The sequence below is a fragment of the Hemicordylus capensis genome, chromosome 2 (genome assembly GCF_027244095.1).
Source record: "Hemicordylus capensis ecotype Gifberg chromosome 2, rHemCap1.1.pri, whole genome shotgun sequence".
Classification (NCBI taxonomy): domain Eukaryota; kingdom Metazoa; phylum Chordata; class Lepidosauria; order Squamata; family Cordylidae; genus Hemicordylus; species Hemicordylus capensis.
In genome coordinates this window covers 75977733-76266090 of record NC_069658.1, presented here as the reverse complement: position 1 = coordinate 76266090, position 288358 = coordinate 75977733, and the positions used below count along the sequence as shown (strand labels likewise).

The window sequence follows — 288358 nt, the reverse complement described above, 5'->3', positions numbered from 1 at the left end:
AGAGCACTCGCTCTGTTAAACCCGTTTAGCAAGAGGTGTTTTTAGGTGGGCCAGCCACCATGGAACCACCAGGCTCGCCCATGAGCCCAGTGGTTCTGACGATCGCTAGAAACAGCTCTGGGCTCCCTTAGCCCAGTTTCTGGTGATCACGGGAATTCAAGCATGGGCTCCGAAGCCACCGCTCGTCTGGGCTGTCAGTTGTCTGGGCGGAATTGTCCCACGATCACTAGAAACCGGGATAAGGCAGCCCAGTTTCTACTGATCATCAGCATCACCCCTGCTAATTGAGCAAAGAGGCACCTTTTAAAAGTGGTAATTCTCTTATATATAGCAGGGGGAGAGTGACTGGCCCTATCCAACCCCAGCATAACATTCCTCCAGTCCTTAGGATAATCCAGTCCCAGGACATATAGAGCTTTTGAAGTCAAACTTAAGCCTTGAAATGATTTGATAATATTTCCTTATAGATAAGGAGAGGATATTGGAGATGAGTGGATGTTTGTTGGTTTACTTATTTGTCAGATTTATATACCGCCCTATATAAAACCTTAGGGCAGTTTACAATCTAATGAAACCAAAACCTAAATCATATAAACAGATTAAAATTATCATAAATAAACTTTAAAACATCATAAACTAAAGGCCTGATAAAACTTTTCTAAGGTCATTTTAAAACAACCAGAGATGGGGAGACTCTAATTTTATTTGGGGTGTGTTCCAGAGCCTCGTGCCAACCCTGGAGAAGGCCTGGGTTTGGATGACCACTAAACAAGCTGGTGGCAACTGCAACTGGACCTTCTCCGATGACCTTAATAGGCAGTGGAGTTCATGAAGAAGAAGGCGCTCTCTTAAATACCCTGGGCCCAAGCCATTCAGGGCTTTATAGGTAATAGCCAGCACTTTGTATTTTGCCTGGAAACTAATTGGCAGCCAGTGTAGCTCTTTTAAAATAGGACAGATGTGGTCTCTACAGGTGGCCCTGGAGACCAACTTGGCTGCCGCATTCTGCACCAGTTGCAGTCTCAAAGGTACAAAGGTAGCCCAACGTAGAGCACATTGCAGTAGCCAAGCCTAGATATTACCAGTGTATGCACCACTGTTTTAAGGTTGTTTGTCTCAAGAAATTGATGTAGCGAGGATATCAGCCGAAGCTAGCCACTGCCTCAACCCGAGATATCAGAGAGAGATATTTGGGTCCAGAAGTACTCCCAAGCTATGCCTCTGATCTTTTGGAGGGAGTGTAACCCCATCCAGAACAAGCAAATCTAAACCACTTCCTAACTTAAGTTCTGGCCTCCCACAAAAAGTACCTCTATCTTGTTTGGATTCAACTTCAGTTTGTTCTCCCTCACCCAGCCCAATACTGATTCCAAGCAAGCATTTAGAGAGCTTAAGCCATCTCCTGAAAAAGTTGATATGGAGAAATAGATTTGGGTGTCATCAGCATATTGCTAACACCCTGCACCAAATTCCCTGATGATCTCTCCCAGCAGTTTCATGTAGATGTTAAAAACTATTGGAGAAAGAATGGAGCCCTGTGGATCTCCATACAATAGCTCTCACTTTGAAGAGCAACAATCTCCAAGCGACACCATCTGGAATCTGTCTGAGGGGTAGGAGCATAACCACTACAAAGCAGTGTCTCCCACCCCCAACCCCCTGAGGTGGTCCAGAAGTATATCATGGTTGATGGTAACAAAAGCCACTGAGAGATCAAGAGGACCAACAGGGTCACTCTCCTTCATCAATTCCTAATTGCAGATCACCCATCAAGCTAACCAAGGCAGTCTCCACCTCATAGCCTGCCCAAAAGCTGGTTTGAAATGGGTCCAGATAATCTGCTTTTTCCAAGTCTGACTGCAGTTGAGAAGCCACCACCCTCTCAATCACTATGCCCAACCATGAAAGATTGGAGACAGGCCTCCTCTTCTGTTTTCCTTGATAGTGGCTTACATCCTGAGCAAGGAAAAGCAGGCACTCCTAAGATCAGCTCCATCCCACACATCGCTAACTCCCACACTGGTCCCCAAACACAAGTGGCAGTGTGCAATGCAAGGCCACAAATAGTTTTTGGAGGTCTCCCACATCCTGGAAGTGTTCTATATGCTGGTCTTGGACCATAATAAAGGTGATTGATTGATTGATTGATTGATTGAAAGTGCTCTGTTTGACTGCCAACATATTGCTTGACTACCAGTCTAACAGAGCACTACCAGTGCACAGGCAAGCTCTGAAAGGTATTTGTGTTTTTCTGGAAGAGTGCAAGATCACCCACACTTGTAGAGTAGTCCTGCACAGGCAGTGAAGTGTTAGAAGTGCCCATGTTCCCTTGCTCTGGATGTCAGACAGTACATTTGAGGTATTATCCTCTTGTATCTTATCATCTTTAAGTTGTAATAAACCTCTCTCATGTCTTATCTTCAAACAGAGCACCTATGTTTGTTTGAAATGATGAACTCTGTCTACGATCTGAAATTTTGGGTGGTGATCTTTTCTCTCTACACCTATGTGGTCACCTATGGTGTGTTAAGGGGAGTACATTCTGATGATGGAATTTTTAAAATCCCACTTCTACATCCCAGGGTCATTCTGTGATTTACAAGTCTCTATATTCATGATAAAGGTTGCCCGTGTAATGATATCTGCCTGGTTAAAAATAAAACCACATGGATATTGTTACATTTGAACTTGGCCTGGGAGGCAAGCTGGGACCTGTTAAGCCTATCACATGTTTGCTGTTACTTAAACTGATTGTGTAAATTGGTTCATGTAATTTAATTTGGAAGGAGGAAAACTCATGGTGCTAATATCTCGGCATGTAGGAGTCCTTTCATTTTAGTTGGTTGCTGGAATAAGATGTTGCAGATTCTCAGATGTGTGGTAGGCTGTGAATAATGAAATGCTGTGCTGATGACTTTGGGGAAGATAAAGGCAGGTGTGCTGGCAAATACCTCTGTCTTTGAATCTGGAAATACTTTTGTGTGTTGGCAATAAAGAATGTGATAGATCTGTGCAATATTGGATCAGTAAAATTGGACATGATCTGATTTTACTGAAATCAGGGATTCAGAGAGAGTCTAAACCTGAACTTGGCCAACCCAGTTTGGACCAGTCTTCTCTAGCCCACTTCATAACAAACTGGAACTTCCAAAGCTCCAAATGGTGACAAGAGTCTGCTTTTAAAAAGAAAGAAAGAAAGGCAATCATGGCTGGTGTGGGGGCATATTCTGCCTTCTATCTGCCTGCCTGTGCATCTCATTTTAAAAAACATTTTTAAGGTGTTTTTTTAGCCCATTTTTCACACACAAGCAGCTGATTTCCAGGTTTCCCCTGCAATTCACAAAATAACACCAAAGAAGTGTTACATTACTTCCCCTTAGATGCTCTCTGATGTTATATCACTTCCCCTGCAACTTTCTAGTGTGAGATGACTTTTCTTCTGGATTCACAGCGAGTATCCGCAGTCACTTTTTAAAAGTATTTTAAGGTTTGTCTGATCCCCACGCCAATCCCGACTCCGATCTTGATCCTGACATACAGAAGGGTCCAAAGGACCCTGAACCAAGATTTACGGCATCAGATTAGAAAGGGTCAGACCTGATCCCAACCTTTTTGTTCATGCACAGCCTTGAATGTGACCACTTTTATTCCTTGGGTATTTTGCTCAGTAACATTAGAGGGGCCGTATTTGAAACACTGACCTCCAAAAGTATCTAGTATTTCCTTATTACAGGCTTGCCCAACTTGAGATCCACAAAGCTGAATGCTGCCCAGCAATCATATATGGTGACATGGTGCACAAGTTGGATAAACCTCCTATATTTGTTGCCTGCCTTGGACAGCAAAAATGTTGTGCAACTAGGAATCATGAATTAGCTGGTGCACTGCATTTGGCTCAGTGGGTCACTAAGGTGTGCAGGCCTGCCTTGGAACAACCATACTGTCCAATATTCCACAGATAATAACAAGGACATATGAGTTTATGGTAACTTATTCTCACAAATGAGAACACCACCAGCTTCAGCTGAGGGAAGGAAAGAGAGGAAAGGAATGTTCCATCTGCCCTGTGTCATCCTGCCCTGGAAGGCGGTGAGCAGAGCTTGTGGTAAGTACTAGCAGCTGACCTCCTGTTTTCCTGAGGTTCTTTCTCTCTTTGGGATCAACATGGCATCATTTCCTGGGCTGGCAGTATAAAAGAGCTCACTGCCCTGGGCACCGAACTCACCACCAAAGGAGCAACACCGACCAAAAGTTCAAGGGCCCTACACTGTTTTCTGGGAGCAATTTTAGCTGTTTTAATTATGTGCCCAAGTGAGGATGTGAACCTGGGGGGAGCTGGGGGTGCTTCAATTAGAGTGGAGTATAGGGGGTGCTTCAATTAGAGTTACTGGTAGGGAAAGGTATGGCATGGGGCCTCATTTACATCAGAAGACAGAAAGCACGGTTCAACATCTTATTCATGTCCCTACTTCTGGCTGTTCCCATAATAGGAGGGTTAGAGGAACATAGGAATCTGCCATATACTGAGTCAGACCATTGGTCTATATAGCTCAGTATTGTCTACACAGACTAGCAGCGGCTTCTCCAAGTTGCTGGCAGGAGTCTCTCTCAGCCCTGTCTTGGAGAAGCTTGAGACTCAAGCTTTTCAGCTGCAGGCCTCTGTTTTCAGGTGGCTGGAGGTGTATTATTCAGAAACAGGAGCAGTAGCTGGTTGTCCTACAGGGTTGATAGATTTTATTCTGTGTCTCTTTGTTTTCATAACGAAGTCTGCAGTGCCCTACAAACAGTTATCCCCCACTCTGATACCACATGGAGTTAACAAAAAACCTGGACATCATGTTGAGATAAAACAGAAACTAACTTTAATTTTCCCTTTCCCAACCTCCCCTTTCTTCCTACATGGTGCCACCTAGTGGCTATGAACAATATACAACTATTACCACAGAGTGTGGGAGGGAAGAGGCAGTTGGACAGGGGGTCTTGAAGGAATGCGGATTGTTGTGGGGAAAGTTTTGCATGGTATGCTTTTGTTCCCATGTTTTAGGCACCACAAGCGATTTGGTCACCCCTGTCCAAAATTATGTGATTCCAGTATTCTGTGATTTGCTTTGGAGTGCAGGGCCACTCTCTAGGAACCTGATGTGATCCAGTCACAGGAGTGTATATGTTGCTTACTTCCACTTAATGTTCAGTTTGTAGCTTTGTAAATCAAATGTTACAAAGACACCATAAATCTCCCATGTTATCTCCTCCAAAGGAAGTCACTACTTGGGTGACCACTACCTGGGTAGTACTGTCCCTGTAACCTTTCACCACTCAGAGAAGTAGGTAGCATGCATACCAATAGCAGGTAGGAGGGAAACTATCATGAGTCATGTTACCTTTTTGAGCTTTCTGCTGTCTTGTGTATGGCTAAGACTATGCTCCAAGCTGGTATGCCCTCAATTACCCTCCTCTGGATTAAGTAGCTCTTTGATCTTTCAACCTGAACTCAGTCTTTCCTGCACAGAAAATGGTACAAAAATGTTTTTTGCGCATGGGCGGAATTTATCATATATTTATCTGTATTTTCCGCAACTATGTGTACCATAAATGGATAGGGTCAAAGTTCCAACTATTGATTACATTGGCCACAGATGGGAACTTGTGCTTCTCCTCAGAAACAAATGCTTATGCAGCATGGAGAACAGGAAGTGGGAGATACAGTTACTTCCTTTCCTCATTATATTATGTTATGCCTGGCTCCACAGCTCTTCACTTTCTGGACATTTCAAATGGTCTTTGGAGGAAATGTTGGCTAATTCATTTACTAGTGCATGTGTTTTCCTGCTGTCTTATGATTTGTGGTTAATTTTTTTTCTTGTTATGTATCCTGTGTATTTTAATATTGTTTTTATTGTTGTTATAGCCAGTGTAGGAGTTTTTCCAATAGAAAAGTGGAGTAAAATTGATTTCAGTCAGTCAATGTTTAATGTCCAAAGTCATCCTTAATGAAGAAATGGGAACATTTTAGACCCATTCTGACTCCATTTAAATACATGTCCAAACTCCTTTAAAGTTGATAACAAGTCATCTTGAAACCAGATTAACTTCAATTTTGCCTTTTCGCTTTTTCACATTCATCAAACCACCAGTCTTTAAACACTCGATAGTGCCAAGTTTTATATGACCATACTACAGTCTAAAATCCTTTGACAATTACAAAATAGCCCCTACTAACTGAGCAAAGGGGCACCTTTTAAAGAGTTGATTGTCTCATATTTAGCAGCAGGACAGCAAATGTCTCTATTCAACCCCAGCACAGCATCCTTTCAGTGGTTGTTGCTGCTATCTTATATTTTCTTTTAGATGGTGAGCTCTTTTGGGAAAGGGAGACATCCTATTTATTATTTATTTATCCATTTTTCTATGTAAACTACACTGAGAAATTTTGTTGGAATATCTATACTAGTAGTAGAGGAAGTAAGAAATAAATAACTAACTAACTAACTAAATAAATAAATAAATAACAGCAGTGTCAAAGAAGATTAGCAGATACAAAGCCACTATTACACAACACAGACAGAATCTCCAATTCCAGTCGAATCAGAGACATTGCTACCAAAGCATAGAAGGAGAAACTGCAAGAAACATAGAAACACCAAATAAAGAAGAAACAGTGCAGTTCTGGGGGAAATTATGGGACAATCCAATCAATTATAATAAAAAAGCAGGCTGAGTAAAAGAGATCAAAAATGTAACCAACAAATGCAAGATCTAATAATAACACCAGAATTAATAAGTGAAAGAGCAAAGAAAATTAAAAATTGGTCTGCTCCAGGCGATGATGAACTGCATGGCTTTTGGCTAAAACACCTAACAAGCCTTCATAAACAACTATCAAAACAGTTCAATCACATTTTGCAAGGAGGTGATATTGAACAATGGCTAACAACTGGGAAAACTCATCTCATCATGAAAGACCCAGCAAAAGGTCCAGTTCCAAGTAATTATAGACCGATAACCTGCCTGCCAACCATGTTCAAATTATTAACAGGAATAATAGCAGATGAAGTAATGCAACACTTATTAACTAACAAACAGCTTCCAGTTGAACAGAAAGGAAATTGCCCGAACACCAGAGGCACAAAAGACCAGCTGCTGATTGACAAAATGATTTTAGAAAATGGCAAGAGAAGAAAAACAAATCTAAGTGTTGCATGGATTGACTACAAGAAGGCCTTCGACTCATTGCCTCACACATGGATACTAAAATGTTTAGAAACAACTGGTGTCAACAAAAACATTCAGATATTTATTAAAAAAGCAATGAGCATGTGGAGTACAGAGTTAGCAATCAGTGGCGAGACACTTGGACAGGTTATCATTAGAAGAGGTATTTTCCAAGGGAATTCACTATCCCCTCTGTTGTTTGTAATCACCATGACTCCACTTTCACAAATACTAAACAAAACAGGCCTCGGATACCAAACATCTAAAACATCAAGTCAAATCAACCATCTGCTGTACATAGACGACCTGAAGTTGTATGGAAAGTCCCAGTCAGAAATCAAATAACTGCTAAACACTGTCAGTATATTCAGTAGCGATATAGCAATGGAGTTTGGACTAGACAAGTGTGCTGCATTAATAATGAACAGAGGGAAAATAACAAAAACAGAAGGAATAGAACTGCCCAATGGAAGCAACATCAAGAACCTAGAAGAGAAAGAACATTACAAATACTTGGGCATTCTCCAGGCAGATAACATAGCACGCACTGAAGTTAAAAGAAAAATTGGAAGTGAAAACATCAGGAGGGTTAGAAAAATCCTCAAGTCCAAACTCAATGGTGGGAACACCATACAAGCCATAAACACCTGGGCTATACCTATTATCAGATACAGTGCAGGAATAATAGACTGGAGCCAGACAGAACTAGAGAGACTAGATCGTAAGACCAGGAAAATCATGACCATCAATCATGCTTCGCACCCCTGCAGTGATGTCGATAGGCTATACCTCCCTCGCAGCTCAGGTGGAAGAGGAATGCTGCAAGCCCATCAAACAGTAGAGGAGGAGAAAAGAGGCCTTGAAGAATATATAAAGGACAGTGAAGAAGTTGCACTTCAAATGGGCAATAACGGGAAACTATTCAACACCAATGAAACAAAGCAGGCCTACAAGAAAGAACAAGTCAAGAAACGAGCAGAACAATGGAAAAATAAGCCACTGCATGGTCAATATTTGCACAATATAACTGGAGAAATCAAACATCACCAAGACCTGGCAATGGCTTAAGAATGGCAACTTGAAGAAAGAAACAGAGGGTTTAATACTGGCTGCACAAGAACAAGCACTAAGAACAAATGCAATAAGAGCAAAAGTAGAAAAATCCACAACAAAGAGCAAGTGCTGCCTTTGTAAAGAAGCAGATGAAACAGTGGACCACCTAATCAGATGTTGTAAAGAGATCACACAGACTGACTACAAACAAAGGCATGACAAGGTAGCAGGGATGATACATGGGAACATCTGCAAAAAATACAAGCTACCTGTAGCCAAAGATTGGTGGGACCATAAAATTGAAAAAGTTGTAGAAAATGAAGATGTAAAAATATTATGAGACTTCCGACTACAAACAGACATACATCTGCCACACAATACACCAGATATAACTGTAGTCAAGAAGAAAGAAAAACAAGTTAAAATAATCGACATAGCAATACCAGAAGAAAAGAAGAAAAAGAAATAGAAAAAAATCACCAGATACAAAGATCTACAAATTGAAATTGAAAGGCTGTGGCAGAAGAAGACCAAAAAAATCCCAGTTGTAATTGGTGCCCTAGGTGCAATTCCAAAACAACTTGAAGAGCACCTCAACACCATAGGGGCCACAGAAATCACCGTCAGCCAATTGCAAAAAGCAACTTTACTGGGAACAGCCTATATTCCACGACTATATCTATAATAATAACAGCAACAACATTGACAATAAAATTCAGCCGTCCCAGGTCCTTGGGAAGGACTCGATGTCTGGATAAAACAAACCAGTCAATAACACCTGTCTGACTGTGTAAACAACAACAATAATAATAAATAAATAATGGTGGGAAGGAGAAATGGTGGTTATGGGGGGGAGACACAAAAGAAAACTGTAATCGCCTTCCATTTTGAATGCTTACTGTTAAAATACATGCCACTATTTTTTCAATGTGATCAACAGAATTGCTTACATTTAATTAAAGTTATGCTGGAATGTTTTCAATTAACCTCCCTTAAAGAAATTACATGAATCTGTAATGGCTTTTTCCTTAGCTTTCAAATGGAATTGTCTTTGGCTAACAAAGAGTGTCCAAATGGGATAAAAGAAAACAATGGTTCTTCAAGAAATGGGAAAATGTTGTCCCTGTGAATTTCAAGGTACTTCTTTACAAGTGATTAAGCTAGTGCATCTGAACAAAGGAGGTTTTAAATTATGTTCCAATAAACATAATCAGCTTCAATGTCAACTACAAGTGAAATCTGATTCATTGATGTTGGTTGCAGAATTATATTATGAAGATGAGCGGTTGCTGCAGTTCCACAGAGTGCTGGCTTTCTTTCTTTTTTTTAAATTCAAACTTTTGTCAGCAGGTTGGAGAGAGAGAATCAGTGGGTGTCTGAAACCAAAGGTTTGCCGCAGCTGTTTGCAGAAGCTTGTTAAAATCACCATGAAACTTGAGCCAATATGCAGGCCAGAGTATGAAACAAAATCACCCAGAAAGAGCAGCTGTGAGTATGGCTTAATGTCGATGCTTGTGCTGTTAAGACTTGTTTTGCCAATCCCAAACAAAGCTCCATCCCCTCCATAACATCTACAGATGTCTGAGCAGCATTATAGACATTTGAACCAATCATCAGATTATTAAGATCGCATTTATTAGTTCTGTTGGTATTTGTTTTCCGCCATGCCCACTCAACATACAGTTGCTAGGAGTGCCCTGGTTAGTGGGGAACATCACTGATGGGTGAGACAGCCCTTGACATTTTGTCTTGAGAGCAAAGATTAGTTTACAGTTCAGATGACTCATGTGCTGTATCCACTACCTTCCCTCTCTGTTGGCCACCAGGGAATCTTTCAAATATAAATAACAGGGGCATAAATAGAAAGGAATAGCCACTGCCAAGTTCTTAGATGTTTTATGCTAGTGTTGCTGCTACGCATTTACTCTCTGTCAACAAGATAGCTCACGTCCCATTCTTTTGTTTCAGTGGTTTAGAAATCAGCCAATATCTCTCTAAGAGAAAGATAAAAATAGTTGGAGAATCTGAAAATTAATACTACTACAGTTAATAATACAACAGTCATATTCCAGTATAATATATACATCCTGGTGACAGTATTAAGGTGTGATCTAGCCAAAGTTAACCATTCACATGCCATTGATATCATTGAGAGAGTTATAGTGCGATTTTATACATGTCTACTCAGAAGTAAGTCCTTTGAATTCAATGGTACTTTCTCCCAGGTAGGTCTGTAGAATATTGCAGTATTAACATAGGAAGCTGCTTTCTATGGAGTCAGACCATTGGTCCATCTAGCTCAGTACTGTCTACACAGACTGGTAGCGGCTTCTCAAAGGTTGCATATGATGAATAATTATCTTCCGCTTTTCAAAAAATGTCCCCAAAGTGGTTTACAAAGGAATGTTTCTCAGCCCTATCTTGGAGATGCCAGGAAGAGAACTTGGAACCTTCTGCATTCAAGCATGTAAATCTCTTTCCAGAGCGACTCCATCCCCTAAAGTGAGTACCCTAAAGTGCTCACCCATGTAGTCTCCCATTCACATGCAAACAGGATGGATCCTGCTTAGCAAAGGGGACAATTCATGGTTGCTACCAAAGACAGACTATGGGAAACACCTACATTGGGCAGTGGCAATATAGGAAGATGTTGAAAGGCATCATCTCATACTGCACAGGAGGAGGCAATGGTAAACCCCTCCTGTATTCTAGGGCTCTGTGTTGAAATCGACTTGATGGCACACTTTACTTTTTACCAAAGACAACCACAGGGCTCTGTGGTCGCCAGGAGTCGACACCGACTTGATGTCACACTTTACCTTTACCACAAGACCAGCTCTCCTAAAGAGATACATGTTTCCCATCAAACCAGTAGAGTACTTTATTTGAGCTGGATTGTGCCTCATAGGAATTACTTTCAAAGCAATTTTAGCATTCAGTGTGGTGTATTCTTTTCGTCTGGCTTATTATCAAAATGTATTATGGCCAATATGCCTGTGATGCAAGTACAAAAATAGAAGAATATTGCAAGACAACATACTAATAAATTAGAGCTCACGAGGAGTCAAACAATACTACAGTACATGAATGTAAAACAGAACAATTCCATTTACTCATTGACATATAGCACAGGCTGCTGTGCATTGAACAATGCCTGTGCTGCTGTAGAACAGCCCTGTTCCACTGTAGTTTAAATTTGTACAAGTGCAGTTGCTAAATGTGACGTCCATTAGAAATAACGGATGCTGTTGTTAGAGTTGCAGCAGAACGGGACTGTTCCACAGTAGCATGGATGGGGTTTAACAACACATAGTAGTGCAGGCGGTGCTCAACTGCCCACATTTCACTGTGCTGTATGTCAGTGATTATGTACACAGGAAATGGCATAATAGTTGCCAACTTACTAGTATTGAACACCATTCTCCTCACTGGAGTGCAGTTGTTTCCTAGTTCTAACAGCAAAAGACAAAACATTTGCTACTGTTAAGGTGACTTCTTGGGATTTATCTGCCAGCAGGTAATGAACATACAATTCAACTGATCTTTCAGGTGGTAGTGAGACTATTAGAGAGGTGGTCAGTTGTTTGCAGATTTCTCAATAAAAACAGCAGTGTAGTAATATGTGGCCCACCAATTCAGTCTCTGCATTATTGCATGGGCAGAGTCTTCCAGATAATTGACTACCTTCATATATACCCCAATACTTGGAGCAGGAGGACGGACTATGGCTAGAGTAAAAGCTCTTCTGTAACTTACGGGCTTGATCATGTACATTAATGGCAGCTATAGTGCATTTGATTGAATGATTGGATGACATGACCTTGGTCTCTTTTCTTTTTAATTCTTATTCTATGTTTCTGGACACAACTACTGTGTACAAGAAAAAGACCCTGTTTGTTTTCCAGGAGACCCCAAACCTTTCAGTATACAGCACAAAAGGCCTCAAGAGCATGAACAACGTTTCTTTTCCAATAGCAAAAACAAGGGAAACTGCATCCTTCCCTGCATATGGAAGGATTGATAGAGTTTTTGTAATACATTTTATCTCATTCATAGCACAATATATTGCTATTTTTCCAATACCACCTCTGAGAAGGTGAGAGTTCATTACTTTCCTAAGGACACCCAGTGAACTGCTGGCAGGGCTGGGAGCTGAACCTAGTTCTCCCTGGTCCAACATTCTTGTGACCTGCACTGATAAAACATGTTCTAGTAGAACTAATCTGTCTACTTTCCTTTTATTATCCTGACAACTGGACTTAATCTGGTCCAGGTCGGTTAGGCAGTTCACAAGTTAGCCCACTTGCGCCTCAAACGTTCATGTGTCCACCATCTTGAATTGGGGTGGATGACATCATCACAAACTATGCTGTTGAGGTGTCCCTGTGCGTCACTCACTACAACTTTACCACATTTGGTTCAAATTGTTTAGTTGGTCCACAAGTTAGCCCACTTGAACCTCTAATGTTCATATGTCCGCCAACTTGAATCGAATAGGCAGTTCACACAAGTTAGCCCACTTGCACTTCAAAAGTTTCTGTCCACCATCTTGAATTGGGATGGATGACATCATCACAGACTACTCCATTGAGCTGTCCCTATTTGTCCCTACAACTGTACCCAATTTGGTTCCTATTGGTCCAGGCATTGCAAAGTTGGTGGGGGACACAGAGAGAGAGACAGACTAGAGATGTGTGAACAGGTTTGACACCGAACCTGTTTGGTTCGATGGTCCAGAATCAAGCCAAACTATCCCCTATTTGGTCCGACCTCAGAATGAACACACCCTGGCTGTTTGGTGGGGGTGGTGGGTTCGTGAACATTTTCGGTTTAAATAATCTATATATTTAATTCTCTTACGGCCGACTATGTAGGGAACTGCATCTGGATGCATCTGGATGCCTGGAACCATTGCCTTGGGAGGGAGCAGCAGCGAGGGAGGCAGGCGGGAATCGGCAGACTCGGGGGAATGGAGGAAGAAAGGAGGAAAGGCAGAGTCGGGGGAAAGGAGGAAATGGAGGTGGTGGTGGCGGCCCAGCCCAGAGAGGCAGCTGGGCTGCCAGGAAGAGGAGGAGGAGGTGGCTGGTGACGGTAGAGTCACGATGCCAAGAGCAGCCCAGCTAGGCGGGAGACAGAGCCGCACCCGGCAGGGAAGGAAAGTGCTGACGGCAGCCAGGGACAAAAGAGAGCAGCCCGGCAACAGCTGCGGTGGGGAGGTGGCAGTGGTGGGGGAGGTGGCGGCGGAAATGGAAGCAGCGGCCCGGCCCGGGGAGGCGGGCGGTGGAGCCACGCCCAGTTGGGAAGGAAAGCACAGCCAGGGATGAAAAGCTGAGAAGACTGGGGCAGAAGGCGGGAGGGAGGGCTGGAGAGACTGGGGCAGAAGGCAGGAGGGAGGGCTGGAGAGACTGGGGCAGAAGGCGGGAGGGAGGGCTGGAGAGACTGGGGCAGAAGGCGGGAGGGAGGGGGGAACGACCAGCCCCAAAGTGCACACAGATGCTCTTTGCGGGTTCAGCTAGTAATAATATATATTTTTAACCTTACTCCCTTCGGGGGAATTGCTGGAGTTGGTGGGGGTCCGCAGAGGTTCCCTCTCCGCACACTGGCTTTCTTTATGGCTGGTTTTTGGCCTTCCCTGCTTGGGGTGGTGGCCATTTTGGATGCTGTGCACCTGCGCGATCAGCCTCTGCGTGGCCAACACTATCTACCCAGCACTATTTCTCAAGCAGTCATCAGTAAAATGAAGCCCATTTCCCCCCACTTTGGAATACCTGAGCAGGTCATTTCTGATAATGCACCTCAATTTTCATCAGATCTTTTCCAACTGTTTGTAACAGATTATGGATTCCAACATATCACCTCCAGCTCTCTGTTTCCTCAGAGCAATGGTGAAGCTGAGATGGCAGTCCAGTCATTAAAACACCTATTGTCATGGCTCCTGACCCCAACTTGCCTTGCTGGCCTATCGATCAATGCCCTTGGCTAATGGCTTCAGCTCTGCCAAGCTACTCATGGACCGTAAACTTTATTCCATAGTCCCCACTTTTGCATCTCAGCTAACTCCCAGGTGGCCTGATTTTTACAGCCTCTGAGAACATGAATGCTACAAAGCTTCACCAAAGAGAGTCTATGACAGATGCCACAAAGCTAAATCCCTATTAGCACTGAACCCAGGAGATTTAGTGTGGGTGAAGGACTCCCGTTAATAAGTGACAGTACAGGGAAACGCAAAGACTCCTTGACCCTATGTGGTTGCAGTCCCAAATGGTATTATTAGTCACAACTGAGCACACCTTGTCTTGGCAGTTGAGTCAACAGTGTCTCCAGAAGACAACACTGAAGCACAGGCTTGAAAAAATACTACCCAGGGCATACCCCTAATTGATGCTTCAGCCCCTTCCCCCGTGAGGAGGTATCCAGACAGGAAGAGACAACCTCCAGGTTCTCTAAGAGATTTTGTAACATCTAGAAGCCCACAGCATATTCAGGCTTAGTGGCTAACTTTCTTTAGGGCAGAATAATCCTTGATAGGAAACCAAGGTTTCAGGTAGTCTACTCTGGCCTCACAGGACTTTACTGTATTTTGTATTTTTATTTAAATGAAAAAAATGTAGTTTTGGGATATTATTCCACAATTGAAAGGGGTGTGTGGTAATAGTTGTATATAGTTCAGGGCCACTAGGTGGCACTATGCGGGGAGAAAGGGAAGGTTTGGAAAGGGAAGATTAAAGTTTTTCTGTTTCAGCTAAACAAGGTGTCCAGGCTCTATGTTAATGCCACACACTCCACTTCCAGTCTGGCGGGCTGGGCTTCCCCTTCCCTTACCCACCGAGCTTCTGCTGCTGCCTCACTTGCTTTTCTTCATCCCAATCCTCTACTTCCATGCTGGCTTTTGAAAAGACAAGCCCAGGAAGACACTGGAAATGTTTTCATCTGGAAAATAGAGGGCTGGCCTGCCTCATTATAAGGCAGGTGCTTCAGCTCTAATCTCTCCCTCTCCCTGTCTCACCAAAACTGCTTGTCCAGTTCAGTTTGTTTATTTTGCTCCTCGCAAACGGGTGGACATTTTCTGTGAAGGAAGTGCCTCGCTTCCAAGACATGCAGTGACCCAAGTCATTCTTTTATCCACTGCAGTTTGGAGACATCCAATAGGACTCACTGTTTCACATTAGGACGCTCTCTCTCTTTCCAACATATTATTGTTAAGGAGGCATATAAGAAAGTGCGGTGGGTCTTCAAACCTTCTTTTTCAAACTGTCCCCTCTAAATGTTTTTACCTCTTGCACATCCACTATCCATTTTTGTCTTGGAAACATTTGCTGACTTGGACAGTTGATTTGTTCTTTTATGCATAACCCTGTCAGCAGATAAAGAAAACATTTCTTTTCAAGAGCTCTCATAGGTAGTTAGCTTAGATATTCTCTGTTTTATTTACGAAGTGCTTAGCAACCGGGCTTCCTGCATTTACTATTATACTCAGCCCACTTTCTGGAAAAACAGCAGAGTTGTTCTATCCTGATTTGATTCTCATAATTATGGGTCACTCAATATTGTAGAGGCTTTTAATTTTGATTTGACCCTATTTTCTGGGGTAGTGAGGGTAGGCATATCCCTTCCATCTTAAAAGCCAAGCTTTATCAGCCATAAAGCCAAAGGAAAGCACATTTTAAAAAAGGTTCTACACTTAGAAAGGAAGATAGACGATAGGAAGATAGGAATATTTTAGATAGGAAGATAGAATATTTTAAAATCAGCATTAGATCATAAATATTCTGCTTATCTATGCATTTGCAGCTGAGTGGAGATCTGGTATTTAATGTACAATCACAAAAAGCTCTCTCTCTCTTTTAAAAAAAAGATCAACTTTCTAGTCCTCTTGTTATGGAAAACAGCTGACATGATATGCAGTGGTACGGATCCACTGCACAGGATGTTGGGGCTGCTGCAAACTTGTAAGTGGGTGGGGGGCCTCAGTTGCCCTCTAGGTCTGGGCTACAAAATTGACTAGGTGTGCCACTGTCTGTAAGATCCAGGATTTTTCCTCAGGGTTTGAGATCTTGACTAGGGTATGTTCATATGGGACATACCTCTTATGGGAGAAGAGCTAGTCCTGTGGTAGCAAGCATGAATTGTCCCCTTTGCTAAGCAGGGTCTGCCCCAATTTGCATTTGAATGGGGGGACTACATGTAAGCCCTATAAAATATTCCCCTTAGTGGGTGGGGCCGCTCTGGGAAAAGCACTGCATGCGTGCATGCGGAAGGTTCTAAGTTCCCTCCCTGGCATCTCCAGATAGAGTTGAGAGAGACTCCTGCCTGTCACCTTGGAGAAGCCTCTGCCAGCCAGTCTGTGTAGACAGTACCGAGCTAGATGGACTAATGGTCTGACTAGGTATATAGCAGCTTCCTATGTTCATCTTTCTTCTCCAAGAGGGTCTCCTTCGAGTCAGAGCCCAGGTGGGTCCTAACCAGTGTTCCCTGTAACAGGGATTCCCAGATGTTGTTGACTGTAACTCACATAATCCCCAACCAAAGGCCATTGCAGCTGGGGATTATGAGAGTTGTAGTCAATAACATCTGGGAACCCCTGTTACAGGGAACATTGGTTACAACACCACTGTACCCATCTCTAGGCAGCATTTTCATATACATTACTATTATTTGGTGAGCATCTCACTAGCATAGCCACAAGAATTATCTACAACTAGCTGACCTGGCACAGAGCATCTGTGCCCCTAGTTCTCCCTGTCTTACCTCCCCCATCTTCATTTCATTCTCCCCCCTGCCCGCAGCCCGTTCTCCCTTGGCGGCAAGGCTGCTTTTCCTCAGTGGCCAGCCATTGCTTCTCCTTGGCCAGCCATCTGCCGGCCTGGTGGTGGCCGCTTCTCCTTCACAGCCACCTGCTGATGGCTGCTTCTCCTGCTCAGCTGCCTTCCGTCCTGGCGGCGGCCGCTTCTCCTCTGTGCCTGCTTCTCCTCCCATCCCCGTTGCTAATCCGCAGCTCTCTCGTGAGACCTGCCACGCATGGGATTAGCGACGGGTACGTTTAAGAGAATTAAATATATAGATCAATCAATTATCTTTATTCAGTCCATTGACCAGCAAATTAAATATATAGATAATACTGGAGGGAAAAGAGGAAGGCAGCACTAGACAGTGAAATATTTCCAAAGGACAGAGCTGTGGGGGAGAAGGTGCCAAGGGAGAGAAGACAAGACAGACCCATCTGGAAAGTTAAACTGTGCTGGTTCTCGTGCACTCCTGGCTAGGGAAGTGCAGAACTGGATCGATTGCGAACTGAACTGCTGCAAACCAGGCTGGTTCGTGTGGTTTGATTGTGAACCACTTCAAATCACTTCAAGCTGGTTCAGCGAACCAACCAGCCCAGCCAATCAGTTTGATCAAACCAATTTGCATACCAGCAGTTCGGTCCCAATTTGGTTCAAATTCAGAGCTAATCTTGCCAAATGGTCTGTGCAGACCCCTGCTCCTGACCAAACTGGACATGATGTGACACATCAGTTCTGCTGCCTTTTTTTGCCTCAGTGGGGTGGTCATGGCAGAACACAGGACTAAAGTCAAATACTAGGAAAGTTTTTCCATCTATGTAGCCACCAGTGTACCTTTCCACATATGTAGCCACCGATGTTGGCTACAGTGGGAGTTGTATTATATTGTAATGGGACACCAATCCAAGTGAGACGCACTACTTCTGAGCCCCTCTAAACCCCACCCATGCTCTTTGTGAAGGTGGAGCTACTCTGTGGCTATTAAGCAGTGTTTTATTGCACTTTGGATGCTATTCCCATTGGGAATGATGGGAATAGCATTGGAAGTGTGATGACACACTCATTAGTAGTCATGTGGTAGCCCCGCCTTCACAAAGAGCATGGGCTTTTTGGGGAGCCAGGCCGGCTCAAGCTTGAACAGGTTGAACCGGGCCAGTTCGACTTGAACCCAGTTCAGGTTTGAACCAGTTTGCACAACCCTATTTGCAAGCTTATGAAGTCTTACATTGCTGTGACTCTAGTTTTTTCCTAGGTCTATGAGTTCTCTATGCATTTCAATGGGAGAGGTTTTGGGGATTTTCTGGGAAAACGCTGAATTTTTCCAGGGTTTGGGGTTATTTCTGTGGTCTGTAACCTACCTGTGAAAATGGCACATTTCTATTTTTCATGGTTTGGTCTAGGAGTATCATGTCAGTCAGTCAGTGACTCAGTGAGGCCTTTCATTTTGCAAGCATATTAACATCTTAGCTCTCTCTAACTAGTCTTTTGCTATCTCTATGAGGTATCATTCACCATGTTTTCCAATAGGAGAGTTTTTCCAGATTTTCTGTAAAGTACTGAATTTCCCCAGGGTTTGGGATTGTTTTGGTAGTCTGGGCAAGGTCTGGAACCTACATGCAAAAATTACACACTTCTGTCTTTTGTTGTTTGGTCTGGGGGTTTCATGTTAGTCAATCATTCAGTCAGTGAGGCCCATGCAGCTTTATACTATAACTAGGAATCATACCTAATTGCAACCTAATATTATAATACAGGCATTCTTGTTTGTTTGTTTGTTTGAAATATTTCTATACTGCCCAAAACCTGCGTCTCTGGGCAGTTTACAATTAAATTCATTTAACACATTAAATCAATTAACAATAAAAATCATTTTAAAGATTAAAAACATTTAAAAGCCAGTATTAAAATTATTTAGAACTATCAATCTAATTAAAAGCCTGGGTGAATAAATGTGTCTTCAGTGCCTTTTTAAAAGTTGCCAGAGATGGGAAGGCTCTTGTTTCAACAGGGAGCGCATTCCATAGTCCAGGGGCTGCAACAGAGAAGGCCCGTTCCCAAGTAGCCGCCAGATGAGTTGGCGGCAGCCGCAGGTGAACCTCTCCAGATGATCTTAGCAGGTGGTGGGGCTCATGGTGAAGAAGATGTTCTTTTAAATACCCAGGGCCTAAGCTGTTTAGGGGTTTATAGGTAATGACCAGCACCTTGTATTTTGCCCAGAAACATATCGGTAGCCAGTGCAATTCCTTCAAGACAGGAGTAATATGGTCTCTCCTATGACACAGATATGAATCTGGCTGCCGTGTTCTAAACCAACTGCAGTTTCCGGACTACATACAAAGGCAGCCCCACATACAGCGCATTGCAGTAATCCAGCCTAGAGGTTACCAGCATATGTACTACTGTTTTGAGGTCATTCATCTCAAGAAACAGACGCAGCTGCCATATCAGCTGAAGCTGATAAAAAGCACCTCTGTTCACCACCTCAACCTGGGACATGACGGAGAGGTTCGGATCCAGAAGTACTCCCAGACTATGGACCTGTTCCTTCTGGGGAAGCGTGACCCAATCCAGAACCAGCAGATCAAAATCGTCTCCCGAGTTCCGACCCTGCACAATAATACCTCCGTCTTATCTGGATTCAGCCTCAGCTTCTTATCCCTCATCCATTCCCTTAGTGCTCCAAGCAGGCATTCATGCCTTCTCCTGATGATGTTGACATGGAGAAATAGATTTGGGTGTCATCAGTATGTTGATAACACCCTGCACCAAATCCCCTGATGAGCTCTCCCAGCAGTTTCATGTAGATGTTAAACAACATCGGAGACAATACGGAGCCCTGAGGGACACCATAGGAAAGTTCAGATTTTGAAGAACAACAGTCTCCAAGATACACCATCTGTAATCTGTCCATGAGGTAGGAGCGGAACCACTGCAAATCAGTGCCTCCCACCCCCAATCCCCTCAGACATTCCAGAAGGATACTATGGCCAATAGTATCAAAAGGCTCCGAGAGATCCAAAAGGACCAACAGAGTCACACTCCCTCTGTCAATTCCTCCCTCTGTCAATTCCCAATTCCCAACTAGTAACTAAAAACATTGGCTGATATCCAGGCTAACAAAGTGCTTAGGCAATAAACAAAACTGAGGGTAGTGCAGGAAAATTGTGCAGCTGCGCGAAGTCACATAGTCACTCTTGCACCAAAGTTCCCTGCAAAACATATAAGGCTTTGTGCTAGCAGCACAATACCAGTCTGGAATGCAAGCACCACACTTTGCACAACATATTTTCACAAGCATTTCATTCATCTGGACCAGCCATTAGCTTTTTCTGGACTTTCTCCCTAAAACATTTTGCAACATCCAAATGGAATGATCACAGCAGGAGAGATTGCCTGCTGCCCATCATAATGGAGATCTTTAAAATGAGTTCCTATTAACAAAGTTTTAAAAAAATCAACAAAAGCCACAGGAAACCTTTTGACTTATTTATGATCTTGTAATATTTCATTTTCTTTCCTTTTGTTTCTCCAATTATTCTGCACATGGCACCATCTTGTCAGAATAGCTTTGTGTTCATTTGTAGATGAACACCAGAAGTGGGAAACAGATGTTCAGCTTTTTCCAAATGGAACCTTTCAGTAAAAAGCTCTGAGGGCAAAAGTGTCCCAGAAAGAAGGCTTCGGAGCAGTTGTGCCAAAGAAGTGCTAATGCCTGATTTTACTACTCAGAGTCAAGTAGTATGTTGAAAAATCCTGGAGAGGAAATAAAATATGATTCCAAATCAGGCATTGGATTGAAATTATTTATAGCAGTTCCAAATCCAGAGCATTCCCCCCACCCCCTTGATAGCACGTAGAAGAAGAATCAATACTAAGGAGGCAATGAAAGAATACTCAGTGTTGCCACTACTGTTCATTCTGTATATCAAACCTCTTACTGGAGCATAAATCAAGTAATCAGAGCCATTAAAATAAGTTCTCATATTTGTAACATCTCTATATGCTGACACGGATGTTTTATTTATTTACTTATTACATTTATATCCCGTTTCTCTTCCGAGGAACTCAGAGTGGTGTACATGGTTATTTTTATCCTCACAACATCCCTGTGAGGTAGGTTAGGCTGAGAGATACATGACTGGCCCAGAGTCACCCAGTGAGTTTCATGGTTGTATGGGGATTTGAACTCGGGTCTTCCTCGTCCTAGTCCAACACTCTAACCACTACGCTATGCTGGTAAAGCACTATACTTTTAGTGCTTACAGAGTCAGACAAATCTATGCCATGTATTGCTTCCCTATTACATAAGTATAGTTCTCTCTCTAGATACATTAATTTTAAGAAGATGAGCAGGGATTAATATATTAGACTGTGTGAAGACTACTTGGGCTACAGCAAAGAGGACTGAGCAACTGTTAGTCATGGCACAAGCCCTATTCAGACGTCATTTAACAGAAGCAGAACTCGCATACAGCCTCTGAAAGCATGCTGGAGGTCCCACCCTGCGCATTGCTCATGATTACAGGCACTGTTTGAAGAGAAAGATGTTGTAAGCTATGATAGTGGACACTTTAGTGAGCATCAGGCTCAGGGGCCTGAGTCTGCCCATTCCGAATGTGCCCACTGTAGAATCCAGAGGAAAGAGTTGCAGTATGCAAAGACAGGGCAGTGCAGTTGAATCAGGAATATTAACAGTTTAATGAGACAGATATTATTTACAGAGAGGCAAGTGAAGTCTACCTTCAGTGCTCTTGCTGCTGGCTGTTTGTTAGCCCCGCCTCTACTCCAGGACTGGAATAAAATAACTAAAGCACCATTCAAAAGCTGGCCTGGATGGATTAACCAAAAACACCACACCCACCATCATGTGTACAGTGTTTGCCTCTTTAAAGAATGCCTGTAATCATAGGTGATGAACTGGAGGAATTGAGTGGCATTTTCGGCGGCACTTCCAATATGCTTTCAGAAGCTGTACGCGAGTTAAATATTGTCTAGATATAGGTTTAAGTCCCATTGAAATGAATAAGGCTTAAGTGATTGATTGATTGATTGATTGATTGATTGAGTGCCGTCAAGTCAGTGTCAACTCTTAGTGACCACATAGGTAGATTCTCTCCAGGATGATCTGTCTTCAACTTGGCCTTTAAGGTCTCTCAGTGGTGCATTTATTGCTGTTGTAATCAAGTCCATCCACCATGCTGCTGGTCGTCCTCTTCTCTTTCCTTCAACTTTTCTCAGCATTTTGGATTTCTCAAGGGAGCTGAGTCTCTGCATGTGTCCAAAGTATGATAGTTTGAGTCTGGTAATTTGTGCCTCGAGTGAAAAATCTGGATTGATTTGTTCTATGATCCATTTATTTGTTTTCCTGCCTATCCATGGTATCCTCAAAAGTCTTCTCCAGCACCAAAGTTCAAAAGAGTCAATACTTTTCCTATCTTGCTTCTTCAAAGTCCAGCTTTCGCATCCATAGAGTGTCATGGGAAAAACCATTGTCTGAATGATCCTAATATCTGTAGGTGTAGAAACATCATGGCATCTAAATATCCTTTCCAAGGCCTTCATTGCAACCCTACCAAGTGCTAGTCTGCAGCGCATTTCTTGACTGCTGGATCCTTTACTTTTGATGGTTGATCCTAAAAGGCAGAAGCTATCCACTATTTCAATGTCTTCATTATCAGTTCTGAGACTGGTTGCTTGCTGTACCTGTTGTCATTAGTTTAGTCTTCTTGACATTTAGTCATAGTCCCATTTTTTCACTGTGCTACCTGACTTTCATTAATCTGTTTCATTAATTCTGTGCTACTTGACTTGCAGATCATCTGCATTCTCAGCTACCAGAGCAGAATCATCAGTGTAGCAAAGGTTATTGATGTTTCTTCCTCCAACTTTAAATCCACGCTCATCTTCTTCCAATCCAGCTTCTCTCAGTATATGTTCAGCATATAAGTTGAATAAAGATGGAGAAAGTATACAGCCTTCTCTTACTCCTTTGCCCGTCTGGAACCAGTCTGTTTCACCATGTTCCGTCTGGACTGTGGCTTCCTGTCCTGTGTATAGGTTTCTCATGAGAACAATGAGATGTTTTGGGAAGCCCATTTTCCTCAGGATATTCCACAACTTGTCATGGTTGACACAATCAAAGGCTTTTCTGTAGTCAATAAAGCACATATTGACTTCTTTTTGGTATTCTTTGACTTCCTCAATTATCCAGCGTGCATCAGCAATGATGTCTCTTGTTCCTTGGCCTTTTCTGAAACCAGCTTGAACATCCAGCATTTCCCTTTCCACATAGGGCTTAATTAGTCACTACTAATTTATCTAATGATTTAAATAGTGCTTAGTCATAACCGGTCTAAGTGCTACTCATTACCTGGAAATCTTCTGAGGTAAAGTAAACTGGTAAACATGAAAATCTAGGGACTTTAGCTGAAATAAGTCACAAAAAACTTTGTTGGAGGATGAATGTTTAGAATAGTCAACCACATTAAAAGTTACTTGCTCAAAGTGTTGGTGAACAAAATGAATATGATTCCTAAAATCTTGGTTTTGCTAATTGCTCTATTGCTCATTGTAGACAGATCTATAAAATGTGTTTTGGTTTTATATAGAGGAAGTCTCTGTGCTGACAAGGAGGTGCTGTTCACATTTCCAGTGCCTAGTTATTTTGGATTTTATCTTTGTGATTTAGTGCTACAACGTTGCAAGTCCTTTGCAGAAAAATAGATGTATTTTCCTGTTGTAGGAGTTTGAGATTCTGGGGATCGTTTTCAATATGATCCTGCCAAGCCAACGCATTATACTGCTGTTCTAGGGTATAATCTGGAAAACCAGGAGATATTGGCTTTCTTAACTTAAAGTAATATTATGAAGTATGAATATAAGCTTCTGTTGAAGGCTGGGTAAACCCTACAGGGTTTGAACAACTAGAACAAGGAGATAAATGTCCGTTTAAAAGCTAATATATTTTGGTGTCATATTTGTAAGGATGTGACGAAAATAATAATCATATTTGAACAACAGTAACATTTTCAGTTTGGCAAACATGTAAGATCAGATTTGGCCTGGGGCTCTCGCAATAAACCTCTGATTGCTATAATGAGCAAATCCACCAAAAATTAGAAATTAGTGATACGTCTGTATGGAAGGGAAAAGGTTTAGTGTCCTTGTGGGAGCTTTTTGAAAACAATATTGTATTGTTTTATGAGAAAGTATGGGTCAAGATAAAATCTTATCTTCCCCTTGTGTTTCAGTCTTTTCAAATCAGACACTCTATTTCAGTATATCTAACTACTGTTTGAAGTTCTTCTGCATCATATGTCTATGATATTTGATCAGACCAAGGGATAGCATTTATTTGAAATTAAATCTCTGAGATGACAGACCAATGGCTTGTACCCAAAAAAAAATAGGGAAAGGTTTTTGGGTAGCAATACCAACAAAAATCTGGCAGTAGCTTGATATTCCTAAAAGAGCAATTAATCTGATTTTTTTTCAAAATAGATAATCAATGGAACCTCACCCCATATAAGTGGAAATGCATTTATAACTTGATACACGATCATTGTGTTGTTGTGGAAGACCTTAGAGAGGAGAGCTGGTCTGGTGGTAGCAAGCATGAATTGTCCCCTTTGCTAAGCAGGGTCCACTCTGGTTTGCATCTGAATGGGAGGCTACATGTGAGCACTGTAAGATGTTCCCCATAGGGGATGGGCTGCTTTGGGAAGAACATCTGCATGCTTGCATGCAGAATGTTCCAGGTTCCCTCCCTGGCAATTCCAGATAGGATTGAGAGAGACTCTTGCCTGCAACCCTGGAGAAGCCGCTGCCAGTCTGTGTAGACAATACTGAGTTAGATGGACCAATGGTCTGACTCAGTAGAAGTCAGCTTTCGATCTTTCTATGAGCTTTCACAGCTTTTATTCATCTATTTTGGAAATGTGATCAAATTAAAAGGCTTCAGGGTGCATTCTTGCTATATATGGAACAAATAATAGTATACAGACTTCTGCAGGTCCTTTATATTTGCTTCTAAATTATTTGCTTCAGTTTGCTGATGATAATGAAGCCTCATCACTATGAACCCCATCGCCCATTGAGATCATCAAGAGAGGTTTGTCTGTAGTTCCCACCAGCTTGTCTACCATAGGGTTGGGTCTTCTCTGTTGCCTCCCTGGGACTCTGGAATGCTCTCCCTGCTGAAATAAGAGGCTATCTTTGACAACTTTTAAAAAGTCTTTAAAAACACATGTATTCACCCAAGCTTTTAAACTAGAGCTATGGTTTTAAATTGTTTTAAGGTTTTAATTTCTGTTTTAATTTGTTTTATGTTGCTGTAAACCACCCAGAGACAGAAGTTTAGGATGGTGTACAAATATGATTGATTGATTGATTGATTGATTAAATGTAGATAAGATTGTCAATTAATTAGCAGCCACACAAAAAAGGTGCTATGACTTAAACTTAGAAAATTCTGTTGCTCCATATAACATTCCTGGGATCCTCTGCAGTGTACCTGCTCTCCTCATTTCTTCACTCTAGCAACCACTAACAGAAGTGCACCTAGGTAACGTTGGAGCCTGGACCTACAGGTCTTTGGAGCCTGCTCCTTGCAAGTTAAGCATCACACACACACACACACACCATGACACATGCAGTATTTTTAACACTGGGATCTTGAGGACACAAACAGAAACTGAATTCTCAAGAATGTAAGAATATAAACCAGGTATATTTATGTCACCTTAGTGACATAAGTGGCGCAGCAGGGAAATGCTTGACTAACAAGCAGGAGGTTGCCAGTTTGAATCCCTGCTGGTACCATATCGGGCAGCAGCGATATAGGAAGATGCTGAAAGGCTTCATCTCAGACTGTGTGGGAGGAGGCAATGGTAAACCCCTCCTGTATTCTAACAAAGAAAACCACAGGGTTCTGTGGTCGCCAGGAATCAAAACCGACTTGATGGCACACTTTACCTTTATATTTATGCAACTACACATTCACAGAAACATTTCAACATGCAACTTAACATTTCCCCATCCCACATATTTCTTTCCCCACTCCCCTGTCTGTCTCTACAGCAGAGGTCATACCTGGCCACTCAGCTCACGTCACAGTCATGCTGGCAGTGCAGTGACCACACCATCCGGGACAGACTAAAGAGGATTCCTGGGGTGTGAGGCCTGCCTAGAAGTCCAGGGGTTAGAGCATCTCTGGCCACTAGGATTAGATGGGTGTCTGATACACCAATACAGATTTACCACTGGAACTACATCCATCCTAAAATGCACTAATAAGCCATAGCTGCCACCATCCACTTAGAATGATTTCCCCACCACCACCAAACACAGATGCTTTGGTCAAGAGATCAGGGTACCAAACTGCATCTCCTCCCATCTCTAACCACTTAACTCCTCCTAAGGATTACCATACTTTTTTTCTTAGTGACTAGGCCAAAAAGACAAAGTATTACTATGAAGTGAGATATGCTTAGTTAGAATCTCCCCAGATCAGGTGTACTGTTATTTGGTTACTGTAAGAAGCTGGGTTTATTAAACACACAAAGAACATAAGATTGCAGTGAAGGAAATAAAAAACGAATGTTATTTCCAGCTTAATACTTGCCACTAATTAACGTAATAAGGGGCATAATAAACTTGGAGAAGCCGCTGTCAGTCAGTGTAGACAGTGGACTTGGTATAAGGCAGCTTCTTATGTTGCTATGGAACTACAGAAAAAAATATCTCCCGCATTCCCTGGAGTTGGAATGTGCAAGAGAGCTGCTCTGCAGGCTCTTATTGGAGGGGCAGAGTCATGTGGAGATAAGTGGTCATTCAGGTACCTTGGGAACAAAATGTTTATGGCTTTAAAGGTCATAACCAGCACTTTGAATCACACCTGGAAGCAAATTGACAACCTATACAGCCACACTAGAACAGATGTTGTATACTCCCAGAATCCTCTTCCAGTTACGACTCTTCCAGCCACATTTTGCACCAGTTGTAGGCTAGCTTCTGAAGAGTCTTCAAATGCAGCCACAAATAGGGCTTATTACTATAAATAAGATGTAACAAAGGCATGAACAAGTCCAGGTCTGAGGCAGAAATGGACACAGCCGGTGCACTATCTGAAACTGGAGAAAGGCTCCCCCACTCTGGGTCACAGCCATCATCTGACTATCCAGGCTCAAGAATGCATTCAGAACAACTCCCAAGCTATGAGCCTGATCCTTCAAGGGGAGTGCATCCTCATTCCCATCAGACTGGTATTCCACCACTGAATCAACAGTTCTCATCACCAGAAGAGCTTCAGTCTTGCCCAGTTTCAGCTTGTTAGCCCACATCCAGTTTTTCACTGCCACCAACACATTTACTTCCTCTCCCTCTGGAGAAGAAGATGTGTATATCTGTATCCTATTAAAACCACTGCCTGGATGCACCCATATATAGGATCTAAAGGGACATTTGCTCATGAGCTCTCTGCATGGCTTGTTCCAAAAGGGGGGGGGGGCACTGATAGAGAAGCTCAAACAAGTATTTTAGAGCAAGTGCCTGGAAAGCATAATATGATTCCCAAAGTGAACATCCACTGAGTTTAACTACTAGCTGCCTATTATGTTTTCCCCTTCCCTTTCAGTATCATAAGCCCCTTTCAACGGCACATAGTGGATTTACTCTGGATTTCATTCACTGTAAACAAATAAAGAGAATTATTTTTTAGACTGGCTCACAATCCAAGCACTCAGAAATGATCAGTGCTTTGTGTTTTGAGATCAGGTGCTTCAGAAGCACATAACAACATGTACTTGGTTGCTTTACAGTTCCACACTGTGTTTGTCACAATAGCATCCATCCTTCAGCCAAGTCTTTTCTTTTATTTAATTTCATTACTGCAGTGAGTGGAAAACAACATTTTCCTGTCATTTTAGCAACAATAGAGGAAATGGTTGTGGAGATGTGTCGGCAGTGAATAGACAGGATGCTGGGTTTTTCCAAGTTGCCACAATCTTGCCTGGGATTGTTGAAGCATCTAATTTTTTCCCCAACATCTGCTATTGAGACAGCTTTCATTCAAGTGGCAAAACACAGACACACACTTACACTAATTTTCTGAATTAGATCTTTCTCTTATAACATGTCAGGTAGCCCAAACATTTCCTAATGTTTTAATTGTTCCCCCACCAGTGCATGGCTGCTAATTGGCAAGAACTTTGTTTTTCAGTCCTTTGCTGTTGTTGCTAGAGTAGCTTTTGTCTTGGCATCCTAACTGATTGCTCTAGGGATGCTGCTGATTGTTAGATCATCCATGCTGGTTCTCTGCATGGAACAAGGTTTCAGCGAGACAGGACTTCAGGGGTTTGTGTTCCCAAGCAGGTGCTTAGAAGGCAAAGCCAGATATGGAGAACAGTTAACAGAAAGATAGACAGCATAAAAAATAAAGTATGTGAGTCATTTAAAACAGTAACATACAAGACAAGTCCTAAAAAAAGAAAGGCATGGTTATAAGAACAGCAACTTCATAGCAAGTTACACTAATATCCTAATCCTGGCATATTTGTCACAATATTACACATTTTGTCATGATGCATAGTGAAGGTCTTGTGTGCACAGAGGTTTTCTATCCATTTCAAAAGAATGTGTGTGTAGATCTTTCTTCTACATAGGTAGCCACCTTATACTAAGTGAGACCATTGGTCCATCTAGTTAAGTATTGTCTGCTCTGACTGGCAGCAGCTTTCCAAGGTTTCAGACAGGAGTCTTCCCCACTTCTACTTAGATATGCCATGGATCAAACTTGGGACTTTCAGCATACAAAGCAGATGCTCTACCCCTTCGCAACCACCCCATCCCCATTGAAATGAAACCCTCAGCGGGGGTCGGGGGGGAGGCTTTTGGCACATGGGAATTCCTGTGTCCCTAGGAAATCACTGCCTTGGTACAATCACTCCATAATGCATCCATTCATTTTAAAGAAACTAACTTTTAAAAAATGGACATCATCAAACTACTCACGTATGCCACAACCAGAGCTGTGCACAAAGAGCCCTCTATACAATGTGGTAATTACACAAATCAGCTATTCAGCACTGAGGGACAGCACAGGGACTCAATCCAGCATCTTCTCTGATGAAAGAACTTTGTGCTTCTTTACAATGGCTTAACCAATGGATCAGGAAGCAGAATAGCTTACCCAGAATCTATTTTTAACAGCCAGTTTCTTAACCATCTAGGGCTAAATGGGGAGGCAGGGAGCACCTTCGTTGAATGTGGGGCAGCTATTCCAGTGGTGGTGGGGAATAGAAGAAGTAACGTTGGCAGGTCAGCAGGTTGTTCCAGGGGAAGGGTAGTCAGAAACCTAATAGCTGTCTCCCCTTCCGGCTGTCCTGCCAGCTCTTTGACCTCAGGGAGCAATGCCAACATCCCACATAACCTTCCCTTGCTCCTCTGCAATGCCAGGTCAGTCCAAAATAAATTAGAACTCATCCATGATTTGATTGTAGATGAAGGGGCCGACCTGGTGTGTATTGCTGAGACTTGGTTAGGGGAGGCTAGTGGCCCAGTCTGGTTCTAGCTTCTTCCTCCAGGATATTCTGTAGAGGAGTGGGTGAGGGTCGTGGGCGGGGAGGTGGAGTGGCTGTGGTCTATAAGGATGACATTTCCCTTACCAGGGTCCCTGTTAGGGTATCGGACCATATTGAATGTGTGTACTTAAGTCTTGGGAGCAGGGATACATTGGGACTTCTGTTGGTGTACCGATCGCCCCGCTGTCAAGGTCTGGCCCAAGGCCAGCGAAGTACACGGCTCGGCTGCTTGCTGTGGGTGAATGACAATTGTTGAAACTCAGCAATGAGTGGGAGTCAGAGGCTCCAATTTATGGAGCCAGTCAAAAGCTCCCAGGTGTCAGGATTTACGGCTTGTCAGCCTTCGATAACAGGCGCTTGCTCCTCCGCACCGCCTCCAGTTGTGACCTGCGTTTGAAACACCTGCGTTGCTGTGGCGTCGGTGGAGCTCCAATGCCTAAATCATCCCCCGATTGGTCGCTGACATTTTCTGCTGGTTCATGCTGTTGAGTCTGTTCTGAACCGTCAGCTAATTCCACTGCAGTCGGGCTCTGCCCTTCAGACATTCCAGACTCGGCTGAAATGCCGACAGCTTCCCTTTCTTCCTCGCTGTCAGAGCTAGGGGACATGACACCCGCTGCCCAACGGAATCCTTTACTGAGCTCACAGACTTGGTTGCGGAAGTTGTGTTGGAGTCTCACAGACTTTTGGTGCTGGGGGACTTCAATGTTCATTTCGGGACCAATTTGTCTGGGGCAGCTCAGGAGTTCGTAGCGGCCATGACAACGATGGGCCTATCCCAAGTGGTCTCTGGATCGACGCATATTGCAGGTCACACGCTTGATTTGGTCTTTTACTCTGATCAGGGTGGTGTTCTGTGGATGGGGACTCCTACAATCTCCCCGTTGTCATGGACGGACCACCATCTGGTTAAGGTTGGACTTACAACCACTTCCCACCTCTGCAGGGACGAGGGGCCTATTAGAATGGTCCACCTGAAGAGTTTACTGGATCCGGTAGGATTCCAAGAAGCCTTGGAGGGATTCAATGTTGGCTCTGCTGGTGATCCTGTTGATGCCCTGGTTGAGAATTGGAACAACTTGCTCACCAGGGCAGTAGACACGATTGCTCCTAAATGTCCCCTCTGACCTGCTTCAAAATTGGCCCCTTGGTACACGGAAGATCTACAGGGGCTGAAGAAGCAAGGTAGGCAACTGGAGCGCAAGTGGAGAAAGACTCGGCTCAAATCCGACAGATTACGACATGGAGCACATTTAAAAATCTATGCTCAGGCAATACTTGCGGCAAAGAAGCAGTTCTTTTCTGCCCGTTTTGCTTCTGCGAGTTCACGTCCGGCGGAGTTTTTCAGGGTTGTGAGGGGACTAGTATCTGCCCCCTCTCCCTTGAACCAGAATTTGGAAGCATCAGTTACCCACTGTGATGTGTTTAATGAATTTTTTGCAGACAAAATCTCTCGGATTCGGGCTGACTTAGATGGAGACTCCACAATTAATTTGATGTCTGAACTGAAGGTGTCCAACAACTCTTCTTATACGATTCGACTGGATCAATTTCAATTTGTGACTCCTGAGGATGTGGACAAGCTGCTTGGAGCGGTGAGTCCTACCACTTGTTCTCTTGACCCTTGTCCAACGTGGCTTGTTCGATCTAGCAGGGAGGCTGTTGTAGGTGGCCTGGTAGAAATCATAAATGCTTCTCTGAGGGAGGGCAGGATGCCTCCTTGTCTTAAGGAGGCAATTATTAGACCTCTTCTAAAGAAGCCTGCGTTAGATCCCTCAGAGCTGAGCAATTATAGGCCAGTTTCCAATCTCCCATGGCTGGGCAAGGTAAATGAGAGGGTGGTAGCTCCAGGCGGTCTTGGAGGAAACTGATTATCTAGACCCATTTCAAGCTAGTTTTTGGGCAGGCTATGTCTTGGTCGGCCTGATGGATGATCTCCAATTGGCAATGGACAGAGGAAGTGTGACTCTGTTGGTCCTCTTGGATCTCTCGGCGGCTTTCGATACTATCGACCATAGTATCGTTCTGGAACGTCTGAGGGTGTTGGGGGTGGGAGGCACTGTTTTACAGTGGTTCCGCTCCTACCTCTCGGACAGATTCCAGATGGTGTCGATTGGAGATTGTTGCTCTTCAAAATCTGAGCTTAAGTATGGTGTCCCTCAAGGCTCCATACTCTCTCCAATGCTTTTTCACATCTACATGAAACCACTGGGAGAGATCATCAGGGGATTTGGAGCTGGGTGTTACCAGTATGCTGATGACACCCAGATCTACTTCTCCATGTCAACTTCTTCAGGAGTTGGCATATGCCCCCTAAATGCCTGCCTGGAAGCGGTTATTTATTTATTTATTTATTTATTTATTTATTTATTTTTACATTTATATACCGCCTTTTGTTAAAAGACAACCCCAAGGCGGTTTACAAAAGTTAAAACATACAATAAAAGGCAATAAAAACATCAAGCTAAAAAATATAAAAACAGGCATAAAAACAATACAACAGGTAATGGGCTGGACGAGGGAGAATAAACTGAAGCTGAATCCAGATAAGACGGAGGTACTTATTGTGCAGGGTCAGAACTCCAGAGATGATTTAGATCTATCTGTTCTAGATGGGGTCACACTTCCCCAAAAGGAACAGGTTTGCAGTCAGGGAGTACTTCTGGATCAACGTCTCTCCTTGGTTTCTCAGGTTGAGGCAGTGGCCAGGGGTGCTTTCTATCAGCTTTGGCTGATACGCCAGCTGTTTCCGTTTCTTGAGATCAATGACCTCAAAACAGTGGTACATTTGTTGGTAACCTCTAGACTTGACTTCTGTAATGCGCTCTATGTGGGGCTGCCTTTGTACGTAGTCCGGAAACTTCAGTTGGTTCAGAATGCGGCAGCCAGGTTGGTCTCTGGGTCATTTCGGAGAGACCACGTTACTCCTCTGTTGATGGAGCTACACTGGCTGCCAATAGGTTTCCGGGCAAAATACAAAGTGCTAGTTATAACTTATAAAGCCCTAAACGGCTTAGGCCCTGGGTATTTAAGAGAGCGTCTTCTTCGCTATGAGCCCCACCGCCCATTGAGGTCACTTGAGGAGGTCCATCTCCAGTTGCCGCCAACTTGTTTGGTGGCTAAACAGAGACAGGCCTTCTCGGCTGCTGCCCCGAGATTGTGGAATGCGCTCCTTGCTGGGATACGAGCCTCTCCATCTCTGGCAATTTTCAAAAAACTTCTGAGAACACATCTCTTCAACCAGGCTTTTTCAGCTTTTTAAAACCTGTTTTTAAATTGTTCTGATTATTGCTATTTTACAGTGTTTTTAATTGTTAATCATTGTGTTAAGCTTTGATAATTTTTGTTTTAATTATTAACTGATTTTAAATGTTTTTAATGTAAACCACCCTGAGCCTTTTGGAAGGGCGGTATAAAAGATTTATTTATTTATTTATGAATGAATGAATGAATGAATGAATGATCCCTCTAAATGTTTTTAAATCCTTCCACTATAATCTGTGTGGCCTATCGGTTTAAGTAAATGATAACCTATACTGGCTTCTCTTGAAGAACGGAACAAATAATGTCAGAAGGCTGAATATTTCCTCTCCTCTTCAGACAGAACCTGTGCTTTCCACGGCACCCAGATTCCTCAGTTGCGAGAAGCTGGTATTTTTTTAAGCCCCAATTCCAGTGAACACATTTGTAATAGAGTAGACACCCTTGCAAACTCAAAGTGACAGATCTGACGACCAATGAGCTATATGAAGATCAACAGTTTGCCCATCACCTGAAAACAGTCTAAGTGCATGTTAGATCAGGAAGATGTATTCACTAGCATGGATTTTATTCCTGTATCTGCAAAGACATAATATTCACAGCCACCCTGACATAGAAAGAATCTATGGTGCTAATGTAAACTTTAAAAATTATAGTCGTGTGAACATTTCATGTGCTCTCTTTCTGTCTTGTGAATTTTTCTCTCTGTTTGCCATGCCGTGCTAATAGCTCAACTCCCACGTAAGGCCAAGGTACTGAAGGAAAATACTTTGTTAGGGAATCGAGGACTGCCCCATCCCCTGCAGAGGTTTGTCACATGCTGGAATGAAGGCGATTAGCAAGTATTGAAGGATTTCAAGGACACAGGCTCACAATAGTTCCATTTCAACAAACAGTGCAGGCAGGCATCTGAAGCCAAATGATTCATGCTGTTCACAAGCCTGCTGGGAGATATTAGAGCTCGCACAACCCATCTGTGTCGAGAATGAGAGGACACAATAGGACAGGGTGGCCTATGTTTTGAATGGTGCAGGATCAGTGGCTAGCGAGCCAGATTATAAAGGAGAAGGCTGGCATGAGGGGAGGGGGAGAGAATCTCTCCTGCTTTTCTCAAAGAGCTGCAGTAGACATGCTCTTTGAACATGGAAACGTTTTAGCTAATGACTTAAAGCAGATGATTTCCACATCTGTTCAGACCTGAAGCTGATGTCCCCATTGTTCCAAATGGCTTTGGCTCCACCCAAGTGTGGAAAGGTTGGTAAACAAGACATAAGACTTCTCTCTCTGTGTGTACATACTTGAACTGCAGCATTACAGTTAAAAGAGAAGCAATGAGATAATAAGATCGTTCACATTACCAGTCCTATGGGGATAGGACCGGGCTATCACAGGTAGGTCTGGTTGTGTGAAGCACTGGGATCACTCCCAATCCCGCCACTCCTCCCCTGGGCAGCGCTGGGTTGGAACCCAGGTTGATACTGAGGTAGGAGGGCAAGTGTGAGCTTCCTATCTCACTTTCTGTTTATGGGTCTTGTGCTGCGAGCAGCTGCTCCCAGGTTGCTGGCAACCATCTCAGACTTGGCAGGGGTGGGGGGCGGTGGTCCAGCAGCACAGAGATTTCCCAATGTACCATGCTGCTCGCATGGTGCATTGTGGGAAACCTGGTTGCCTAGTTGCTGATCTCGTAGCAAAAATATGTAACTTCTCCCTACAATCAGGCTCTGTACCAGAGGACTGGAAAGTAGTCAATGTAACTCAGATTTTCAAAAAGGGATCCAGGGGGGATCTGGAAAATTACAGGCCGGTCAGCTTAACTTCAGTGCTGGGTAAATTGGTGGAAAGCATACTTAAGGACAAAATTATTAAACTGTTTGAAAAGGCCTTGCTAAAGGAGAACCAGCATGGCTTCTGCAAGAGCAAGTCTTGCCTCACTAAAGAACTTTTTGGAGTTCTTTGAGAGTGCCAATAGGCATGTGGATAAAGGTGATCCAGCTGACATAGTATACTTGGACTTCCAAAAAGCTTTTGATAAACTTTCCCACCAAAGGCTCTTAAGTAAACTTAACAGCCGTGGAATAAGGTGACAAGTTCATGTGTGGATTGAGGGACAGAAAACCGAGAATAGGAATAATGGACAAATGTAAAGTAGGAAGTGGGGTCCCTTAGGGATCAGTACTGGGACCAGTGCTCTAACTTGCTCATAAATTATCAAGAAGTTGGGGTGAGAAGCAAAATGGCCAGATTTGCAGATGACACTAAACAATTTCGAGTAGTGAAATCCAAAACAAATTGTGAGGAGCTGCAAAAGATAAATAAGCAAGTGTAAAATGATGCATATTGAGGCAAAAAAACCCACAAAAAAAACCAACCCTCCCTAACTTCACATATACGTTGTTGGGATCTGAGATGTCAGTGGTTGACCAGGAGAAAGATCTTGAGGTCATGGTGGACAGTTCATTGAAAGTGTTGACTCAGTGCATGGCAGCTGTGAAAAAGGCTAATTCCATGCTAGGAGTCATTCAGAAGAGGATTGAAAATAAAAATGCTAATATTATAATGCCCTTATACAAATCTATGGTGTGGCCGTATCTGTACTGCATACAGCTTTGGCCACTATCTTTAAGAAGGATATTGTAGAGCTAGAAAAGGTGCAGAAGAGGGCAACCAAGATGAGCAGGGGCCTGTAGCACCATCTGTATGAGGCTAGGCTACAGCATCTGGGGCTCTTTACCTCGGAAAAGAGGCAACTAAGAGGAGACATGATTGAGGTGTATACATTTATGCATGGAGTGAAGTGGCTGAACAGAGAGAAAAGTTTCTGGCTCCCAAACAACACTAGAACCAGGAGTCATCCCATAAAACTGAAGATTGGGAGATTTAGGACCAACAAGAGGAAGTACTTTTCTACACAGCACATAATATATGGAATTCTTTGCCATGGGATGTGGTGATGGCCACCAGCTTGGATGGCTTTAAAAGGGGCTTAGACAAATTCATGGAGGACAGGTCTATCAATGGCTACTAGTCTAGTGGCTGTGAGTCTAGTGGCTGTGGGCCACCTCCAGCCTCAGAGGCATGATGCCTCTGAATACCAGTTGCAGGGGAGCAATGGCAGGAGAGAGGGCATGCACATACTTCTTGCCTGTGGGCTCCCCAGAGGCATGTGGTGGGTCACTGTGTGAAACAGGATGCTGGACTAGATAGGCCATAGGGAGGCGGCAATGAGTGTGGGGGAAACAGCTGGGCAGAGAGCTAGTTTTTTAAAATATAAGAAAGAAATGCTACATCCCCCAGCACCTTAAAGATTAACAATGTGTAAGTTTTCATGGGCTAGAGCCCACTTCTAGAAATGGACTGCATTTGACAAAGTAAGCCCCAGTCCACCAGTCCGCGAGGGGAAGGGAGGGGGCAACCAAGTGAACAAGTGGCGTGGAGGGGGCAAGCAAGTGAATGAGCGGTGAGGAGGGGGTGAATGAGTGAGTGAGTGGGGAGGGGGCATATAAGCAAGCAAGCAGTGAGGAGGGGGCGAGTGAGCAAGCGAGTGAGCAGTGGGGAGGGGCGAGTTAGAGAGCAAGGAGTGAGCGAGCAGTGGGGAGGGCAGAGTGAGTGAGAGAGCAGCAGTGAGCAAGTGAGTGGTGTGGAGGGGGCGGGTGAATGAGCGAGCAGTGGGGAGGCTGAGAGTGGGTGGCTGACACTGAGCAGTAAAGCAGGGATTGTGGCGGTGGACAATGAGATCAACAATGTCCTAATGCACAGATGCTCTGTGCAAGTTCAGCTAGTGTAGTTATATTTTACTTGTATATAAAGTTACCCTTTACTGTTAAGAATACTAGAACTGTACTGTGTTTTCTCAGTAAAACATTTTCCCAGTTTAATAGTAGCATCCTAATATATTTAGGAGTGTTAGAACTGATATGCTCTTTTAATTTTACTGTGGCTGACACAAATGATTTAGGGTAGCGAAGTCCAAAACAGATTGCGAATGCGAAGAGCTTCAAAATGATCTTTCCAAACTGGGGGAGTGGGCAACAAAATGGCAAATGCTGTTCAATATAAGCAAGTATAAAGTGATGCATACTGAGCAGAAAACCTCAGCTTCACATATACACTGATGGGGTCTGAGTTGTCAGTGACTGACCAGGAGAGAGATCTTGGGGTCATAGTGGACAGTTCATTGAAAGCGTTGACTCAGTTTGCAACAGCTGTGAAAAATTCAAATTCCATGCTAGGGATCATTAGGAAGGGGATTAAAAATAAAAATGTGACTGTAATAATGCCTTATACAAACCTATGGTGTGGCCACATTTGGAGTACTGCGTACATTTCTGGTCACCATACCACAAAAAGGACATTATAGAACTGGAAAAAGTTCAGAAGAGGGCAACCAAGATGACCAAGGCCTGGAGTACTTTCCTTATGAGGCAAGGCTACAGCATCTGGGGATTTTTAGTGGAGGGGAAAGGTGACTATTGGGAGACATGATATATAAAAGTATGCATGGAGTAGAGAAAGTGGACAGAGAGAAATTTTCTCCCTCTCTTCCAACACTAGAACCAGGGGTCATCTCATGAAATTGATGGCCAGGAAATTTAGGATAGACAAAAGGAAGTACTTTTTCACACAGCACATAGTTTAATCTATGGAATTCTTTGTGATGGGATGTGGTGATGGCAACTAGCTTGGATAGCTTTAAAAGGGTCTTGGTCAAATTCATGGAGGGCAGGTCTATCAATGCCTATAGGCCTTGAGAAGGAATGAGGCCTGAACCTCCTCTTTTTTAGACATAGGATTTCTGTATGGCAATCGCTTTGCTTACTCTCTATGTTAAAAAGCTGTGCAGGGGTCAGAAGTTCACAGCTCCTGTTCTACACTTTGGTTTTGGAGGGAGAAGAATTGTACTGGTTTAAATTTGGAGGGAAGAGAAGTTTGATTTGGTTGGACATGTTTTAAAATAAAGGATGGAACTTGAGTTGTTTTGATTGGATTGTTTGAAAGATTTGGAGGGAGGGGAAAGAATATGGAGAGACTGCCTTGAGCAAAGTTTTAGGGCAAGTTGGAGAGCTGAAGAGTTCAAGTGAAGGAGTTCAAGGCATCGCAAGTTGCTGACAGAGTCAGAACTGTTGTTGGAAAGAGAGCTGAGAAATCACTGGAAGAATAGGGACTCTGGAGGACTGACACTCCCAAGGCAGCTGAAGGAACAGTCTATGGTTGAACCCCCCTGAACTGGGAAGGGAGAGCAGGACCTCAGTCTGGGCAAGGGACAAGCCAGGTTTGCTGCAGAAACTGACCAAAGGTGATTGCAAGAAGACTCTGGGTAACAACTCTGAGCTATGGCCAAGTATTCATGCAAGATAGATTGGCTGCGACAGCTGATGAACACCTTTTCTTCTATCTTCTTTATATTTAAAAGCCTTAGGATGTATGTAACAAATCCCGTGGTATGTGGCACATCTAGTGAGAGTTCTAACAACAATCAGTGAGAGAGATGGGGGGGCACAGAGGTGGCAGCTAAGGAGCAGATGGAGGGGCAGCTGCTGCCAAGGAGGAGCAGGAGAGCTGAAGAAAGAGCAGTGGCATCGCTTACTTCCTCCGTCCCTCCCTCAACTCCAACCACCAACCTCTGATGCCTCACCAAATCTCCTTGCAAGGGAGATGGCAAAGCCGGGCTTTCCATCCAGCCTGCACAGATGGCCCTTGGTATTCTCTCCAGCCTGGCTTGGTCATCCTCCTTCACACACACAATGGGGCACTCAGTTTATTTTTTAGGAATTTCTGAAGTGTTTAAATGCTTTGGTGTTTTCATTACTCACCATCAGTTCTTCTGTTCATTTTGACCCCACTGCTTTGCAGGTGGGGGGTGGGGAATTAGTGGCATCCCATGTTCCAGCTACCTCCCAACCCGAAAGCCACTGAGGTACTCAGTTTATATTTTAGGCATTTTTGAGGTGTTTAGACTCTTTGGTGTGTAATGAATCCTTATAGGGATTCATTATGAGGGAAGGTTATTAGACACCAAAGAATCTAAACACGTGAAAAAAAATCCTAAAATACAAACTGAATAGTACCCCATTGCCTTGTGGGTGAGAGGGGTGTGTAGTTGGCACATGGCAGTTGACAGCTGACACTGTCCAAAGACAGTCAAAATGTCTTTGAAGAAATGAAGGTGTGTAATGAATCTTCACAGGGATTCATTGAGGAAAAGTTATTATAGTGACCACACATTTTGCTCCATAACTTCACTTCTACAAGGACTAGAGCTTAGCTCTTCTTTAAAAAAAAAGAAAAGAAAGAAAGCTGAGAATCTGGGAAAATTGATAGGAAGAATCTGAATCTTCATTCGATTTGAATTGAATCTGACATGATTCAATTTGGACCCAAATCTAGCCAATGGACCACAGGAGTGATTTGTTCTGTCTCCAAATCACATGAATCAGTTAGATTCAGGTACAAATCAATTTGTACCCAAATCAATTTGCTCATCCCTAATTTAAAGTTGTGATAAGGCAGATAACATTTTCTATCATTCACAATAATTAATTAAATTAATTCCAGCAAGAGGCCAGCTATTGTCCAAACAACTAGAAACAACCTAATTTGACTGGGGGCAGGGGAGAAGGAGCGGGGGAGAGAAAGAGGTGGGGGGAGAAACTTCAATATGTATTCCAGAATATGGAAGAAGCTTTTCTGATGCCTTACCTATACAGCAGAGACTTCTAGGTTTCATAAGCAGCTGCCCTGTTTTCTTTTCCTTTTCCTTCCCCCTACTGCTTGATCTATCAAACATCTTGTGGTGTTTCAAAAATCTTGATAAATGTATTGTGATTTAGGGCTTACTTTTGTGAATCACTTAATCCAGTTTTGGTGGACTGAGGCTTACTTTGTCAAATGCAGTCCATTTCTAGAAGTGGGCTCTGGCCCATGAAAACTTACACATTGTTAATCTTTAAGGCGCTACAGGACTCCTGGTTAACTATCTGGAATTCATTACCATAGATGTAACTTGATTATTACAGGAAAGCATACGGCATATCTTGCTCTAACCAACTGGAAAAATTAAGCAACATTGAATAACAGTGTAAGAATAGTCATATCTTGCCAGACCAAGAGTCTGCTTACCTAAACTCCCTCTTCTACACAATTATTAGAGATAAACAAACTTTTGCCAGCTGCTTTGGGTATCATTACTCTAAAAGAGGCATTTGAATGGAAACATACTTACTTACTGGGAAATATACTTACTTACTTACTCCCAGGGAATAAGAGCAAAACCAACAATAATTAGACACCCTGGGAAAAAGTTATATTCCATATTTATTTTCAGCTCAAAATACATTGAGGCAGTTGTTGGAAATAAAGGATGCAGTCCTATGTATACTTACTTAGCAGTAAGTTCCCCTTGGACACAATGGCCACATTTGCACATAATGCAAAACTGGAGTTAAACAGGGCAGAGGTTGGAAGTCCATTATGTCTGAATGCATGCAACTATGGTTTCACTACAAAAGTGATCTGTGGTTTGCCTTGCCAAACTCCAATATGAACTTGGGTTTGTACTGTAGTAATGTAAATGGCACCATAACTGCAGTTTCGTTGGCTTCCTGGAGCTACAATCAGAGAGAGAGAGTAGCACAGACTCACCCAGGATCATCCCCACTCCAGGCCAGCAGTGCCGTTTTCTGGCCTCCTCTCCCAGCACTTGCCCCACTCCTCCTGTCTCTGATCCAACAAAGCAGTTGCCCGGCAACAGGGACACCACCACATCCCATTCCAGCACTTCGAATGGCAAAGTCACACAGGGGCATGCCCTCCTCCCACTCTCCCTTGCTCCCTCGTCCTGGCAATCAAGAAGAAGAGGACGGGATGTAAAGCCAGCACTAAATGATTTGCTTCCTGAAAATGAAGCAACAATGATGTATGTTCACAAGCACACACCTCCGAGATGGCAACACAGGGCAACCCCATTAGAGCACTGGGACAGAAACATATGGCAGGGAGGGAATACCTGGAGTCAGGTTTAAAAGGCAGCCCCAACCAGGGATTCTTGAATAACCAAGGTCTTTTCTCTTTTTTTAACAATGATTTTGGGGGAGTGGAGCACAGCCCCTTCCCCTTGGGGGTACCTGTGCAATCTTTAGGCTTACTCATGAGAAGGGCTGGGCAGTAGGATCAGCACTGCCCCAGGGAAAGGAATGATTCTTCATGTGTGATGGGGACAAATGTTGATTCGGATTGGACCACTCACTCATGAGAGTGTAAGGCCATGGGGATACCCCTTCACAACTCATGAGAAGAACTGTCGGTGAGGACAGGGGTGTCAGGCAGAATATCTAATAAGGTGTGATGACAGTCCCCCTTCTCCCATGGTCCACTCTCTCATGAGAGTGTCAGGCCATGGGTGCCAGACAGCCGATGCCACCCAACCAGGTTGCACTATATAAGAAAGCTTTAGGGATGGGTACCCCACAAACCAGGGCTGTCCCTAAGGGGGTGAGGAGCTAGGGCAAATCAGCAGGTGTGGGGGCCCCATAACATTTCAAATAAATAAATAATATACATTTTATGTAAAACCAAGACAGAAACAAACACAGTTTAACACAGCAGTCGTGCACTTAGGTAATTTTGAGGCCTGGACCTAAAGGTCTTTGGAGGCCACCTGCCCCCCTTTGCTGGAATTCCCCTTCACTTCTGCTGCTGCAAGTTAAACATTATCCTACAAACACACTCTGTGACACATGCAACATTTTTAATACATGAGTTCTTGAGGGTACAAACACAACTGAACTCGCAAGAATGTAATAGCATAAAACAAGTATATTTATGCAAATGTGCATTAACAGAAACATTTCAACACGTGTTAATATATTCCCAAGACCACAACCCCAACATAAAGTAATAACTCAGTACTGCACATGCACGCGCACACAGACCCAGAAAACAGAGCATAAAGAAGTATTATATCTCTCTTGGAGTCCCAGCACACTTTCTCTCATGGGGATGAAAAACCACTGCAAAAACAACAGCAACAAGCAGGGGGGAGACTAAATTTGCAGCAAGTGAGCCTGGAAGCCTCTGGCTTGACTCACAGACTCTTTGCATCCCCCACCCCCACCCTTTCCTTTTCCTTTTCCATAACAAATAAATCCTGGATGTCTGTTAATGGCTAGGTATTAGGAACATAGAAACTGCCATATACTGAGTCAGACCATTGGTCCATCTAGCTCAGTATTGTCTACACGGACTGGCAGCAGCTTCTCCAAGGTTTTGTGACAAAACATTGTGGGGTGAGGTGGGGAATCTCCAGGAATAGCTCAGCCAGATCTGGCCACCTTCTGAGGCTGATCCTGAGGGAGAAACCAAACCCAAACTCAACTCTACGCTGGAGCCAAGTGCCAAGTCTTCAAGAGCTCACTAGATGGGGAGGAGAATAAATCACTGCAGAAACAGCAGCAGCAAGCAGGGGAGAGACTAAATTTGCTGATGATCTGGGAAGCCTCTGAGTTTGGCTCCTTGCATAGATCAGGCTTCCTCCAAGGAAAGATCCTAGAGCAGTTTCCAGGAGCACACGTGGGAGCCAAGGCACTGCTGCTGGGAGCACCTCCGCCTGCCATCTGCCTCCTCCTCCACCACCACCTCCCTCATTATCTTGCCTGTTCTGAGCTGGAAGCTGGGAGGACAGGTTCGGAGTTAGACGTGAGGAGGGGAGGCGGTAATGAGACATTCGGAGGAGGGGTATGGAGAGAGGGGTGTGTGCTGCAGCTCGGCTGAGACCCTGGGGGTCACTCGGTGGCGAGGGGCCTCCTCCACATCCTCCACCTTCTCCCTCTTGCTTGTTCAGAGCTGGGAGGGGGCTGCTGGCCCACCCTCCACCACCTCCATCCTCCTCTGGCTCCAACCTCCATCTGTAGATGGTAGATCTTGACAGGTCACGTGGGAGGGGACTTTGGACTCTCACGAGACTTTGGATGAGATCAGCAGCAGGAGGAGGAGGAGACTCGGCCAGGGGAAGGAGGAGGTGGCGGCAGCCTGGTTGATGGCCATGTGGAGGAGGAAAGTAGGAGTTGGGACCTGACTCACTAAGCCAGTGTGTGCTGCCGCCATGGGCCCCCTCCAGGCGCAGGGCCCGGTGCAATTGTCCTGGTCGCCCCACCCTAAGGATGGGCCTGCCACCAACACCTCTCCCTGTCTTGTCAACTGCCACAAACAAGCTGTCAAAGCATGCCATCTGCCAGCCAGTTCAGACATTTGATCATTTCCACCTTTGTTCATGCCTGGAATGGTGACCCCTCTCTCCTGGGGTCACTGGAAATTGGGGTTCATCTCTCCCCCAATTCCCCACAACAGCAGATCTGCATATGGTGCAATGCCGGTCCGAATCCAGGAATTTTGAATAAGAGTAAAGAACTGTCCCCACACCCAGTGTTTCCCCAGAAACACACATGGCAAGGTTCTGACACATGGAGTTTCATAATTCTTTTGGGTGCATGAAAAGCTTCCCAGGGGAGGAGGGGGTTGCAGTGCAAAAGTTCTATTTTTAACCAGAGAGAGCAGTGGCCCCACGCAAACAGGGGCCCCTCTCTGTTGGATTTGCTCAACTCATGGGTGTACAGTTCTATGGAGTGTCTAATCCCAAGGTCCTCCCCAGTAGACTAGCCCTCTCATGAGAGTGCTAGTCCACTGGCAGCAAGCCACCACGGGGGCAGGAGTGTGGTTTGGTCCGCATGGACTGCTTTGCCGGAGTGAATCCTCGCAAGAGCACCCTTGATCACAGCGGGCCAGACCCCAGGATCCTTTGCCCTCCCTCATATACATATCCCCTCCTAGGAAGTCATCATGTTCCATTCTCTTTCCTGAGTAATAGGAAAATAGTGCCCCCCCCCGGATGAGTCTTCCCTCTAACAGGGATTCCCAGATGTTGTTGACTACAACTCCCAGAATCCCCAGCTACAATGGCTTTTGCCTGGGGATTCTGGAAGTTGTTGTCCACAACATCTGGGAATCCCTGTTAGGGGGAACACTGCCCAGAACCCCCATCAGCAAGTTGTGCTTGTGCAAGACAGTTTTGTTTCAGGGCTCTTAGGAGGACAGTTCAATCTCTGTCCGAAGAAGCTCTGGCATGGCATGGCATTTAAAGGGATGTAAATGCCCTTTCCCTGCTGAGGGTGGGTGGGCATAAGAGAGTCAGTGTGGTGTAGTGGTTAGAGTACTGGACTAGGACCGGAGAGACCCGAGTTCAAATCCCCATTCAGCCATGAGACTTACTGGGTGACTCTGGGCCAGTCACTTCTCTCTCAGCCTAACTGACTTCACAGGGTTGTTGTGAGGAGAAACTTAAGTATGTAGTACACCGCTCTGGGCTCCTTGGAGGAAGAGCGGGATATAAATGTAATAATAATAATAATAATAATCGCTCAGCTCATACCCTTTAAGATGGTGGACAATGGAAACTGTTCTAGTGACAAGCTAATGCCTGTCACACAGTCTGGTGATGCAAGCTCCATTGAGCTTGGGATGTGGCCTCAGCAGACCAGGAAGAGGGAGGGGCCAGAGTGCGATTGGATGAAAGTCTGTGTTGCGATTCTAGTTACAAAAATGAACCACGGGTCCAGCAACCTCCAGTTGTGCATTACATGGCGAATGCAGCCAGAAATACCATTTCTGAGTAAACATGCATAGGATTAGGCTGTAAGTCATCACTGCCCCTATGTCACTGATTGTTTCTTCCGTTGATTCAGTAGCTGATGCTACCTTTGTGTCAAAGTATCCTGACCCATGTAATTTAAATTTGGTATTCCTATATGGTATTATTGTGCCCCATTTTAAAATAAAACTAGCTGATCCGGTGCAGAGCATCTGCGCCCCTAGTTCACCGCCGTTGCTTTCTCCCCCCTCACCCGCCCCCGCTTTTTTGCCTGCCCACCATCTTCTTCTTCTACCCCGCCCTCCCACCCGTAGCCGCCTTCTTTTACTTGTTTCCTGCCCACCACTCCATCTTCTTCTTTTGTGCTGCCTGCCCTGGCACCACCGCTGTTTTCTGGCTGCTGATCAGGGCCACTCTCTTAATGTCCGCCTACCACTCGGTCGTGACCACTCACTGGCTACCTGGCCGCAGCCTCCCACCTGCCCGCCTGCCTGGTTGCGCCCGCCCGCTCGCCTGGTCACGGCTGCCTGCCTGGTCGTGGCCACTGCAATAGTGGATACCATGTGCATGCTGATGGCATGCAGGTCATTTTGGGACTGACGCCACCCCAGCAGGGAGCTGGAAGGGGCAGCGGAGAGCCAGTATGCACCTGCAGTCCTTTTTAAAGTCCCCTGTTTAATTTCCAGGGAAGTGTTTGAACTGTCCTTCGAACCACGGTTTGGGCACATCCCTAGAGTCCACAGTCCATCCCCAGGGCCCATATATCTCTTAATGTTGTTGCCTTTCTCCCATCTGAGAGCACTCATACACAAATGATGACAAAAGACTCATGGTGTTGTTGTCTCCTCCTGGCCTCCCCTTTGGAAAAGGTGCCATCCCAGAGCCCCAGCAATGATTCAGGCATCCCTTGGAATAAGACCTTTTTGCTGGATGGAGGTGGGGATGGTTGTGCCATCGAGTCGGTGCCGACTCCTGGTGACCACAGAGCCATGTGGTTTCCTTGGTAGAATACAGGAGGGGTTTATCATTGCCTTCTCCTATGCATTGCCTTCTCCTTCTTTCAACACCTTTCAGCACCTTCCTAAATTGCTGCTTTCCGATATAGGAGTTTCCCATATTCTGGGTAACACACCAGCGGGGATTCGAACCAACAGCCTCCTGCTCTTTACACAGGTGGCTTCTCCGCTGCACTGGCTGGAATTGGGGAAGCCACGGCCAAATGACTTGGTCATGAATTCTCCCCCTCCCACCCTCAACTTCGAGAAGAGCTACTCCTATTGACCCATTGCCATCATATCCTGCCACTATCCATTTGCTAAGGAGGAGAATGCAAGTAGCCACTTTCCCATCTACTGATGTGATGCTCACCACCAAGGTCCCTTCTCCCCACATCACAATAACTTGGTGGGAGAACAGGCAAGGGATGCAGGAACATAGGAACATACGAAGCTGCCATATATGGAGTCAGACCATTGGTCTATCTAGCTCAGTATTGTCTTCACAGACTGGCAGCGGCTTTTCCAAGGTTGCAGGCAGGAATCTCTCTCAGTCCTATCTTGGAGATGCCAGGGAAGGAACTTAGAACCTAGATGCTTTTCCCAGAGTGACTCTATCCCCTAAGGGGAATATCTTACAGTGCTCACACTTCTAGTCTCCCATTCATATGCAACCAGGGCAGACCCTGCTTAGCTAAGGGGACAAGTCATGCTTGCTACCACAAGACCAGCTCTCCTTTCCAGGAGGAAATGGACTATGGTGGTGCAGTGTATAGCTTTGTCCAAGAGCCAACACCCTCACCCTACCCCCACAGCTTGGCACCACTCCTGAAACTTGGTGCAGCTAATATTCTATCAGCTTCCTTTGGCATATGCAAAATGGTGCCATCTTGGAATATGAAACCATGTCCTGCCAACAGGTGCCTTTGAAAGAGGTGGCTGTCTTATATTTAGCAGATGGAGAGTAACTGTCCCTATTCAACCCAGCATAACACTCCTTCAGTGGCTTTCACTGATGTCTCCCTTGTGGTTTCTTGTAGAGTATGTATATTTTTAGAACAGGGAACTATTATATTATTTGTTTTGCTATGTAAATTGGCTTAAGACCTTTTTCACTGAAAAGCAGAATGAGAACAATAACCATACTGGGAAGTCCCCAAATGTTATGAAAATGTGCTTTGCTGAAATATATCTCCAATGAATTAGGGCTCAGCCACATGACAATTATCTGCATTCCTGGCTGTACACTGTAGTGTTCCTAGAAAAGCCAGGACAAGAGCCCCATAGTTTGCCATGCTGGTTCTAGTGTGAATGGAGGACAAACTGTTCAAGACCAGTCTTCAACATCTGGACTTTAGAATAGCTCAGTTCCCTGAAATAAGCAACATGCAAATCAGCTCTTAGTTTGAAGGAGTGGATAACTTTAATAGGATTGCATTAGAGTGGTTTTGGGATTAAAGCTCTTGAGACTTACTGTAAGGCTGGAATTGCAACTCATGGCTGTGTTGATGCTGGTGTAATGCAATCTGTTCCAAATCAGAAAAGAACCATTCAGAATGGATGCTGAGCACACTTCAGAGCTCTTCTCACAATCACTGAGAAGAGCTCCGGGGCAGTCTGCAGGGAGAAAGGGTGACACCTACCCTCCCTGCAGACGATCGTCCATGTTTTCCTGGGTGGGCGGATTGCCCACCTAGACTGGTGGTTGCTGCCTGCAGCTCTGGGGGTTGGGTTGCAGGAAAGTGCCACCGCACATCACCCGCCCCCCGCCCCCCCGGAGCTCCAATAATGCGCAGTGTGAGTGCATGGTGCATTATTGGAATCCCCCCTCTCCCCCCCCAAGTGTGTCAACCATGGCTGCAAGCAGTCACGGCTGACACACAATCAGATAAATGAGGTTAAGGGAGCATTCACTCCCTTTACCTCATTTAGAAGGAAGGCTACATAGGCGGGTTTGCCACCGTGTAGCTGCTGGGATTGGGCCTCTTCAGTTCCCCACAACTGCATCTGCATTGGCACCTGCCTGCAACCCAAAACTTCATCACACTTCCATGGTGCCATCAACCCCATACAGGGCAGGTTGTGTGCACCAGGGATGCACACAACTTGTGCGTGTGGAATTGATCACTGGGTTGCCATTAATACAGATCATAACTCTGGAAGCATTTTACTTTTGGCCCAAACCTGCATTAATACATTTGTGGCAGAGAAATCCCACAAATCCATGGAGGTCCACCATAGAGGGCTGATGCCTATGTATCCACATTCAGTATGGAGTAGAGTACAATGCTGGAGCTAGTCTTAACCAAAAGCCCTTCTTTCACTTTTACTAGTTTTAGTTGCATAAACTAACCTAAAGTGTATTTTAAAAAGCAAATTAAAAGCATTTCTAAGCTAGATACAGGCTTCATTCACTTATTTTATGGGTGCTATGAGAGATCAATTGATTCAATTACTCCTTGAATACCTGTTTGAAAAGAGCTTATTGTTGTCAGTCTATATGTGTGACCAGTGTGATGTACTTTTTTCTGCCATTACCTTATAATAGCCCTCTTAGATGAGCAGCCATCTGAAATGAAGCCTGCTGCTTCCACATTGATTTGGTTGTGAACAAGACAATCTCTCTTCTTAAGCTAATTGACAATTTATACTTTGGTTCTTCCTGTTAAGAGCTACAGCAAAACTGCAGCCAGTGGTTTGGGAGTTTAATTATCATAGCCAAATCACCCTACTATAAATTTGCATTCCTGAGCAATTCTTACTGCAGATGTTCCTATAACCATAATGTAAGTGACTTTCAGTTTCATTTTGTACCAGATTGCTATTATTATCCTCTAGGCAGTGAAAAGTAATACAAAATAACTCACATATTACTCTTTGTCTATAATGCATTAGCTGAGTCATTTTAAAGTACCACCTTTTCAGAAATATTTTAAAAACATTTTAAACCATTTTTTTCTTACTAGACTGTGGAGAAAATAGACAGAAATAACTTTCTCTTCCTCATAATATTAAAACTTGAGGTCATGCAACATAAATGATTGGCAGAAGATTCTGGATGGACAAAAGAAAGTACTGCATATGCACAACACAATATTAATTTATGGCAGAGGTTCTCAAACTTGGGTCCCCAGATCTCCTTAGATTACAGCTCCCATCATCCCCAGCCACAATTTCTGGAGAACATTGTGGCTGGGAATGATGGGAGTTGTATTCCAATGCCTTTAAAAAAAAAACCCCAAAAACTTATCATTTTGATTCCATAAACCAAGTTTGAGAACCCCTGATTGTGGAATTTGCTGCCATAAAAATGTGGTGATGGCCACTAATTTAGATGACTTTAAAATGGAGATTAGACCAATTTATGCAACACAGGGATATTAGTCCTGATGGCTAAATTGAATGTCCAGGTCCAGGGGCAATATGCCACTCAATATTAATTGCTGGGAAACAGCAGCAGGATAAGGTTGCTGCCTTCATGTTTTGCTTGTGGACTTCCCAGAGGCATCTGGTTGGTCCCTGTGGGAAACAGAATGGTGGACTAGATAGGCCTGATCCAGCAGGCTCAATGGACACAATGGCTTGATCAGACACAATGGCCTGATCTAGCAGGCTCTTAAGTTGCATGGAATGGGTAATCTAGTTATTTGGTCAAGCTGAAATGGCTGCTACTATGCTGGGGAATAATTATTTGGTAGCCTTTGCTCAGCTCCGCTCCCCTCAACAGCAATGTTAAAAGCACAATACTAGCAATAGAAAGAAGAGCTAATGTGGCAATAATGGCAGCCACTCCCATTTTGACAACTATAGCACACCCACCAATCACAATGTAACTTACTCACAATATGCCCACATCAGCTCAGCTGTGCCTGAAAGATACAAGTCAAAGTGCACTAAAAGCCCTCCAAGGTCTCAGAACTCTAAAATTCTATAATTCTATGTCAGTTACAGGGATGCAACAAGGATGCAGATCTGTCTAGCATCTGTCTAGTACCTGTATCTGTCTTCCTTACTGATCTTCAGATCTCTAGTGAAGACGTTTCTTTTTTGCCAGGCTTTTGCCCTGTAGTTTACTTATTTGTTTATTGTTAGTTACTTTATTTTTTTAATTTAGAATATAAATTTTAAAGTTGCTTTGTTTGCATGTTTTTGTGCACTGCCCAGAGTCTTTGGAGTGGGCGGTATATTAAATGTTTCTAATAAATAAATAAAATAAATAAAATGTCCCATTCATACCATTTCCCATACACAAATCACCAGTCTGCTGCCATGAACAGTCCATGGCACCTTTCCAAAGCCTAGGGTTTAGATAGCAGGTACAACCTGGGGGCTATAGGCTCCTCAGGAGAAAAGTTCCAATACCGCTTTGGTAGAAATGGTTTCCCATGGGCAGTGCTTGTATCACAACATGTTTTGCATTATTTTATGTGGGATGGAAACAAGGGAGTTGAGCCGCATGGGCATGAAAGAACCGAAAGCATAACAGCAAAGCCACAGGCAGCAGGAGCTGCAGTGCTCAGTAGAAAAGAGCAATTCAGTGCAATGGGAAACTGGAGAGGTAATTCTAATCTCAGGGAGCTATTGATATGGACTCTTTTTGACACACAGTAATTTTGGATAGAAAAATTAGGGTCAGAAGGACCAGAACTCTTTTTTCAGAGAGCCACACAAGCAAGTGTTTCTGGTTTCTACAAGACGTCTTGCATTGAACATGGAGACCCTACCTATGTGGCTCAGTACTATGTAGCCGAGACTAGAAGGGGCCTTATTCAGAGCAATTGCTTGGTGGAAAAACACAAACTCAACATACAGGAGAGCCCAGGTTCAATCCCAAGAAAGGACTGGGAAAACATACATGCACATAATGGAGTGTGACAGCCAAATAGTAGGGGTGTGCACAGACGGAGGGTCCGTGGTTTGGTCCAACTTCAGACCAAACTGCTGGTCAGCAAACTAGGTCAGTACAGTTAAGCCCAACCGCGAACCGGTTTGGTGGTTCAAGGGTGGTGAGTTTGGTGGCAGGCATAGCAGTGGGAGGCACCTTTAAAAGTAAATAAGCAGGTGCTTACCAATGCTACCGGTGCTCCAGGCAGCTTCCTGTTGTGGCAGAGCTCTCCCCCTCACAACAGCCCTTGACCATGGCAAGATGTCAACCCTCAGATGATGGAGAACTAACTACCCAATTAATCCTGCCCAATGTGAGTCCCATCATGGTCTTCTGAGGTACTGGGTTAACATAATCCATGATCCTCAAATTTTGGCCATCAAAAACATTTCAGGAGATGAATGCTCATAGTGATCTTTTGGCAAAGTCTGTACCCCTAGAGATGGAAAATAGATTATTTTCCTGCCACAGCCTCGCAGAGGGCATTTGTGCATGTGCAGCGGCCACCAAAATGGCGGCCGCACTCTTATTGAGGCCCGAAAGGGCAAAAAAGGCTTCACTTACTCGGCTGCGGCGGTGATGAGGAAGGCCAGCAAGGGGAGAGGGAACCCGTGCGGACCCCCCTGCAACTACAGCAAGGACCCCGAAGGGGCTACAGGTACTTGCTTCACATTTAAACTTTTTTTTAAAGAGTTCGCAGACTGGTCCGGGACCGGAATGCACCGGTGGTGGTGGTGGTGGTGGTGGTGGTGGGGTTTGATGGGGGCCGGACCGGACTGGCCCAGTTCCGTTCACCGAACGGGGCCAGACGATTCCATGCACACCCCTAGTCAGGACAATAAAAGCATGATAACATATTGCAATGCTATCACCTATTTTCCATCCCTGGGGTTTAGACCTTGTCAAAAATCACAATGAACATTCGTCCCCTCAGGTGGTACTGACCACACCAACTGGCTCATGTACGAAGAGAGTTTTCTGTTTGTATTTGGGGGCTGGCTAAGCTGTGCTGTATATGATGTGGCTGTTGTTCAGAGGATGCTCTTGTGGTTTACTATAAGTGGGATGGATGCTGGGTTCCCCCTCAACTTCTGTTCTACTGCTTAATTAATTGTTTTATGTTTTATTTTGATGTTTTGTTATTTGAATTGGTTTTTATGATTGCACATTTTAAAATAGATTTCCATGGCCATAAGCAAAGCCGCCTTGGATGAGCGACAAGGATCAGCGTGAATATAAATGTTTTGAAATAAAAATAAGTCATCACTGGGAGGATGGTTGCCTAGTCTGCCAACCATCAGAAGAACAGAGAAAGAGCTGAAAACAATCAACACTTTTATTGAATTACACCAGTCATGGGAGGAATTAAAAAAGAAGGAAAGAAATATGGCCATTCTTTTTGTTCTTGTAGGAGGCCTGTGTCTTTCAAAGCTCCATGACAAACATAGGTAGTTGCATTATACCAGTGGTTCCCAACCAGGGTTCCTCCAGATGTTGCTGAACTCCAACTTCCAGCATCAGCAGCCACAATTTATTGTGGCTGGGGGTGCTGGGAGTTGGAGTTCAGCAACATCTGGAGGAATCCAGGTTGGGAACCACTGCTTATACTGAGACAGACATTGGTCCATCTAGCTCAGTATTGTCTACACCAGGGATTTTCAACGTTGGGTCCCCAGATGTTTTTGGCCTTCAACTCCCATAATCCCCAACCAAAGTTCACTGGGGCTGGGGATTATGAGAGTTGAAGTCCAATAACATCTGGGGACCCAACATTGAGAATCTCTGGTCTACACTGCTGCTGCCCTTCCTCCTCCTCTCCACTGCCACTCCCTTCATGCTTGCTCTTTTGCTTCAGCAGCCCTGCCCCTGGGGGAGGGGAGGAAAAGATGGGAGAGGGGCACTGACACAGGGTTCTGATCCAGTGGGGTGGGGCCAGGAAGAGAAAGCAAAATGGGATGGCACTTTTTTCCTTGACTCAGTGGCAAAATGCATTGCGCTCCCATTATACAAGAGGGTTAACAGATGTCGTTGATTGCATCTCTGTTCTAGAGATGGCTGTTCCTGTTGCACCACGCTTTGTCACATGTTTTTGAAAAGGCACAGAAGCCCTGAGAGACAATGGTGACAACATCATGTAACCTCAGCTGGCTTCCCTCTGATCACTGCAGCGGGCCTCCCTTGTGGCCTCCATGGTACTGAGCAGGGCACGTCTTGTCCTCTGTGAATGTTCAGGTATTCCCTGGTTGCCTGTGGCGAGACAAATGAAGACAGAGAGTCATAGTAGGTAGCAGCTGCTGCAGATAAGAGTGGGTGAGAATGGATAATTGGAAAAGGGTGCCATCATCTCTGTGCTTTTCAGAAATTTCCCTGATCTCCAATTGGGTAGTTTTAATGTATATACCGCCCTTTCCAAAGTGACTCAGGGCAGTTTCCATTAAAATAAAAAATGCATAACAAAACAATTAAAACCAAAGAACCTTTAAACCAGATTAAAATTAAAACTTGATATAATTAAAAGCCAAGCTAAAAATATGAGTCTTTAAGGCTCACCTGAAGATCTCCAAGGAAGATAATCCTCTTATAACCACAGGGAGCATGTTCCACAACCCAGGGGTGACAACTGAGAAGGCCTGATCTCAGGTCACCACCAGATAAAGTGGTGGCACCCAAAGACAGACCACGCCTTATGATCTTAATGAGTGGTGGGGATCTTGTAGAGAAAGGTGCTTTCTTAGGCAACCCAGACCTAGCCCTAGAACTTATCAGTGACCTAAGTTCACCTGGTAATCTCCTGATGCATGTTCATGGATTTACCTGTTGCATCCAGCCACATGGACAACCTGATGTTCTGCTGCCATGACCCCTGTTTCTGATTCTGCAAGGAGGAAAGAATCAAGAGTGTTTGACTAGTAATAGCATTAGGAGGCATGGAGAGTTTGATGTTCAGCAGCCTTCCCTAGGACACAGTGGGAGCTCATCTGAGTTTGGGACTTTGTGGCAAAAGGGTTCTCCTTTTCTGTGCAATGTATACGTAGCCATGTCCTTTGCTTGGAGAGTCACTGGCTTACATGATGTGCAGTAGTATGTAGGCCTGGGGATGCTTCAGGCTTGAAAGCAATCCCTGATGCGGTTCAGAAGCAGCGGTTTCACAAGCAGCATTATGGCATTTGTTCCAATAGTAGCAAATGGGGAGGGGAGGGGGAGTGAAGAAATAATGCTTGCAGAACTGCTGCTTCTGAAGAGTGTCAGTATTTGCTTCCAAGTCCTTACGGCTCATCATCACCTTATGGCTACTAATTGCTGAGAAAGGGAAAGATTGTTTAGCCTGTACAATTTCAATAGAGAGAGAGACACTGTATGGTCAAGGGCATTTGAGAGTGCTCTTCAAAGAGTGCTCATGCAGGGTATGGGGAAGAAAGGTGGAGGACGCTCGCAAAGAATATGTAGGCTGTGTTCTCACAACCAGAACAATTGTGCTCAAACCACTAACCACAATCAGCAAGCTGGTTAAATCGCTGCATTTAATCCAATCCTGGTTAGTGATCCAAGTTAAATGCTGGTTAATCACAGCGATTTAAGTGGGATTGCTGGAAATTCTAGGTTCTCATGACATGCTCTGTGGGAGCACACAGGGGGTGCCAATCACAGTTAACTCTTTAACCACAATCATACTGGGTGTGAGAATGTGGCCTTAGTAATGGCTCCCCCTTCCCCCCACCCCTTGATAAGCTGTCCTTGCTTATCTATGCAAGGTGCTTTGTCTTTGCACTCTAATTGCTGGAGTGGAGTTGTGTTTTCAGGTGGGTGTTTGTCGAATCCTGAAGCAGTTTCTGTAAAGGGGGTCTAAGAAGACAAATGTTAGCAATGAGAGTTCATAGCCCTATGTAGAATTGCCATGCCCCCTGAAATTCCGGGTTTCACCCAGATTTTAAGCATCTCACCCAGACTGTTTAGCCAACCCAGATTCACCCAGATTTCAGCTTTCTCTACAAGCTCTAGCCCTTGCAGAAGCGAAGTTATGGAGCAAAATGTGTCATCAGTATTCTGCTCAAAAGTCATTTTCAAGCCAATTTAATTTAAATAATATGCAAATTAGGCAAATTAGGCAATTTAAATAATGTGCAAATTAGGCACCCGGATTTGGGAAGCCGGAATATGGCAACCCTAGCCCCATGCCATATGAATTTTGTTTTCTGCTGGGGCTTAAATTCACCCAGTAAAGAGCCAAATGTGACTCCTGAAATAGCAGGATTTTATCCTCCAATATAGCCAAAGGGGATGGAGAGGAAGAAGTGGTGGTGGTTGTTATTTTGGTCCCTCCATTGATTCTAATGGGCATGTACCTCATTAAGACAGCTATCTTATTGCTTGAGCTTCACAGCAATGAGAGAGGTGAAACCTAAACTAAACCTGATGGAATCCCAGGGGATTAATTTCTGCACATTTGGGGGGTATTTTGAAAAACAAATGAATATACTGATTTGCTAATTTTTAAAAGAAAGGTGTATTTGTAGTATATTGTTCAATTACAATGATTTTTTTAAAAAGAAAAACCCCTAATTTTTGCAAGCATTTTTTTTTAATTTTAAAGAAGAACTTGAAAATTATGTCTCCATCATTAAATGTTTAACTCAGTTTTAAAAAATCTATTCTATTCCATCAACAACATTTAATCTCAATTTTCAACCAGAATTCAACTGTTGTGGAACCATTAGGATGGTGGAGCAATAATGGAACAGGAGGGAATTCATTCATCCCTATAGTTTGGTATGGTGCTGAGAATTATTTTTTTAGAGAATTCAATAACCTCTCCTTCAATACTACAATGTCCAAAGTTTGCTGAGAAGAGAGAACTATACATCCATTTACGTCTGTTTTGTGGATACAAACCCTGTGGATATTTTCAGCTGAGAATTTCTATGATTAATTTTGTGATTTTCAAATACAATAAATATTATGCCAGATGGTAATGGACAGGATCCAGGCAAAGTTATTCATGACTAAGGCCCATTGAAATTAATGGGACTTGTAAGTTACATCTTATTTATTTCACTGGGGTTGTAGCTCAGTGGAAGGCATCTTGCATGCAGAGGGTTCCAGGCTCACTCCCTGGCATTTCCAGGTGGGGCTGAGAGAGATACTTGCCTGAAACCTTGGAATGCCGCTGCCAGTCAGTGTAGACAATGCTGAGCTAGATGGACCAATGGTATAAGGCAACTTCCTATGTTCCTATGAATCCTGCCCAATGAGTGGCAGGAAGAGGTTAAGGCTGCATTCCTGTGCACACTTACTTGGAAGTAAGCCTCATAGAATGCAGTGGAACTTGCTTCTGAGTAAATGTGCAATGGCTTGCAGCCTAAATCTACAAGCTGTTTTAAATAGCCAATCATCCCACACAACACACTCTATGCCTTCTGCCAACACTTATAAGAGCTCTTTGTGTATAAACCTATGTCTCTCATTTAAGACACTAAGCAAAGATCAAAGGAGGGGAAAGGGGGCAGAAAATATTGTTTTTCACCAATCTGCTTGTCATTTAGATAAAGCTTAGTGTAGATAAATGTCATGGAAACAAGCTGTTCCCACTTTAAAAAGAAAACATGTTGCCTCACACTTTTCCCTCTTTAATTTTCATATTTTTTTAATGCAACTGCAAGGACTAAACAAAGCAAATGCACATCGTTTAAAAGTAAATGTTCCTGTGGTAGTAGGTAAATGCTCTTTAAAGTTTGTTTTTCCCCAAGTACCTCATGAGTAGGATACAAACCCTCCAAATGAGATATAGGAGTACAGCACATCTCTCAAGCACACACAACCACTGGTGGCTCATCAATCTGGGAACCCTTCCACCAGAGTTAACCAACCAAAAGGTTATCTAACATGCCTGGCAAGGAAAAATTAAGCAGCTCCTAGTTCTGTGAAGGGTGTATGAGAGGCTTCAGCAGAGACAGACACTAGTTTTTCAGAGAGCTGAAAGAGATTTGAGAGCCAGCTCTTTATTTCAACCTCTCCTTTTTTTAAAAAAAGAAGTTAAAAAAAAGTGTGAAAAAACCTGCAAATTGTTTATGACAACAATCTGAGTTCAGATACCTTGAACTCTGATCCCCCTTTCAAACCATCTTCAACATTCTGAAAAATACTGTTTGTACTTGTCTGTCAACAGATGAGGAGTCTCTTTTTCAAGATGTATTTAATAAGCCTTTCGTTTACAAGTCGCACCCATGTAAGTTCTGGAGGAGGAGGAGGACGAGGAGGACGAGGAGGAGGAGCAGGAGGAGGAGGAGGAGGAGAATGTGTATATACTGCTTTTCAATAAAACTGTTCTTGAAGTGGTTTACATAACAAAAGGAATGAGAAGATGGTTCCATCCCCCAAAGGAAGGCACAACTAAATAGAAACACAGGGGAGCCACCAGTAGCAGACTCTGGGGGGTGCTATGTAGCAGGTGTAGGCAAACGTCTCTCTAGCTGTTGTTGAACTACAACTCCCATCAGCCCCAGCCACCACTTATTGTGAACTACAATGGGAGTTGTAGTTCATCAGCAACTGGAGAGTAGGCTTGAGCCCGAAATGTTTCGGAGGTCATTATAAAGGCCTCCAAAATGTTTCGGCTCCAGGGGCTGTTATGGTGCTTCAGCGCCAGCAGGGGTAGTTCTTTAAGGGTGGGGAGGGTGCACTCACCCCTCCCTCCACATTTCCCCCACCGGCACTCCGTTATTTTCAAGCCCCTTGAGGTGGCAGCGTTCCTCCCTGCCGCCCTGTTGTCATGAGCCGGAAGTGGCCGGAAATACTGATCGCATGTGCACCCGTCGCGTGTGCGCATGTGCCCAGCAGACAGGAGTGCATGCACATGACGGGCACACACGTGATCTGTTCCGGCCACTTCCAGCCGATGAGGACAACAGGGCAGCTGCTGCCCCGAGAGGTCCCTGAAGGAACGCTGCTGCCCCCAGAGGCTTGAAAGTAATGGAGCGCCAGTGGGGTAAATGCAGTGGGAGGGGTGAGTGCACTCTCCCCCGCTCTTAAAGAACTACCTCCGCTGGCACTGAAGCAACTTCAGGCACATCCCTACTGGAGAGCCAAAGTTGCCTACCCCTGCTTTGTCGGTTTGAATAGGGAAGAGATGCTCTCTTACTCGCTGCTATATATATAAGCAACCACTTTAAAAGATGCTGTTTGCCCAGTTAGTCAGGAATAAGAGGATATCCCGGAAGATAATGTCAAAGTTGTCCCAAGTTGTCTTCACCGGGCTGGATGGTAAGAAAAGCAAAAAGAGGAATGTGGGTGGGGGGATGGCCCTGGTGAAATGGTCCCCAAGAGTCTGCATTTTAGAATAGTCTTGAAATGAGTCATGTTGATTGGTCTCACTAGGCAGTAGGTGATGATCGGGTTGCACCCAGGGTTTCTACAAGAATTTATTGCACCTACTGTATATCCCAATAATGGCCTTACCATCATTTGCAGAAAATATAAACATCTAGCTGTGTCTCTAATCAAAGCACTAACCAAACCATACAGCCCCATGTAAAGAAGATGCCAAAGAGAAACATAGGCTGACATCCCAAGAAAGTACCAGTACTCTGTGAGATGCACCGGGTGTTGGGTAGGTAGATTCAGAGATTGGTGTTTGGCTGGAGGGCCAGTTGGGTGAGGGGGCGTCAAGAAACAGCCTTTCAGAGCTTTGATGGCCCGTAAGGTTGAGAATGGCCCCCACTCAGGGGGTGGGCGCGACTCACTGGCTCAGAGCTTTGACGGCTTGGGTTGGGGGTGGGTGTCAGTCCACACACACCCCTCAGCGGGGTGGAGCCCCGTGGTGAGAGGAGATCAGGACTTGGAGCCTGACCAAATCAGGACCCAGCCATTCGCCCTGGTGTGGGGTGCCCTTCACTAGGAAGGGCCACTACGCGAGATGAGTACCCGCACTCTGAAATCCCTTTCACTCTGGTTAATTGGGACCCCGTTGCAAGTGTTGTTACCTCTGTACAATAATAAAAGTGGCCCTTATTTACTCCAACTAAGCGGGTCCTGTCTTCGTTGGGGGCCTGGGGGTGCAATGACTAATTCAGCACTAGAATCTATGCTGGCGGGTGAGGTGCACAAATTTTGACACCCTCCCTTTCCCTAGGAATCCCTATGAGTCACCCGAAAATATGTCCCTGATAAAATATGTCCCTGAGCTCAGGGATATATTGAGGTCATTCTCATGAGCAGCTCTATCTGGGTAAGCGCAGTCCTGCCCAGGTAGAGCTGCTTGTGAGAACCACCAGTATTGGGACCAATCCTGGTGCTCCTTGGCCGGGTATAGCCAAGGTTTTTTTTACCTGGACTAAAAGTTATGTTAGTGGGCACATGTGTGTCCTCCTCCCTCACTGCTTGGTTATGTCATGTGGGCACCTGGTCTGCCAGCAGTTGCTTTCAGGTTGCCGGCTGCCATGTAAATCATAGAGGCTGGAGGAAGGAGAGACCTGGCCTCTAGAATTTCCACAATGCACCATGATGCTTGCACGATGCATTATGGGAATCTTGGAGGCCAGACTTTGTTTTCCTGGCTCCATACTATTTCCAATGCACTTTAACATCTACAAGAAATTGCTGGGAGACATCATCGGGAGATTTGGTGCAGGGTGTTATCAATATGCTGATGACACCCAAAACTATTTCTCCTTATCAAGTTCATCAGGAAATGACAAAACTTCTCTAAATGCATGCCTGGAGGCGGTAATGGACTGGATGAGGGATAACAAACTGAGTGACAAGACCAAACCCTGGGAGCTGAGCAGTAATCCCCCAGCTCCACCTTCTGGTCCCCCCCCCCAAGGACCAAAGCCACTCCAAAGTAGTGCCTCCAATTCCCATCCTTGAGTGGTGGTCCAGGATACCATGGTCGATAGTATTGAACATCGCTGAGAGATCCAACAGAACCAGCCTTGAGCCTGACTCTCTCTGTCAAGCTCCCAGCACAGGTCATCCACTTGGCAGTTTCAGTCCCATATCCAAGATGGAAGCCAGACTGAAAGGGATTTAGATAATCCATATCATCCAAGACCCTCTGCAGCTGAGATGCAATATTAATGGAACTATTCTGGAATGTTGGCGTAACAACCCAAGACTATTTTTGAGTTTGTGTGGGGAATTAGCAAGACTAGGGTGAATAGTCCATTTCAGTGTGAAGCTTTGATCTTGAAATGAAAGCTTGAGATAGGAATAAGGTATAATCAAAATTTATTTAAGGATTATTGGGGTACAGAAAAAGAAAAAGATGGTTGGGTAAATGATAAAGGGAATAAAACTACAGCTAGCAATGTAAATCTAGAACTCACAAAGAGGAGCTTTTAGCTCAAAGGTCCAAATTGTGATTAAATCAGCTTAAGGCTTGCCAGAGAGAGAGGACTGGAGGGCAAAGTTCAGATTTAGGGAGGAGGGGAAAGAGAGAGGGAGAGATTGTTAGTATACATTCTTCCAATTCTGTCAGGGTGTCTGTAACCCTTGCCTTTGGGCCAAACAAGGGTCACACCACCTGGTTGCAGGGGATTTCATTCATCCATGGTTAACAAAATAATACATGCTGTTGTGTGATTCATTTATTTTTACATTTATCTCTCGCTCTTTCTCTGAGGAGCTCATGATTATTTTTATCCTCCCAACAACCCTGTGAGGTAGGTTAGGCAGAGAGATACATGACTGGCCCAGAATCACCCAGTGAGTTTTAGGCTGAATAGTGATTCAAACCTGGCTCTTCCCTGTCCCAGTCCAACACTCTAACCACTAATGGGTGTGTGCAGTCTTGAAAGACAATGGATTAAATGGTTTGAAAAAACTGTATGGAACAGAGTAAATGGGCAGGCTCAAAGCTTATCCCGTGGGTCAGGAAAACCTTTTAGGTGTGGAAACTGGAATGCTTTTCACACTAAGGAGCCCCTTCCCTGGTCCAAGCCAGACCATTAATGCTGTGATAGTGAGGAGGGAGTGATACAGCCTTATCTGAGCTCTTTTTGAGGTGAATAGTTCAACTAATCCTTTGTGCCAACAACAAAGAGGAGTCTGACCATTCTCCTTAACTCGTCTTACTCAGCTAGCTTCCTTCTCTGTATTGCAAGACAGAGAGGGCCATGGGGGATACCTTTCAGTTGCATGTTCTACTTGCCCTGGGGTAAAATTACCCTACGTGACTTGTGCCAAGCAACTTAATGGAGAGTTTGCCAAATATGGGCATGTGAAAGGCTCTCGGTCCCGTGAGTCCAGATAGGCAAGATCTGCAAGTCTGCAGTTCCAAACCATATAGAGAGATGCTGCTTGTAGGCCACTGAACAGGCTGTTATTGTAACAGCCACCACACGCTCTATCACTTTGTCCAAAAAGGAGAGATTAGAAAAAGGTCTGTAATTGTTCAGGTTGGAGGAATTAAGGGAGGGTGTTTTTTTTTTTAAAATAGTGGTCCCTTGAGGCACAATGTCATACTGCCCTCCCTTAATTAAGTGTTTATTATAGCCTCCAACCACCTGCCCGTACTTTCCATGGCAGATTTTATTAGCCATGAAGGGCAAGGGTCCAGAGCTTGTTGCCCACACACTGCCCAGGATCTTGTCCATAGCCTCTGAAAAGGATCCAGACAGTACCCAAGGCACACCTACCAGAACGACACAACCCTGGTATCCAAATCGGCAGGGATGCTAGTAACTTTATCTGCAAAGTGGTATGCAAACTGGCCACAGAGGGCTATAAATGGTTCCTCCCCCAGGGATTTGTGAAGCAATAACTTTGCTACACAAAAAGGCTCTGCTGGCCTGCATTGAGCAGATGGAATGGACATGGGGGGGATTTTTTTGTTGTTGCTGCCCCCACAGCCACCAAGTCAGGGGCGTCGCAAGGTTGGAGTGGGCCCAGAGACAAGATCTTAAAATGCCCCCCCCCCCACACACTCACTGAAGTTCAGCTCATGAAGTAAAGAAATCTTAAATGAGGCTGAATAGTGGTAACAAAAAGCATAGTAAAACAATGCAAGTCATGTAATGGTACTAGAGAAAGACATGCTGTTCTGGTAGATCCAGGTCTTAACGCTTACATCAATACATCAAAAGAGCCCCTGGTGGCGCAGTGGTAAAACTGCCGCCCTGTAACCAGAAGGTTACAAGTTCGAACCTGACCAGGGGCTCAAGGTTGACTCAGCCTTCCATCCTTCCGAGGTCGGTAAAATGAGTACCCAGAATGTTGGGGGCAATATGCTAAATCATTGTAAACCGCTTAGAGAGCTCCGGCTATAAAGCGGTATATAAATGTAAGTGCTATTGCTATTGCTATTGCTATTTTGGAGGATGAATACAACTGAAGGAAGCCCAGGCGGGTGCATAGCTGGGGGAGTCAGTCATGTGACATGCCTCTGGGGGGCCCCCAAGGCAGTGGGCCCCCAGACAACTGTCTCCCCTTGCCCTATTATAGTTACGCCCCGACACCAAGTAGTCCCCAAAATGGGTTCCAGCCCTTGTTTGGTTGGATTGGTCACAAGTCTTCCTCCAGCATCGTTCCAGCCATTGTCCAAGTTGTTTCATTGTCCTAAGCTCCTCAGAAAACCAAGGAGCAGAATGGGCTCCACCAAGCCGGAGAGGGTTTTTAGGAGTGACTGTGTCAATAGCCTGGGCTGGGCTATCTCCATGTTCCAGAGACTGGCAATGGCCTTGACAGTCACCAGCTGTGGATACTGGAAACTACCCAAGGGCTGTCTAGAAACTGAATGGATCCATAAGGTTCTGGGGGTGAACCATTCTAATTGGTCCACCACCCCTGCAGAGCGTAGACACAGCAGTCAAACTAAAGCCCACCAGATAATGATCTGTCCATGACAAGGGAGTTATATCAGACTGCCTCACCTCTAGATCATTCATTCCCTGGTCAGCAAAAACCAGATCCAAAGTATGTCCTGCCACGTGGGTAGGGCCCGATACCAACTGAAATAGGCCTATATTTGCCATGAGGCCATGAAGTCCTGAGTCATTTCTACTAGTTCTTGAACTGCCCCTACTATTGAAGTCCCCCAAAACAATAAGTCTGGGGGAACCCAATGCCACTTCTGAGACCACTCCTGCCAGCCCAGGTAGGGAGACTGAAGTGCAGCAGGGTAGTCAGTATACCAACAGAATCCCCAGGCTATCTTGGATAGCCCTCCCCCACACTCAGGAATGCTCCTGGGCGCAGTGAAGTACTACAACTGCCCATCCCAACACCACCCTCTAAGTTGAAGGAGGGGGAGACAATTTAAATAAAGCTTCCTGGATGGGGCAAGCCCAGAGTGAGAACCTCTCTCATGAATCCTCACCTTGCACTCTCCCCACACCCGAAGTGATCATAGATATCCACACAGACTACCCAGAGGGAATGGCCCCACAGACCTCAAAAAAGCCACTAACAATCCTGCCACACATTTCCAAATTTGGAAGGAAGGAAGGACTGGGGTTAGAAATACAAATTGAGACCTTGTAATGTGTCCCACAACAAAAAGAAATGAGCCTGAATAAGTCCTAAATGACAAAATGGAGGACTCAAAAAGGACTTTAAAAAAATTGAAAGTAATTCTATTTATGCACTTAATATAAGCTATTTACACACTTTAATACACTTAATACAGTTACAACAGTGTAACTGTGGAGCCACTAACTCATGCAAGATTGCCTCTTTTCATCTGTGAACTGGAAAATTGCAAGTTGTGATTTTCCAGTTCATGGAACACAAGCTGCAGTCTGACGTAAGATAATGGCTCAGGTACACTGCTTGTACAAGTAGGCCACCTGCATTAGCTGTGGAGTTTTTTGGCGGGAAGTTGAAAAACAGCTCCTAGTATACCGTTAGAACCATTAAATAAATTGGAACGTGGCAGGCATATATGGTATGCAGAGAAAGCAGCTCCAGTCCCTGGCTCAAAAAGTCACCAGTCACCTCTACTTGATAAGGAAAATAAAATCATAAAGCTGAGATATCTGAGCAAAAGAAATAAAAATGTGAACAATGACTAGAAAGAAAAATTAACTAAGCAGATAATCAACTAATTAAAAGACATATATCTTTTCTCAAATAATATACCAAATAGCTTACAGGAAAGGTACAACAAAAGTACCAACAACAAATACCATGCACTTGGCAGTACACCCTACTTCTCATTGTGTTTAGTGGGACCCGCTCCCAGGTAAGTATGCATTTCAATGTAGCCTGAGTTTTATTCATTTATTTTTATTTGTGGCATTTATATCAGGCAAACCTCCCAAAGCGGATTACATATGCTTCAATTTTAAAAACCATACATTAAGCCACATGTTTAGATCTTCACATGCTGAGCCCTGTAGGCTTTGTCGCTTCTTCCTTCTCTCCTCCCCTCAGAGCAAAATGGTCCCCAGGTAGCTCTGTGGTGGCAGTTGGGAAGGGAGGGGCCATCAGCTGGAACATGGGACATCATCATTTCACTGAAAAGCTTCGCAAACAGAAATCAGCACAATAATAAGCATTAAGAATTGTCTGACCAAAGTTCAGGTAAACAAAAACAGCTTTTACCTGCTACTGAAAATGGATCCAAACAGAAATGTGTGAGAAAGTGTCCACAGTCAAGGCCACGCAGAAGAGAAGTTCCAGTTCCTGTGGTAGCTATCACTTAATTCCTAAAGGTGGAAGAACCTAGGACAAGGCTGCAGCTGAACAACACTAGAACAGGAACATATGAATGCTAGTACAGTTAGGAACCTTAGACTCCAATAAAGAAAACATCCTTCTTCAGGACAGGAGATCAGTTTGAAAATAGAAGGGCTTCTACGACTTGCTTCATTGACATGAATTATGATTTTTAAAAAAATCTTTGCATTATATAAAGTAGAAAGGATGGCCATTTGAATCTTTGTGGATTCAACTGAGTAAAGTATGAATTTACAAAGCCATTTGACTTATTTCAGATGAGAGGGCCAAATAATATTTATGGCTCAATAGCTTAAAAATGGGTGAGGATGTCATATTGCTCTGAAGGCAGGCACAAATGAAAGTTGTTTGGGAAACAGTCACATTAATTTGGGGAAAACTGGGAAAATACAACATATGCTGCAGATGGACCTGGTGGAGGATGACAAATGGCTTTTCAAATTATTTTTGAATGCTTTAGAATTTGGCCTTTCCTTTGTTTGACTGCACAAATGAAGAATGATCAAGGAATGAGCAGATCATAAGCCCTCAAAGGAAACATGGCATAATATTTAATGTCTCCTGGCATCCTAGACCTGCTATTCAGAGAACTGCTATTCAGTTGGTGGTATAAAGTGCATGCTTACTGTTTCTGAAAGTTAAGCCTTACGTGGCCCCGGAAAGCAAAGTCATTACAGGGCCAAAATACACAGGCTGGCATACTATGCAACATTGCATGCACTTTGCAATGTAGTGTTTGAGCAGTTGTGCAATAGCACTGTTGTGCTTATCACAAGAATGGCACAAATGTGGGAAGTGAGGGCCACTGGAAATAATGGCCGTCAATTATACAACAGCATTTGTGAAATATCTGCAATAAGCACAACAGTGCAAATGTTACACTGCAAGGCCACGTAATGTTGCACAGTATGTCAGCTACATTCTGCTAAGCATGAAGTCCTTATTTTTTCAAAATTTCCCCCTAAGGTAGCAGCTGCAGGGGAAGGGAGGGAGCAGTGGTGGCTCCAGTATGCAGAGACCTCTCTGCATACCTGAGGCAGGGTGCCAAATGTGTAGGAGCAACAACTGTACTTGTGGTTTCCCTACTTCATCCAGCTGCGAAACCTGCCCACATGAAGCACAGAGGTTTAGGAGTAGGAGGGGGATGTGGGTTCATTCTGCCTGCTCCCTTCCCTTCCAAACAGCTGATCTGTAGGGATGTGCAAAATGATTTGGGTACCAAATGGTTTGTACCTGAAACTGGCTGATTTGGGTGATTTGTAGACAAAACAAATCACCCCTGTCCTCAATTGCCAAGATTCGGGTACATAACAAATTACCCCTGATTTGGATCTGAAAAATTCAGAGATTTGCACCTCCATTTTGTGGCCAAAGTGGGTTGTGTGGTAGTGCCCAATGGGTGGAAGCTACCACCCAAATCTCAAATAAATTGGGCAAATGGGTGATTTTTGAAGAATTTTTGAAGTTTATGCATCTTTAAGTTTCCCCCCATAGGGAATAATGAGAATTTAAGCAAACTTATAGCTCCATGTGGGGGGCACCAGAGTGGCCCAGAGTGGATGGTGGTGGGTGGTAGTGCCCAATGGGTGCAAGGAAGCTACCACCCATGTTTCAAAGAAATTGGGCAAAGGGGTGATGTTTAAATGATTTTTGAAGTGCACGCGTCTTTAAGCTTTTCCCCATAGGGAATAATGGGGATTTCAGCAGCCTTAGTTATAATTCCCCAGGGAGGGTGGCACCAGGGTTGCCCAGAACGAATTGTGGTGGGTGGTAGTGCCCCAATGTGTGTAAGAAAGCTCCCACCCATATTTCAAATAAATTGGCCAAAGGGGTGATTTTTAAATGATTTTTGAAGTTTGCATGTCTTTGGGGCAGATTTGGGGAAGAAAGGAGGTTTCTGGGGCAGAAGAGTGGGTCAGGTGGTAGTGCCCCAATAGGTGCCTGCTACCAGATTTCAAATAAGGGGTGATTTTTTAAAAGAATTTCTGAATTTTGCGCATCTTTAAGCTTTTTCCTCATAGGGAATAATGGGGTTTTCAGCAGCCCCATAACTCCACTTGGGGGGGCACCAGGGTGGCCCAGAGCGAGTGGTGGTGTAGTACACATAGGGTGCATGTGCTCAGGTGTTGATAAGCAAAGTGACTGGCTACAGCAAAGAAAGCAACTGTCTCAACGGTTAAGACAATAAGAACAGCAAGTCCCTTTCAAAGATTACCCTTTGCTTCTAGGGGGCTAGCACCTTTCTTTGCAAAGTTTTTGCAAAATAATATCTGTGGTTGAAACCATGCCATCTTTTCAGAGTATCACTATTTCACTATTTCAGAGTTTAACTAGTCACACACACACTCCCACCTCAAATGCACATACTGACATACCTAAATAATATGTGACCATCCGCTAAACAGTGATGTTGTAAAAATACTTCATAGAAATACTTGCTGTACTCACCAATGCAGATTTCTGCTTCCTTGATTCACCTTGAGCTAGATTTCTTCAACTGATAGATGAAATAATTGGTAAGATTCTCCACTGGAATTTAAAAGACTATTCCATGGTGGTTGGATAGTTCTTTCAGTGCTTGTCACTTCTCTGTTCTCTCACCAACCACCCTCAATTTATCCAGTACAACATTTTTGCTCAACCCGATGATCCACATTTATTTGGGAAGTAGTAATATTTCAGAATATTCAGATTCTTTGACAGATCTTACCTTAGCAATCCTTACATCCAACCCTGCACTGTAGGATAATCTTCTTGACTGACATCCTGACAAATGGAGCGTGTGTATAAGGCGGCTCAGTTGGGACACATTGGCAGTCTTCCTGCAATTCCTCCAAATCTTCGTGCACATGCAGTATCTTGCCACCGGGCTAATGCTTCCAAGCTCCTCTTGCATTCCGGAACCTTTCTGCAAGATCAGAAACACATTGCTGAGGATCAGGGACATGTTTCCAGTCTTGCAGAGTGCTTTGGGAGCAGAAGCAGCGCTCTGAAGTGTTAGCCCAGTGATGCAACAGCATGTGCACAGGAGGGCTGGAGGAGTTACACAGGGCTCCTGGTGCATCTCCACAGAATCTCCATCCATGTGTGCTTCATTAGTCAGGATGTCAGCCATCCTCTGCACATTGCAAATGGGAGGCTGGGGAAATGATAATTTGTCCAATACCATTCACTGTGAACTATGACTGAAGTGAAATTTGAACTAGGATCTTACATCCTTTGCTACACCCAGCTCCCACTATATGACTCGCTGATTTCAATAGAGCTTACTTCCAAGAAACTGTGCATTAGAAAGCAGCTGAAGATATGGAATGCAGGGATTCAAAGATCCATGCAACCAAGTCCACATGTCCAAATGCCTTTCTAGAACAGCAGTCTCTCATGCTGCATCATACACCACTTTTGAAACTAAGGGCGCTAAGCTGTGCGAGTCAGAATATTAGAGTTGGAAGGGACCTTGAAAGTCTTGTCATCCAAATAGATATGCCATGGAATTTGCCATTCAAAGGAGAGAGAGAAAGCAAAATCCCCTGGGCATGACCAAGCCTTTAAGTGTATCTAAAGTAGTTATTTGGAACCTGGCTAAATTGCATAGAGGGTCTATTTTTCCAAGCAGGGAAAAGGCCTCATGATTAATAAATAGAACAAGGACATACCTATACATTTAGTTTTCTGTTACTATGAAGGTGAATTTCTAGTAAGCAGTGCAGTACTAGCAGAGGCGTATCTAGGGAAAATAGTGCCGAGGGCAAGCACTGAAATTGCGCCCCCTGTCCAAACATCTGACACCCATCTTTCAGATAACTTTACCATAATATCAGCTGAAAAATACAAGTCAAGCTCGTTAATATTTTAATATTTCAAAAACTATTTAGCAGTGGACGTAGCCAGACCAAAAAATGCTGGAAAACTACAAATTTCAGTATGCTGGGGCTCATGAAAGAAGCGTGTGCTTGGAAAACTAAACAGAAGTGCCTGTCTAATTCTCTACTATGCATTGTAGCATCACTATTATATATGTTCTAAAAATAAATGGAGATTTTGACTTTTCCCAGATACTCTGAAAATAATTAAAGGATATGCAGAGTAAACTGTGTCACTGCTTGGAATATATTCTAGTCTTTCAGAAAGACAGTTAAAATGAGAGAAAGAGAGCAAGAAACTCCCAGTGGGCCTTAATCCTAAGGATCTCACACTGATTCAAAGACAAACTCACCATTAATAGCCATATGATTAAGACATCACATTTAACTCACTTATCACAAGAAGCAAACTAAGAGCAAATGAATACAATCCTAGCTCATAAGGTTCAGCTCAGTATTCACAAGCCCTGATTCTCTGTACATAGTGCCAATCTGAATATGTGTACAGTGACTTATATTATATTATAATATAGATTTTTAAAAAATTACTCGTAGCCCCTTCAGGGGGCTTCCTAAAGGCTGTGGGGGGGGGGTCTTCAAAGGTTCCCCCTCCCCTAGCTGGCCTCTAGGGCCTCACAGGGAAAATTTGAGCATGTGCGGTGGCCATTTTTTAATTTTTTTTTTTTTAATGGCCGCTTGAAAACAAAATGGCCACCGTGCATGCTCAAATGGCCTCTGAGGTCTGGCATGGCATTTCAGTGGCCATTTTAAAAATTTTTTAATTTTAAATAATGGCACCCCCCTTCAAGTGGCGCCTGGGGCACGTGACCTGCCTGCCCTATCCTAGATATCCCCAAGTACTAGATCTATAGGTTCATCTGTGAGAGAGCCAGCGTGGTATAGTTGTTAGAGTGCTGGACTAGGACTAGGGAGACCTGAGGTCAAATCCCCATGCAGCCATGATACCTGCTGAGTGACTCTGGGCCAGTCACTTCTCTCTCAGCCTAACCTACTTCACAGGGTTGTTGTGAAGAGAAACTTTGTAGTACTCCGCTCTGGGTTCCTTGGAGGAAGAGCGGGATATTAAATGTAAAATCATCATCATCAGCATCATCAGCATCAGCATCATCAGCATCATCTGTGTCATGTTAGCATGGTCCTCCTCTCTGCATTGGAAAGTCTGAGCTATACAAAATAGATCTTCCAATCTCCAAAAAGTACAAAAAGGGGAAAATGCATTTTTAAAATACCTGGAAACAACTATAAGAAGCATTTATTTCCCTATCTGGAAATCTCTGTACCATAAAAGATACTTTTAAAAAGAATGTATTACTTAATGAAATGTTCTTCCCTTGCTGTGTTGTTTTCTGCATTTGGCAAGCATGTGTATGTGCCAAATACAGAAGTGATTATTATGGCCAAATGGAAGAAACAAATTCTTGTAACAGACTTCAGAATCTCACTAAAGCTGCACAGTTGGGCACATTGTAATTTGCTTCAGACCAGTCCAGAAATCCATTATTTCCATTTGTTTGATCAATGAATGTCCAAAGACAGAGGGTCTTTCAAGATTTACCTGTGCACATTCAGATGTGTTCATTTTCAGGATTGGCTTGAAATGTATGTATGATATAGCCTAGTCCAAAGAGGGCCACAGCTGAATACTGTATGTACATACAATTCTAGAAATACCAGTTCTCTTTAGGTCTGGCCATTAGTAGATCAGCACACTTCGGAAAACAGCAGGCATTTCTAGCTGTGTCTCTATATGGGAGTACAAATCTAACATATACAATCCTATTCATCTGAGTGGATGAACACTGGCTGACATACAGAACAGCCTTCTGGGTGGCACAGAGCACTCCTGGAGCTAGAGCAAATCATCCACATTTGATGATCACCCCCTGGCATGCCTAAGGCTGCATGGCCCCAGCGCAGCTAGGAAGAGCTCTCATGCATGCTGGCGTGTCTTCCTTTCCTGTTACCAGAAGCCTCTTCTGGATGTCAGCTACCATGTGCAAAAATGCTGAGCAGTTGGATAAATGGGAGAGTTTACATAGGGTTCCACTGACACAAAAAGAGCACACAGTGTATTTGGAGTACAAACCAGCTTTGGTCAATGGGTACTTTTCTTACAAGTGGATGTGCGGTGGGATATATGCTACCCCATCCCCATATTTGAAAGATGTGTAAAGAATCTGAAGCATTGTATATAGTCCCCTTTCCTGTTTTTGATGAACAACAATTTATCACTCCTAGATTGTGATGCTTCTAGAGCATATGACATACAGATATTTAGAACTTGGGAGCAGGGTGTTGGTGCAGCAACTCTTACCCCTGAACTTCAAGCCATTCATTTAAAAAGTAATTTGTCAGTTTATTCCTTTGAGCTGGCATACTGAAAAAGAAAATTCTAGGTAGGCCTGCACAGTTGGCACAGGTAGCCCAAGGATTATGCAAAGAGGCTGGAGTCCTGCACCAAGTTACACATGTGTGATTGTATTTAGATCAGTTGGGCCAAATGCATGTAAAGAGTACAGGATTTCAGCCAATGAAAATGTCTGCAGTCCTTTACATAAACGTGTCAGACACATTATCTTCTCTTTTCCTCTGCTGAGAGTGACAGAAATAAAATCTTCTTTGGATGATAATACAGAATGAACTCAGCCTTCTAATAAAGAACATGTACAGTATTAATATAAAACATATGAACATAAGAAGATCCTGCTGGATCAGACCAATGGTTCAGCTCTTCCAGCTCCCTGCTTTGCACATGCACAGGGGGCAACCAGATGCCTCCAGGAAGCTTTCAAGCAAAGGATGAAGGCAAAGCTCTCCCCTGCTGTTGTTCCCTGGCAACTGGAATTCAGTGGCTTACTGCCTCTGAACATGGATGTGAGGAATCAGGAATGTTCAGGTTAAAGTGACTAAGCAACTCTCTGCAGAAATTAACCCTTTTATTATATTGTATACTGTAGTAGTAAAGTTTGTTGGAAGTGCATGAATAAAAAGTTAGTGAAATTACAGGAGGAACAATCTATATAGCAATAATAGGTGCATTCACTGTGCATCTGAAAGAAAAAAAGAGAGTTTTCACTCATTTTGGCCTAAAACTTTGTGTTCAGGTTTCCAGAATTCTGACATCAGAACCCAGATAACACTGATTAGAACCATAAGGCTTTACAATAAAAGCTAAAATATTGACCATATGATGGCAAAACAGTCTATTTTGTGGTTAACTTATTCTCTTCTAGCTACTCTCTGATGAAGTGGGTGGTGCTGTGGAGGATGACCGTCTTCTTCTAGATAAGGACCTTGATCGCTCTGCACTGTAGGTAACATGCTTATCATAGTTTTGTATCTGAGCTTCAAGGAAATCCCTTTGTTGCTGGCTGATTGTCTGGCTAATCAGTCCAGGGAGAGCTTGAATGCTACCAATTAGTGTTTCCAGTTTTGTTTCTAGAGTAACAATCCTCTTCTCAAAGTCTTCACTTCTTTCATTTAAGTCGGAAATCATATCATACATGATGTTTTGTGTCTGCAAAAAAGAAAACAAAGTGGAAGAATAAAGCAAAGTGACTTTTTCTACCATATTTCATACATTTTCATTTTACTTATCTCTAGACCAGTATATGGCAACAACATTAACAGTGATATCATAGTAGAAAATGGCCAATATCACAAAAAGGGTATTCACATGACCCATTGGTGGGAGACAAGGCAGGGTACAACTCACCTTCCCTCCAGACAATGGTGAGGCTTCTCTTCAGGCACGCTGCTGCATGCCCACACAATCCATGCTGCTTGAAGCAGTGTGGATCTCTGGAGGGCAGGACACTACGTCCCAACCTTTGGGTGTCCCACAATGTACTGTATGATGAGTGTGGTACATTAGGGGATACCTTCATGATATGGGTGCTCTAGGTCAGTGTTTCTCAACCACCGGTCCATGGACCGGTGGTGGTCTGTGATGAGTTGCGTGCCGGTCCATGCTGATCCATGAGGAATTCATCCCCCCACCAAACAATTCTGAGCCGGTGGGGGCCACCGCTGCTGGGAGCTCTCTGGAGCTCATTTCTAGGCAGGCAGCCCTCACTGCTGGGATAATGTTCATTTCGAGGAAGCTAAATTAGTGTTATCCCAGCAGCGAAGGCTGCCTGCCTAGAAATGAGCTCTGGAGATCTCCCAGTGGCGGTGCCCCCCCCAGCTTGAAATTGTTTTGGGGGGTACCTGAGAGTGGGGGCAAGGGGGGTGACCCCTTCACTAACTGCTGGTCCTGGAAACTACACACAAAGGATGTACTGGTCCATGACTTCAAAAACATTGAGAAACGCTGCTCTAGGCTGTGAGCAGTCTACCCCCATGGGATGGGTGTGCTTGGGCTGTGAACAGCCTGAGCTCGCACACAATCCCGGCAGACGGGTTGAGGGCACAAGTGCCCCTTGGCTAAAGGCTGGGCTTAGAAGTTGGGTTTAGTTGGGCGGGAGCACTGGGCTCCACCTGCCCTAGCCTGAGCTAGGCTGCTTGTGAGAACAGCCTTCCTGTGTTTTTATTTGAAGGTTCACCACTTATGTGTATTGAACTGAGAAGTTAACAATTTCTTTGTGGAGGATGTTCAGATATCAAGCAAATAAGTATATGGGTAGGTCAGAAAATACTTCAGAATTGCAAAGATAGGAAAAGAGACTCAGTTCAACAAATTCTGTTTACAGTTATTGCTGAGAAGCTCTTCTGCTTGTAGAATAGATGCGGTTAAATCGACTGTGCTTTCATTTTTCTTCAGTGCTGATGGTAAAGAGGGTTTCATAGTTCTAAAGGACTCTAAATACATAATATAGTGGAAAATGCATTTTACAATCTGTGTCCATCGATTGTTGAGCTGCTACCTATCCCAACACCTTGAGATGTTCACATGACAAGTCATGTGGATGAAAATGTGTGTTTGTTGCAATCACACATTACTTTTCAGCTGTAAATGTGTGGAATGCATGCAATATTATTATTATTATTATTATTATTATTATTATTATTATTATTATTATTAATTCGATTTCTATACCGCCCTTCCGAAAATGGCTCAGGGCGGTTTACACAGAGAAATAATAAATAAATAAGATGGCTCCAATACAAGTTCCACTTAATTTTTACCGTTTTGATGGTGTCAGGGAAGGCAGTATTTTACAGGACGTTTACACAAGGTTGTCCTATTCACTTCAAGAACCTGTGCAAAGAATCAGTGAATCACATCTCCAGGGTCAAAAAACGAGTCAACTGCCAACATGATGTGCAGCATTACAGTCCCATAATGCTGTGTTCTGGGCCTGCTGTAGACTCAGGACACACTCCAACCCTCGTCGGAATGGGCATTTGCACTAGCAGCACTTCTGTAGTTCCCCCCATTTGTGACAATGGTCAAAGAGCTGGGGTTGCGTTCTGAGTCCACAGCAGTCCTGGGGGCACAGCATTAGGTGTAATGTTGTGTATCATGTGGGCCAACATGTGTTTGTTCAAACTGACCTACCACCAAAAGATGCAAAGTGTGACATGAACTGTGCTCATATGACTTATCAGCATAATGATGGGTTTATTTTGCCCATTCAGACTCAGCAGAGAAATGGGAAAAGGTTGTATCAGAAAAGAAATTGGCAGGAAATGCATTCAGAATAAACATGCCACTTGCATTGTTATGCTACAATTATTATTATTATGGATATGGACCAAACATTTGTCTGGTTACTTCAAATCAATATACAAAATGGAGCACCTCCCTCTGCTTCCTGAATCTTGCTGCCCCCTAAACTCTGCCAGATTGACATTCAGATAATTCCCTGCTTCTTTAAAAACAGTTTGGATGCTAGAATTTCACTAGATGCAGATTTTCCTATGTTAGTTCTGCTCAAGTCCCTGTTCTCATTGGCCCCACCTTTCCTGTGCCCTCCATACTTCTTTCCCTCAGATGCCTACCCTTCCTTTATGTTCCCTTTTCTCAGTTCACTGCCTATTCTGCCCCATTTCTTCAGCCTCTTGGAATCTCTTGTGACTTTATCCCAGTTAGGTTTCCTGTTCTCTGCTGCTTCATTTTTTGATACAACTTCTCCTATTGCATGACCACAGTTCCCCTCAGTCAGTCTGATCCTTTGTAGGGATGTGTGAACCAGTTAGGGGGTTCGACAGTTCAGGGCCACACAAAGGCACAGTGTGCAGGCGCCCAGCCCCCAACATGGCTGCCGGGCCACCAGGTGAAGGCCAAAAACCAGCTGATGAGTGGCCAAACCAGGCAAGGGGGTGACTTAGAAGGCTGGCGGGGGAGGGGGGACCCCCACCACCACCTCCAGGAACTCTTCTGAGGGGAGTAAAAAGTTAATAATAATAATAATAATAATAATAATAATAATAATAATAATAATAATACAAACATTGGTGGGACCATAAAATTGAAAAAGTGGTAGAAAATGAAGATGTAAAAATATTATGGGACTTCCGACTACAAACAGACAAACATCTGCCACACAATACACCAGATATCACTGTAGTCAAGAAGAAAGAAAAACAAGTCAAAATAATCGACATAGCAATACCAGGGGATAGCAGAATAGCAGAAAAAGAAATAGAAAAAAATCACCAAATACAAAGATCTACAAATTGAAATTGAAAGGCTGTGGCAGAAAAAGACCCAAATAATCCCAGTGGTAATTGGCGCCCTGGGTGCAGTTCCAAAAGACCTTGAAGAGCACCTCAACACCATAGGGGCCACAGAAATCACCATCAGCCAATTACAAAACGCAGCTTTACTGGGAACAGCCTATATTCTGCGACAATATCTATAACAACAGCAACAACATTGACAATAAAATTCAGCCATCCCAGGTCCTTGGGAAGGACTTGATGTCTGGATAAAACAAACCAGTCAATAACACCTGTCTGACTGTGTAAACAAGAGAGATAATAATAATAATACTTTTTAAAAAAGAATTTTAAGATCATGAAGCCCCCGAACCAAACTGGGGGGGAGTTCGAGGGGGTGCCAGACTGAACTGGCACAGTTGGGTTTGATGCCAGTCTGGCCTCAAACTGAACCGGGCCAGCCAGTTCTATGCACATCCCTCCCTAATCCTTTGCTTCATACACTGCACTTCTCCACTGCACTTCTCCAGGGTATCAGATGGAAGTCTCTCCCTGTCTTACTTGGAGATATGCGGGTTTCAATGCGGACCTTCTGCAGGCAAAGCTGATGCCCTGCCATTGAGCTACAGCCTGTCAATAGAAGCTGCATTCTGCTGAGTCAGATAGTACCAGCTTAGCATTGTCTACTCTGACTGGCAGAGATTCTTCAAGATCTCAGGCAGGAGTTTTCCCCACTTTTACTTGGAGGTGCCCAGCCCAGTACTGAATGTAGGATGTTCTGCATGAAAAACAAGGGCACTGACATTGAGCTACACCCCTTCCTCATCCTTTACTTTGCTCACAAGATCCTGAACCATTTGTGAAAATAATATTTTGGGGAGTTTTACTCTCTCAGCAACTCAGAATGTTTATAAACATTTCCTAACATTACTCAGCCAATATCTAACAAAGCGTACAAACGTGCAAGGAACAAAAATTTTGAGGAATAATTCTGTTAATATGATTGTAGTTCTTGGACTTTTTGTTGTATGTTGAATCAAATTTTTATCCTAAACCTTAGCGATTAGATCAGTGTCAATTTACAAAAGAAAAGAAATGCACTGATACCCATTGAAAAGTGCTGCACCAACCTTTGCCAAGTCCACCAAAGTGTTTGCCTGATCGTTCAGTTTCCTCTGTTCCATTTTAACACTTCTTAATCTAAAAGACGAAAATCCAAGTCAGATAGCTCTTTTTTGCCAGCTCTTAAAACTCATATACAGCATGCATCTAAACAGATAACTGCATGAACAATGTCTTGAATACTTTGTGTACAGTCATAATTGGTTATGTGTCTGGTACAATGAAAAGCATGCTTCCTTAACACCGCAAAAAAGAAAGAGAGAGCAAGAAAATGTGATGTCCCCGAGACTACTAATTGCCATAGTTAACGCTGAATTCAACGTGGGAGGTAAGGATTTATTCATAGTATATGAAAGAAAGCCAAAACATTCCTTAAAGCTCCAGTATCCTAGCAAGTAGGCATAGGAAGTAATGAGCAACAATTAGGTCTCCTTATTCTTGCCTTAGTAATTAAAACTCTTCCATATGCCTACATGGTTAGATACAGGTATAAGCCCTCTTCAGTCTGAAATGGATTTGGTTAGGAGGTGTTTGAACCTGATGAAAATACAGTGATAAGTGAGTTCCTTGTTAATTTTTAAAAGCTTTTATCTGACCAGCAGCTAAATAAAGAGCATCCTTGTTAATATATTAGTTTTACTGTCCTTAATGGTGCTGACTTGGAATTTAATACCATTAATTTTTAAAATGTGCATGCACAAAACAGTCTTCTTAATTGGTTTAGCTGGGCTGTTTATCTGTCAGTGATTAAACTAGAACACTCAGAAGTATCATATATGTATACTATAAAGAAGACTCATGGGTATATTCTTCCCCGATGCCTAAGTAATTCCATTCATGTTAATTAGCTGAGTACAGAAAGAGAAGAGAAAACAAGATGTATTGTTTCGCAATGTAATAAGGAAGTGTGTCAATCTTTGTTTAAAAGTCTATGCCCAATGAGTCTGATTGAGTTAGACAAAGACTGGCATTCAAAATGTGAGAGACCAGAAATTGTTTTAATCTCCAGAAATCAGCCTTGTTGTCAGGGCATTTTTAAGGCTCTGAGAGACCTGGGGGCAGGATGTTCAATCGAGGCCCCCACTTTCTTTGCTCTGGCTGACATACTATGCAACATTACTCGTGGGATAGAACATACCATTTGTCCAATTGTGCAAGCACAAAAAGTGCACAGAGTTGCATGACAATGTGGCCATTATATAATGTGACTGCACTGTCACAACTCCATTTGCGCATTTTTTTTGTACTTGCACAACAGCACTCTGAAGAACATAAGAACAGCCCTGCTGGATCAGGCCCAAGGCCCATCTAGTCCAGCATTCTGTTTCGCACAGTGGCCCACCGGATGCTCTTATCATGTTCCACCGTGTCAATGTATCCTGCTTCCTATGTCAATGTAATAATCCCAGGTACTGAAATAACTCTAGATCCTGGGGTTATATTAGGTTTACTACCTTGAATGAAAAGTATCAATTTGATCATTTCAAATACATATGTTGGATCCCACTCTCTCCATGTTGGGAACTGGGGCAATTGTCCCTCCCCCCACCCCCGCAAAAATACCCTGCTTGCTATAAATGACCAAACAGATATGAGTGGCTGTCTCCCTACTAAACTGCATTTTTCAATGCATAAAATAGTCCAAACCACAACTCCATATTCATTCCAGTGCACACCCAGAGAGCTCTAGTGCCAACAGGCTTTCCCATTCATTTTAGTGGGAGATGGAGTTCTACACTTGAATCTGTTTGCACACCCAAAACAGTTCCCTCCACTGAAATGTGTGGAGCCCTCTGTTTGCAGGGAAGTGATGCCTGCATTGAATTGCTGAATGCTTATCTTCTTACAATGTCATTCTGTCATCACAAAGACAGAAACATAATTAAGGAGTTTGTGTATCTGAGCCAGCAGTTTTTTTGTACATGTATTGATAACTTCGTACAGTGCACATTCCATTATTTATTACTGTTTAGAGCTCCACTTTTCTATAACATGAAATTTTGTAGCTCATTAGACAAGTACAAACTGTCCGTTGCTTGGTCTCATCCTGTCCCACTTTCCAGGCCATTGTCTCAATCCTCATAGATTACTGGTATCCTTTTATTTATTTATCTTTAAAAGTGTTTATCCTGAATTTGTACTATTGCGCCATGCACTTATTCATCAGAATTCCTTACACATTTCTTGTAACAATGTCCATTACCAGAAGCTCAAACTGGCTATATCACAATTCCAAAACTCAGCTGCTTCTTGATACTTCAGCATGCTCTTTCAGTATGGTACATCCGATTTACTGGGGTACATACATTTGAATGAGCATATAGATGCAATCACACAAATGCAGTGTTGTTGCAGGGGAGAAACACCCCAAGTTCACAATCCAGAATAAGTACAGGAAATACAGAAAGATTATTTTGCAAGACTGTGATGGACAAACTGAAATGAAGTGCAACAAGTGCAGTTTGGTGCTGGTTTGGACACAGTCACAGATTTTTAGACACATATTTGCCTGTGCAAATTTTTGGAAACACATTATAAGTGTGTCAACAGTTATTCTTGAAAGAGAGAAAGCCAATTAGTGACATTTTGAGCTTAAAACTCCCTTCCCTCCCACATATGCACTTTTGGAGAGCCATCATAAAAAATAGCATTGGTTGGAAGGATTAAAATGTGGCAATCATAGAAAGTGACGAAAGTAAAGACGTCTCCTATTTAAGCATTATTGTTAAATGCAACCTGAAGATAAGAATTTTTTTTGAATAATGATAAATATGTGTTTTGACTATAAAATTATGTATTTGTGGACAGATCCAGAAATGGGGATCCATATGAAGAAACAGATCTCCATGTATGGATTAATTTTCTGGATCTGTATGCATTTGATGTTTTCTGAGGCCAGATAAAGAACTGCTTATTTCCCCAAACTTTTAAAATGATTTAAGACTACATATAAATATTCATTTTAATTGGGTTTTAGATTACAGTTTGTTTGATTATTTAACACATTTGTAAACCGCCCCAAACCTATGTCTCTTTACAGTTTACAGTTATGTAAACACACAAAACTTGTGTCTCTGTACAGTTTACAGTTGTAGACATTCAATTCACTTGTTCCTTTATCTTTTAAAAAAGAACAATTTTGTGCTGATTTTCCACTCATGCTATTGATCAGTTATGATTATGTTCCTCAGTGTGTGTGTGTGTGTGTGTAAACTGGATGTGACATTGGAGAGGGAAACATTTTATAAACTGATCATTTCTTAGCTGCAACAGTCAGATTAGAAATAAGATAGGCCAGATCTTTCTCTGTAAAGTAATAAATATTGATACTCTGATTCCTTCCTAATGAACTTCACTTATCACAGAAGAAATTCATGACTTTGGATCGCAGTTCCACAGTAGCAACCAGACTATCGAAATTCACAAATAAAGGATCCATTTGTTGCATGCAGACAGTGGTAAATTCTGCAAATTTGAAAGGAACAGCTCACACAACTTACTTCCGAGCTCTATTTTCATTGTTGAAATAAAAAGACAAAACAAAAGAAAAGAAAATGTAAAATAGACTAAAACAAATCAACACAAGGGGTGGTCTCCATGTGAGCGCAATGGGCTCCATTATGTAGCTTGTAGTTCACACATTTCCCCCATAGCATTTCTTGTGAGCCCAGTCAGATGCAGGATAATACAACAGTATCACTACAGTTTCTGGACCACACTTTACCATGTCTTCTCTTACAATCTTGGTGCAAACATATAGAATTATATCAGTAGTATCTAAAGATGTTGGCTTTCCATCCCATCTTTGCTGTTCACCCAAAGGAAGAATTGATAGCCATGGAATATTAATAGGATTCTCAATTTTTAAAGTTAAGGGTACCACTGATCTGGATCCATAAACTGGGCAAGTTTAATATTTGTTTCTTCCTAACTAATTCTTGGGTGGATTAGAAATAAGGTTCTATAAAAGAAATAACTTCTTAAAGGAATAACCAGAAACATAGATGAATATTGCCGTGAATTAAAAAGAAGAAAAACGGGCTCAGTTATAAACATTCATATTTTGAAGCTACCAAAAGGATATGATTCAATCCAGATATGGGGCAGTCCACTATTTTGCTAGAATACAACAGCAAATTTAATCCATCCATTTGACACAGAGGCCAAGTGGTTCAGGACAAAGGAGAACTCAGCAGTAAAACAGAAGTCTGACTCTGCATAACAAGGAAAGATGACCACCATGGGAATAACTCTATTGAGCTCTTTACTCAGTATCAGATACAGAATAAAGTTCTGCTACCTCACACAGCACTTTTGAGATTACTGGTGTACAGCTGCGTCACTTGTTTTGAGAATAAAAGGCCCATCAAAACAGGCAATTTAAAAAAAAAAACTTTATAAAAATCCAGATACTTCTAGCAAAAGCTCCTAGAAAGTAAAGTTAGTAATGAATCCGAAATCTCATATTCTGATTAAGTGAGAATTATCTCTTTAGTGATTTGACACACTGTTCTACACTTATCAGTTACCATCTCGGTGCCTATTGCCAGGATAGATTCCATGGGTGTATGAAAAGAAATGATTCATGAAGAAGGGTGCTGTAATACCTCTGTAGAGGTGTTCTCTACTTGAAGCCCATTCTTAAGTGTGTCCATTCAGAAATAATTCAAAGGTTCACTTAATTCAGTGGGACTTGCTCCTCATAAACACCTACAGATTTGCATTCTTAGGCTACCATTGAATGCTATTACAATATAGTAATTCAAACCAAGTTAATCATGTGATGTATTTCACAGGAAAACATTCCACCCTCCAAACCGAACAAGATAATATACAAAAGTAAATGAAGATATTAATATGTATTCTGGATTTTCTTTTAAAAATAAAAACACCCTAATTTTTGAGGGAACACGTTTCCCCACAGATTGTTTCTATGGTGCTGTTTTTTATAGTTAGCCACATTTAAATGCATGTTTGCTAAAATGAATCAGTTTTCACTGTGACTAATGTATTTTGCAACTTGAATATAGGATATAAACATTAATGAACTAAGCCTCATCAAATCACTTGTCTGAAACAGGAAAGGAAATAATATTACAGCCTTTTACAAAAGGAAAGGAAGAAGCAGGAGTCATTTGTGCAACTTCTTTTCCCACTTCTGGTGTAAGGTGCCATTCCAGACCCCTGCAGTGAGATCAGTTAGCTACAGACAGACCCTGGAGCTCACAGATATTTTTTGCAGGGAATACTCGTAAGTCCCACTCATGTGGTTAAGAAGTGGCAAAAGAGTATAGTAAAAAAGAAGTACAAGTAAGTCACTCTTTTCTTCTTTTCCTAGTCCTTCTGACTCCATTCCTTGCATACTGTCTCGGAGTCTGTCAAGAATCACTGACCTAAATTCTCACCTAGAGGCTGATGAAAAGCAATATATACTCTTTATATTTTAACTTCTACCCAGATTCAGGGATTGTGATACAGAGGCCCAAAAAAGTCAATATTCATGGTCCCTATTTCGTATGCCTCAGCCTACATCTTTATTGCTCCTTTTCTAGGCTCTACACTCTTTCTTGGCGCCACACAATCTCAGCCTTTACTGAAGTCTCCCTGTTGGGTGCACAGAAGAAAAGTGGAAGAGGAACAGAGGAAACTGCCATATACTGAGTCAGACCATTGGTCTATCTAGCTCAGTATTGTCTTCACAGACTGGCAGCGGCTTCTCCAAGGTTGCAGGCAGGAATCTCTATCGCGACCAAGAGGTTCACGCAGATGAGACAGTAAATCTCTTCTGGAAAAGTTTGTATGGTTATGTGCAAAAAGACAAGAGTATCTCTTCTAAACAGCAATGGGACAAATTATGGAAATGGACATTGGACGTAACCCCCCCCCCGATTACCTGATGTGCCTTGTAATCCTCCACCCCTGAGTTACAGTACTACCTGCATATACTTCATAACCTTGTGGCTTTCCAAATCCTTGTGTGTAAATCTTTGTAGATATATCATGTACAAACAACCACTTTGTATATAATTATGCTTTGGCAACGTACTGTATGCTTTGGTAGTTTGTTGGTTCAATAAAAAAATCTTGTCCTTTTAAAAATATATATATCTTGTCCTATCTTGGAGAAGCCAACTTGAAACCTTCTGCTCTTCCCAGAGTGGCTTCATCCCCTGAGGGGAATATCTTGCAGTGCTCACACATCAAGTCTCCCATTCATATGCAACCAGGGCAGACTCTGCTCAGCTATGGGGACAAGTCATGCTTGCTACCACAAGACCAGCTCTCCTCTCCAAGAGAAATGTGATCTTCCCTTGCCCTGGCAAAAGTGTTTGACCACTCTCCAAAGGCAGGCATGAAGAATCTGTCCTGCTTCTATCACATTCTTACAGATTTTGCTGTCCTGGAAAATTATTCCATATCAGGAATGTTCCAGCTTAAAGATTTGGCCTGTTCTTGTACTTTCTAAAATGCTCCAGTAGAACCAATTATACTCCCACTAACTTTTCACTAAGTATACTCTGAAGCAACAGTTTCAAAGCAAAATATTAACTTGTAAATGACCCAATCATTCCAAATAATCATGGAAATTAAATGAATTTTCTTTAAACTATAGCAAAAATAATCCATTCAAGTGCTAAAAGTCCTGAGCAAAGAGAATGGCTCATACGTATAGAGACAGGGAATGGGGAGACAGTAAAAGTGGGGAATCCCACTTCTCCATTCCCAGATCTTGGACAATCTATGGAGTGTCTTGGATATTTTTGCTTTTAGCGACCTTGGGGGAAATTGTATGCACATTGCATTGCATATCTGACTAGGCATCCATATGCAGATACCATCCTTGGCTTTTAATGGGATATGCATTCAGAATTCAGATACACTTTCAGCTGTACATTCCCCCACCCACCCCCCACCCCCTCACACAACAGAAAGTAAATCAGATAGAATCAGACAGACAGCCTGGGACAGGCTGCAGCAGAAAAACTATCCACATTAGAAACTGAACCTGCCAGATTAAACACAGGATCCCTAATAAGGAAAAAAAGAGACAAACCAAAATTGTACTTACTGGTGAATAGCTTGCAGGAATTTGCGCTGATGTTTCCTTACTTTTGCATGATCTATCTTTTTTACCAGCTTTGTATTTTTATAAATTAACCATGTTTCCCTGAGTACATTGGCAGCTGCATTTTTCACCTGTTTTAACAAAAGAAAACACTAGGCTGACTAAAATAGCATTAGATTCCTTTTGAATCTCCCAAAGCACATGCTGTCTATCATAAATATTTACAGGAATGGCTGCTTCTGAGAACAGATGCTATAGAAAGCTAATGCAGTTAAAACATATCTAACCTTATTCTCAGCTTGGCACACCCTTTATCAGCTACCCATACCCAACACCTTGGGAACCATGAGTTTGATATGTTGATGGTTGTGATGCAGTAAGTCTAATGAATATGCTGACCCTTTCTTCCACATGCAAGGTTTTCCCTTTTCTCTTGAGTTGTCATGGAGCATTTGCTCTTTGCAGATGAGAAGTGGAAACTGACTTGGAAGATTGGGTCATGCACAATATACCCTATATGCATTTGCAAAGAAAAATAACTGTATATGATTAAAAATATAACTGGAATTGTTTATTGCCCCCACACCCCAGCTGCAAGGAAGACACAGACACATTTCCATTTGGGTAAAAGGGGCCACAGCTTTAGTAAATAATTAAATTAGCGAACTGAGTGTGGAATAAATTCCACCGCACAACAGTGCAGGCCTACAAAAATCCAGGTTCAGACATTTATGTCCTTGCCTGTGCCTTGAATGGGCGACACACCCTGACTCAAGGATAAAAGCAGGGCAATCCTGCTTCATCTCCATCATTGCCAACCCCAAAGGGTCGGGGCAACTTCTAGGGCTTCACACCCCTCAAGCTGCTCAGCCTTTAAGGTCTGTGAAGCCCTGAAGCAGGTGTCATGGCAAATAGAAGTCTCTGAGTCGCGAAGCCTCTAAGGACCAACTGACCAATCCACCCTTTCCAACTGCCCAAGGGTGCTCACCAATCTCAAACCCTTCTACACCTCCACCCAGCCCGCACTGTACCTGCCCAGTTGTGACCTAAGATTAACTACCAGCACTAGGAAAGACAGAATGGAGTAGGCAAAAAGATCCCGCAACATGGTCAATCAGTTGAGCGGCCAAAAATTCCTACTCGGCCTCCATAAGGATGACCAGCAAAGCCTGCTCTGCTCTAGGGACGGGAGGGAGTGGAAGCCAGTCTAAATGAACTGAAGAGGGGAAGCAAAGGACACTCTGAAAGGCATGCAAGTCCCACCTCCCCTCCAGCCCTGCCCAGTCAGGGTGTTCCTTGAAGCTGTTGCTGGGGCGGTGGGGCAAAGACCCAGCCCCCAGCACAAGGCTGCAGGATGGGGCTTGCTTTATTTATTTATTTATTTATTTATTTATTTATTTATTTATTTATTTATTTCATTTATATACCGCCCCATCCAAATGGCTCTGGGAATCCCAAATACCTAAGAACAGACTGCTTTTCACTCCTTTTGTCTCAAAGATTATATAATACATACAGTAACACTGCTGCCCAGGAAGCTGTTCCAGTATAGCTCCTCCTTACGTGATTGCAGGTTACCTGCTATTTGCATTGCATTATTCCCAAACCAAGCACTGCAAGACCTATGCTCACACAAAGGTGAGCTGTACTGGAATAACCCTCTTGCATAGCAACATCACTGTGTGTGTTAGAGTGGCTCAGGCAGTCTGCACCACTCATGTTTCACTGCAGAGCATGTCAGGTGCTCATATAGGTTTTCCAGGCAGTCTCCTACCTAAGCATCAGCCAGATGCAGACTTGCTTAGATTCTGCAAGCATCATGTGCCTTCATGATGTGCAACATCTTTTGACCTCCAGGTATAGTACTAGTATGCTACTCCATGACAGAATCTGCAAATCTACTATCACTAGACCCAATAGTGAAGCTTTGATATGTTCTTAGGCTTATGCTTTTATATACTGACCAACATGTTGTGCAAGGCAACATGGTCAGTTCTGAGTAGCACATGCTACCACAGGTGTCTAAAGCAATGCCCATGGTATTGCAGAAAAGGGCTCATTCATTTCTGCTTAAAACTGTGCAACTGCACTTCCGCTGTGCTAATCCATTATGGATGTAGTGCCTGGAAATGTGATTGCACAGTTTTAAGTGGTAATGGACGAGCCTTTTTGTACAAAACCACGGATGTTGCTTTAGACACTCAGGTGGCACAGGCAGTTCAGAAATGACTGCATTGATTTGCAGAACACACAATTCAAAGCCATCTTGTGCCTGTTTTTATGGGGGGAAATGAGGCATATGTTTAAAATAAATAAATGCTCAAAATTGTCCAGACACAATAGAGAAACTTGCAAATTCAGTCTTTATTTCTAGTTTCTAAACTGGACTTAACATTGCCTTATCTTTGTATGATACAAAAACATGCTATATAACTTACTCTTTTAGTTAGCTGGGTATCCATCATGAAATTATGCACATGTTTTTCTGCTTTGGTAAGTTCTAATTTTCTTGCAACCACAGCTACCACTAGTGCAGTGCAACCAGCACCCTGGAAAGAATAATAAAACAAAACCCAGAGAGTTACAATATCCTGTTCAAGAAGGGGAACAGCACTGACAAAATATAAAAATAATTAAGGTAGTTAATAAAGGTAAAAATGTTAAATACTTTTTATTTTTCTCAAAACTGCATAAGATAGTTATCAGTGGTTTCATACCTGGTGCCACTAAACCCTTTGATGACTCATGAGGGGAATGCTCACGAATTTTATAATGGGCCTATTGTCTCTTTTACCTTATCTGCAATTCTCTCTCTCTCTCTCTCTCTCTCTCTGTAAGTAAGTGCTGGGCATCTGCATTTCTTTCCTTTTCTTTCCCAGCCACAGAGTGAAGGAATGAGAAGAGACTCTGAAAACCCAGAGGTATGAATGTTCATTTGAGACCAACTTCCCTATCTTCTCTGGGAGGTATTAATGTGGCACCCTCTTGGGAGAGCCCAGGGCAATTTTATCCCTTACCCTCTCTAATATAAGACCTCAAGCAGCAATGTAATGAGGTCTGAGGGGGCCTGTTTTCAATAAATAAACACAGCCCCCCTCAGTTTTTTCACAGCCCCATTAGGGTCCACAAACATTTCTCACATTTTATTTTGGATGGTGGTGGCAGCAGCAGCGACCACCACCACAAAGCACACACACCCCACCCTCCATCAGTGCCCAATACCTTCTCCCTTTCCTCCTCCTCCTCCTTTTTCACACGGGGCTCCTGCTGCTTGCTTTGTATCTGGCTCACGAGCTGCATCCTCCTGTTGCTTCCCCGGCTGTCAGCTCTTGTGGTGCTGAAGGCAGAGGAAGTAAACAGTATGTCTGGCATGTGAAAAGCCAGCCAGGAAATGGCTCACTGCCATTTCCCAGCTGGCTTTTCACACACCAGGCATACTGTTTATTTCCTCTGCTGCTGGCACTAGAGTCGGAACTGGAGGTGGTGAGGAGGAGGTGGTGAGGAGGAGGAGGAGAAAGGGAAGGAGGAGGCAGCAGTTCATGAGGTGAGAAGCTGCCTCTGATGAGTCTGACCCCACAAACCAGATGTGAAGTGTGCAGCGGGAATTAGGCAGCATGGTGGGGAGGAGTATGGCGCTGGAAGGGGATGCACAGTGCACGGCAGAGGTGAATGTGGGCCTCACCATGGCAGTCTCCCAGCAGTCCCAGCATCCCTGGGTGCCTCTGTTCACAGGACATAGGAACATAGGAAGCTGCCATATACTGCCATTGGTCTATCTAGCTCAGTATTGTCTTCACAGACTGACAGTAGCTTCTCCAAGGTTGCAGGCAGGAATCTCTCTCAGTCTTATCTTGGAGAAGCCAGAGAGGGAACTTGAAACCTTCTGCTCTTCCCCAGAGCGGCTCCATCCCCTGAGGGGAATATCTTGCAATCCTCACACTTCTAGTCTCCTTTTCATATGCAACCAGGGCGGACCCTTAGCTAAGGGGACAGGTCATGCTTGCTACCACAAGACCAGCTTGCCTCTCCATGGGGGAACACTGTAAGCTCCACCCTAACCTCAAGGCAGGAGTATACAACAGTGTGTTAAGGCACACTAGTTATCCATGGGCATGATTCTCCTCTAGTTAGAAAAGATCAAGACTAGAAATTCTGCTCAAGGAGAAAGAAGTTTGTAGCCCCATTAGAGAAGGAAGGTAATATAGGAGCTGGGATGCTGGGAAAAGATGCTGATACTGTACGTGCACTGGGTTTTGCTATTTGGAATGCACATTAGATTTTTCCAAATGGCACACAGTTCAAAATATCGTACAACTTCGGCTGTGTATCAAGACAGCAACAAATAACCATCAATCCCTGATTAGAAATAAGCTTTTTTTCAGTTTTGCTAGGCACTAAAAAAATTAGGGACATTAGAACAAGTTCCTTTATTAATATCAATGTTAAAAACAGCATTTAACATTTACACTACAGCAATAATGAATCTAATTGAGCCAATTCATAACACTTGATCACTGTGTCTGCTGAGAAAGTACAATTATATTAGGAACAAATGCAATAAAAGTAGCAGCTGGTTTAAACTTTATCTTTGGACTTTAATAAAAGTCAGGACTTAAATCTAATTAAGCCATGAAAGGTGAAATACTGTGCAATCTGCTCCTTGCACTACCCACAGGGGGGAAAGGTTGACATTCCATTAATAACAGTTTACAGGGGTTACACATTAAACTTTGATTGAAATTAATATTTTATTTTTATTGTTAAACATTGCAGCCCTACAAATCCTTCTAAAGATGGATATTTAGCATGGTTTTCACAAGATGATTATGAAATTTTGCTCAGTAAAATAAACATGCTACATTTATGCAAAATAACACAATAATAAAAGTGATGTGGTCTAAAAGTTAAAAGTTAAGCATTTTTAGGGCTTATTCATTTCAATCCGAGAATTAAGTTTAATCAATGGGACTTACATTTTAAACTTTGGCTAGATTGTAGACATAATATGAAATAGCAACATATAGATTGTTGCACATATATTTTAAAGTAATTACCTAGTCCCTAATCGAATTATTGCCTGTTACTTAACAAAGCCCAAATGTGGCTCATTTCTCCACCCCTGGGCAGCATTAGTGTAAAAATGCCAAGTTGCACCTGTTTCCACAGTTCTTGCCTATGTGTGTGTGCCTACTGCTTCTTTAGCTCATGACCAAAGTGCCATGGCTTAATCCTAAGCACTGACGCCATGCACATGATCAGGCAGGCGGAGTGGCAGATGAGCGGGGTGTGTATGTAGAAGGCTGGTTAAATTCACCTGCCCCCACCCTGCCATACAAGCGATTGCATGTTTCGGGAAGCAAGGACCTCAATGACCGTGAAACATGCGTGATGCATTAGGGGACTCCCCCAGGAGACAGGCGTTCTTGGTGCCCATCTCTGTGCACAGCTGGGCTGGAAGCAGCCCAAGCTCGCACACAAGCAGGAAGTCCAGGTTAAATGAGTGCTTGCTTATTTAACCTTGGCTAAAAGCTGGGCTAGGCAGAGCTGCCCCACTGGGATTGGGCTCAATCTCAGTTATTCTCACATGCAACCTAACCCAGGCTGGGTTTCCCGAACCTGGGTTAGGCTGTGTGTGAGAACAGCCTTACTATGATTTAGGTGAATGGTGGATTAGGCAGGCACCTAGATACACTGAATCCAATTGTCAATACTCACGGTATACAAATAATAAAAAACAAATTTTGGACTAACTTTAGCTGCTGAAAAGAATGCCTTTTAAAAATAACTTTTAAAAACTCACCACTATAACCAATTACAAACTCCAACATACATGCAAGATTGAGGCAAATGCCAAACTAATGTATCACTGCACAGCCTTCTGGAGAACCTAAACATGTATTTAAACATATGGATAAACCCAAATAGAATTTACAAAATAAAAATACTAGATACGATACAAGTCAGTGCCTATCTCCTTTAAAATGCAATGTTTATTGTATATAGTATATTCTACTTCGTTGAGCTGAACACTATGTGTTACCTTATTATGGAGAGCAGTATACGATATTATGAACAAACAGGAAGAATAAATTTATAAAACTGCTGGATCCCTGCAAATGTAATTACTTCTTCAGTTTATAGAAACAAAGTCCTAAGTGTCATCCATTACCATATAATGTTGACCTGTTTGGATATGCCAACTTGTATTAACATACATATGCATAGCATAAGCCCTGTCTACAAAACCAGCACTTCCAATTGTTTTATTTAAATGTTCAGGGTACATAATACATCAAAATATAAACTTCCAAACAACTTGGGCCCTACATTAAAGGCTCTTTAACCCATTGAGGCATATACACTGATGACATTCTATAAAATCATCATCATCATCATCATCATCATCGTCGTCGTCGTCGTCTCAGGAGAGCAGAGCTTCCACACACCAAATAAGGATGGCAGCACTACCTGTATGTAGAAGGGAGCTGCTTTCTTGACTGGCAATTCAGTTCTTCAAGTTTATAATGTTGAAATGTATTTAGTGGCTGGGATTACTTTAGAAACACAAATAAACATGTTGATAGAATGGTTATAAATCTAAATTAATTTGTTTTATTTACATTTATTATTACTTTTTTATTGAGCTCTTCTTCCAAGAAATGTAGAGTGGCACTCATGGCTCCACTCCCTATTTTATCCTCAAGACAACCCACTAAAGTAAGCTGAGAGAGAATGACTGAGAATGACTGTGGCGGTGGGGGGTGTCCACTGACTGTGGGGCGGCCATTCTGGTGGTGGTGGGAGACAGAAGAAGTAATGTTGGCAGGTCAACAGGCCGTTACAGGGGAAGGGGACTTAGAAATCTAATAGCTGTTTCCCCTTCTGGCTGTCCTGCCAGCTCTTTGACCTTGGGGAGCAGTGCCAACCACCCTTTGGACCTCACCTTGCTCCTCTGTAATGCCAGGTCGGTCCAGAACAAATCAGAAACCAACCATGATTTGATTCTGGATGAAGGTGCCGACTTGGTATATATTACAGAGACCTGGTTGGGGGAGGCTGGGGGCCCAGTGTGGTCCCAGCTTCTCCCTCCAGGGTACTCTGTTGAGGAGCGGGTGAGGGACCGTGGGCGGGGAGGTGGAGTGGCTGTGGTCTATAAGAATAACCTTTCCCTTACCAGGATCCCTGTTAGTGCTGGACCATATCGAATGTGTGTACTTAAGCCTGGGGACTAGGGATAGACTGGGACTTCTCTTGCTGTTTTTTATCCACTGTTTTTATCATTTTGAAAAAAAGTGGCAGACAGTATAACTCTTATCCAATGATCTTCATACACACAGGAGGCGCTATGTGCACAGTGAGTGACTGCATACAAGGATCCTTCCTTTGTCCCCCTGCTCAATGCTGTCATCTCTGAAAATCCTGGTCTGTGAGAAGCAATGCAGGCATACTAGACATGCACACTAAGTTGTTCTCTGCTCAGCACCCTTCTGAATACAGAAGGGTTGCTGGGTTGGGAAGTATAATCAATATGTTTCATTAATAGAAATGGATACCAATGCATGACTTGGTGAAAGAGGTATTGTAAATACATAACATATCTTAACTGAAATGCATTTGCATATCCTTTATCATTCTCTGAGGGATTACTTAGCACCTATTTAAAGCAACACATTGTGAAAGTAATATTAAAAAAACAAAAAAAACCATGCAAACTTCACTGAAATTGATATCAATGGAGTTTGCATGAAAACTCCACTATCACTGCAACAAATCCTTCAAAGGTTTCACTGGCAAAAAATTAATAATTATATTTTTACCCTGCTTCTTTCAAGGAGATCATGGAAACATACACAACACCACCTTTCTTTACTATAACCCTGTGAGGAAGGTCAGGCTGTGTGATAGTGTCCAGGGCCACTCATACAGAGCAGGGATATGAGCCCAGGTCTCAAGAGTCAAATCAAAACATTATCCACTGACTCTCCCCATAAAATAAATAACAAATTGCAGTGGTGATTCTCCAGATCTACATTTCATCAGGTCCTGTGTCACAGTCGAAAAGGTTTTCAGCTGCTGACATCAAAGATGAAGTAATTTCTCATCCTTCTAGCCCACTCAGATTTAGACAGATCATGATCAGTGGCGGATCAACATAGAGACAGAGTAGGCATTTGCCTAGGGCAGCAAAACCTAAGGATCACAAATTTTGCCACTCCTCAACTTTTGCCACCTTCCCTGTGTGTGTGTGGGGGGGGGGGCTGTGGCTGTGGGAGTGGTGAGGGGAAAGTCCCCCCTTTCACCTTTTAAAAAATGTTGCTGAGCAGTGGGATGGGGGCAGTAGAGCCCAAAGTGGTGGTTGCTGGGAGAATGGCGGGTGTGTGTGTGTGTGAGAGGGGAAAGTCCAACCGTTTACCTTCTAACACAATGCCACTGCCTGCACAGCAGGATGAGATGGCGGCGGCAGTGAGAGAGAGAGCTCCTTCCAGATCCCCTCCTTCTAAAACAATACTGCTACATGGTGGGATGTGGTGGCAGAGCTGGGGGCAGCGTGAGAGAGCTCCTTCCAAATGACTGTATGGCCTGTCTGCGGGCAGCCCATTATGAGCCTTTCTTTGCACGTGTGGAGAAAGGCCCAAAATGGGCTGTGTGCAGACAGGCCCATTCAGTCATTTGGAAGGAGCTCTCTTACGCTGCCCCATCACCCCATCCCACCATGCAGGCAGCAGCATTGTGTTAGAAGGCAAACGGGGGGAATTTCCTCTCGCCTCCCCTTTCCCAGCAGCTGTCACTGCAGCCTCCTCCGCCTCTATCCCACCGTTCAGTGGCCTTTTAAGAAAGGTAAAAGGAGGGACTTAAACTTAATCTGCCCCTGATCACAATGCAAAATAATCAACTTTGTCATGAAGGCCTTATATAATAAATGGTCACAGTTTGCTTTTACACAAAAAAGCACAGTTTGCTTCTAGATTAACTTCCAATACCTTTTATTTAGAGGATTGCCCATGGGGCACATGCCCTCAATGAATTGCTTAAAACCCCAAATCTCATCAGCCCAGGGCTGGAGCAGCAAAACCTCATCAGATTTTATTACCCAGTAATGTTTTGTGATGGACAAGAACATAATTTTTCTTTGCCCTCTCAACTTTCAGTACGGAAACAAGATTTTCTGATGGACTAGACTGAAATTGTTCAGCACCCATGCATATTTCAATTCTGGGGTAAGCTTTTCTTATGGATAGTCTTTCCTGATGTACTGGACCATAATTTTTCATTACTCTTTCAGTTTTTTCTAACATCCATTCACATTTCAATACCAGGACAAGATTGTCTCATGGGTAATGTTTGATGATGGACAAGACTTAAATTTTCATTACATAAGAACATAAGAACAGCCCTGCTAGATCAGGCCCAAGGCCCATCTAGTCCAGCTTCCTGTTTTGCACAGTGGCCCACCAGATGCTGCAGGAAGCCACAGGCAGGAGTTGAGGGCATGCCCTCTCTCCTGCTGTTACTCCCCTGCAACTGGTACTCAGAGGCACCCTGCCTTTGAGGCTGGAGGTGGCCTATAGCCCTCCAACTAGTAGCCACTGATAGACCTCTCCTCCATGAAGTTACCCAAACCCTTCTTAAAGCCATCCAGGTTGTTGGCTGTCACCACATCTTGTGGCAAAGAATTCCACAAGTGGATTATGCATTGTGTGAAAAAGTACTTCCGTTTGTTGGTCCTAGATTTCCCGGCAATCCATTTCATGGGATGACCCCTGGTTCTAGTGTTATGGGAGAGGAAGAAGAATTTCTCTCTATCCACTTTCTCCACACCATGCATGATTTTATAGACCTCTATCATGTCTCCCCACAGTCATCTTTTTTCTAAACTAAAAAGCCCCAGGTGTTGTAGTCTTGCCTCATAAGAAAGGTGCTCTAGGCTCCTGATCATCTTGGTTGCTCTCTTCTGCACCTTTTCCAGTTCTGCTAGAAAACCTGCTAGATTTCATTATTGAGGTATGCTTTTCTGATGGGCGGTGTTTTTAGATGGAATATACCATATATTTTCATTACTCTCTCAGATTCCAGTACCAAGGCAAGCTTTTCTGATGGGTAATTTTTTGTGATGGACTGGACCATAACCTTTCATTACCCTGTCAGATTTCAGTACTAGGGTAAGCTTTTTTGGTGGGTAATGTTTTCTGGACTGTACTATAATTTTTCATTGCTCTGTCAAGGTAAGGGCACTGGCTACAAATGGAGAAACTGAGCATGCTCTTTTCTTACCAGCTCTCCAGATATTTCATAGCAATTCAAATTTGTCTTACTAAGCACCATTATAGTCTTTCCCTCTTTATATTTCAGAGTCATTTGGGTACCAAATAACTGAAACAAAATCTGATGCTTCTCTGTAGAATTTGGATATGTTTTGTTCCCATTTTGAAGATGATAAAGTCTGATAGGAATTGCAGACAGGAAAAAAGAAAGCCACATCCTTTAATCATATGGCGCATGCTCACCGCATTTGAGCATGCTCAGTTGAATAGAGTAAGAAAATCTGACAGGCTAAGAATGTTTCGCTGTACCGGCCTTTTATCAGCCACCTCCATGACCTCTTCCAGAAATGAAGTGCAGCAGTGGAGACACTTGCCCAGAGCATAGGAGAACATTCCGAGCCTCACCAAGCTCTCTGCTGCTTTCATCTTCATAGGTGCAGCATTATAATATTAAAGACTTTAAAAAGCATAAGTAATTATTTTGATAGGGGTCAGGAAGCACCAACTTTATAAGGCGGCCACCACATCTGCCCACCATTGGACATGAAAACACACATGAAATGGGCTGAGGCCATCCCATGTGCCCAGCTTTTCTCAGGGCTGGGCAACCCCACCCCTGAACACACATCAGATGCTAGAGGAAGCAACAATACTTGTGTTAATCTTAAAAATCTCTGTCATGAACAAGATACTTAAAACAAGTATGTTTGTATAGACTGCACTGAAATAGGACCTGGAAGACAAACAGCCATGGAAGATCAGTTTATTTCATCTTCCTTCTAGCACGCCGGAAACAGTTATGAAAATTCCCCGGGCTGTCTTTAAAGAACCCTGGTGGGGTGTGGGGCCTCAGGCCAATCAGCCAGTGCAGGGCCCCCTTCCAGTTAATTTTAATGGGAGTTAAAAGAGTGGGGTCTGGGGCGGTCACCCTGATTGCCATGCCCTAAGGACAGCCCTGAAAATGCAACATAATTCTAGATCTCTCTTCTCCTTATCTCTGTGTTATATCTATTATCTTCTATAGTCTTATTAAGACAAATGATTCAATGTTTTTTAGACCCTTTTCAAATGAAATATGGTTTATCTAATTATCTGCATAGCTCCTTTTAGCATTTTAGGCATGGGATGACCATTGATGCATGCTGTATTCTGAATCAGTGATGCTGTATATTTGTGTTGAACTGACTCTCTTATGGGAATAACTTCAAAGATTAATACCTCATAGGATCAAGGACAGAGTAGTATATGGCTATATGAATCAGTAGAATATGAATGAAGACAATCATATCAGAAACACAGAAATGCTTTCAGGGTCACTAAAGGTTGCAACATACAGAACAATGAAGTGGATCATAGGCACAAATGAGAGGTAAACCCATAGGTAAACCCATGAGTGTGTCAGAATGTCACTACAGGTTTGCTGTATGATATTGCCAAGGGGGCAATGCCATGTAGCAATGTTATATAATTGGAACTTTGGGCATCTTTTTAGAAGGAGCCTGGAGCACAGGCTTCTGATACAGAAAGAAGGAAATGTGATTGTTCCTACTAGTTAGACTGAGCTAGCCCAAAGTGTTTAGCTGTTTTCTGAAAAATGAAGGACCTGGAGTGATCCTTAATATAAGCTATCCTGGTACTCTTCCTCAGGGCTTGCTTAAGTCTTAGTCCGTGCTAAGAACAGGCTGAGGGTTGCCTAAGTCTCATCAGCAAGTGGGAATGGTGGAGAGTCACTCAAGGGCTGGTTCTTATCTAACGGGAAACTGGAGGTCCCTTCACCTCCTGTTCCCAAACCTTAACATATGAACTGGGGGAAATGGAGTTTGCGGGAGGGAAGCAACCCATGGTTTCCCTTGCCAAATGCCACTCTGAAACTTCGTCAGAGTGGAGTTTCGCCACCACAAACTACATTTCTGTGGTGCCAGTGCTACATACGAATGCTGGCATTGCAGTTTGGGCCAAGGAAGTCAGAGTTGAGGGAGGAAGCTCCTCCCTCACTCCGGCCCAATTGGCTGTCCAGGCTACCCTTCTGTGAAGAAGAAGAAAGCGCACACAGCCAGCTCCCCCGCCTGTCTGCAGTCTCATGTACTGCAGAGAGACTGCTCTCCTGAACGTATGGATGCGTAGGGGAGAGCAAGGGGAGTGGGGGCGGAACTGTTGGCCAAGGGAAGCATTGCATACTGCCTCTTTAAAAACAACAGCAACAAGAACAAATATTTATATACCGCTTTTCAACACATTTCCAAAGCAGTTTACATAGAGAAATAATGAATAAATAAGATGGCTTCCTGTCCCCAAAGGGCTCACAATCTAAAAAGAAGCATAAGATAGATATCAGCAACAGTCACTGGAGTTACCATACTGGGGATGGATAGGGCCAGTTACTCTCCCCCTGCTAAATAAAGAGAATCACCATGTTAAAAAGGTGCCTCTTTGCCAAGTTAGCAGAGGAGACATTAAATGTGCATTAAATGTGCATAGTAGGACCTGGGGGACGGGTCATAGTTCTGAGACAGAGCACATGGTTTGCATGCAGGAGGTTCCAAGTTTAATTCCTGGCATCTTCAGGTAGTGCTGTAAATTATTCACATCTGAAAATGTGCAGAACCAGTCAGTGAAGACAAAACTTGATAGATCAATGGTCTGATTGAATATACTTCACATGTTCATAAATGGAGAGTCCAGGAAGCCACAGGATGAGGCAGACCGTATTTATTTATTTGATGATTGATTGATTGATTGAGTGATATACCGCCCTTCCAAAATGGCTCAGGGGGTTTACAGCTAAAACAAACCACTAAAACAATAAAGAGCTAAAACAAACTAAAAATAATATAACAACAATTAACAATTTAAAAACATTTTAAAACAACAATTAAACAATTACAGTGATTAAAAGCCCCCAAATCGGGTTAGAATATTAAAACAGATTTTAAAACCTTGGAAAGCCAGGCCAAACAAATACGTTTTAAGGGCTCTCCTGAAGGCTAATAGAGAATTCAAATTGCAGATTTCTGCAAGGAGCGCATTCCACAGCCTCGGAGCAGCTATAGAGAAGGCCCGCCTCGGAGTTGCCACCAGACGAGCTGGTGGTAACTGGAGACGAACCTCCTCAGATGACCTTAATGTGCGGTGGGGATCACGCAGAAGAAGGCGCTCTCTAAGGTAACTCGGGCCTAAGCCATTCAGGGCTTTAAAGATAATAACCAGCACTTTGTATTTTGCGCGGAAACATATCAGCAGCCAGTGCAATTGTTTCAGAATAGGCGTAATATGGTCTCTCCAGGTTGCCCCAGAGACCAATCTGGCTGCCGCATTCTGAACTAATTGAAGTTTCCGAACTACATACAAAGGCAGCCCCACGTAGAGCGCATTGCAATAGTCAAGCCAGGAGGTTACCAGCTGGTGCACCACTGTTTTGAGGTCATCCTCCTCAAGGAATGGGCGCAGCTGTCAAATCAGCCGAAGCTGATAGAAAGCACTCCTGGCCATGGCCTCCACCTGAGAAACCAGGGTGAGGCTTGGGTCCAGGAGTACTCCCAAGCTGCACACCTGCTCCTTCTGGGGGAGTGTAACCCCATCCAGCACAGGAAGATCTAACTCACTCCTCAGATTCTGAGCCCCCACAATGAGCACCTCCGTCTTGCTTGGATTCAGCTTCAATTTGTTATCCCTCATCCAGCCCATTACTGCCTGTAGGCAGGCATTTAGAGAATGAGTGCCATTTCCTGAAGATGAAAGGGAGAAGTAGATTTGGGTGTCATCAGCATACTGATAACACCCAGCACCAAATCTCCTGATGACCTCACCCAGCAGTTTCATGTAGATATTGAAAAGCATTGGTGACAGAATGGAGCCCTGAGGGACTCCATGTAACAGCTCCTGCTCTGAGGAGAGACTGTCACCAAGCTCCACCATCTGGGATCTACCCGAGAGAGAGGAACGGAACCACTGCAGAGCAGTGCCCCATATTCCCAACTCCCCCAGGCAACCTAGAAGGATACCATGGTTGATGGTATCGAACACCGCCAAGAGTTCCAAGAAGACCAACAGAGTCACACTCCCTCTGTCGATACCCCGGTAAAGGTCATCCATCAGGCCGACCAAGACTGTCTCAACCCCATGATATGATAAATAGGAGAAAAGGTTGGTGATTCCCAGAACCACCATCCATTTGTCTGTGTGTTTGTGAACAGTGCAAGTACAGTCTCCAGACAGATAACTTCCAGATTTACTCTGATATTCATGACTTCTTCCTATTCAGTATGTGAAAGCAGCAACACACAGTTCTTCTTATTTATTTGTTCTCCTCCTCCTTCTCCTCAGCTATTTATTTCTTACAACTCAGGAGAAAGACCCAAAGGACAAAAACAGTGATATAATAATAGAATGATGTAATAACAACTTATTTGAACACTGCATCTAATTACTGGTCTATCTCAGCCTAGGATTATTCAGGCCCCTGAGAAGATCATAGAGGTTCAACCACTCACAAGGACCTCTGTTACAAAAGTGAAATTGTTTTTTCTCAGAATGTAGAATCCATTGAGTAGGTAGATGGAAACCGTATCTCATCAACTCTGAACTATACACAATGCAAGCAAAAATAAGTAGGTTGAGGAAAGTCTTGGGGAACCAAGAGTTGTAGGTCTTTTTAAAGATTGCCTCAGGCAGACTGCTGAACTTTCCCTTAACTTCCTTGCTCTCTTTTTCCTAATAACAGAAAACCTAGACTGCTTACCATATATCCTCTGCTTTCCTTTGCATGGCTACCCCCCCCCCAATCCATTACATGAAAACATGTACAGTACACTGTTGGTTCTGGATCAGTGCCGGGACAAGTATTAATCCATTTAAAAAAAAATTCTGGAAAGATTTGGTGGCTGGTGATAAAGGTAGATTTTTGGAAAGTCACAACTTAATAAATGTACAGAACTTCAAAATACTCCAGTTGTTTTTGTCCACTGCTCCTCCCTGCCAGAAACGATCTGTAGGGTGTATTTTCCAGAAGCTCAACCAATTCCAACAAATGATTATATGCTATAGTTGGCACTTCAGTGACTAATTAACCTTTTGGATAAAGGAAGCCTTTGTTAAAATGTCACCAGGCTCACCATGAATAGAAGAACCATCCTGAAATGTCTAGGCAAAGACCAATAACCAGGAACCTTTTTACAAAATTTGCAATTTAAAAATCAAGCTATTGTTAAGCTTGGAGGTGTTATTTAGGATATCCATTTGTCCATGTATTGCAATGTAAGTCAAATACATGATATCACCATGCTTAGATCCAGATCTACAAAGTGCAGTGAGTTGGATCCAAAGAACTATCACTGAGATGAAAACTGATGTTACTGAAGCTCCATAAATGCTTGCACAAAATGCCAGCACAAGAGTTCACACGGTCCTATAACAGGAAGGTTTTATAGCAGTTTTTCTCATGCCAATTCTTGTGCAAGAGTCAACACACATGGAACATATTTGGATTTAGTTTTACTTTTCTCAGGCAATGTTACAGTGCAAATGTAAAACCTTCTGTGAACAGAAGATGTGAGCAGAAGATGCCTTCTGCATGCAGATGGGCACATTGGGATTCTGAGTTCTGGTTCAGATTCAGCTTTAGTGTTAGGCACAGAATAGCGCTGACACTTCAGGAGTGTAGTGGAGCTGGGTTGGGGAAGGTCGGTGACCAGGCACTTCTCGTATGGCCAGGACACTGCCAGGTTGCACCCCTGTGCCCCACACCACCCCGCATGCTTGCCAGGGAATTACCAGAGCTTACTTCTCTGCCATATTCCTTCTGCTGCCCCCAGCTAGACAGTGCATCCTGCTGGCTGCCCTGCCCCCAAGGCTCGGATAGCTTCCATGCATGTGCAAACTTTGCCCATGCGCAGAGGCCATCTGAACCCTGGGGCCAGGGCAGCTGGAAGGGAATGCCGGCTGGCCGGGGGTGGGGAGCAGAGAGCAGGGAAGCCAGGCACTGAACCGGAAACTGTGCCCATGGCACAGGTGTCCCAGCAGTGGCATGGGTGCATGAGGGTCCAGTCCATTTCTCTGCTGGGTGGGCTAGATTTCCCCTGGTGGCTGGGGCACAGCAGCTGGCGGGCGGCCATGTGCTCACCCAGCTAGACCTGTTGCTGGGCCCCTGCCAGCTAGCCTTGATCTCTTTCCCATTGCAGCAGAAGCACGAGTTGTGCCCCACTAACCCATGCCGCACCTCACTCACCCGTGCTTCTGCTGCTACCCAACAATTGTCTGTCCAACAGCAACAATTGCTTCCCATCTCAGTCTATTAACTAAAATCTATTGTGTGGTAGCCAAAACCAGACACTCCGTCCTCCTGCGCTTGTCTCCTCCAATCTCCCTTTGGCGAGGAGGAGTCAGACAGGGCAAAGCCAGTCAGTGCTGGAAGAGTAGCTGCAGCAGGCACAGTTCCTGCGAAGCAGGGAAAGGGAGCTTGGCATGGCTGCTAGAGATATCTCACTGCTGCTCAAAAGCTGTGAAAACAGCATTTATTTCTCCCCTTAGGAGAACTGCCTTCCTTTCCCTTAGCTGGCAGACTTCTCTGTTTCTCTTAAACTATTTCACTTCCATTTCAGGAGGAGTCGGGGAGAAGAGGAGATATGAGCCATTTAATGCCAGGGTCTCTCTCTCTCACACACACAAGAGAAATGAGTCCCTGGCACTAAAAGCAAAGAAGGGAACAAAGTTTCAGCTAATGACTATAAACATTTAATATCTTTTCTTCCCCTTCCCCCACCTTATTGGCAGTGTCTTTCCATCTCTCCACCTCCAGAAACATTATCAGCTGATTGAAAAAGAAGCAGAAAAAGAAAACGTTTAAACAAAGAAAACAGCATTGCTAATGCCAGATTGGCTGCCTACATGATTGCCGGCTCTGTGACGGAGCCGGCAGGGGCTGGGGGGAGCAGGGGCCAATTGGCCCCCGGAAGCTCCAGCATGCCCTGCGTGAGCACACAGGGCATGCTGGCTAGACCCCCGGAGCCGGGAGGCGGCTTTTTGCCTCCCTTCCGGGGGTCTCCTCGTGAGTAGCCATGGTGCAGAGCCACGGCACGGCAACTCACAATTTTTAAAACCAGGTTTGTGGAGCGCTTGCTCCACAAACCTGGTTTAAGGGCAGCGGTAGTTAGGCGGGTGACCCGCTTGCAGCCGAGCTCGGTGGTTCACACAATGGGAGAAAATCGGGCTAGCCTCTGCTAGCCCGATTTTCTCCCATTGTGTGAATAGCCTCTAAGTGTTCAATGTGGTTTACTCCCTAGTTAGTGAGTTAACATTTGAAAAGTTATCTGATTAATCAGGAATATATTTTTTAGTAAATTAAGAGCTTTTCATCAATTAATCTAACCAACTAAGTGCTACAGCTCTAATGATAGTCAAACTAAATTCTTAGGCTAAGCTTTGTTTTCTAACAGATTTCAGCTCTATCTGCTGCATGAAAAGGACAGGGGAGAGCTCGCTCGGGGCTCTCTGGAGCCCAAGCATGGGGAGTTCTATCAGGGCTCTTACAGAACCCGAGCCATGCCCCATGCACATGATAACGGTTTGGGCCCGGGGTATTTGAGGGACCGCCTGCTCCCATTTGCACAATGGTGGCTCTGCCCCTGCTTTTCAGTTTTATAAGAGATGATCAGCTGCTGGAGGAAGATTATAAATTAACAGATGCCTCTTGATGGCAGCAGAGCTGATTATCTATAAACTCCAAAGAGCATTTGACCACAAAAATACACACATTTAGTATGTGAACATCCTTGCACAAAACCACACTGGCAAGATCCTTTGAATCTTGCATATTTTCTTTTAAAAGGGTTTCTTTTAAAAGGGTTTTTTTCACAGCTTGCATGCTTGCACAGAAAATAAGAAAACTGCATTTAAAAATACAAATAACAGAAAATGATCATTTGCTTGGTGTTTTTGCATTGGGGTGTAGCTATGGGGTGGGGCTGGAGTGGGCGTGGCTATGTTGTCTGGCATGGTGAGAGCCTGTACTTCTGAATGTGTGATTACATCACTGACACTTTTTATATCATATTTTCTGAAAATGGAATGGAATGAAGTGATAGGATTTTATATAACAGGCAGTGCAGCAGTTAGCCACCTACAAAAACTTGGCACTGAATAAAGTGCTAGCCAGGACTGTATCAGGTTTACGTCTGATTCCTGCTGTTTGCAGGATGCATGAATGAACCAATACCTGTGGATTTCTGCTATGCAGAACATACCTAAGCCATTGCCTATCTGTCACGGACATCTTGACTATATTTCCTAGAGGCAATCCATTCAAACTTAGTAGTTCTTTAGAATAAGTACTGCACAGTATCACTGAGTAATTAGGATGCCAACCTTTATATGCAAAATCAATGTATGCAAATATCAGTTGCCTAGCACTGCTTAGCACTGAGGCTCAATTTAAAAAATCAACCCAGATGCAAAATAAGCGATGAGTCAGGTTTAAAACTTTACTGGCCACCCTTCCTCTCTTCAGGCCTCTTTGGGAAACATAACTGCATCCTCCAGTTCATCCTAGACATCTATGAGCTTAGCTGAAGAAGAAAAAGATTGCTGTCATCACAGAAATGCCCTGCTATACTTGCCTGTATCTGAGAGAAGGCAGCTGCCCCATTTCTTGCTCATTTCCCTTGGGATCCAATGAAGGAGAAAGGAGGTCCGCTTTGCAGACATAGGTGGGAAATTTAGCTCTCACCAGAAAATGCACAACAATCCTCCTGCTGCTCTGTATAAAATGAAAAGCCTGTAAGAATTTAAATAGACATTCCATTCATTTGGAGATCTTTAAGAGGAGGGCCAGGTGAATGGGCTAGGGTTTTATTTTGTTTTTTAAAAAATCTGAGTCGTGAATGAAGGGAAAATACTTTTCAAAAGAAGTAATTATTGAAATACTGACAGAGGAATCTATTCCTGAGATAGATTTTAGAACAAGCAGTATGGAACCATACAGAAAGTTCTGAAACATGACACTTGAAACTTCTAATTAAGTGAAGAAAAGGAGTTTCAGTGTATTTTTCCATGGCTGCTCAGCCTGGGTCAGGCTGATCTGAATACAATCCATTGGGAGAGATGAATGGTGCAAATCACCCAGCCTTCCCTCTTGAAATACAGACTTGTTCTGAAATAGGAGCTCCCCACTCTGCCTTTTTCACTCACAAGTTCTACCTTGTGTTTGTTTCCTAATGCCATTGGCAAGCAAAGCTTAAAATAACTTAAAATAGCTCCTTAATAATAATAATAACAACAACAACAACAACAACAACTGTGAGTATTAAGGTTCTGATTGGTCCTCTGATTAATTTGACATGCGGAATCTAAGTACTGCACTGGAGCACATTCTCATAGAATGGTAGCAACCTAGAATGATTCAGCTAAATATAAGGCCAGTCCAGCTGTGCAGAACTCTAGAGGATAAAGTCCACAGAAAGTCCCTTCTCCACCTTTAACAGTCATCACACCTAAAAGAAGATGCTATATGACCAAAATATTTAGAATGTGCTACAAGTAACTTACAATTATACAATCATATATAAGGGGAAACCATAGCTTAAAACCTAAGACTGTCTATGCTATAAAAGGAACTCCTTGAACAACAATAACAGATCTCTCGCTTGCTCTGTGTGTGTGTTTCAGGAAAAGATGAAAGGGTTGGGGTTTTTTCAGTTTAAGAGGCAAATCAATTTGCAATGGCAGAATATAAACAAATTAGAGCATTTAGTTCATGGGGAAGAAATGAAAGGTCAAGTTTTACACATAAGGTGAACACTTTTCAACCTATAAAAAAATCTAACTGCCAGCTGGTGTTTGTAAGATCATTTCTATTCATATATAAAAGAGCTTTTGCCTTGTTGACTTCCTCACTTGCTGGCAGAAGTACTTCCATGGCAAACAGAAAGGTACAATTGGGTATACACATGATCCAAAATACCTGAATTTTTACCACTTTACTGTGACTCCAAAGACATGCAGTCTGCCTCATCACAACAGTCAGCTGGCCATGAGCAAATTAAGGGGCAGATGTGGTAGAATGCTGGGTGATAGGAGTTCCCTTTCCCCATGCTTAAAGAGTCTCTAAAATGTGGCTGGAGGTGATGGTGAGATATGCAGAGAGAACCACAAGTCTGAGAATAAGATATCATATATGTATGAAGATTTGCCCTGTAAGAACCCTCAGATTGGTAGAGGGAGATTTCTAGAATCAGGAGCTTTTCATACTTAATATTTCAGAATGTAAACTCAATGGGTATGTTTATAAAGAGCAAGCATAATGATTGCACACATAGGACTCTGAGTTCAAAAATCTGAAGAAATACAAAATTAACTCTTAGAGGTGGCAACTAAAGGCTCAATCATTTGCTTTGCTTTGTACTTCTAGCTAACATGAAAATGTAACTTAGCTGAATGTTGTTTAAATACTCATGCAAATATTTGTGGAAGAATGAATATTTATATCTACATTATTTTTAGCTTTTTAAAGTAGAGAAAATATTACGTTGTTTACATTGCTTTAGCATGTACTAATTTCTTTGTAATTTTAATCTTCAAGACTTTCTCACATAAGTGGTTCTCATGTGATGTTATCAGAACTTTTCTAAGAGAAATGTATAATTTCATATGTTTTTAGAAAAGGTAATTATATTGTTGATACCAAAATAACTTGCATAGCCTTGAGCATATAATTTCCCCCTCAAAAACTGACAACCATTCAGCATTTTTCTCATCTTCAAAAAGCCATGATGTTTTGTGAAGATTCATAGTAAAACCCTATTAATTATTATATACCATTTTTCAATAAAGAGTTTTTAAAGTGGTTTATTTAGTGTTGGGGACCCCCCCCCTTTGACCCCAACATTCAACCCAGAGGTACCAAACCAGAAGTATATGGAATTCAGGCCTGTGTCTGATTTCATTTTATATTAAGAGTTCAATTAAATGCCTGAACTTGAGGGTGAATTGACACCCAGATCTGCCTGGGTAGTGCCTGATAAATGAATTGTAGAGGCAGGGGTAATCTAGCATTGTTTATCAGTGTTTGTGGAACTCACAAGAGACACAATGGGTCAGGCTTAATTACCAGTCTCACACTGCTGAAATTAACCTGCTGTCCAGTAATCCCCTTACCTCACTGACAGGATGCTTCTGCCTTAGTCAAATGTGCTGATTAACTTGCCTCACACATGTACCCCTTTTGATGTTACTTTAAATATTCTTTTGTTATAATTACACACTAGATAGAGGTACACAAGAAGTAATTTAATTGCTGTCTCACACAAATAGAACTAACTTTTCACTAACTCCTGACTTTTAACATTCTTGGGACAAGGCAGGAGAAGATGTAGATTTGTTTTGGGGAATGACAATAGAACAATACTCTGTTAACAGGAGAGACCCTGTTTACCCTGGACTGACCAAATATCCTGAGCTAATTGTGCCTACAAGCAAGATCTGCTCATGAGCAATCCAAGGGTTTGCTGCCCAAGCCGTGGGGCTAGAGGCAGTAACTCTATCCATGGGAGAAGGGACTGTTTGTGACTTCTGCTGTGAAGTCAGAAGTCAAGACTTCCCCAGCCATGGGGCTCTGACTCTCAGCCGTGCTCTGAGCAAACTGCATGCTTGATCTAAAAGCTCCTGTCTCCAGCCAAAAGCTTCTCTCCTTCAGCTGAAAGCTCCACTGTTCTCAAGCCTCTGATCTGGGTAATATGCTGCCTCTACAAGCCTTGGATCCCTTCATCCTTTCCCCTTCTTCTCCCTTCCCCTTGTCCCTCTACTAATTCCTGATCTCCCCAAACCATGCCAAGCCCTCAGCCTTCCTCCCCCCGGCTTTTCCCCATCTATATCTGAATTGTATTAGGCTCTAGGAAGATTTAATACACACACATATGTTAGTTAGGCACATTACACTACACCTTGAATCAGAAACATGTTTTTAATGTGGATTATTTTATCCTGATGAGCAACTTTTAATAATAAAGTCCATTGAACTTTCTGAGTGTGTCTCTCTCTATCTCTGTTTGCGCGCCCCGATCCTGCATGGTCACCATCTCCAAGAACCAATTCAGTTTGTGTATGATGTGACTTTGCCTCTTTCCCTCTGAGCATGTACAGAGTGTGAAACCAGGTATAGTTCACAACATTAGCAAAAGGTATGAGAAGATGGTTCCTGTTCCTATCTACAAAAAGGTGCATGCACACACAAGCAGGAGACACCAGCAGCCACCACTGGAGAGACCCTATACTGAATAAGGAGAATTGTTCTCTCCCAGTTAAATATAAAAGACCACTTTAAAAGGTGCCTCTTTGCTCAGACATCAGAGAGCAGGGACCCTTTGTTTACCTAAAAATAAGCATGTAAACCACTCTGAGCTCCTCGGGGAAAAAGTGGGACATACATGTAATAAAATATATAAACAAGCAAACAAAAAAATTGATTTCAAAAAAAGGCATGATTATAAAAGCTGTGAGTAACCTTCAAATATTATACAATACAAACCAGTTGTTAAGATAAGAATTAATCTGCCAACTTAATTTGCCTGGATGGCTTTAAGAGCAGTTTAGATAAATTCATGGAGGACAGGTCTATCAGTGGCTACTGGTCTGAGGGCTATAGGCCACCTCCAGTCTCAGAGGCAAGACGTCTCTAAATACTAGTGCAATGAAGTAACAGTAGAAGAGAGGGCATGCCCTCAGCTCTTACTTGTGGGCATCTGCTGGGACACTGTGTGAAACAGGAAGTTGGACTAGATAGGCCTTGGGCCTGATCCAGCAGGGCTTTTCTTATGTTCTTATGCACTTTCCTTTCACTATAATCTTAACTGACAATTACCATCTTCACAACTTCGCCCACTTCAGCCTTAAACATTCACACATCCACCATCCTGAATGGGGGTGGATGACATCATCACAAACTACGTCATTGAGGTATCCCTATGTGCCACTCACTACAAATGTACCAAATTTGTTTCAAATCGGTTAAGCAGTCTACAAGTTAGCCCACTTGCTCCTCAACCATTCACGCATCTGCCTCCTTTAATCAGGGTGGATGACATCATCACAAACTATGCCCTTGAGCTGTCCTTTCACCTGCAGCAAATTTGTTTCAAATCAGTTAGTCCACTTGCACTCAAATGTTCATGCGTTTTTGGAGGATGAACAGTCTGGTTGCAGAATGGGGCATTCAACTATGGATCACGCCTCGGAACTACGTAATCTCATTGAAAAGTACAGCAGTAAGCCCAAGCCCTCCTTATATGTGGCCCTTGTAGATTTTAAATCAGCTTTTAATTCAGTTTCGAGGCTAAGACTGTGGGGAAAACGTAGGGATATTAATACTGACAGGCAATTACTCTTTCTCATCCAAGAACTCTATGAGAACACCAGTGTAAGACTGAGGTGTAACCTTCAAGGTTCACTTTCACATCTAATAAAATATGCAGTTTGCCCCTCCCCTTGTTCAACCTGTAAATAAACACCTTAGCCAATAATCTTTCAGAACTAGGGTTACAACCTCTGAACATTGCCAGGGTAAACATTCCAATCTTGCTGTATGCAGCTGACACTGCTATCATCTCACGAACCGCAGGACAAGGTCTTAGGAGAACTCTTTGGCTCCTGGTCAGTTATTGTGAGGATAACCATCTGGTAATTAACTTCCATTTAAAGTGATAGTTTTTGCTAAGAAGCCTAAGAAATTTAATTGGCACATACAGTAGAGCATCACTGGATAGAACAGGTTAAATATTTGGGGGTGGTTTTTCATGCCACTGGGTTATGGAAAGCCCATGTGGATTATGTTGTCCAACAGGCAAAAAGGAGTACATCAGCAATATAAAGATTTTTTCGCTACAAAGGTGGAGAGGCATTCCTGCAGCGTTAAAGCTGTTTATTGCCAAATCACTGGCCCAACTTCTTTATGGTACACAATTGGGCCCCTACTCTAACTATAGGCCACTGGAGACCACTCAATCTGAATTTATAGGAGCAGTATTTAGGGCCCCCAGATGTATCTCCAATGCAGCACTAAGGCTGGAAATGGGCCTACAGAGGGTGGAAACAAAAGCATGGATTTTAATTTTTAATTATTGGCTCAAGACAATTTTTTCCCCTTTGGGGCTGATTCCCCTTGTGCTGGCTGACAGGTTTCATTCTTTCTGGACACAGGCACTACTGGGTAAAATTTTATCACTTGGCTTCTCCATGGAATATCTGTCATTACTAGGATGTCTATTTTATGGGCGGGCCCTTAGGTGGGCTGGCTCAACTTGTGAGCATGGAGTCCATGAGTGGACCAGCACCCTCACAGCCACATTGTCTCTCCCCTCTCATGAGAGGACGAGCCCACTGGCAGCAAGCTGCTAGTGGAGCTGAATGTTTGTTGGGGGACGCATGGGCTGCTTTGGCAAGGTTACCCTTCACAGCATCATCCTAGGTTAAGGTGGGAAAGACACCGCCCCCCCCCCCAGCATCTTTTGTCCTCCCTCATTTGCATATCCCCTCCTTGGAAGTCTCGATGTTCTCCTACCCTCCTGGAGAAACTGAAAAATCCCCCCGGGACCTCCACCCCAAAATGGCTTGACGCTTTTCAACAAAGGTTCCCAAAGTGGTTTACATAGATATAAATATCTACAAATATAAACAATTTTTTAAAAAAAACTTAAATATTGTAACAGTTTAAAACTACCATTCTAATTAAAAAGCTTGGGTGAATAAATGCATCTTCAAGGACTTTTAAAAAGCTCTCAGAGATGAGGAGGCTCTTATTTCAGCAGGGAGCACATTCCAGAGTCTCAGGGTGGCAACAGAGAAGGCCCGTCCCTATGTAGCCACCAGACGAGCTGGTAGCAACTGCAGATGAATCTCTCCGAATAATCTCAATGGGTCAAGGGGCTCATAGTAAAGAAGACGCTCTCTTAAATATGGTAAAAGCTGTGTGCAGAATTCAGTCTGGATAATCCATTGTAAATGGTGTTTTCAACCACTTGCAGTAATGTGCTAAAGATGATCCAGGCATAACATGCCACAACTTTCTCACCACTAACCAACTTTATATCCTGCCCCTCCAGCACACTGCTGCTTGGGTGGCATACAGTAAAAGAATCAAAACATTAAATCCACAATAAAATAAAAGACAACAAAAGACCATAAATCACCATAAACTGCAATAAAAGACAGAAGCAGATAATATTGTTGTGAACCGCCCTGAGACCTTGGGTTAGGGTGGTATAAAAATGTGCTAAATAAATAAATAATATAAGCTATAGACAAGATAAGACAGCTGTCAGGATTAAAACTAATTCACACCAGAAACCCAATTACAACCAGTTTTTTAAAAGTTTCTTCCCAAAGGATGGTCTTTTAAAATCTAATCAAAGAAGGAGACTGACAAAGCCCTTCTAGGAGGACATTCCAAAGATGGGGGGCCACTACTAAAAAAGCCCTACCTCTTGTCCCCACCAATTGGATATGTGTCAATGGTGGAGGGGCTGAGAGAAGGGGTCGACTGGACAATCTGAGGCCCCTGGCATATTCATTTCGGTGAATATATTCATTTCGGTGAATATACTCATTTCGGTGAATATACAACTACCCTGGTGCCAAGCCATGTAGGGCTTTAAATGTCAAAACCAGCACTCTGAATCTAGCAGACAATGAAGTTGCTGGGTAGGTTTAATACTTGTGTAGTGGTTAGCACCCACAATTCTTGGGGCAGCATTCTGGACCAGCTGAAACTTCCAACCAGTCTTAAAATACAGCCCTATGCAGAGCACATTGCAACAGACCAACCTGGATGTGTCCAGTGTGTGAGTGACAGAGGTCATTCTGTCCTGTGGGTGCCAGTGCTATGAATAGGATGGTGAAGAGAAGAGACCTTCATTATAAGGAGATAAATAATTCAGACTCTCAACAGACTAACATAGTCCATTGATAGTCTGCCTGGGACAATTTTTTAAAATGTTCTCTCTATTAAAATTTTACAAGTAAGTCATGGACCAGCACACAATAGAACGTTTTTTACAAGGACATAGAAAGATCATATGGAGCCTCTCTCCAAAAGTATACTGCAGAATATCCCAGAAAAGCTCACAAGTAAGAGAAAACAAGACACTCATCCCTTGCTGTTTGTCCTTCACATTAGTCATTAAAGATATACCACTGCTGTATACAGAAGTTATATTTCTAGTTATCATGGCATTGAAGCTATTAACAGAATAGCTGTTCCAGAAAGCATGCAAAATCCATTTTAAAGACACTTGTGTTAGAGACCATACTATTATGAGGCTTTAGACTAATTATGCACTGCATGAAGAAGTATTTTCATTTGTCCCTCTCAATACATTTCCTTATGCTATCCACACATAAGTAACAAAAGCATTCTTCTGTGGGTGTGGCAAGTCTTACTTCTTCAGAGAAAGAGAAAGAAAAATTTCTTTCTCATCTCCTAGCAAATAATGTAGTTCTGTTCTTCCCTTTAGTACCATCCAGTTCATCTTCAAGTAATGAAGGGTGTGCTTATGGTATTAAAAATGGCTCTCTGTTAAATTAATAGCTTTCTGAATTTATATATTGGGCTATTCCAGATGCTAGCCTCCTAAACTGAATTTAAAATGCTGAAGAAAGACTGTGGAAAGTACCTCAGGGAAAGAAAACAGATGATACATTTTCTTCTTCAGATTCCTACCTCATCCTCCAGATCTATATCCAGGTCTTCCCCAAGCTTTTTACTACCCTGTAAAGAGCACAACCCAAGAATATCCTTGTGAACCACATGGGATGGCAGAAATCAAAAGCACCTCTAGAGTTTAGGCAACAGAAGTGATCCAATTCCCAACATTAGGGCCATCTCAACATGCTGTAGCACACCCAACAATAGACAATTTTGGATCTCAGCCAAAAAATCATGTCATAACTGATGCAGAACAAAACACAAATTAAAACAAAGGTATGCAGCTTCAGCAAATTAGTTATCCATTTTTAGTGAGGGACCACACGTGAGCATACATATACACAGAAATAATAATGTATCAAATATCAGGTCACATATACCTAGACATGTTCCCTGGAACATGTTTACAATATAGTTAGTTAATTTTTGTTTCTACAGCACTTTGGTCTTAGACTTGTGCTTAAGAAGTAACAACTAATTATAAATAAATACTAATCTATTAGGCACTTTAACTCCTATTGCTTACAGTTGGATATAATTAATCACATACTTAACTATCACATTGAACACAGCATGCTTATCTTTAGTCGGCTCATATGCCCACTCTGTTATGCTGATAACTTACATAATTACAATATCCCCATATGCATTGCAGCATAATATCTCTTCAAAGTTTTCAGTTTGCAAAAGCTGTGTCTGATATACCCTAAGTGGAGGGAATCTATATAGGTCTTAACTAGTTTCCCTATAGTAGATTCATGGTAAAGTAAAGGTAAAGTGTGCAGTCAAATCAATTTTGACTCCTGGCACCCACAGAGCCCTGTGGTTGTCTTTGGTAGAATCCAGGAGGGGTTCACCATTGTCTCCTCCCACGCAGAATGAGATTATGCCTTTCAGCATCTTCCTATATCGCTGCTGCCCAATATAGTACCAGCAGGGATTTGAACTGGCAACCTTTTGCTTGTTAGTCAAGCATTACCCCACTGCGCCACTTAAGGTGGACTTCTTCATTGTACTTGGCTGCAAGTAATCTATTCAATTTTATGGCTGATTTAGTTTTCCAGATGTGTGGGAATCATCCATATGTTGTCAAGTTTCTTTACTTGACTTACCACATGTCCAATATGTTGCTAGATGCTCTTTTTCAGAAAATAAGAATTTTATAAAACACATATAAAACCCTGCTAACTTGGCAAAGAGGCACCTTTTAATGTAGTGATTCTCTTTATTTAGCAGGGGGAGAGTAACGGACCCTCTCCACCCCCAGCACAGTACCTCCGGTGACTGTTGCTGGGGTCTATCTGACGTTGCTTTTTAGATTGTGAGCCCTTTGGGGACAGAGATCTATCTTATTTATTTATTATTTCTCTGTGTAAAGTGCCTTGAGCCTTTTTTGGAGGGGCGGTATAGAAATCAAATAAATAAATAAATAAATAAATAAATAAATAAATAAATAAATGTAATTCACATGACTGCACTGGGGAGGGCTGGCGAGGAGGCAGGCTCCTACCTGCCTCCACACACACAATAGCTCTTCCCCTGTAAGCTCTGCTGCTAGGAAGTCCTCCGGCATCCCACAATGCACCATGGCCGAAGGGCGGTGCATTGGGGGAGTTCCCCACTGTTGGGCACTCTTGCTACCTTGCTCTGTAGACTGAGCATTCACACAACCAGGGAGTGGGGTAGAAGGCTGTGATCATGCCCTTCTACTTCATTTTTAGACTATGTAAAAAACACTGGCTACCAGAGGTACAGCTAGGTAATTTTGGAGCCAGGACCTAATGGCCTGCCCACCCACTTCCACAAGATAAGCACCACCCTCCTATGCACAGACATTGTCACACACACACACACACACACACACACACACACACACACACAATGTGTGGGTTCTTGAGGGCCCATGCAGTAACTGAACTCCCAAAAAATGTAAGGATGTACAACAAGTATATTTATGTAGATATGCGTTAGCAGAAAAATTTCAATGTGTAACCCAACATATTCCCATCCCACATATTGCTTTCCCCACTCCCCCACCTGTCTCTAAATAATCCAATTTTTAAGCAACTGGATTTTAAGCTACTGATCCCAACTAAAGGTACACAGAAGTTACAGCACTCTAACCCATACCACCTACAGATACCAAATTTTACATGAACAATCCTGCCACTAGCATCGCTGCAGTTTTCACAAAACAAATTTATTTTGGCTCAGTAATGGGAAATGAAGGGTCATGCATTAGGAAACCTCAGAAATACAGAATCAATGAAGAGATACACCTTTCTGAACTAAGTGAAGAAAACCCTGTCCTTTGCAATCCTATTTATTTACCATGTAAGACACTTGCTTTTGAGGCAGATATTCTCAACTGCTTGGAAGACAGAAATTAAAATAGTGAAGCATTTCCATCATTTAAGCTCTTCAGCAGGAAAAGCTTCATCGACTTCTATCTATGAAAGGCACAGGAACCCTCCCTGCAAGTAACAATACTGTTAAACCAACACTGCAGTAAAGCGGGTAACACACTGGATGTTAAAAACTCACCAACATTCCATCACAAATGCGTCTCAGAAGCGTCATGCTCTACTGAACTTTTGTGGACCACATGAGAGTCCAGCGATGCTGAGAAACTTATTTTTTGAAGAACACCCAGGCAGCAGAGGTAGGCCATTCCCAGCAACACCAAGTTAGGGTATGCCCAACAGGGTTTATTATGAACTTGCAAAATCTGCACTAACTATAATGCAGAGAATGGTATTCCTTGTTGGTTTGGAAAGCAAGGAGCCCCCCCCCCTTTTTGGCAGTACTTAGCACAGAGGAGTGTGTTTGTGGACAATGTGAAGAGGTCTGTACCCATGGTCAGGTGTTACCATCCATAACTTTATAAATCACAAGTCACTGGATAAACAGCAGCACTCACATTTACCTGCAGTTGTTCTCTTAAGTCTGGACTGACTTTGGATTAGGGGTGTACAATTTGGATTTTTGGTGTTTCGATTTGGATCCGAATCAAAACACCCCCGATTTATTTTTGGGTCTGAATCTGACCCATACGAATCACCCCACATTTGATCTGGATCCGAATTAATCTGAATCCGAATTGATTCAGATCAATTCAGATTCAGATCAAAAAATGGGTCCCAGGGCTAAAAGAGTGGGGTGGGGTGGAAGTGGCTAATGGGTGGAGGCTACCACCCAAATTGCAGAGGGACTGGGCAAAGGGCTGATTTTTGGTGAATTGTTGAAGTTCTGAGTGTAGTTTCTCTGGTAGCAAATGAGATTTTCAATACAAATCATGAATCCACTCTCATTTGCTATCAGATAATCCATACTCAGAACACCTCAGAAACAACAGAACCCTTTACCCCATGGGTTTCCCATAGGGGTGGCCAGTGTAGTTCACTACACTTCCACTCACTCTGGGCCACCCCAGCACCCCCCAAGTGGAGTTATGGGGCTGCTGAAACCTACATGATTCCCTATGGAGAAAAACCTTAAAGATGCATAAACTTCAACAAATCACCAAAAATCAGCCCTCTGCCCAAATCCTTTGAAAACATTCTGGTAGCTTCCTTGCCCCCCTTGGGCACTACCACCAACCCCACAACACTCTAGGCCACCCCTTTCCCCGCAACGTGAAGCGATACACCTCCATTATACCTTATGGGGAAAAACCTTAAGGACACGTAAACCTCAACAATTCACCAAAAATCAAACTTTTGCCCAATCCCCCTGCAATTTGGGTGGTAGCCTCCATCCATTAGGCACTACCACCCCACCCTTCCACCCCAGATCCCACTTTATGCCCCAAATCTGCCCCAAAGACACTAAAACTTCAATAATTCACCAAAAATCAGCCCTTTGCCCAATTCCTCTGCAGTTTGGGTGGTAGCCTCTACCCATTAGGTGCTTAACTTAAACTGAGTAGTACCCCAGTGCCTTGCGGGTGGGAGTGGGGTGTAGTTGGTACATGGCAGTTGACAGTTGGCGTGGTCGAAAAGACAGTCAAAATGAATAGAAGAAATGAAGGTGTGTAATGAATCCTCATAAGGATTCATTGAGTGAAAGTTATTATGCACCAAAGAATCCAAACACTTGAAAAATAGTGACCACACATTTTGCTCCATAACTCCACTTCTATAAGGGTTAGAGCTTAGCTTTTTTTAAAAAAAATGAAAGCTGGCAATCTGGGGGAATTAATAGGAGGGATCCAAAACTTGAATTGATTCAAATCAAATCAGGTGCAATTCGGTTTGTACCTTAATCTAGCCAATGGTCCACAGGTGCGCTGCGGCTACTCACGATAATTAAAACCAGGGGTTCTCGAGTGGGTTACCCACTTTAGAACCACCAGGCTTGGCTGTGAGCCCGGTGGTTCTTATGACCGGCAAAAATCAGGCTAGGCTCTCCTTGCCCGATTTTTGCTCATTGTCTAATAGCCCCTAAGTCTTTTAGATCTAAAATGTATACAAACAAAAGAATTGCTGTGCTGGGTTAGTCTATCAAAGTAAGCATTAGTTTTCTGACAGAGAGAAAACAAATGCCAGAAGGAAAATCACAAGAGGGCAAGTTGGTAAAATCACATCCCTTGTGCTCAGCATCTGAGAGACAAAGGCTTACATCTTTCAACATGAAGATTTCACTTCTAGCTGTCAGACATATGCTCTAAGTAGTTGTCTAATACTTAAAAAACAATATTTATGATGGGAAATATCATAATGCCTTGAAGCAATGAATGCCTTATGAAGCTGGCTTATATGGATCTATCACTGAGCCCAGTATTTTCTGCTCTGACTGATAGTGGCAGTGCCCTCCAGGAACTCAGACAAAGGTCTTCCCCAGCCTCCTCCTTTAACTGCAGATTGCAAGGACTGGTCCTGAAGCCTAAAACGTGCAAAGTATGTGCCTTGCCTCTGGGTATTGGACCCACAATACAGGTTATAAACTGTATAATAATTGTTAATAATAATAATAATAATAATAATAATAATAATAATAATAATATTCTGCAACAATATCTATAATAACAGCAACAACACTGATAATAAAATTCAGCCATCCCAGGTCCTTGGGAAGGACTCGATGTCTGGATAAAACAAACCAGTCAATAATACCTGTCTGACTGCGTAAACAAGAAATAATAATAATAATAATAATCCCCCAGTGAGGTACTACCTTGCTGTGGTTCTGGGGCTTGCATGCTCTGAGGAAGGTGAGAGCTATGCCAGAGGTCCAACCATACTGGACAGTTCTCACTAGAGGAGCCAGATGAAGAGTGCCTCTCCCATCAACAATATGGTGAGACGTAACTTTAATAAATCTATACCGGATCGGTCGCTGCCCGGGTCAACAAGGACCGCACCAGGTGCTGGAGTACCCGGACATCTGGTAGCAAGTGGGCAACAGGACTCAGGATCTTCAGTTGAGCAACCAGCGCTGGAGACTGCAAGGTTACTGAAAGAAACGTCGCGTAACCAAAAAAAATATACGAAAAATGCCAACAAGGAAATAATGATCTGCTATTACAAGTCTAGTGCAACTAGAAGAGGTTATTTTAAAAGAATGTACCAAATTTGGAAAGAGAAGCATCCAGATACAGAAATAACAGAACAAAGGCTAGCAGACCAGAGAAGATTCATAATAAGAAATAAAGTATTCACAGGAGTTGAGCTAGAAGAACTGCAAAGAGCAACACAGGCTCAAGATATGGAAGAAGAATTACCACCAACTGAAGAAGTGGCTCAGGCGCAGGTGGAGGAGGTGTTGGAACTAGAGGATGCCACTATTGCTGAACTGTTTCAAAATCAAAACCAGGCAACCTCCCCTTTGCCTTCACCTCGAAAACCCAAATGCTGTTTAACAGAAAAGCAACAAGAACTAAAGCAAAAAATAACTGAGCACATGAACCAAACAACCACCAGGGTTCGACTTCGAGCGCTAAAGACAGTTGCCAAAAAACTTGCTCAGGCATTAAAAGACATAAATGCTGCACTTGCAGAAATAACAACCAAGAATTTGCAAGAAACAAACCAACTAATGTACAGTGCAGCAACAATAACACAAGAGCTCGGATATAAGATCAGTGGACCTGTCAAAAAAGAAAGTAGTACATCACCTAAATGGAAGATTAGATTAGAAAATAAAATATCCAGGCTTAGATAAGATGCTAGCAAATTGAAAGATATGAAAGACAGGAAGCTGAAGAATGAAAACACCAAAGAGTATCTGATCCAAAAATACCACCTAGATTCAAGGAAAATTAGAGAAGTCCTGGAAATAATAAAACAGCAAATAACAGCTGTGTCAAAGAAGATTAGCAGATACGAAGCCAGAATTACACAACACAGGCAGAATCTCCAATTCCAGTCGAATCAGAGATGTTTCTACCAAAGCATCGAAGGAGAAACTGCAAGAAACGTAGAAACACCAAATAAAGAAGAAACAGTGCAATTCTGGGGAAAATTATGGGACAATCCAATAGATTATAATAAAAAAGCAGGCTGGATGAAAGAGGTCAAAAAATGTAACCAACAAATGCAAGATCTAATAATAACACCAGAATTAATAAGTGAAAGAGCAAAGAAAATTAAAAATTGGACTGCTCCAGGCGACGATAAACTGCATGGCTCTTGGTTTAAACACCTAACAAGCCTTCATAAACAACTATCAAAACAGTTCAATCACATTTTGCAAGGAGGTGATATTGAACAATGGCTAACAACTGGGAAAACTCATCTCATCATGAAAGACGCAGGAAAAGGTGCAGTTCCAAGTAATTATAGACCGATAACCTGCCTGCCAACCATGTTCAAATTATTAACTGGAATAATAGCAGATGAAGTGATGCAACACTTATTAACTAACAAACAGCTTCCAGTTGAACAGAAAGGAAATTGCCCGAACACCAGAGGCACAAAAGACCAGCTGCTGAATAACAAAATGATTTCAGAAAATTGCAAGAGACGAAAAACCAATCTAAGTGTTGCATGGATTGACTACAGCAAAGCCTTTGACTCATTGCCTCAAACATTTGACTCATTGCCTCAAACAAACTTTGACTCATTGCCTCTAACATGTTTAGAAACAACTGGTGTCAGCAAAAACATTCAGATATTTATTAAAAAAGCAATGAGCATGTGGAGTACATAGTTAACCATCAATGGCGAGACACTTGGACAGGTTAGCATTAGAAGAGGTATTTTCCATGGGTACTCACTATCCCCTCTGTTGTTTGTAATCACCATGACTCCACTTTCACAAATACTAAACCAAACAGGCCTCGGATACCAAACAACTAAAACATCAAGTAAAATCAACCATCTGCTGTACATGGACGATCTGAAGTTGTATTTCCCAGTCAGAAAATGAATCACTGCTAAACACTGTCTGTATATTCAGTAGCGATATAGCAATGGAGTTTGGAATAGACAAGTGTGCTGCATTAATAATGAACAGAGGGAAAATAACAAAAACAGAAGGAATAGAACTGCCCAATGGAAGCAACATCAAGAACCTGGAAGAGAAAGCACATTACAAATACTTGGGCATTCTCCAGGCTGATAACGTTGCACACGCTGAAGTTAAAAGAAAAATTGGAAGTGAATACATCAGAAGAGTTAGAAAAATCCTCAAGTCCAAACTCAATGGCGGGAACACCATATAAGCCATAAACACCTGGGCTATACCTGTTATCAGATACACTGCAGGAATAATAGACTGGAGCCAGGCAGACCTAGAGACGCTGGATCGTAGGACCAGGAAAATCATGACCACCAATCATGCTCTGCACCCCCGCAGAGATGTAGATCGGCTATACCTCCCTCGCAGCTCAGGTGGAAGAGGAATGCTGCAAGTCCATCAAACAGCAGAGGAGGAGAAAAGAGGCCTTGAAGAATATATCAAGGACAGTGAAGAAGTTGCACTTCAAATGGGCAATAACGGGAAACTATTCAACACCAATGAAACAAAGCAGGCCTACAAGAAAGAACAAGCCAAGAACTGAGCAGAAAAATGGAAAAATAAGCCATTGCATGGTCAATATTTGCACAATATAATTGGAAAATCAGACATCATCAACACCTGGCAATGGCTTAAGAATGGCAACTTGAAGAAAGAAACAGAGGGTTTAATAGTGCCTACACAAGACCAGGCACTGAGAATAAATGCAATAAGAGCAAAAGTCGAATAGTCAACAACAAACAGCAAGTGCCGCCTTTGTAAAGAAGCAGATGAAACAGTGGACCACCTAATCAGCTGTTGTAAAAAGATCGCACAGACTGACTACAAACAAAGGCATGACAAGGTAGCAGGGATGATACATGGGAACATCTGCAAAAAATACAAGCTACCTGTAGCCAATCATTGGTGCGACCATAAAATTGAAAACGTTGTCGAAAATGAAGATGTAAAAATATTATGGGACTTCTGACTACAGACAGACAAACATCTGCCACACAATACACCAGATATAACTGTAGTTGAGAAGAAAGAAAAACAAGTTAAAATAATCGACATAGCAATACCAGGGGATAGCAGAATAGAAGAAAAAGAAATAGAAAAAAATCACCAAATACAAAGATCTACAAATTGAAATTGAAAGGCTGTGGCAGAAAAAGACCAAAATAATCCCAGTGGTCATTGGCGCCCTGGGTGCAGTTCCAAAAGACCTTGAAGAGCACCTCAACACCATAGGGGCCACAGAAATCACCACCAGCCAATTACAAAAAGCAGCTTTACTGGGAACAGCCTATATTCTGCGACGATATCTATCGTCCCGTGAGTGCGCTGTGCATTCCTGGGAGCCCCCTTCCCCCCCAGTATGTCCACCATAGCTGAAAGAAGCCACGGCAGACACGGTGCTCGTACCCCACGGTTTGGGGGTACGAGAACACCCAAAACCTGTTAAGCGGCGGGCTCCTTAAGCGGTCCCACTGCCGCACTGCCACCAGGAGCCGCACGGCTCCCAGCAGTTCTCACATGCAGCAGAAACCAGGCTGGGCTTCCTGGTTTATGCTGCGCATATGAAAAACCTCTATATGTTTTTGCCATTTTACTACTTTACAATGGTTACTATTTGCCGTTGTATTTTCAGTCACTCTCCTAATACGTCTGTATCTGCCTTTTTCACAGCCACTTTAACCGAGTATGCAGTAATAATAACAACTGCATTAACAGAAAGATGTTGAGTGCCACTATGGCAGTTTTATAAATATAAAACACTGTATTTAAGACAACAACTCTAGGAACTATTGGCCTGACATTTTAATGGCCTGGTTACACATGCCTGACACCAAAAAACAAAACAACCACCAAGAAAAAGACAAGTATGTTGGCTACAATATTTGACACCTAAGATATTTGATGCTCAGAATGACAACCAGTTTAGCTCAGTTTGACTATTTTCTGACCAAGATCCATGTGCTTCCATAGGAAGTAAATCCCTGTAGGTTCCTGCCAAATGTCTTGGTGAGTAATCTCATATAACTCATCCCACATGTTACACAATGGATTGATGATCTCATGAACAACATTACACTGATAAGATGTGTTTTAAAACCAGTGCAGTTATTCTGGAAATGATTTAAACCAAACTAGAAGAAATGTGGACATTAAAACCCGTGGTACTCACCATTATTCCAGTAAGCAAGCAGACTCCTTTTCCACAATATGTATGAGGTACCATATCACCATATCCAATGGAGAGAAAAGTTATTGAGATCAACCACATTGCTCCAAGGAAGTTGCTAGTCACATCCTGTTGATCATGATACCTGGAAAGAATGTATAATTATTTTATCATATATTCTACAGGATTTGGATTTCATTGCTGCTGTTGTTGCTTTGTTATTAACTGGTTCCTTTTCAAGGCTATTTTTGTTACTTGAAACAAATACTTCTTTGCATATTTTGCTTTATGCCCTGGTGGCAGTGATACACAAATGCACCCTGCTGTAGCCATGCCACTTGCTTGCTGAAAATTGACAACACGGCTATCTTTGACAATATTGATTTACATGTAACTCAAAACTGGCAAATTTTAATGAGAATCCATCCCCTTAATTAATTTCAGTCACACTTAAGATTCCTGTATTTTTCCAATTTGTTCTTAATGAAAATCATACCCATTTTTTAAAAACCTGAAGAATATAAAATACAGATTAGAGGAGTTAACAAGAACATGTTTTATTGGTCTTAATGTATCCAACCCATACAACGTCAATCTCCATAACATTTTTGAAAACACTATAGGAGAAAACACTATAGACGAGACTATAGTATGGCATATTTTAAACAGCATGATTACTGAAAACAATTTTACAGGTTGCATTTGAGAGAACTATCTTAATTTTCAGTGTCCTTCAAATGACTTTTTCATTGAAGCTCTCTATATCCCTGTTTAGTAACACACCACTTCATGGCCTTTCTCAGTTTTCAGCCACAAAGAAAAGGTAATGTCAGAAATGATTCACTACGAATTATTCTATATGGTTTTGATTTAACAGAACACAATCCTATTGTCCTTTAACAAAGTCATTAGGCTTGGCACAACAATAATACAGCCAATGATTAGTACACAATGGCCCTGATGCTTTGAGGACTACAGTATAACAGTAATCTCAGATCCCATAATTCTGATTTACAAGATTTAAAATCTGATTTACAATGATGTAACAATGACTGTGCCATGTGTGGTAGGCCTGTCCTGCTGTCCAGTGTCATTTGGCAGTTGAATTAAAAAGGTATTCTGACATATTAGATACATAGGATTGGGCCAAGGAAAATGGCTCAATGATAGCTGAAATTTCCCTAGCAGCACAATCCTGTGTAAGTTTACTCAGAAGTAAATCTCACCATTTTCAATGGGCTTGCTTCCAGGAAAGTGTGCACTGGACCGTAAGTCTGCAGTCTAGAACTTGAACAAGTAAATTGTCTTCAGTCCCATACTATATCTGTCAACTTTGCATCTTGCTAATGTGCCACAACTATCTACAAGGGGTAGTCAACAAATAAGGTGATTTAAAGTATAGCAAAACTGTTGATTCCAGAAATATTTTTCAGTGTGACCACCTCCTGATCTCGACACATTTATTCCAGCAGCTGACAAGCTTTTTGATTCCATCAGAGGGAAAGGTTTTTGGTAAATAGTGTGGTCAATTGTGCACTGCATTTTGAATGTCTGCATCATCCCTGAACTTGCATCCCTTAATGCATCTTTAGTGGCGCAAACATGTAAAAATCAGAAGGCGCAAGATCAGGACTGTATGGAGGATGTAGTAGTTTCAAATTTCAGCTCCTGAATGCACCCCAACGTTGCTTTGGCAACATGGGGCTGAGCATTTTCCTGCTGCAAAATAGCTCCTGTTGTTAGGGTACTGTACCTTTTTCACCAAATTGCTGACTTCACAGTGCCATGAACAAGTTCACAGCAAGAAGCATTTGTCACTGGTTCTCTTGTCTTCATCAAAATGCACCACTATAGGATCATATCAGGTTGGGTCTATAACTAAGGTGAATAAACAATTTTGATGCTATACTTAAATTCACCTTATTTAATTCACCTTGCCACTGGCTTGTTTGGTGGTGACTTGGGACCAGGCCTTCTCTGTGGCTGCCCCAAAGCTTTGGAATATGCTCCCTGTCAAAATAAGAGCATCTCCATCTCTTTTGCTTTTGAAAAGTCCCTCAAGACATACCGGTAAACAACTGTCATGGGGTTGCGCTGCCGGGCAGCAGAACAAGGGCTCTGTGCACAGAGCTGCATGATGTGCTGCCCATTAGAAATAGTGGGGATGCATTGCATAACTCCATACACAGGGTCCAAGTGCTGCTGCCCTATGGTGCAGCCTCATCACAGCTATTTACACACATGCAGGAGTGTGGGTAATGCTCAAGCTGCCCATATTCCTTTGCATAGAATTTCAGCCTGTAAACAGTATCCACAAGACACTGGTATCAATGAATCAGATTTGTTTAGTTTAACTGCACTGTGGAATGACCTACAGATGTTTCCTTGTCTATGGCTGCAAAACAGTTTAAAAGAGAGACAGCCAAGATATGCTACTGGCTGAAATCATGTTGAACTGAAAGATATGCCAAAAGTATTCAGATCAAGCTTAAAATCAGAGTGCAGTGTGCATCTTTTGAACCAGAGGCATTCTGTTGACTCTAAAATGGAGGAAAGAAAGAACATTGGAAGCATGGCATCTTTCATCCTAGTTAGCTTTATGCAAATATAATGCAAATGCAAACTCAGATGAGACAACAGGCTTCATACAAAGTGCCTACTGTGAAGCTTTAATAGTTAATGAAATGTTATGACAGCTTTAGAGACAGGCTTGACTTTTATATCCTCTACTGCATCCTCAAAACAAGCACAGCACAAAGGGAATTGCATATATATGTAACATAATGTGCTTAGGATGATCACAAAGAGCACCTCAGGAGAAGCTAGGAAACCTCAGTCTGTAGTCTCATCCTCTCTGATACTTGGCTTACTGCTAAAGAAGTCATTCAGAATAATGGTTATTGCTCCACAAATGCTAACCAATGTCCATTAGATAATTAAACTATTTAAAAAAACTCTTTGTTTTAAGATGAAAGGTAAGGTGCTCACAATTTTCACTCTAAAAATGTGGAAATCGCAAGTTATCACCTTTACTTCTGCACCACGCAAGCAGTAAAGACTACAATCTCATAAATTATTATTAATTAGACTCCATGAACTCACACTTTGCATTGGTCTTTCAGCTCACATTTGGCTGCAGATGGATGTGTCCAGGGAGATATTCAACAGGTGCAGCTCCACAATTGCTTCATAGAGATGCACTTGATGAACTTCTGCCTGATGAATTTCTACAAGGCATAGTGCTTCCAAAATGCCACCTACTGCAGCAAATGTTCAGGAAAGCAATAAACAGGTCTACAATGACTTCCTAGAGATGTATCCAATGGATTTCAGTCTGATGCACTGTTACGTTATCAATAGCATCCCATGAACAGCTACTAAAAACATGTCCCATCAATCCAAATGGTAGATCTGTATTCACATAGCACCAGCTGTGATCTTCAAATTACTTGCAATGGATAATAGAGACATTTTTAGCTCAATGACCAAATAAAGTATTATTTATTTGGTCCATCAACATGCTGAAGGTTATATACTTGCTTCTCCCCTTAACCTGCCATGAGTTGTGATACTGATATTGTAGTTTGTTTAAATTGCAGCTTCGCAGCATGTCCAATCCTGGAGCTGTAATTTAACAGTGGACAGACTAATGCTGCCTCAGCTTCAAACATTTCGAGTGAGCAATTATTTTTGCTGAGCTCCTCTTCCATCTGTTGCCCTCACACACCCCATGCCCCAATCAATATATCCCTGAGGGCTGGAGGATCCTCAAAGACATACATCAGGGGCATCAGGGAATGTGTGTATGAAACATTCTAACATGAGGACAGCATAGTTTGGATGCTTCCCAGTATTTTAAACCATGTTTAAACCAACATTTGAAACCAAGATTCAACTCTGGTTTCCAGTGCTGGTTTAATTGCAGGTTATGAGGACAACCAGCATAGTGTAGTGTTAGAGTGAGACTAGGATGAGGGAGACCTGAGTTCAAATTCCTGTTCAGTCATGGAACTCACTGGGTGACTCTGAGCCAGTCACTGATCTCTCAGCCTAACCCACCTCACAGAGTTGTGTGAGAATAAACATAGATCGTATACACTGCTCTGGGCTCATTAGAAGAAGAACAGGATATACAAGTAAAAGTAAAAATAAAATAAATAAATGGGTTTGGACAAGGTATAGAGCCATGGGTTAAACCAGGCCTGCTCAACTTAGGCCCCCCAGCTATTTTTGGACTACAACTCCCATAATTCTCAGCCACAGCAACCAATAGCCAGGGATTATGGGAATTGTAGGCCAACATCTGCAGGAGGGCCGAAGTTGAGCAGGTCTGGGTTGAACAAACAATGATGTCAATGGACATGAGGAAATGTGGCAAGGGGATGAGAGAACATAAGGACTCAGGTCACATGAATGTCTGAATAAACTATGGTTTATTTGGTCATTTAAGCCTACTCTTTGTGTCTTACAAAGGAAGGAGATATGATGTTCATTGGAACTCTTCAAACCACATAATTATATTTCCCAGGAACTGTTAACACTAAACATGAACTTGAGCAGGCCTGGTTACAGAAATGAAAAACGACCCTGCTCCTACTCACTGAAATTAGTGGAAGTTTTGCCACTGGGTGAAATCACTCATAAAAATCCAAGTGATATATGTTTTTCAAAGCAATAGTCCAGATTCCTTCCTTTACGATCCTAGATCCATAGAAGAAACTGTAATTGAGGTTTTTTCCCCTAATAAGGCTCAAAATGGATGGCTCCCAACATTATTTTTGTACACAATAGTGTCTGTACTGAGTGATTCATCCCACTTTAATGGTTACAATAGCTGCCTGTTAACTGAACACAATTGCTACTCATCAGTTCTGCCTTGACAGCTGTTTCACATTCATCTTTATGCCAACAAGTAAAAAGAATTAAACTTTACATTTCAGCTTATCTTCTAGTTCATACAGAGTTGCCTACTCAACACTGATAATCTCATGTGGGGGGTGGGAAAGTTCACAGTCTAATATTTTCCTTCCCTAAATAATGCAAACAAAAATTACTAGGTGAATTAATAGTATGAAGGTATGGAGGGATACATTTTCGGATAAATTTTTTAAGCCATCCTGCAAAATGCGACCAATCTATGCAAACGATAGCCCTGCTGAACATTATATAGTTGGACTAACAATAGCTAAAACTGTACATCCCACTAAATCTGAAACTTGTCAAATTGACACTGAGTGGAGTAACTAGCTATTAAACATCCCCCAAAATAATAAATTTTCTGTCTTTTCATCACTAGTTTAAATAATAGGTAGTGGCTTTTCTTTCTTTTTTCCTTTTTCCTCAATACACTGAAGATTTTATACATGGCTTTTGTTTTATTTTCCCCCTTTTCTTTTAAAAATGAAGTTAATTGTTAAAGTACAAGTAATAAGAATTGCCTGATCTAAATCCCCCTGAATACAATGGAGAAACCGGTTGTAAAATTGACTATGAAAAGCTATGAGTCCATCATGCAGATATTAACTGATGTCCAGTCCTGGCCTGACTTTTTAATGCTCAGTTTCTATACTGTCTGGCAGGTGAGAAACTTTGCAGGAGCAGTTGTGTGCCCCTCCTCATCTCCACACAGACAGCATCACTTGTGATTTTTATACTCCACATGGATGATCAACCAGCAGGATTCTTTCTCCGCAAAAAAAAAAAAAGGTGGGGGGGAAGCTGGTGCGCTGAAAGGAGAATATGGTATGAATTTGTGGTCTGTATGACCAAAGAGGCAGCCCCTGTGGTGCTCCTGCATTTCATGTGACAATTTCTAAATAGTGGAGGACCACCCACTCCTTCACCATGTAAAGACTGTTGTCAGCTCAGCTAAGCACATGAAGAGAGCTATGTTCATATAGACATTAATTAAAAGCAAAACATGCAAAACAACTGAAAAGCACTAAAGGAGATGTCCACAATTTTTAAATCAACCCAAAGCATTTCTAAATAAACTGATAAAGTTAAATAGAAGAAATCCAAGCATGTTATACAAAACATTATTCAAAGGCTACTAAGAGATCATTCATTCATTCAGTTTCTATACCGCCCTTTCAAAATGGCTCAGGGTGGTTTACACAGAGAAATAATAAATAAATAATATGGATCCCTGTCCCCAAAGGGCCCACAATCTAAAAAGAAACTTAAGATAGACACCAGCAACAGTCACAGTAGGAACTGTGCTGGGGGGGAATAGGGCCAATTACTTTCCCCCTGCTAAATAAAGAGAAACACCATGTTAAAAGGTGCCTCTTTGCCAAGTTAGCTATATGCTTTCTTCAAAGCTATATGCTTTCTTCAGCCCAAATTGCACCATGCACATGGGAAATGTACTGTATCATTAGTCACAAACAACAACTGTAGCTTTGCATACTATCACTCAAAACACCCTTAGGAGGTTTGCAGAGGTGTTTCATAACATGACTTGTGCTCATATCCCATTCTTCAGGGTAGGGCAGGGGCAAAAGAAGTTATCATGTCCAGAACAGTTGCATGAATGAACCCTCAGGTTAGTGAGAATCCCTTTGTAGGCTTTCTGAATCAGTCAAAGCAGGCTCTATCCCATGGAAGATTGTTAGTCCTTATGGTGAAACTGAACTCTTCATTGCTTTGGCTACACATGAGTGGCATAGCTACTCAAACATACACAGTGGGCCCATTCACACAACCAGGTGGGCGGGACGGTGGGCCAGCAGGGTGGGAAGGCTGGTTCAACTCACACACACACACAAACACACACCCCGCTGCATAGCACAGCACGGATCTCCAGAGGCCTGGACAACACATCCCAGGCTCAAGATATCCCGCAATGAACCACACAACATGCACAGCGCACAGGGATTCCCCCCAGGAGATGCGCACTCTAGGCAGCTGTCTCTGTGTCTTCTGGGGCTGAATGTAGCCCCACACTACCGAGAGCCTGGCTCAAGGGCTCACTTGAGCCCTTAACCCTGGCTAAGAGCCGGGTTTCGAAGATGGGTTAGGTAGTGCTGCCCTGCCAAGATCGGGCCTGATCCCGGTGGTTCTCATGCATAGCCTAACCCAGGCTGGGCTTCCCTAGCCCAGCCTGGGGTTAAGGTACATGTGAGAACAACCTCCGTGTTTGTCAAATATCAACGCTTGTAAACATGTGAAATAAATTTACTTGAATTTACAAATGTGCCAAGCTTTTGCAACCCTTGTCAGTGACATAAAATATTTCAGAGCCTTCTATTCAGAGCTGTATCATTAGTCACAAGCAACAACTGTAGCTTTGCATGCTATCATTAAAAAAAAACACTTGGAAGGTTTGCAGAGGTGTTCCATAACATGATTTGTGCTCATAACCCTGGTAACTGAACTAAGAGGCACCTTTAAAAAGTGGTGATTCTCTTTATTTATCAGGGGGAGAGAAAATGGCCCTTTTCATCCCCAAGACAGCATCCTTCCAGTGACTGTTGCTGGGGTCTTCTGTTTCTGTTTTAGACTGTGAACCCTTTGGGGACAAGGAGTCATTTTATTTATTGATTTATTGATATCTATGAAAACCACTTTGGGAACTTTTGTTGAAAAGCGGTATATAAATATTCATCATTCAGTATTCGTATTCTTTGAAGAAAATCTTTTGTTTTTATTTTAAAGCTGCCAGTTCTAATAAATCAGGTTTCCTCCTTTGGATAAATAGCTCAGCATTGATGGCTGTCAATTTCGACTGGTTCAGATGAACACAACCCCTACATGGGATAACATGAGAGCTATGGTGAGAATGTACCTGCCCTAAAGGATATGCCAATGTGTTCTTGGCATGTCCTTTAATTGCATGTGAAGAGTTAAATCCTGCTTAAGCAGGGTTTTGTGGCTCATGTAGAGGGGTGCTTCAGATTAACATCCCTCACACGCGATTAAAGGATGTGTCAAGATCATGTTAGAATATCCTTTAGTGATGTTGGACTGGGTGTGTTCTCACCGTGGCTCTGATGTTTTTCCATGCAGAGGGCCATGTTCATCTGAATCAGCCCTTTATCAGTCTGGATGTTAAGCCATATGGCAAGGGAAATAAAGTAAGGATAAGCAAGACATTTGGGGCTTTCCCATCATGTCCTATTTTATCTGTTCCCTGCCCCCTCCTAACATCTTGATTGCAGTATAGTTCTGCAGAACGCAAATGCTTGTTCATTACCTTATGATATGTTTAGTTAGTCTTAATAAAGGTATTACTCTAATTTGGATTTTGGGTCGGGTTTGACGCTATGCAATGCTGGTTGCTAGTCTTGCATTCTTTATTAAGCTCACTTCAGAGTATAAATATATTAATGAAATGAACAAAACAATGCAAAACAAAAAACAACACTATAGCCACATACCTGCCAACATTTCAGAAAGAGAAATAGGGACTTCTTCTTCTTTTACTTCCCCCACCACTAGATAGGCATTTTGTGCCCTGCCTGGGCTTCCTTCAGTTGTATTCATCCTCCAGAATTGATGTGAGTGTTAAGACCTGGAGCTACCAGAACAGCATGTCTTTCTCTAGTACCATTAAAATGACTTGCATCGTCCACAGTTTACAAAACCTGTTCTACTGTGGCACATAGGGGTGTGTGTGTGTGTGTGTGTGTGTATACACACACACACACACACATACGTGTAAAAATGTTTGCATATGTTCTGGTTGAAGCATGTCGTTCTGCTGACTTTCCTAAGAAACCTTTAACCTCAGCTGTATTCTTCTTAAGCATGCTAAAATGCCTTCACAGAAAGTGTAACTGTGTGGAATGAGTAACAGATGCTTTGCAAATTGAGAGACGGCTTGAAACCATGGTTGTCCAGTAGCTGGATCTTGTACTTTAGATAGATAATGCCAAAACTGATCAATCCTGACTTCCTCAGGAGCAATGGCAGGTATTTCTGTGAAACACTGGTACTACATGAACCCCATACAAATAGCATTTTCTCTGCTCTGTGGCAATGCATCAGGGATTTCTTCCAGAACAGTCTCTGTCAATGAGGAACTCAGGTTTTCTTTCTTTATAGGATCAAACACAACTGCTGCCTTCGGTACTGGGTCATTTAATGCATTTTTTTTCTTCATATACAGCAGCATGTTCTGATAAAATCTCCTAAACTTGGCACAGAACCTGGCAGTTTCAAGTGATCCATCAAGATCCTGCTTTTTGATCAGCTGCAATGCAGCAAAACCTATAAACAATAGGGATGTACACAAAGCATTTCATCCACATCCAGGGGTGTGGAGAGTGGGCATGTGGACACTCAAGATGGAGTCTGCACATGCTCAGATGCCTCCTTGACACTGCCCAAAGGCTGCTAGGAACAGGGAACTTCTTGTTCCCAGCAAGATGCTGCCGGGCATACAGAGTCCAATTGCTGAATACAAACAGTGCTGCTTGAGGGTGGCAGGGGAGGAAAAAGGTAGGGGCAAGTAAGGAATGCCTTCTTCCTTTTAAAGTGCCCATTCGCCCCCTGCAAAAATGATTTGGCTGTTGCAGCACATAGGATTTAAGTGCCTTGGAAAAGAGGTGCCAAAACGCTTCAAGCACATCCCTAATAAACAAGTCTTGGTCTGACCTCTGAAAGTCTTTTGTGGTGGTATCAAGAGACAATACTAGGAATGTGTGAACGAGTACAAAACGAATTGTACCCCAATCTACCTTTTTGGGGTGATTTGTGGACAAAACAAATCGCCCAGATTTCGGACCTGAAATCTGGGATATTCAGACCTCCATTTTGTGGCAATTTCTCTTGCTGTCTCCATTTTGTGTCAGGAAATATTTTTTAAAATCCCACCCTTCCAAGCTGCAGATTGGTGGCTTACAGTGTCCAGTGACTGGCTGACATAAGAACATAAGAACAGTCCTGCTGGATCAGGCTCAAGGCCCATCTAGTCCAGCATCCTGTTTCACACAGTGGCCCACCAGATGCCTCTGGGGAGCCCACAGGCAAGAGGTATGTGCATACCCTCTCTCCTGCAGTTGCTTGCTGCAACTAGTTTTGAGAGGCAACATGCCTCTGAAGCTGGTGGTAGCCCACAGCCACCAGACTAGTAGCTATTTATAGACCTGTCCACCATGAATTTGTCTAAGCCCCTTTTAAAGCCATCGAAGCTGGTGGCCATCACTACATCCCATGGCAAAGAATTCCATAGATTAATTATGCGCTATGTGAAAAAGTACTTTCTCTTGTCGGTCCTAAATTTCCCGACCTTCGGTTTCATGGGATGACCCCTGGTTCTACTGCTGGGAGAGAGGGAGGAAAACTTCTCTCTGTCCACCCTCTCCACTCCATGCATAATTTTATACACCTCGATCATGTCTCCCCTTGGTTACCTCTTTTCCATGGTAAAGAGCCCCAGATACTGTAGCCTAGCCTCATAAGGAAGGTGCTCCAGGCCCCTGATCATTTTGGTTGCCCTCTTCTGCACCTTTCCCAGTTCTACAATATCCTTCTTAATATACGGTGACCAAAGCTGTACGCAGTACTCCAGATGTGGCCGCACCATAGATTTGTATAAGTAGCATTATAATATTATAATGTATAAGGGCATTATAACTGTCCATTAATATTATAATTTGTATAAGAGCATTATAACTGTCAATTTATTCCTACTCTCTGTTTCCTGTCCTTCAACCAGTTACCAATCCACACATGAACCTGTCCCCTTATTCTATGACTGCTAAATTTACTCAAAAGCCTTTGGTGAGGAACTTAATCAAAAACTTTTTGGAAGTCCAAGAATATTATGTCAATCGGATCACCTTTATCCATGTGCCTGTTGGCACCTCAAAGAACTCCAAAAGGTTAGTGAGGCAAAACTTTCCCTTGCAGAAGCCATGCTGGTTCTCCTTCAACAAGGCCTGTTCTTCTGTATATGCTTAAAAATTTTGTCCTTAAGTATGTTTTCCATCAATTTATCTGGCTCCAAAATTAAGCTGACCAGCCTATAATTTCCCAGATCCCCCCTGCATCCCTTTTTGAAAATCGGAGTCTCATTGGCTACTTTCCAGTCCTCCGGTACAGAGCCTGATTATAGGGACAAGTTGTATATTTTTGCTAGGAGATGAGCAATTTCACATTTGAGTTCCTTCAGAACTCTTGGGTGGATGCTATCTGGCCCTGGCGATTTGTTAATTTTTAGTTTTTCTAGACAGTTTAGAACACCTTCCCTTGTCACCTCAAATTGGCCCAGTTCCTCAGTCACGAAATCTGAAAAGCTCAATAACTAGAGAGTTTATATGGTCAATAACCTCCTCCATGAAGACAGATGCAAAGAACTCACTCAGCTTCTCTGCAATTTCCTTATCATCCTTAATAATCCCTTTCACACCCTCATCATCTAAGGGTCCAATCGCCTTCCTGGCAGGTTTTCTATTTCTGATATATTTAAAGAAGTTTTTGTTATTTCCTTTGATACTTCTAGCTATATGCTCCTCAAACCCTCTTTTTGCATCCCTTATTGTCTCCTTGCATTTCTTTTGCAAGAGTTGATGTTCCTTCTTGTTCTCTTCATTTGGGCAGGACTTCCATTTTCTGAAGGAAGTCTTCTTCAATTATATAGTTTCCCTGACTCTACTTGTTAGCACCGCTGGCGTCCTCTTGGACTTGGTGGTACGTTTCCTCCTTCTTGGTATACATTCCAACTGTGCTTCTAGTACTGTTGTTTTAAATAAGTTCCATGCTTTCTGAAGTGTTGACCCTTCTGACTTTCCCTTTCAACTTCCTTCTTAACAGTCTCCTCATTTTTTAGAAGTTTCCTCTTCTCAAGTCCAACGCATCTGTGTTGGACTTCCTTGATAATTCCCCACTCTATATAGACTGAATTGGATCACTCAGGATTAAGTCCAAGGTTGCCATCCCTCTGGTTGGTTCAACAACTAACTGTTCTAAGGAACAGTCATTTAGCATGTCTAGAAATGTGGCCTCTCTGTCATTACCTGAATGTAAATTTACTCAGTCACCCATTATTACTGCCCTGTCTCTCTTTGACACCTCTCTTATCTGTTTTTTCAACTCCAGGTCACTCTCAGCACTTTGATCCAGAGAGCGATAGCATGTCCCTAGTAACACATTTCTTTTCAGTCCTTGTAATATTACCCATAATGATTCTGTGGAGGACTCTGGTCCACCTAGGTTTTGTAGTTTATTGGAATCTATCCCTTATTTGATATACAGTGCCACTCCTCCCCAAATTCTCCCCTCCCTGTCCCTTCTATAGAGTTTATATCCAAGAATAATCATGTCCCACTGGTTCTCACTATTCCACCAGGTTTCTGTTACATTCACTATATCTATGTTTTCATTAGTAACCAGCTCACCCATCTTGGCTCGGAGGCTTCGGGTATTGGTAGGAAAATAGGAACATAGGAAGCTGCCATATACTGAGTCAGACCATTGGGCTATCTAGCTCAGTAAACAAACACAGCCCCCCTCAATTTTTTCACAGCCCCATTAGGGTTCACAAACATTTCTTACATTTTATTTTTGGATGGTGGTGGCAGCAGCAGCGACCACCACCACAAAGCACCCCCCCCCCGCCCTCCATCAGTGCCCAATACCTTCTCCCTTTCCTCCTCCTCCTCCTTTTTCACACGGGGCTCCTGCTGCTTGCTTTGTATCTGGCTCACGAGCTGCATCCTCCTGTTGCTTCCCCTACTGTCGGCTCTTGTGGTGCTGAAGGCAGAGGAAGTAAACAGTATGTCTGGCATGTGAAAAGCCAGCCAGGAAATGGCTCACTGCCATTTCCCAGCTGGCTTTTCACACACCAGGCACACTGTTTATTTCCTCTGCTGCTGGCACTGGAGTCGGAACTGGAGGTGGTGAGGAGGAGGAGGAGAAAGGGAAGGAGGAGGCAGCAGTTCATGAGGTGAGAAGCTGCCTCTGACAAGTCTGACCCCACAAACCAGATGTGAAGTGTGCAGCGGGAATCAGGCAGCATGGTGGGGAGGAGTATGGTGCTGGCAGGGGATGCACAGTGCAGAGCAGAGGTGAATGTGGGCCTCACCATGGCAGTCTCCCAGCAGTCCCAGCATCCCTGGGTGCCTCTATTCACAGGACACAGGGACATAGGAAGCTGCCATATACTGCCATTGGTCTATCTAGCTCAGTATTGTCTTCACAGACTGGCAGTGGCTTCTCCAAGGTTGCAGGCAGGAATCTCTCTCAGTCTTATCTTGGAGAAGCCAGAGAGGAAACTTGAAACCTTCTGCTCTTACCAGAGCGGCTCCATCCCCTGAGGGGAATATCTTGTAATCCTCACACTTCTAGTCTCCCTTTCATATGCAACCAGGGTGGACCCTGCTTAGCTAGGGGGACAAGTCATGCTTGCTACCACAAGACCAGCTCTCCTCTCTAACCTATACACTGGGTCCCTCACCTGGTGTTGGTGTGTGCTATCCCCCTCACCATCATTTGACAAGCTGTCCTGTTTTTCCTTCTGTTCAACTCCTGGCTCCACTCTGTCCCCTTCTGGTTTATCTGAAACATGCTCAGCCTCACATTATAGGGGATTTTGTTGGCCAAAGCAGATACCACCCAGTTCCTGCCAGCAATCCCCCAGGCGTCATTTTAAAAGCTGCTCTTTCTTGATCCAGAGGAGCGTTGCTTTGCCTTGCCTGCTGCTTGGAGTAGATTCTCTGCTTTTTGTTCCTGCTTTCCTGATTGAGGAAAAGAGATTTTTTTTTTCACCTCCTTCCGGTGGTCTGTGTGAATTGATTTGGGTACAAAATGATTTGTACCCGAATCTACCTATTTCGGGAGATTTGTGGACAAAACAAATCACCCCTGTGCTAGCGGGCCAGATTCAGTCCCAAAACAAATTGGGGGTCATTCGATTTCAGTACAAATCAATAGGATGTGCAAATTGATTCAGGAACAAATCAATTTCTACCCGAATCTAGCTGATTCGGGCTATTTGTCCATTGGCTAGATTTGGGTCCAAATCGAATCATGCCAGATTCGATTTGAATTGATTCTAGATTTGTATCCCTCCTATTAATTCCCCCAGATTCCCAGCTTTCATTTTTTTAAAAAGCTAAGCTCTAGCCCTTATCGAAGTGGAGTTAAGGAGCAAAATGTGTGGCCATTATTTTCCAAGTGTTTGGAATCTTTGGTGTATATAATAACTTTCCCTCGAAGAATCCCTATGAGGATTCATTACACACCTTCTTTTCTTCTGTTCATTTTGACTGTCTTTTCAACAGTGCCAACTGTACCCCACTCCCACCAGCAAGGCAGTGGGGTACTACTTAGTTTATGTTCTAGGAATTTTTTTCAAGTGTTTAGGCTCTTTGGTGTCTAATAACCTTTCCTCATAATGTATCCCTATAAGGATTAATTACACACCAAAGAGTCTAAACATCTCAAAAATTCCTAAAATATAAACTGAGTACCAGTGGCTTGTGGGTTGGGGGGTTGTTGGAACTTGGGATGCCACTAATTCCCTACCCCCACCTGCAAAGCAGTGAGGTCAAAATGAACAGAAGAAATGAAGGTTTGTAATGAAGACACCAAAGAATCTAAATATTTCAAAAACACCTTAAAAAAAACTGAGTACCACAGTGTGTGTGTGGGGGGGGGGTGTAGTTGACACATGGCAGTTGACAGTTGGCAACTGTCCAATGATATTCAAAATGAACATAAGAAACAAAGGTGTATAATGAATCCTCATAGGGATTCATTATGAGGAAAAGTTATTAGACATCAAAGAATCTAACCATTTCAATATTCCTAAAAATTAAAATGAGTACCCCAGTGCCTTGCAGGTGGGTGGGTGGGGTGTAATTGGCACATGGCAGTTGACAGCACTGTCCAGTGACAGCCAAAATGAAAAGAAGAAATGAAGGAGTTGCAATGTATCCTCATAGGAATTCATTATGAGGAAAAGTTATTATACACCAAATAATCCAATCACTTCAAAAATAATGACCACACATTTTGCTCCATAACTCTATTTCTACAAGGGCTAGAGCTTAGCTTTTTCTTTCTTTCTTTCTTTTTTAAAAGAAAGCTGGGGATCTGTGCTAGGATATGGCAACTTCGAATCCCCATTGCTTCCTATGGCGGAAATGTTCAAAATCAGTAAAAACTAAAATAAATTCATTAAAAATCAACCAAAAATCAACCACGGCCTTGAAATTTGGGTGGTAGGTGGCACCCCTGGGGATCTAACCACCACCCAAAATTTGTGCCCCTAGGACCTTGTCAAATGGTCCAAATTGGTCTGAATCTGAATCAAATTAAAGGAAATACAAATCGAATATGGGGTGATGGGGGGTAGATTTGGATACAAAACAAACCAGAGATGATTTGTTTGGGGCACAAATCAAATAAAAAAAATCAATTTGTGCACATCCCTACAAATCAAATCAAAAATATTAATTCATGAACATCCCTAGACGCACGAGGAACCCATGATTCATCATCTTTGTACTCAGATTTGTATGACTGCTGGTTTAATGAAATATCCTAAACCCCTGCTAACTTGGCAATGAGGCACCTTTTAACATGGTGATTCTCTTTATTTAGCAGGGGGAGAGTAACTGGCCCTATCCACCTCCAGCACAGTACCTCCAGTGACCGTTGTTGGTGTGTGTCTGTCTTATGTTTCTTTTTAGATTGTGAGCCCTCTGAGGACAGGGATTCATCTTGTTTATTTATTATTTCTCTGTATAAACCGCCCTGAGCCATTTTTGGAGGGGCGGTATAGAAATCTAATAAATAAATAAATAAATAGTCTACATATCGTTTCATCATGGCAGGATGTAGCCTGTGGATCATTGGCTCCTCATGTTGAAGCAGTGCATTCAAGTTCTCAAAGTGAGGTGTAATGGCATGCAGAAACAGAATGTACAGTCTACAGACTGGACTCTTGAATATATTTACTTTCATGGGTTCCTCGTGCGGTATTTGGATGGAGTGGGATCATTATCATCACCATAGTGAGATATAAAGTACAATTTGAGGCTGTTGCAAATATTTAGTACCTTCTCCAATTTGAGAGACATGCTCAACCATAGAGTAGAAGCATGTTTTAGGACCTTTCTGACTGCTTCATCACAAAATGAAATGTCTCTCTTAGAAGTTCTTATATTTTGGCACTTTTTTTCAAAATGAACATAGATATTGATGATAAATTCATGTGGGCCAAATGAAAGAGCCTTAGCCCCATGTTTTGCTGCTAGATGTGCTAAATGGCAGCCAACACCATAAATCTTCCCATCAGTTCATTCCTTCTGTAGAAGCCTCAGGACTCCATTGTGCTTCCCAATCCAGGTGTGGAGGGAGGCCAGTGGCGGCTCAGGTTCTGCCACTGCCATGGCCCCCCTTGCCTGCCCCCCCTGCATCTGACGTCAGACACGGGGCCGTGGTTTAGCTCCCAAACAGGGCTGCATTGCCCCGTTGGGGAGTTAAATTGGAACGCAGCCTTGAGAAGCTCTCCCTGCCTTTAAAAGGCATAGAGAATCATTCTGGCCACACTGTGAATGCAGCACTGGCCAATTTAGCTCCCAAACGGGGTTGCGGGGCCCCATCTGGGAGCTAAATCACACACACACATGGTCTGACGTCAGACGCAGGGGCGTGAGGCGCCCTGAGGTGTAGGGGCCCGGGTTCTTTGAACCAGCTCATTAAATGGTGGCTCTGCCCCAGTCCCAATCATTACAAAGGTGTGGTCTGAGGAAAAAGCAGCACAGTTCTCTAGGCTGAGTCCTGAATCAGAGAGACATTTTTTTAATGGCTGCATAGTTTACTGTGGGAATATGCAGAAAATGAGTCCTAACTAAGCCTTCTGAATCCTCAAAGGTGACAAGTAGTGGAAAGAACATGTCATCCTTGTCAGAACTGCCATCTGTACTCAGCGGAAAGTATTTCTTTAATTCACCAGAACTTGATGACAATTGCTTTTGGATGGCACCTATGTCTCTTTTCCAATGCACTGGATAAGGTGACTGGCTTTTGTGCCTCCGCATGCATATCTCTTAGCTATTTCACTGTCTGGAAATATTCTGTCTACCAGTTTACTGAAACTGTCATTCACAGCAAACGGCAAATTATGTTGCAGTACAACCCCCTGGAAAAGTAGTTCTCCTTCACTACCTTGTCCGTCACTGAGTTGTGCAGATTGGACCAAATGCTCATCAGTGCTTGAGAGGACTTTAAACTCTTCTGACTTTCCACATTTATCCTGTGCTTCATAGTCGCTATATGCAGTTTTACATCATGAATCGCACCATAGAATACCAAGAAGTCATAGGCACATGTTGAGCAGAAAGCATAAATCTTCGCTTTCCTAGATGGCTTTATGAATCGCCTGCCATCTGAAGAATATGATGAACTGAATGAGGTTTCATTATGTTTTTTGCTTTGATTTCTCCTTAGGCATACTGGTGTTTGGAGGGTCTTAAACAAAGAGTGATTTCCCAAGCAATGAGGATAAAGTTCCCTAATAAAATACCTCCCCTATTTCAGGGATATGGGGAATGTAAGTGCTCTCTAAAAAGAAATCTGACCATATTCTGTAGGGATCATAATCTAAACTGAAACCAGACCCTATTCTGTGGTTATTACATCAACTGGGGAAATAACTCTGAAGAGCAAAGTCTGCGCTCTGAAACCAGATTATTCTGCAGGTATTATATCAATAATATAAACAGGAGAAATAGCTCTGAAAAGCAAAGGCTGTGCTCTCTCAAATTAAATCGGATCCTATTCTGCAGGGAAAATAACTGGAGAAATTTCTCTGAAAAACCAAGGGGCTGTTCACACACACGTGCAAAACTGGGTGAAGGGAGCCCAGCCTGGTTTTGCACATGCATGTGAACCACCAGATTGATCTTGGTGGCACCATGGTGGCAACCCCGCTTAAGTAGCCTCCACTTAGGAGAGTGAGTGCTCTCCTAGACCCATTTTTTTTTTAACCATCTGGCAGGAAGGGGAGCCTGGAGAAGGCAGCCTGGAGAAGGGAGAATTGGAAAATGGTTATTTTGTGATGTGTGGTCATGAGCCAGGAAACGTGGTGGGAATTCATGGCTGTCCTGGGCAAATTGGGACATTTGGCAGGTATGTATCCACCATCTGGTGTTTTCTATATTTAATTTTCAAAAACATTTTTCCTGATAAACAATCAGTAAATCATCACAAATGATGAGATAAAGTAATTATTCAGGCTTCATCTGAACAATGCAGGGTTGTTGTTTTTTAACTATTTGAGAATAAGTGCTAACACTCACACTGATATATTTGAGTCGATTTGCAGTCATTCTTACATTTGTGCATGTGTGGCGAATTTTAAGAAGGAAAAGCCTAACATTCCTGCCATTTTATCCACAATGTTTAAACAAAACTACCTAGTGTGAAATCTGCTGCCTTCTGCCATCCTATTCAAATCACAAAATAATATTCTTGCTTGTCTGTGAATGAGAAGGTGGTGCTTCAGGAAATGCATTTCAAAGCTGAAGGCCATGAAGAAAATATCAGCTTGTTTTGGTCTCATACTGAAACTAGCCAATAGCAAATAAAGGGGCTGTTCACATGAGTAGCCCTACCTGGGATTGCACAGCCCTACCCAGGTAGAACTGTTTGTGCAGAACACCAGGATAGCCCCACCAGATAGCCCAAGTTTTATCCCTGGGCTTTTACTGAGGTAAAAATGTGTGAGTGTGCCCTTCCACCTCAGTCCCCAGTTGTGTGGTTGCTCAGGCTGCCTGCAGCCCGAGCAGCCACAGAGCTGGGCATCTAGAGTGCCTGGCAGGTGGGAAATCCTCATACCTCTTTGCACAGTACATTGTAAGATCTGGGAGGCCGCAGCCTGCTTCCCCCTGCCCTCGTTGCTCCCGGAACCATCATGTGCCGCTCATGTCGGTCAAGGCAGTGGGAAGCCCAGCAGGGGCACTGCCTTACCCCCATCCCTCCCCAGGCTGCGTAAGTTCGGGTAATGAGAACATCCTTAAAGTATTCTCAATTATAAGTATCATCATTATAAGCAATAGTTGTTGTTTTACACAAATTAGGGCTGACAACCCTCCAGGATTCGCCTGGAGTCTCCAGGAATCTGTATCCAGGTGACTACAGGAAGCAATCCTGGAAATACGAATGGCTTGATATTGTGAAAAATATTGGGGGAATGGAGAGAATATGGGTTAAAAAAAAATCTCCATGAATAGCTTCAGAGTTGTAAGGCTAATATCCCTGAATCAACAGCTGGGGTAAACAAGACCTTAAGAGTCATAGCAGATTATTTCACATTTTTAGTATGTGACAGTATTTAAAACGATAATTCCTTGTTGCATATTTGTTTGTTCAACAGTTTGAATCATAAACAGTAGCATTTAGACAAGCAAAAACATTTGATTCTAACTGACAATGAAAGATTCCCATATCCAGTATGTCACTTCTCGTAGCACATAAGTTTTCCTCTGCTTCAGAGATGTTTGATAGATTATTTGTCACATTTTACAGGAAACTCATTTACACACATGATGTATATAGTGTAGCAGATTTTGGTGATTAGTCAGTTTTTCACGGAGAGTCATGGAATGGTTGTATATACTCAAACTGGACTTCATGAATCCAATTCCTAAGAGAAAAATGTCTTATGAAGAAAACAGTATCATTCTCTCTAATAATTCTAGGCTGCCAGTACACACACAAAGAGCATCTCCCTTTTTCTCTATGCACACTTCATTTCCAAAAAGGCCAGAGAGCTTCTTATACATCCTCATTTTCAAAATCAGGAAATTTTTTAGAGAACTAGTATAATAAATAAATAAAATAAAGCAGTGGATTGCCATAGATCAGTGCTGCACAACTTTGACCCTCCAGCTGGTTTTGGACTACAACTCCCATCATCCAAGCCATAGTGGCCAATAGTCAGGGATGATGGGAGTTGTAGTCCAACATCTGCAGAGAGGCCAAAGTTGTGCAGCTCTTTCATAGATGAGGTTCACAGTGTTCACTGTGTTCTTTTCCATTGTTATATGCACTCTCAACAACACTGTTTTCCTTTGTAAAAAGAAGAAACAAGTAGATGAAATTGTAGACTGTTTTTTTCAGTAGTCAAAAGAACACACATAAAAATAATTCAACTTTATATAGTACAGATGAGTTTGCAGCAATAACTCTGCTCTTTCAAAGCCCAAGCAAAAATTATTCTGAACTCTTATACATGAATGAAAAGTTATCTCATTACATTTCTGGCACAGCAATATGTTAACACTCATCATCCTTGATGAATACAGTTAAAGCAGTTTTAAAATATATTTATTCAAGCAGGTCTTTGCCTAAGATTCACGGAATGGAGCAGACTTGTCTTTTATAATGCAACATATTTTTCCACTTATGAATACATTTCATATGCATTTTATTTTGAATCTTTATGCCTAAAATGTATTTTTAATATGTCTGATTTTAAAAAATCTTTTTCCTTTTAAAATAAAGAAAAATGTGTTTCATTTCTAAAATGACTTACATAAGTATAGCATTAGGTGGGGGGAACGGAGGGGGAACGGGACGCCTATGAATTACAGAAAGTGATGAAGATGCATCATTTGTATAAGTAGTTCCTTCATGGTACATGCTTCCTTTCACATGTATTTAACATATAACATTTTCAGAGATTTCTTGATCTTAACTGTTTCTGATTTATGTTGTTTGATATGACTTAACTTTAATATTTATATGTGAGCAATATTTGTTTGTAATAACCCTAATCATCGTGTTCATTTTTGTATGCAAGCTTAGAATTTATTTTTGTACTTCCCATTCACCCAATAGGACTTAAAAGTGCTTAACAGGGGATAATATATTTGCATTTTGTATTTCTTAAATAATAGTATAATAAAGTATTGATCTTTAAAAATTATTCTAGAAGTAAACATGCTTCTAAGTACCATTCTCAGGAAAGGTTTGATCTGTGTATCTACATCTGTATTCCTAAGGAATATATATTAATATATTCCAACATAATACTGATATAGTGAGATCAGTATCTTGTCTGAAAAAACTGGCTTGTCTGTGCTAATTCCTGTACCGTATTTACCCAAATACAAGACTTTGAATTTAAGATGAGCCCCTTAAAAAATAGAGGCAAAATGTAGGTTATACCTATATTTACCAAAAATGAAGAGGACTCTGAATTTAAAATGACCCTCTGATTTCCAACATCAAAGAACTTGGAAAAAACCTAGTATTGGATTCAAGTAAACACAATAATTTGTAATATGCACATAAATAACACAAATGTTATGTCAGTATATTATTTAAATTGGATGGTTTTACAGTTATCCATCCTTCCAAATCTTAATGGATCTGTAACCTGGAATTTCTGAAGGCTGTGAACCATTCAGAAAAGTCACTGGCAAGTAACAAAAGTTTATTTTACTGCATTGAACTTTCTCTCTCTCTACTATTCCAATGAGCCATCTAATGGCTCAGCGGGGAAGCAACCTGCCTATAGAGCAGGAGGCTGTTAGTTCGAATCATCGATTGGAAACTCCTATACTGGGCAGCAGCAAATGCTGAAAGGCATCATCTCATACTATATGGGATAAAGCAATGGTAAATCCCTCCAGTATTCTACCAAGAAAACCACATGGTTCTGTGGTCGCCCGGAGTCGACACCAACTCGACAGCATAACCATGCCATACTATTCCAATATGCTAGCTAGAATGCTATTTCAGCAACAAATCCCTTAAATGAGATTGTCTTCTCATATCAGAACACAAAACTCAAATGTACCCACTTAAGTTCCATGAGTTAGCCTGTAACACTAATTTCAGATCGATTAAGAGAATACATTATATTTGGATGCACTAGCTGACATCCATATTAATGATGGAGAAGTACCAGACATCCAGACTAACAGGAGAACCACCACTGCATCTTAACAGTGCAATTAACTCATCTCCACTGCTAGCTCAGCAATGGGGGCAAATGTTGACAACCTCCCGCTTCTCAGGAAGTGCTCTGTGCCACCTGAAAATATGCCCTCACAGACATATTTTCAGGTGACACAGGGCTTCCTAGGGGAAGGGGACGTAAATGAAATCCCCACATACACATACTACTAGCACTGGTGCTGTATTAGTCTGGAACTCTTCAGAGGCACAAGGTTTCTCCTGTTCCACCAGGGCTTCATTTGTTAGGATGTCAGCCACTGAAGACACAGAGGCTATTCACACGCACAGCAGAAACCGGGCTAAGGGAGCCCAGCCCAGTTTCTGCTGTGTCTGTGAACCACCAGGCTCATGCCCGAGTCTGGTAGCTACAAGGCGGCAAACCCACCTATGTAGCCTCCCAATTAAATGAGGTTAGGAGAGTGAATAGTCTCCTACCCCATTTTTCTGGTCGTGTGTCTGCCACGGCTGCTTGCAGATACAGCCCCTTCGGGAGCTGGGGGCTCCCAGTAATGCACCGTGCCTGACCCCCGGAGCGGCTGGGCAAGCCACGGGCAGCCCCCAGGAGAGCCACTGCTTGTCTGGGCTGGTGATCCGTCTGCCCATGGAAGGGTAAGAGATTGTCTGCGGGGAGGGTTGGGAAAACTCACTCTGCCTGCACACCGCCTTTCAGTGCTTCACACTGCTTGTGTGAAGTGCCTCACAGAGTGGTGTACTCTGCACACTCCTCGGGACAGCACAAATACTACGACACTATCTTTAATTTTTCTTTGGTTATCATAGACCCTTGGAAAGGGCCTGATAATTAAAGTACCAAATCCAGTCAATAACATCTGGTAGACTGTGTGTAAATAGCATCAGCAGCATACTACTACTACTACTACCACCACCACCACCACCACCACCACCACAAGAACTTGAACACCATCTCAACACCTTGGGCATCAATAAAATTACAACACATCAACTCCAGAAGGCCACACTAAGTGGGACAGCACGAATACTACAATATCTTTAATTCTTTAGTTATTCTAGACCCTTGGAAAAGGCCTGATAATTAAAGTACCAAATCCAGTCAATAACATCTGGTAGACTGTTTGTAAATTGAATGCCGATGATGAGGATGTGGATGAGGAGGAGGAGGAGAGGTGGAATCATCCAATTGAGAAGGTCACAGAAAATGAAGAGGCAAAAGTCCTTTGGGATTTTTGAACACAAACTGATAGGCATTTTGCACACAATACACCTGATCTGACCGTCATCGAGAAGAATCGGGTTCTGATAATTGATATTGTAATCCCAAGGGATAGATGAGTTGATGAAAAACAATTGGAGAAAATAACTAAATACAAGGATCTTCAGATTGAAATTGAGTGGCTCTGGAAAAAGAAAACAATAAATGTGCCAATAGTTGCTGGTGCCCTTCGTGCAGTACCAAAAGAACTTGAACACCATCTTGACATCTTGGGCATTGATAAAATTACAACACATCAACTACAGAAGGCCACACTACTTGGGATAGCATGAATACTATGACGATATCTTTAATTCTTCTTTAGTTATCCTAGACCCTTGAAAAGGGCCCAATAATTAAAGTACTAAATCCAGTCAATAACACCTGGGACTGTGTAAATAGTATTACAACAACAACAACTTTATTTGTTAATCGTCCCCCTAACAATTTGTTCTCTGGGCAGCTCAAAACAGATACAATAAAAACACACAACCCTGTTCAAGCTTCCATTCTGTAAGGCAAGACCAAATAGATGTAATACAGTACCTCACCATACAAATTTTTAATTCTATACTAAAATCCCTATTACAGAGCAGATGTTTCATTGCCACAGCACGGAGCCACACCACAGCAACTCACAATCGTAGAACCCAGGTTAGTGGAGCACTTGCTCCGCTAACCTGGGCTTAGGGGAGGGTTATTTAAGCGGGTGATCTCCTTAAGAACCACCGGGTTTGCAGACAAGCCTGGTGGTTCTCACGATGGGAGAAAATCGGGCTAGCCTCTGCTAGCCTGATTTTCTCCCATCGTGTGAATAGCCTCATTGAGTGTGTGTGTGTGTGTGTGTATTTTCACTATTTTTAAGAAACTTCAATGCACACTATAAGAACACCACCTATAAGGTACTATATATAAGGTACATATGTGTTCATTATCTCATGACTGGAATCCAAATTTTTTAGGGTTCTTACATGAACACAAAAGTTTTTATTTGCATTATTTTTACCATTCATCTCAGTGGGCATGCTCTACATGCTGAATAACAGGAGGATTTAAAAAGAGAATGCTTTCTGGAGATCATTTATCTCAAGCTGTCACACAAAAAGGACATTTTAGACTTACAGTGAATTGCTGTTCTCCTCAAAGGCAGGGGGTCAGCAATTTGCAAAAGGCAACAGTTAGAAGGAATTATTTTCATAGTTTCGAGAAAGGAAGGGGTTGATTCCCTTCTTCCCCAGCAGAGTTGTTGTAAAAACTAAATTAGTAGGAACTCTATTGGCCAAAGAAGACTTTCTAGGAAGAAAGAGAGAATGATATGGATGGGTGGGCTTAGTTCTGCTGAGGCAGAATTTCAGAGCCCTGTGTACATTGGGCAGGTTCAGAATAATAAAGCAGAATCATGGTTTATTTCATCTTAACTGTGTTAGTTTATCACCCGATTCTGAACCCACAGCCCTTCACTAACCACAATTTTTGTCAAGGCATTCTAACCAGTATCTATACTCAAGTTTTGCCAGCATCCATTTCTTATAATCACAGCCAACTGTTACATCCAAACATAGAATCTTGGTTTGTTTGATTGATTGCTTTTTTCAGGACAGATGGCATTGCCCTCTTGTTGAGGGCATTTCTTCTAACCATAGCCAGCTGTTATACCCAAACTCAGAATCTTGGTTTATTTGTTTGAGGGAAGAGCCTCTCAAGGGGAGAGTGGTAGGAGGAGAGCTGGTCTTGTGGTAGCAAGCATGACTTGTCCCCTTAGCTAAGCAGGGTCCACCCTGGTTGCATATGAAAGGGATACTAGAAGTGTGAGCACTGTAAGGTATTTCCCTTAGGGGATGAAGAGCATCTAATTTCCAAGTTCCCTCCCTGGCATCTCCAAGATAGAGCTGAGAGAGATTCCTGCCTGCAACCTTGGAGAAGCACTGCCAGTCTGTGCAGACAATGCTGAGCTAGATGGACCTATGGTCTGACTCAGTATATGACAGCTTCCTATGTTCCTATATTCCTAAGAGATGCTAGTTTATGGCAAGTGTGAAACACAGCTGCTCTAGGCTGCATGTGTCAAACTGGTGTCAAACTGGTGCCAGCTCAAACTGGTGCCAGCTTGAAAAGATTCAGTAGCTGACTAGCAACTCCTTAGGTCATATCCATTCTCTGCCTAGAGACAAGCTCATTGAAACTATCCGCCATTTCTTTTCAATGCAGAGGCTTTTAGACAAGGCAATTACAGACCTTTGCCCAACAAGCACATCCAGACAAATGCAGATATATCAAACACATCCAGTTGTGATTTTTACCCTGGAGCATAACATCACAGAAGGGGGAAGGAATCAATTAAGGAATTTGAAATGGAAGAGATTTTTTTAAAAGTCTAAAACCTTTCCCTTTAATTAGTTACATAACAGCACTCTAAACTGCAGTTTCTTCACAAGCCTGCAAATGTTTTAAAGGCTACAAAATATATGTATGCTCATCAACCAAGTACTCTGCTAAGTCACACCTTGGACCATAGGTGTTAAAAAGATTCCTGGGGTGGAGAGGGGGGCAATGATGTTTGTAGCAGGGAGTCACCCACCTTGGGTGAAATGGGTTGCACAGTGGGTAGGAAATGGTTTAATAATTGGTGTTAAAGCATTGTAGATGGGGATGGGAATAGCTAGCACATAAACTGCTCTTTTTGCTTGTGAAGTGTGCTGAGAGGTGCTGGAGAACTCCATCAGTGAGTCGACAGCTCCAAGGAAGCTTGTGCTGAACTGATATATTCCTCTCCAAACTGGAACCCTTTGGGGAATAGCTGATAGAATGAAACACTACCATCAATAGGCAATTTTGCACCCCATTCCCACTCCACCCCATGTTGGATCCTCTCCCAATCCTCCCCAGTCCCAATCCTCCCCAGTCTCATTCGGACCCTCGCCCAATCATCTCCAGTCAAACAAAGCACCAGCTCGAGAGGGACATGCCTAACACTCCCGGCCAACAAGTGCTTTGTTCACCAGCTGGGTGCAGGTGGGCATAATGGGGTGCTCTGGGGAGGGGCAAAGGGTGCCATTGTGGCACCCAAACTCTGACAGCCCAGGGATACACTCCCCACCATTTATTCCATTGACCCTACATCCCTGATCCAGAAATTGTGCTTGATCAGGAAATGGTTTCCCTGTTTCAGTTACAAAACGGTCTGCCTTCCTGTTTTCTTGGGAACTGTGAAGACTGAAAAGACCTCACACTCCCTTTCTTCTAGCAGAAAGGCTTTTATAGCTCAAATCCCCAAGAGATAGTTGATCACCCCAAAAGAAGGGACTCAAGGGGAAGAAATCCAGTTAAACAGGCTAATGTTGGGAACTGCCTCCTGATTCAGCTCTACATTTTTGGATGACCATGGGGCAGTAGTCTCTAGCAGTTTCTTCTTAGACTGTGAGCCCTTTGGGGAAAGGGGATCTCCTTCTCTTCCTTCAATGTAAACCATTTTGAGAACTTTTTTGTCAAAAAACGGTATACAAATAGTGGTAGTGGTGGTATTTCTTTCCTTTGTGTGTGTGTGTGTATTTTCTTTTGAGAAATGGAAACACGTGAAGTGCCCGGAGGAGTTCTGTCTCCAGTTCAAAGTCAGAAAATTGACTGGTAAAGTAGGGGTCAACCCCTTTCCCCTGAAAACGACAAGAAGACTGCTTTCCCAGCTGCTGAAGGAGGAGTTTTCACCAAGCTAGATACCCCTAGCTTCTGTGAAAAGATCGAGATGCTTTTCCAGTTTCCCTCAAGAATCTTTAAATAACATTCTTCTTCCTTTATCTTTTCACTTACTCAAAACCCAGCAGCTTTTCTGTACAGAGGCAAGACAATACATGATTTTCCTTGAAAGGATTATTATATTTCCTTCTCTCTAGTGCAGCAGTCTGCTTCTGGGCTAGATTCAAGGTGCTGGTCTTGACCTTTAAAGCTCTTCACGGCTTGGGGCCAGGGTACTTGTTGGACCAAATTCACCCATATGAACCTGCGGGGACCCTCCGCTCAGCATCTTAGACCCTGCTCATGCCACTAACAGAGATCCAGTTGGTGGGGACTAGAAACAGGGCCTTTTTGGTTGTGACCCCTTGGCTTTGGAACACCCTCCCCGAAGAGCTTCGCCATGCTTCCTCCCTACATGTTTAAAAAAAAAACACCAATTAAAAACACATATTTTAAAAAAGGTTTTTTAATGTTTTATCTGCTGCTTATATCTGGTAAGTTTTTTAGATTTTATTTCTTAAGTTTATAGCTTTCTATTAATAACTTAATTTGAAACTTTTAAAATTTGTAATTTTAAATGTGGTTTTACTCTGGTCTTTTAACTTGTTAAACTTTATTAATGTTTTACTTTATATTGAATGTGTTTTGTTGATGTTGTGAGCTGCCCCAAGCAGTAGTATACACACACCCCAGCTGAACTTATGAAATATGTGCTGGGAGTACTCTCTTCTACATAGGTTTTAAAGCCTGAAGTATAATGCATCTTGAGAGCAGATGAAGTTAGAATTCTCTTATTAAAATGCTCCAAATTAACATATTTGAGCCTATTCTGGAATTTGTTACTGTCAGTCTCATTAATATGAATCAACCTGGCATTGCCACCTTCTAACCCAGAAACAATGGCTTGTTTCCAAAGCTCTTCTTCCTCTGGAGAAGGAAGTGCTTTCAGTTGGAGGAAGGGAATCATTAGAACTGAGTACAAGCCAATGCCTAAATCTCTAAGAGCCTAAACAGGGGTGTGGTGGATGGCTAGTACACACTGTCAATCAAAAGGAATTTAAACTTAGGAACCTCCTCTGGAGAGAATCCCTAAGGAAGGGGCTATGGAATGGAGTAAACAGGTGTCTATAAAACTCAGTTGGAGTGAACTGACATTCTCAGACAGGGTTGGAGGCACCCAGAGTTAGACAGTTCTTGGATGAGCTGGAGATAGGGATAGTTAGGGCTTGAGAGAGGATCTCTAGATATGGTCTGTAGAGCAGGACCAAGGATAGAATTGGTGTTAAGACCTGGAGCTAGCAGAACAGCATGTCTTTTCCGTAAGAAAACCACAGGGCTCTGTGGTCACTAGGGGTCACCAGGGGTCAACTAAATGGCACAACTTTACCTTTACCTTTATAGTTTAATACACAGGTTATACAGTCAGGGAAGTTGTGTTCCAGGAAAGGTGTTGAAAGTCTAAAGAAGCTTTTTTAAAATCTTAATAGACACCTCAATATCTTTACACTAAAGCCTTTGCTGAAACACTGATACAATCTTACATAAGTACCAGAGTTTTAAATACCAGACTGAAATACCAGAAGTGGTGTAGCGACTAGCAAATAAATACTAAGGTTGTTGTTACTTTTTTTCAGAAGCCATTACGCATGTGACCTGACACTGTAGAGAATAGAAACCACTGAAGCTAATGTACATAAGAACAGCTCTGCTAGATCAGGCCCAAGGCCCATCTAGTCTAGCATTCTGTTTCACACAGTGGCCCACCAGATGCTGCTGGAAGCCTACAGGCAGGAGTTGAGGGCATGCCCTCTCTCCTGCTGTTACTCTTCTGCAACTAGTATTCAGAGGCATCCTGCCTCTGAGGCTGGAAGTGGCCTTTAGCCCTCCATCTAGTAGCCGTTGATAGACCTCTCCTCCATGAATTTATCAAAACTCCTCTTAAAGCCATCCAGGTTGTTGGCTGTCACCACATCTAGTGGCAGAGAATTCCACAAGTTGGTGATGTGTTGTGTGAAAAAGTAATTCCGTTTGTTGGTCCTAAATTTCCTGGCAATCAATCATGGGATAACCCCTGGTTCTAGTGTTATGTGAGAGGGAGAAGAATTGCTCTCTATCCACTTTCTCCACACCATGCATGATTTTATAGACCTCTGTCATGTCTCCCCACAGTCGTCTTTTTTCTAAACTAAAAAGCCCCAGGTGTTGTAGCCTTGCCTCATAAGAAAGGTGCTCTAGGCCCCTGATCATCATCTGCACCTTTTCCAGTTCTATAATGTCCTTCTTAAGATGTGATGACCAGAATTATACACAGTACTCCAGGTGTGGTCGCACCATCATTTTGTATAAGGGCATTAGAATATTAGCCATTTTATTTTCAATCCCCTTCCTAATGATCCTGAGGACGGAATTGGCCTTTTTCACAGCTGCTGCACATTGAGCTGATACTTTCAATGAGCTGTCCACCACAACCCCAAGATCTTTCTCCTGGTCAATCACTGACAGCTCAGGTCAGCATATACATGAAGTTGGGGTTTTTGGTCCCAGTGTGAATCACTACACTTGCCATCATTGAACTGCATTTGCCATTTTGTCACCCACTCCCCCAGTTTGGAGAGATCCTTTTGGAGCTCCTCACAATCTGCTTTGGATTTCACTACCCAAAAGAGTTTGGTGTCATCTGCAAATCTGGCCACCTCAATGCTTACCCCAACTTCTAGTTCATTTATGAATAAATTAAAAAGCACCGGTCCCAGTACAGATCCCTGGGGGACCCCACTTCTTACTTCCCTCCATTGTGAAAACTCTCCATTTATACCTACCCTCTGTTTCCTGTCCTTCAACCAGTTAGCAATCCACACATGTACTTGTCCCCTTATCCCATGACTGCTAAGTTTTCTCAGGAATTTTTGATGAGGAACTTTGTCAAAAGCTTTTTGGAAGTCCAGGTATACTATGTCAACTGGATCACCTTTTACCACACACCTGCTGACACTCTCAAAGAACTCCAAAGGTTTCATTTTTTTCCCCTTTCTTCTTCTTTTTTTAAAATATCCCACTCTTCCTCCAAGGAGCCCAGAGAGGTGTGCTACATACTTAAATTTCTCCTAACAACAACCCTGTGAAGTAGGTTAAGCTGAGAGAGAAGTGACTGGCCCAGAGTCACCCAGCAAGTATCATGGCTGAATGGGGATTTGAACTCTGGTCTCCCAGTCCCTGGTTCTAGTCCAGCACTCTAACCACTACATCACGCTGGCTTCAATTTTATCCTTGAGAATGCTTTCCATCAATTTGCCTGGAACAGACATTAAGCTAACTGCCCTGTAATTTCCTGGATTGCTTTGGATCCCTTTTTGAAAATCGGTGTTATATGTACTACTTTCCAGTGCTCTGGTATAGAGCCTGATTGTAAGGATAAGTTCTATATTTTTGCAAGGAGGTCAGCTATTTCACATTTGAGTTCTTTGAGGACTCTTGGATGGATGCCATCTGGCCCTGGTAATTTGCTAGTTTTTAGATTTTCCAGACAGTTTAGAAAATTGTCTCTTGTCACTTCTATCTGACTCAGTTCTTTAGCCTCTATCCCCATAATGCCTGGTTTAGGAACAGGTATATGCTCAGCATCCTCTGCTTGTTAAGACAGATGCAAATAACTCATTTAACTTCTCTGCAACCTCCATATCCTCCTTTCACTCCCTCATTTTCTTAATGGTCCACCCGGCTCCCTGGCAGGTTTCCTGCTTCTGATGTATTTAAAGAAGTTTTTGTTACTCCCCTTGATAAAGGTAAAGTGTACCATCAAGCAGGTGTCCACAGAGCCCTGTGGTTGTCTTTGGTAGAATACAGGAGGGGCTTACCATTGTCATCTCTGAAGCAGTATGAGATGATGCCTTTCAGCATCTTCCTATATCACTGCTGCCTGATATAGGTGTTTCCCACAGTCTGGTACATTTAGCTAAATGTTCCTCAAACTGTCTTTTCACCTCCCTTATTGTCACCTTGAGTTTCTTTTGCCAGAGTTTATTTCCCTTTCTGTTCACTTAATTTGGGCAGGCCTTCCAGTTTTGGACATTGTACCATATTGTACTACAATAAAGTTATTTTCTTTGGTTAAGAATTTTAAAACTGTTTCAACTGTGTCTACTTCTCTCCACGTTGCCACTTGGATGCAATACCAAAGCTAGTGTTTGAAACCTGAATTAGGATTTAATTTGGTGGTGGCAACACCATAAATAAACAAAGGGTTTAAAACAAACAAAAGGGTCACAAACATATTGCTTGTTTTAACATCTATATATTTAAACATTAATCTTCCAGTCCCAACCTCGGGTGAGTCCAATGGGTGGTCCAAGGTATTGCAACACCTGCAGTAAGGCCCCTAATGCAGTCTTGCCCTATGCCTCTGGTCAGAGGTGCAGCTAGGTAATTTTACCTCCCTTACCTAATGGCCACACACACACACACACACACACACACACACACACACACAGAGTTTTTTACAAGCATCATGCCAATGAATTCAAATGCAACATGGAACATTAATCAACAACTTCTAGCAACTATTTTGAGAACTAACAATCAAAAACAACCTGTGGCTCTGTCTGCCAACTGAAAATCTGCAGTATAGGTTTCCTGCTCTTCCACCAGCTACATAGTCTTTACAGCACCTTAATAATTATTAAATAAGCATATAACACACACACAAAAGCAATGATGTATGCAGCAACGCTAGCTGGAGGTAAGCAAGCATTTTTATTCCCTTCTGACTGTAGCCCATCACTATACTGTTATCCAAACTTCATGGTACCATAGTCTCATACGTAGAAAGGAGTTCTCTCTGTATTTCACCAGCAGAGCAGATTCCCATTTTCTAATTCAATCACTAATTCTCATGTTTCCAGTTTAGAGCTTCTTGACCATTCAGAAACCAAGGGAGATCATGGGGGAAATGCAGCATGCAGCGCCCATGCCATGCATTTATACACCTAAATTACAAGAAGCCTTTCTTAGACCAAGAAAGAAGCCTTTTAGAGTTAGAGTAAACAAAGTAAATACTGCCCTCCCCAGCCCCATTTGCTTTGACATGAACACTGGCATTCCTCTCTGCTGTCCCATTTCCTCCTCTTCCTCCTCCTCCTCTTCCTCCACCACTGCTGCCTGCTGCTTCCTCCTCTTTCCTTCACTAGTTCTTGCCATGGCCAGAGTAGGAGAATTGGCTCTCTCGTGCAAGCAAAAGAACTGATTGTCCCACTGGCCACAGCAAAAGCCTATTGGAATTGGCAATGGGTGTGCATGCTCCCTGATGCCACCAGCAAGGCTCATGTGCTCCTGTCATGATCAGGGTGCATGCATGTCATCACAATTTTCAGTAGGCTCTTGCTGGGCCCAGTGGGAAAATTGATTCTCTTGCTTGCAGGAGCTGATTCTCATGCTCTGGCCACAGCCACAGCAAAAGCGAGGGCAGGCAGGCCAGGCCAGGCAAGGCTAGACTGGAAGAAAGGCAGGAGTGGGAGTCAGGAAGTGGTGGGTTGGCACTCCCGTGTGCTCCAGCGGGAGGAGGAGATTGCTGATGCCGCTAGTGGGGACCCCCAGAGAGTAAGCGCATGCAGAGGTGCACCTAGGTAATATTGGAGACTGGACCTAAAGCCTAAAGGCTCCCCTCCCCTGCAAATTAAGCATCATCATGCTTGGCCAGGTGACCACACCACCCGGGTCAGACTAAAAAGGATATGGGGGTCCCCGGTGCTGTGGAGGCCCTGCACTTTGGCCCCGAAGTCCAGGGGTAAGAGCACTTCTGGGTGCATGGACTTAGGCCCTGAGGTCCAGGGGTAATGACCCCTCTGACTTTAGTGAGGGCCATTCTCCCATCAAAACTGGCTCCTGAAAATTTTGAGAGTGGAGTGGGTAGGCAATGAGCAACCTCCTCTTTTTGCTTCATGCTTCTTGCAAGCTTTGCAAGGAGTGTGGGGAGAGGTGTTCCTTGCAAAGCCTGCAAGGGTCAGATCAGTCCCAAAGAATGGCTCTGGTGGGGGAGGGGAGGCATTTTGCCTCCCTCTTGGGCCCCAATAGTCCACTGCCTAAGGCAGGAGATTCCAACCTGGTGTCCTCTCGATGTTGCTGAACTACAATTCCCAGCACCCCCAGCTACAATCTACTGTGGCTGGAGATGCTGGAGATGTAGTAGCTGCAACATCCATAGGACCCCAGGTTGAGAACTACTGGGCTAAGGCAACCACCTCACCTTGCCTTGTGAAAGGACCATCCCTGCAACTTGTTTTCCAGTTAGTGTGTTACTGTGTTGCATGATCCTCTTATCCTCTGCCACTACGAAGCAGTTATCAAGAGACAGGGTCACCAAGGATAATAGTTATCCATTGCAAATGCTGCACCTGCACAGAAGTTGTAGTAGCTTCCAGACAACATCTACACTGAGGCTCGAATTTTTGGGTTTTGTTTGCAGATGGCAGAGGACTGTACACAGCCAAAGAGTTTGGGAAGGGCTGCAGCAGTACTCCTATCTATTCTGAGCCACTGTCTGAAATTGGAAAAGGACTGACAGGATGATTATATATACTGTCTTATTCCACTATCTGTGGCTTCTCTCCATGCATTTTCCCCCAGAGAGAACAGTTTAGAATGCTGGCAAGAGGTGTTTTAGTAACACAGCCAAATTGTTATAGCTGGCATTTTTCAGCATCATGCACACTACACTTCCCTTTTTCTTCAGATATAGTAATTGATTCATCTGCCTAACCTTGTCATACTTAGGATTTGAAATCACTTTGTAATTGCTTGCAACAACCACTGAAATCAGTTTATCAGCATCTGTGTTTTGTAACCATCAAGTTATATAGCTACAATAACTATATTTTAGTACCATTATATTGTGGTCATCATGAATGCTGATTTGAGGTTCCAAACATTTTTATCCAGCCAAAGAAAAGCTGGCAAGAGCTACATTAGCTTTCAATGTAGGATTCTGGTTCATTCCAATTTAATCCTTATTTTACCATTTTCATATACAGACTTGCAGATTGCTCTTAACTATATTCCTTTGTAAGAACTATCATTAACATACTGCTCTGAATTGTCACATGAGTGGGACTATAATATAAAGACATACCCTTTGTTTTAGCCAGTGGATACCTCCTTTTGTACATTTTACATATCTTAACATTTTTATTCTTCTTATTGTATTCAGTCTAAGAATTAGGGATGGGTTAGACAGAGTGATTATAGAGCCTTTCTCACTACCTACACTGCAAAAGATATTTTGCAAACTGCTAACTATACCTGGATTTTTCATTGTCGTGACTGACCACTGATGTATAAACGAATGCACTAATTGTACGTGTCAGAAGAGTAGGGGTGAGGAAGAGGAGTGAGCTTTACATGCTCCTGAAAAGCCAGGGGGAAGAGCTGAGGTTCAGGGGAGTATCTAGGGTAGAGCAGGCAGGGCACATGCCCTGGGTGCCACTTGAAGGGAGGGCGCCATTTCCAAAAATTAAATTTTTTTTAAATGGCCACCGCACATGCTCAAATGGCCTCTGTGAGGCCCTAGGCCATGCCAGGCCTCGCAGAGGCCATTTGAGCATGTGCGGCAGCCATTTTGTTTTCAGCAGCCATATATATATATATATATATATATATATATATAGCCACTGGACATGCTCAAATGGTCCCTGCAAGGCCCTAGAGGCCAGCAGGAAGAGGGGGACCCCCCCCCAGCCTTTAGGAAGCCCCCTGAAGGGGCTACAGATTTTTTTAAAAATTAATATAATATAATATAAGTCACTGTACACATATTCAGTTTGGCACTATGTACAGAGAATCAGGGCTTGTGAATACTGAGCTGAAGCTTATGAGCTATGATTGTATTCATTTGCTCTTACTTTGCTTCTTCTGATAAGTGAGTTAAATGTGATATCTTAATATTATGGCTATTAATGGTGAATGTGTCTTTGAATCAGTGGGAAATCCTTTAGTATTAAGGCCCACTAGGAATTTCTTGCTCTCTTTCTCTCATTTTAACTATCTTTCTGAAATACTAGAATATATTCCAAGCAGTGACACAGTTTACTCTGCATATCCTTTAATTATTTTCAGAGTTTCTGGGAAAAGTCAAATTCTCCATTTATTTTTAAAACTTATGTAATAGTGATGCTACAATGCATAGTAGAGAATTAGACAGGCACTTCTGTTTAGTTTTCCAAGTACATCTCCACATAGTATTTTGGGTATTTCATGAGCCCCAGCATACTGAAATTCACAGTTTTCCAGTATTTTTTGGTCTGGCTACATCCACTGCTAAATAGTTTTTGAAATATTAAAAGATTAACGAGCTTGACTTGTATTTTTGTGCTGATATTATGGTAAAGTTATCTGAAAGATGGGTGTCTGATGTTTGGACAGGGGGCTCAATTTCAGTGCTTGCCCTAGGCACTATTTTCCCTAGATACGCCTCTGCTGAGGTGGGAAAGAGTGCCATGCTCTTCTCCCACCCACCACCACCTTTCAACAGTGTGCAGAATGCACAACTTTTCCCCTTCATCAGATCTACCCTATTTTCCAGCAATTCTTCACACCTCCCCAGCACTGTGCTGCAAGGGTGGGGGGAAATTATGCCAGTAAATGCCACTCTTCCCTGTTCAGATCTTCCCGCCACCTTTCCAGCATGTAAAGTGCACTCCTCTCCCTTACCCCTACTCTTCTGCCACCTACAGCCCAGCAGAAGTCCATATTCTTCCACACCATCCCTCTTTACAGGCACACACACCAAGGACTGCTGTCTCCCCCATCCAACTCTGTCCTCACAGGGCCATTCTTCTCCCACATATACCTGGGCCGCTTTCCCCGCTGGCGGGGCCTTTCCTTCCCCCTTTCCCTTCCTTGGTGGTTGGCCAGTCAACCGTCTGCTGCCTGAGGTGGCCAGCTCACACAGCCTCATTAGCAGGCCAGCCATGCTTCCCTGCTTTCTATTGTCATGTCATCTACTGTGTTCTTGTACTTTGTAAAAAATCAAAAGCAGTCATGTTATAAATCTCTTTATAATAAGCAGATGTGGCAAACTAATTATGTCATCAGTTCTACAGCCACCAGTCTTGTTAGCTAAGTAACTAGCTGAGAGAGCAGGGAAGGCAACCTCTACAATCTACTTTGAAGCAGATGCCATTGTTAGAAAGCAAATATAATTCAGAGGTGGATGGATGGCTCCCTGTTAGAACTGCCACACACAATGTGAGTCCAATGCTTGGGCACATGGAGATGAGAAAACAGAACTAATGTCAAAGGCTAATTAAACAATGACCATGCCACAATGTTTAGTTTATTTCAGTACTGACTGTTAAGTATTTGCAAGATGAATGGATTGCAAAAGGAAAACTGTGTTCCTATAGAAAAGGAGACAAATTTGGGGGAAAATGTTTTTTGTTTTGATAGACTTTTTCAGCCTATAAAATGCATTACTGTTAGTCTTTCATCTATTTATCTTCACAAAAACCCTGAGGTAGGCTGGGCTGTGAGATAATTATTTCCTAAGCCTATGTGGAAAACTTGACGGTTGAGGAGAGAGCACAACCTAGATAACCAAATGAAGAATGATAATGCCTATTATGAATGGGATCGCAGAGATTCTCCCTGAGAGACCAGACCCAATGACTGGGAATGCTCCTGGATCAGGCACAAGATTTCTTTTTTAAAAAATCCAAAAACAACATAGATGGCGACAGCCATGGCCAGGAGCACTTTTATCATCAGAAAAAATTCCTTACATTGAGTCAGATCACTGGACTATCTGGTTTGGTACTGCTTTATCTGATTGGCACTGGCTCCTCAATATTGCAAGCAAAGACTTTTATAGTCCTGCTGTCTGAAGTCCATTTAACTGGAGAGGCTAGGGACTTAATCTGGGTCTTGATGAATGCAAAATGTTGCTCTAACACTAAGATAAGAGCCTTACCCAGAAATTGCAGTTCCATGTATCAACTGGAGTTGCAGGCCTCTGCACACTGACTAAAGTGGCATTTACTTCCAAGTCAGTCTGCATATGACTGGGCTGGATGTTTGCTGTACTGTCTAATAGGATTGTGCAATATCTGATTTCCAATATTGGAAATGGCCTAATGGGAGGTTTCGTTTTTAGGATCACAACGTTATGGAGTTTATACCATGTAACTTATTTAGTTTTGATATGTGGATTTCTTACTTGTTACCACATATTATAAAACATTTCTTCTGTTTTTATTCCTCAGTCTAGATTTACATTTATAAGAGGATATAAGAACAAGTGTGTTGACTCATTTTATTGCCTTTGGTGATTGTATAAAATATAGATTTTACTGAGTGAAAAAGATACATCTTTTATGACCATTTCCCACTGAATTCCAGAAATATTTGGAAACCTTGTGAAATAAGTCCACATTTATTCTGAACCACAGAAGACTAGGTTTGCCTATCCCTACCAATAGGCAAGAAAGTTTTAGCTTTTTGCAGTATGCCCAAATTATGCAGCTATCTCTTTTTAAGTTACGAGAGATGGTGGGTTGCTATGGTCTTTCAAAGGTCTCTTATCAGTTGAAGTCTGAATACTTGAAGAAGAGTACAGTACATTTGCTAAGCAGTGAGTTGTCTTTTAGCCACGACTCCCATTAACCTTATGTTCAGCTGTGTGCCTAACCCTATGCAGTGCTTTGAAATTTGTCTCATGACTTTTCTTTCTACCTCTTATCACAAGGAGCAAAACATCTCTCCACCGAAGGCAATAAAATGAGTTTTACTTGCTCAGACAATCTAGATGCAATATTTTCATCCACTTTAGAAGCTAAAAATAGTTTTTTAAATAGCTGTGAATTAAACAGACTCTTTTTGGACCCTGACTTTGCAAGCTGTTCCAAAACATATGTACTTGGAGTAGGATCACTACAGGACAGCAGCAAGCAAGTAGGACAGGTGCTGCTAGGATTGCCTAAGAAGGAAGGGTGGCAGGCAACAATAACTTACTTTGTCATCTTCTGCCATACCTTAACATGTATCTTCAAGTACACGAGCCTGAGTCAGCTCAAGAGTCACAGAACCTCAGGTATGGGCTAATACCAGGTCTATACATGAACTGAAAAGACAGGTAACAATTGTTTAGAGAATACCTTATTTATAATTTCTACCTGCTAGAAAAAATGAGAGAAAAACAACACAATGTGCAAGTTGTAATTCACACATATAACTTTCAAAGATTCAGTAATTCACTCTGGGAAATAATTCAGTACCACATAACTAGTTTTAATTATCCATCTAGTGTGGCTTCAGATGCATTTTCTATTGCATACTTTTTAAACATTCCTAAGCAATCTATCTTGATTTTAGTGTTTTCTTTTGCTCTGATTTGCCTGGCTGTAGGGTTTGGGGGCAATAGTTTATGTTTCATTTATATTTATTAGCTGAATTATCATCAAAGGAAAGGTAAATTTGCTATTTGCTAACAATATTGTAGAAATTAAATCAATGTTTTCCTTCAGCAGGATATCATGCACTGCAGGCCAAAGAGCCACATTTGCTTAGGCCTTAACAGTCTGTTTATGACTAAAGTGGGCTAAGGTGTGCTCTCTAGGAAAAGAGCACAGCTTAGGCAAGTTAAACTGCCCTGCTTCTCCTGATCCATCACTTCAAAGATCCCCTCTACTCTCAAGTCTAGCTCTCTGGAGCCAATCTACAAGGAAAAAAAAATCTAAAATGATAAATCAGAGAGGTAAAGTAGGAAAGGATTCCACTTCCCTCACCTGTTTTAAAGATGAATTAGGCAGAAATACATAGAGCAAACCTGGCTGTTCCCATTACCTCTAACCTGGACCTGAATTAGGCAAGTTATTTCTGCCATCAGATAACTTCAGAATTTTGTGCTGATTTTCAGTTGAATTTCAGATGTGTTACATTCTGTATATTCAAACATTTAAGTCCTTGTCTTTTGTGCCACATAATTCCATATTTTTTAAGCTTCCCTGCCTGCATCAAACTAGCAACAGCAAGAAGAGGAACTATCCTATGATCTCTTTAGGTGGATTTGCAGTGGCTACATAACCCATACCAGGAAGCAGATCTGGTACACAGACACGCCAATTAAAAAGCAAATGTGTCATCTGAAAAGTCCATACATCAAACCTTTCTGAAAAAAATATACCACAATCACTAATACAAAGTTTTACGATATCATATCTGCTTACTTTTCAAATTCTATAGATCATTGACTGGCTAAGTGGTAGCACCTGATGAAAGGATGTAAAGATATTTCCAATAATAAAAACAAGTGGCTGAGGATGGAAATGCAAAGAGCTAAAGTAGTATATAACAAAATGTTGAACAAGCAAGTATACAAATGAAGTGAACTTCACAGAGCCACAAACGGATTTTTTTAAAAGCATCAGAAGTGAATTCAAGGTGCATTTAGCAAATTGTACATTTTGTTGCTTCTCTAGGACACAATCCATTGCAGAGTTAAATAGGCTTAAGCCCATTGATTTGAATAGAATTAAAGGCACTTAATTCATTGCTTGACTGTGACCCTACGCATATATATTACTCAAGAACAGAGCTTCAGTAATGAATTTCAGTTTCAGTTTTCTGTTTTCCATGCCAACATGGCTACTGTTCTTTCTGTTTCCTTTTTGAAAATAGAAAAGAGAAGTGAGTCTTGCAACAAAATGTTACAGTGTATCTCAAGTCCCTAAGAGGAGTTCTTCTGTTCAGGACCTTAGCAGTTAGTCAGTCTGGGGAAACCCAGTGGTGGACATCTTGTAAACATTGTGTTTGTGCAGCTGCACAGTGCACTTTTGTGCAAGTGCAAACATTTCATAAATGGAGTTGCATGATAGTACAGCCACCATATATAATTCTGTTTGAGCAATTTTCGCAATTGAACAACAGCATTCTTGCACAACTATGCAAACGTTATGTCCCACCATGTTCGTAGCATTGCACAATATGTCCATCACTAGAAAGTTCTGGCCTTGTGGTAGGGAGCCCCCAAAATTTGCAGAAACTAATAACTAAATTTTGGGTGGTCCTCTTTTGTTTCCAGACGTATATGTACTCAGTCACTCTAAATTTGCTATTAGTACATATGATGATTTAATAAACTATTGTTCCCAGGCTTATTTATAAGCACAGCTCTTGAAATATAAACATTTGAACAGCAATACAAATTATGCTTTCAATTAATTAACATTTACATTTCAGCAGCTGGAATGAAAGCAGGAATGGCATGAAATTATTTGACCACTCATTGCACTGGTACAGTAATAAATCAAGGTGATAATGAGCAATGTTTGAGCACTGTTGTAATGAATTTTTTATGACTACTCTTACAACATTGTAGAAATCTGAGCACAAGTAATGTTTCAATTTCAATCCAGGCATAAGGCTATGAGAAATACTAGTTGAAGTGAAGTGTTTATGAAGAGAATTTTCCTTATGCTCTCTTTTGATCCTATGTAATAGATTTGTTGGGAGGAGATGAAGACTGTTTTGCTTCATTTTAATTTTAAGTGGATTTAATGCTTGAAAATCACTATTGACATAAATGTGGAGTTACAATAAGGAACAGGTACACAATCTGGGAGACAGCTCCTACCTGTCTCCCCACAAACCATCACCTTTCTCTGGCAACTCTGCCGCTCACTGCGGAACTTGAGCCGAGCCGCGGCAAGTGGCAGAGCCAGAGAAGGAAAACAATGCACCACTCCAAGAGAGGGGTGCATTGGGGGATTCCCCCTTTGCTGGGCACTCTTGCCATCCAGCATTGTGATGGGGTGTAGGGTAGAATGGCATGTTTGCATCCTTCTACTCCACTTTTAAAATCCCAGGCTACCCTTTTGCAGAGTGCTTGGATCAGGAACAATCCCAGTGCTTCTCATGACCAGCTATACCCAGATAGGACTGGCCTAGCCTGGGTAGAGCTGGTTGTGAGAACAACCTTAATGTCTTCTCCACTACGAGCCCATTACCCATTGAGATTATCTGGAGAAGTCCACCTACAGTTGTCACTGGCTGGTCTGCTGGCTACTCAGAGATAGGCCATCTCTGGTTCTACCTCAAGGCTTTGGAATATGCTCCCTGCCAAACAAGAGCCTGATAGCTTTTAAAAAGACTCAAGATGCATTTATTCACCCAAGCTTTTAACAAGAATTGTGGTTTTAAACCTTTTGATTTCTGTTTTAATTTGTTTTAGGTTTGTTATAAACCACCCAAAGACATGTTAGTATAAAAATATACTAAATAAATAAATAATGGCTGAAATAAGATTAATTCATAAGATTAATTCCCCTGATGCTTTTCCATTGGTGGGAGAAACATGGAAAGTGCAGACTGAGAAAAGGAAGCAGAACAGAAAGAATAGTTTGCTTGTAGGAAACATAGGATGACCATCAACGTTTTCCTGACTCTGCGGAAAACTGGCTAGAAATCACTCTGGTCCCATTCCTGCATGAAGCTGCAGATTTACACTTGATAAAAGTAGTAACAGCAGTGGTAGCGCAAAAGTCTATCACCGCTTGAGGCAACACAAGCATTGCCATTTTGCCCTCTTTGTTGGTTCCACCCCCCCACATGTCAGTGGCCCAGCCACCAGACTCACTGCTTCTGGAGCAGAAGCCCAGTACTGATCGCTACCTCCCTTCTTCTCTGTGCTATGCAGCCCTCTTTTATCCAGCCAGTGGTGCATAATGCTGAGCTTCCCTCACTCTCTTCCTCCTTCTCTCTTTCAGCAAACTTGTCTGCTTGGTCTCTTCCATTTTAGGAGCAGATAAAGCACACAGGTTTGTGGCTGGAGAGGAAAGAAAGAGGGTGAGAGAAAGACCAGCCACTGGCAATGCCCATTGGCTGCCACTTGCTATAGCAGAGAGCAGGCATCCAACTTCACCAGGCTCTCTTGTTGCCACAGCTGGGCTGGCTGACCAGCTCTCTCTCCCACCCACCACCCCAGTGCAGGCATTCTCTCTCCCTCTCTGCCCTCCAGCAACCAACTGACATGCTTTGCCTGTCTTGAAATGGAGGATCCAAAGTGGACATGTTTGCTGGAGAAGGAGAGAGAGGATGAAGAAGATAGACTGGCAGCATTATTCTGGTTAAGAGCGGGAGGCCAGCAGGGGATGGAATGCTGAGGTAGGGACAGGGCAGCAGCAGTAATGAAGATGCAGGGCAGCAGCAGCAGGCAGTTGAAAAGATGTTCGCAGGGAGCCTGCACTTGCCACCCAATAGCACAGTTGCTGCCTGAGGCCGTCACCTGACTTTGCCTTATGGAGGAACTACCCAAAGTAACAGCTTTTTGTTATTTTCTCCAAATGTCTCACAGTGAGAAAGAATAAGAACTAAGTCTTTGGAGGATAAGTATATGAATAAAATCCCAGATCGCTCTTTGAGGCAAATTGCACTTTGGTGCTACTTTCCACTGATCAACTTGCATTGGCCCTTCAGATGATGACATGACACTATTTTCAGAGGCATCGCAGTAACAGGTTTCATTAGTCAAACCAGCAGCAGAATACGCCTTATTCTCTTCCTCACAAGCCTGTTTTTCTTGAGAAAAAGCTTAATCTCAATATCAGAAAACCAAACCAAACCAGTTTTAACATATCCACAGGGGAACAAATAATGTTTTGATTGCTGTAGGCACAAGAAGATTCTGTTATATAAGGCAGAATCAGGTGAATGAATGAGCCAATTGAAACAATTAATATGTGAAATGATATTTACCTCACCTTATGAACAATCCCCACATCTGAAGACAATATGAACACATCAAGCTACCTTTTACCAAGACCATTGGTCCCTCTAAATCAGTATTGTCTACACTGATAGGCAGGAGACAGGTGTCTTTCCGAGCCCTAACTGGCAATGCTACAAATTGAACCTTGGACCTGGATGCAAAGCAGGTGCTCTACTAGACAACCAAAGCCCCATCTGCAAAGCCCCATCTGCATTTATCACATGCAGATAAATAGTAGGGTATGTACCATCCACATGTGAGTGTGTAGCCACTCAAGGTAATTTCCAACACGTTTTGTTACCTTCTGGTATTTGAGTAGCAGTGCTGGCCAGTGTCTTTCTGACAGATCTGCCCGTCTGACCTGCCTCCTTCAGCAGGGGAAAAGGTGGAATATATGGACATGTTTCCCTGTTCCTTCTGATAATAGGCAAGTTCAGAGTTCTATCCCATTAAGGTTGCTTACTATTTTTCCCTAATAATCTACCTTTTAAAATCTGTCTAATTATTATCCTGGAGCCACAGTAAGTGACAATGATTCAGTTCTCTGAGATACACAGTTTGAGGGGAAGATTTATAGTAGGGGTGTGCAATTCGGATTTTCGGGTGATTCGGCTCGGACCCGAGCCGAATCACCTCCGTTCTGTTTTGTGCCCGAATCTGGGTCACCCGAATCACCCTTGATTCGGTTCGGATTCGGATTTAATCCGAATCCGAATCCGAATCGATTCGGGGGGTAAAAAGGGGCCCAGGGGCAAAATTTTGGGGTGGGGTGGTAGTGCCCAATGGGTAGAGTCTACCACCCCAATTTCAGGGGGATTGGGCAAAGTCCTGATTTTTTGTGAATTTTTAAAGTTTTAGTGACTTTGGGGCAGTTCGGGGGCATAGCATGGGATTTGGGCAAAAGGAGTGGGGTGGGGTGGTAGTGCCTAATGGGTGCAGGCTACCACCCCAATTTCAGGGGGATTGGGCAAAGGGCTGATTTTTGGTAAATTTCTGAAAATTTCATGTCTTTGGGGCAGATTGGGGCATATTGGGGCAGAAAGTGGGGGCTGGGGCAGAATAGTGGGGTGGGGTGGTAGTGCCTAATGGGTGCAGGCTACCACCCCAATTTCAGGGGGTTTGGACAAAGGGGTGATTTTTTGAGAATTTTTGAAGTTTTGGTGACTTTGGGGCAGTTTGGGGGCAGAAAGTGGATCTGCCCCAAAATAGTGGGGTGGGGTGGTAGTGCCTCATGGGTGGAGGCTACCACACCAATTTCAGGGGGATTGGGCAGAGGGCTGATTTTTTGAGAATTTTTGAAGTTTGGGTGTCTTTGGGGCAGATTGGGGGCAGAAAGTGGATCTGCCCGAAAGGAGTGGGCTGGGCTGGTAGATAGTGCCTGATGGCTGGAGGCTACCACCCATCCCCAATTTAAGAGTGATTGGGCAGAGGGGTGAATTATGGTGAATTTATTTGTATGAGGTTTGTCTTCATAAGGTGAAGTGTGCTAAATTGATTACTTCCTCATATTATTCATAGTAAATGAAAGTGTGAAAAAGTGAAAGTGGGGTCATGAGAGTTGTTTAATTGAAAAAAAATCTCATTTGCTATGATAGAATGAGAATTCACACCTCAGAAAAAACTTCTGAGGTGTGAATTCTCATTCTATCATAGCAAATGAGATATTTTCCAATTAAACAACTCTCATGACCCCACTTTCACTTTTTCACACTTACTATGAATATGAGGAAGTAATCAATTTAGCACACTTCACCTTATGAAGACAAACCTCATACAAATAAATTCACCATAATTCACCCCTCTGCCCAATCACTCTTAAATTGGGGATGGGTGGTAGCCTCCAGCCATTAGGCACTATCTACCAGCCCACCCCACTCCTTTGGGGCAGATCCACTTTCTGCCCCCAATCTGCCCCAAAGACACCCAAACTTCAAAAATTCTCAAAAAATCAGCCCTCTGCCCAATCCCCCTGAAATGGGGGTGGTAGCCTCCACCCATGAGGCACTACCACTCCACCCCACTATTTTGGGGCAGATCCACTTTCTGCCCCCAAACTGCCCCAAAGTCACTAAAACTTCAAAAATTCTCAAAAAATCACCCCTTTGTCCAAACCCCCTGAAATTGGGGTGGTAGCCTGCACCCATTAGGCACTACCACCCCACCCCACTATTCTGCCCCAGGCCCCACTTTCTGCCCCAATATGCCCCAATCTGCCCCAAAGACATGAAATTTTCAGAAATTTACCAAAAATCAGCCCTTGGCCCAATCCCCCTGAAATTGGGGTGGTAGCCTGCACCCATTAGGCACTACCACCCCACCCCACTCCTTTTGCCCAGATCCCATGCTATGCCCCCAAACTGCCCCAAAGTCACTAAAACTTTAAAAATTCACCAAAAATCAACCGTGAACCGAATCACCCGAATTTTTCATGCCCGAAATTCGGGTGATTCGGCTCGTGCCCAAAAAATATCGGGGGACATCGGGGATGATTCGGTTCGGCCCCGAATCACCCGAAATTGTTCATTTCGGGCACAGATCGTTCTCTGCCCGAAATTTTTTGCACATCCCTAGTATTGAGTGTGGATTCTATGATAGCAAATGAGATTTTCAATGAGACACCATCAATCCACTCTAATATGCTATCATAGAATCCACACTCCGCCTCCTGCTTCTTCTCTGTGTGTGTGCTTAGTGTGCTGCTCCACTGCTGGCAGGCAGCAGCAGCAGTGGCCTTTTTGTTAGATCAGAGAGTTGGTGTGTTGTTTCTCTGAGTGTCATCTTGCTTGGGTAGGTAGTAGGTACTAGGTGTTAAGTGTTAGGGCGCCCAGAGAGAGGGGCAAAAAGGCTGGGGTGGCAATTGATGGGTGCCCCTAGCATTGTTGGTGGATTTCTTGAAAAGAAGAGAAAAAATCCCATTGGCTAGATTGGGGTTTTTGGGGGGGCAGCCCCGGACCCGCCTCTGTGGGGTGGCAGCACCCCCAAAGTGGGTCTGGGGCCATGGCAAAAATGGCCTCAGTCCCTCCCGGCAATCCCCGGAGAGATAGGAGTGATGGTTTTTTTATTAGGATTTCCTAAGGCATTAAATGAATAACTGTCTCTCTGTGTGGCTTTTTATCACCTTTCACCCAGTGACACACATTCTATTCTTTCCAATTAGATATTATTTAATGCCTTAGAAAATCTTAATAAAAAAAACCATCACTCCTATCTCTCCGGGGATTGCTGGGAAGGACTGAGGCCATTTTTGCCATGGCCCCGGACCCACTTTGGTGGTGATGCTGCCCCACAGAGCCGGGTCTGGGGCAGCCCCAAACCCCCATTCTAGTCAATGGGAATTTTTTTTTCAAAAATTCACCAATAATACTAGGAGCAACCAATTGCCTTGGGATTGTTGGGGTGGAGGACACCCAAGGGTGGCTACCACCCACCCCAGCTTTTTGCCCCTAAGTGCTCCACATAGGGAGTTATGGGCAAAAATTGAAATTTTTTTTAAAAAATGTAAAAAATCAGAGGAAGGTCCAATCGTCTTGAAATTTGGGTGGCAGGTAGAACACAAGGTCCTCTTTCAAACCAGCTATTTTTTGAGATCTGAACCGGTTCGGTTCGGATCTGAACCGGTTCGGATCCGAACCGAACCAGGGGGGTGGTTCGGCAAAACCAAAACCGAACCACCCTGGTCCGGTTCGGACCCGGTTCGGATCCGAACTGAACCGGGAGAACCGGTTTTATGCACATCCCTACTGAGCAGGGACAAGGCCTATTTTCTGACCACAATCCTTGGTTAAAATTGTGTGTGTGTGTGGGGGGGTTGTTTCCATTAATTTTAATGTAATGATGCACTGAAAATTGACCTCATCTCTCATACGCAAAGTCATGGTTGCTTCTAGCCCACTGGGGCATTTGAGTTTTGCCTCTGCCCCGACCTAGATGGTCCTATATAACTGTTGCTTTCAGCTTGGTTCCTCAGTCTGAGCACTTGCCTCTACAAGAAGCCACAGGTTCCCATGCCTTGCTTCACCTTGCCTCTTCTGTGTTAAATGACCGCAACTTTGGAAGTCCTGTGGTTGCACCATACAATGCATCTGCCTTTGCCCCACACTAACTATGTGTGATAGTTAGTGAAACTGATCAGAAGCCTGCTGCTTGTCACAGCAGCCAGCTGAGGCCTGACATGCAGTGACATTGCTTTTATTTACAATATAGGGATAAAATGTACCAACATCATAAGGATATAAAAAGAGTTCTGCTGTATCAGACAAGAGGCCTAGGTTCCTATTGGGGAACCTTGATTCCCAAAAACATACCCCTGGGAAACTTACAAATACAAGATAAAGGTTTCTTCCCTGGCTTTAACTAGTATTCAGAGGCATATTTCCTCTGGACCTGGAATGAGCGCAATGACTAGTAGCCATTGATCAACTTATTCTCCATGAATGTAACTAAACCCCTTTTAAAGCCATCAAATCTAGTGGACATTATGACATTTTTGTGGTACAAAATTCCATAGATTAATTACATGCTGGGTAAAGAAGTATTCCCTTTTATCTGTCCTAAATCTCCTGCAAAACATTTTTATTGGGTGTTGTCTGATTCTAGTGTTGTGAGAGGAAGAAAAACTTCTCTTTTTCCACTTTCTCACCACCATAGGTCTTGGTCATGCCTGCACTTGCTTACCTTTTTTTCTAAACTAAAAGCCTCAAGTGTTGTAGCCTCTCTGCATAAGGAAGATGTTCCAGCCTTCTTATGATGCTGGTTGCCCTCTTTTGCACCATTTCCAGCTCTACAATCACCTATTTGGGAAGTGGAACTGTGCACAGTGGCCAACAAGATGCACAACTATACACAGTGGTAGACATGATGCCAGCGTTGCCCATCAGCCAGCACTACTACGTACATGACAGATAGCCCTGGCAGTGTTACACAGCTACTTAAACCTGCATGCCCAAAGTTGTACAATGCTACTTCCATAATGCCCTCAATAACTGTGGGCACATGATTTTAAGCAGTTGTGCATTTGCCCACTTATGCAAACTGGAGCTGCCTGCCAAATGTACAGCAGCAGCATCTGATGGGCAATGCAAGCATCTGGTTCTAGATCATATTGGCCAAATGTAGCTGTAGGGCAGGTATCCTACAGTTTTGTTTCATGTTGAGAGAGGCTAAATTGTTGTGTACGTGGGACATGGCCTTTTCTGTTGTTGCCCCCAGGCTCCAGAATGCTCTCCCAGTGAATATCTGCTCTCTGACATCTGTGGATGCTTTTTTTTTTTTAAACTACTAAAGACCTTTTTATTTGTTCAGGCTTTACCCCTTAGGGGCTGCCAGTTCTCCTGCTTCTGGGTTTTTGTTTGTTTGTTTATGGTTGCTGTTTTTGGGATTTTACTATTTAACTGATTTTAAAGTTTTAAATGTGATTTTTATGGAGTTTTTATTTTAACTTTCATAAACTTTTGTAATGGGCAAGATGAGGGATAACAAACTGACGCCGAATCCAAATAAGATGGGAATACTGACTGTGGGGGGTTGAGACCCGAGAGATGGCTTAGATCAGCTTGTTCTGGATGGGGTTATACTCCCCTGGAAAGATCAGGTATGTAGCTTGTATATTGGGCAGCAGCGATATAGGAAGATGCTGAAAGGCATCATCTCATACTGCATGGAAGATGGCAATGGTAAACTCCTCCTGTTATCTACCAAAGAAAATCACATGGCTCTGTGGTTGCCAGGAGTCGTCACCAACTCAACAGCACAACTTTACTTTATGTATGCTGGTAACCTCCAGGCTTGTCTACTGCAATGCGCTCTACATGGGGCTGCCTTTGTACATAGCCCAGAAACTACAATTGGTACAGAATGTGGCAACCAGATTGGTCTCTGGGACAGCACAAAGAAACTACATAACAACGGTTTTGAAAGAACTGCACTGGCTGCCGATAAGTTTCTGGGTGAAATATCAAGTGCTAAGTTATTACCTATAAAGCCCTTAATGGCTTGGGTCTAGGGTATTTAAGAGAGCATCTCCTTTGTCATGAACGCTGCCACCTGTTACAATCTTATGGAGAGGTCCAGTCATGGTTGCCACCGGATCATTTGGTGCAACCCAGGACCAAGCTTTCTCTGTGGCTGCCCTGGGGCTTTGGAACATGCTCCCTGCTAAAATATGCGCATCTCCTTCTCTATTTGTTTTCAGGAAGACCCTCAAGACCCACCTGTTTCCACAGGTGAATACATTTAGAAAGTTAATAATTAATTATAATTTTAATAATTGATTAGAATTTTAATATTAATTAGAATTTTAATAATTTGTTTTAATAATTGTTTTATGCTACTGTTTTTATTTTTGTTTTATTCTACTGTTTTTATTGTTTTGTGTATTTTAATCTGTGCTGATTTTAAAATATTATTTTAAATTTTGTACACCGCCTAGAGATCAGGTGTTATAAAAATATGATAAAATAAATAATACAATAACCCTAACCAGAACAGGCAAATCTAAACCATGTTTCGGGTCTTGGCCACCCCATAGTCATTACCTCCATCTTATATGGATTCAACTTCAGTTTGTTATCTCTCATCCAGCCCATTACCACATTCAGGCAGGCATTTAGGGAAATTATGCCATTTCCTGATGAAATTGATAGGGAGAAATAGATTTGGGAGTCATAAGCATATTGATAGCACCTATACCAAGTCTCCTGATGATCTCTTCAAGCGGTTTCATGTAGGACTTCCTCATGGACCTCCATATAGTAACTCTTGTTTTGCAAAGTAACAGTCTCCACCATCTGGAATCTGCCCGAGAGGTAGGAGCAGAACTACTGTAAGAACAGTGCCACCTAATCCCACATCCCTCACGTGACCCAGAAGGATACCATGGTCAATGGTATCAAAAGCTACTGAGAGATCCAAAAGGATCAGCAGTGTCACACTCCCTCTTTCAATACATAATTGAAAGAGGCACTGCTAACTGGGCAAAGAGGCGCCTTTTAACGTGGTGATTCTCTTTTATTTAGCAGGGGGAGAGTAACTGGCCCTATCTAGCCCCAGCACAGTACCTCCAGATTGTGAGCCCTTTGGGGACAGGGATCCATATTATTTATTTATTATTTCTCTGTGTAAACCACCCTGAGCCATTTTTAGAAGGGCGGTATAGAAACTGAATGAATAATAACAACAACAATTGGAGATCATCCATCAGGCTGACCAAGGCAATCTCCACCCCAAAGCCTGCCCAAAAGCTGGTTTGAAATGTATGTAGATAATCAGTTTCTGCTAGTACTTTCTGGAGCTGAGCAGCCACCTCCACTCAATCACCTTGCCCAACCATGGGAAATTAGAGATGGGCCTATAGTTGAGGGGTCCAATGTAATTTTTTCCAAGTATAGTCTAATTATAGCCTCCTTGAGAGAAGAAGACATGCTACCCTCTCTCAGAGAAGCACATTATATTTACCAGACCCTCTCTGACAATCTGATTGTTAAATAAAATAAGCCAAGTTGAGCAAGGATCAAAAGACCCTAGATATGCTACCTAGCAGCCTAAATTTGGTTTCCAGGACCTCCTGACTGTATTTCCCAACATAGTTCATGTTGACATGTACCACAACAGCTGACTCCTCTCCAGCCCTGCCTAACAGCATATCTAGGCACTGCATGGCATCCACAACTTTCGCACCAGGTAGGCAAATCACCAGGCAGTCTACACGTGGATCACAGACCCATCTCTCTATACCCCTAATGATTGAATTGCCCACAACCTGTTAGGCACCCACCACCGGAAAATTATCCCCTGTGTGAGAGGATATGGGCTCATCATCAATGGAAGCAGTCTATTAAAATATATCAGAAGCAGAAAACTTTCCAGATAGGCAGTTGGACCCTTGGATGATGAGGGCATGAAAGGGATTATTAAAGATAAGGAGATTGCAGAGAAGCTGAATGAGTTCTTTGCATCTGTCTTCATAGTGGAGGATACTGACCATATACCCACTCTGGAATGAGCTTCTCAGGCTTGGAGGCTGAATAAGTAGGTCAATTTGAGGTGACCAGAGAGGATGTTCTAACTACCTTGAAAAATTAAGAATTAACAAATTGCCAGGGCCAGATAGCCTGAGAGTCCTTAAAGAACACAAATGTGAAATTGCTGACCTCCTTGCAAAATTATGTAACTTATCCCTACAATCAGGCTCTGTACGCATCTCTCTATGCCCTTAACGACTGAATTGCCAACTACTAGGAAGCACCCACCCCCTGGAATATCATCTGTGTGAGAGCATGTGGGCTCATCACCCAAGGAAGGGGTCCCTTCTAAGGGTGATGAGGGTCCCTAAGGGTCCCTCTTCCTCAGACTGATGTCCTCCTTCCCTGAGACCTTCATTCTCCATGACAGCAGAGGAGCTGTCAGCCTGGGAGTGGGATGCCTCTATCACATCTCTGAGGGTCTCATTCACATACCTCTCTGCTTCCCTGAGTTTCTCTAGGTCAGCCACCTTGGCTTCAAGGGAATGAACCTGTTCCCCGAGGGCAAGAAGCCCTTTGCACCAAGTGCACACCCAAGACTCCTGCCCCTCAGGCAGATAATCATACATGCAACACTCTGAGCAGTGCACTAGGAAGCACCCGTTCCCCTGTTGGCATTCTACCTTTGTTACTGGTTTTATTAGCTATTTAGATTATACAGAGCTTGTTTATACACAGAACTTGTTTTTTTCTTGAAAACTAGGTCTTACAGCAGTTGTCAGCTAATTAAAGGTTTTAAGCTCTGTCATCTAAGTGGCGTAGTACTAACCTTCTCCTCATGCTGGGTGTCTCCTTTGTGATAAAGGGGACCACTTGTATGCCTGCCCACACACTTCCCCACTAAACTCCATGCAAACTCATTTGATATCTGTTAGGACATTCCTGTTTGCAAAGCTCCCCTGTTCTGAGCCTTGTCTTCTTAAGAACTGCTTTCAAGCTGAGCCACCTCAAGCAATAGTTCCAATAATTTCCAAGATTTTCCCTGGATCCTTTTTTTTTTTTTTAATGTGTTACATTGCTAACCATCTGTGAAGCATCAGTTCTTCTGTATGCTGCCCCATGATTAAATTTGGAGCATCACATTAATAATGGTATTACAACAGACTTAAACTACCAGAACTTATGAACCACAACTGTCTTAAGCCTACTTGGAATTTTTAAAAAATTGATTGAGAATTAATTAAATCTATTTGTCTTACAGATTTAATTAATTCTCAACTGATCACTTTAAACTTCAAAGTAAGCCATAATAAAAAGCAGTTTCCAATGATTTAAATAGCAATTTAGGTGAAAGTGAATTATGGCATGTGATTCTAAGGCAAAGTGATGATACAATTTAACCCACTCTTTAAAATGCTTCAGAGGCAAGAAGTTAAATATCAAAGGAGCAGAAGTTATATAAAATACAAAACAACTAACATGCACAGCATGGGCGGGACAACTGTGCTACTAACAGTTTAGTGGTCGTGAAGTATTCGAAGAGCAGATCATCTATATGATATGTTTTAATAAAGGGAAACTTACCTTTCACAAGCTCTGACAGTCCATGCAGCAATTATCCATAAAGAGATACTAAAAACCAAGAGTACAGTTCCTGGACATATTGTCATTAGAGTCTTCATAACAAAACGAGTATTGAAGTTTATCTTATTTAGTGCTCCAATGCTTCTGGATGAGGCATCGGTGAAAAGTTTGCTATGCAAAAGCATAACTCTGGCAATAAGGTATAGTCTTAAGAACATTGGTATGGATAAGATAATATCCACATCGGCTATTGTTGTTGATGGAGTATAGGAGAAGGCAAGCCGGGCTGTCCATGTGAATGTATAGTTGCCAGGGATAGGATGTATAGCACACACCAAGATTTCTAAGCAGATGAAGAAAATGCGCTCATAAGTCATGGCTATTCTCCAATCATCTGCTCCATTGTCCACCATAAACAACTGGAAAAAGAAATGCAGAAGGCTGACATTAGTAAAATATTAGCAGAAATTTTAAAATACGAAGCATATCAGCTACTTTTACTTTTACTACTTTTTCAGAGTAAAAACAATAATAGAAAGGAGCACAATGAGCAACTGTATATTCATCATGTTGGGCAATCCTATTTCTCGCTTCCCTTTGTTTTCATCTTTCATTTTCATAACACTATCTTCTATGTAACATTAGAGAGCTTTCTGCCAAAAAAGGGAGCGATCATAGTAAAAAGACTTTACCCTGCAGGCCCAACTCAGGCCTACCCATATATCAGCTGCTGCCCCCAACCCCATGCTTTGCTAAGTGCAACATGCACCAATCACTTCCCAATCTCCGCACACACACAACTGCGGTGTGCAGAGCATATCATGCACCAGTTCCTCATTTTCTTGTACACACATCCCCCAATTGGCCCCACAGCTCCCACACACACATGCCTGGTTTTTCCTGGTTCTCTCCACATATACAACTGCAGTATGCAGAACTTACTACATACCAACTCCCCCCATCACCGACCAAACACTGATCTCCCTATCTACTTACCTGGTAGTAGTGGTGGTGGTGGTAGCAGTAGTAGCAGCAGTTGCTGCTCCTCTTCCTCCTCCTGCTTGTTCTACCCTGGCTTTCAAAAGGTCGAGGGCAGGCAAAGGAGCAGCAAGAAGTGTGGAGGACTACAGTGGTGGGCTAGATAAGCCACCATCCTATTCCTTACTTCATGCTGCTCCATTCACTAGCTTTTGGCTTTTTCAAAAGGCAGGGAATAGGAGAAGCAGGAGAAGTGGTGAGTAGTGATAAAGCAGCTAGAAGAGGCAGATGTAGGGAGCACCCCACTGCCACCTTCACCACTTCCTCCTGACAGCCACCTTACCATATCTCATTAATGGGCTGGCCCTGGTTTCTGTATGGAAGCAAGCTGTGATTACTCATTGTTTCTGTGTATGTGCAGAACGTTGCCAACATCACTTGTCTCAGTGCAGCCCTGACACGAAAGCAGGTTCTGATATGAAGCAATGGTGAGTCCTAGATTGTTAAAACATACTTTGAGGTAAGGATCAGTCTGTTTGCTCTACAGAGCCTTATTAGGGCTATGAATTCTTAGCAGTGGGGATGCGCATGAATAGATTTGGTGCGGCCTGCCAAATTGTTTCAGGGGGCAGGAAACAGTACCTTTAAACACAAGTAAAGCTGATCCTTACCTGCTTCTTCACTGCCCCAACGCATTTCTTAGTGCAGCACTGCACCACTCAGAAGTCTATGCACAGCTGCCGTGCTGCACCCAGCAGCCTGTGCGTGGTAGCGGATGCACACGGCCACCACACATACGCAGCAGCCATGTGCATGGTCAGCAACACCATGCTGACCACACACATAGCTCCCACGCATGCACGGTGGCCATGTGCATCCCGCTGCCACACCACACCAGATACATATGAATGCAGCCGCATGCAGATTTCTGAGCACTGCACCAAGAAATGCAGGTGGGTGGCAGAGGAGCAGGCAAGGACTTTACTCGTGCTTAAAGATACCGCTCCCCACCCTGTCAAAACAATTCATGCACATCCCTACTTAGCAGGTCTTTTAGCATTGAAACTGCTTTATAATGCCAAATAGAAGTGCAACATCTTGTAAGAGGATCCTTCAGAAGCATAGAAATATCTTGGCATTGTAATGCTCAAAGTTATCCACCAGTTTTATCATAACTGACCTACACTGTAGTAAATGGGCTTGTACCAGACATATGTCAATAGATATATTTAAATAAAGTTCATTAGACATATGGGAATAACACAACATAAATACAATGGCAATGTTGTTGGCACAACGTATTAAAGAATAATTGTCCTAATTCTGCTAACTAAATGAAAAACTTCACCAGAATAACAACTAACTGTAGAATGATTAGTAGAACTAATGTCTCTATCAGGTATAGAATTCAGATGTAGAACACCTTTTGTCTTTAGTTCTTTCATGGTGCTCATGTGGATTTTTCTGTGAGAACATAATATGCATATTATGAAGAAGGCTAGGGTAAATCGCTTCTCCGGATATTTACAAATGATTTATGTGCAAATGGTTTTTTGTATGGAAGAACATTCACCTCACCCGCAGGCTGAAGTGATACAGCCCAGTCACAAGTTTACCAACTCACTGAGAACTAGCCTTAGTTTTAAAAGTTGTATGGAAATAAATGAAATTTCATAAAACATACATTAAAATTTAATCTTACAAATTACTCAAGCAAAAGAGTTATGAAACCACTCAGTAAAGAAAATGAGATTTTTAAATATCTTTAGCATTTTTGTATGGGAAATGAATCATGAGGATACAACCATCCATATTTTATTAAGCTAGGAACTCCATCATTTTCATTAGTAGGTCAGAAAGAATGTGTAAATTCCCACAGTTAGCATTAATACAATAGCTTACATAACCTAATAGTAACTTATATGATTGTATTTTACAATTCAGATTAATCAGATTAATTGGAAGTAACTAACAGGTACCCAATAAGGCCATTCTCATGAGGAGGGTGGGCGGGGAGGGAGGCAGAGTTGGACCTACCTCCCGCCCAGACCATCCTGACATGATGCAAGCCACAAGGCTTCCTGGAGGCTGGGAGAATGTGTCCCGGCCTGCAGATATCCCACAATGCACCATGGGATGAGTGCAATACATTGGGGGAATCCCCCATAAGTCAGGAACCCTAGGTGTCTGATCCTGACCCTGTGACCCTAGTGCTTGACCTCAGGTGTGCAGCCTGAGCACACACTTGACCCCGGCCCTGGGTTTGAGGGTGCACTCATGCCCTCTAACCCCAAGTAATGCCCAGGTCAAAAGGTTGGGCTAGTGGGGGTAGAAGCACCAGGATCGGGAGCAGTCCCAGCGTTCCACATGAGCAGCCCAACCCAAGGGAATAATTCAAGGTGTACTCATGAATATATACTTCATGAAAACAGGTGGGATATTTTGCAATTGTCTTAAGCATACTTACTAGGAAGTCAGCCCCGATGAGCTAAGCGGGACTTACTAAACATGTTCAGGATTATACTTCACATAAAGTAGCATAATACAGTGCTATCACAGTTGTTTCAAGAAACAGAAACTTAACCTGGAGTAGTGAGGAGTAGTGCCACTTAAGTCAGTGGCAATTGTAAGCCTGAAATCGAGAATAGTATTTACTGTAACTTTTTAAGTGCAGAGAATGAACAGACGCAATGAGGGGTGTGCATTCACATCATAATGAACGAAAAATTATGGGTCCATTCATCCATTCATTTCCATTTATTACTACTAGTAAAGAAATAACTGCTAGAGCCATAAATGAGTTCCTAATGCTTGACTAACAAGCAGAAGGTTGTCAGTTCGAATTTCCACTGCTACTATATTGGGCAGAAGTGATATAGGAAGATGCTGAAAGGCATCATCTCATACTGCATGGGAGGAGGCAATGGTAAACCCCTCCTGTATTCTACCAAAGAAAACCACAGGGCTCTGTGGGCACCACGAGTTGAAATTGACTCGAAGGAACACTTTACCTTTAATGTCATATATTCATTCGTTATTCATTTGTATATTTCATTTCCCCCTAGCAACCCAGTAACAATAGGTCAGATAGAGGTTACAGAGAGTGGAAGACAGAAAGCAGAGAAAGGGAGACAGATCCAAAGGGAGTTGGAGATTAGAGAGTTGACAGTGTCAAACAGATTGTAGCAAAAGAGTCCTAATAGGTCTTGTCTGCACCCAGAATTTTCCAATCAGGGTAGGAGGAGGTAGAATTTGTGGAAGTTTATAAAGGAAGAACCTAAAGATCTGGATTTTTTCATTAATCATCATCATCATCCCCTGTGAGTTCTTTTTCCTCTGGACATTTGCAGGTTCTTTATTGGTTTATTCTTCCTTAGCCTTTGTGGAAAAACAGTTCAGAATCCATTACTTCTTAAAGTGTCTACTTATTTTCAATCCATTCCTCACTTGCTTCCCTACCTTTAGTTAGAGTGTAATTAGCTTGTGACTCCATGGACTTTTTAAAATGGCCTGTAAAATAGGGTGCATTTTGCCTATATAACTGGAATTTGGTAGGCCTGATTCATTACAGGAGTAGTGGAGTGCCAGAAAACGTCATGCTAATTGGATGGAAAACATTAGAAAAGCAGCAGCAGAAAAGCAGTTAGGTTTCCTATAGAAATCAATGGGAAATTAAAAGGAATGGGAATAACAAAAATTAATTAATAATAATAGCAAATGCTATTTTAATAATGAATAATGAAACAAATGAACTGTTCAATAATGAAAACTAATAGAACAACAGAATAAAAACATTCTTGCCCATCCCCTAATGTGATGTTTAATGTGATGGCCTTAGAAACAGAACATGGCTTCTAAACTATTTTGAAGCTCAGCTCTGCTGTCATAGGCACATAGGAAACTGCCATATACTGAGTCAGACCATTGGTCTACCTAGCTCAGTATTGTCTTCACAGATTGGCAGCAGCTTCTCCAAGGTCACTTTAAATGTGTCTTGTTCATACGTAATTGTGAAACTCTCTTTCAACAGCATATGGTCATATGAACAGACTGCTGGATCTGAGGAATCTTCATCAGGCCATTCTATCTCTCAATTACTTATCTGTTAAATAAATGTTAATGATACCTCAATTAAACTGGTAAAGCTCTTTGATATTAACATTTCACAGAAATAAATAAATAATATTAATGTGCAAGGAACTTACAAGACAAAAAGCTTAGAGCTCCCTCCAAAATAATTTATATCTGCCTCTTCTAGAGGAGACCATCTGAGTTTCCCATGAATATACTAAACAATGGCATTCATACCATGATGTCTTAAATGGGATTCAAAGAACCACCATGTAAGAGGTGAATGACATGTAAGGTGATCACATATGAGACTATCAAAGAAATTCACTGGGTAGCCTTGGGCCTTCACTAACCAGTACTATGTTTATTCTGCTGTATTCATCTGAGCAACAGTTTGCAAAACACCCCATGATGCAACTTGGGTATATAAAACAGAAAAGTGAAATTAATGCTATATTATTTCAACTAGTTAAAAATAAGTGAATATCCATCACAACTGCACATTAATCTTAAAGCTAAGCACTGGGGTCCATCTTCAGCAAATCTGATCAATGAAAAACAATTATTCAACTATTCACACTCTTATAGTAGGCATATCTTATACCCACATCTGTCTAATTGAGATACTTCTTTATTCTGAATACATCTCTTATCATCCAGCACTCTTTTGGCACGCTACACATTGTCCAGTGCCAACCTCCCATAGTTATTTTATAATCTGGATAAAATGTTTGAAGCACAAGGAGACTGGGTTGTGGGAATGAAAGCAATTCCCCACAATTATACTTCGTTTGACCAATGAAAACACAGGTTTCTGCAAACATTCATATTTTGTTCTGTTACCCAAATAAATTCCTTATCCAACTAAACTACATGGTATGCCAGTATGCACAGAAAATACAATAAAAATATGGTTCAGAACAGTTTTATTATAGATGACTTTAATAAGCAGTTTTATTTTCATAACATCTACAAATCCACTTGCCAGTTTGCCAGTGGTAAATGCCCTCAGCCCTCTGGTGAGCAGGACACCCAGAAACACACACATCTCCTCAACAGAGGTCTCATTTCCACTGCCATTTTTTAGACGGGAGGAAACAGCAGGAATCCTTCCTGAGCAGTAGGAAAGGGCTCCCACTGTTTCTTACCATCTCCATATCCCAGTGCAAATGACAGAAGACCTGCTTCTCTCCTAAGTCCTCTGCCTGTGTGCCAGAAAACAATCTGAGGGAAGAGAGGAGATTAATGATGAGACCACAAATAATGGCTGGCTAGTAAGCCAAGCCTAAAATTGTATGTCCCTGCATTCAGAGAGATTGCATGCATTATATGTTCATAGGTGTGCAACCCATGATTCTGAATTAAATGTGAGTGAAGTTGCTGTGAACTCTTTGACAACCTAAAGCCCTGCTCAAATTTCTCTCCTGCTTGTAACTGGACACCATCAGTATTCTCCATTTTCTGTCCTGAACTGTAGTATAATATTAATGTGTAGCGTTCAACACTATCAGTCAGCTTCAGATTCCTTTCAACCCATCTCGTAAAGCTCAAGAAGGGGACAAAAAATGTCCTTAGATGTCAAAGGTCCATCATATAGGGCAGGGACAGCAATTGTCAATCACTAGGGAATCTATCTTTGTCAATCACTAGGGAATGCTATCTTTCACCACCACACTGGAAACTAGAGTCACAAGTTGCTTTGCTGTTTTTGTCACTCCAAGAATAATTAAGAATGGTTCACATAATACATTCGACTCTCTGCTGGCAATCCAGCCATCCACAGGCATGCATTTATACAAACAAATATATTTAAACTAGCCAGTCCAAGACAGAGTGGGCAGCAATTTCTTGTGACTATAGCAGCATTTTTTCTACCTATCCCAACTGCAAGAACTGCCATTGACTCTATCTATTATCACTGAGTTCATAAGGTATGTTGTCCACACTGACAGTGCTCATCATCTACTGCAAACTACAGTAGCTGTTCAAGATAGAACATATGCATCAAGTATGCAGTTTAATTGAACAAATATATAATATTGGAGTCAGGAACCTCCAGCCTGCTCCTCATTGCAATGTTGCCCCTTGTGATAATATAGCTAATGTAGAAAGTGAAGAGCTGAATCTACCTCACATGTTTTCTTTTTAGTCAATTCATCCCTTATGGAGCTAAAGATTTAAGAAATGATCCCAACTCCAATGACGATTTCTTAACTTAGTGTAGACCCCTTCATGTGCCACAACGCAATATTATTATTATTATTATTATTATTATTATTATTATTACATTTATATCCCGCTCTTCTGTAAAGGCATTGTGTGATTAAAAGCATACGAGTTGATATTAACTTTTTAGAGGGATATCACAAGCCTGTTTATTAAGTGTAGTTTGCTTTTTATTCTAAATGAACTAATCAGCACTAAGCACTTTCAAGATTTATATTTATAGGAATCTGAGTGCTATTTAGCAATATGCTTTTAAAATATCTTTCAGAAACCAAAAATAGATTAGTAAAACCAACACTCTAAATATACCAGATTGTTTTTTACATACATCAGATCTATGTATAAATAGCCAGAAGAAATTAATGCATTACAATTTTAATAATTTCTTCATTTTAATATTTAATAACATACTACATGTAACAGGTAATCTAATTATAATTCAATACAATCCCAAGACCTCATTCTCCCTAATGTGGGAGTAAACAGTGTAGTGGGATGAAACTGCTCAAGTTTCAACATTTGAAGCCTTCTGTAAGGTGAGCAAGCAGAGAAAGCAGGTATTATTCTCCATTAACCTACCGATTTGTGGAAAGGACAAAGGGCAAAGGACATCATGTTGCTCAGTCACAACAGTGTTTAATCTGGGAGTGTCCAGAGCAGATTTAGAAGTCGCATAAAGCAGCACCATTCCATGCAGTAAAAATATTAGGCAGTTTTTGTGTGTGTGCTTTGAAATGCTGGTACTATGATTTTTGCTCTATTATTCTTTAGAACTAAGGATTTTCTCTGAAACTAAGAAATAACAGTAGTTTCAAGTGATGAAGGTATCGGGACTTGGCACTGAGGTTACACAATATGCTGCACAAAGAAGACATTGTAACTGCTTGCTGCAGTGTCACTAAATGGTTTGGGTGATAAAGAATTAGCCTTGAAGCAGGGAAAATGCCATCATCATCATCATTATTAATGAAAGACTTTACTGCCATGTGTCAGCTGAACAAACACAGGACTTCTGACATATATTCTTGTAGGTTCAGCATTTTGAAGCTGTATTACAGACCAGATGCTCTCTTCTGACCAATTCATGAGAGCTATGATTTGCGGGGCATATTTATAAACTGCCTAAAATAGGAATCTCCAGTCAGTATACAACCATTTAAAGCATAGCAAAAATAAAACAGTTAAAATTACAACTTAGTTAAAATTTAATTAAAACAATTTTAAAAATTCAAACAGTTTAAGAATTTAGCAAAAAGCCTGAGGAAATAGGTATGTCTTAAGAATTTTTGAAGGCTGTCTGAGCTAGAGAAGTTTGTATATTGTCAAGGAAAGCATTCCAAAGCCCTGGGGCAGCCACAGAAGAGGCCTGATCATGCATCACCACCAATTGAACCAATGGCAATGGTAACTGGTCCCAGACCTTCCTGCATGATTTATGTAGGTGGTGGGGCTCATGACAGAGAGAAGGTGCTCTCTTAAGTAACCTGGAGCCAAGCCATTAAGGGCTTCATAGATAATAACCAGCACTTTGTATTTCGCTGTATTTTGTAATTGTTCCATGTGCATTGTAGTCAATATATACAGGTCATACATTGTAGCCAATGTATACAGGGCATATCTATAATCTGTATGGGGACCTCATTCCAGGCCTCTCTCGTTTTGTCTTATTCACAGAACTGCAGGTTGTTCTCAGTTTAAGAAACTCTCTTCATTCACACAGTGGCAGATGCTAACCTTATGCTTATGTTCTATCCAACTTTTTGAAATTAATTGAGACTAAGAGGAAACAATGTTCACTTTCAGACATGAAATTTTTGCTAAGGCAATATCAGCATGCTTTTATGTATAGACTGATACATACATACGTACTGTACATACATACATACATACAGCACATACATACATACAGCAATGTAGAAGTCAGATAAATTACTAAGAGTTAGAGATAGTGGCTGACACCCTAATGAAGCACTGGTACAATGGGAGAAGTGCCAGTGCTTCTCGAATTAAGTTCAACTAAGTCAGGTCCCCTGCTGGCTCAACAGTTTCAGGTCATCAATTTTGATGACTTCCATTCCCCAGGGAGCCCTCTGTGCCACCCAAAAATATGTCCTTGATGTTTGTACAGTCCTCAGGGACATATTTTCAGGTGACACAGAGGGCTTCTAGAGGAAAGGTAGTTGAATTTTCCCCTCACACACACGAACACCAGTCCTACATTAGACTGAAACTCTTTAGAAGCACCGATGAAACAATGGCCCTTCTCCCATTGCACCAGTGCTTCATTAGTCAGGATGCCTATGTTCAGAATGATGTTTGTTTAAAGTTAAGCTTGAAATTACAGGGGCTATAATCAGCTGTCTAAATAAGAGTCTCTTGTATAGTGTTTAATTCTAAAAGCTGTTCTACAGCAATGTATACTCTAACCTATATTGTTGCTTTTGATTATAAAAATAGGAATATAATTTTTAAGTTCTATAAGTCAGTTGAGAAATGCATATACCTTAACTATAGGGTTGCAAGATTTCCCATATTTATGATGGTTAATCGTCTTTGATTGATTACATGAACACTACACTGAACCTTAATTCCATTTAATGTAGTTTTTATCTCAGGAATATGGAACATGCGTTTTGAAATGGTACATGAAATATTTTGTGTTTTGCCATATAAAAATCTGTTATAGGAATTGAATATCTTACAATCAGAGGCGTCAGCAGCTGGGTGGGCAAAGTCTAACCAGCAGCTCTTCTACCCCTGGATGTTCCTTTGCACATGCAAAGCGTGCACAGTCCCAAGTGTGTGATGTCAGCCACAAGGGGGACAGGGCCAGTGCCAAGAAGTAGGGCCAATGCCAAGGGGGGTGGGGCCAGTGCCAAGAACAGAGATCCCTTCAGCAATTCCACCAACCTCTGACAGGCAAAATGAAACTCTGCCGGGGCTGTCACAGCCCCATTCTCAGCACTGACCTCACCCCCTGATGCCAATGCCCAGGTGTGAGGGGGTCCATCCTTCTTCCGTCAGCATGAAATGTTGGCTGGAGAGGAGAGGGGTTTGCCTCATGCTCCCAGCTGGCAAGCACTTTGCTTGCCAGCTGGGTGCAGGACACCCTGGCCAAGGGCATGGGAAAGCCTGGGGGGGGGGCTGGGGGGCAGAGCCTTTGGCCTGAGGACTGCTTCCAATAGTGTAGTAAAAAACATCTAGAAGAGTTTCAGAACAAGAATTAATTCTATTTTAAACTAGCCAGTATCCTTATTTTCATTTTTGCCTTTCCTGTTTTGAAGGATTCAGCATATATAAGTTAGGCTAGTAATGTATCATTAGCTGAGAAGCAACATGCAATACTCCATTTTTCTCTCCCCACTGATAAATAGTGGAGTGGGTTTTGAAGTATACTGCTGGTTTATACATGCTATTCATGTAAGAGTGGGTGATCACTCTACAAAGCTGGATTTCTGCAACCCTTTCATCTTGAGGATGGGACTTCATCTGTGCCTTGTTTAACAATTTCATCTTCAGGGATTAACGTTTTGCCTTCAGATTTCAATGCCACTTATCATGAGATGAGGTGAGATGATGATCATCACAAGTAACCTGGGAACACTTTCATATAGAGTCATTTGTTCATGGCAGAAAGATTCCTGACATAGATCTGTAAAGCTGTGTAGGATCAAGATTGTTATGGTAATCTAGTTCCAATTATCCTTTACATGTGACTCAGGTCCCACAGTCTTGAACTAACTCAGATTCTTGTCAGTTTAAGCAGGTATGTGTGTTGAAGCTCAATTCGGACAACAGTGAAATAATTACGGCTGGCAAGCCTTGCACCCAAGCAGGGGACATACGGTTCACAATATGTGGTTCTTTAGATCAATAGTTCTGGCTGAACTCCAGGTTACTAGTAAGCTAGGAGTGGATCACTAGGAATACATTACATAATGAACCCGTATTATTCACAGTGGGTGCATTTAGATGTAGTAACAAACCATGATTTGTCATTAAAATAATATACCATGGCAAGTCTTCTCTCATCTGTTCCCCTTTCCCATCCCCTCTGCCTTTGTGCAAGGGGGGGGGGGGAATTTAAACCTTCTGGTTTAGTATCCTCATTTATTAATTAAGTATGGTTTCCACAAGCCACCATATTCCACATACAGATTAGATGGAAACTGGTTTATTACAAACACGGCTGACATGCAAACAAACCTTCCAAAAATGTGCAGGTTCATCCGATGCATGAGGGACTATTTTCAATGAACTCCTCTCCTCCCTGCAGCTGCTTGCGCTGCAGAGAGGCACAATTCCTGAGAATTGGGGCTCACTCAGGAGATAGTTTGGGGAGGCACAGGCAGCTGGTGAAGGAAGGAAAAATGCCAGCAATTGTCCTTCACACAATCAAAACATCAGGCATGTCCACAAGAGGATAGTTGGAATGTTGGCCCATGACTAGCTTCACATTTCCTCCCTTCATGTGTGAAAGGGAAAGGAGAAGTATACAAACCAGAAGATCACCGCAGCACTTTTTTTTGTAATGACAAACTACAGTTTGTTGTTTATCTCCCAATGCAGCCAAACTCCCTGTTGCCTTCCAGGAATATTCAAGATGCTAATTCTTACATGGGAGGAAGGGAAAAAAGTAACTCAAAATATGTAAAAGGTTATTTCCTTACCAAAAACACCTTCTTCAGTTTGCCAGATGGGTGAAAAGCAGAGAGTAAAAGCACACAAAAGATATTCTCCATGATTGCCTCACAATTTTGAAGCTCCTTTTCTTTGCCAAAGTTCCAAAAAAATATAATATTATCTGAAATGCACTATTATGTTTAGCTCTTTTCATTTTAGCTTTTAGATTTTTCTATCACCTTTTAAAGTACACCTGGAACATATTTAACTATTTCCAAAGGTACTTTAGCACATTTTCTTTTCAAATATAACTGGAGAAATTTATTTTCCCAGTCAGATTAGAGTCAAAAAATATATTAACAAGTAGGAACATAGGAAGGTGCCTTAAACCAAGTCATACCATTGGTCTATCTAGCTCTGTACTGTCCATGCTGACTGGCAGTGGCTCTCTAAGGTTCCAGCTAGGAGTCTTTCTCAGCCTTACCTGGAGATGCCAGGGCTAAACCTGGACTTCTGCATACAAAGCAGATGCTCTTCCACTGAGGTATGGCCCTTTCCCCTAAGGGGAATATCTTACAGCACTCACATGTAGTCACCCATCCAAATACAAACCAATGTGGACCCTGCTTAGCAAAGGGGACAATTAATGCTCCCTACCACAAGACCAACTTTCCTTCCCAAGGAGGAGGAAGGTTCAGTTCCAGATAATTGCGGGGGGGGGACGGGACATGCGGGGATACAAAATTCAAAATGACATGCAGTTCACTATAAAGGCATTGTAAATGAATTCCAAAGCTTACAAGCAGTGAACATTTGGGACAATGTGATAGAAGAGAATAAGATGACCTCACTTTTAGGCCAGAGTTTACAAATGACAAGCAACCACAAAATAAAGATAAAAATTCTAACTTCCTAACTTCAGAGGCTTTCTTTCTTTAAGAAAGAAAGGGGGAGTGGACAACAAAATGGCAAATGCGGTTCAATGTTAGCAAGTGTAAAGTGATGCACATTGGGACGAAAAACCCCAATTTCAAGTATATGCTGATGGGATCCGAGCTGTCAGTGACGGACCAGGAGAGGGATCTTGGGGTTGTGGTGGACAGCTCGTTGAAAGTGTCAACTCAAGATGCGGCAGCTGTGAAAAAGGCAAATTCCATGCTAGGGATCATTAGAAAGGGGATTGAAAATAAAACAGCTAACATTATAATGCCCTTATACAAAACTATGGTGTGACCACACTTGGAGTACTGCGTACAATTCTGGTCACCACATCTTAAAAAGGACATTGTTGAACTGGAGAAGGTACAGAAGAGGGCAACCAAGATGATCAGGAGCCTAGAGCACCTTTCTTATGAGGCAAGACTACAACACCTGGGGCTTTTTAGTTTAGAAAAAAGATGACGGCGGGGAAACATGGTAGAGGTCTATAAAATCATGCATGGTGTGGAGAAAGTGGAGAGAGAGAAATTCTTTTCCCTCTCACACAACACTAGAACCAGGGGTCACTCCATGAAATTGATTGCCAGGAGGTCTAGGACCAACAAACGGAAGTACTTTTTCACACAACATGTGATCCACTTGTGGAACTCTCTGCCACAGGATGTGGTGACAGCCAACAACCTGGATGGCTTTAAGAGGGGTTTGGATGACTTCATGGAGGAGAGGTCTATCAATGGCTACTAGTCGGAGGGCTGTGGGCCACCTCCAGCCTCAAAGGCAGAATGCCTCTGAGTACCAGTTGCAGGGGAGAAATGGCAGGTGAGAGGGCACGCCCTCAACTCCTGTCTGTGGCTTCCAGGGCATCTGGTGGGCCACTGTGCGAAACAGGATGCTGGACTAGATGGGCCTTGGGCCTGATCCAGCAGGGCTGTTCTTATGTTCTTATGTTCTTAAGACATATGCAGATTTACCAGCTTTGGCTGGTACACCAACTGAAACTTTCCTGGACAGAGTCAGCCTGACCACAGTTATCCATGATCTGGTAACATCCTTTTTGAATTACTGCAGTGGTATATGGGCTTTCCTTGCAGATGGTTTGAAAACAATATAGCCACCATCTATCCCTATTTGCCAGGAACAGTCCCTATACTGGAATCTGTCCTTGGTAAACCATTGTCCCTTTTTTGCCGCTTCGGGATATCTTGTTCATTCAATTATATTTAATATGAGAAGTTAAAGTTCAGATTCAGCTCCTTTCCCTGAGTCTCTAGAAATTAAATCTCCAAGTGGGTGAGTGGGTGCATCTTGTCTCTAGTTCACCTGCATATAAATGGATACACAATACTAAGGCACTACACTATAGTAATCCTTGGTATGAGAACAGGTTGTTACAAGTGTGCCCATGTTTTTAGCTGGAAAATATTGGAGACTATGGTCTTGGCTCATCTGCTTTGGTAATCTGGAATAATGTGCATGCACTTTATTATCTGATTTCCATTTGTAGAATGCTTGTAATCAGAAGTGTATGCCATACCTCACAAGCAGGTTCCTATTTTCATCCGTGAAATAATGAACGGTATGATGCTGCAGTTAGAATACAATATGGTGGCTAAGTAACTAGCTGGACCAGGCATATTGACTGATAGCCAGACTGATGAAGCACTGATGCAATGAAGACTAATGAAGCACTGTACACGTGATCTGGGGGAGTGGCGATTTTATCTCTCCTGCCCTCTGAAGCTGACTGTGACCCCACCACCAGTGTCCATGAAGGTTATGCAGCCCTCAGGGACATATTCTGAGGAGTCATGGTCCCTCAGAGGGGAGGGGAGATAGATGAAACCTGCCCCTACTCTAGAGTGCATTAGGGGTGTGCATTTTGGAATTTTCTTGTTTTGATTTGTATCCGAATCGAAACATCCCCTTTTTGTTTTGTACCCAAATTTTCTGAATCCAAATCAGCCCTGTTTTGTTTTGTAGCCAAATTTTCCAAATCCGAATCCGAATCGATTTGGATTTTTAAAAAGGGTCCCAGGGCAAAAAGACTGGGTGGTGGTGGTAGTGTCCAATGGGTGGGAGCTACCACCCAAATTTCAAAGGAATTAGGCAAAGGGCTGATTTTTTTTGGTAATTTTTTTTAAGTTTACACATCTTTAAGAATTCTCCCATAGGGAATAATGGGGATTCCAGCAAATGTATCGCTTCAAATCAAGGGGAAAGGGATGACCCAGAGCAGAGTGTGGTGGGTGGTAGTGCCCAATGGGGGCAAGGAAACTTCCAGAATTATTTCAAAGGAATTGGGCAAAGGGCTGATCTTCTGTGATTTGTTGAAGTTTACGTGTCTTTAAGATTTCTCCCATAGGGAATAATGGAGGTTTCAACAGTCCCATAACTCCACTTGGGGGGGGTGAGGGGTTGTGTAGTGCACATAGGGTGCCAACCACCCCCACCCCCACAAGCCTGTGGGGTACTGGGTTTTGTTGTTTCTGAGGTGTTCATTGTAGATTCTCTGGTAGCATATGAGATTTTCAGTGAAAAACAAGAATCCACTCTCATATGCTACCAGAGAATCTACACTCAGAACACCACAGAAACAGCAGAACCCAGCACCCCTTGGGTTAGCAACCCTTCCCCTGGCCAATGTGGGGTCAGTAAAGAGTGGGAAGAAGCAAAAGAGCCAATGCGGAACAAGGAGGGAATTGTCAGCAGGTCAGCCCATGATTTAGGTCACCTATCAGAAGGCTGGAAGGGTGGAAATTCAAAGAGATGTCAAACACAAAATGGAGACTGACTCAGAGATCACCACAAAATGGAGGTCCGAAACAACAAAACGTTTTGTAGCCGAAACAGGGGCGTTTTGTTTTGTATACAAAACTTTTGGATATGGAAAATGGGTGTTTTGTTTTGTCTACAAAACACCCAAAACAGGCTGTTTTGGGTACAAAACATTTTGTATCCGAAACGTTTCACACTTCCCTAGAGTGCATGCTGCCCATTAGCTGAAGGAGTGCTTCCTTAGTCGACCAGGATGTCGACCAGGATGTCGACCATTGGGCACATCTCTGTTATGTTAAAACAATTTCACTGGCTCCTGGTCTACTGAGCTCAGTTCAAGGTACTGGATATTACCTAATGTTTAAAGTGGTTTAACACCATGATATCTCAAAGACTGTCCTTTCTCATATCAATCTCTCCAGGTGTTGAAAATTGCCTTGAAGGCTCTGCTTTGATTTCCTACTTCACCAGAGATAAGCCAAGTAGGAACCTGAGATAAGGTCTTCTTTGTCGTGGTAGCCTGCCTGTAGGATTTTGGTGTCAGTTAAATATATGTTTATTTGCCCATGGCTTTTAGACTGTTTGTTTTAGATGGTTCTTATTGTTTTAAGTTGCTGCATTTGTTAAGAAAAACACAACACATAAAAATACATTAACTATTGTTAAGACACCCTGAGAGGCTTTAACCTGAAAGGTGAGATCAAAATATAAAAAACAGCAAACTGTTGATGATGAGATTTAAAGCTGATTTTATTGTAAGTTGTAGTTTTAAATTATGTTGTAAGGCACTCTGGAAGTCCCCTATGGAACTGAAAGGCAGGATAACATATATTTTTAATAAATAATAATAAATAATGGCTGACATGATGCAGAAAATTACTCATAGGAACATAGGAAGCTGCCATATACTGAGTCAGACCCTTGGTCCATCTAGCTCAGTACTGTCTTCACAGACTGGCAGCGGCTTCTCCAAGGTTGCAGGCAGGAATCTCTCTCAGCCCTATCTTGGAGATGCCACCACGGAGGGAACTTAGAGCATTCTGCTCTTCCCAGAGTGGCTCCATTCCCCTGAGGGGAATATCTTGCAGTGCTCACAATTCTAGTCTCCCATTTATATGCAAGCAGGGTGGACCCTGCTTAGCAAAGGGGACAAGTCATGCCAAAGTAGTCCTATTGAAATTAAGAGGATAAGTTAGGCAATGTCTCAATTTAAATGGGACTACTACTCTGAGTAATTTTCCTCCGCATGTCAGACAATAATTGTTTTGCAATGAAGATGCAATAAATATATGCATTTAGTAATTTAAACAGTCCAAAGCGTATGATGAAACCAAAGTTCCATTTGTCATGTTTCATTCAATATCTTTAGCAGCTTAGCCAACAAAATATGGAATCCCATTTTGTTATACCATGAAATCCCCAACAAATATATGCCCAGTGCTTTTGGAAAAAACACTCTCTTATGTTGCTAAGCATCTTATTGCACTGCTATGCATATTATTGCACTGCTGAACTGAACTGCTCATAGATATATAAACCTTAAACCTAACTCCCTGTAATTTAAACCTAATTTGTCTTGCCCTATTCTCAATGGATATAATGAAAAATTGTTCTTATATATTTGAAAATATTTGAAAATTGGATGGAAAAGAAATTTTTTTAACATGTCTACTTTTCACTGAAGTTACCAGATTCACTACACAATTCTAAACATGTCTTTTAAGAAGTTCAGTGCAGTTCTTAGGGACTTACTTCCTAGCAAAATAAGTGCATTTAGGATTTCAGCATAAGGTTCCTAATAAATATACAGCACACATGCACAGAACAAGAAGCTGTTTTTTCCCCCCACATAAGCTTCAGAATAATAAAGAATGTGAATTCATGGTTTTATTGTAATATGCACTAACCATATCAGGTGATATGCAAAATACAGTTTAGATGAATAATATGTTTTAAACAAGAGTCATATTTTAACAAGTATCTTAAACAAGAAGTCTTAATTTTCACCCTAATAAATAGGAACTGATGTAGTTCTCTATGTCATTGGAGCCAAGGCTAAAATTAAAACTTCAGTATCTTCCCCATTCACAATTCTAATATATAAGTACAAGTAGGCTGTTTCTTTATAATGCATCTGTTTTGGCAATGACGAATGAAAGCAATTTCTATTTCTGTAATTTTATAAAGTGGTAAAATTCAAACAATGACATCTTGGCAATATCTATTTTAAAGCATTTTACAAATGTGATAGGTTAAAGAATATACATCTTCAGTTATCAGGATGTCTTTTGCAAAAATCTGCTTTAAAACAAATGGATAATGAATTGTAAAACTGCTTCATGTTTTACAGTTCTCTTTAACACAAACATTATTTCTCAGACAGAAAAATATTCCATGAAATTAAAATAGATTTATCCAGGAGCAAATCATACCACAATAAAACTGCCAAGTTGTTGGTAATTTGGCCAGGTTGGACTAATACACATAGGATTTTCTAAACTGAAAACACTTCTAATTTAGTACATCTCTAGTTTGGTAAAGTTCATATTATTCCACCAGCTAAAGACTATTTTATGATTTAAAATATCATCAATGACCCATGTGCATGCAGACACTTTCTCACAAACACATTTTTTGCATGCATTCCCCTCTTGCAAATTTTTATATTTACATTCACTTCACATATCCTACAACATCAACAGTGAAGAGTAGGGATGTGAAATTCGATTCATGCACGAATCTATTCACGATGATTCAGGATGATTTGTGATGAATTGCCCAGGAATTGAATCATCTCTTAAATGATGGGGCTAATTTGAGGGCAAATCAAATCACCCTTGATTAGTCACAAATCGATTCATGTGATTCACATTGAGGGCACCATTTTGTCGCCACGTTTTTCAATTGCTGATTGGTTTTCTGGCACTGGCTTCTGATTGGCTTGAGATCGCCTTGATTGGCCTGTTGTCTAGGGATGTGCAAACCGGTTTGACATCAAGACCTGTAGTTTCGGCGCAGCAGCCATTTTGGACACCGCTGTGCACGTACAAATGGCCTCTGTGAGGCTCTGAGTCATGCCATTTGCGCATGCGTGGCAGCATCCAAAATGGCCACAACGCCAAGCTCAGCAAACCCGAATGGGCCGAAGAACCGGCTGAATCAGCTGGAGGGGGTAATTATGGAGGCCAGAGGAGGGAGGGGGACCTGCCACAGACACACACACGCACACGCTCGCCTCGAGGACTGATAAGGTAGGGGGGAGTTTAAAATGTTTTTTTAAAAAATCATGACCCCCCAAACTGAACCGGGGGGTTTGGAGGGGGTGCTGGACCAAACTGATCCAGTCAGGTTCGAGTCTGGTCAAGATTCAAACCAAACTGGGCCAGCCAGTTCCGTGCACATCCCTACTGTTGTCATTCAAAACAAGTGTTGGCATGGGTAACTGTGCCACCATTGGCTGGGAAGAGCCAGCAGGCTGGCCTGGTTTGGTTCGAGTCCAGAACTGACTTGAACCTGACCAGACCAATTCAGTCCAGCCCCTGTGCTCACGGTAGCCATTTTGGCCACTGCCACGCATGTATAAATGGCCTCTGCGGGGCTTGGCATGGCCCAAGGCCTCACAGAGATAATTTGTGCATATGTGGCAGCCATTGTTTTTGGGGGGGGGGGTTGGAAAAGAAATGGCTGCTGTGCATGCGCAATGACCTATGCAAGGCCCTGGGCCATGCCAGGCCCCACAGAGGCCATTTAAGCATGCGTGCAAGCGGCCAAAATGGCTGTTGCGCACACTTACAGAGGCCCGAGCGGGCCAGAAAGCAGCATTTTACGGTCTCATGGTGGTGATTTAAGAGGCCAGCGAAGGGAGAGGGAACCTTCACAGACACACACACACCCTGCGACCCACAGGAAACCCCCCAAAGGGGCTAGAGGTATTTAAAATTAATTTAATTTTTTTTTTAAATGCGTGAACTTGTCCAGGGGTTTGGTTCTGGTCTAGATGGAACCGGGGGAGGGTTCGGTTTGATCCTGAACCCCCGAACCTCCGGACCAGACCCCCAAACCTCTGGACTGAACCCTCTAACCCCTGAACCTCTAGATCGGTCCACACATCCCTAGCAGGAAGGCCAAAGGAAGAATTTTCAAAATTTAAGGGGCTGCTTGGAAGCAGACAGAGCCATTGCTTTTGTGCCTCAGGTGAAGATCATCAGAGAGAGACTGCAGCAGCACTAAAAGCAGAGTGGTGGTGGTGGTGGTAGCCTGGGCCTAGCTGGCCCCACTTGGGTGGGGAGAGAAAAGAGGCTTATCTGACTTTCTCTAATTTTTGTATCCTTTTAATTTTCAGTGCCAACAATTGCCTTTTTTTCCCCCAATCTGTGGTGGTTTTTTATTTGTACTAGCAGCACCATTGGCTTTAACTGGGTGCTGCTTGGAATTTTATTTTATTATTCTTGTTTATAGCTACCCCCACTCCCAGTGCTGCTGTCCGGGCAGCCAAACTTTCGCTGAGGCTTCATGGTCACTGACAATGACATCACTGACATCACAGATTCTACCTTTCTCTTGCTCTGACACCTGCAGGAGCAAAACCCGGCCATCCATGCCCTGATAAGGAGATGTGGCTTGGAAGTGTGCAACCTATCTATCCAACCAGGACTGGGTGCTGCATTCTGAGGTTGTCTTGGCAATTGAGCCATTCTTTGTTGCCACAAACAACTTGTGTGTCAAGACAGCAACACTGAGCCAGGCTTTGCCCACCACAGGGACTTCCTGGTTGCAGAGGTAAGGCAAGCTGAAGATAGGAGGCTGGGGCACCTCAGGAGGAGGGTGCTTGTCCACCCCTAGCAGCAGTACTACTATCACTGCTATTTCCTGGTCTAGCAGCGTGGCAGGGCCAAGTGAGCCAGCCGTTCCGCCTCCACATTCCACCTGGTGGTTCATGGAGTGGTTCATTGGAGCCTTGCCAGAGATATGGGAGGAGCCCACCAAACCCTGCAGCAGTTGAGTAGTGTGTGCTTCAGTACCTGCAGGAGCCAGGGGCAGGCTGGGAAATAGAGTCAATCCAGTTTTGGGCAACATGTCAATGAGTCTAGGTGGACTTGGCAATGGTTGCCAGACGATTGGTCTTGTGCCCGCCAACCAGCATCCAGAGTGAAAGTGTGTTCTCCATGGCCGAGGACGTGGTGACACCCCATCGCTCATGCTTGGATGCTGATGTGGTGGAGTGGCTGGTCTTCCTGAAGGCCATCCTCCCACTTCTGGGCTATCCTGAGCTGGCTGTGGGTGTGAGTAACTCATGGTCACCCCCATTCACTGCAACACCACTGGCAGCTCACCCCACCCTGGCCAATCCCAAACCACCCAGATGTGTCACAGTCTGCCCATTAGTACTGCTGACACACACAGACATGCATGCACATCACCACCATGGTTGATGATGAGACACTGACTGGTGCCCTGAACCATGTGTCCTGTCAGCTGGGGTTCAGGACTAATTTGAGGCCATGGTGTGTTATCCATACACAGGAAGGCAGGCAGGCAGGCAGGGATGTACACTTACGCTGGAGAAGAAGAAAAGAAAGAAGACTTCTTCTCCTTGTAAGAGATGATATTCTCCATGTCTGGTCTTAAGAATAACTTGTGCTTCACTCACTGCTCTGGTCTCCTGAGCTCTGCAATCTACATTGCACGGTGTATTACTCAAAATGTGGCTAAGTGAAGACGTTGTTCCAATTGAACTTATGGCTATGTTTGCTGGCTGCTAAAGGTGCTGCTGTGGCAACTGTTGTAAGGAGTCATAATTTTGTGTGAGAGAGCAACTTGTGATGCTATTGCAGTGGAGGCACTGTGGCTGGCAGTGGATTCTGGGTCAGTGAATCTTTTTCGGCCATCTTTAACTGTATATTTGGCAAAATGTTGTGTTCTATGTTGGGAGGGACTTTATGTGCTTCTGTTCTGCAGTGTTCTTCTTTGAGGCAGGATTGCAAAATGTGTGTGCTCTGCTTATATATCCCATAGGGAACAATGGGGAATTTGGATCACCCAGTCACCCATGGAAGCTCTTCTCATGATTGGTGAGAAGAGCTTCTCGGCAGTCTGCAGGCAGAGCAGGTTTGTCCGACCCTCCCTGCAGATGATCTCTTACCATTCCCAAGTTGGGTGGATCACCCGTGGTCTGCACGCAGCTCACCCAGCAGCTCCAAGGGTCGCATGTGGTGCCTCTGAACTCCAGTAATGCACTGCGCAAGTGCGCGGTGCATTACTGGGAGTCCCCCACCCCCTGGAGTGTGCCTGCTGCAGCTGCAAGCAACCATGGCAGACACACAATCAACAAAATCACTCGCTCCCTTAACCTCATTTAACGAGGAGGCGACTTTGGTAGGTTTGCCACCATGTGGCCACGAGGATCAAGCGCAATCCCAGTGATTCACACAAGCGAGCAAAACTGGGCTTGGCTCCCTTAGCCCGGTTTTGCACTCATGTGAATAGCCTCATGGTGTGTTATCCAGAAACAAGCAGGCATGCAGAGACGGATGTACGCTTACACTGGATAAGAAGATGAGGAAAAAGACTTCTTCTCATGGTAAGAGTATCATTCTCCATGTTTGGCATTGAGAGTAACTTGTGCTTCACTCACTGCTCTGTGTGGCAATCTGCATTCTGTACTGCAAGGAGGGACTCTGTGTGCTTCTGTTCTGCAGTGTTGTTTTTCAAGGCAGAGTTGCGAAATGTGTGTACTCTGCTTGTCCATCCCATAGGGAACAATGGGGAACTCTAATCACCCCATTAAATGAAGACACGTATGCACGCCACCCCCATTGCCAATGATGAGATATGGACTAGTGCCCTGACCCATGAGTCAGGCTATCAGCCGGGGCCTAGCACCAATCTGAGTCCATGGTGTTATCCAGACACAGAAAGGCACTGCCTACCTGCCTGCCTTGAGTTGTGCAGTTTAACTTTTAGTAGGCCTATACAGAAAAGTAATCAAACCTGTGCTATTATCCTATATATCAGAACTATATTTCACAAAGAACATTATTTTCATTGTGTATGTTTACAAAACTAAAACAAGTATTCAGTGATACTAAAAAAACACCATACTATCACTATTTGAATATTCTTAGCTGCAGATCATTAGTTCCAATTCCTTTACTCTGACTATGTTATCTTTGGTAGGACAATACTTTCAAACCAATAGGCAATTGACTTCTCCATATTGGGAAAGCTATTATTCCATGAAGAGACATCATCTTATCCACAATAGCTCCCCTTTTAAAAAATGAAGTTGGTACTTGACACTGAAAAATGCATCAGCTCCACATTTGGATTTTATTTCCAGTCAACATATGTTGCTTGAGATTCTTACAGAAGCAAAATGTATGCCTCCCTCTGTTGGCCTAAAGCATGATCTTCATATTATATAAAGTGCATCAGTTTTAAAATGTAGATACAGGTCTTAACTATTAACCATCTGGAAAGCACTTCATAAAAATAATTTATTTCTAAAATAGGTATTTAGAACTGTACTTCTTTGATAATCAAAACAACTTTATGTTTGTATAACATTCCAAACATCACTATTTGATAGAGCTGCTATCTTGAAGGAGCCTTCCTTTGCCAAATGCCAAAAATCTATGCACATTTATTAGAGCAGAAAAAATAATGCATTTTGAAAATGGATTTAGAATATAAAGATTAGAATGTGCACAGACATCCGTTTTTTACTTAAGATAACATAATATGGAAATAATACAGAAGGTGGGTTTGGAGAACTTTTCTGAAATGAATTGGCCAAATGTGACAACTCCATAAAGCTTTCCAAGTGAGTGGTTGTCCTCTTAAACTTCCCTTCATAAATGAGGCTTCATAGAAAAAGGTGAGTCTTGTCACCTCCTCTCTTGCTACATACATACTCTCACTTCCTTTATGACAACAGCAGGCAGGTAGAAAATGTGGTATATGTACACCATTTATTTCAAGAATAGAAGAAACCATAAATCTCTATTCAATAAATAAGAAAAAAAAAAACCAGCACAACATTAATTTAACACTAGATTTCCAGAAATACCTTGAAGCAGGGTTCTTTTTGCAACATGTATATGTGCTTTGAGGAGAAAACAGGTTAAATTGCCTAACAACTATAACAAAACTTCTGACACTTAGAGCTGTCCACAGTGCTGAAAAGGGAATTTTATTCAGCATGGACAGCTGATGAAGTTCCACAGAACTTCTTTCTACGGAAAACATGCTGGAAAAAATCATACAAATAAATAATATTTCAAATAAATTAAAAAATAAGATCAAATAAATATTTATACTGTTTTGATAGTTTTTTAACACTGCTTTAAATTATTGTGGTTTTAGCCTTTTTATGTTGTTGTAATTTGTATTTTATAGTGAGCCACCCAGAAACATAGGTTTGGGGTAGAATATAAATATGTCAAATAAATAAATAATAAATGCTTTATCTAAGCTCAACCAGGATTGTATGATTGCTCCAGCATGACGGCTGTATGGTGAAACTCTTCAATATATTCTTAAGGTAAGATAAATAGTGACATCTAGATAGATTGAGGTTTATATGCTATGTTGAGAGTTTTTGAATCAGAACTAAAAACAGTAACTAACATTGCTTTAAAAATTTGCTACACATGTGCTTGACCTTTCTCTCAGTAAGACCTCAGAGGACAATACTGAAAAGCCCAAAGAAAACAATTAATTGTTGGGTGATTTCACACTACACTTTCTGGAACTAAAATGACCCATCATCTTTCATTCTGCATCACAACAAAAGAGATAATATCCAGTAATTTAATGGGTGCAAATGTAGAAGTGCTTCATTTCTGGGTACATAAGGATGAAGGTAGTGCTACATCCTTCAAAAATGAAACAAGGTATAGCAGAATAATTAGAAAATGCTTTTCTTTCTTCTTATTCTTGCTAACTTACACACTATGTTGATTTAAACCTTTTCTCAACCTACAGTTGGATCAGAGCTAACTAAGATAAATATCCACATAACACAAAGTATTCAAGTAGAACTGCTTGTCAAAGAGTGATCATGTCTCAAACTCAAAGCAGAAATCTCATTGTCGCATATATTAGACCTGCCCACAGTAAGGACTGCAAGTGCTCCTCAGAAAACAACTCGTTTCAGCTTATTTTATGAACACAGATTTTTGTTGACAAAAGAATATTAAAACAATATAAGTCTGGTCATCAGAGAGTGGATATTTCCTAAGGTGAGACCAAAGGATGTAGAAAGGTCATTGTGATTAGAAAGAAAAACCTGGTTCTTCATTTTCCAGGTGGAGTATGCCCAAATTTTCAGTGTAGCAACAACTTTTTAATGAGGCAAGGCTAGTTGAAGCATTAAAAAAAAATCAAGTGGGGACACAGAAGTGGCAAAGTGCATTTCCAGGTGGGCAAGATATGTTCCACATGTTAGTTTTCTGAAACAGAAATGGGAGGGCAGGTGAGGAGCACACTATTTGTCTGAAGGGGAGCTTGTTTCCCCTCTGGAAACACTCTTGAGAATGGTTGTCTACAATAGCTTCCATGTTTAAAAGGAATTGTATCACTGTTATGTAGTTAGTTCAGATGATGGCAGTGCAAACTATTTCTACTAGTCATCATCTATTGTAGATACCTTTTAAACAGGTAAGTCACAGAACTGTAACAAATGGTTAACATAACACTTATGCTTTAAAGATTTTTTAAAGATCAATTATGTAAGTAATTCATTCCTTAATCTCTTATTGGGTTCAAATGATCTAGAAAAAATAAACTGATCACTGATATGAACAAGTCTGCTTTACGGGAATTAGCTGAGCGAAGATACCGTATTATAGGCAACACACATTTCGTAACAGATGCAGCCCAAAATATGTTTACTCAGAAGTAATTTCCATTGTGTTCAATGGAGTTTGTGCTAACAAATATGCATGAGATTGCAACTTATTCATTTTTAATTGCTCGTCCTAAGCATGTTTACTAAAAATAAGTTACACTGTGTTCAATGGAGTTTAGTCTAAGATGTGCATAGGATTGTAGCCCTAGACTCATTTTTAATTGCATATACCTAATTTATATACACATTGATGGATCCTTCTACAAAATTTCTATAAATCATTCTGTTTAAAGAAAATATATATTCATCAGATCTGCTCTAAATTCATATGCTAGTAAAATTTTATTTATTTTCCTTTATGACAAGTAGTAAATTCTTCCAGACTTCATATCATTATGTGGGGATCATTTATTTGCACTCTTGAAAGTTATGTAATGTTATTGTAATTTCAAAAATATTAACTTTGATTTATTATAGTATGTACATGAAAAGCAGTATTTGACAAATAACTTGTCGATTCCCAGAGAAAAAGATACAAGCACTGAGGTATTTTAGGACTATATTTTAAACTTAAGTTTTTGCACAATCAAACTGAATCTTGCATTAACAAATGTCTAGACAAATAGACTTTAAGTTAAAAAAAAAAGAGAGTTCAAAATGTATTTTTACCTTTACTTTCTATGAAAGCTTTGGTACAAGCCTGGTCAATAAGATCCTATGACCTTGAACCACAAATCAGGTACTTTACCTGGATAAGGAGCTTTAGGATCTGTGCATTAGTTGGGAAATGCCATAAAACACTAAGTACAATCCTATGCATATTTACTCCAAAGTCAATCCTACTGTGTTCAAGAGCCTTACACCCTGATAAGTGTGCAAAGGACTGCAGCCTTAAACTTCCTTTATATTACTGTGTACTTTCTAGATTCCTCCATGTAGCTGAATATCCATGAATATATATCAACAATGAAAAATGATATAGATATTCATCTATACCAAGAAAATTATATCTGAAATATATTAATTACTGCTTTGACTACAAGTTCTTTTTAAAAACTGCAACGTGTTTCAGAGGACTACAAGATATCCTTCACACATGACATTTTCCCTACATGGAGATAATCTCCATGGCTGCAATCCTAGAAACACTTACTTGGAAGTAATACCATGGGAATCAGTGAGTCTTATTTCCAAGTAAACCATGCAAAGGATTGGGTTGCATGGGGGGGGCGGGGATGCAACATATGCAAAATTACCTGTGAAGTGCAAGTGTTTATTTTGCCACAAGTTGATGGATTGGAAAATTAGAAACCCACACCACCACCCCCAGCCCCGTCCAGGGACTATCTTCGTCAAGGAAAAGCATATACCTTGTGTGAAAATCTGGAATGAATGGATGTGATAATAACTGTGTTTATTCAAAAAGAAAGCGAACAATTCACACTTTAATCAAAGCTGTGCTTTGCTATTACAACTATTATAATTGTTCATTAGTAGAGGACTACAAACCTTGTGACTGATGAATTACATTTAAACCCATTTTTTGGTGGTTCTTTAACCTTAAAAAATAAATAAATCAAAGTCTACCTTTGTACATTAGAGATTTTGCACAGTATGCCCAAGATTTGGTATTTAGAGGTGACTGAAAATTCTACAATTAATCATGTGATCCAGTGAAGCTGTATGGATTAGCATAACATTCAGTTATTGGAGAGGACAGTCACTGGAGCGCTCCCTTTTGTATTAATACATTTCTTCTGAAGACAAACAAGACAAACTAGTACATGCAGACTACTATACTAAGACATTATCAATAATAATACAGCATCGAAAATGTTGCTTTGTAAATTGTTTAGTAAGAACATTGATGCAGTCTACTTAATTGCACAGAAATGTCCTTGAAACACAGGTAGCAGCAAACCTCATATCATGAGTGAAACATACCTGAATTTCCCTTGCGTGGTATACAATAATCAGACCAAGCAGAATGATTGTAGAGAGGCTAATAAGGCATTTTAGGGCTAATGAATACAGCGACTCCTGTAAAAGAAAAATAGAAACATTTTACATTGATCTTTTTGCCCTTTCCTTGAAGACTTCAGAGGGGATTCAGGGTATCTATACCCGCCCCCCATGAAAGACTTCGCTCACTGGCTGAATTTTACTGACCTTTTTGTTGTTTTTTAAAGTAAAAGTTTAGGTGGTCTTTTTCTTATATTAGGGAAAGAACTCAAAGTATACACTCACTGCTATAACAGAGAAACAGTTTTTGGAACAGATAAACTCTTATGGGCCTGCCAAATGGAATGACAAAGTCACCAAAGAGTTGTTCTTATGGCTAGGCAATTATGGCCTAGGATAAGGTAAGGCTAGGCAATTATTTTTTTAAAAAAATCTTAAACAGCAGTAATCTTGTAAGGGAGGGCAAACAGGAAAGAAACCTTGAATGCCAGGCATTTAAATAGCTGGTTTCCCAAGTTATCTTATCATGGCATTATCCTGCTCTCTATCCTTTTTTGCAGTGTGGGAAACAAAGAGGCAAGGTTTACCATACAGCTGTAGCTGTTCTGTTCATTAGCTAGAAGCGGCAAGTGCTTGCATGCCAGACAGTCTGACAGAGGAAGTGTCTGCAGGGCATTTTAGTGTAGAAGACATCCATGGCACTCATTGGAGTATACAGATGAACAAGAAAGATACAACACAGATTAAGTCTTACTGGCTAACCTCAATTGGTTGTACAAATAGGCATGTTTCTGTATTACCCATTGCACAGTGTAGTGTGTAATGTAGCAGAAGTACATTGCACACAGGGTCAATAACAAAGCATGGATGAATGGGCTTTCTGCACATCTGCAGACAAAGCAAGCAAGGTTGCAAGCCACCAACCAAGTACCCAAGAACAGCGGCACCAAAGACTGTTTCCAGAGTAAATACTGAGACTTAACGCTGTAACAGTCCGGTCAGTCCCATAGCCTTCAGATTCGGAGAGATTGTTCCAATGGAGAAAGCAATAGGAGACTGTGGATAAATAAGCGTGTATAGGGCTGAAGATTTTTTACCCTTCCTTAGAAGTAAATGCCACTTAAGTCATTGGGACTTTCTTAGTCAGTGAATGCAGTCAGGATCAGGATTTTAAAGAGAAGACTTATCTAGTACGGGCAGAAGCGAAAAGGAGAAAGTGTCTGCAGGAAATGCAGACGAAGGGGAAAGAAGAAAGCTGTACAGAAGGAAGGGGTAAAATCAAAGGGAGACTAAAAAGATACAGAAAAGGAAGTGATGAAACTTAAGGAGAGACAAGAGAAAAGGAGAGTAAGGGCAGGTGGCAAGGAACGATGTTAAAAACACAAGGAAAAGAGCCAATATTAGGACTCAGGGAAGAAGCGAAAGGGGAGGAGGGGAGCCCGGGTGATGGTGGGACATGGGATACCTTGGTGTAGGCGCCCCAGGACAGCTCGGTCTCAATGACCATGACCACGATGCCGAACATGCCGAAGATGAGCGCGTAATCGCTGAGGCGCTTCCTCTTCTCAAAGAGCGCCCGGCGATGTCCCAACTTGTAGCCGATGTTCTGGTTCTTTTTCTTGCTGGACTTACTGCCGCTGTTGGTCTGGCTGCCGCCGCCGCCGGATCCATAGAGCGCCAAGTTGTTGGAGTTGTTGTGCTCGGGTTTGGACACCACGATCTCCGGGCCGGCGGCAGCGGCGGCGGCGGCAGAAGCGCTGGGACTGGCGTGGGGCGGCGGCGCCGGCGGCGGCTGTTGGGGCTGCAGCGGCTGCGACTCGGAGTCCAGCTCGTGGAGGTTCCTGCGGGACGAGCTCAGGTTGCTGAGAGGGCGCATGACGCCGCCGTTGTACCTGCAGCTGCTCATGGCTATTTCCGTGAAAGGGTTGCTCTCCCGGCGCTGCTGCTCCTGCTGCTGCTGCTGGTGGGACGACTGGTAGTGGTGGTGGCTGCCGCTGCCGAGACTGCTGTGAGGGCTGCCTGCCTGCTGGGGCTGCTGCTGCTGCACGCTATGGCACTGGTGGTAGTGGGAGTGGTGGGAGTGGTGGGACTGGGAGTGGTGGTGGGGCTGCCTGGACGAACTGGCATGGCTGGAAGGGGTCAGCTCGCTCACGTTGAGCTGGCTGCCCTGGCGTGAGGAGGTTGCGGAGCAAGTGAGAGGCGAGGAGCGAGTCCGGAAAGCGCCTGCCAGGGGCGACGAAGTGCGGAGCAGCAGGGGCAGGTTATCTCCCTCTGCAGCCGCAGCCCCGTAGTAGGCGCAGTTGTTGCACTGGAGGCATGAGCTGGACTGCTTCTCTTGGCTGTGCTGCTGTTGCTGGCAATGCGGGTGTGGGCGCTGCTGCTGCTGCTCTGAGCAGAAGCCCGGCTGGAACTGCAATGGTGTTTCCATGTCAGAGCTGTTAAAGCTGCAGGAGGACCAGGCGGTGGTGCACCCTGCGCAATGCGTTATGGTCGGCAGAGGGGAGTCCTGTTGCCGCCACGATGGGCCCATCCCGGCTCCCGTAGAATCGAGGCGACGAGTCCGATTGGTCGGGCGTACCAAAACAAGGGGCATCACGTCACCTGGAGGGGGGGAAAGGCTGCAGCGTGAGAAGAGCGCGCGAGGGGAGGAGGCGGGGGGGGGGGGTGACAGAGAGGGAGAGAAAATCCCAGGAGCGGCGCGTGCCGCTGCTACCTCCAGTGACGCCTGGCAAAGTGGGCGCGCGCTGCTTCTCCCTCCCCCCGCCCTTTTCTCTCTGCCCGGGGGGGGATTCCACCTGCCACCGCCAGACACACTGCAGTGGCAACCCCGGCGGGAGGAGGGGAGCTGTCAACAGCACCACCCGCTGCTGCTGCAAGAGCTGCACAGACAGGTAAGGGTTATTTTCTCTCCCCACACCATTAATCTTGGTTCCTCCAGGACGTTTAAACCAGGGTTTCCCCCTTATATTAAATAATTACCTAGTAGCCTAAAACTTTATCTACAGTCCTTAATGTTTATTATTCTTATTATTATACACACACATCGGAAGGCGAGGATGCTGGTCTCGTAGCCCATCTTTTCTCTCAACCCGCCAGGTGTGAATATTATTCATAGCTCTGCATCTGAAGAAATCACCCCAGGGTGTTTCTGCTGTTATTTATGTGACGCATAGGCTTCACCAAGTGATGAAGCTTTACGTTGGTCTTGAACGGCATGGATTAATTAACCTTTCCAGCTTTTACCCCCAACTCCCCCCATTCGTAACATACCCCCAAACTCGATGGATTTAATTGGAATCCCATGTTTCGTGAGAATCGAAGCCTGTTAGCAAAACGCATAGAATAGCTTGTGCAATGTTTACCGTGAAGCGCAAACAGGTCTTAGGTATGATGTCATATTGGGGGTTGCCTTAAGTGAAGAGAACGGTGCACGGGAGGGGGAATTGGGGCGGGGCGGGGGTTGCAATCCTCGAAACATCTACTGTGTATCTAATTTGCTTTTTGAATGCCGGCATACAGAAAAATGCATTTACAAAATATAATCCAGTCCTCAAAGCGTTTGCTCCGGAACAACGCCATTGAAATCCATGGAACCATGCCGGTGTAAGAGCCTTGAGGACTGCGTAGCCGAGCAAGAATGCTGAGGAAGGTTTCGTAGAGGATTCCCGGCTCTGAACAAAGGGAAATCCCGGAATGCCAGTGCGAGAGGCGGTGCGCGCACTCCTCCGCTGTTCAAGGGAGGAGGAGACAGGGAAAATGCTTTTCCACTGAAGAAGGGGAGGGGGCACTCTTTAACCCTTTCCTGGCAGTTCGCCAACACCTCACTCTGTGGTGGCTGTCGACCATCAAAGGGCAAGAGCCTGCTTGCGGGTGGCGTGCATATGACCTTTTACTAAGAAGCGGCGCGGCCAACAACTGTGACTGTGGGGAGTGGCGGGCCGGGAGCTGAATGAGCTGCAGGCAGCGCCTTCCACCCGGGCTGTGTATTGGCGCGGGGAAGCCCTGGCAGGCGCTGTGACAGCGCGGGGGAGGGAGGAGGCGAGCTGACTGGCTGGGGGCGGGGGTTTCCCGACCTCGCGAGCGCGCTGCACTAGCGAGCGAGCTCCTCTTCGGGAACTCACATTTACGCCTTTTCCGAAACATTCCGAGCGGCGCCCCGCTTCCTCCCGTCCTGTCTTCGGCCGCGCCAGCGAAGTGGGTCCGCCCTGGCTATCGAGCGAGATGCAGCTCAGTGCCGCTGGGAGCTGTCCAACCTTGGTAAATCCCTCAAGCAATCCCTGGCGCCTTTCGTGCGGGCTTCCCCTTCCTTCCCGCCTCTTGCAGGGGGAGTCTGCAAAGCAGACAAACACAAAAACACACACGCACGCACAGAGCCATGATATTTGGTTAGCACCTGTCTCTGTTCTGCCTGCCAAGTCTTAGCGCTTCCGAAAGCCCACAGCGGTGAAACAATGACTGAAGCAACCTATATACATATAGTTAAATAGGTTCTTTGAAACATATATGTAATGAGGAAGACAGATGTATGTCATAGAACCACGCTAAAAAAAAATAACCGCTATTTTCACATCTTCCTTTATTTTAAAGCAGCGCAATCGATGTGACCCCCGCCTCAGTTTTTTTCCATTTAAAAGAATGGTGGACTGAAAAAGATCTCTGTAAACGTTGCAGTAGAAAATTCTTTTGTCTGGGTAGGGAGGCATTCCGTGGCCAGAATTAGGAAAACAAAGAGTATTTTCATTTATATTTTTACATTTTATATAGCTAGAGTGTATGTCTTTATCTGACTTTGACAGCTTTCAACATTTTGTATAAGCCTGGTTCTAATCCGAATAAATAAAAGCAACATTCTGGACCCAATTCTGTAGATGTCTACTCACGTGTATAATTCAGTTTTGCTCACAAATAGCCCTTTCACTGTCAAGTTAAAGGCACATATTTCAAAATTACTGAATATTATTGGCTTAATTTAAATCTAAAGGCAGCCATGCATGATACACTAAAGCTGTATCAGTTAGACACTATCTCTGTGCCTGTCATTGTTTCTGTGACCAATTGTAGTATGTTACTAAAAGCATATATTGCACGCAGCTACTTATAGTATCTACCTCTTTTATACCAGATAAATAGATTGAAGTAGTATCTGTGGCATAAAATGTCCACTACAATAATAATAAAATGGTATGTGAGTAAGACAGGAAAGGGAATTTAAACTCAGTTCATAAAATGTTTCTCCGTTTGTTCCAGCCCAGTTATGCAGCCAAACTGGATCCAAATATCCATGCAGCCAAATTCTTAAAAGCCATAAACATCCTATCTGTAGGAGCCTTATGTGAACTAGGTTTTCAACAAGAGCTCAAGGTTAATAATATAGGTATTCCCTCATGTTACCTGTTGAAGATGTAAAATGTTACTACTCCTTGCTACTAGTCACATGATTAGCTGATTAATGTGAAATGAAAAAATACTTAAGAATCCACAAGATTGGATTCCAGGGTAATTATTTTTTTTAAAAAAAACATACTTTAAAAATAATCAAAATGTATTTGGTGAGTTTGTGTTATGGATACATTATTTCAACATTTCTTACCATTTCAATAATTTCCTCAATTACATCACTTTAGAAAAATTAAGTTTTCTGACAATACTTGTACTTAACCATTAATATTTTATTGGGAACTAAAACATCAATGATGGGGGGAGATAACAGAAGATTTGTAGCTTCTTTAAAAATCTTTTTCAGGAGTCAAACAAATGATCAAAAGATTCATATTATAGGGACACTCCTAGTGGGTCAACAGAAGCCAAACAGTGAAACAGGATCCCTGTCATTAAGTAATTGCATTTCTGACTTGGATCCAGTTTCCTGAAATTCTATTCTGTAGCAACCCTAAAGTTGGTCATCTGCTCCCATTTTGTCTTTTTTTCTCCAGTGCCTTCAAGTGAATAATTCATTCTAACAGATCCCAAAGAGAATATAGTGGGCATGCCAAACATATACTTTTTTGTTTGTTTTTTACTTACAGAAAGAAAACTTCGCAAAACCAAAAAGTCATGCATGCACTACTGTTATGCTGTTGTCAACACCTGTCATTAAACCAGCAATTGTATTTCCATTATGCAGCTTTGCTTTACATTCCAAAAAGTAAAAAACAACTTACTTGGATGGATAGGTCTGCACATCCAAATAAATCTTGCAAAATCTTTGATGTTTCTAATAAATGTATGTGGGTGACATCTTTTCATTTTAAAAAAGTTCTTCTCTTAAGAACTTACAAAATGGTCATTTGCATCTATATGATCAATATTTCATTTTCATTGAGGATGTGCCAGATTATTTTGCTCACACAAATTTTGAAAAGTTCAATGTAGCTTCACTGTAAATTGTAAAGGACATGGTACAAGATTATTGTAATAGCCTGAAAATCAGTTTTTTTAGTTATTAGATGATTTCTCTCTTAAACTGATGTTTATCATCTACGATATTGTAGTGATTTAGGAAAGATGCCACAGCCTGCTAGGTTAATAATCTGGATTTGAAATATCCCTAATTTAACTTTGAAAAGTCCTTTTAACTGTATCTGGCTGCAATCAAAACCACAGTTACTCCAAAGTTCCACTGAATTCAGCAAGACTTATTTCCAAGAAAACAGGATTGTGTGATGTAAAATGTTAGGTTACACAATTATGTTATGAATTTAAGATTGTACTATTCTATCAGGTCAGGCCCCCTTGTATATTTAAAAGATTTATTTTATTTTAAAATAGTATTTTAAAATAAATTACAGCCATCTAATCTAAAAAGAATTAATGAAGAGTTTCCTTGTTTGGACTAAATTCTGAAGTTTTCTGCATGGTTCAAAATGGTTCAAAATATTGACATTGAGAATAATGCTTGTAAATCAGAACTACGCAATACACAGCTTTATGTATCATTGAAAGGGCAATTTGTATGAAAGCAGGATCAGTGTTACATGATATGATTCATAAAATGATTAATAACTGTTATTTTGTTATTTTTCTAAACATTTCAGTTATGTTTAATATTCTTTAATCCATTTTGGATCTTGGATATTTTATTCCATATCAACAACTTGGATGTGTAATTGTATGTTCTTACTGACTGATTTTAGTAGCAGATGCAATATTTCCATGCAATGTTTCCATGTTTGCATCTCTTCTCTTCAGACATAATTTTTCTTAAGACTGTGAATAGGTATGTTGACTTGGGAAAGTACACAAATAAATTAGTGTTTTATATTATGCATATGAAACTTGATCGGTTCCTCCTTCAAAAAAAATCTTCATTTTAATTTAATATCAAATGTCCTAACAGCTACAAATTCTGTTTATGATGCATTGGCATCATGTGCCTTGAAAGACAGGTTTGTTTCTAGCTTCTGGGATATTTATGCAATTGGATAATTAAGTCAATAAACAATGGAATGTGCCAATATTCATCACAAGAGGTCATTCTAATCCAGGCTTGGACTGGCCCAAAGGGCAACAGGGCATATTCCCGGTGCGCCCTACCCGCGTGGCGCCCCTGCGCCCCAACTCCCACCATTAATTACCTATTATGCTCAAAACTCAGCACCCTCCGCACGTACATTCCACCGCCCTCTCAGTGCCCCCAGTCCAGCCCTTCAAAGTGTATTAGAAACCTTACTCAGCTCAAATATTTTCTGTTCATTATATGGTTATTGACTGGGATTCTAAAGGTACAACTAGTCCCCTTTGCCCAAGAGGACTTTGGACATGCATATTTCAAATAGCATGCCTTTTCCAATGCTTGTGAGTCGCCCCAAGCAGTAGTGTACTGGAGCGGGGGGATATAAATGTTTTAAATAAATAAATATACGATAGACCACTTTAAAAACCTAAAGAAATAGACCTCAGTTTATAGTCCATAGTATTTATAATATCAATTTTAATACAGTGATAAGATGTTTACATCGTATTTGTTGTATAAGATGCAACACTGTAAAAACATAATTGCAATGTTTTTAAAGGTGATACAGTCGATCTCAATTTCTCTGTACAGACAGTTGTCATGTTGATCCTGGAGCATAAGATATAGAAAATAGGCAAAATTATATATTTTGTTATTTCAGCTTCTATTAGCACATGAACAGGCATATTTTGGAGTTCCACAAACCTTTCCACCAAATGTAGAGAAGAGATCTCCCATAGAACATTAAATCTACATTAATATATTACAGTAGGACCCAAGCTAGCTGTATAAGCAGGTATGTTTTCCTGAGCTTTGGAAGGATGCAATCAGAAATAGAAGGCTGCTTAACCCATTCCACCCTGCCTGTTTTTCCCCTCACTAAACTCGCTCCCGCCACCAGCTGTTTCCCCCCCTTTGGGTATTCCCCTGAAACAACTTTTCAATAAAACAATGTTTTGGGAAGAGAATATTATACGCAGCTGTGTGTATTTTCTAGTTTGGTCTCAAACTCTATAATAACTATTCAGTAACCATAGTCTGTACTTGCTGCAACAAGCACATTCTGAAAGATATGTTTCCTAAATAAACACAGCTCTTTGCACACCCCATATAAATATCTGGCTTTGATGCAGCCTCTAATATTTCTAAATTAATAACTGGCAGTGGATTCTACACAGTCAAGGAAATTTACCCTGAAAATATAAGCTGTGCCCACCTGTAAGACTTGCAGACCAATACATTCCCTCACAAACATTGTTAATAGCCATGACAGTAAATACAAGACAACTTTGCCTTCCAATCAGAGTGTTGCATATCTAGTACACTACATATCCAGTGGCAGCCCTGTGCATAAAACAAAGCAGCCTTTGAGATCTTGAATGACATGAGTAAGATCAACTTATGAACTGTGGCTGAACATATCTTACCTCCTTCTAACCTTTCAGTCTTTATCATAAATGGAAACCTGTACAAACATCTTTTAAAGGTGTGCCTTGCAATGAAAATCTGTAACTTTATTGAATACAAAGAACAATTGATTAAACAGAGATCTTGGCTTTCTAAGTCATTACAACTGTTTGTAATTTGCTACTAGTTAATATAGTTTTTATTTGACAGGTATGACAAATCAATGTTTTTTTCTGTCCTTGACAGAAGACTTCAAATGGAAAATATGTCTGGACCACCTGTGATATTGCTGAGAATTAAGGATTCACACTAAGCTCATGCAGGCAACCAGCCTGGTGGCTGTTCTTTGCATTGCATTTGGCCAACTCAGGTCTAATCTGCCTGTATTAGGTCTTTCGTGGATTTTTTAAGAAGTTAAGACTAGAATATTAACAAATGGTTAAAACAATTATATTGTAAATATATTATTCTATTTCCTTTCATGTTGTCTAGTAGTTGTGTTGGTTCTACAGAACTAGAGCTTGTGAGATGATACTTTTCATTGGACCAACTAGTTATTTGGAAACAATCATTCAATGTAAACAGGACCCCCTTTTAATCTTAGGTGTCCAAAGGAAAAATAAATTACTGCCGTATTGTTAAGCTAATTTATTAACCTAATAACTTTCTTTCTTTCTTTCTTTCTTTCTGACTGTCTGTCTATCTATCTATCTATTTATTTATTTATATGCCACCCTTTCAAAAATGGCTCAGGGAGGTTTACATCAAAATATCAACTCACAATTAAAATATAAAATAAATCAATTAAACAATTAAAATCATTTAAACATTAAAATCATTAACATTAAAATCATTTAAAACCAACATTTAAAAATTTAAATCTAATTAAAAGCCTGGGTGAATAAATGTGTCTTCAGTGCCTTTTTAAAAGTTGCCAGAAATGGGGAGGCTCTTATTTCAACAGGGAACGCATTCCAAAGTCCAAGAGCAAAATGGAGAAGGCCCATTCCCACATAGCCACCAAACGAGTTGGCGGCAACCGCAGATGAACCTCCTTTCCTTTGTTTCCTCTCTTGGAACAAAGAAGCAGGAGATTGCAGCCTTCAACATATTAAGAAGCTTACAGCTAGGTATTGTTGACTTGGGCTAGATATATATATTTCAAATTCTTAGGAACAAGCCCCAGAGAGAGAAAGGAATTGTCTCTACAGAGAGAGAGAGAGAGAGAGAATGAGAGAGAGAGAGAGAAACTTAGGTGCCAGCATTACGTTTTAGGGGTCTCCACAACCACACAGCCCTGGCTGAAAGGATAAACATGACAAAAGGGTTTCCAAGGGCAAAGCAGTAAATAAGAAATATATATTGCTTTTGAAAAGCAACTGTTACTTGAGCATGCCTGCATTCCAGTGCCATTTTTGTCTCACATAACTTCTTGGTTCCAGAAAAAGAAAGGCAAAATGTATTAGCCATTGTATAACAAAGCTAGAGATCAATCTGGAAGTATACTGGGCAGTTGAAAGGTATTTCACAGTGATCAGAAAACATGGTTTTTAGGAATGTGCAAAAAATTTCGGGCACAGATCGATCTGTGCCCGAAACGAGCAATTTTGGGTGATTCAGGTCCAAACCGAATCACCCCCGATGTCCCCCGATATTTTTTGGGCCCGAGCCGAATCACCCCTGATTCAGGCCCAAAAAATTTGCGTGATTTGGGCTGACGTCTCTTTGAATTTCCCGCCATTTTGCCTCCATTGATTTGAATGCAAAAAGGTCTGATGTGACGTCAGCTTGAATTTTGGGTCCCAGGGGCAAAATAGTGGGGTGGGGTGGTAGTGCCTAATGGATGGAGGCTACCACCCAAATTTCAGGGGAATTGGGCAAAGGGCTGATTTTTGGGAAATTTTTGAAGTTTTAGTGTCTTTGGGGCAGTTCGGGGGCATAGCATGGGATCTGGGCAAAAAGAGTGGGGTGGGGTGGTAGTGCCTAATGGGTGGAGGCTACCACCCCAATTTCAGAGTGATTGGGCAGAAGGCTGATTTTTGGGGAATTGTTGAAGTTTATGCGTCTTTAAGGTTTTTCCCCATAGAGAAGCATTGAGGTGTCAGCAAATGTATAGCTTCACGTGGGGGGCAAAGGGGTGGCCTAGAGCAGTGTGGGGTTGGTGGTAGTGCCAGGTAGGGTCAAGGAAGCTACCTGAATTTTTTCAAAGCATTTTGGCAGAGGGCTGATTTTGGGGGAATTGTTAAAGTTTACGCGTCTTTAAGGTTTTTCCTCATAGGGTATGCATGGAGCTTTCAGCAGCCCCATAAGTGCACTTGGGGGGTGCTGGGGTGGCCCAGAGCGTGTGGTAGTATAGTGCACATAGGATGCCAACCACCCCCATGGGTTTCTAACCCATGGGGTACAGGGTGCTGTTGTTTCAGAGGTATTCTGAGTATGGATACTATGATAGCAAATTAGAGTGGATTCATGGTGTTTCATTGAAAATCTCATTAGCTATCATAGAATCCACACTCAGAATACCTCTGAAACAACAGCAGCCTGTACCCCATGGGTTAGAAACCCCATGGGTTAGACATCTAAACTTCAACAATTCCCCAATAATCAGCCCTCTGCCCAATCACTCTGAAATTGGGGTGGTAGCCTCCACCCATTAGGCACTACCACCCCACCCCACTCTTTTTGCCCAGATCCCACGCTATGCCCCCGATCTGCCCCAAAGACACTAAAACTTCAAAAATTTCCCAAAAATCAGCCCTTTGCCCAATTCCCCTGAAATTTGGGTGGTAGCCTCCAACCATTGGGCACTACCACCCCACCCACTATTTTGCCCCTGGGACCCATTTTTCATACCCGAATTGATTCGGATTTAATCCAAATCCGAACCGAATCACGGGTGATTCGGGTAGCCCAGATTTGGGCACAGAACAGAACGGGGGTGATTCGGATCAGGTCCTGAACCGAATCACCGAAAACCCGAATTGCACACCCCTAATGGTTTTGATAGCTTCATTATCTCAAAATGGAGAGAGGATGACACCCAAGTGAGAATTTTAGATCATCCAAATGCCTGCATATTCTAATATATCGGAAGATAACATTTTTTTAAACAACACACACCTCTCTCTACTTGGGAGTCCAATAATATATTTAAAATTATTGCTGCAATCTTTATCCAGTATTCTGCATAAACTGCACTTTTCAGTTACATGCCATTAAAGGTAAAGTTGTGCCATCTAGTCGATGTTGACTCCTGGCAACCACAGAGCCATGTGGTTTTCTTTGGTAGAATACAGGACGGGTTTACTATTGCCATCTCCCACACAGTATGAGATGATGCTTTTCAACATCTTCCTATATAGCAGTATATAGGACACCCAAACAATATATAGGAAACACCCAATATAGGTGTTTCCCATATTCTGGGAAACATACCAGTAGGGATTTGAACCATCAACCTCTTGCTCCCTAGGCAAGTTACTTCCATGCTGCACCATTAGGTGGCTTACATGCCATTAGTTCTTTAAAAAAATATTATTTCTATTTTATCATATTAGATCATGCCTCATCCAAAGTTATAATTCTATATAACATAGACAATAGATAGCAGATCAAACATATACAAAAATGTATATCCCTTGACAAAAGAGATCATTCAGAATGTTAATATTTCACTTTGAATATTCAAATTAAAATGTGTGTTCCAGTAGGTAACAAAGCACTTTAACAATATAGTTCCTAACCTTTACTATTCTGGCTCTACCGTCCCTAAGCCTCAACAAATGCATATGCTTAACCATATATAAAGCAATCCAAGAACTTTTATCTAGTCATATTAACTTGTTCTAAACATATCATTCCATTTCTCCAATGTTTCTAACCACATGATTATTATCAGCATATCTATCATTCTTTGATGGTTTATATGTACAAGATTGAATATGTAACACAGAAGCAATTTAATTGGAGACAAAAGGCAGCAGTGTTCCCTGTAAGATGAATTTCAGATGTTGACTACAATTCTCATCATCCTCAGCCAAAGGCTGTTGCAGCTGGAATCATGGGATGTTTCAGTCAACAACATCTGCAAATCCCTCTTAGAGGGAACATTGACAGGCAGCACCAGAAAAGCTACAGGCATCCTCTCAGACAAGTTTCCCCTCACTCACCCCCCCTGCCCTAACTCCTCATTTTGGAGCCCATATCTGAATCATATGCTGGAGATTAAAATAAGGCTGCAGTTCTAAGCATGCTTATCTGAAAGTAAACACAATCAAAATTAATAGGACTTACATAAATTAATAGAAATTATTTGTGAAATGTGCTTAGGGTGGGAACCTTAATGCTAAATATACCATTATTTCTCTTTCAGAAATCCAACATGTGGGACAAAGTTCACGCCCCCACAAAAGAAGTGCACTTTACTCCTCAGTGTAAATGCTGCCTGCTGCCACTGCTAGAAACAAGTAGGAAACAGAATGTCATAGATTAACTGTTTATGACAACCCTTCCCAAAACCTTTGAATGATTTCACACCATATATGTACTTCATCCACTCTTCCAGCCAGATGGCACTAACACTCATTTGTCCTCCCTATTCACTCGACAATTTCAGTGGGATAAAGTATATTATAAATTATCTTAAAATTATTTTCTCTTTAGTTGGTTGCTATTATATATCTGAGCTCAGTAATAAAAAGGTACTTGACACTCATTCTTATGACTTAAACAGAGCGACTCAGGAGTAAGTGGATTGATATCTTTAAGCTTTCATGCTTAAAGTACTCTTATAGTAGTTTGAGAGTTGGGCTGACTGACATATTTCATCAGTGCATTACATGTTTTGCAAAGAAGGTGTGCAAAATAAATCTGTGGATGCATATCAAGCACATATGCACCTGCTCTGCTATGGTGGATACAAGTACATGTACCTACAAAACTCACTGAAGGCAATGTTTTCAGTGATAGAATGCAACTGTATGTTAGTGGGTTGGCAAATTCATATACAAAGTTTTGTAGCCATAATTTATGATGAATATAGCTTTCTTAAAGTTACCTATTTACTTTCGCTCTGTATCTTTTTATTTCAGTCCTAACGTCTTTTGGTTCAAATATCCCTATTTTCTCTCATTGGTGGCAAGGACTTGAGGAAAACTAAAAAGAGTTATCTTATTCAGTGTGCTCAGGAAGAATTCAAAATGTTGCGGGGTGGGGGAGAGTAATACTTCATTGTCACATAAAGAGTAAAATATCACATAGAGTAAAATAAGTACCAGAAATAGAGTAAAATAATTTACAGAGTCCTATTTCAAACAGTATTTTACCATTTCCCTTCAGTTATTCATAAAGCTTTCTTATATTAAAGAACAACTATTTAAATTCATTTTGCCATTTAAAATATATGTTAGAAATTGGCCCACATTTGGAAATAAGCATGTTAAATTAAGAAATATGTCACCATGAAAGACATCAAGAAGTTTAATTCAATGTGTGCCTCTGCAGTTTGCCTAAGTAAGTTGCACTAATCAAATAGCTTGTGTTCACCACCCTAAGCTTTCACATATGGACAAATGTAAATGTTGACAATGCCCTAAGCAGTTATATGTTGACAAATTTTAAGGACAGCATAAAAGACTGAGCTTCTTGCAAGACATTTCAGACACAGATACTGGTTTGTTTGCTTCAGGTGGGTTTTTTTTTTTTTTTAAATAAAACAATGTTTTAAAATGCCAGCTTTACAGTTCTGGATGTGAAGAACTTGGAATCAATTTCTGCATTATGTCTCAGATTTGGGATTGCATAAAATTGCTTGTGGAATAAGAATTCAGGTTGTAACACTCTATTTATATACCAAAAGGCAACTTCAGTATAAGGCAATGTTGCCATTAAATAATGAATTGATATATTCAATCTCATCCTGTCTCTTGGTTGCCAGTTCCACATAAAATTATTTGGAAGAACAAAGCCTGCAGTGTTCTGTATAAGTGTCAGTCCTGTCAACTTCAAGAGATGCAGCTGTTAAATGATTGCCAGTTTAGAAGTATTTTCTAGCATTTGCTTGGGCTCATTACTAATTCACTGGAGTCACTTTAGCTCTGGCAAGTTCTCTCTTGCATGGTTCAAGGGGAAAATAGCTTTTGAATAATTTGTGGCATCGTACCAACTTCTTCATTTAAAAGGTTATATTTTTCATGATTGAAATATAATTATCAAGGTGCATTGTTGGTGTAACAGAATACTTTTAAAAGCCCATGTATAAAATGCTTAGTTAAACTGATTCACAGAAATAATGGCTAGATAATACCTTCAAATGGTTTTTACAATTGTTAAGAAAAAATACCTTTCATATGAAGAAAGGGAATTCATGCAAAGAAAAGAAAACACAGTTGTGTTTCTTCCCTATTCCCAATTGTCTGTCTGCCCACACCCAAAAAAGACATGAGGCGGGAAATTGGATGAAAAGGGCCACAACTTTATTGAATTATTAACAAGAAATGCAAGCATGGGGATTGGCGCTCCATTCCCCAGCAGCATGGGTCCAAGCTAGGGTCAAGGCCCCTTCTGGGCCTCTTGCTTAATTTTATTGGGGTGAATGCACCTTGACAGAGCAACGTCCTGGCCATAAGGGGCTCCTCCTCCTAGCCAATCATGTGAGGTCAAGGTACAGGCTGGAAACACCACCAGCCCCAAGCTGTGAATCCTCTGAGGTTGGCAATGCTTGCCAGTTTAGCAGCCCCAGTCAAGACTCTCTGAGCCACAAAGCCTCTAAGGCTAAACAGGGCTAGTCTTATTTGCCATATGTACCTAACAGTGCTCACAAAATGTCTGGCTTAAATGTCAAGAGACCCACACTGCACCTGCCACGAGGCCTAGCCTCGTTTAGCCCTACCCCCCACCCATGTTACTGTAACGCATTTGCCAATCCCTGGCCTAGGTCCCTAAGGAAGATGTCAGTCTCCCTGGGCCAGTTTGGCCTGTTTCCAGGCCGTTTCAGCCTGCCATGTGCACAGAGGGCTGAAACAGTCCCTAAAAGGGTTGAACTGGCTTGGAGAAACTCAGGGAGAGGCCAGTGGAGGGAGGGGGAACTGCCAGAGGACCCCCGAAGCCACCGCCACCTTTGATGATGGTAAGTCAATCTTGTTTTAAACAGGGGATGGGGTTTTTTGCCACGCCACCCTCAAACTGGCCCCAAACTGGCCCAAGTGGTTCGGTCTGACCTTGGACTGAACCAGACATGGTTTGGTCTGAGGTCAAGCCCTTGGGCCAAACCAGTTTTAGTGAGAACCGGAAATTTTGAGCCGGTTCACACATCCCTACCCATTAGTGACTGGGCCACCTTGCCATTTCAAAAGTCCACATATAAAAGCTATGGCTAAATGGATTCACATAAATAACGCCTAGATGATACTCACCTTGTCTACCTGCAGATGGTTTTTACAACTGTTAAGGAAAAAATGCCAAATCACTAACCTTTCATATGAAGAAAGGGAATTCATGCTAAGAAAAGTAAACACAATTGTCTTTCTTCCATATTCCCAGTTGTCTGTTTTGTTAAAGGTAGTGATTTAATCCTGCTTTCTTTGTTAATTTTATTTTTTGAACATTATTAAGATTGACATTTATTTACTGAAGCTTAAAGTATGTGAATGCTTTTAACCACAAGCCAGCATGTGAATTGTGAATGCACTTATTCAGAAAGCACACCAAAAAATACAGTTCATATACATAATTCACTATTTAATCAATGCTGACATAAGTTGCAGCAGAAATAGGGAAAGACCAAATGAAGAGACAAATCACTCACTAATACAAAACATTAATATATAAAAATACTAAGAATATAAGTACTAAGGACCAAGTTTTAATGTGGTGGTTAGTTGCCGTATCAAATATTGTGAAATTGTATAGAATGTACTTAGCATTTTTATTGAGGATCTCCACTAAACATTTATGTTGGTTCTACACCAGTTAAAAACAAAACAAAACAATAATAATAAATAATTAGTAAAAATTAAAACCAAAGTAAATAATACCTAATAAACACCAGTAGAACTACTGATAAGAAACAGTTCTGGCCAATTGATTTAACTGCTGTTAAAAGCTCAGGTTAATAGGACAGATTTAGTCTGATATCTAAAAGATAGTAAGGTACAGTGTGCTGTCAGGTCGATTTCGACTCTGGGCGTTCACAGAGCCCTGTGTTTTTCTTTGGTAGAATACAGGAGGGGTTTACCGTTGCCAACTCTTACATAGTATGAGGTGATGCCTTGCAGCATCTTCCTATATTGCTGCTGCCTGATATAGTACCAGCGGGGATTCAAACTGGCAACCTTCTGCTTGTTAGTCAAGCATTTCCCCACTGTGCCATTAGGTGGCTGCAATGATAGTGATTGATTGATTGATTGATTGATTGATTGATTAAGTGCCGTCAAGTCGGTGTCGACTCTTAGCAACCGCATCCCAACTGGATGATCTCCAATTGGGAATTGATAGAGGAAGTGTGACTCTGTTGGTCCTTTTGGATCTCTCAGTGGCTTTCGACCATAGTATCCTTCTGGAACATCTGAAGGTGTTGGGGATGGGAGGCACTGTTTTACAGTGGTTCCACTCCTACCTCTCGGATAGATTCCAGATGCTGTCGATTAGAGACTGTTGCTCTTCAAAATCTGAGCTTATGTATGATGTCCCTCAAGGCTCTGTACTTTCTCCAATGCTTTTTAACATCTTCATGAAACCACTGGGAAAGATCATCAGGGGATTTGGAGCTGGGTGTTACCAGTACACTGATGACACCCAGATCTACTTCTCCATGTCAACTTTTTCAGGAGGTGGCATGTCCTCCTTAAATGCCTGCCTGGAAGCAGTAATGGGCTGGATGAGGGAGAATAAACTGAAGCTGAATCCAGATAAGACAGAGGTACTTACTGTGCGGGGTCAGAACTCTAGAGACAATTTTGATCTGCCTGTTCTAGACGGGGTCACACTTCCCCAAAAGGAACAGGTCCGCAGTCTGGGAGTACTTCTGGATTCACATCTCTCCCTGGTTTCTCAGGTTGAGGTGGTGGCCAGGGGTGCTTTCTATCAGCTTTGGCTGATACGCCAGCAGCGCCCGTTTCTCAAGATCAATGACCTCAAAACAGTGGTACATCTATTGGTAACCTCCAGACTTGACTTTTGTAATGTGCTGTACGTGGGGCTGCCTTTGTAGTAGTCCAGAAACTTCAGTTGGTTCAGAACACGGCAGCCAGGTTGGTCTCTGGGTCATCTCGGAAAGACCATGTTATTCCTTTACTGATGGAGTTACACTGGCTGCCAATAGGCTTCCAGACAAAACACAAAGTGCTAGTTATAACTTACAAAGCCCTAAACGGCTTAGGCCCTGGGTATTTAAGAGAACGTCTTCTTCACTCTGAGCCCCACCACCCATTAAGGTAATCCGAGGAGGTCCTTCTCCAGTTACCGCCAACTCATTTGGTGGCTTCACAGTGATGGGCCTTCTCGGTCGCTGCCCTGAGATTGTGGAATGCGCTGCCTGCTGAGATACGATCCTCCCCATCTCTGGCAATTTTCAAAAAACACCTGAAAACCCATCTTTTTGCCCTAGCTTTCTCAGCTTCCTAATATTTAGGGGTTTAAATTTCTGGTTATTTTTTAATTGTTAAATTGTTTTTAAGTTTTTGTATGTTTTCAGCTGGTTTTATGTTATTGTAAACCGCCCAGAGACGAAAGTTTGGGGCGGTATACAAATCTGATTAGATAGATAGATAGATTTTCTCCAGGATGATCTGTCTTCAACTTGGCCTTTAAGGTCTCTCAGTGATGCAGTCATTGCTGTTGTGATTAAGTCCATCCACCTTGCTGCTGGTTGTCCTCTTCTTCTCTTTCCTTCAACTTTTCCCAGCATTATGGACTTCTCAAGGGAGCTGGGTTTTTGCATAATGTGTCTGAAGTATGATAGTCTGAGCCTGGTCATTTGTGCCTCGAGTGAAAATTCTGGATTGATTTGTTCTGTGATCCATTTGTTTGTTTTCCTGGCTGTCCATGGTATCCTCAAAAGTATTCTCCAGCACCAAAGTTCAAAATCGTCAATGCTTTTCATATCTTGCTTCTTCAAAGCCCAGCTTTCGCATCCATAGTGTCAAGGGAAAAACCATGGTACGAACGATCCTAATCTTTGTAGATGTAGAAACGTCACATCATCTAAATATCCTTTCCAAGGCCTTCATTACAACCCTACCAAGTGCTAGTCTGCAGCGTATTTCTTGGCTACTGGATCCTTTACTGTTGACAGGCGATCCTAAAATGCAGAAGCTATCCACTATTTCATTGTCTTCACTGTCAATTCTGAGGCCCATTGTCATTAGAGAGTTGCAATGATAGTATCAGGCTAATAAGCCTAGGGAAGGAATCTTAAAACTGGGGTCCCTGACCAACTGCCTAACCTCCAAAGGCAGGAGTATACATCAAAGAACCTTACATGGATAGTTGCATTGATGTGTAGGTTCATATGGAAGAAAGCAGTTCTTAGTACCCTCTATAGCAGGGATTCTCAACGTGTGGGTCCCCAGATGTAATTGGACTTCAACTCCCATAATTCCTACCAAAGGCCACTGGGGCTGGGAATTATGGGAGCTGAAGTCCAATCACATCTGGGGACCCACACGTTGAGAAACCCTGCTCTATAGCCCTAAAATACATTTTAGCCAAGATAGACATTAGTCATATGTACTGGTGATACACCAGCCTTTCAAAGCCCCCTGTCCTTCAGGCTACAACGACTGATACTCATGCAAGCAATTGCAGATGAGATGAAGGGGACATTCTGTATTTTTACTGTGTTCCACCTGGAATCCAAGTTGGAGCAGATGCAAGGTATTTTCTCTGCAAAGTGCTTAGGATGAAAATAACAGAAGGCTGCCAAACTGATAATCCTGGGACATAATTCAAAGAAGACATCTTGCCACTTGAAACACCTCTGCTGGATGGCAATTTGCATACAGTGATGCAAAGATACAGTGGTGGTGAAATACTTTCTCTGCACCACAATTCCTGCCACATACCTTCATATTCTAACCTGGGTTCAGTAAGATTATTAATCCATCTGTATTATAAATGTCATCAAAACAGTTTCATCACCCCCAGGCTCCATACCATACCAGGGAGCCAGGGCCGTCCCTAGAGGGTGTGGTACTGCTGGGTGTGAATCAGCATGTGCAGGGCCTCCTTTTGTGAGAGAAGAGTGTTGAATAGTGCATGAGCTCTCAGCAGGTGATCATCTCCCCTGCAGCACATTCTTCAGATTAAAGAGATAATCTTGTTTGTTTGACATATGTTTATACCTCCCAAAACTAATGTCTCTGCTCAGTATACAATAAACACAGTACAGATTAAAACATGTAAACAATTTACAATTTAACCACAATGTTAAAACTGTTAAAAACTATTTAAAATGTAAATCTGATTAAAATCTTGTGTTCTTATAAACAAATTCATGGAGGACAGGTCTATCAGTGGCTACTAGTCTGGTGACTATAGGCCACAAGCCTCAGAGGCAAGATGCCTTTAAATACCAGTTGCAGGGGAGCAACAGCAAGAGAGAGGGCATGCCCTCCCCTCTTGCCAGTAAGCTTCTCTGGGGCCACTGTGTGAAACAGGATTCTGGGCTAGATAGGTTGATCTAGAATACCAGTCTCAGTATTTTTTAATGCCAATCAGAACCACCTCACCATCTGTAAATAAATATATGGTAAATGAGTGGCCCTTCCAACCCCTTTTGAACCAGCATACATGGTTCTTCCTCCCCTGGCAGTTATCCTCAGGGGACAGGTAAAGAAAGCACCAGCCATCTATCCTAAGGGAGTCCATTCATTCTACCTGTAATAAATGTGGACTAGGGGAACAGATTCAGGAAACCCTGAATCTGAATCATTGTGGTGTAGAAGATAGAATGTCTGGGGAGACCTGAGAGTAAATTCCTGCTCAGCCACAAATCTAACTGGGTGACCTTGGGACAGTCATTGTCTTTCAGCTCAGCCTACCTCACAAGGTTGTTGTGAGAATAAAAAGGGATGAATGCTGCTGAACTCCTTGGAGGGATAAAATTTTAACAAATATGTAAATTTGTTCCCTGCCTTGGCCCACATCTATTAATAACTGCTCATCGGAACATGTATCTATCCAAATGAGGGAGGCATGAATTATTTTCGCTTTTGATGAGTAGAACTGATTATTACTGAAGTCAATCAATTAATCAATTTCAATCAATCAATCATATTACTGAAGTCAATTTTATCCTCACATTTCATGGGCACCAAAACAGGGAAGAAGAAGAAAGAACATACGATGAAGAGTCCTGCCCAGTATTGTAGATTTGATCATGGGATTGGGGGGGGGACCCTCTCTTGCTTCCTTTTTTTCTTAAAAAGAAAGATGTGGGGTCTCTGTGTTGATGGGGGCTTTTTACTCACGCACCCACCCTTATCTTTCAACCACACAGCACAAGCAAAGCTAAACTCCCCCTCCCTACTTGAATGGTGAAAGTGAGGATTGGGGGCAGCTCCCCCAGCCCAACTGGCCAGCTTCTTCCTCACCCTGCCATGCAGCTCAGCACAGCAGTGACCCTCAGTTCAGCCAGCTACTTGATTCTTCCTCCCCTCCAGGGTCTCTCAGAAACTACTGAGCTGAGCGACAAATGAAAGGGAAGGGAAGGAATCCCCAATCTTAAGGACAGTAGACCATAGGCTGACCAGGAGAAGCTTGTTCTGAACTGGGGTGGTGGGAAGGAAAGGATGTTCGCTTCTTCCGAGCAAGGATACTCTGAGACAGGAGAGAGAGAAAAAGAGCAGGGCCTGTGGGAGCATGGGCTCGGGGGTGATTGCCGTGGTCGCTCTGCCCTAAGGACAACCCTGCAGGGAGCTGATCTGGCTTGTTTAGTAGAAGAGGACATCTAGAGTCCTCGTATCTGCTGCTCAAGCCACCTCCACATTCCAGAGACTGACAGAGCATCAACAGAATCAACATTCCAGAAACTGACCACTAATCATGTCAGCTGCCAGGAAGCCATTTTTCCTGAAGAAGTACACCGGCCATAGCAGCCATGAGCTCCAGAGCCTTCTGCTAACTAAGAGGCCTAGGCATGGATGTTGAAAATGCCCAGAACTAAAAGCCTGGGGTGCGGGGGATGGGTTTCCCCCCCAATATTTATTTTTAAAATTTATTTAACATATTTCTATACCACCCAAAACTTGCGTCTCTGGGAGGTTTACAGTTAAAATCATCTAAAGATTAAAATCAATTAAACAATTAAAATCATTTAAACATTAAAATAATTAACATTAAAATCATTTAAAACCCAACATTAAAATATTAAAACAAGTTTGAGATACCAATACCAAGTTTGTTAGGCACTTCCTTACTGTGAGTGTCAACTGGTGTTCTAATAGATAATAACATTTCCACCTCCAAAACCATTGTGTCAGTCTTGATACTACACCAGGAAGCCAAAAGGATATGGTTCAGAGAGGCTAATCCCACCCTATCGACTAATCAAGCCTTGAAAATCACAACCACAAACATGTCTTACATACATGCTGTGAATCCAGCAATTTGAGATCTTGGGAGAAATAGGTCCCTCATTACGTCTATCTTTTAAGTCTAAGGTTGAATTATTTAATATTAAAGTATTGCTTTATTAATATAAATTAATTGTGCCAGCCCAGAGAAGAGTAAAAGATTTGGCCCATGTTAGCTATTAATGGTGCAAAAATGGTCCTTACCATGGTATACATTTGTATATTCCTACTTAATTTTGTGCAAGATTGGGACTTCTGTAGATTCTGGGAACAAGATTTGATCCATCATTTATGTTTCTGTTCATTTAAAAATCTGTATAACCTTGGTAAATGCTGTAACATTGCATCATCCGGCAACATAATTTTTAATATGTAGGTAATTATTTCTATATAATAATTTAAGATCTTACAAAAAAAATAGGTTTGTCTGTGGTAATAATCTTAGAAAAATATGGTAAAATACTGAGAGGTCATTCAGATGACCTCAGCTGTGCGTTCAGAAGGGCTGGGGGCAGGGAGGCAGGAGCTTGTCTGCCTTCCCCCATAGTTGAGCAGTGGCTGTCTCAGGCTCCGCCACACCACCAGCCACATGAGCAGGTGGAGTCCTGAGCTGGGATTGGAAGGAGTGTGCTCCCAGTGTGAGCAGTGGAGTTCTCATCCTTGCAGAGTTGAGGATACATTTAAGTTCCACTGCAAAGGACAGAGATGCCATTGCAATTATGCTGGCTGATATCCAGACTAAATTACTCCTGAGCAGTTCTATTTAAATAAAGTACTTGTGTCTATAAGGAAATTGGAAACTTTCTTAATGTAATATGGTATGGAGCTTTGTCTTTATGGATGTATGTTTGTAAATTGGATGCTTATAACTCAGGGAGTGCCTATAATCCTTTAGAGTAACTCCTGAGTAAGACTACTGAGTAACTTAATCTGGCTGTCAGCCATTATTTTTAACATGGAGCTTATATTTTTATTACAATACAGCAATTTTTATTATTAATTATTAATTATTATTTCTTATTCAATTATTACAATACAGCAGCATATCATACTGGGCAGTGGAGGTGTGGCACATTCTACTTCCCACAAAGCTTACTCGTGTGGTGATTAAACCTAGAACTTCCAACAAAGCATCTAAACTGATCTAGTAAAAAGAACTTATTAATGTAATGTAATATAAAGAATAACTCCAAATATAATGACTGGTTGTAACATCTCAAAATTCTTACGTAGTAATTTAAGCTCCAAGTTTTCAAGAGAACAAAATAGTAGCAATTATACAGTTTCCAGAAGAAGATTATTTCACACATTCATATGATGATTTTAATAGTGAGGTGGTTGCAAATAATACCCATATTTATCTGAGTGAATATAAAGGTTTAGCTGAGAGCACATGCCATAGCAACACCCTGCACACAAATGGGCACCGCTACACACCATAATAAGATGCACTATAACATGCAAATACATGCTACAACGTGCCACACACAGTCAAATACCAAAGCCGCATGTCACACGTATCACAGTACATCACATGCTCATGTGTGATAGGATGTGGCAGTGTACCACACAAGCAGTGTACCACACACCAGATGCACATACATCAGCACAACCCATTAATACACTGTGAAAAAACCTATCCGCTGACATCTTGAATAAGGATGTGCACAAACTGCGGTTCGAACCACAGTTTGAGCATATTTTGGGAGCAGGGCCCTGTAGCTTTAAGAAAAAGGAGAACAGGTCCTTACCTGCTCTCCATTGCCCCATGCAGCATCCTGCTGGGATGGCGTGCATCCCAAGAAGGCCTGTGCAGTGTCAGCACACACACGGTGTCCACGCATGCACAGGTGCCATTTGTGTGGTCATTTGTGTGAATGCCATTAATTTGAAACTTAATTCTGACTGTGGTTTTAGCCTGACTTTTAACTTGTTTACTTAAGTTGGTTAATTTTATTAGTTTTATTTTACATTTTATCTATTTTATTGTTGCAAGCCGCCCCAACCAGTAGTGTACTGGAGGGGCGGGGTATAAATATTTTAAATAAATAAATCCCTAACAATCCGGGCAGACCACAAATGTATATGTGGCCAGGCCAACTTGTAAACATTTTTTGTGGGCTTATATCTATTAAGCTCTTATGTGAAAGGCTGTGAGGGGCTACTCATATCCACGCTTGGGATTTCTAGGTGTTTCAATATGTCCAACACGCTTCTAACTCTGTTGGAGCCTTTATTTTTTCCTAACCTAATTTGAACTTGAAGCAATTGCCCTTGAGCACTCTTGACATTCCTACCATTGTAAGGTGAACAGTAATGGATCTGTCTCCTGGCTTCTTGGAAATTAATTCAATTCCTACAAAATGGAAGTTGAAAGAATTCTCACCTAATATGAGCTTCCAGAGTACCAAACCACCTCCTTTCCAGTGTAAGAATTGTGTATTGATTTACAAATTAATTTAGAAACTGATTTGGAAAGTCTGAATCTGTTTGTTAGTCAGAGGTGGGCAATTACATTTCATGAAGGTCTGAAATGTCATGACAGATTGTTGGTTGGGTCTGGAATTCAGATGTCATTTCATTTGCACAGACACTTTCCTTTAGACTATAGCATGGGTGATTATTTGAAAGCATGAAATACTAATAGCTTGGGCTGAACTGGACTGGCCCAGCTTAGTCATTTTCACTTGAATTACTGTTATCCTAGAATAGTTATCCTGGCATGGTGGCATTAAAGATGAGCAGAGAATCTGCCCCATTGCTTTTAATGATTTAGAATCAACTCAAGCACACTGTAGGCTCTGAATAAAACGACTGGCATTGTGGTAGAAGTAATGAATTATACTATCTTTATTCAAAAAGCTCTAGATGTTAGGCTTTGGACTAGTTTTCATACAGGAGATGTACAAACCTGTTCATTTACAAATATGCTGGCGGAATGGAAGGGAGATTATATATATATATATATATATATATATATATATATATATATATATATATATAATCTCAAGTTTTTTCTTTTAAAAAAGGAGAAATATGTGAAGAAATACAGATGCTAACACCAGTTATCTTGTATTGTTTTTTCAACAGTATTTGACTGTATTTTTGACAGTAGTTTTTGACTGACGAAATATTCTCAGCCCATTTTAGAGGAAATACTGACATTTAAGTTGAGTTATTTCAATGGAACTGCCTCACGTTCTTTGACTTAACTGGGTGTGCATCAGACGATTAATTATTTTTGAACACAACATCATGCAAAGCAAAATGATTTGTTGTTTCCTTTGCAAATGGAGAAAGGTGGGGGTGGGGGACAGGAAAGTCTTCACAAGACAGGACATGACCTTATCCCCATCAGGCTATATGTTCTGTTTAGTAAGAAATAAAATTATATTTTCTGGCATTTGGCTATGGAAAAAAATGCAGGCTTTCCACAATGCAGTCTCTAAATTATCCATTTTGAATATGGATTATGTACAGTTCATATTTTCCAGTGTGTTAAAATAGTTTATGTAATTTCAATACATATCACTGCAAAAGCATACTCATTAAAAGTAAAAAGTAATAATTATTGAAAATAGTTAATTGTATACAATAGTTCATTGTATTGATATGGTCAATGTAAAGTAGAGCTTGAAGAAATGCAGCTCTTCTCTTGTGGGTTTGGGCTTTTTCTGAGTACTTGGAATTTCTTGAGTGCCAAATCATAATGATTGGCAATGACTCTGCTTGCATTTAGAAATATTTGGGGGACCACTGTTTGATTTATACATTAAATGACATAATATACAATTATTCAAGAATAACGTGACTTTTTCCTGTCTGAATTTGTTTTTCCGTTCAGAGCCCTGAAGCAATAGCTTTGAATTGAACCCAATTCTAATATGCCATTTAGCAAACATGTGTCACTTTGAAAATGCATGCCAACTTTACTCAAAGTAGTACTCTAACATTGCAGTATATAAATATATTGCATTGTGTAGTATGGTCTTAGTCCAGGGTGTGGGTGTGGATCTAGTTCCCCAATGAGTTATATGCAAATAAAACTTTCATTTCTATAGGAAGTCCAGACCATAACCAATTGCAGAAGTAAAGGAATGGTTTGCAAAGAGCAAGAGTTTGTAAAAAATAGTGGGCAACCCTATTGGAGGCAATGGGAAAGGATACCATATTCAATAAAATTTGTATGTAAATAACAAACAGTAAGGTCATTCACATGACCTTCTGCTGGGCCAGGGAGGGTGGACGGGGGAAGGCAGGAGAGCATATACCTCCTCCCACCCTGCAGATAGCAATTGTAGCCACATGGCTCATGCTCCGACATAACCAGTTCTGCCAGGAGCTGCATGGCATTCTGGAGGCCAGAAAAGTGCAATGAGTGCAGTGCATTGATGGATTCTCCCATGATTTGGGTGCTCTAGGCATTTTTCCGGCCTCTATAATGGTGTGAGGCTTGTGGCACATGCACCAGTCATGTGAGTGCATGAACTGCACAGCTGCAATCACCGCTGGATCATCTGGTGGGAAAGCAGGTGCTCTCCTGCCTTCCCCCTGCCCAGTGCCCACTCTCCCCTGTCCAGCAGCAGGTCATGTGAAGGACCCTACAGTGTTATTTGGAGGACAGGCATGCATGGAACAAAATCCTAGATGGTTGCAGCAGTTTTGCATTTCTTTTAAGGACAAACCGTTCTGACATCAGACTTCTATTTTAAGCAATAAGGCACTGCATGTTTTTTGCTTTGATGGTTTTTTAAAACAAATATTTATTGCACACAAAGAAAACAATCAATTTCTTTCTGTACTTGATCCTGTTGGCCCGTGTTAGAAGTGGAGACTGCCAAAAAGAGTACTAACTATTCTGAATATTGCTTTGAAGAGATGTAACTGAATAGTTCAGTGTCATCTACAAAACAGTTTGAGCAAAGCTCTACAATTGTGTTGAAAAGAGCAAGAGGCCCGAAACTCTGCACACTTCATACTGATAAGGAAGGCTCACAGTAAAGAAAAGAAACAGGGCTTAGCTGCTTAAACAAATCCAGTGAATTGAATTGAGCTCCTTACTTTCTGTTTTTAGAATTTTCAGTTTGCTTTTGCTACCTACCAAGAATCATCTTAGCCAAGTGTACTTCAAAGAAAGTGAAAGCAGATTTAACATTGTTCTCAGAAACTCTCATAAAAACCCCATTATGGGAAAGATTCTCTGTTCACATAAGTTGATTAAAGTGTATTGAAATCACTAAAGTTGTGAGGATTTCTACCAGTAGCAAATCAAACTCAGTTTCCCCTCGCAGGCAATGCTTTGTAACCTATTCCAGGTGCAGTGGGCTTACATTTACCAGACTGCAGAAGACTCCCCAGCACACTTCATACAGTGCCTTGTCCTTAGCAGCAGCAGGCTAATTGCCCCATTCTTTTCCTATTGACAAAGCATACTGTGGCACCTTAGAGGCCAACTGATTTATTATGCCATGAGGCTTCATAGGCACAATCAAGTAAGACCCATTGTCTAAGGTTCCATAATATGGTTTGTCTTGTTGTTAACATAGCTACCCTTCTGTAGGTCTTTTCTTATTGGTATTTTCTTACACAGTTCACCTGTTCTCTTAAACTCTGTATCCCATAGAACACTACACTGTGCTTTCATCTGGAGCTTTTTGTTGGACGTGAGAGTGCAGAATCCTGTTACAAACTTCCATCCATTTCTAAAAGCTTTCAGTAACTAAAATATATTTGCAATTTATCACTTTAAGCTGGAGAGAAACAGTCAGCTCTGCATTCCCTGTGTGAAAGTTTGTTGGTGTTATTCAAAGCCCCCACTTAATCAGCTCCCGTATGTACCCATCATGGGGCAAGAGGATCCTCCTACAAAGATCCTTTGTTCATTCATTTAGAAGATGGTAATGCAGTATATATTGGCAGAATACATGCATATAGCAGGTAGCAGTTTTGTTTCAAGTTTCTGCAGCATGCTTAAGGGAACACAAGCATTTTTCTGCTACTCATGAAATGGTGAAAATGATGGTAGAGGTGTTTCTGTAAAGTTTGGAGATCAAGAAACAGCATTTTCTCCCCTTTGTGAGACTTCAGATGCTGTTTGTATTATTTCACAGGAAGAATATAAAAGGAAAAATTATGTATATCTCGCTAGATAAAAGCATTCTCATCCACTAATTTGTACCAGCACTTAAGTAACAACAGGACTATAACAATATAATTATTTCACATTGTGCATAATCCAATTAGGGACCCCATGTTCTCATGTTCCAAAAAGTGATTGATTGATTGATATATCTGATCAATGCAACACACACAATTCTCATCCAGCAACTAGAACCATACATGCTATCTTTGATGCTAGAATCCAAACATAGGGACCATGTGTGCAGCATTCTCTTTTGTGTGTGTTTTCTGACAAAGATAGATACATGAAAGCCTACTTTTGTGTATGGATTATGAATCTAGATCAGATGCAAAGTCTATTCTGGCTGGTCTTTTAAATGATTTTTATTATTTAGAATATTTATATACTGCTTTTTTAAAGTATCAAAGTGGTTTATATAGTGGGGGGAGGGAGGGCGAGAGAGGGAGAAGATCGCCCCCTGTCCCAAAGGGGCTCACAGTCTTAAAAAGACACCCGCAAGCAGCCACTGTCAAGAAGCCACTGGAGGGATGCTATGCTGGGATGAATAGGCTTTGCCCTCTGCAAAATGTAAGGGCCACCACTGTAAAAGTCACACCTTTGTCCAGTTAGTATGGATCTAAAACAATGGAAAGCACTGTTGTGAAGTGATATTGCAAATATTAATATTACTGTAGAAGAAATACAACCTCATTTTCCATTTTATCTTTTTTAGAATTCCTAGAGAAGAAAAATGTGAGACGGATGCTATATTAATTCCTGATGCTATATTAATTCTTAAATGTGTGACTGATGCTTTATGCTGAAAGATATGAACCTTTGGGCCAGCTTTTTAAACTGTTTTCTTATTATTTTTGTAAGTCTTTTTTTCTTGTGTTCTGCTATTGCTCTAGAATACACTAATAATTTATTTTAAGAAGATTTTCTTTTTTTTTAATGAGACCATAGAATCCAGTTCATAACACTTACAGATTTATAAGCTATAAATGTAAAAATAATAATTAATAAATAAGATTTTCTGGCTTGCATGTGTTCCTAAACAAGGCAGCTACACCATTGCTTAGAAATCTGTGAGGAAATTATGAAGAGGGAAGGGGTTAACCTCACCGTCACCCCACTGTGACTTGACTCCCAGTCACTCCCCACCATAAGCAGCTTTTCCTCATCCAAACAGGCAACCATTACAACCTGCATTTCCAAAAGTTTTGACCAGTTTTAAGGGGGAAACACTGTTCATCTCCTCGCTCCTCACATTTCTGTTGACCTTTCTCCTTCATATTTAGAGGAAGTAGCACTTGCTCTCACTGGCAGGAAGGAGGCGTACTACTCTTTGAGATGGAATGTTTATGTGGCCTTCATTTATAAATTTCTCCAAATTATCACTTCAGTCAATTGAATATATGAATTATGTGCACATATTATACAATGATCAAAGAAAGTATTAAAATGCTAATGCATTTTTATACCTTGTGAATGGAATTTGATACAGGAATCACTCTCATGAAGTAGTTCTAGTTTCATACTGATGTGTTGTGCAATTGTTCAGGACTGTGAAGATTCCTCTGGTTACAAAAGCATCACTGTAATCATGATGTACAATAAAGCCAATTTCTGCACTTTTCACTGCATTTATTACTGCACTTAGAATTATTGTATTTACATTATTGCAACTGTTTGTCTTGTAAAATGGTAAGTTACAAATTTTATTCTAGCTGTAAGATGTAACAGTAACATTCATAGAAACAGAATGATAACAGTAACATGGCCAAATCACTGTTAGAATATACAGAGTCCATACTGTCATGGATACTGAAATAAAATCATGCCATATTCCTTATTTCTTTTGATTCAACTAGCCTAGATATTATGTTCTTTTTACCTACAACTACCTTTCATGAAATGTTCTATGTAATCAATTGCTGCATTGATGTCTTAGCCTTTGTCTGTGCTCTTGCACAGTTATGTTATACTAGAAGCTCTTTAAGTAAACTAGTATTTTTATAGAAGCTTTTTCTCTCAAGTACTTATCTTTAATTAGTGTCATTACAATACCCTCATAAGTATGAGCACAAGATGCAGTGTAATTTCTGGCTTGGAATCTTACACACAAGTTTCCTGATATAGCTTACAGCCAATCTAAGTACTGGGGTGTGAGAGGTCATCTACCACAGGCAATCCAGGACAATACATTAATCATCAACATAATCAAAGCAGGTGGCTGAGCATTCAAAATCCTACACCATACAAATAGCCTGAGAATCAAAGCATGTCTTGAACTTATAATTTTCCCTACAGCAATATATTCGGAAGCATCCCAAGTAGTACTTGCACAAACAGAAGACATACTCCTCCTGCAAGAGGGAACGGATGGTGCTATCCCTCCTTCAACAAGGTTCTTGTACCTTCTGAAAATATGGCCTTGGGTTAGGGGGCACTCAAGACATGTTTGTCTTGAGTGACCCCTTGTCATAATTGTATTGATGTAAGTTTTGAGTGCTATAAGAATATGTTAAATAAAAATAAAATAAATAAATAAATACTGCAAGTACTAGTTGGGATGCTGCCCACTATTTTTAGAAAAAAAATTTAGATTGCAAATTACAATTAGAGACAAATAACTTACTCTTTTAAAAGTTGTTTAAAAGTAATTGTTTATTATTTGAAGGTCATATTATTTACCATTTGATATAATAAAAATATAAGATTTTTCCTTATAAGGAATATTTAGGAATATCAATAGGATATTTAGGAATGCATCAATAAAATATTTAGGAATATATCAATATCAGATGCATTCTTGGTATGACAAAGAACATTAAGTGCCTTTGTTGTTTTGCTATCACCAAGTTCCATCAGGCAATTCTTCTTAGCAAATTGTTTGTTTTAGAAATGAGAACCAAGGTGAGAACTTAGAATAATGTAGGCAAAGTTGTTGTGAATTTCCATATCCCAAGTTCTAACTATAAACAGATATAATTTCAGACAGATCAAATGTAGAGGTGGAATACCAGACAGCTGAAGTGGCTGATTGATGTTGTTAATCTAGGAATTTCTGTACAGCCTGATACCTTATGATTACTCTAGCAGACATAATTTTATCTTTCATATCTCATTTGTTAATGCACCTCAATGGAATTGCAACATTTCTTTAAATGATGTGGCTTAATTTAAATTCACTTCCTCTAGTAGTGAAAAGGCCAATTCTGAATTGTCAGGACTTGCCAGAGGTATCTGTCACATTTGTCTTATTTAGTGGGAAATTTATGCTTTTAATACTTGCACATGTTCTGCAGCTTCATTTCTTTTTGAAGCTTTTTGTGCCACAGGATCTATGATGCCCAGATGTTCCAGTTGTTTGCCAGTGTTCCACCCACTATGACATCTGCTTGTTCCTGTCAATAATCCTTCATCAGGAACAATTTTAGTAGGACAACTAGTCTCCTTAATCTTTTTAAACATGGCCCAATGTTTTCTTAAATAAGAAACAAGTTTATATTTCTCGATGTGGACCAGTTAATACTGATCTGTACAGTGTCTACCTACAATGTCTTCTTTGCTAACTCAAGTTCTTATAATGTTCATTATGTCAGATTAATATTATGCAGTCCATCCTTCACATGACTATGTAGTGCCAGGACATGCACATCCATGCTCCTCCCCATATGATGCAGAGGAACCAGTCAGACAATTTTAAAATTGTCAAAACTGCCCAATAGTGACCACCCAAGGTCACTGATAAACTTATGTGGCAGAGTGGGGTGTGAACCCAGGTCTCCCTGGTCTAATTTATCACTCCAACCACTTTACCACACTAATTTGCATACCAGAGGGGTTTTTTTAAAATTCTGAGAGTGCTGATACATCACAAACCTTCATATTTAAATTCATATAGCTTTCAAAGTTGTACTTGACTTTACTGCAGTGAAGAAAATAGTGAGTGTTGCAGTTGGCAGTGCAGTGGAGCAAATAAGAAATGCACAAAGGTCTGGTTTTGATGATATTTCCAACAGTCCCTGCCCACCATACAGTGTGGGAGGGGAATGTACACATCATGCTTCCCCTACCAGCACGCAATCCTGCAACCTCATAATCATGATCATCCAAACTGCCCTTTACATATTAACTACGTTCAGGGGCATATCTAGGGTGGGGCTGGCAGGGCACGTGCCCCGGGCGCCACTTGAAGGGGGGGGCGCCATTTCTTACAATTAATTTTTTTTTAAAATGGCCACCAAAAACAAAATGGCCACTGGACATGCTCAAATGGCCTCTGTGAGGCCCTAGACCATGCCAGGCCTTGCAGAGGCCATTTGAGCAAGCTTGGTGGCCATTTTGTTTTCAGCGGCCATTTTAAAAAAAAACAATTATTTTTAAAAATGACCACCGCACATACTCAAATGGTGCCTGTGAGGCCCTAGAGGCCAGTGGGAGGAGGGGGAAACTTTGCAGACCCCCCACAGCAGACCACCGAAGGGGCTACAGGTAATTTTTTTTAAAAAATTTAATATAATATAGGTCACTGTACACATATTCAGATTGGCACTATGTACAGAGAATCAGGGCTTGTAAATACTGTGCTGAAGTTTATGAGCTAAGATTGTATTCATTTGCTCTTACTTTACTTCTTGTGATAAGTGAGTTAAAAGTGATGTCTTAATCATATGGCTATTAATGGTGAGTTTGTCTTTGAATCTGTGTGAAATCCTTAGTATTAAGGCCCACTGGGAGTTTCTTGCTCTTTCTCTCATTTTAACTGTCTTTCTGAAATACTAGAACATATTCCAAGCAGTGACACAGTTTACTCTGCATATCCTTTTATTATTTTCAGAGTATGTGGTAAAAGTCAAATTCTCGATTTATTTTTAAAATTTATGTAATCGTGATGCTACAATGTATAGATTTCCTTTTGTGTGTGAGGGAAGCAGCTATAAAACAACCTGCCTGCAAGCTTGAGGTACACAGATTAAGTGGGCATGTATGGAGATCTCAGGGCACACTCCAGGCTTGGCCCCTTGCCTTCTTTCCACCACTTTCCAGCACCTACTTACAGCCTCTTCACATCACTCTCCTTTCTAGGATCTGACCAAGCTGTGAGGTCAGGAGTGAAGGAACAAACTGGAGATGCTTCAAGAAGTGATAGAGTTGTGGGGGATCTAGACCACCAGGCAGGTCCTTTAGAGCATGGAGGTCACCCCTAGTCTTCTCTTCCCCAACTTCCAGCACCCCACTTACAGCCTACTTAAACCCTCATTTTTTCCCCTCCTAGGGACTGATAGAGTGTTTTTACCAAGAAGTTCTGAGTCAGACTGGGGAAGAGGTGGAGGAGTGAAACAGAGACAATGCAAGAAAAGAGATCCTAAGAAAGGGTTGCACTGAGGAAAAAATCAAAATGGCACTCAGGTAACTTTGGCTATCCAGCTGTTGTTGAACTACAATAAATAAATTGTACCTGGGGATGATGGGAGATGTAGTTCAATGACAGCCAAGGTTGTCTATCTCTGCAGACACTATAGAAAAAGTCAAAAGCAAAATAACTGTAGGATAATATTATCTAGAGGACCAAAATAAGAAAGAAATATACTGCAATCATATGTACGCTTACATAGGAGATGGCCCAATAACATAGTGAAATTTACTTCTCATTAAACATGCATAAGATCACTCTGGAAACCTAATGAAGGAGTGCAACATAAATATTGTCCCATTCAGTTTACTATTATTTTTTAAGGAAAAGGAGGGAAAGCACCATGTTTTATGGGCAACTTATGCAGTGCTCATCATCCCATCCTCTAAATGACATTATATGATCCCACCAGTTTTGTGGACATTCAATCTGCCAAAACCTAAGAGACAAAGAGTCTGAACAGCTTTCAGGAATTTTTGTTTTACTTATGACAACACTTATTCTTGCAACCAGTGTACTATTGTGTGTTAACTGATGATAAATAGATTCTTCTGATGAATTCATCTGATAGAGGCCATGAAGTAGTCCTTATTCAAAATTTCTGTATGCGATTATACAGAATTTTTGTTTGTCTCCTAACATGTCTTTCAGAAACTGCCTTAATAACTTTGTCATGAGATACTGTAAACAGTTCTTCCCCCGTCAACAAATTTGTATTTGAATGGGAGACTGCATGTGTGAGCACCATAAAATTTTAGGGGATCAAGCTTTAGCTTCTAGAGGAAGAGCATTTTCATGCTTGCATGCAGAAGGTCCCAGGTTCAGCCCCTGCCATCTCACTGGAATATAGGAAGCTGCCTTATACCAAATCAGACCAGTACTCCATCTAGCACAGTATTGTTTACACAGACTGGCAGTGTTTTCTCCAAACTTGCAGGCAGGAATCTCTCTCAGACCTATTTTGGAGATGCCAGAGAGGGAACTTGGAACCTGTGACTCTTCCCAAAACAGCCCCATCCCCTAAGGGGAACATCTTGCAGTGCTCACGCATGTAGTCTCCAATTCAAATGCATACCAGGGCAAACACTTCTTAGCAAAGGGGACAGTTCCGTTGGACCAGAACCTGACTGCCGGGTCTGGTCTGGCAGGTCTGCGAATTTTTTTTAAAAAAATTAAAGTCAAGGAAGTACCTGTAGCCCCTTTGGGGGGGGGGTTCTGAAGTCATGGGAAGGGGTCCACGTGGGTTCCCTCTCCCCCCGCCGGTCTTCCTTATCACTGCCACAGCTGGGTAAGTGAAGCCCTCAAATGCCAGGGCATTTGAGGGCATTTGCGCATGTGCGGCAGCTCGCTCTTACGGAGGCCTGAAAGGGCCAAAAATGCTTTACTTACCCGGCTGCGGCTGTGATGAGGAAGGCCGGTGGGGGGAGAGGGAACCCGCGCAGACCCCCCCCCCCGGCAGCTACAGCAAGCCCCCCGAAGGGGCTACAGGTACTTCCTTTACTTAAAAAAAAAATTAAAAAATTCACGTACCAGTCCAGGACTGGATGGGGGGGATTAGATGGGGGGCTGGACCGAACCGGGCCAGACTGTTCCGTGCACACCCCTGCTCTCTGATTCTAGTCTTTTCTTATCCTTATCAGGTTTCATTTCCTATGCTTACCAATGGGAGTGTTTTCCTGAATTTACTATAAATCTAACATTTCCCAGGATTTGGGATTTTGGGGGGAGTCTGGATGAGGTGTGGAATCTACCTGTGAAAACGTTTCTATCTTTTGTGGTTTGGTCTGGGACTTTCATGTCAGTGAGTGAGAGAGCCCCAAGCAACTTTAGTTAGATAGATAATACTGAGTAATATTATTGATTGATTGATTGATTGATGATTGATTGATTAAGTGCCATCAAGTCGGTGTTGATTCCTAGTGACCACATAGATAAATTTTCTCCAGGATGATCTGTCTTCAACTTGGCCTTTAAGGTCTCTCAGTGATGCATTCATTGCTGTTGTAATCGAGTCTATTCACCTTGCTGCTGGTCGTCCTCTTCTTCGCTTGCCTTCAGCTTTTCCCAGCATTATGGATTTCTCAAGGGAGCTAGGTTTTTGCATAATGTGTCTAAGTATGATAGTTTTTCTGTAGTCAATAAAGCACATATTGTCTTCTTTCTGGTATTCTTTGGCTTTCTCAATTATCCAGTGTGCATCAGCAATGATGTCTCTTGTTCCTTGGCCTTTTCTGAAACCATCTTGAACATCTGGCATTTCCCTTTCCACGTAGGGCTCTAATCTTCGTTGGATGATCCTGAGCATTATTTTGCTAGCACGTGAAATTTAAGGATATTGTTAGATGGTTTGTGCAATCTGTTAAGTCTCCTTTCTTTGGTATGGGTATGTCGACTGATTTCTTCCATTCTGTTGGCCACTGTGTCGTTCTCCAGATTTGCTGGCATAGTTTGGTTAGAGCCTTGACTGATTCTTCTTCTGTTGCCTGCCATTTTTCTGTAGCTATTCCATCAATTCCTGTAGCCTTCTGACTCGGTAATGAACAGAGTGCTGATCTAACTTCAGCTTCCTGTACTAGAGGTTCTTGCAAGTAGGAAATATCTTCTTGAGTATCTTGGATGTTGATGCTGTACAGATTTTCAGTATACCCCTTCCATCTCTGTTTGATCGTCTCTGCATCAGTTACTATCTATTCTTTGGCATCCCTTAACATACCAATTCGAGGTTGGAACCTCCTTCTGAGTTCAAAGATCTTTTGGGAAACTTTCCTTGTTTTCTCGTGTCTATTTCCATCCTCAAGGTTTTTACAGATGTCATTGTAGTACTCCTTGTCTCTTCTAACAGCTTTCTGAAATTCCCTGTATTAATGAAATTCCTGAGGTATTTATCTTTCTTGACTTTGGCTTCTCTCCTCTTCTGGGCAAATTCTACCCTCTCTTCTGACATCCACTTTGCTTTCTTCTGTTTCTTAGTCTTTGGCAGCCCCTTTTCACATTTGTCTTTGATTTCGTTCCACAGGTCCTCTGGTCCCCTATGAATGAGGTTCAGAACTTCAAAGTGGTTCCTGATGTTATCCTTGAAAATGATGGGTACATTTTCAAGATCATATCCTGGAAACTGGATAGCTTTGTTTTTCCACTTTTGCCTGACTTGGAACTTGCACATGAGCAGTTCATGATCTGTTCCACAATCGGCCCCCGGCCTTGTCTTTGCTGTTATAACTGAGCTCTTCCACCTCCTTGCACCAATAATGTAATCAATTTGATTTCTGTGTACTACATCTGGTGATGTCCATATGTATCGGCGCCACTTTATTTATTTATTTATTCATTTATTTGTTATTTATATATTCGATTTCTAGACCGCCCTTCCAAAAATAGCTCAGGGTGGTTTACACAGAGGAATAATAAATAAATAAGATGGATCCCTGTCCACAAAGGGCTCACAATCTAAAAGAAACATAAGATAGACACCAGCAACAGTCACTGGAGGTACTGTGCTGGGGGTGAACAGGATCCTAGTCAGATCCTATTACTCTCCCCCTGCTTTTGTTGTTTGAAGAATGTGTTAGCAATGAAGAGATCTTTGACTTGGCAGAAGTTAATAAGTTGTTCTCCCGCTTCATTTCTGTTTCCTAGGCATTACAATCCGACTGTGTTTTCCTCCTTACCATTTCCAACTTTGGCATTCCAGTCTCCAACCACCAGCGGAACATCTTGCTTGCATGTTCTGTCAAATATAGTGAGTAATATAGTGAGCTTCAAATACTTGGGGGGTGGGGTGGAGGAAGTGACTGAATAGGCTGCAAGGGGGGGACTGGAAAGTGGGGGAGAGGAGACAAGGACCAGGGTGACCTCTGATGAAGAAGAACTTTATTTGGACCTAGGCGCAGAGTCACATAGCCAGCCTGTGTGGATTTCTTTGTATCAGTATTATTTCAGGAAGTGACTGGGAGAAACTGGAGTCAGGAGTTGATTGGTGCCTTCTGGAGGAAAATATCTGGTGACTGGCGTATTTCCTCAATCCTATGATTTGCATACTCTGATTTGCATACAATTACCTTTACTGTAATTGGGTTAATAGTTGAGTTGTAAGCTCCTGATTGGGGTGTTTTGTGATTCCATGTTTTTGCATATATTATTTGTAACACTATAAAAGAGCCTTGCCAGTGTTTGAGGGTGTGCTTGCCTTCTTGGAAGGAAGCCACCTAGCATGTCGTGAACAATAAAGCTTGCACATGATGGACAATGTGGCCTCTGCTCATTAAACAAACTTGGGAGATTTCTTTGTCACCTCTATGCCTTAAGGGACCTGCCTGGTGGTCTGGCTTAAAGGTAAAGTGTGCCATCAAGTCAGTGTCAACTCTTGGTGATCACAGAGCCCTGTGGTTGTCTCTGGCTTGCTAATCAAGTCATTTCCCCGCTGCACCATTAGTTGGCTTACCCTCTCACCTTGGGCTCCTCCTAACAACCTTTCTGTGAGTCCTACACCTCCAGCCTGACTAGGATCTTTCTGGGCAAAATGCTGTCAGATCATAGCAGGGAGAAATGGTGTGTGTGAGAGAGGGTGGGCTACAAATGGGGCACTGGACAGTGGGGAATAGAAGACAAGGGGCCAGGGGAGACCCCCTATCCCTAAGGCTTTTCCTTGTTGGGTAGGACTGCCCCTTTTCCCAGTCACAGCAAAAAACAACCCCACCCCCCAAAAAAACACCTCATGTTTGAGATTCAAATATTCTCACACACAAGTTTTTCACATTTATCCCCCCCCCCAAAAAAAATAAGCAACACAGTTCCCACTTATGTCAGTTAATGCCAGTTAGTGTGACAGAGATTAAAAGAGCTCTCTTCACAACTCTCCACCTCAGGCAGTGAGGAAGAAAATTGTGCCACAAGTAAGTCCCACCTACATAACTGGGTGATCCAATTCTGGCCTCTGTCCAGCTTACAATCCAAACTCTATGGTTAATGGGGGGAGGGACACACCACATTGCAATTTGGACATTCATCTAATCTCATGATAGTGACTCCCCCAGATTCTAAATCCTACATTACATCTAGTATTTAAATCCAGGGTAGAGAATGTATGGTATTCCATTTGGATGTACATGGGTAGAGGAATCTAAACGTGCGTTGAAAATATCATCTGAACTGGCCCAATGTTTGCCTCGAGCTAGGTTGCAAAGCACAAGATGCTCATTTACCTCCATTTCTCTAGTCCAGACAGTGGCTGCTCGTCTGCCCTCCTCTCCATCCATGACAGTCACTAGCTGTGCAGAGCAGGCACAGGCTATCCCCCTCGCTGCTTCATGTGGCTCTTGCCTATCACACTGGTCAGATTTGTTGATTTGCATGATAACAAGCTAACCAAGAAGCAAGGAGATTGCAAGACAATCAGAGACCAGTGCCAAAACCAGTCAAAAGGGGGGAAACAGGCCTCCAAAATAGCACTCAGAACACTCTAAATGTTTCAACATGGAATGGAGTTCCATTTTGAGCTCAAAACAGGCCCTTCATTTGAAGGGCACTGTTTTGAGCTCAACACTCAAAATGGCCCGTTTCGAGTCAGAATGTTTCACGCTTAAAACCTTCTGCACATCCCTAGCAATTAACACTTAGGATATATTCCTACCATCAGAAACAGTGTGTGGCACCACTGTGCCAGTCAAGTGCAGTTTATGATGACTGATAAACTTCTGTCTCCTATAGGGGCATCACTATAATTGGGGGGGGGGTGTCAAATGTCCCTGAGCCCCTGAGGGAGAGGGGGCCCACCCACTGAGCAACAACTTGCTTTTCATTTTCCCCATTCCACCTCTCTGAAGAAGAAGGTGAGTGAGGGGAGCGGGAGCCAATCTTCACTCTTTGTTCTAGGATCGACTTAAGTTTTGCTAGATCCTGCTATCCCATGCTGTATTCCAAGGTGGTAAATTGTTCCATTAGAAAGAGCCTATCATGCATGAAACAGGGGAAAGGTGCTTTTTTGGGTGTCCCCCCCCCGCAACTAATGTGGAAATGAAACATTTATCACTGTCCCCATTTTTAAAATCCAGTATTTATCCAGAGATGTGGGTATATCACATTGTAATGATGGCTACTCTTTTCTGGCTTTCCTCTGTGACAGCCATGATGAAAGATGGGTTCTGCAAATGTTACAGCAGAGACCATCTCTAGAAGGAAGAGCAGCTGGTTTATAATGATAGAGAAAGATAGCTAAATTCTTTTGCGCAGCTGGAAAAAGAAATTAACTGGCTGTATGTGAGGCAGGATGGAACAATCTGAGATCATGATGGAAGATGACCCTGCTCAATGAATATTTTATTTCCCAGCAATCAGTGGAGGTGGAAGTATGTGTGCATCCAAAAATCTATCAAACATGGCAAACTGTATTCATATGATATATGGCAATGACTCTCGCTGACCAAGGCCAGATGTTTACAATTCTGTTCGCACATTAATTTTAAAAGATGGTTATGACATAATACAATATCAATGTACAATTAATAATAAGTGAAATTCTTTCATTCCAGAATGTGTCTCAGTCTTAAATTTCTCCTGTAGATAGTGATTTAAAGCCAAATCTTCAAAAAGCAAAGTCTAGTTATCCTATGGATAAAACATCCGTTCTATTTTAACATAATATTTTAGTGCTTTCAAGGTAGAAAAAGGTTTCAGTCATTCATACTTAAAAATGGTTTGCAATCCATTTCTGCCATGCCAGTTCAGTGGTTTTTATGTGGTAGTTGGTTTTTTGGTTTGTTTGCGTTTTTGCTTCTTTTCTTTTCTTTTCTTTTTTTTTTTTTTTGGCTTATTCTTGAAATTTTAAGCTTTTGTAAACATTATACAGGATATGTGTAAAATGCTTACACATAGTAGACATGATTCAGCTGGAGTTAGGGATTCTTAGTCCCATTATTTCAGGGAGAGAGTGCTTAATTCTCCCCTATTAAATTCAGTTGGACTTAACTGGCATTCATAGGGTATTTCTATTATACCAGGAGACTCCAAAGATACATTAATTGTTGGTTTTTAATTCTAAAATTTTGTCCATTTAGGACATTGTCACTGACATCCCAGTAAACAAATCCTGCAAATAGGTCTTTGGCATAAATGGTTTTGCTTCTGTGGTTGGCGGCGCGGGGGGGAACTACTGGGGTTCAAATGTACCCCATTAGGGGTAGAGTTATACCCACTATGTTAGTGAAATATATTCATCTAGGACATGATTTGCCTCTTTGTGTTTTCCTTGGTTGACCTATGGGTCAGGGTGCATTCAAAGTTCACCACAATGGCAAATTTGCAAAACTTTCAGCATGTTTACCTCTTAGCAGCTAGCAATGTCATCTAACTCCTTTATCACCCCTGGACACAGAACAAACTCATTATCACCTATTGATTTTCGAAATGATAGTTATGAAATGGTGGTTGAGACGGCAAGGCAGTAGGAGCACCGCCCATGCTGCTGACCCTGTGTAAGCACCATCAACAGTGTTGCACAGCAGGGCATTTCTGCTCTAGCATAATGTGCAAATGCAGTTGTACAGTGGGATTCCTATTATGATTAACGGGCATCTTGTTGCACAACTGTGTTTGTGCAACTTTATGCCAGAGTATTATTAATTATTATTTTTACATTTATATCCCGCTTTTCCTCTGAGGAGCTCAGAGCAGTGTACATGGCTATTTTTATCCTCACAACAACCCTGTGAGGTACGTTAGGCTGAGAGATACATGACTGGCCCAGATTCACCCAGTGAGTTTCATGATTGAACAGGGATTTGAACTCGGGTCTTTCCAGTCCTAGTCCAACACTTTATGTCCAACACTTGGACATAACACTTTATGTCCAACACTTGGACATAACACTTTATGTCCAACACCTAGTCCAACACTTATGGGGGGAAAAGACCTATACTCAAAGACCTGTACTTTAATTTACTGTACTCCAAGTAATAACATAAATTAATCTTTGGAAGACTCTCAGGTTCTTTTCTCAATGGTGAAAATATATGCTTGCTTATTACCATTTAAATTATTAATACGGTTGGGATGCCAGCCTTTTATATACACTGTTATGTCCAACCCTGTTATGTCCAACCCTGTGAGGTAGGTTAGGCTGAGAGATACATGACTGGCCCAGAGTCACCCAGTGAGTTTCATGATTGAACAGGGATTTGAACTCGGGTCTTTCCAGTCCTAGTCCAACACTTTAACGATGCTATGCTGGCTGCCATGGTGCACAACATCAACACTGTTTGCACAGATGCAGCAGTGTGGGTGGTGTTCCTACTGTCTGCATTGTCTTGAGTGGTATGTCAGACAGTGCTTTGGGTAGCTACTCACATTAGAAGATAGTAGGCAAGTTTTTTTCCTAATCATCTGAGGCAGAGGTGTGGAAATAAAGACTTGCATGCTCTTTAAGTATTTAATATTCAACCAAATGACATAATATTTGGGTTGGAATTAGCATTTGGGTTGAAATTAGTAAGCCTCCTTAGAAACAAGAAAAACTCGAAACATTCAGTATCAAAACTTAATCTGAAAATGGCTCTAAAGTAATGAAACAAACATTTAAAACTAGGAAATGTGCCCACTCTTGAAGTGTATATAAAAGGCTGGCATCCCAACCGTATTAAGCACACGGACGGGACATCATCAGAGGGGCCACTGGGCGGGGCTGGACCCAGGCCACCACTCAGCTCCACGCCTGCATCAAATTATTTCAGTATTCGAAATAAATGTCTGTTAATTATATATTGAACATGGAAAAAAGCACTTCTCTAGGTCTGATTACTCAGCAGATCTGTGAAACTGTCCAAGAATGTCTTCCTGAAGTTTTTACCTTTTCCAGGAGATGAAAGGGCATATACGACCCAGTTCATATATACAAATAGCAGCATGCTAGACACTTCAAACACTTCTATACAAAGATTATATGGCAAATGCTTTGTGTAAAGTGATTCACTGGGTAATTCTAGCAAAGCTCACTATATCACTGCAGACTGTTATTGTTGTTTTGCTATTTGCAGTTAGCTACTTCACACAAATAGGCCTCATGGAGAATCTTCTAAGTGGCTGGCTGCATTTCAAGTGGCTAGCATACTGCCTTTCACATGAAGCCTGAAGGAATGAATGAATCAGCCATGACGATTGTATATTAATAATAAAGAACAAAAGGGTTCTTTCTCCATGTATTGTGCCACCTCATTGTTTTTCATATTTGAGTCAACAGCAGGCTTAGTTGGTATATTTTTATCCCACTCTTTTTCAAAACCCAGAAGAATTTACACAAATTCAGCTGTTCAGCACCATCAGCATTGTAGCATTGGTTGCTTTCACCAAAATCATTTAAGGATACTATCAGTATGGCAATGTCACAGCTGAGCTGCCCACTGTAGTTGATATTGGCCAACATTCTAGCTAACACTGTGCATGTGCTGTCAAAGAAGCACAAATGCAGCAGATGCTCCCCCACTTCTGAAGAATGGGTGCTCATGCGTTGGGGGAAGGGTTTTGCTGATCTCTTTTTCCCCCAGAAGCACTCTGCACAGCCCGCAATATGCATCTGAGGATCACACAGTCCTTGCAGACATATTTGTGGGTTGCAGAGAGCACTTCTGGGGGAAAGAGGGATCAGCAAAAATCACACAACCCTCCAAACATGAACACCTTGCTTCCGAAGCAGGAATTCAGTCACTTCACACCTACAGCAAGTTAGGATGTCAGCCGATCATCATCATCATCCCCCAGTGAGGCACTACCTTGGTGTGGTTGTGGGGCTTGCGTGCTCTGAAGAAGGTGAGAGCTATGCCAGAGGTCCAACCATACTGGACAGGTCTCATCAGAGGAGCCAGACGAAGAGTGCCTCTCCCAGCAACAATATGGTGAGACATAACATTAATAAATCTATACCAGATCAGTCATCGCCCGTGTCAACAAGGACCACGCCAGGTGCTGGAGACTCTGGACTAGAAGAGGTTATTTAAAAAGAATGTACCAAATTTGAAAAGAGAAGCATCCAGATACAGAAACAACAGAACAAAGGCTAGCAGACCAGATAAGATTCATAACAAGAAATAAAGTATTCACAGGAGTTGAGCTGGAAGAACTGCAAAGAGCAACACAGGCTCAAGATATGGAAGAAGAATTACCACCAACTGAAGAAGTGGCTCAGGCGCAGGTGGAGGAGGTGTTGGAAATCGAGGATGCCACTGTTGCTGAACTGTTTCAAAATCAAAACCAGGCAACCTCCCTTTTGCCTTCACCTCAAAAACCCAAATGCTGTTTAACAGAAAAGCAACAAGAACTAAAGCAAAAAATAAGTGAGCACATGAACCAAACAACCACCAGGGTTCGACTTCCAGCTCTAAAAACAGTTGCAAAAAAACAACTTGCTCAGGTATTAAAAGATGTCAATGCTGCTCTTGCAGAAATAACAACCAAGAATTTGCAAGAAACAAACCAACTAATGTACAGTGCAGCAACAATAACAACATAAGAGCTCCGATTTAAGATCAGTGGACCTGTCAAAAAAGAAAGTAGTACATCACCTAAATGGAAGAATAGATTAGAAAATAAAATCTCCATGCTTAGATCAGATGCTAGTAAATTGAAAGATATGAAAAACAAGAAGCTGAAGAATGAAAACACTAAACAGTATCTGATCCAAAAATACCACCCAGATTCAAGGAAAATTAGAGAAGTCCTGGAAATAATAAAGCAGCAAATAACAGCAGTGTCAAAGAAGATTAGCAGATATGAAACCAGAATTACACAACACAGGCAGAATCTCCAATTCCAGTCGAATCAGAGACATTGCTACCAAAGCATAGAAGGAGAAACTGCAAGAAACAGAAACACCAAATAAACAAGAAGCCGTGCAAGTCTGGGGAAAATTATGGGATAATCCAATAGATTATAATAAAAAAGCAGGCTGGATGAAAGAGGTCGAAAAATGTAACCAACAAATGCAAGATCTAATAATAACACCAGAATTAATAAGTGAAAGAGCAAAGAAAATTAAAAATTGGACTGAACCAGGCAGCAATGAACTGCATGGCTTTTGGCTTAAACACCTAACAAGTCTTCATAAACAACTATCAAAACAGTTCAATCACATTTTGCAAGGAGGTGATATTGAACAATGGCTAACAACTGGGAAAACTCATCTCATCATGAAAGACCCAGCAAAAGGTCCAGTTCCAAGTAATTATATACCGATAACCTGCCTGCCAACCATGTTCAAATTATTAACTGGAATAATAGCAGATGAAGTGATGCAACACTTATTAACTAACAAACAGCTTCCAGTTGAACAGAAAGAAAATTGCCCGAACACCAGAGGCATAAAAGACTAGCTGCTGATTGACAAAATGGTTTTAGAAAATTACAAGAGAAGAAAAACAAATCTAAGTGTTGCATGGATTGACTACAAGAAAGCCTTCGGTTCATTGCCTCACACATGGATACTAAAATGTTTAGAAACAACTGGTGTCAGCAAAAACATTCAGATATTTATATAAAAAAGCAATGAGCATGTGGAGTACACAGTTAACAATCAACGGCGAGACACTAGAACAGGTTAGCATTAGAAGAGGTATTTTCCAAGGGAATTCACTATCCCCTCTGTTGTTTGTAATCACCATGACTCCACTTTCACAAATACTAAACAAAACAGGCCTCGGATACCAAACATCTAAAACATTAAGTAAAATAAAGCATCTGCTGTACATGGACGATCTGAAGTTGTATGGAAAGTCCCAGTGAGAAATAGAATCACTGCTAAACACTGTCCGTATATTCAGTAGCAATACAGCAATGGAGTTTGGACTAGACAAGTGTGCTGCATTAATAATGAACAGAGGGAAAATAAGAAAAACAGAAGGAATAGAACTGCCCAATGGAAGCAACATCAAGAACCTGGAAGAGAAAGAACATTACAAATACTCCAGGCTAATAACATTGCACACACTGAAGTTAAGAAAAATTGGAAGTGAATACATCAGGAGAGTTAGAAAAATCCTAAAGTTCAACTCAATGGCAGGAACACCATACAAGCCATAAATACCTAAGCTATACCTGTTATCAGATACAGTGCAGGAATAATAGACTGGACCCAGGCAGAGCTAGAGACGCTAGATTGTAAGACCAGGAAAATAATGACTATCAACCATGCTCTGCACCCCCGCAGTGATGTAGATAGGCTATACCTCCCTCACAGCTCAGGTGGAAGAGGAATGCTGCAAGTCCATCAAACAGTAGAGGAGGAGAAAAGAGGCCTTGAAGAATACATAAAGGACAGTGAAGAAGATGCACTTAAAATGGTCAAGAACGAGAAACTATTCAACACCAATGAAACAAAGCAGGCCTACAAGAAAGAACAAGTCAAGAACCGAGCAGAAAAATGGAGAAATAAGCCCCTGCATGGTCAATATTTCCACAATATAAGTGAAAAATCAGACATCACCAAGACCTGGCAATGGCTTAAGAATGGCAACTTGAAGAAAGAAACAGAGGGTTTAATACTGGCTGTACAAGAACAGGCACTAAGAACAAATGCAATAAGAGCAAAAGTCAAAAAATCCACAACAAACAGCAAGTGCCGCCTTTGTAAAGAAGCAGATGAAACAGTGGACCACCTAATCAGCTGTTGTAAAAAGATCACACAGACTGACTACAAACAAAGGCATGACAAGGTAGCAGGGATGATACACTGGAACATCTGCAAAAAATACAAGCTACAGTACCTGTAGCCAAAAATTGGTGGGACCATAAAATTGAAAAAGTGGAAGAAAATGAAGATGCAAAAATATTATGGGACTTCCGACTACAAACAGACAAACATCTGCCACACAATACACCAGAAGGGAAGGACTTGATGTCTGGATAAAACAAACCAGTCAATAACACCTGTCTGACTGTGTAAACAAATAATAATTAATAATAATCTTTAAGAAGATGCAGTACAAAACATATGGATAGACAGTCCTTCCAGTGGTTCTATATTATAATTACCTATGCATTTTGTGTCTTCTTTTGTTGGGTTGTAAGCTATTGGCAGGAACTTTTTAAAATTTGTACAGCATTTCATTCAATACTATGGACTAAACAAATATTATAAATTTAGTAAACTATTTTATGCAGAAGATTTGTCTTATGTGGCAAACAGCAAGCCAATTTGATGAAATACTGGATGATTTAAAGCAGCAAATATCCTAAGAAACGTTAAGGCTGATTATTTAGGTAAGTTCAGATAGCTATCAACCATTGACATCATACATATTTCAAGGTGGTGAGAGAAATTTAGTCCCCCCCCCCTTAGCACTGTTTATGCATTGCTGAATTCCATACTTTGTGACTAAAAAAAAAATGTTGAGAATAAAGAGAGACATTTTAAAATATGCAGAGCAAGTGCTAGACCACTAGTAAAAGTGAACAGTAGATGACATCGCTGACAATCAAAAACATGTGAGAGGTATGGTCCTGCATTCCTAAGCCTCCATGTTCCAGGTTATGGATACTTTTATATTAACTGTGAAGGAGGAAGCAATTATTCTTTGTTAATCTATTTTCACTGATACTGAAAGCGATTTAAAGGTTGCCGCATTGTGTGCTAGGCTGCTAGGCTGCTCTCTAAAGGCATCTTGAAGCTGCTGCTTAGTTATTGCCAAGCATTTTTGTACAAGAGACTGGATGGTGGTGTATATAGGCCTGTAGTATATACATTGATCTATAGATTTTCGCTGAAGTGGCACAACAAGATTTCTGCTATTCTTTCATTCATAACAGAACTGCTACCGGAAGAGAAAATTGATTCTTAGGGATTTCATTTCAGCATACTATAAGAATTCTGCCAAACCTCAACTAACTTGTTAAGTTATGACTCTAATGAAATAAAATCGTGTACATTTCTCAGTCCCTTGTTCATTTTTGTTCATGCATAATGAAAAATTACCAGTTACTTTAATACCTTTCCTGACGTTTTGTGTTGTTGTTGTTTTAAATGTAGTGTAATGGGCAATACTGTTGAAATATGATTTTGAGAGTAAATGTCATGTATCTGCTCAAGAAGAGAGACAGTCTATCAGGGACTGTGTATAATTTCTGTAAGGCTGACAAGCAAGTTTACATTCTAATTAAGGAGCTGGTTCAGATGTTTGGAAATCTCTGTGTAAAGAGCACCCCAACCACCTCAGTGATGCAGCGGTATGGAGGAAGTGATGTGTGAACCGATGAGTCTCATGAGAACAGCAGCACATTTTTCATTGGGCTATTCCAAGTGAACAGATTTTCAAACATCTAAACATACCTAAAGACCCTCCATTTGCTAAGTGGGATCCACCCTGGTTTGCATTTGGATGGGATACTACATGTGAGCACTGTAAGATATTCCCCTTAGGAAGTGGGACCACTCTGGGAAGAGCATCTGCAGGCTTGCATGCAGAAGGTTCCAAGTTTCCTCCATGACATCTCCAAGATAAGGCTGAGAGAGACTCCTGCCTGCAAACTTGGAGAAGCTGCTGCCAGTCTGTGTAGACAATACTGAGCTAGATGGACCACCAGTCTGACTCAGTATATGGCTGCTTCTATGTTCCACCTCATCCAGTTTACAAATGGCAGCTGAGGGAAACTGCTCAACACTACTAACAGGATGATGTCATCAAGCACTGTTCTGGTGAATTGTTTTTGCTCAAAGCCACTTTTTTTAGTGCTAAATGAAGTAACCTGATATGACACCACATTTTAAAACTTTATTTTCATTTAAAATGCTTGCAACATATTGCAGCAGTGAATGCTCACAATTTACTACATATATTTAGGATGCTATGAGTTTCATACACCATTATAACCTAATGACAATAATCTAAACATTTATTTTATGTATTTTATGCAATCAACAATCACCCATGCAATTTGCAGATTGTGTGGATCAGTTGCTTATTGGTATATATCCATTAACCAGCCTAAGGATCGGTGCAGAGACAGCCTTTAAGTAACTTTTTAAAAGGAATCTGAGAAATTAAAATAAGTTCACATAATGAGCATTATGTTGTAGAATTCCACACTTCTTAAATTTCCCTGCCAAAAGATAATTGTGCCCTTCTAATAATCTAACTTTCAAGGAATACAGTAGTATTCATTAAAATTAAAACATTGAAAAAGTCTGTGTTCTTATTAGCTCTTTGATGAATACATGCTGTAGGACACTGTTCTTATCGAAAATAGATCAGAGTACATCATACATGAAGAACCTTTGGGCGGGGGGGAAGATCAGTAGACGCATACATTTCTAAGGGAAAGAGGTGTTTTCCCACAGCTTCTAAAGCTGATGAATAATTATGCTTTTGCTCTTCAGACAAGTGGATTTCTCTCTCTCTCTCTCTCTCTCCCCCCCCCCCCATACACACACACTCTCACTCACTCACTCACCATCACTCTCTCAATCTGCAATGTCCTGCAACTATGGAAAGCTTTAATATGTTATCTTATTATGGTTCCAAGAACAAATGTGCCTCCAAAGAGCACAAGAATAACTGGACAGTTCTTTTAGCTAAGGAAACCAACAAGCCAATATTCAATATACTGCAGTGAAGTCAACAGAGGATATGATTTATCCAAATCTTGAACAAGTCAATACATGACATTGCCCTAGGCCATACAGTAAGTAAAACAAAAGTAGAATATGTCTGGGTTTAAAAACCAAAAACCTTTAGCGTGAATATTTTCATGTTATTTTTACCAACCTGCATAGCAAGTTAAAATATTGTGTGATCTGATTGAGCAACAGAGAATTTCACTGCCCTTCCCCAGCATGTCTTAAAAAGACAAACTTTTGACTACTTTAGAGTAAGATAAAATAATCATACATAGCATCTTTGCTCAATTGTTTTGTATGGTCCAAAAAGATCATAGGAAACTATAAAGATTAGCAAGAAGGACTCTAAAAATCATCTATTGGGTCTCAAAATATAGCTCATCTCTTTTAATGACTCATTTTCTATAAGTCATTCTTAAAATTCATATGTTTGGCTGCAGCTCCAAGAAACTGGACAAGGACAGAGAAAGCAGTTAGGAAAAGCTATCCTGGATCTGACCAAAGGCCCATCCAGTCCAGCATTCTGCCTCATGCAGTAGCCAACTCATTTTATCTGGGAAGCCCACAAGCAGTAAAACACAAAGCTTGGTGTCATCTAGTCAGGGATTCTCAACATTGCGTCCCCAGATGTTGTTGGACATCAACTCCCATAATCCCCAACCAAAGGCCACTGGGGCTAGGGATTATGGGAGTTGAAGTCCAGTAACATCTGGGGACCCAACACTGAGAATCCTTGCTCTAGATGTTGGTTGGTTGGTTGAGTTATTTATTTGTTTATTGAATTTTTATCCTGCTTTTTAATTAAAACTAAAGTCACATAGGTGAGATAGATTCCACAGGTTTTACCTAGCAGATGCTTATAGGTCTTAAACACTAAACCTTGTGGACCCTTCATGATAGCTCCCACATAGCTGAACAAAGTTACATCATTACAGTTACATGATAGTTACAACCGTTACATTAAAGTTACGTTATAACAGTTACATTATAATGAAACAGGTTTCATAATAAATACTTATTACCAAGATGGAGGAGACAAATATAGTTTTCACAAATACTATTAATAGTTCCCATATCAAAATGCCATCAACACAGCTCTGTATTCTTTCTATATTTGATCACCTTATGACCATAAGGAATAAAGTTATTAATTTGATTTTTTAGGTCTCTCTGGTATGGTAATAAACATGTCATCATAGATATCCTTTTTGTTTAGATTTGCATACTGAGAGAGTCACATGTTGCAGTGGAAGTGGTTGTTGCCTAAGGTTCATTTCTAGCATGTTAATGTATGTAAAATAGTATGGAAGCTTTTGATCATATTTGAGGTCTCCAGCAATAGATTACCTTTGATTATCATATTTAGAGGGGCAGAGATAGAGAGGCCCTGGGACGAATTACATGTCTAACTGAAAATGGTGCTTTTATACAAAGCATACAGAGCCTATAAGCTAAAACTTTCATTCCAGAATAAAAGACAAAAATATACTGATAGACACTAATATGTTAATTGGCAGAACAGATCAGAGATCAACAACCAAAAAATGCTTTTCTACAGCTACACATTTAAAAAAGAATTAATGCACATCTGTGCTACAATTTGTAATGAGGTGGATAATGCAATTTGATTTAAAACAATTTAAATAATCATTAGAATAGATTGCTGGTTTGGTACTCTCCACCAACACCGCACAACTCTTTTTTTTAGCATATTGGTTCCTAAATTTGGGAGCATATTGATTCCTAAAACAAAGCATCATAATTTTAGAAAACTTTCATCCATAAAATTATGCAATGTACAGAACAACTTTTGCTCTGCCTCATTTTGTTTAATTGTTTCTATGGTTGTTTTACATCATTCCTTTATATATTAATGGCAATGTATAATATAGATATATTCTTCTCCCCCCCCCCCTTTTTTTTTTAAAGGAAATGAATTGCTGGCATGTGGATTTTTGTTTTCCACATTTTTTCAATATTTTCTACATGTGATCCACATTTGCTCCCCACCTACTTATCACTTGTGCCTATTCCTTAGCCTGTGCAATTTCCACCTTCAACACATATTCACTTTCCATTCTTGACTTGTTTGCTGAATCCTGCTTTTCTGCTTAACAAATAGCTGCAATCAATGCACTAAAAGTACAAGGGTGGGACATAAGCAGAGCTATAAAATCTACACTTTATACCAGTAACACCCCAAGGACTTGAGCTGAAAGGCATTCTTTTACAATAGTAAACAGAGTTTAGTAAACAGAGTTTACTATTTCATTAGAAGCAAAGAAGCAGAGTTTACATTTCATTAGAAGCAAATACAAAAATAAAATATTTGTAGAAATTAGACCTTCCATAAACACCGAAAGTGTGAAAATGGAATAGCAATTCTTTTCTTGTGTGTGTCCTTTAGAAAAGTGGTCACAAATCCTATTTGGCATTGCCTGTATTTTGATATAAAGATAAAGCCTTTTTGAACTTACCTGTTGTGTGTCTCCGTTCTGATCTCAGTATCCTGCACTGGCAGATTTTATATATCAGTTTGATTCAAACCAAATTATCTCCTTGTTAATGCTCTTCTCCTAGGACGGTAGATTTTCTAGTATTCTTCATATTTCCTTCCTTTTTAAGAGAGTGAGCCAATCACTCATGAGTTCCAGCTGAAACTTTATGTTCAAGTCTTTTGCCTAATCGAAACTGGTAATCGGCTGGTAATTCGACTGGTAATCGAAACCAGTTCTATAACTGCAGGTGAGAAGAAAATTACCCTTTGTCAAAACAAAAACAAAAAAAAGCAGGACAACCTAATAGAGTTTAAGAAGAAATTTCAAAAAGCCTCCAAAGGGCTTTATGAAATTTCTTCTTAAACTCTATTAGGCTGTCCTACAAAGTTGTTGACTCCTTCACTCCAGTCAAATTTCTCTTCCTAGAAAGAAAAACTTATAGGCTTTCAGCAGCAGATACAAGAGGGGTGTGCCAAACACAAGACAAGGGTGTCTAGGTCTTGGCAAAGAGCAGGGGGAAAGGCTAGAATAGTATTTTTCTGACAGCCTTGAGTATCATCTTTAAAATCTTTGGTCTTGCAGTTTTTCTTCTCTGTGACAGATACAAGTACACACATCCCCTCCATGCAGCATGCAGCCAGTTTCAAAGGAACCTCCAGGGACAGTATCAGCTTTGCTTTTGAACCAGCTCTAAAACGTGCATCACACAATGCAAAATTATGCTGAACTGCCTGCTTTAATCTTTTCAGGATCACTGTTGTTGAATATGCAGGACAGGGGAAAGATAGCATGGCTCGCTTCGTCACTGACTTTTGTTCTTTCTATAAATAAGGCTTTTCTCAAACATTTTGAAGTAGCAGTCTCTTATTTTGCACTTTAGTTTGCACACCTGCCTACAGCTGATGTCAGTCAGGGCAGTTTGATCCAGGATTGTAAGAGTTAGTTAGTATATGATTGATAAGAGAGAGCAGAGGTGCACCTAGGTAATTTTGGAGCCTGATCCTAAAGGATTTTGGAGGCCCATCTGCCCACCCCTGCCACAAGGTAAGCATAATCCCAACACACACACACACACACCATGATACCCGCAGTATTTTTAAAACATGGGTGTTACATGTGGTAACAGACCGCTTAACCCAAACCTGCCGAACCTGACCCAAATCTTTGCTGATTTTTATAATGAACTTGCCTTTGTGACTGCCTTCATCCCCTCATGTCCCCACACCACTCCAGACCATTTAAGAGGCCACGGAAGTTAAAAGTAGAAATCATTGCTTTCTCTCTGTGATGAAGAAAAATCCAGTCTCATGGAATCAGCTCAGACACAAAGGGCTCTGGTTATTGAACCTGAAGTCTCCAATGTTAAGTTCTAGGCATCCTCCAACAACATCTGCATATGTAAAGCCTATGTTCCAGTCGTGAGCAGGCTTCACAAAGATGAAGCCAAAGTCTCATATATGAATTAAAAATTGCAGATTGGTGTACCAGCACTAGCAAGGCTTTTGTTTAACTCAGGAATTTCTCCCTCCCCCTCTGGACTACCTCCAAAGAATTTCACCAGTCTGCAAAACCCCTCCCCACCCCAGTGCTCACAATTGCAAATCACTCAGAGCAGACCATACCCAACACAGCTGTCAAACTCCCCTTCATTTAGCCTTGCGAAAGTGTGAGTTTTGAAAAAAGCTGAATTACTAGCAATGGCCCCTCCACACATCACGGGAGAAGCAGTGAGGCATACCAGAAAGCTCAGTTTAAAACAAGAAAAAGCTGGTGCAAAAAGAGGGTTTTTTTTACCCCGGACATAATTTAGGCCAATCTAGAATGTGCAGCAGTAATTCGGGGAAAAGCAGAATTGGTAAAAGGCGAAAGGCTCGCAGGGACTTTGGAGTAAATTCAGCTGATATGTGGACTCACACCCTCCATTCCAGAGGGGATGCAAGCTAAAAGCCATGTGTGTAAAAGTCCCAAGTGCTGTGTGGGCCGGTGGTGCAGTGTGGTGTCCACACCACCCAGGACAGAATAAAGAAGATTGGGGGGACCCCAGGGGGGGTTGTAGAGGCCCTGGACTTCAGCCCCATTAAAACTGAGCAGGAGTTTTAATCAATTTCAGTGCTTTCAAATGCTAATTCACATACCACATTTGTGCTAATTTTATCGGCTTAGGAGTCACTCCCAAATTTCTCAAATATGGGAACAGTGCGATGTGTAAAGTAGGACTCCAAGGTCTCACACATGGACACATCTATGATTTTTGGAATTCTAAAATGAATATTGGAGATTGCAAATCTGTTCACAGATGAGAGTAATACCAACATCTAAAGAAAACAACATACATATGTGAATGAGCCCTAGGTAGTGCCTACCATGTGCAAACCAATGTCAGGAATGACCCACGGAAGCAAGTGACACCTTATCGACACATACTGTATACTTAAGGGCTGCAGTATGAACTAAGCAATACAAGTATAAGTAAGCACTACCGAAAAGCATGCAGTATTTACACTTCTAAAAAATGAAGTTTGCTGTTTATCCACTCATTCACTACCAATATAGCTAACCACGGGACATCTTTCAGAGGAAAGAAGCAGAGATTTCTCATGATCATTAATGCTTGACCTCATAGCACTGCCAAGGAGTCCCATATCCAGGGACTCTATGAATTTGAAATCTATGAAACTGTAGATTGGTTGATTACACCTTGGAGACCAACAACAAAGCACAGCTGAGCTGCATGACAACTGCAGATGACATCTGTGTCATCAGTGATCGCACTGCATCAAGGGTAGTTGTGGGCCACCCCATGCAACACTATGGGAGGCTACACTATGTAGCTCTGCCATTCCCATTCTTCCTGCTTCATTATACCTGCAGCCCTTGCAGAGCAGTGTTCGCACTAAAAGGGATTCCCAGATGTTGTTGACTACAACTCCCAGAATCCCCAGTGAAATGGCATTTGCTTGGGGATTATGGGAGTTGTAGTCAACAACATCTGGGAAACCCTGTTAGAGGGAACACTGTTGGAGAGACAGCCTAAGAGTACTTTTAGTCATCAGAATATTATTATTATTTATTACATTTATTAACCACCTCATCCAAAGGCTCTGAATATAAAATACTGGTGCACATTTGAGGTATTTAGGATAAATTCTGTAATGTTCCAGAATCCAAAAGAAAGATGTTATAAATGTCACCAGAGCATTATCATGTTTTATTGATATATGTATTTTAATAATAGTATCCACTACCTGGAGGTACTTTAATAAGAAAGGACTGGGGCTACCAATTCTTATGTGATATGAAGATTTTGCCCTTTTAAAAATGAAGCTCAGACTATACTGTAATGCACTCTATTAGATTCCAAACGAGATGTTATTGTTCCAGGTTCTGTATGATTCAGGCAAGTTTCCTCTGGATTTCTAACTGAACAACAAATTGCTTTAAATACTCCGATGAAAAAACTGCAGTCATGTGGGATTAATCATTTCCATTATGACATCATACTTGTACAATTTAATATGGCTATGTCTTTTAAAAAATTGCTTTCCTTTTCAATTTGGAAAGAATATCTGATAGGATGCCATATATGCCCTTGCACATTTAAAAATAAAATCTAGCAATTTCTGCATACTGGGTTATTTAAGAGACTGACTCACAATTTTGAAAATTCAACAAAAAAGTGAAAACACTGTATAAGACAGAGGAAGAAATTTTGTACTTTATCTTCTGTGCAATCAAATATAACAACAGCAAACACCATAGGGGCCACAGAAATCACCATCAGCCAATTAAAAAAAGCAACATTACTGGGAACAGCCTGTCTGACTGTGTAAACAATTTTATTATTATTATTATTATTATTATTATTGTATTATTATTTCTTGTTTACACAGTCAGACAGGTGTTATTGACTGGTTTGTTTTATCCAGACATTGAGTCCTTCCCAAGGACCTGGGATGGCTGAATTTTGTTATCAGTGTTCTTGCTGTTATTGTAGATATCGTCGCAGAATATAGGCTGTTCCCAGTAAAGTTGCTTTTTGTAATTGGCTGTTGGTGATTTCTGTGGCCCCTGTGGTGTTGAGGTGTTCTTCAAGTTGTTTTGGAATTGCACCTAGGGTGCCAGTTACCACTGGGATTATTTTGGTCTTCTTCTGCCACAGCCTTTCAATTTCAATTTGTAGATCTTTGTATTTTGTTATATTTCTATTTCTTTTTCTTCTATTCTTCTATCCTCTGGTATTGCTATGTTGGCTATTTTAACTTCTTTTTCTTTCTTCTTGACTACAGTTATATCTGGTGTATTGTGTGGCAGATGTTTGTCTGTTTGTAGTCGGAAGTCCCATAATATTTTTACATCTTCATTTTCTTCAACTTTTTCAATTTTATGGTCCCACCAATTTTTGACTACAGGTAGCTTGTATTTTTTTGCAGATGTTTCAGTGTATCATCCCTGCTACTTTGTCATGCCTTTGTTTGTAGTCAGTCTGTGTGATCTTTTTGCAACAGCTGATTAGGTGGTCCACTGTTTCATCTGCTTCTTTACAAAGGTGGCACTTGCTGTTTGTGGGTGATTTTTTAACTTTTGCTCTTATTGCATTTGTTCTTAGTGCCTGTTCTTGTGCAGCCAGTATTAAACCCTCTGTTTCTTTCTTCAAGTTGCCATTCTTAAGCCATTGCCAGGTCTTGGTGATGTCTGATTTTCCACTTATATTTTGCAAGTATTGACCATGCAGTGTCTTATTTTTCCATTTTTCTGCTTGGTTCTTGACTTGTTCTTTCTTGTAGGCCTGCTTTGTTTCATTGGTGTTGAATAGTTTCGCATTATTGACCATTTGAAGTGCATCTTCTTCACTGTCCTTGATATATTCTTCCAGGCCTCTTTTCTCCTCCTCTACTGTTTGATGGACTTGCAGTATTCCTCTTCCACCTGAGCTGCGAGGGAGATATGGCCTATCTACATCACTGCGGGGGTGCAGAGCATGATTGATGGTCATTATTTTCCTGGTCTTATGATCTAGTGTCTCTAGCTCTGCCTGGGTCGAGTCTATTATTCCTGCAGTGTATCTGATAACAGGTATAGCCCAGGTGTTTATGGCTTGTATGGTGTTCCCGCCTTTGAGTTTGGACTTGAGGATTTTTCCTAAATAAGATGGAATAAATAAGATGGAATATTATAAATAAATAAGATGGAATAAATAAGATGGAATAAGAATATCCATTTAGAGATCCATTTACATGATCCATTAATGGTTAAATATTATTATTATGACTACTAAGATAGCACCCTACTCCTACCTATTCATGCTTAGTACACCTTATATAAGTGTAAAATAGTTCTGTGCCTGCCTAGAAGCCATTTCCAGATTGAGATGTTGCCAGTATTTGAGAAAGAGAACTCACAAAAGCAAACACCTGCTTAAATGTTTTGAAGCACAATCAAAGTGAGCGCAGGCCTGCCCTGTTTGCAATCTGTTTTAAGCAAGCCTATTTTTACCCCAGTCCTGTGAACTTCAACTACCATCTCCTTCCCCTACCCTCAAACCCAGATCCTTACCTTTGGGACTGGGGAAGGGGAATGGCAGAGGCGTAACTATAGGGGGGCAGGGGGGCACGTGCCGCGGGCGCCAGCTTTTCTGGTCACGTGGGGGGCGCTGCCATGACAAAAAAATTTAAATTTTTTTTAAAAAAAATTTTTTTGTTAATACAAATGTTTCCTGCTCAGTGCAGCAGCGCTGCAGCAGTCAAGGGAGCGCGTCGGCGCCCCCTCCCCCATGAGTGGTCCCTTCCGCGCCCCCCGTGCCCCCCCCATTGCTTTGCTGGCGCCTGGCGGCCAGTCAGTGGCCTGGCGCGGCGGCGGCGGGCGCTTGTGAGGAAAAACTTAAGTATAATGTAATATGTTGGGGGGCGCGGGGGGCGCCATTTCAGTGCTTGCCCCGGGCGCTGTTTTCCCTAGTTACGCCTCTGGGGAATGGTCATTGGTTGGAATGTGTATGAAGCGCGGCCCCTTTTGGAGATTAAACAAAAACAAATTAAGACCTATCCTAGTCAATATAGTATAACCCTGGCCACAAAATAGAGAACATGCAACTATTTGGGGGACGAAATGACTTTCTTTCTTTCCTTTCTCTCTCTTTATGCATTAGGAAGAAAAGAGACTATTTTGGGGACAAACAATTTTGTGTGTTTGTGCATATGTTGTGGCATCTGAAATTCAGGGAATATTTTGTTGGCACAGAACACTTAGCTCTCATGAGCAGCTTCTCTTCCTCTGTCTCCTTCCCCTTCCTACTGACCATCCATCCAATGGGGAAGCCAGAGGGGAGGTTCTGCTTCAGTGGCAGGATGCAGAGCCACATGATGCAGGATCATGGATATGTGGGCCCGGCAGGTACAGCTTGCTTCTTTCATGTGGTGGCAGTGCAAAGTTAACAGTTAGGGGTGTGTACAAAACTGGCTGGCCCAGTTTAGTTCAAGTCTGAACCGGACCCTAACTGGACCAGGCCAGTTTGGTTCTGCACACCCTCGAACCTCCCCCCCCCCAATTAGGTTTGGTTGCGGGCATTCACAATTTTTTGAAAAGAAATTTTTAAAAAAATTGTTCTCACCCCCTCTGGGGGATTTCTCTGAGGCCATGGGGGGAGTGTCTCCAGACGTCCCCCCTGACAGCCTCCATTATGTGGCAAATCGCCCTGTTTGGGCAGTCTTGGGCCCATTCCAGGCCTCACCCCTGTCGTAGTGGTTAGTTTGGAGGCCGCCACGCATGCCCAATGGGCCTCTGCAGGGCCAGGTCATCACCCAGGGAATACTGCCCACTATAAGCTATTGCTAGTTTTTACCTTCAATTTCTGTTTAGATTGTGAGTACTTTGGGGACAGGGGACCATCTTATTTATTATTTTTCTACATAAACTGCTTTGAGAACTTTTGCTGATAAGTAGTCTATAAATATTAGTAGTAGCAGCAGTAATTGTACTACCTCCAGGTTCAGAGGCAGTATTTCTCTGCAGGGGTGTAACAAGGTTGGGGTGGGCCCAGAGACAAGATTTTAAAATGCAACCCCCGCCGTCACTGCCTACCTCTCCTTCCCCTGGCCCGATGTCTCTGCTAACTATCCCAACTAGTTGCAAGGTATAAATAACAGCACAGCAGAACCAACTAATACAACAGAACAAGAATTTTAATCATTGCACATATCCCAGTTACAAGGTGTGCATAACAGACCCAACTTAAAACAGTATCAAATGAAGCACAGCAATCATTGTACACATCCCAACAAAAGTTTTAAAAGTTACAAAAGTGTGCATAACAGACCCAACTAAAAACAGTATCAACTGAAGAACAGTAAACATTGCACACATCCCAACAAAAGTTACAGGGTATGAATAACAGAACATTTCTTCCCCCAGGCCCAAAAGAGGCAGATAAGAGAGACACTTAACAGAGGCAAGCAATGGTGCTTGCAAAGGGAGGTGGGATGGGTTATTTTGGGGGGCTTCTCTCTCCCCCCCAACCCCCCTGCAGGAAGGCTGCTGCTGCAAAAAAAGAATGCCTTTTTTCAAACATTCCAAAGGAATGGAAAGCAGGGGAGTCAGGACCATGTGGGCGGGCGGGGAGGGAGGGGGAAGCAGCATAAAGCGGGGACAATGAGGGCAGGGGAGCACAAAGCAGGGACCATGCGGGGAAAGGCAGGGAGAAGAGGGGACTCAGCCGGGGATCAGGCAAGCGGGTGGGTGGGCGAGAAAAGCAGGGACCATGTGGGCAGGCGGGCAGAGAACAGGCCAGGAGAAGGGGAGAAGCAGCCGGGCAGGAGGAAAGAAGCAGGGACCATGTGGGGCCATTGGTCATCAGGATCAGGGAGACGAACACAGCCTCCTCTTTTAGTAAAAACCAACCGCATTAGCCCCACTGTGCGCCTTTCCCCCTCGTCACTGTGTCCTAACTAACCTGAGGACTCCTCCTGCTCCTGCCACTGCTCCTCCTCCATGTCTTAAGACAGTTGTTGTTGTCTTTCACAGTCTCTGACTTCGAGAGTCCTCCTCCAAGCCCTCTTAATTAGATTGATTAATTGTTTGTGTCCAGTCAGGGCAGGCACAGGCAAGCTGCAATGGGGTGATCTCTTGCTTGCTCAGCTGGTGCATTCTACAGGCAGCAGCTGAGCTGAGCTGATCATGTGGCTCTCTGGATCACGTGAGGCACCACCAGGTGCCTGCCAGCTAGCCAATGGATGGGGAAGGACGAGGAGCCCGGCCCCACGAGGCAAAGGGTGGAGAGTGGAGACAGAGACAACAAGGAAATACTGGCATGCCGGAACAAGGAGAAAAAACATTTTGAAATTGAAAAATAAAATAAAATAAGTGATTCACAAGGAAGCTCGGGTAGGCACTGGGTGGGGGAGAGCCTCTGAGGGGGGGCCCCAAGGCAGGGAGCCCCGAGACAATGGCCTCCCCCTGCCTAATTATAGTTATGCCCCTGTGTCTCTGAATGCAAGCTGCAGGGGGAGCAGCAACAGGTGAGGAGTGTTGCCTTCATATGCTTGTGGGCTACCCAGGTGCGTCTGGCTGGCCACTGTGGAAAACACGATGCTGAACTAGACTTGTCAATTGAGTAGGATTTTTCTTTTATTTTTTAAAAATACTTTTTTAAAACAACAACAACAACAATAGATTCTAGGGATGTGTGAATCAATTTGGGTGCAAAATGATTTGTTCCTGAATCTAGCTGATTTGGGCGATTTGTAGACAGAACAAATTGCCCTGTGCTTAATTGCCCAGATTAGGGTACGGAATAAATCACCCAGATTCGGACCTGAAAAAATTCAGAGATTTGGACCTCTGTTTTGTAGACAAAGTGGGTTGGGTGGTAGTGCCCAATGGGTGGAAACTACCACCCAAATTTCAAAAGAACTGGGCAAAGGGGTGATTAAAAATTTTTTTTTGAAGTTTTCACATCTTTAAGCTTTTCCCCATAGGGAATAATGGGGATTTCAGCAGCTGCATAACTCCATGTGGCGGGTGGCACCAGGGTGGCCCAGAGCAGGTTGTGGTATAGTGCACATATAGTGCACATATACATATAGTGCCGACCACCCCCAAAGCCACAAGCCCATGGAGTACTGGGTTTTGTTGATAGTGGATTGGCTTCTCTGGTTAGTCATCATTTTGCACAAAGATGAACAATGATAGTGGATTCTTAGTACATTCATCATTTTGCACTAAAGATGATCAGTGGTCCCTCTAATTTTTTCCACCTCTGTGAGGAATGAGTTTTGTTCTGGGTGGCAGTATCAATGCACTGTGTGTGCAAATGCATTTAGAATGGGGCCTTCCTAATTCAACCTGAGCAGGATCTAAAATTAACTGAGTGGACATAAGAAAACTTGTGAGTGCATGCATGTGTGCACGTCTTAGAGGAAACAGTGAAGATAATGAATAAACACCTTTGTTCATCCTCCTCCCCATTATTCCCTATGGGAAATGAGAAGCAAACAAAAAAATTAAAAATCACCCCTTTGCCCAAGTTCTTTGAAATTAGCGTGGTAGCTTCCACCCATTGGGCACTACCACCGATCCTACTCTTTTGCCCTGAACCCCTTTTTTGCCCCAAATCCATTTGATTTGGATTGATTTGGATCCAAATAAAATCTGGGGTGATGTGGGGGGGCAGATTTGGACCCAAAACAAATCAGGGATGATTCGATTAGAGTTCAAATCAAATTTTAAAAAAATCAATTCCTGCACATCCCTAATAGATTCATGCTATTAGACTTTTTGAAAGAAAGAAAAGTGTAATAGGCTCCCACTACTATATTAGGTAATTTTTAGCATTATGGCTGACACCTAGACTAACAAAGTAAATGTGTTGTGCTAAGTTTGGAGCTTGTGTTTGTTGTGCACAAATATGTTCAGATGTACTCTTAAACCCGGACCTTGGGGTTCTGGCCCATGGCCTCCTAGGTCCAGGGTGGGGCCTTCAAAGATCAGGGGGCTCCTGCAGCCACTCCACACTGCCCCACTGCTGTCCCATGCCTGCCCCACCAGGCAGCTCCAGTGTGCCTTTACCAAAAAAAAAGACAGCCTCCTCCCAAGTGACGGCCTCTCGCCTTTCTGCTTCCTCCATGTGGAGGAAGGCTGTGCAGAGAGACGAGAGGTCATCACTTGGGAGGAGGAAGCAGAGCTGGATGGAGCTTGCTGCCTCCCATCCCAGAGGGTAACAGGGGGAACTCTCCCTTCCTCACCACCGTACCCCATCCCACCCTCACCCCAGGTAAACATATCCATAAAGGGAAACTCTCTCTCACACACACCCTCCCCACATCTAGTGCTGCTGTCACGCAGTGGCTCTCCCCCTGCCCCAACAGTGTGCAAAAGGGGGGACCTCCTCATCCCCCCACCCTCATGATAGGGGGCCTCTAAAGCCCTTCAGGTCGTGGCTCCCAAATTACCTGGGTGCGCCACTGAATATGTTGCAATGTGGCACACCTCATATGTTGTGTTGTGCAGCTATGCAATCGTTTTGCACTAGTGTGATTTTGTTACACAAGCATGTGTTAGTCTGAGTGTTAGCCACTGTTAACTGTATTGCTACCGGGTATAAAGATATTTCATGGTGCACACTGAAAGTATTATTTGCACTTTGACCCAAGCACCTGGCAGTGCCAACCAGAAGGGGGCCCATGAGCACTGACTGTTCTGAGACAGGGCAATTCTTGTGTTCCCTGTCAATCTGAAATATTCCGCACATAATCTTTATTATTGGCCTTCTTGCCTGCAATGTGCCATTTCCTGTGTTTTGGAACTCAAGGCTGTCTCAGCTGTTTCCTCCTTCTTTATTGTCTCTTTTTTAGTACCTGGGTGCCCCAGAGTGCTATGAAAAAGCCAAATGCTGATGCATTGCAACAACGGACTAAAGACAAAATTGTTCACAAACATGGAGCAATCTCATGAAGCCACAGGTGCTTCAGTGTTTCTGGCTGCTCAGTGTCTTAACTGACCAAACATATTAAATCAAAACAAATAAAAATGCTGGCAGTATCTGTTGTTTAGAGAGAAACGGAAGCATTGACTACAAACAGGAGCTGGTTTTGATCTCTGTTACCAATTTAAATCCTTATTCCACACCAGACAACTTCATTACACTAGTGGAGGAGAAGGAGGAGGAGCGTTCTGCCTTCTCTTTGTCACAAAAACAGAGGAGCATAGGATACAGGATCAAAACACTGTTTCATATTTTTTATTGGACAGGATCCAAAGTGCCGAAAAGTAACCCTGAATTGTTTATTGGATATTTGTTCCTTGAACAGCAACTCTAAATGGTACATTAAAATGTGCTTTTGAACTGGCAGAGACTTGGAAAAGCATGGTGGGCATGTTGTTAAAAGAAAAGAAAAATCCTGTGAAGTATGACAGAGCCTATTCTTCACCTAGAGATTATAAGGCACTTGTGCTAGGGAACTTGGCAGCAAGTCTCTGACACCCTACTCTCTCCACCACCACAGAAACTCTCAGGTGGAGGGAGTTATCAGTCTGCTCTCTGTTGCAGTGCAGTGCCACCCATGCAATAGCCAGAACCAATACTGCAGCTCTTCAGCCCAGGTAACCTGAGAAACCAATACGGTCCTGGCTGGTACTACATGACAGTTGCCCCAGGCTTGATTCATCAATCTGAGCAACATCACTTGACTGAACAAGAACACAGGCATGTCTTGTCTCTTCTCTCCTGTTTTTTAGGGAATAATGGGGATTGCAGTAACCTTATAGCTCCACGTGGGGGGCACCAGGGTGGCCCACAGAGGGTACCTCAAAACCTGGGTACCTCAAAACCTGACTGCAGCAAACCCATAAATCTTTGACCACATCTTCTGCCTCTGCCCCCCTCCTCTACCTGGGCCAGCACTTGACCCCAGCCTGTCTTGACCACATCTGCTCCCCTCCCACTTTGATCCTTGTCTGCCAGCTCTGAAATCAGACCACAAGGTCAATGGGCAGGGTTCATACTTTTTGTGATGGTTGTCATTTGCATGATGTCATCACAGCTGTGACTCACATGAAAGAATGACATCATGAATATTATTTAAGCATGGATAATTATAAATCAAATGAAACTATCGGTAATCACCATAAATGCTGCCACAAAATAGGTTTTTCATACAGTCAGACAGTCCTCAAGTTAGTTCATTTGCGCCTCAAAAATTCACATGTCTGCCATCTTGGATCGGGTGGTTGACATCATCACAAACTACAGCATTGAGGTTTCTCCATGTGCCCCTACAGCTGTAGCAAATTTGGTTCAAATAGGTTAGGCGGTTCACAAGTTAGCCTACTTGCACCTCAAAAGTTTATGCATCTGCCATTTTGAATCAGGGTGGATGAAATTATCATGAATTTAGGTACAGTTGTAGGGACACATCATTGAGGTGTCCCTGTGTGTCACTCACTGCAACTGTACCAAATTTGATTCAAATTGGTTAGACAGTCCACAAATTAGCCCACTTGTGGCTTAGATGTTCACACGGCTGCCATCTTGAACTGGAGTGGATGACATCATCACACACCATGCCATTAGGGCATCCTTATGTTTCCCTACAGCTGTAGCAAATTTGGTTCAAATTGGTTAGGCGGTTCACAAGTTAGCCTACTTGTACCTCAAAAGCTTATGCATCTGCCATTTTGAATCAGGGTGGATGAAATTATCATGAATTTAGGTACAGTTGTAGGGACACATCATTGAAGTGTCCCTGTGTGTCACTCACTGCAACTGTACCAAATTTGATTCAAATTGGTTAGACAGTCCACAAATTAGCCCACTTGTGGCTTAGATGTTCACATGGCTGCCATCTTGAACTGGAGTGGATGACATCATCACACACCATGCCATTAGGGCATCCTTATGTTTCCCTACAGCTGTAGCAAATTTGGTTCAAATTGGTTAGGCGGTTCACAAGTTAGCCCACTTGTGCCTCAAATGTTCACATGTCCGCCATCTTGGATTGGAGTGGATGACATAATCACAAACTGCACCATTGAGGTGTCCCTATGTGTCCCTACAACGCTACCCAATTTGGTTCATATTTACATACTTATTTTAGAGCTTTTATAAATAGCATTGAATTTATGAATTTCTCCATCTGCTACTTACAGCATTGAGACAGGTGTACGTGAATTTATGGCTTTTTACTGGAGAAGTCTGTAGTAGAAGCTTTTCAATGTTCTTGTCCTATCAGAATAAGGATTTCTAGTGATACTGAATATCTTTGACTTTTTTCTAGACTTTTGGATTCTTTTTCTATCATTTAAGATTCCACTCACCCATCAGCTTAATGAACAACAGAATTAAAGGAACTTGTACTCACTGCATAAATCATTCATTATCCTGTATGGAACTTTTTAATTTGCTGTTCAGAGAAGCTGGGACAAAAAGGATTAGAAGATCTATGACTTTTTAAAATCTTTTCTTCTTATTTAGAAAATTATTATTTAGTACTGAAAAACACAGATTTTTAAAATTTTTTACTCTTTTTTCATCAGATACATTAGATTTATGATTTTGAAAGTTTCTGAATAGCTTTTAGATTTTATTTTTCTTCCCTTTTTTTCCTTTTCTCTCCATTCACATAGGACTTAAATCAGATGAAGGATTAATTGGTAGTGGGGAAATTAAAATTATCTCTAAAGAATATAGTTTAATATTTGGGATGGGTATTTTTTTACTGCAGAACACAGCAGGTGTTTGAATTACCTATATAGCTGGATTGGTTCTCCTCTCTTTATCCAGCTGGTTCCCTGGGAGGTTCAAAATTCCATATGGATGCCTAGATTTAGATTTTGTGTGGCTAGTCAATTAAATATTTCCTACTCCTTATACATATATATATATATGTGTGTGTATATATATATATATATATATATATATATATATATATATACTTAAACTATCACTATTTTTGTATCTTTCTTATGAATGGTTTTTTTAATGATGGATAAGATCTTGTTTATAAACATGTATGCTTGCTGGAATCTCAGAGATGTAACATTTTCTGTTTGTACTTACATACTAATAAAAGCATTTAAAATAAATAAATAAATATTGGTTCATATTGGTCCGGACGTTGCAAAGTTGATGGGGGTGGGGGGGACACACGGACACACACACAGAATGCCGGGTGAAATCATAAGCCTACTGGAAAATAGGCTAAAAAAGCTCTTTGGATCCTGGACATTTTCTATATACTTCAGGCAACTGAAGGATACAAGTATGAGTAAAAGGAAGTGTTTAATTAGTTTATGAAATTTAGCACCACAGAGATGTGATTACAATGGTAATGATTACAATTATAATCTTTAAGAAGATATTAGACAAATGCATGGACTCCTATCAATATCTAATAGCCATAAGGGACCTCCCTTTCAGAGGCAGTATGACACTGAATACCAGTTGGAAGCAACAGTGGGAAAGGATTCTTCCTTCAATACTTCTCTACTAGCCGACCCCGCACAGAGCATCTGTGTGCTCTTTGGGGCCAGCAGTTACCTCTCCTCCCCAGTTACTTACCCGGGGACGGGCCTGCCGCCACTGCCTGCCTCCGCGAACGGACCCGCCACCACTTGTCTCCATGGCCGGCCTGCCGCCGGGCCAAGTGCCACCTCCATCGGCAGGCCGAGTGTGGCCTCCGCAGATGGGCCTGCTGCTGCTGCCTGCCTCCGCGGATGGGCCTGATGCCGCTTATCTCTGCGGCTGCCTCCACTGGCAGGCCGAGTGCCGCCTCCGCGGACGGACCCACCAGTGGCCCGAGTGCTGCCTCCATGGACAGGCCCACCTGCCACTTGCCTCCCCAGCCATGCCCGCCACCGCCTCTGGTCTCCTGGGTGTGCCGGCGCCCATCCAATCAGCTGGGCCACTGGGACGCATATTCGAAGGCACACCCAGGAGAAATATAGATATAGATATAGATATAGATATAGATATAGATATAGATATAGATATAGATATAGATATAGATATAGATGTGCTCCTGAAGACCTTTGATTGGCCACAGAAGGGAAACAACAGGTTGTTAAACTAGATGGATCCCAGCAGGTTTCTATTTGTGCACTTAATATCGTCCGCCTCCTGATGGTAGCTCAGCAATTCTCACTAGCTTCCTTTCCACTGTACATTCTAGCAATATATTCTAATGATATACTCCTTTCTCTTGATCCAAGTGTTGCAGGCTCATACAATTTAAGAGCACAATCTTATGCATACTTGGAAGGAAGCCCCACTGGCTGCCATGATGTGCAATCTCACTGAGCTGTAAGGCCCTGTGAGGTGCTGCAGCAATGCTGCAAGATAAGCCCTGGTACTGTTCGCACCAGCAGTTGCAGAAGCAGCATTACTGCATTTATCCCCAATGTCTCTATGGGGATAATTATAGTAACCCTGCTTCAGCAGCCGCTGGGTTTAAAAAGCAACTAGGCTTATCTTGTGGCTTCGCTGCAGCCTCACACAGAACCGTACAGCTCCTTTGCACCGTGCATCATGCCAGCCACTGTGTTTGATGGGTCTTACTCCTAGATGATTTTGCATAGGATTACAACCTTAATGAGAAAAGCTTGCATGCTCCAATTTTCATTCCCGTTGCTGATTTATAATTTTATCAGTCATCCTCCAGAAAGCAATTACCTTTTAAAAATGCTTATCAGAATTGATTCTAGGTTATACAGATGCTTTTGCATCTTCCACATCCAATGTATTGTTCATTATGACACTCCCAGCTCAACACTGGGTTGATTTCATGTGCAAAATTAGTAACCATAAAGGAATTACAAAATTGTGCAATGGGCAGGTAGTTATGATGCCCTCCCATCCCCACAAAAGGTAAAATGAATCTGTAGTGAAAATAAGCAATATGCATACTACCAAATTGCTACCATGCCAATTTTTAATGATTTCACAGATAATGAAATTAGTTCCCTAGTTTGCAATGTATTGGGATTTCATATCATGATATCTGAATAATGGTTAATAGTAGTTAGGGATATGGAACTAAATCCTCTCGCATTCCCTTAGTTTCAACCCCTCCTGGGGACCAGAACAGTACAAATGAAAAGCTGATAAGGCCAACAATTTGTAATGCTTGGGAATGAGAGAAATGAATTCTAGCAATTGCAAAATGTATTCTTGACCTGACATCAACTCAAGAGGCACACCAAAGCACAGTGGCAACAGCAACATAGTGAAGCTATTCCCATGATCAGTAGAAAGCAGGCTAAGGGAGCCTAGCCTGCTTTCTACTGATCATAGGAACCATCGGGCTCATGGGCAAGGCCAGTGGTTCCAAGGCAGCTAGCCCGCCTAATTTCCCCTCCACTTAAACGAGCTCTCAGTTAACCTGGTTTTTTCTCATGTGCCACTGCAGCGCGTGGTGACACACAAGTAGATCCCCAACCAGGAGGCTGCAGTTAGCCTCTGGCCTCAGGGGTCTCTCCAGAATGTCCCGTGCGCTCACACAGGGCACCCTGGAACTTCTGGGGGCTGGGCAGCCCGCACTAGCTCCGTGATGGAGCCGGCAGTCATGTGGGCAGCTGATTCAACCGCCCAGGGCTTGGAGGCTGCTCGTACGCAGGGAGAGCAGGCTAAGCCACATGGCGTTTTGCACATGTCATGTGAAGCACCTCAGTGTTTTATAGCTGCTTCCCTCACAAAAACAATGTAATCTTAACTAAGATTTTACTTTGAGTAGATTTAACTAAGAGCTTATTCAGAAATGACTACATTTCCCTCCCTTTTTTCTTTCTGACTCCCCACACTCTCTAGAGGCTCCCCACAGGGGACAAACTTCTAAACAAAACATAAAAGATACTGGAAAGAATACAACCTTATGGATAAAATACACACTTTATGATGGTTAATAAAAGAGAATTGATTTTCCACTCATGCACCTAATACCAAATTGTCATGTTCAAGCCACTCAGAATGCAAGCCCAAGAAGTTCATTCTCAATTAGTGTCATTGTTTTGTCTAACCAATTCTCAGTGCCACAAGGTCTGTGGCCAAAGAACTCAGCAACCTGGCAGTGTTTTTATACTAATTTAACAAATATATTCTGGGCCATTTGCACCATCTGTTGCCCAGGTGTCAGTCATGGAAAGACGATGGGACAGATGGAGACACAAGGCTAGAGAAAGCCATTTGGACACAAAGTTTGCATAACACATGAAGATAAAGTTTACTGGCCAGTAAAATATGAGCTTGGTAATGAAAACATACAACAATGTTATATACCTGAATCCCAGTGCAGCTTGGATTTTCAGATTTATTGTGTTTGGAACTGGATAACACTAGGGAGGGCAAAGAGAAAATGCACACACTTGTGGGACTGAAACAAGCCACAAGATTTATTAGCAGCTTTACCAAAAAAACCCACAAAAACCCCCACCAGGAATCTATTCACATGGACGTGCAAAACTGGGTTTAGGAAGCCCAGTTTTGCATGTGTGTGTGTCTCACCAGGATCAGGCATAATCCCAGCAGCAGCAAACCTGCCTATGGATCCTCCCTCTAAAATGAGTTTAGGAAAGTGACCACTCTCCTAACCACATTTTTAAATCATCTGTCAGCCACGGCTGCTTGCAGCCACATCTAGCCCATTGTGGGGCACACAGTCGGCTCTGGGGTGTGGAGGGGAATCCCCATAATGCAGCATGCACTCACACAGTGCATTATGGGAGCCTCAGGGGAGGAGCGGAGCCTTACGGCGAGGATGGGCATGGCACCCTGATCCACAGAACAGCTGGCAGCAGCTGGTACTAGTCTGGGCAGATGATCCGCCCACCCTAGAGGGAAGGACCTGCTCATCTGCAGGAAGGTAAGCTTTTTAGGCTTCCCCCCCCACTAACCTTCTTGCCCTTTCTCACTGGTTGTGAGAAAGGGCTCCTGTTTACTAAAGGCCAGAAGACTGGGCCATTATAGAAGACAATGGGGCGATTCTCACAACCAACAAAAATCGGGCTAGGAGAGCCTAGCCCGATTTTTGTTGGTTGTAAGAACCACCGGGCTCGCAGCTCGAGAACCCCTGCTAAAAAGCAGGTTTGCTGGAGCGAGCGCTCCAGCAAACCTGCTTTTTAGGCTCGTGAGTAGCCGCGGTGTGGCTTCGCGCCGCGCCTACTCATGAGTAGACCCCTGGCCAGGAGGCTGAAAGCCGCCTCCTGGCTCGGGGGTCTCCCCAGTATGCCCTGCACACTCGCAGGGCCACACAGCCCCCATTCCCCCCACCCCTGCTGGCTCCGTCACGGAGCTGGCCATCCCAGGGCTCCCTGCCCGCTCGTCTGTGGGGAGAGCGGGCTTAGCTTGCTCTCCCCACAGTTTTAACAAAAGCAGGTCTCACAGATCATGAGACCCACCTCTATGAGGCTCTTCTCACAATCGGTGAGAAGAGCCTGGATGGGGTTTGTGGGGAGAGCGGGCTAAGCCCGTTCACCCCACAGACGAGCAGTCAGTCTGCTCCGGGCAGCCGAACCAGCCACCCACATGACTGCTGGCTCTGTTACAGAGCCAGCGGAGGCTGGGGGGATTGGGGGCCATGTGGCCCCCAGAAGCTCCCGCATGCCCTGCGCAAATGCACAGGGCATGCTGGAGAGACCCCCGAGCTGGGAGGCTGCTTTTAAGCCTTCCAGTCAGGGGTCTACTCATGAGTTGCCGTGGTGCGGAGCTGCACCGCGGCAACTCACAATCAGAAAGCCCAGGTTAGCAGAGTGCTCGGTCCGCTAACCTGGGTTTAGGGGAGGGTTGCTTAAGCGGGTGACCCGCTTTCATGAGACTAGGCTCAGCTGTGAGCCCAGTGGTTCTCACGGTCCTGCAAAATCAGGCTAGGCACCCTTAGCCCAATTTTGCATGGCAGTGAGAATAGTCTCTATAATGTTCTCATTATAGAAGAGGCTTGCCTTTGGGTTCAGACCCTCTTATCCTTTAAGGACTGTGAGGTCATTCACATAATCAAAAACTCTGTTGTACCCGAGTTTGGGAGCTGCATTTCCTCCCAATTTTCATTTGTGTGGAAGGTAAGAGGAAAACCTGGGTAGAAATGATTGTGTGGAAGCAAGGTAGGAGAAAAACCTGGGTCACTTTTCCTCCTACCTTGCTTCCACACAATCACTTATACCCAGGTTTTCCTCTGGGACAGGAGAGGAGAGCTGGTCTTGTGGTAGCAAGCATGACTTGTCCCCATAGCTAAGCAGGGTCTGCCCTGGTTGCATCTGAATGGGAGACTTGATGTGTGAGCACTGCAAGATATTCCCCTCAGGGGATGAAGCTGCTCTGGGAAGAGCAGAAGGTTTCAAGTTCCCTCCCTGGCTTCTCCAAGATAGGGCTGAGAGAGATTCCTGCCTGCAACCTTGGAGAAGTCGCTGCCAGTCTGTGAAGACAATACTGAGCTAGATAGATCAATGGTCTGACTCAGTATATGGCAACTTCCTATGTTCCTATGTTCTCTTACTCTGCTTCCAAACAACCGAAAAATGGGAGCGCACACGGTTCCCAACCTCAGGTAGAACAGAGGGGCTATTCACACGATTAGCAAAAATCGGGCTAGGAGAGCCTGGCCCGATTTTTGCTAATCGTAAGAACCACCGGGCTCAGCTGTGAGCCCAGTGGTTCTTGAGCAGCTAACCTGCTCAAGTAGCCTGCCCCTTAGCCCGGGTTTGCGGAGTGAGCGCTCTGCAAACCCGGACTATTTGATTGTGAGTAGCCGTGCCGCGGCTCCACACCATTGCTAATCATGAGGAGACCCCTGGAGGGGAGGCGAAAACCCCCTCCTGGCTCCGGGGGTCTCACCAGCATGCCCTGCGCGCTCGTGCAGGGCATGCTGGAGCTTGCGGGGGCCAATCGGCCCCCGGTCCCCCAAGCCCCCGCAGGCTCCATCACGGAGCCGGCAATTATGTGGGCGGCCAATCCGGCCGCCCAGGGCTCCCTACCCGATCGTCTGTTTTGGGAAAAGCGGGTCTCACGGATCATGAGACCCACCTCATAGTTTTTTTATTGTGTGAATGACCTCCATGTGTTTCAAATATTTTGTTTGTTTGTTTGTTTGTTTATTAAATTTATACCCCAAACTTATGTCTCTGGGCAGCATATAAGGGCTTCTTGTGTCAATATGGGCATGGCAGGATCCAAATAAGTGCTAGCATAATGACAGCATATGATGAAAGCCCAAACAGGATGAACTCCAGGGGGAAACCATAGTTTCCTGCCAAACACCAATTATGACAGTTCCCATACTGCCTTTATGGGAGGTTATTCTCACACACACGGTGGAAACAGAAGAAGCCATGTGGCTCCTGGCGGCAAGCCTGCTTAACCTCCCCCCCCCCGCCTTTAAATGAGGTTAACAGAGTGAGTGCTCCACTAACCCCGTTTTCCTGATCATGTGTTGCCGCAGCATTGCAGCTTATGAGTAGCCCCCCAACCAGGAGGTGACAACAAACCTCCCAGCATTGGGGGGCTCCCCAGAATGCCCCACATGTTTGCATGGGGCATTCTGGGACTTCTGGGGGCTGGGTGGCCCCAAAACCCCACTGCCCCAACCGGCTCTGTGAGGGAGCCGGTAATTGTGTGTGCAGCCAACCTGGCCACCCAGGGCATGCTGCCTGCTCATGTGCAGGGAGAGTGAGTCAAGCCTGCTCTCCTTGCTAAACTCTTTTAGGCTCTCCACACTGCTCATGTAGGAGCCTTTCTGTTTGAATATAAAAAGGGCTTTGGGCTTGATTAACTGTGTGCTTTCCTTTCTGTCTATGCATCCTACCAGAAGTGACGATTGGCCAGAGCCAGTTTAGACAGTGTTGGGCTAGATGTTATCATTTCCCAACTTTAAAGAGTTAATTCTATGGAAGGCCCAGATCTTTTGAATTCCTTACCTTTTCTGGTCCACTAGATCCTGATTTCTCTCTCTTAAAAGATTATGAGGCTATTCTCATGATCAGCCAAAAGTGGGCTAAGGGAGCCTAGCCTGCTTTGGGGTGAGCGTGAGAACCACAGGGCTCGCAGGCGAGCCTGGTTTCCTCAAAGTGGGTAGCCCGCTGAAGTAGCCCTCACCTAAAACGAGGTCAACGGAGCAAGCGCTCCATTAATTGCTTTTAAAAAAACCATGTATTGCCGCGGTGCGGCTCTGCCCTGCGGCAACACATGAGGAGACCCCTGCAAGCAGCCTCCTGGACTTGGGGGTCTCTCCAGCATGCCCTGAGCACTTGCGTGGGGCATCCTGGAACTTCCCGGGGCCGTGCAGCCCCTGATCCCCGCAGTCCCCGCTAGCTCTGTGATGGAGCCAGCAGTCGTATGGGCAGCCGATCCGGCCACCCAGGGCTGCTGCCTTGATCGTCTTCAGGGAGAGCAGGCTATGCCCACTCTCCCCACTAACCCCCTTAGGGCGAGTCTCACTGATCATTAGACTTGCCTCTTAGTCTGGTTCCTAGTGTGAGGTGAGGCAGAAGGCATATATTTTGTTTTAACTTTTTACATTTGAAATATCATAAGAATATAGGAAGCTGCCATATACCGAGTCAGACCATTGGTCCATCTAGCTCAGTATTGTCTACACAGACTGGCAGCAGCTTCTTCAAGATTACAAGCAGTAGTTTTTCTCAGCCCTGTCTTGGAGATTCCAGGGAGGGGACTTGGAACCGTCTGCAGTGCATGCAAGCCTGCAGAAGCTCTTCCCAGAGCAGCCCCATCCCCTAAGGGAAATATCTTACAGTGCTCACATGTAGTCTCCCATTGAAATGCAAACTAGGGCAGACCCTGCTTAGCAGTCAGTCATGTTTATTTACGGTCATAGACCAAAATTTAAAGCATACATATATATACACATGATATAATAATAATATATACATGATATAAACAGAGACATAGACTCATCCTAATCAGCAGTTTCCAGTTTGCATAATCTGGTTTACCATCTGTTGTCTAGCATTCTTAGCTGCCTCACAGAATTTAGCAACTTTAAATGTTACTTCCTCCTTCTGATCTGAGAGCAGATAGTTGACGTAAAATACATCTGTATGTCCTGGGAAATCAGCCAGTAATGAGGAAATATAACGAGTTCGAAAGTCCCTATAGAAGAGACAGCGGAGTAAAATATGAAAGATAGACTCCTGTTCTCCAGAGCTGCAAGGGCATAGTCTCTGCTCTTTTGGTATCCCTCTAAATTTACCTTCTAGATCAGCTGTAGCACATTAAATCTGGCCAGTGTGAACATCCTGCGGTACTTAGTAATGGTAATCTTGTCCAAGTAATTCGCAGGTTTAGTATTATACATTTGTAGACCCAGGAAAACTTCTTTAGAGATTAAAGATTGATCAGTCTGCATTTCCATGTCATAGATCCGCTGCTTTAGTATCAGTCTTGCACGAGAAAAACCCATTTCTAATAAACCATCTAATAAACCATTTCTAATAAACCATCTAATAAAGCCATATAAACTTATTTGGCGAGATATTGACCGCTTCCAGCTAGAGTTAAATTTATCAATAAAAATTAGGTGAGCAAGGCCTGTAGAGAAGAAAGACAATTTTAACCAGAAGCTCAAAATGGAAAACCACATCTGGGCTTCCAACCCTGCTTAGCAAAAGGGACAATTCATGCTTGCTATCACAAGACCAGCTCTCCTCCCAATTGTTTTTTGTCTTTGTTTTTGTATTTTAGAAACAACAACAGTATAAAGCATATACACAAAACCCTTCATGAGAATGTGAATTTTAGGAGTACTATTCCTAAGTAAGCTCATTCAGCTAAGAATTGGCTTGGGTCTATGTAGGCCAAATATATATTCTTGAAAGTCACCATCATTAACTGTAAATGTATAAACTGTATAAGTCACTGGCTTTAAAAACATTTCCAAACATATTCTAAGAAGCCTCACCATCACCTGCTTGTTCTCTCCCTCTCTTCTTCTTTTTTTTCTTCTGCTTCTTCACACTATAAAACAACTCCTTGTATTTCTGTTCTATCTCCAGGCTAAGAATCCTTTTGACTGACAAATTGTAGTGGTGGGCAGAAGAATCATCATAAGGAAGGAACTGAAGTTTGTTCATTCATTTGGAAATGTTTCCTTTTTAGCAATTTGCTTGCTTGATTCTTTAGCACACCTAATAACACCTCACTTTCCATATCCCCTTCCCAGAAAACAAACTGTCAGGATGACATCCTTTTCACATATCTGCCTTACTATCAGTTGGAAAGCTCCTTATTGCAGTGAAATACTATCACTGTTCAAGCACTTTAACACAACCTGTGTTCCGTTTGTTTCAAAGTGCCACCATCTGATACATGAAAGGATGTTATACAATGTGAGCTGCAATGCTGTTGATGACTAAGACAAGTCTGGTGTATGGCATTCACAGAATAAATTTAGAAATAAACATTTGTGTCTGTACAAAAGAGCAGTAAAGGAGAACAGTGAACACTTAATCAGGAAGATGTGCTTTTGATAGATATAATGAAATGTAATTATGCTTTTGCCTGGGCTGGATGATTCTGTGCCATTATTATTCTGTTGGCTTGAAAGACTTTTATAACAAAACACAATATCAAACAGAATCTAATGTTTCACTAACTTAACATGGGGACCATTTGGCAACCTAGTATTGTTTTGTCTAACTCAGGACCCCTCAGCCATTCTAGAAATGCTTGTGCTACAAGCTTGAGTTTTTCAAGCATCTGATGGGCTGTAATATATGACTGTTATTCTCAGAGATGATAGGTTTGATGTGTTTGGCCTAGGGAATCACCTCAAAACTAATGCTGAGTAAATTGTAGGAAGTCCAGTGATGAAGTCTTGATGGTTAATTATTTAATGCCCAACTTGTTCAAGTGCCTTTTGAAATCACACAGAGTCTCAAGTAGAGAGTATCATGACAAGTCTCTGTTGTCACAGGGTGATTCTAGGTCATTCATCTTACAGGCACTTAATTTTTAGTTGTCATAATATGCCATTAAAATAGCCAGACCTTCTATAACATGTAAATCATTTTTCATAAAATGGTCCTCGGAGAAAGAGATGGCTATTAGAGAAATTCCCCAAGTACAAAAGTGTTTCAAAAAATAATGGGGGGAAATATGATAGATCACATATCAATATGAAGCATGCTGAATAATTACAGAATAAAAATGGAAAGTTCTCAAGAGCTTTGAAGTGAATTTTAAATCACCTTGGATAATAACAGCATTAACTTATTAAGGATTATAAATAGTAATATTAGCATTGTATTAGTCATTTGAAGGTCAGAAAACAATCTACTTTTCATGCTATACTGGGTCTTGGGCACAGTGCGGAAATGACTTTTTATTTGTCTCAGAACAAATGCCAATGTTCATGCAATTTTAATGTACAGTAAATACAATTTTATATGACCATTCATACATTAGGTCTAGATTGGGCATCAGATCCTTGAAAAAGCAAAGACACATAGAAGAGAAATTTTTAGTGATATATCGGCTTAAGTGTTAAAATAAAGTAAAAATTATAGTAGGAACATTGGAAGCTGCCATATACAGAGTCAGACCAGTGGTCCATAGCTCAGTATAGTCTCAACAGACCAGCAGCGGCTTTTCCAAGGTTGCAGGCAGGAATCTCAACCCTATCTTGGAGAAGCCAGGGAGGGAACTTGAAACCTTCTGCTCTTCCCAGAGTGGCTCCATCCCCTGAGATGAATAGCTGACAGTGTTCACACTTCTAGTCTCCCATTCATGTGCAACCAGGGCAGACCCTGCTTAGCTAAAGGGACAAGTCATGCTTGCTCTTCACAAGACCAGTGCCCTTGATCTCTGTGGAAAGGTACAACCTGCCTTAACTTTAATTCCAAGGTTTTGCTGGTGTTAACAAAATACCAATAAAATGCAAATATGGAGTGTGAGTAAATGAATAACAACAACAACAATTATGGCCCCATTGCATTTTGTGCATTGTTGATATGGCCAGAAGCAAAAAGCAGTTCAAGAAAGCAAAGTGATGCTTAGACTCTTCTCAAAGTCAGGCCTCACATACTATAAAGGGCTTGAGAAACCCAAAGTGTGTGTGTGGAGCAGGAACAGGACCACAATGTTTAGCATTTTGAAAACTCTTTTTTCAATAGATGTCAAAGTATCTCTCTATGGGGTATCAGCACTTCCTGAGAATAATAAAATCGTAGAATTGAATGTGTCTTGTTGGCCACCTAATCCAACCCTCTGCTCAGTGCAGGGAATCCAGTGCTAAGAGCATCTCCAACAGATGGCTGTTCAGTCTTTACGTGAAGATGTTTAGTGAAGGAGAAACTATTATGAAACTGTCTTTCCCAGCATGTCCACCTGAGTCTATGATCTATCTGTTCAATGCCAAGTGACAGCCATCATGTTCTGTCATGTTTTTTAGTGGTTGAGACCCTTCAGCTGCCTTTTCATTTATATATCTTTTTATCTTCTGGCTTTGCTGTTTTAATCTTGCTAGTTCTTGTTGAGAATTACATTTTATAGCATGTCGTTTTTGTTGTAAGCTGCCTTGAGGCCATTTTGCTGAAAAAGGCACATTATAGTTTCTATTTCACTTAATAACTAAATATTGCAAAAGTTCAACAAACAGAAATACAAAATCTAGAAATATTATCCTTCCCTCTCTAACATGAATGTATCTCCAGTTCTCCTGCAGCTGCTGAGCAGATGCAGTCCTACACTCATATCAAAGACATTGTCACATTTTGCATTTGCAATCTGTTTCCTTTTTTGTTTTGTTAGCGTCAACTCTTGTACATACTAATTACTGAAGCCCTCTGCCAACATGTGTTGAGAATATCCAGGCACTGTTTCTTTTAAAGGGAAATGTCAAGGATTAATTTCAAATGAAGGAAGGCATTTCACAGTCTGCATATTCCATGAATAATCACCCTTTGGGGTTTCTAGAATTTAATGCAAAGGTTCACGTATAACTGTTACCATACGTATATATCTATATTATATAGCATGTGGTAGTGTGTATATTTTATAGTAATTTTATACATATCTGTGAGTGTTTTATATAGAGAGATGGAGAGTAGGTAGACTTATAGATACTGGCTGACATTGTGCACAATGTTCTGTCAGCTTTATGTAGCATAAACGTAGTTTCACAAGAGTGCTCTTGTGTAAAAGTGGGACATTTATTATTTTATTTATTCAATTTCTATACTACCCTTCCAAAAATGGCTCAGGGTGGTTTACACAGAGAAATAATAAATAAATAAGATGGATCCCTGTCCCCAAAGGGCTCACAATCTAAAAAGAAACATAAGATAGACACCTGCAACAATCACTGGAGGTACAGTACTGTGCTGGGGGTGGATAGGGCCAGTTACTGTCTCCCGGCTAAACAAAGAGAATCATCACGTTAAAAGGTGCCTCTTTGTCAAGTTAGCGGGAGTCTAAATGCAGTTGTGCGATTGATAGCCATTCTTCCCGATGGCAGTTAACCACACAGCTGTGTTTGTGCAAGTTCCCATATTCCCTTGCACAACTGTATGTATGTTCAGTTACAAGGCAAATAGAACATTGTGTAGTATGTCAGCCATATAGTATAATGTCGATTTTACTTGACTACCTCTTGGACCACCTCAGTGCTCAGTTTGAAGGCAGCTGTGTGATTAATCCCTAACTGTGTAGGGTCAACCCAATTACAGAGTTGAACAATTCTAATGACTGGCAAGAACTGGAAGCTTCTACAGCTGTAATAGGCCTTACTGTGTGTATGCTCAAGGGGCCCCAGTGTAGCCTCTGTGTGCCATATGTATTAAAACAGTTCTCCATGCCATTACCAACCAAAAAGGTTTAGAGACAAATCCTCCCATTATTGTGGGGAAGATCCTTGTGAAACATCTGCTATAGGAAGCAGTTTAAAACAACCTTAATGTGGAAGGCATTTAATGTGTGTCAATAAAAGTACAGTTAGACTCTATCAAACTATCCTTGTATGTGCTCAACTTTCTTTTCTCTTAGTTTAAGTACAAGCAGTTCAACACATCCATGCATATTTCTATTCTACAGTTTCACATTTAATCTGAATGGCTGACAAAGAAAATTACCTAAAGTAGGCCCATTGAAGTCAAAAGGCATTGCTTAACTTGTTCAATTTAAATGGGACTACTCTGAGTAATTTCATCATTATGTCAGCCAGTGCATATTAATGCAATATTATTTTTACCTAGCCTACTATTTAAGGCATATTTTAATGAATGTATTATCTATCTATCTATCTATCTATCTATCTATCATATTTTTATACCTCCTGATATGTATATCTCTAGGCAGTGCACAAAAATTAAAATATTCAAAAGTCACAAATTAAAATACATGACAATAAAATAATAGAATAAAATTATTAAAATAAGTTTTTTTAATTATTAAAATTAATTCTAATTAAAAGCCTGATACATTAGGAGGGTCTTGAAGTTCTTCCTGAAAACAAACAGAGAAGGAGATGCTCTTGTTTAAGCAGGAAGCTTATTCCAAAGCCCTGGGGTAGCCACAGTAAAAGCCCAGTCATGGGTTGCCACCAAACGAGCCGGTGGCATCCATAACCGGACCTCTCCAGAAGATTGTAACAGGTGGCAGGGATTATGACAAAAGAGAGCTCTCTCAAATAGCCTGGACCCAGTCATTAAGGGCTTTATAGATAATAACCAGCACTTCGTATTTCACCTGGAAACATATCGGCAGCCAGTGTAGTTCTTTTAGAACTGGTGTTATGTGGTCTTTCGTGTTGTCCCAGAGACCAATCTGGCTGCCGCATTCTGTACCAATTGTAGTTTCCGGACTACGCACAAAGGCAGCCACACATAGAGCGCATTAACAGTAGTCAAGCCTGGAGGTTACCAGCATATGTACCACTGTTTTAAGGTCATTCACCTCTAGAAATGGACGTAGCTGACATATCAACTGAAGCTGATAAAAAGAACTCCTGGCCACTATCTCCACCTGAGAAACCAGGGAGAGCTTTGAATCCAGGAGCACTCCCAAGCTATGTACCTGATCTTTCAGGGGGAGTGTAATCCCATCCAGAACAGGCAGATCTAAACCAGATCTCTTGAGTCCTGTCCCTGCACAGTCAGTACCTCTGTCTTATTTGGATTCAACTTCAGTTTATTATCCCTCATCCAGCCCATTACTGCCTCCAGGTAGGCATTTAGGGAAGATGTGCCATTTCCTGATGAGGTCAGCATGGAAAAGTAAATCTGGGTGTCATCAGCATATTGGTAACACCCAGCACTCAGCCTCCTGATGATCTCTCCCAGTGGTTTCATGTAGATGTTAAAAAGCATTGGAAACAGTATGGAGCCTTGTGAGACTCCACACTTTAGTTCTTGCTTAGCAGAACAACAGTCTCCAAGTGACACCATCTAGAATCTGCCAGAGAGGTAGGAGCGGAACCACTGTAAAATTATGCCACCCAGTCCCACCTCCCCCAGGCAGTCCAGAAGGATACCATGGTTGATAGTATTGAAATCTGCAGAGAGATCCAAAAGGACCAGCAGAGTCATACTCCCTCTGTCAATCATCAGTTGGAGATCATCCATCAGGATGACCAAGGCAGTCTCAACCTACTAGCCCATACGAAAGCCAGTTTGAAATGGGTCTAGATAATCTGCATTATCCAAAACTGCCTGGAGCTGAGAAGCCACCACCCACTCAACCACCTTGCCCAACCATGGAAGATTAGAAACAGGTCTGTAATCAGCTAACTCTGAGGGATCCAACATAGCTGTCTTCAAAAGTGGTCTAATAATAGCCTCCTTAAGACAAGGAGGCATCCTGCCCTCCCTCAGAGAAGCATTTATAATATTTACCAAACCCTCTCTGATAATATGATTATCGATGTGATGAGCCAAGTTGGGCAAGGGTCAAGAGAACAGGTTGTAGGGCATACAGTCCAAAGCAGTTTGTCCACTTTCTCAGGAGTCACAAACTGAAAGTGATCCAATCTAATCCCATAAGAGCAGTTGCTGGACACCTCCACAGTAGACTCCGCAGTAACTGTGGAATCCAGCTTGGCCCAAATCTGAGAGATTTTATCCGCAAAAAAGGTCATTAAAGACATCACAGCAAGTGACTGATGGTTGATAATGAGAAAATCAGACTCAAGCTAGTGATTCAATTCATCCAAATCTCTTGATTTTTTGCCACCTGGAGCAATACCTACATTTTTAGAATGTTCAGACCTATCTTTGGGAGAAATACCAAGATGTGAATCATAAAAAACCACGTCTTTTTCAAGAGGTCATAATTTGGTTTAAAAAAACAACAATTTGTTTAAAAATAAAATGCATCAATTCAATACATGCCAACTCTTGCTATTTATTTATTTATGCACCACCATTAAATACATGACACTTCAAACGCAGTGTCATTTTGACAGTTGGGACACAATAGGGAGAGGAAAGGAGAACCACAAACAAAGAGAGGGAAGGGAAAGGGAAAGATGACAAAGGATGGACATAAGACAAAGGATATAAAGCAGCTAGGCTTCATATTCAGTATCTTAAACTGAAGTAAATTTACTCCAGCTATTTTTAATGGATGCCATTAAAATCCATTTTCTTAAATTTTGCGTATTTGTATACTGCCTACAGCAAATGTCTCAAGTCAAGTTAAAATATGTCCACACAAATTAAAATAATCAAGCATAACATATTTAAACAGTTTAAAAATGAAAAGCCTAGTTGAATAAATGCATCTTTAATATTTTTCTAAAAGCTGTTAGTGATGTGCAACTCTGATTCTGGCAGGAAGTACAGTAGGTTCCAAAACCTCAGAAAGGCCATGGATAAGACCTCACCAAGTCGCCACCAGAAGAGCAGGTGGCAACCTTAGACGGATCTCCCCAGATAATCTTAATTCTTCAAGATGAGGAAGAAACAGGTCATATTTTAAAGAAAGTAGTCAAAATTGGCCTAGAATCTGCAGAAGCAAACATTGAGCTGGGTCTCACGATCAGAGCGAGTGCGCAGGGCATACTGGGGAGACCCCCCAGAGCCAGGATGCAGCTTTTCACCTCCCCTCCGGGGGTCTACTCATGAGTAACCGTGGCGCAGAGCCACGCCGCGGCTACTCACGATCTTTAAAACCAGGTTTGCAGAGCACACACTCTGCTAGCCCAATTTCGCCCCATCATGTGAACCACCGGGCTCAGCTGTGAGCCCAGTGGTTCCTAGGCGGGTAACCCACCTAAGTACCCCTCCCCTGAAACCAGGTTTGCGGAGCGAGAGCTCCACAAAGCTGGTTTTAAAGATCATGAATAGCTGCCTCCCAGCTCCGGGAGTCTTGCCAACATGCCCTGCGCACTCGAGCTGGAGCTTCCGGGCGTTCCTCCCAGCCCCTGCCGGCTCCGTCATGGAGCCGGCAATCATGTGGGCAGCCGATCCGGCCTCCCAGGGCTCCCTCCCTGCTTGTGTGTGGGGAGAGCAGGCTTAGCTCGCTCTCCCCGCTCACCCTTCTAAACCAGGTCTCACTGATCGTGAGATCCAGCTCTGTGTGTTGTAGAGAAAGAGAAGTCAAACTGTTGTTTCTGGGCACTGTTCCTACATAGCCCTTGGAGGGCATTTTAAGGTTTTGATTGTTCATTTAATCAGAACTAATACCTAATTTGTGGCTGAAGCTTTAAAATATTCTTGGGATCATTATGGCTTCTCCTTTCCCTGAGTACACCTAAGTATAATTAGGTGTCTTTCCTTATTGACAGTTTGGAAAAAGCTTTTGTTTCTATAAAGTAAAGAACTGTTAGAGATGCATAAATAAAAGAAATTCTTCTATTTATATTTTCAAAGCATAGTTACATGTAACAATGCTGGAGAATTAGATGGTGATGGAACACATGAAAGAGGTTTTAGTGGACAAAGGTGGTATGAAGCAGTGGGAGAATCTTGAACGTGTTGTCAGAACAATGGGTGAAGTTTTGAGCATTGCCACATTGGGAAGGGAATCTGTTATTCCCTATTATGCCCCTTACCTTTTCACAGACTTCAGGATATCATTGTCCATTTTGCACACAAAATGCTTTAGTCTTCATTTCCTTCAATCTCTTCCATCTCCTAAACCATCCATATGAAGTAAGTTACTATAAAATCTGCATTTTATAGCGGAATTGAAATAGAAAGAATAACCCCTTTAAAACATTCAGAGCTGGGGGGCAAGGAACAACATCCTCTCTTTCCACTCCAAACCTCCAAATTATCACCAGAGTCTATGCATACTGACTTCCCACCCCCCACGCCTCTGTGCATGATCAGAAACCCGGCAAAACACATATACAGGAGAATCTCATTATTCACAGGGGTTAGGTTCCTCGCCTACAGATGTGAATACTGGAACCGCGAATAACGAGTCATTAAGTCTATGGCACCAGTGGGGGGGGGTTAGGTTCCAAAACTAAGGAAAATGACAAATGGGCTCTAAATCAGGCCCAGATGAGGGAGGACATTACTGACCAGGCATATAATTGTACTGTTTCAGTCAACAGAAGCTTAATGAAGAAGCAAAGAGGTCATGAATAAGCTTGCTCACCCCTCAGTTGAAGTCCTGGTTGGCAGGTGGCTCTCAGAGGCATTTTAAGTTCGGGAACCACAAACTGTTGAAGTCCATCACTCAGCAGCACAGACCACAGGCTTGACTACTTGCAGGGTTGTCCAGGGAGCCCTCACTGGTCCAGAGTCTTTTCAAGTTGGGTGCATGGGAGTTCAAGATCACCCCCATGTTGAAGTCCATCACTCAGCAGCACAGACCATGGGCTTGACTGCTTGCAAGGTTGTCCATGCTGACACACATTGAATTATACATAGGCTCTGCTCAGATCTTCAGTTGAAGGTGTGGAGGTTAATAGGTGTGAGGGCTAGTAGGTGTGAGGAAAGACCAGAGGAGAGCTGGTCTTGTGGTAGCAAGCCCTTAGCTAAGAAAGGTCTGCCCTGGTTGCATATGAATGGGAGACTTGATGTGTGAGCACTGTAAGATATTCCCCTCAGGGGATGGAGTCGCTTTGGGAAGTGCATCTAGGATCCAAGTTCCTTCCTGGCATCCCCAAGACAGGGCTGAAAGAGATTCTTGCCTGCAACCTTGTAGAAGCTGCTGCCAGTCTGTGTAGACAATACTGAACTAGATGGACCTATGGTCTGACTCAGTGAGGCGATTCTTACAATCAACAAAAAGCAGGCTAAGGGAGCCTAGCCCGCTTTTTGTTGATTGCTGCCACGGGAGCTGCGTGGCTCCTGGCAGCAAACCCCACTATTTCCCCCTCCCCTTAGCCGAGGTTAGCAGAGCAAGAACTCCGCTAACCCGAGTTTTTTTTTTATCATGAGTTGCCATGGCACGGCTCTGCCCTGCAGCAACTCATGAGGAGACCCCCGGCAGGGAGGCTAAATGCAGCCTCCCGGCTCGGGGTCTCTCTAGCATGCCCTGTGCCCTTGCACAGGGCATGCTGGAGCTTCCGGCAGCCGCGTGGCCTCCAAACTCCCAAGCCCCCACCGGCTCCATAATGGAGCCCACAGTCATGTGGGCGGCCGGTTCAGCCACCCGCAGACGACTGATGGGTCATCTACGAGGAGAATGGGCTAAGCCCGCTCTCCTTGCAAACCCCATCTTGGCAGTTCCCACTGATTGTGGGAACCGCCTCAGTATATGGCAGCTTCCTATGTTCCTAGGATCTTCCTCCCTGCATTCAGAGTATATGGATACAAAATGTGAATATTGCTAAGACTTCCCCCAGACCACCAGGTTCAGCACAAACCAATGTGACTGAGCATAGGGCACCAAGGATCTGTACTTGGACCAGTTCTCTTTAACCTGTTCGTAAATGATCTAGAAGCTGGGGTTACCAGAGAAGTGGCCAAATTTACAGATGACACTAAACTATTTATGGTACTGAAATTCAAACAGATTATAAAAGAGCTCCAAAAGGATCTCTCCAGACTGGGGGAGTGGGACAAATGGCAAATGCAGTTCAATGTAAGCAAGTGTAAAGTGATGCATATTGGGGCAAAAAAAACCAGCTTCACATATACACTGATGGGGTCTGAGCTGTCAGTGACTGACAAGGAGAGAGATCTTGGAGTCGTGGTGGACAGCTCATCGAAAGTATCAACTCAGTGCATGGCAGCTGTGAAAAAGGCAAATTCCATGCTATGGATCATTATAGGAACATAGGAAGCTGCCATATACTGAGTCAGACCATTGGTCCATCTAGCTCAGTATTGTCTTCACAGACTGGCAGCGGCTTCTCCAAGGCTGCAGGCAGGAATCTTTCTCAGCCCTATCTTGGAGAGGCCAGGGAGGGAACTTGGAAGCTTCTGTTCTTCCCAAAGCACCTCCATCCCCTGAGGGGAATATCTTACAGTGCTCACACTTCTAGGCTCCCATTCATATGCAACCAGGGTGGACCCTGCTTAGCTAAGGGGACAAATCATGCTTGCTACCACAAAACATTAGGAAGGGGACTGAAAACAAAAATGTTAATATTATAATGCCCTTATACATATCTATGGTGCATCCACATTTGGAGTACTGCATACAGTTCTGGTCACTGTATCTTAAGAAGGACATCTTCTGAAAAGGTTCAGAATACAAATACAGTGAATATTTATATACCGCTTTCAAACAAGAGTTCCCAAAGCAGTTTTCATACAAATAAATAAAACTAGCTTAACCCGTTCAGAGCATCTGCATGCTAGTACTTGATTGCTCTCCTCACTCCAGAGCCCCCTCACATCAGAGATCTCTCCACCCTCACCTGAGCTGCACTCCTGCTCCATCCCTTTATTCCATCCCCCTCACCCCTCTTGGTCGTGGATGCAGTGTTGCTGGTGCCTATTGGCCAAATTGCAGCCCCTATCCCCATAGACTTTCCCACCCGAGACCGAGCCCCGCTCCTGCTTCTCCCCACAGTAGCAGCAACAGCAATGGCTGACCTGCCACCACCATGGCCCTCGTTCCCCTCAGGCCCGGCCCATCCCTTCCCTGCCTGCCTCCCTCCGCCAATAGCCTTGGTAGCCCCAAGCTGCAGCGATGGTTGACTGGGCCCTTCTTTGCTGCCACCACCATGGCCAGCTGTTCCGCTCAGGCCACTGACAGGCTTGGGCCCATCCCTCGCCCTTCCTTCTTTCTCTCTAACCCTTCCTTCTTTTTTTCTTTCTTTCTCTCTTTCTCTTTCTCTCTCTCCCTTCCTGAGTTAACAGATCTTGTTCATCTTGTTTCCTCATCTAATTCACACAACAGCAGCCTCCTTCTCCTGAAGGGGCTCTTTCCTCCCTCACAACACTTCTCTTTGCAGACCCCTGCCCACTATCTACAGGACAGATAGATAGATAGATAGATAGATAGATAGATAGATAGATAGATAGAGTGATTGATTCCTTTCTACAATCAAGGACATTTTCCAACCAGTAACAGTTGCATTCCAACTGACCTTAACCATCACAGGCTCCTCCTCCCTATCTGCATATGGAATCACCACTGCCCAATCAGGTGCTTCTGCTCATGAACTCTCGCAAGAGCTGCCACACACGGGATTAGCCACAGGTATGCCTTAGATAATTAGATAGATAGATAGATAGATAGATAGATAGATAGATAGATAGATAGATAGACGACTCCCTGTCCCCAAAGGGCTCACAGTACAAAAAGGAAACGTAAAAGACACAAGTAACAGCCACTGGAGGGATGCTGTGCTGGGGTTGGATAGGGCCAATTACTCTCCCCCTGCTAAATAAAGAGAATCACCACTTTTAAAAAGGTACCTCTTTGCTCAGTTAGCAGGGGATGGCAACAAAGATGATCAGGGGCCTGGAGCACCTTCCTTATGAGGTAAGGCTAAGCATCTGGGGCCTTTTAGCACGGAAAAGAGGTGACATTGGGAAGACATGGTAGAGGTGTATAAAATTAAGTACTGAGTAGAGAGAGTGGACAGAGATAAAATTTTTCTCCCTCTCTCACAGCACTAGAACCAGGGGTCATCCCATGAAACTAAAGACCAGGAAATTTAGGAACAACAGAAGGAGATACTTTTCCACACAGCATATAACCTATGGAATTGTCTGCCAAGGGAGGTGTTGATGGCCACTAGCTTGGATGACTTTAAAAGGGGCTTAAACAAATTCATGGAGGACAGGTCTATTAATGGCTATAGGCCTCCAGCTTCAGAGGTAAGATGCCTCTAAATATCAGTAGCAGGGGAGCAACAGGTGAAGGCGATGGCCAGGGGTGCCTTTGCACAGTTTCGGCTAGTGCGCCAGCTGCTTCCTTTTCTCAAGAAGGCAGATCTGGCCACAGTTACCCATGCCTTAGTCACGTCACGACTGGATTACTGTAATGCGCTCTACGTGGGGCTGCCCTTGAAGACTATCCAGAAACTGCAGCTAGTGCAAAATGTGGCAGTTAGGGTTTTATTTGGAGCTGCACATCACACCCATTTTGAAAGAGCTACACTGGCTACCAGTTTGTTTCCAGCTCCAATTCAAGGTGCTGGTTTTGACCTTTAAAGCCCTTAATGGTTTGTGCCCGGGATACCTGAGGGACCACCTGCTCCCAAGGGTTGCTGCCCACTTGACGAGATCATCTGAGGGGGCTCTGCTCCAGGTGCTGACAATGAGGGAGGCTCAGTTGTCGTGCACGCAGGACAGGGCCTTCTCTGTTGCTGCCCCCAGACTCTGGAATGCTCTCCCAGTGGCTATTCACTTCTCAGTCTCCATCACAGCTTTTAGAAAGCATGTTAAATCATGGCTTTTAACCCAGGCTTTTATATCGTTGTCTCTGCTGCTGTTCTTTGTACTCTGTATTGCTTTTATGCTTGTGTTTTAATTTTGTAATCAGATTTGCCTTATAATTTTAGCTTAATATTATTATTGTGTCTTTTTTACAATCTTGTTTTTAAATTTTGCTGTAAACCGCATTTGGATTGTTTTAATGAAAGGCGGTATATAAATTTAACAATAAATAAATAAATAAATAAATAAATAAATAAATAAATAAATAAATAAATAAATAAATAAATAAAACAGAAAAGAGGGCACGCTCATACCTCTTGCCTGTGGGCTTCTAAGAAGCATCTGGTGGACCACTGTGTGAAACAGGATGTGGACTAGATAGGCCTTGGGCGTATGTAGATCTTATTTATTTATTTATTTATTTATTTATTTATTTATCTATTTGTTTACTTATTTATTTATTTGATTTCCATACTGCCCTTCCAAGAATGGCTCAGGGCAGTTTACACAGAGAAATAATAAATAAATAAATAAATAAATAAATAGATAGATAGATAGATAAATAGATAGATAGATAAATAAATAAATAAATAAATAAGAGAAAGAAAGAAAGAAAAAGAAAGAAAGATGGCTCCCTGTCCCCAAAGGGCTCACAATCTAAAAAGAAACATAAGATAGACACCAGCAACAGTCACTGGAAGTACTGTGCTGGGGGTGAATAGAGCCAGTTACTCTCCCCCTGCTAAATAAAGAGAATCACCACATTAAAAGGTACCACTTTACCAAGTTATCAGGGACCTCAAGCTGACCCTTGTGGAATTAGAGGAGAGCTGGTCTTGTGGTAGCAAGCATGACTTGTCCCCTTAGCTAAACAGGGTCCACCCTGGTTGCATATGAAAGGGAGACTTGATGTGTGAGCACTGCAAGATATTCCGCTCAGGGGATGAAGCCGCTCTGGGAAGAGCAGAAGGTTTCAAGTTCCCTCCCTGGCTTCTCCAAGATAGGGCTGAGAGAGATTCTTGCCTGCAACCTTGGAGAAGCTGCTGCCAGTCTGTGAAGACAATACTGAGCTAGATACACCAATGGTCTGACTCAGTATATGGCAGCTTCCTATGTTCCTATGTTGTACACAATGCTGTGAAAAGGACAAGTTGAGAATGATTTTGCATTCAGCTTGGGATTCTGGAGAACTGGGCTCCTACCTGTGCTTTTCCATTCTTGCTTCTTCTTTTTTTTAAAAAAAGAAGTTGATCACTTGATTAGAGCTGTCTAAATAGTTACTTTCATTACAGCATTGCATCTCTGTCCCATGTCAGGCAAATGCCATAGAATTTGAAGAGGATATATGTGGTGGGGTTTTAAAAAAAATCAGCTAGCAGTTTTTGCAGCATTGAGCAATTTTCTTTCTACTTAAGAATACAAAATATTGATCACCCTCCAAAGTAGCATCACTGCTGCCAAAAATATACAAAGAATAGTTCCAGCAGTGTCTGAGTAGCAGACAGGCCTAGAATTTGTTGGGACAGTGCTTTCTGTTGGGCCAGTTAGTTGTTCACAACTGGCAACCTTACCCCTCCCCCCCAAAAAATGATCAGGCTATTGTCCAGCAAAGAAGAAAAATTAAATAAGATTATTTACATGAAACTTTCCTTTCACAATGCTGCT

General features: G+C 42.3%; 1 protein-coding gene and 1 long non-coding RNA gene across 4 annotated transcripts; both read right to left on the bottom strand.

Annotated features, from left to right (window-relative positions):
* Positions 1-51723: 51723 nt before the first annotated feature.
* Positions 51724-66058, bottom strand: LOC128341992 (uncharacterized). Of its 2 annotated transcripts, XR_008314708.1 has the most exons (3): positions 63942-66058; positions 53220-53280; positions 51724-52652 (listed from the first exon to the last, which is right to left on the bottom strand). It is a non-coding gene; the product is annotated as an uncharacterized LOC128341992 (long non-coding RNA). The 2 variants fall into 2 exon arrangements; XR_008314709.1 differs by lacking the exons at positions 51724-52652; positions 53220-53280 and adding an exon at positions 63604-63861.
* Positions 66059-70879: 4821 nt separating this feature from the next.
* KCNN2 (potassium calcium-activated channel subfamily N member 2) lies at positions 70880-203220 on the bottom strand. Of its 2 annotated transcripts, XM_053293544.1 has the most exons (9): positions 203039-203207; positions 200383-201518; positions 198900-198995; positions 171494-171912; positions 119326-119467; positions 85190-85300; positions 82755-82882; positions 75694-75763; positions 70880-71477 (listed from the first exon to the last, which is right to left on the bottom strand). In XM_053293544.1, exons 1-9 carry the CDS (start codon positions 203058-203060, stop codon positions 71190-71192), a joined length of 2412 nt encoding a protein of 803 aa, XP_053149519.1. In that variant the 5' UTR covers positions 203061-203207; the 3' UTR covers positions 70880-71189. The 2 variants fall into 2 exon arrangements, 1 of the variants encoding a protein (XP_053149519.1); XR_008315664.1 differs by lacking the exon at positions 82755-82882 and having other exon boundaries at positions 71340-71477; positions 203039-203220.
* Between the last annotated feature and the right edge of the window lie 85138 nt (positions 203221-288358).

Excerpts from the sequence above, each read along its gene's own strand:
- KCNN2 (XM_053293544.1), bottom strand. The coding sequence starts at position 203,060 with ATGTTTCGGAAAAGGCGTAAAT. Across the intron at positions 85,301-119,325 it reads GCTTGCTTACTGGAATAATG|GGTGCTGGTTGCACTGCACT; the intron begins GTGAGTACCACG and ends TATTCTTTCCAG. Across the intron at positions 71,478-75,693 it reads CTTTGGTGGACTTGGCAAAG|ACACAAAACATCATGTATGA; the intron begins GTTGGTGCAGCA and ends TCTTTTTTGCAG.